The sequence below is a fragment of the Vidua chalybeata genome, chromosome 3, assembly GCF_026979565.1.
Source record: "Vidua chalybeata isolate OUT-0048 chromosome 3, bVidCha1 merged haplotype, whole genome shotgun sequence".
NCBI lineage: Eukaryota > Metazoa > Chordata > Aves > Passeriformes > Viduidae > Vidua > Vidua chalybeata.
The window spans coordinates 102,216,791-102,505,148 of NC_071532.1; the positions used below are offsets into that span (position 1 = coordinate 102,216,791).

General features: G+C 39.2%; 8 protein-coding genes across 19 annotated transcripts; 4 read left to right on the forward strand and 4 right to left on the reverse strand.

Annotated features, from left to right (window-relative positions):
- Positions 1-23,660: 23,660 nt before the first annotated feature.
- Positions 23,661-34,137, reverse strand: RAD51AP2 (RAD51 associated protein 2). 3 transcript variants are annotated; one of them, XM_053938359.1, is made up of 5 exons: positions 34,061-34,137; positions 33,305-33,354; positions 29,166-30,031; positions 27,523-27,615; positions 23,661-24,879 (listed from the first exon to the last, which is right to left on the reverse strand). In XM_053938359.1, exons 3-5 carry the CDS (start codon positions 29,893-29,895, stop codon positions 24,761-24,763), a joined length of 942 nt encoding a protein of 313 aa, XP_053794334.1. In that variant the 5' UTR covers positions 29,896-30,031; positions 33,305-33,354; positions 34,061-34,137; the 3' UTR covers positions 23,661-24,760. The 3 variants fall into 3 exon arrangements, with proteins under 3 accessions (XP_053794334.1, XP_053794335.1, XP_053794333.1); XM_053938360.1 differs by lacking the exon at positions 33,305-33,354 and having other exon boundaries at positions 34,061-34,133; XM_053938358.1 differs by lacking the exons at positions 33,305-33,354; positions 34,061-34,137 and having other exon boundaries at positions 29,166-31,280.
- A 618-nt stretch (positions 34,138-34,755) lies between these two features.
- Positions 34,756-52,873, reverse strand: LOC128785235 (uncharacterized). The gene is made up of 3 exons (XM_053937536.1): positions 52,650-52,873; positions 49,351-49,577; positions 34,756-35,062 (listed from the first exon to the last, which is right to left on the reverse strand). The coding sequence occupies exons 1-3, from the start codon at positions 52,752-52,754 to the stop codon at positions 34,756-34,758; spliced, it is 639 nt and encodes a 212-aa protein (XP_053793511.1). The 5' UTR covers positions 52,755-52,873.
- Positions 52,874-53,316: 443 nt separating this feature from the next.
- VSNL1 (visinin like 1) lies at positions 53,317-138,006 on the forward strand. 2 transcript variants are annotated; one of them, XM_053938781.1, is made up of 4 exons: positions 53,317-53,460; positions 91,632-91,798; positions 135,805-136,020; positions 136,966-138,006. In XM_053938781.1, the coding sequence occupies exons 2-4, from the start codon at positions 91,637-91,639 to the stop codon at positions 137,161-137,163; spliced, it is 576 nt and encodes a 191-aa protein (XP_053794756.1). In that variant the 5' UTR covers positions 53,317-53,460; positions 91,632-91,636; the 3' UTR covers positions 137,164-138,006. The 2 variants fall into 2 exon arrangements, with proteins under 2 accessions (XP_053794756.1, XP_053794757.1); XM_053938782.1 differs by lacking the exon at positions 53,317-53,460 and adding an exon at positions 54,278-54,382.
- A 4,661-nt stretch (positions 138,007-142,667) lies between these two features.
- Positions 142,668-182,660, reverse strand: SMC6 (structural maintenance of chromosomes 6). 9 transcript variants are annotated; one of them, XM_053937315.1, is made up of 29 exons: positions 182,560-182,619; positions 179,499-179,612; positions 176,230-176,375; positions 174,246-174,363; positions 172,202-172,307; positions 168,562-168,698; positions 167,955-168,016; positions 167,018-167,098; positions 164,309-164,410; positions 163,999-164,118; positions 163,816-163,911; positions 162,531-162,677; positions 162,098-162,186; positions 161,394-161,558; positions 160,501-160,679; positions 159,294-159,495; positions 159,060-159,174; positions 157,556-157,716; positions 156,430-156,565; positions 154,553-154,633; positions 153,760-153,930; positions 151,465-151,602; positions 150,583-150,728; positions 149,796-149,921; positions 149,077-149,182; positions 147,101-147,253; positions 145,299-145,396; positions 143,904-144,020; positions 142,668-142,891 (listed from the first exon to the last, which is right to left on the reverse strand). In XM_053937315.1, exons 3-28 carry the CDS (start codon positions 176,368-176,370, stop codon positions 143,912-143,914), a joined length of 3,285 nt encoding a protein of 1,094 aa, XP_053793290.1. In that variant the 5' UTR covers positions 176,371-176,375; positions 179,499-179,612; positions 182,560-182,619; the 3' UTR covers positions 142,668-142,891; positions 143,904-143,911. The 9 variants fall into 9 exon arrangements, with proteins under 9 accessions (XP_053793290.1, XP_053793294.1, XP_053793288.1 ...); XM_053937319.1 differs by lacking the exon at positions 182,560-182,619 and adding an exon at positions 181,335-182,093 and having other exon boundaries at positions 149,077-149,179; XM_053937313.1 differs by lacking the exon at positions 182,560-182,619 and adding an exon at positions 181,335-182,092.
- A 72-nt stretch (positions 182,661-182,732) lies between these two features.
- Positions 182,733-204,730, forward strand: GEN1 (GEN1 Holliday junction 5' flap endonuclease). The gene is made up of 14 exons (XM_053937322.1): positions 182,733-183,048; positions 185,900-186,097; positions 187,448-187,634; positions 188,969-189,145; positions 191,762-191,872; positions 194,183-194,256; positions 194,779-194,870; positions 195,675-195,825; positions 195,945-195,981; positions 196,083-196,163; positions 196,916-197,046; positions 199,915-199,976; positions 200,511-200,654; positions 200,882-204,730. Exons 2-14 carry the CDS (start codon positions 185,937-185,939, stop codon positions 202,279-202,281), a joined length of 2,808 nt encoding a protein of 935 aa, XP_053793297.1. The 5' UTR covers positions 182,733-183,048; positions 185,900-185,936; the 3' UTR covers positions 202,282-204,730.
- A 13,553-nt stretch (positions 204,731-218,283) lies between these two features.
- On the forward strand, positions 218,284-220,352 carry MSGN1 (mesogenin 1). Its single transcript, XM_053938686.1, has one exon. It carries the CDS (start codon positions 219,574-219,576, stop codon positions 220,087-220,089), a length of 516 nt encoding a protein of 171 aa, XP_053794661.1. The 5' UTR covers positions 218,284-219,573; the 3' UTR covers positions 220,090-220,352.
- A 5,438-nt stretch (positions 220,353-225,790) lies between these two features.
- LOC128785236 (zona pellucida sperm-binding protein 2-like) lies at positions 225,791-238,622 on the reverse strand. The gene is made up of 19 exons (XM_053937537.1): positions 238,535-238,622; positions 237,632-237,759; positions 236,815-236,958; positions 236,124-236,207; positions 235,423-235,590; positions 235,256-235,352; positions 234,941-235,164; positions 234,049-234,202; positions 233,766-233,974; positions 233,561-233,678; positions 233,187-233,392; positions 232,592-232,709; positions 231,871-232,040; positions 231,030-231,103; positions 230,824-230,951; positions 229,837-230,026; positions 229,277-229,418; positions 228,600-228,696; positions 225,791-225,798 (listed from the first exon to the last, which is right to left on the reverse strand). Exons 1-19 carry the CDS (start codon positions 238,620-238,622, stop codon positions 225,791-225,793), a joined length of 2,547 nt encoding a protein of 848 aa, XP_053793512.1.
- Positions 238,623-276,250: 37,628 nt separating this feature from the next.
- Positions 276,251-278,340, forward strand: KCNS3 (potassium voltage-gated channel modifier subfamily S member 3). Its single transcript, XM_053938535.1, has one exon. The coding sequence runs from the start codon at positions 276,251-276,253 to the stop codon at positions 277,730-277,732; it is 1,482 nt and encodes a 493-aa protein (XP_053794510.1). The 3' UTR covers positions 277,733-278,340.
- The last annotated feature ends 10,018 nt before the right edge of the window (positions 278,341-288,358 follow it).

Here is a 288,358-nt window from a genome sequence, read left to right on the forward strand (position 1 = left end):
GAAAGTTTAAAATGTATCATGGGAACAAAAGCCTTAGAATTGGGAGTCTACATTTTACATATATTCACAGTAAAATGGAGAGCACTGTATATTTTCAGTTGAGACAGGCAAATACTGATCAGGTTTTTCCTGTATCTTTGAGTCAGAAGACATTTCCACCTGTACAAGGAAGCTGCTTGCACTAGGAATGTAACTTCAGAATTTCAGTACACATGACACTGGTATAAATGTTTGCAGAACTTCAACCAAAATTTTTTATTTTCCATTTTCAGGTTCCTAAAATTCAAGCAATTACAGTACAGACAACTGAATAATTATTTGACCAACTTTTTGTGCACCTGTGCTGCTTCACTATAGAAATTAAATGTGTAGCTAAATCAAAGGGGAACATGTCGTTTTAGTTTAGGCTGTTTTCATCCTAACAATATCAGCATGTATCTTTTCTGTGTATTTTATTTACTGAACTAGGTTAAGAATTACCATGTAATGGTTGCTGGGCCACACAGCCCCATATATACAGAACCATACACACCTCCCAACACCAGACCCAGGTCACTGATTTGTTTGCACAGATGTAACTTCTGTGTCCCAGTCATTCTCAGGATCTCTGTTTGTGGTGGAAGTAAAACCCCAGTGGACAACAGCTCTGTGCCAACGAGTGGTCTTTAACAATCAGCACTGCTTTTGTTTAGAAAGATTCTACTCCAAAACTCTGTAGGGAAAACAGGAGAGAAACCATTTTGAGCAGAAGCCAGGAGAGGGAGCAGACTTCTGCCACCTATGCACACGTAAACCTTGTTACAACTCTCTCCTGACTCACTGATAATTGACATGTCTCGTCTTATACTCTAGGATTCCTCTATTACATGGAAATGAATGTCGAAGAAGTTCTTGGAAACAGAGGTTCAGCAGAAGTGTTGCTTTTATGGGTCTGTCCCTCGAGGACCTCACTCAATGCCCACCTGATTACATTACACAGCACATTAACGTGGCAGGTACTTTCAGGTGAATTGGGATTTTTGCTGTTTACAAATAATTGCATAAAAACAAGTTGTGCTTAATTTCAAAAGGAAAAGAAAATCCTCTATCTGACTAGAATATTTACTACCACTTTGCAACCTCTTTAGAAATTACCTGATTAAAACCCAGGGTATGATAGATATGCCTTTCACCTTTTCATCAAAGTGATGTTCATTCATCCCTTCACAATCTTCCAGCAGTCCCAAGAGTAAAGTACTAGAAATGAAGGATTGCAGCATGAATCACAGTGAATGTAATCTGAAAAAGACAGCAGAGCGTGCTTAGGAATTTTCCTTTTGTTTCAAACATTCAAACTTCATTTCTCCAAAACACAAGGTGATGGACTTGCTGCTTTCTTTCGAGGTCTTTTCCAAGGACAAAGGTAAAAGTAAGGGTTTCTGCCTTTATAAAGGTGTTTAAAGTGATACCCCCACCTACTTCTGGTGACTTTTTCAGGAAATTTAATTTTTAATCCTGCCCAGCTGGGAACTGCTGTGCTGTACATTCACTACCTGGGCTTTCTACTTCTTTTTTGCACTCTTCTAGGAAGAATGAGTTGCCACTCACTCACAGTTGATTAATATAAGATTTAAATAACCATTTATTTTGTGATCAGATGGATGCTTTTCCTTCTCAGTTTTAAATTACCTTTCCAGAATATTATTTTAAAAGTAAAAGCAGGTCTGTGTACCTGAAACAAGGGCAATTAGAGCTTAGAACTTACTAATTTCTCAGAAGGAAAAATTATTATTTAAAAAATGATCAGGGCTTAATTGTTGCAGCTTAGTGAAAATGCATAATGTGAAAACTCAAATTTCATGATTAAAGAGTGAATCACTTTCCATCTCAGACATTTCCCATCCCTAAAAATAATCCTTTGACATATTTGCTGTAATGCTTATCTGTAACTTCATTTAGCATCCAGTTGTGTCCGTTGCCTTTCTCTAGAGAACTTCTGTGGCTCTTTTCTCTGAGGCTCTTTGCTCTCTATCTAATGAGAAGATAAATAGCAAATAAAAATGGTAGGTTTTATTTTCTTGTTATCTCTTCTGCCCCATACTTCCATGCTGTGCTCTGTTCCTGGGAATAATGATCAATGGTAGTGAGACAGGCTCTCCATTCAAACCCTGACAATAAGGTTTAGTTTATAGCAAAGCTTGCCAAACCCTAATTCATATACATACCACATCATCAATTACAAAGTTTTCAACTAAGCCCTATAACTCTTCTCCAAGAGCTTTTCTACTTCTTGATATAGGCAATGAATCTATACGTGTGTTCATGGTGCTATGAAGCTCACTGCCACTGCCTAAGAAATGCAAGTAACTGATAGCATGGATGAGTTAGACATTATATCTATCTCAGCTAGCTGTAGGTGCTTGCAGGGGTTTAGTCAGGAGTTTGGATGCCTTACATATCTCCTGAAGTCAGCCAGGAAATATAGGCATCGCTGGAAGCAAATCAACACAACTCCAGTTTGAACTGTCCTCTGGAAACTCATTTCTGATTCAATGGCTAAATAAGGTAGGATGAATCTGGGTTTGTGAGACTGTTTGATAACTTAACTGGTAGGTTTATTGGGAAAATAAATAAATGAAAGATTAGAGTCCTTCTCTCTCAGTTCTTGAATCAAATCACTTTTCTGAACTGGATGAGAAAACCCTCCATGTCCTTGAGACTCAATGGAAACTTTGCTGACTAACTAAGCAAGAGACAAAATTAAAAAAAAAAAAACAAAAAAACAAAGACGAGTTAGCTGCTAATTCTTGTGACAATCTGAAAGGACACAAAAATCACTGAACTATTTATTTAAATAATAGAGATACATGATTTCATTATTGGATTGATGATTTCAAATACAGAAATAGTTTTTATGCCTAGAATATTAATTGGGGGAATAATATGTTGAACATATTTACATTCAAAATAAATTGTATCTAATTGAAATATTTCACCTTTGTCAGCTGCAGCTTATCCCAAACTAGACACAAAATAGACTAGACATCCTCGTTTTGTTAGAGTTATTTACACTTTTGCACATAACCAGAACCACAGGAGTCTAAGCAAGTCCTGTTTCCCACCCAGGGCTGATTCAGAATTAGATTTGGTTCTACTCTGCTGTATAGCAGCAGACATGACTATGTCTTGTTTAGAGCACATTTAACACATCTGCTCAATATTTAGGGTCTCAAAAATGAATGTATGGCCACTTAGCAAACAAAATACAGAGAAAAAGCTGGAGTCTGACTTTTTTTATAAGTATGTCATTGTATTTGGAGCACTCATGTAAGCTAAGCTCAGTTGCCACCTTATCTTAGAAATCTGAACCTTTCACAAAACTCAGGCTCTGCTCATTTCTGGAGTCAAGAATGTGGCACTATGTAGAAGACTCTGGACCAAAAAAAGTGCTTGTAAGCAGCAATATCCCAGCACTCAACACAGTGTGATTTGGCTCTGAGCCCGAATCAGGATACATTTCTCAAGTGAGCTCCTAATTTCACAGCTGGCAGAACTTTTTCTTTGTTTTTATTCCTACTCTGTTAAAGTGCAACTAGTTTAATTTAAAATCACAGTGGTTTCAGCAGACAAGCAGCAGCAGTACCTGTCATTCCCAACAGAGCTTGTTCTGAAAATATGTATTAGTTCTTGTGGTGGAAGTCAAATATATTTCAGCTATAGAAAAGTGAAAAAGGAGCAACCCAGCTAACAGGTCTCTCCTGAGGATCAGGAGAGCAGACATCTCTGCTGCCATTGCCAAGCCAAAAGTGGTGTGTGGCAGCAGGAATACTTTTCTTCCTCAGCTCTATTTCAACTTAAACAGATTAGTATAAACCAGCTATACAAATCATGATGAAGTAACACAATAATGAAACACAACATTGACTTCATCTCTACCCAGTTATGCTTTCAGTACCCCAACTATAAAGGGACACCATTTTACAAGCTTAGAATACTATCTGTGCAAGGGTATGACAAGTTGTATCATCCTACTTGGACCCATACTTGGAAATGTATGGTGTAAGTGTCCCTGGGGTCTGTTGGCTGACTGCAAAGAGCTAGAAGGTTGTGCTGTGTGCTCAAAAAATATAAATATGCTTTATACTTTCATCAAGAGAAAGATAAATTGTCCTAATGCCATAAAACTCTGTGTTGATTCTATCCCAAGCACCACTGAGTGCTTATAAAATCCAATGAGAGTGATGACTGGATTGAATTCAGATTCAAGAGTTTAATGGAGGAAGTTTTGGTTTGGAACTGAAGGTTCTCTTATGTCACAGAGTTGAGGACACCTGAGAGCAATTAACTCTTCTGAGCCACCTTTAATGTCAGAATGAATACATACCTTGGTATTTACTATGCCAGCACCTAAGTGTATCCCTCGTGGTGAGATAGCATTTATAGCATTTACAGGAATCATAAAATGAAGTTTAATGATTATCAACACTTCCAAGTTGACTGGATCAGCTAAAAAAAAAAAAAAACTATTCGCAATACATATAACAATGAGATTTAAAAATTGTTCTTGTATTTTTATGAGCCAAGTATAATAAAGTAGGGGAGAGGGGAGGAATTCAAGGTCTTTCCTTGCTCTCACACCAAGGAAAAGAATGACCAGCATCTTCTTTGCTCTCCTCACAAGTTCATAAATCCTCATTTGTAACTTCCTGTACAGAAGGAAGGTACGTTGTTTGGGTGATGAGAAGCTGCTGCCTTTACCATGTTCTTGAATATGAAGTATTGTGCTGCAGCCCACAGAACAACCTCAGTTCAAACTTTGTGTCTTGGAACTGGTCTGGAGGAGGCCACAAAGTTGATTAGAAGGCTGGAGCACCTCTCCTGGGAAGGTTGAGAGAGTTGAGTGGTTCAGCATAAAAAGATGGCTGCAGGGAAACTTTATTGCAGCCTTTCGCTTTACAAAGGAGCTTATAAGAAAGACAGAGAGAGACTTTACTTTTTACCAGAGCCTGAAGTGACAGGACAAGGGGCAATATTTTTAAACTGAAAGAAGTTAGGTCTAGGTTGCACACAAGGAAGACATTTTTTTATTATGAGGTTGTTGGAAGGACTGGAACAGCTTGCCTAGAGTTGTGGGTGCCCCATCCCCAGAGGTGTTCAAGGCCAGATTGGATGGGGCCCTGAGTAATCCTCTCTAATAAAACATGTCCCATGGCAAGGGTGTCGAACTGGATGATGTTTAAAGGTCCTTTTTTACCCAGTCCATTCTGTGACTCTGTGAAAAATCATTGATGATTATTTAAGTTATACTTCTGGCTTTAGTACTCTTGGAGCTAAGCCTGTATTTCCACTCTGCATGGCCTGGAAAACTGCCCTCCTGCAGGGACAAGGATTTGCAACACTCTCCCCACACACTGTCCTCTGTACTCCCTACAGGGAAAGCATCGCAGCTAACAGGAAGATGCACTTTAAGGATGGAGTTTGTTCTCTGCTCCGCATGCTAAAACCACACCTTGGAGAGGGAAGATACTGAAGAAAGGCAACAAACACTTCCATCAGATCCATGGACTTGGTGCTTCTCTTATATCCTGGAGAAACTTCTTCTAAGACTATGAGCAGCATCCATTTAAACATTTTTGATGTTTGCAAAGCGACAAATTTGCTGTTATGTGCCAAACAAGACAGTGGTTTGGGGTCCTTTTGCTACAAGCATCTTCCCTCTTCTGTTCAATTTATTTCTCTAATGAATTCCCACCTGTAGCTGCTCCAACCTTTCTCTGATGACTTACACCTGGTTGGAATTTGACCTGTGCTAAGAGCTTCTTTTTGAACCAGCCAGTGAAATGTGAAACTCTCTCAGCCACCAAGTAGAGAACCCTGCAGGTACAGCCTGGCCCCTAATAGGGGTGCAATGAGCCCCTCACAGACCCAGCATCCCGCCACTAAGTGAGAAGTGCAACAAGTCAGAGCAAGTGAGAAGGACAACCTGTCTCCTTCAGAGGGCTTCTTTCACATTTACCTGGATAAATACTCAAAGTACAGGAGCAGCAGTCACTGTCGACACCGATTTATTTTGCATTTACAAAGGTATTTTGGTTACATTAACTACATTAAAAAGTTTTCCAGCAGTCAACTGCGGAAAGTGAGGCACTCCTGCTCTGATTCACTTTTCAGACCAGTAAAAAAAAGGAGTAATGTAATTCCACTTATCTTTTTGGCACCAGAAAAGTAGTGATACAATGGCTGAGCCCAATGAAGTCAGTAGTGATCCTAGAAGCCATTTGGTCTATTGATTTTAAATGGGTTTAAAATATCTTTTTAAAAAGGCCTTCTGGATTGTTTGTTAAGCAGAGCCAAATTGGAGAGGCCTACCTCTGCTATTATTTGCAGCAGTCTTGAAGTCTAGTGCCAGGCATTTCAAGTCTAACAGTTAAATAATATAATATAATATGTGCCTGAAGTATGTTACTGAACTTTTACAGGATGCCAAATAATTTTTGATATTAAGTATTGCCACATTACTACACTAGTAGTTAATGTTGCTTTGGTACATGGTAGTACTTTTCATAAATGTAGCTGAAAGCCAACTCTGCAAAGTATTTAGCTCAGTGAGAATAAAAAATGAAAAATCAATCTGAAGTGTTGCTGGGTAGATTTCCTGAATCTCTGCATTTGTGGAAACAATTGCTTAGTAAAATACAAATAGTTTCCTTTCTGACTTTCAACATTCAATTGATACACGGGCAGAGGGATTTCTGTATACTTGTTGATGCCCATTAAATAGATAGGTGTGAATTATCCTGTATTTCATAAAGGCATTTGATTTGTTCTTGACTTGGACTTGAAGTCAGAATCAAGCTCCATCTAAATATCTTAACTCCTGGAAAGTTTAGAAATATTCAGTTAAACTTTTTGCACTAACAATTTTTGCCGCTGCACATTGGTCTTTTTTTCTTATTATCTTTGGGGATGATCACAATCTGTAAGAATGGCAATAATTTAAGAGAAAGTCAAAATAATTCATGTGCAATCCTATAATCTAAATAAATATGAGAGATTCCAGCAAATGTGCAGTGAAAACATACAGTGACCAGAAACCGTGGCTTAAGTGTTTTGACATTTACAAAGATGTTGTTTGCCTGGACTGAAGAGTGAGATTTCTGACTAGCTTTGAGGCAATGAAAAAAAAAAATTATATACTTTAATCATACCAGAAATAAGGTTAGATTTCTGAAGAATTTTTCCGAATCTGAGTAGCTTCTAGCTTAATCTGCAGTTCTCCGGCTTGTAAGTGCTCAACAGAAAACCCCAAAATAAGAACATTAAAAACTTTGCTTAGAAGAGGAAGGAGTGATCACTCACAACTCACAATTAAGTCCACAGTGGTGTGGGCCAAAAAGTCAGACCAAGATATTTGATTTGTATTTCTTTTTCTTAAAACTTGTCAGTAGTGACATCATCTGAATGATTGAATAAGATTGTTTTATCTGAGTTCTATCACCTGTGGGCAGCCCTGCCACTCCAGTGCAGCCTGTGTCTGATTTTCTTACCATGGTATTAACTGCAACATACCTTGGACCATGGCTCCAGTTCTGTAACAGAGTTCCTGGGTATTTAATTCTTGTGGATTCCTAGACACGAATTGGACACTTAATGGGAACACTAACAAGTGCTACATGAAAAGTACCTGAGTTCAGCCTCTCTTCTTTCATGTCAGGAATAAAATGTTATAGTAAATCTGCAGAGTCCATAAAGAAAGAGCAACTTAAATTCTGTACGTCATAAACATCATTTATGTTCTCCAAATATGTTTAGGATTATTTAAGTAGTAACTACTTTGCAATCTTAAAATATTCAGAGGTTTCACTTTGAATTCTGAGATCAATAAAAATTAATGATGTTTGGTGCCACTATAACCCAGAAGCTTTTGAGACATAATGATCATTAAAGAAGGAAGTCAGAAGTTTACTGAAGGAAGTTTATTAAAACTGCCATATCTTACTAACGCAATTTGCTTATCAGCTTCTCACCACACTTTTAATTTTCTAGAACAAACAAATATATCAATTGCACAATTAATTTCATTTTGGTCATTTTAAATGGCAAGAGTAAAACCCAGGCACAAAGAAAAATCATTGCAACTTTAAATACAGAGAGTGAGTGTATCATTAGACTGTCCTTTAGGCAAGAGTCTGCCTTATATCAGCTTGATGTATGGCACTAAATTATTGGATTTCAGTTCACAGAAAGTATTCCTCACTGCCATGATGGGCCCTGAAACAAACAAGAATTCAGTAGGCGTTTCATTTTTAATTCTCCTTACTAAGAATGTGAAACAGATAAAATAAAACTCAATTATAACTGGTAGAGTGGGATCTTCCTTTTAAATTACCCCCTTACACATTAACTGGAAGAAAAACAAGATAACATGATGACTTCATTTAGAAGTACTTGTTGCTATCCAAAACTTGTCTAATAGCTGCTAATTCTTATGTCACTGTTGTTCCTGACACTTGGTCACCGCTATCTGCTACATGCTGAGAATGCCTAGGCTCTGAGGACAGTTTTGGTCTATGTGGGGTTTATGTTTGGGTTTTTTTTTTTTTTTCCTTTTGAAATCTGTACCCAGGAATCAGTGTATAATTTTCTTTACCCCTGGCTGCTTTTAAATGCACATCCCCTGTATCCTCTGCATTGCAGATAATTGCTGTAGATCTTATTGATTTTAGCTGATGCTGGTGGATTTGTTTTCCTTAGTTTCCAGTAAAAATTAGAGAAATGTCACCCACGCCCTACAAAATATTTGTCATAACATCTCTACACACATAAATGCAAAAACAACTTTTATATTGGCAGTAATACCAGAAAACACATTATTCATCTTCTATTTTGTATTTTTGTTGTTGCATCACTTTTTGTTATCCTTCTTAGCCAGTTTCACATGAAACAGTTTCTTAATATGATAAGCCATGCCTAGCATTGAAGAAGTCTGCATTTCAATTAGTCTGCTGTTTAAAATGTTAATGCTTTCAGCCTTTTGATCAGATCAGCCTTAGCAATTTTCTTGTGGGTCTGCTGCAACTGCTCATATCTTCAATTAGGAAAACCACTGATAACAGCTATAGCAAAGTATCTTTTAAAACTCAGCCAAATTATTCTCAAGGTAGAAGTACTATATATACTTGTACTGGACATCTGCCTTACCTTGAATTATATTCAAAAGAACAGTTTCATTTATTCACAGTCTTCATTTTAGATGTTGTTTATCCTTGAAAGAATGAGCAATGTGAAAAGTATGATATCTCTCAGCATGTGAGACCGAATCAGAACAGACACATACATTTTAATTTTCTTTCCTAGCAGACCATGCAAAATGCTTTTTTTTTTCAGCTACATCTAACTCTTAAGTGACCACAAAAATTTCTGCCACACTCAATGTAACTACTACCTGACTCATGTCAGATATATGGGGCAGAATGAACTTTTCAAAATCCACTTTAACCAGCTGGCTAAATCTAATCATCTAATCTCTTTTCTTATTTTTTTTTCTTTTTTTTTATTTTTTTTTTTAATTTTTTTTTTTAATTTCTCTCTAAGAACTACAAAAAGTACCTCTGTGCATGCCAAGCCACCCTGCTGTGACTAAGTGGATATCAGCTCAGGCCCAAGTCTCAGAATGAACACAGATCTCTCTGAGGGGCCTCTCAGACTGTATCGGATGCTGACAGAAGCAAACACCCTGCCGGACACATTTGTTGCAGTACTATCTACCTTTCACTCTCCCATTTCTGTTTGAAGTGGGATGAATTCTCTTTTCAGACTTAAAAGGTAAAGTCTCCATCTCCCAACCACAACAGGCAGCTATTCCTGAAGGTAGAATGAGGATGGAGGATGATATCCTAGTCTTCCCCACTGAAACAATCTCACTGTGAGAAACCCACTCAAATGTCTCAAATGACCACATTGTTAATAATATTAAGTAAATTTATGTTTAGGGGATTCAGTTGAAAGAAGAGACTTTTGCCTTGGATCACTACCTGGAAACTACTTGTGCATTTTTAATTAAATATAAATAATTTCTAGGTACAAAAACTACATCCAAACCCATCAATTAGTCCCTGTGAGTTGAGTGCCTACTAGTCAAATTATTTTTATAATAAGAATAATGATTATAAACATTTTCATTCTGGGCAAGTGAGCTCTGAGAGGTGATGCCTCTCCTTTAGCTGTAGAAAACTGTCTTCCTACATGTAAAAAGGAGCTTCTCAAGGCTGGAAAACCCTCACTGTTATGGTATTTTCAAGTGAGGTGAGAAAAGCTGGTTTAAATCTGAGGCAAAAAAACCAAATGGGAATGTTCTCATTATCTCAGTTCTGTATTTATGGAGGTGTATATATGCAAAATTATGTGGCACCATGTTCCAACATGCACTTTTTGTGCTGGGAGGAAGGTAAAGTTGGTCTCTGAGATCCTGTCAATATACCATGACAGTGGCCATGAGCTGCCTTTCCTCCTTCAGCCCTGCTGCCTACTTTGTGTAGATAAAATATTTGCTGCATGGTTGATTCCAGAAAAAAATTGTGAACACTTCTTCCCAGGCATGGAACAAAATGTCAAGGGTGGTATGTAAACCCATGTAAGACATCTGAAACCAAAAAAGAGGATCAAGACCTAAGAGGTGCCCTTGTTGTCAGCTTTTTCTTACCAGCTCTAGGTGGTTTTGGTTGGCATCATAACAGTTTTGGGTTTGTTCTGATGTAACATTTGACAGGAAACTGGATTTTGTCTGAAAAAAAGGTTAATTCTTTTTTTTTGGGAGGATTTTTAACGTTTTATCAGGGTGTTTGGAAGCCCAGATAAAATAGTTTTGACAGAAGAATGCAGTGATTCTGTTTAACTGCTCAGTTGCAAAACCTTTTATGTACCTGTCTTAAATTTCTTTCATTATGAGAAAGAACTGGTTCAGTGGCACCCGGTGTCCCTGTGGCACAGTGACATTTCAGGAATCATTCCAGTTCAGCTGGAAGCTGCTGGCATTTGACTAGCTTGGTTAGCAGTTCCACAGCACTTACAGAAAAAGGGTAAGTGTGAATAAGCTGATTTGTGAGCTTCAAGTCAGCCACCAAAGATACCAAGAAGCTCTGAATCTCAGACACTGTTTGAGTTGAATGAAAATTATCACAAAATGACATTTTAGATGCAGGACACAAGTCTGTTCAGTGAGAGTGATTAAAATAATAGCAAATTTTTCTCCTGATCTTTTTGTCTTTCCAATCCTTGTTTTCAGTGTATTTGGCATGAAAAAACCTTGTGCAGTCTTAGGAAAGTCTCCCTGGCACCACCTCGAAGCCCGATCATGTGCCTGCTCTACTGAGGAACCTCCCATCTTTTCCACCTGTGGCAACATTGCTCCCAGTGTGGTGTCTGCTCCTTCTTCCCTCACCTTCAAAAGCTTTTCCCATCCATGAGTCCTCACTATCTCCCCAGGAAAGAGCAATCTCACCTGTCTACAGAGCTCCTCTTGAGGGTGAGAGCCACACAAAGGTGAGCTGGACTTCCCCCTTGCTGACCAGACACTGCCATAATACCAGAGCAGATTATAAATTATGCCAAGGACAAAACTCCAACAGAAAGTAAAATACTATCCATTGCTCTTGGGTTGAAATAGTGATGATACACAAGCTTGAGTTAGCAATCCTTAATTGTCCCCTAGGGTTCAACTTGAACTTTTAAGATGAGCTTAAAAGCAGCTAGTTGTTTACAATAAATAACAATTTACTCTTATTTTGAGCCCAAGTTAAAGCCATTCCTCATTATATAAATGCTGACATGCTCTTTATGTGCAGAGGTTTCACTTTTTGGCTGAAATGTGAAGTCTGCACAACTTTCTTCCCTAATGCTCTTCAATTCCTTGGCTCATTCTTTAATTCCTTAATGCTCAAGTGCTACTCCTTTAAAGGTAAGGGGTTTGCTGCAGTCTCCTGGCCAAGCACCAATTTGGCACTTGGAAAACTTTGTCCAACTCCACTGGAGTTTCTTGGTGACACAATGGGATTCCCTGCTGTCTCCAGCTGCTGTGTAGTGCTCCCCACTGCAGCTCACAGCAGGCTGCTCCCCAGGAGTGTTGGCAATTCCTTACAGCAATGTAGATTTACAACACTCTGGTGGGAATGTGTCTGCAGAAGATACAACTTCTAAAAGGTTGTCTTGAAGTAAGAGAGATCTGACAGAGACAGTAAATCCTACTGCAAATTAGTTTTGCAGATGTAGAAGAAAAAAAAAAAAGGCTTTAATATGTACAGAAAGTTCCAAGGAAAGGTATTCAGTCCTGACACAATTACCTTTTGGCTGACCTTTGCTAGATTTTGGAGAATGAATATTAATGAATCTCCAGCACAAAAGTAATTTAATGAGAAGAACTTACTTAACACAATATTTTAGCAGCTGGAAAGCTACTTCCTAGTTACCTAATAAATCTATTTGCTAAATTTTAGAGTAAGAGCACAAATGTATATTTAACGTTAACATTATAGTGGGGGTCTTTGTTTCAGATCATGATTAATTGGGAGCTTTAAATTGAAATAGACTTAAGAGAGATTAAAAATATTTCATTCAAACCCCAATATATATTTGCATGAAGCTTATTTACAAATATTATACCCTGTGATCTTTATACTTTCTAATATTAGTTTCATTTTCTCACTCAAAAAAACAAAATCATAGTATCCCCAAATAATTTCCCCCTCAAGGTAAAATTAGGTGATATTTTTGTTTAAGTAGGAATTATCATTCATAATTTATATCATGTTTTCATTACATAGTTATATTTTAATTACAAGAAGGACTTGTTATTAAACAAGAATTTATAGTTTAATTACAGCAAATGCTGATTTCACTTTGTTACAAAATCAGTGACAGTGAAGGGCAAGATGTCTAGAAAAGAGGCATCAGTTATTCTGATTAAACGTTAGAACTGATCCAAAGCACACAGATTAAATTAGTGGTGTCCTACTGACTTCAAGAGGCCTTGAGAAGCCAATCAATAACATCAATCAGAATTGCGAAGGAGTAGCCAAATCAGCTGCTGAATCAAGAAATAGCATTCAAAACATGCTTAAATGGTTACAGAAAAGTCAAACAATGCCAAAGAATTTAATAGATTCATATTTTGATGAGTTATGTTCCTGTGCTAGCAAAACACCTTTCTGGTTGTTTGATTTTCCTGATTTTGGAAAAAAAAAAAAAAGTTTAAAATTTGAATAAATTTGCCTACACTACATGGAGAAAGTGTAGGATTAAGAAAACATTTTACAAGAAATGTGTTGGAACTGCTGTGGGTTTTAAAACAGTGGATACATTGTAGCACTGTGGACAAAATAACAATTTATACTGACTGTACTGATAACATCCTTTCTCATGGCATTTGCTTGTGTATCCTCATATCCTCTCAGAACAATTTCAGGTTCTCAACCTCCATATTACTTTGCAGGATCAAAACCGAATTTATTCTTATCAAGTAGATTGCATTAGAGTATTATATCTGAAAACAAAAACAACCTTTTTAATCTACTGTAAAATAACATGTAAGCCACTCATGAATCTATATGAAATTGGAAAAAAAAAAAGATATTTTCAGAGAATACTTTATGACATGTCAGGTGAAAATTTTGGTAAAATAACCCGCTGGATCATACCAGCTACCTTCTTCTGCTCAATACTATTATTTTCTTATTTTAAACATGTAGTTTCATGTGGCTGACATATGCAGATTGCAGATCTGTGAAGAGTGCAGATCTATGAACATATAAATAATTGCAGAATATCAGAATATTCCTCTGTTTTGTTGGGTTTCAGTGTTACGCAAAAGATATTCCAAGCAGTGTAAGCAGCTTCACATCTGCTCTCAGTCGGGAAGCACAGCCTGACGTTCAGGCAGCACAGCACACTGCTCTCTTTAGCCAAACAGTACATTCACAGAAAGCACACATTTTTTTGATATTTGTGCAAAGATGTTCAGTCTTACTCTTCAGGAAAGATTAATAAGAGCCTGTATTTTGAAATCATATTTGCCTGATATTTAATTTGCCCCTCTTCTTTTTTTCAGAATGCTTGTATGATTCCCAGACCTATATTGAATAATTTTATAATTTTGTTACTCGTAATTTTCATACTATGTCATTATTGATGGCAGCAATCCTCTAACTGATATGAGGAAACATATAATAAATAATACAGCACCCTAAGAAATACAAGTGTGCATATTCATATCTTGTTATGGGTTCCCAAGATAATTTTATGTAAATGTTATCACTATCATACTGTGTTGTGTTTATCCCCAAGGAAGGATGATTTTTATTCAGAACAGGGCCTTTGAGGGTGCCAATACTGCTGGGGCAAAATCCAGAATTATCCACCACAGCCTGCTTTAATGAGAGACTGAGGACATCAGAACACATAACCTCTGTCTATGACAGGGAGATGGTTAAATGCACATCATGAATTCCTTGCCTTTATTGAAAAGAACACTTTCTACCAGAATGTCTTAGATTCTTAGATTCTTAGATTCAGGAAATTCACACAAACATATGCTCTACATGACAAATAAATAAGAGGATGAATAAACCACTCCATCTCCCTCAGTTTCCTAGAAAGGGTCCAGACTACGAAAGTGCTTATCAAGATGTTCCAGCATATCCAGGAAGTGCAGCAGGAACTTCAATTGCTGCCCCTTTTACCTGAATCATAGCCTGGCAGCTCTCTTAAAACTGGTTTACTAAACTGAGAAAATTTAAAATAGAGAAGTTTACAATGACAGTAGCAATCTTGACAATCAGATCACTTTAATCCCAGTCTCAATAACAAAAAGAATGATCTGAGACATGACATTCAGATAATAAACAAATTATAATTTCAGCAGTTTCCAAAAGACTAGTTTAAATTCAGCACAGCTTTTAATCGTGGATACCAAAGCATTTGATACAGGCAAAAGAATAAAAAAAAAAGTTTAAAAATGTTTCCATAAAAATGAAATGAAAAGATAACATCTTTCTGCCAAAAATGATATTGTGGAGTAAGAAATGCAAGGAAAGAACTTGAAGCAATTTTCTCAATTAATTAAATATGAAGGCAGTGTGAGAGGGAAAGCTTCTAATAGACTCAGTATGATTTCATAGAGGCATATAATCTCAAATGCTGTGGTTTATCACCTGATATTGCTGGACTAAATGTAAAAAAGAGGAGCTTTACTCCTTTAGACAGCTCAGCTCATGAGAGGGACAGCTCAAAGGAGAGTTGTACTTCTGCTTCAAAATACTCATGACTAGAGGACTTACTTTTCAACATTAAATTTTTTTCCTGTCACTGAAAGGAAAAATAATGTTTCATAATGGGATTTTTTCAACTTCATCACCTTAGTCTCACCATTTGAATGAGTGAGGTGGTGCTGGAAGAAAGCTGTGGTTTGAGCAGAGAAAAAGTGTTGCCTGTGAAAATAGATCAGACCCAGATTTATCCCACAGCCTGGGTTTTCAAAAGAAGTAGTTTGGGAAAATAACTTTAAGCAGCAAATATCAGGGCATCATGACAGTGAACAGAAATAGCATGGCTTGGAATAACATCCCCAGTTTAGTTATAGCTAAGCATAAGAGGTTTTATTCATTTTTTGAACTATCAGACTGAAACAAGGAGAAAATTTTGGAGACTTTTATTAGTTAAGAACATATTGCAAGCTTTTCAAAAGGTTATATACCATTATGACACCAAAATCATAACTTTTCTAAGCAGATATACTTGGATTTGACTTTTCTGTGGAGTGGATTCCAGTGAAACTGAAACTTCATTTCAAATGCTTCAACTTACAGTTATCTAAAACCTGAAATGATCAAACAATCAGTAAGGAGTCCATTTTTTATTCAGGAGTCACAACTCATTACTAATATCATCATCTCAGAAACTAATCCTCCTTCAAGAACTGATGCTAACTCCTGAGATCAAGATGGAGAACAAATTCTTTTGGTACATGCACAGCTCCTGCTCCAGGGGTCACTGTACTCTGCACAGTTTAGAACTCAGTGACACAGGAATATAAAAACTTCTTTATTACAAATAAAACAGTTTAGAATTACGTTCAACAAAGTCACAAGAAGATAACAGCAGTTTCACAGTGTGCAGTTAAGAACAGGGATCTCAGAAACTGTATCTCAGAACACAGTATGGGACCACTGCAGTGGCTGTAATGCTTTCTTGAATAAGTGGTTCCAGTTTCTTCTTCTGAAGCTCTTTCATCTTGTGCAAATATCTTGAAAGAAAATTCATAAGTTGAGAATGATGTAACAGGTTACACACGCACTTCTTGAGAAGGTAGAACAAGCAGCTGTCAGTTTCTATTAAAATAATTGCACAAAGTAGAATGTCTGCAGTCGAAGGACTGAGTAAAGTTACACCCACGCAATGTGACATCTAGAACATGCATCAGGCAGGCAGAATGTGAAGAAGTGGTGTTTCTTGAGGGAGTATTTAAATGCAAGCCCCCCACATTTTGTGAAAATATCCTGACTACTCACTGAGGGCAAATTCCTGGCCAGTTTTGAACTTGTGCTTAAATTTTAGTGCTGTAATTATATTGTTTACTTTTGTTAGCACAATCTCCACTGGAAACAAAATGTTATGTTTGATGTTAAATTAATTGTTTCCTTGATCCACAATGACTATTTTCCAGTCCTCTATTGCTATGAGAAAAACTCTGAAAATAAATAAATCTACTACAAAAAGAAAATTTAAAAAAAAAAAAAAAAACAAACAAAAAACCAACAACAAAACCCTCTCTAATTCAGGCAATACTTCTCAAGTTTGGCTCAGCCACCAATCAAAAAACAGCCTATTGGACAGCCTCAAGAGAGATCACTTTTCCTATAAGGAAAGAGTATTTCATAAACTGTCAGTAACTCACAAAAGTACTGTGAGAGCTACAACAGTACAACAGGAGGACAAATGTGGGAGCAGCAGCCACAGCATCCTGCCATAGGTCCAAAGTCAGTGCCACAACAGACAGCCTGACAGTGGCAACAGGCAATGGCAGGCTCAGCTTGACCAGCAGCAGCCCAGCAGCAGCAATGAGCACAGCAAGGAGAGATGAGTGAGCAGGAAACAGAAGAAAATAATAATTTAAACTTCTAAAAATCCACTGTTTTTTCCAACATAAAGCCAGAAGACATTGAGCTGCTTGCTAACATGGCAATCAAGGGAAATCATCTCCCCGAAATGCAGATGTCGTAGTGCCAGTGAAACAATATCAATTGTTTTCAAATTGGGAAGCCCAATATCACCTTATTTGGTAAATCAGAATAATTGATGATGATAGAAAACCTCTGACACCACAAGTTTCCTGAAGAACTTTTTAATATTTATGACAGATTTTTACACCTGTATTGTCCAAAAGTGTCCATCTGCTGTTACAGAGACATTCCTGAACTCTTTGGAAGAGACTGCCAAGGGCAAAGCCACTGCTGGCTCTGTACAAATTCTAGTGCAAACATTGACAGACTCCTACTACTCCTGTTTGTGATTGCCCCAGAAGCATCACATACCTCCCTGTCATATAGACAAGTATCTCCAGGAATCCATAAGGACCAAGGAATCTCTAAGGAATCTCCTAAGGATCTCTAGGAATCAGTCTGATTTAGATTTTCTCCCAATATTTTCTTTGCTCGAGAAAAGCAGCTTGATACAAAAAAATAGTACAAGATTTGGCCCTAAAATCTCTCAATAGCCAAACGTCACATTTGACCGCACAATTTAAGAAATCATATCAAATAGGGACTATTTTCTCTCTCCTTCCCTTGTTTTCCTCCCCCTCTTTCCTTTGAAGCTTCAGAAAAACAAGAGCTTTAATAAAATAAGTTGGACAGCATGAAATATTGCTGCACTTGGGATTACTTTGTGCCCTTAATAACATAGTTCATGCAGGTAAAGATTCATCCTAGAGATAAAAGCAATTAAAATACAATTCCATGTTCAATATTATTAGTTCAGCATTTTAGTAAATGTTAAGATCCCCATAATGAGTCCTAACATTGAACTATTTTTATTCCCTGCATAATCTAATTTCATTAACTTATCTGGAAAATGCAGGAAATACATTATGCTGTTGTTATTGAATGTGAAAATACATTCAGCAATGTGCAGATGGAAACTTGTTTGTATATATTTCTGGGCTAAAATGAAATGTAGGTGGAGAATGAATATAATGAAAGACCTGATACAAGCTTGGACTGCTGATTTCTTAAATGGAATTTTTTTAATAGAAGAGCACAAACATGTATTTTTAAAAGCTGGATGAACAAATAGAAATAGCTCTGGGCAGATCTAATCTGCATGGCTTGCACTTACAATATGCATTAAAGAATTCAAGCTGACATTGACCTTGGCAGCACTTACAAAGGAAGAATTTTCACAAGGATGAACATGTCGTGTGCTGTGTCTTCAGTTTTGTGAACAGTCTTGAAATTTTTTTCAAATGTTCATTTCTCATGGCTCCAATCTCTGTACCTTATAATTATTTTCAATCAATAGCATACTAAATCTATGGGATAAAAGAAAAGCAGTGTAGTGTGGCACACAAGCATAATTCAAGCTTTCATCATCTTTTAAAAAAAATCCTCTTCTGAAAAATGTCAATAGAGATCCTCTTCTAAAAATATGTCAAAACATATTTTTCTACAACTTTCCCTTCTCACAAAAGTTATTTTTTACATATATATTGATAATAACAGGGATTTTTTAAAACAAATAAAATATAAGTGTAAAACAGAAATATACATACATAAAAGGAAATAAGCACAGAAATACTCACAAACCCTTTTTAGGAAGCAAAAGCAGAGTTATAGTTAATTCTCACAGCACTCTCCTTATGACTATGGCTCCAAAATCAATGTCTTGTTCAAGTTCCCTTGGCCATCACACTCCACAGGTCCCTGAGAAATGAAGATTTCTAACACTACTGATTTTTAGAACCATTTCTGCCCACCAACTCAAAGCTGGGTGAGTCAGCACCCCCTGTGATAGCACAGGCTTACAGGAATGTGGCACGGGAAGAACAGTGAGACCATTTCCCACCCACCCATGGCCAAAGAGCCCCTGTCACAATGAAAATATCGGACAAGACCAGTAGTTCATGGCAGCTGCTCAGTTTTAGTGCACGTCTGTGACACAAACAAGCTAAGTTCACAACTTTGGCAAGCACAGGCAGGTAAGTTTTGCTGGAACTAGGCGGAGTGTGGGAAAGTCTGACTCTACTTGCTTTCAACCATAATAGCAGAACCTCAGAAAATTCCAGCAAAAAAAGAAGTTAAGGAGAGGGAAGAAAGTCAGGTATGAAGAAGAACAAGTTGATATGTAGGATAAAGCACACAAAAGCTGGCCCAAATGGCATATAAAACTTTATTCATTTTCTCAAGGAAATGTTTTCTCCAAAAAGTGTGAGAATGTTTGGAATGGATGAGAAGAATTAAACTCAAAATCCATCTCCAGACTATTTATAGGACACTGCCTTTGCCGGGGACAGTTCCCTGCCCATTGCATACATGTAATTCATCCCTTCATTCATGACATCATCATCCTCCTCCAATTAAGCAGAGATATTTTAAAACTGAAACATTTCTTTATCTACCATATAGAAATAAACCAAAGATTGCTCTCTTTAAAATTTACAGACTGAAAAAAATTACTTTCAAAACCCCTGGGACAGAAACCAAGTCCTCGTTGCAATATTGTGCAGTAAAGAGTGAGTTGTGAGCAGAGATCCTGGATGCTGCTTGAATGCAGACCTAAGAATAACAGAATGTCAATGTTAGAGAGCACTTTATACAGCTAATTCTTCCACCTTTAGGTCCAAGTAATAGATAAAAAAGATTTTTCAACTCTTGCACTCTATTGAGAACCCTGACTGTGGCAAAGCTTCGCCTAAGTCCCTCCACTGATCAATGGAGAAAGATAGTTCTGTCCCAAAGGCAATTCAGGTCACCTTAGGGCCTATCTTACTTTATTGACTGGGGTTTCCCAAGTCAATTCAATCTGTTTCTCATCTCTCCACATGCAGCCATAACATCTATTACAATTCTGAAATCTATCATTGCCAGTATGTTAAATTACAGGCTCCAAAATGTCATTGGTAGTAGGAATATATATTTTGATAATAGGTTAAATATGGTAGGCTTTACATGTGCATATATATATATATATATATATACACACATATATACATACATGCTGAAGCACTTATTTTTCACATTTTTTTGTGAAGTTTTGCATATTTCTGCATTTTTAAGCTTTGACAGAAAGTGCTTGAACAGCGGATTATTCTATGCATCTTTCTTAGTGCATACACTGAATATAACTTATATTGAATTTTCACTACAGCTCCTGGCTAAAAATATTTTCATGATTGAAGGGGCCTTGTAGTGGGAAAATTTCAAATAATGGAGGACACATTTCTATGATAGCATTGAATCAGATCAAATACCAAATTGTAGCATATATTTTATAAAACAAACATCTCTTTACTTTTATTATTTTATCAGATCATGATAGACTAATTTTTCACATGAAATTAAACATAACTTGTTAAATTGCTGCAGTTCCTAAAGACAACTATCAACCATTCATCTACCACACAGATTGTAAATGGGTGCCTTTATTTACATTTTCACCTCAACCATTATGACAGAAATAATTTTGAACAAAATTAACTTTTCATTTTCCCAGATACTTTTAAAATGTACCTCTAGTTAACCTGGCACTGTGTTTAGAAATGCTCTACCTGTGGCTCAGCAGGAACACAGCAGGTGAAGTGACCTCAGTGTCTTGGCTAGGGGAAAAGAGTAGGTACATTCTCCAGTGGTGTGTGGGAATAATGATGGGATGTCCATGCTAGGAGCAGAAAATTAAAATCCAAGTGGAATGTGAATTGTAAGACCAAAAGTGGAACTCTTCCCCAACCACATGAAACTTCTTGGTAAAGTGTATTCACAAAATGCCTTGTCACCATCTTCCTTAATGCACAACCTTTTGATAGATACAGTTATTTGAACCCTTTCTCCAAAGGCTTCCCTGAAATTTATCATCTGTTTTGGTTTGGCAACTGTCTTCCAACAGTAGGAGGAGTAACAGGACTTCATTACCTGTTTCAATTCAATTCCCTGATAGAGGAAACAACCAGACTTCTATATGCAGGTGTTGTTATTAAATTGAATTTTAATAATCTTGCTTATATTCACTCATGAATTGCCCACATTTATCCAAAATACACTGAGAAGAACAGTTTTAACTTTGCATCCAGTCATTTGAAAGGCAGACAAAAAATACATTCAATTACTATTTGTTAAAAAATCACATGTATTGGTAGATATAATGAAATTCAAGGTTTTCAGTAGGCTATAATTGAATCCTTTTGTATTAAACAAGCCCAAACTATATCTATTGTTCTAGCAGCTGATATAAAATGATTCAGAAATTATATTTAAGCTTTCCTGCATAATTATTAAAATATGATGACACTTAACAACTGCATTTGTGTTACAGTCAGCATTAGCAAGCTTAGCTAACTCAAAAAACATCACCAGATACGGTGTCTGCAACAGGAAAATTGAAAATCCATACATATTGCTTCAATCAGATATGCAAAGACATATGGTGGGATCTTGGCTTGGCATTTTTTCGTGCAACTCCGAAAGTCCCTGGAATGGCGCCAGCTTCCATCGCTGCTCTGCACAGCTGAGAGCTCTTGTGTTGCTCCCCAGCAGAATGAGGTACCTGAGCTATTCCTGCTGACGGTGGCTGGGGAAGCTGAAGCTGGCAGAAGGCCAGGCAGCATTCCCAGTGCCAGCCCTTCCTCTGTTATTTAAGATGAGGCCATGTTGTTAGCAGCTCTCTCCAGCTGAATGAGCAGTCAGACATGAAGTTTACATAATATCTCAGCTGGACTTTTCTACTTCTCTGCATGGTCCAATTTTTGTTGTTTTGTTTGACTTATTGTCTGGGTTTTTGTTTGGGTATTTTCCAGAATCTTTTCCAGGATATTTGGGGACATTCTTGCACAAGCTGAACCATCAAACACAAGGGAGTTTGCTACTGAGTATAAATTCAGTGAATTAAGACTTTATCTCTTGAAAAAGTAGCCTGTGTACCTCTGTCTTCTGCAGACAAGAGCATTGTAGTATTTTCTTATATAAGCATCAGACAACCAGGCATATTTTAAAAACAGGTGAGTTCATTGATTTAATAATAGGCAAAAATGTTCTTCAGTGGAAAGATGATTAGCTGTATAAACAATGCTGAGGTAATTTCAAAGAATCTTTCTATTATATTAATTTCTGCAGATTTTAGACTAATCTGAGTTTCTAGGCATTGCAAATTTTACTATAAGGCAGAATAAAATTGCCTAAATATTTCAAGGAACAGTTTATCCTTCAATTTCAGAATTACCTATTTGAATGCTCATTACAAGTACACTTTGGTGGGGTCACATCATCTCCATACAGGACTTTGTATTGAAGTTATCGATTTCAGAATGACAAAGACCATTTTCTTGGGTCTATTGGACTCAATGGGTTGTAAATGCAGAAGTATATCTTCCAAATCTTAAGAAATCCTCCTACTTTAAACATCAACCTTTAGAAATATGACCTAAAAGAGCTATTGATAAGACATCATGCCTGGCAGCCAGTTCATATCTGGCAGCACTCAAGAACTGTTTGCCCATTTGTGAGGACAAAACTCCAGGGGGACATTCCAATGCCTATAGACCAGCTCCCCTTGCTCTGGGCCAGCACACAATAAACAAGACTCAGCTAAATATCTATGATCAGCTTCTTCTTGCTGGGATCCAGAGAAACTTAAGTTGATACTTCTTGCAAAGCACTGAGAAACTAGAATGCCTCTACCAACCCTTAGCTGATATTTAGAGGTTGCTATCTATCATAGGCCCTCAAGCAGCTCCACAGTGTCACCCTGCCAAGTTGCCCTCTCTGAGACAGACATATCTGCTGCTGATGGTGAAGGTGCAAAAGTCATCCATCCATCCATCCATCCATCCATCCATCCATCCATCCATCCATCCATTCCTGTCCCCAGCTGCTGCCTCATTTGCATACTCCCAAGGGAGTTGTCTAATGGCCCTGCCCTTCTAGGGGCTGTTTCTTAACATATGTCCCATTTGTCCACTTGTTTAGCCCTTTTAAACTTTTCCATAAATTAGTTATACTGATGAAGGATAATGTATTGACCAGAACTATGCTTGCAATTAGCATGTACAATTTTTACATTTGCATCACCAAATTTTTAGTGGGAAAGTTAGCAACTTTTCTTGTTTAAAATTACATTAAAATTTAAACAGGTGCACACCATTTACTATACCTTTTGGACAATCTGTGGTCAACAGATCAGTTTAGAAACTCTTATTTTAGAACCAGCTGTTCCTAGAAACAAATTTTCATCTGAGATTCTTACTATTTCATACAAAAGGAGCTATGAACCAAATTATAACTCTTTTTCTAGATTTTATTGTTTCATTGATTTCTCTCAATATTGTGGACTAATTTTTTTTTTCTTATTGAGATCCTTATAACATAAACATACTGATATGCTTACTATTACATATGATATATTCTGAATGTCGCTGCTAAAGAAATTAAACTTTGAAGTTACTTTGTCTTTGCACTGGTGCTAGAGATTCTATAAAAAATTTATCTGCAGATAAATTCCCTATCAATTCAGCTTGCTCAGTTTCCTTGTGTCAGCTGCAACCACATATTATTATTTTTGTAGGGGTTTATCATCATTCCATCACTGTTCTGTACCTGGAATACTCTCTTATCCACTGCAGGGTGAAATATTCTCTGTCTAAAAAACTCTGTGCAATCACAGATGGCTTTATGCTTTCTTCTGAATGCCTCTTATTAGATTACTCTTGTTCTGACACTTCAGGAATTTTTTTCAGACTTCACTCATGTTTGTTTCTTGTTGTGCTTTTATTCAGTTGAAACTGCCTCTATTCTTTATAACAAAAATATCAGTATAATAACAATTAGATGTCCCTAACCAAAATCTGCATGCTTCAGAGCATTCCAAATGTCCCCATTTCTCAAGATACATGATCTTCAGAATTTATGCACTGTTATTTTGCCTCCATGATGTATGCAATGGAATCAGTACCTTCAGATGAGACAATCTGTCTGTAGCATTTATAGCTTTATTCCAACTCTTTGTCTAATGGGACAAGTACATGGAACTGGAAGTACCTCAGAGGAAACTGCCACTGAGGCCTAAAACATAATCTTCCTTTTAGCAATCTAAACTTAACTTCCTGAAATTCTCTTCTACATCACTCTAAACATTTGTAACAAATATCTTTAAACATACTTACTGAGTTTTTAAAACTACATAAACACACAGAGGATTCTAAGGATGTGTGGATGTGGCAGAAAATTTCAACTGTATATTTTAATAGATGAAAAATACATGACAGATTTTATTAATATTACATAAACTTTAAAAGGAATTCACCCTTCCATTAAAACTTCTACTAGTAACATTCATTATAAATCCCTTTGCTATCAAGTATTCACAGGAGTATTTCTAAATAAATCACTAACAAATACTGAAATATTAATATCTAAAACCCCTTAAACCACAAAGATCAAAGTACCAAAAAAAATTAATGTTAAAACATTTCAACAGTTTTCAAGCAGAGTTATCCCAGATGTGAAGGTTGGTAAAAGAATCCAGGAAGTCATTTCAGATAAGGATGAAGCTTCTTTGGCCGAGCCTTTCTTGACAGCCCAATCCTGATGGGGCCCTTGCAGGTTTTAAGAGGCTGTACTCTTATGACATCACGAGACAAAAAGTATCCTATATTTAAAAGAAAGAATCAAAAATGAAAGCAGACCCAGAATTCTGTATGATATAGACAAGAATCACATCCTGACAAGATAGATAAATTAGACCAATATTAATTAAGCAATCCTTTACTTCATCCTATCCCACCTCCACTCTGCTGCAGAGCATCTAACAGATTCTTTTGGGCTGAGAACGAAATGCTTGCAGCTGGGTCATGTGCAGATTCTTTCTGATTAGAATAATCTTCAGCCCAACATTACATAACTTTCCTAACAGACTGCAAAGGCTGTTAACTTGATACAAGTTAACATTTCAGGACAGAGCGGACATGCTGAGGTGGATACACTTTAATACTCACAATTAGGCTGATGTCTTGCCCTGTGCCTCTCATTTTACATAAAGCAGGATAGGACAATGTCTATTTTCTGTTCCACATTCTATTAGGTAAGGTATGCACCATGTAGTGATCTCTAGCACTGATCAGTGTAGTATCAGTCATCCTTTAGAAGTTGTTCTGTTTTGCATAAAATAATACTCACTGGGGCAGAATAGAAGACCCATGACCTTGTTAACTAGAGATTAGGACAATGATTCATCTGGAAGAAGAAGGGGTCAAATTTCTCAAGATCTTTTCCAGTTCTATTCTGCATCATTCTATAAAACAATGAAGCACTGAGCAGTTAGCTAGAACATCAAATTGTGTGTGTATAAGAGTTTTAGGTATTCAGCTGGTATCCTAGTAATGGGAGAGAAAAATTTCTCTAAGACTTTTACAAGAATTTTGAATGGTGGGATGAGAAAAAAATCCCAGAGTTCTGTTCTTAAGTCAATGATGAGACAGCAGTGCTGCTATGTCTTTTGTAAGACTTGTAAGAGCCAGCTGGAAGAGGAAAGGCATGCACTGAAAGTCAGTCAAGTGTTGTGGGTTTATAGGTAGCCAGGAAAGCATGGTTGTTAGTCACAGTAAACTGTAAAGCTACTGGAGTATAAATCTTCTTGTCCCACATAGGTATCTCCTTTCCAAAGCAATCACAGGTTCTGTGACAAGATGTGATGGGTCAGAATCCTACTGAAAAATAGAGGGAGACAGTCACACATCAGCATAACTTCTGACATTAACTCCTATCAGTACAGTAAGTATAGTATTTCCCCTGACAAAACCTGGTTTCAGAATAACCTCCAAGGCAACTTTCAGTGTAAATGGAAGAGAATTGTCTCTGCCAATGTATCTCCTCAAGGAAAGATGATACTCAACAGTTTCCTATTTGCCATCATCTGAGAAGGATGATGAGGGGAACATTCAATTTTTTTCAGGTTTTTCTACTGGAAGAATACTAGGTTCCTGTTGATTCTGACAAAACACTGGGAAAAAAAAAGGTATAAAATGCCCTAGAAATATACCACTGCCCTAACAACCTGCACAATTCCTCAGCAATCATGGAGGAAAAAAGGAGACACTCATTGCTAAGGTCTCTTCCCGAACATTTCTGGAGAAGCTCAGATGGAAATTTAGAGAACACGAGGAAGCAATGTAAAGGAAATAGACATAACAGCAATGGAGAAATCATCTAATTTCCTTTGTCCTTAACCCTGGAGCACAAAACAGCAGGGAAAGAAGAAAAGGAAAAACATCCAGGTTTAGTCATGGGAGGAACACTGTTTCACTTAGCAAGTTTCAATCTCATCTGAACAAGACTTCCAAGAGATGTTAATATCAACCCCCTTGGTGTGTTATGTACAATACAGCATTCTGGAATCTGAATTTCCCTAAGCAATAACAATACCTACTATGTAAGTCAGAAACTAGAATCCACATCACAAAAATTATAACATCTTAAAGAGTAGTGACAAAGAGCAAAGAAGTAAAGCAGAATTTTCTGTAACATTTTGCATTTGGTATATGAAATATTTTCACAAGATGACATAACTTCAATAAAATATAGGTGAAAAGAACGCCAGAGTTCATCTGTAACTGTTTTTCAGTCTCTTTATTTCCCAGAATGGCCTGAGAAAAGGAAACAGTTTCTGAATTCTCAAACCAGAAAGTTGTCCAACAGTTTTAACAGATGCAATGGGGAACAAAAGTCAAAATAGCAGTAGATTATTTCACTAAGTAAAGCAGAAGTTTATTTATAGCCTTTCCTTGACAAAGTTTTTGAATTTCATTTCAGAATAAACCAAATGCCTTGTTTTACTGTTTCCATATGTTGGAAAAACTGCCAAAACATGTGTTTTGAAATCCTAAAAGATCACTTTACAATATCCTTCTGGATTTCCTTCCACAATGGGTACAAAACTGCAAATCTTCAAAAAAAGTACAGTGAATCATGTTCTCCCTGTAGTATATCTTGGCTATATTACAATGATTGAAGGCCCAAAGATGTTTGTTCCAAATGGCTCCAAAATAAGCAACAAAGGAAACCCCATGTTGTTAAAGTTCTTTTCTTCTCTCCAAAGAACAAAAATACTCATCAGTATGGCTTGTTCTGTGAACCAAGCCGAAGACAGGACACTTTTCTAGTAACCTACAACTAAACCAAATGTGATTTCTGGAGACAGAAATAAAAAGGGAAGAAAAAAAATACAAATGTTTGAGAAGTAAGTCTATTAGCACTGGGATTTGTGGTATAAATTGCAGCATAATGTAACTATTACCTCCTTCTTTCTGTAAATTATAGCTTTGTTCCTTAAAAAGCGTGCCGGGTAAAAATACTGGATCCCATGTGTATGGATATCTATAGGCTGCACCTAAATAGTGTTAAAACAAACAAAAAAAATACATTTAAGTTTTTTATTTGATTACTAGAAACAAATAATTACGTTTGTTTCATCTAGTAATTAATTTGTGGTTGTTGTTGATTTCATTAAAACATGTATGTGCACACTATAGGTAATGTTAATGAAGCCACAAAGTCTCATTCTCAGAGGCTTGCAAAAAGTTGCTTCTACACCTCATGAAGTTCTCCTTTACATAAATGCAATAATGCAGTTTTTAATCCTCTGCTGACATATCAGTTGCTCCACTTGGATCTTCTTATTCCAGGCTTAAGCAGAAAAGTGATCACTTGCTGAGCCATTTTCCCAGTATCTGTTAAGTTTTCATGCTCTGCAAAGCATTCAGGTGTAACTTGCAGCACATTATATTGTTAAAGCTCTACTGAACAGAATTCCTTCTGCGGTTTTTCTGTGACACCTTAACAATTTCTTCCCAGACACTACTTACTTTCATATCCCCTCTGAAATGTTCACTATATAAATTTAGAGCCAAAGCACTGAGAAATTTAGCTCTGATGACAATTTTGAGATAGCTGCATTTTCGTCAGGTAATTTACCAAATGTGACCAAAGCATAAACCTCAGCAATTTTGCTTGCAGCTGTGAGATCTCATCACTTCTGCAAACTGAATTTCAGGTCCAAAATCTGACAAATACACAGTCTGAAGAGTTGTGCTTTTTTGAATAATTTACTTATCACTTTTGAGTTATTTATACAAGGTAGAGCATTTGCAGGGTTTTCTTCCCAGTGTCCTTCCTCAACTCATTAAATACCTCTTGATTATCTAGCAAAACTCTTAGACTCTTAGAGTCTTTTGACTCTAAGAAATCTTAATAATCATATTTTCCCACATCCTATTTGTAATGGGGATTGAGCTTCTCCAGGGAAAAAAATTGAAAGTGTTAAAACCAGCAGCATCTAAATTTTGAACAAAGATAACTATATAAGTTGTATGAGTTATATAGTTATATTCAAGATCAGGTTGGACAGGGCACTGAGCTGTCTGATCTACTTGCAGATGACCCTGTTTGTTGCAGGGGGTTGAATTTGATGACCTATAAATATCCCTTCCAACCCAAACTATTCCATGAGTGAGTCCATGTCATCAGTGAAAGGAAACAGTTGTCTCCTTTGTAAACATTGTATCATGTTTTAGTTGAGACTTTTTCTCTTTTTGGGTGTGCATCTCAATGTGTTTTTGACTGTTTTAAGGAATTTATGGCTCATTGTGATGAAATCAGACAAAATGAATAATCTGAAACAAAATGTGTATTAATGCAGGTTTCAGCAAGCCTGGAGCTGACCAGCTGAATTCTGAGCTGCACCTGTTACAGCACAGTGTGCAGTAGTGCGGGATTTTTTGGTTTTGGCTATTCATAGGCAAGTACATTTGTCCACCAAACTCTGAATTCCATGAAAACATGAAATTATTTGAGTTGAGAAACATACCTTTAAAGCAAATTAAATACTGCCTAATATTTAAATTTTCTTAATTACATAAAACAGTAATTCCATGTGCTTACCTTTTGCAGGAGAGTGCAGCAATTCTTTGCTTGACATTCTTGAAATAGAATATTCCTTAGATACTTGCTGGTCTTCATTTTCATTTAATATCTTTTCATGCAATGAACTTTCATTAATGTCAATCATGTGTTTTTCTTTTGTGGTACCACAGACTGGAGAAGAAATACGTATTTTCCTTTGTGAATCCCTTGTCATGTTTTCATCTCTTCCCTCAGCATTATTTAATTCACAGTAGGTGTTGGGCAAGTTTGTTTCCAAACTAGATAAATTGTTTACATGTTCTTTGCTAATTTCATGAAACATGCGTAGCTCTTCTAGCACTAAATCAAATTTTCTCTTCAGTTCAAATTCATGTGTGATTTTATTTTCTAAGGGTAAATACTTATTTTTTACATCTTCAAGACATCCATTGTTCATTACGGATAAAGGCATTTTTAATTCCTCTTCTGCAGCAATGAATGTTTCAGATTTATCTTCTGAATATGACATAATCAAGTAATTCATTACAATCTCACATTGACTTTCATTAGTTACATGCATTTGTTCATAAGTTCTCTCTTCCTGTTCTTTTACATATTCAAGATGTTGTTTCAAAGTTGCTGGCTCTGAACTGCCTGTCTTATTCATCTGTTCGTGGCCTTGTAAAACAAGCTGCGCTGTTTCTTTAGCCGCTAATTGCAAGTATGTATCTGTCACGGCAGGACTGCCCGTGGATAGATACTGTACCATGGCAGGAATTGTTTCACTTGCCTTTTGTTTGTCTGCACTTGAGGAACTCCTGCAGTGCCCATCTTCACTTATTTCTCTGTTGACAAACGAGCTGCTATCCAGTGGCAAAGTGACAGACTGATAAATATTTGAGGAACTAGGAAATAAATTTTCAGAAAATAAATAAGTATTTTGGTCGTCTACTTTTTTATTTGCTAGATGTGGGCTACAAGTACCTACGTCTTTGCAATTCTCATGTTTGTTTATTTGTCTATCTAGCAACAGGACAGAATTATATTCTTTTGTGGTTGCTTTTGGCTGCTCAGATGGAATTAAGACCTTGTTTGATTCAACAGGCAAACACTGAATTTCTTTTGAACCAGTGACTGCACTTCCTTCACACAACATTTTTTGGATAGAACTGTCTTGCTTTACAAGTGGGATCTGGTCAAAGTCTTCAGAATCAGCGGCTAGGGGAATTTTTTCATATGTGTCAAAAATAGAAAAATATTTTTTATAAAGAAAATCATGACAATTCGTTTGCAACTCTTTTGGATTAACACATTCTTTTTCATCAGCATTTATATAACTAGAGTTACCCAAAAATTTTTTCGTGGTATATGTTATTTCATTAGTGACTTCATTTGTAGAAGTTATGCCATTTCTATATCCAGTGGTTTTGTGTTTCTTATTTTCATATAAAACAAAAGGGATAGCTTTAAATAATTCTACATTAAAAGAACTATTAAGCCTCATGCTTAGTTTGTTCTTCTCCTGCTTTAGGGCATTTACTGATATTTTCTGATCTGTACTTTTCTTATGTACCTTTTCAAATTTCGATTGTGAATGAGCAGGAAAGTAACTCTGGTACCTAAGATTGGCTCCTATCAGATACCGTACTTTTGTGATATTACAGCAATAGATCCTGTGTAGTGAAGAACTATCAAAAGAGCCCTGCAGCAAGATAAGGTATTTAGCTGGTAAAATTTGCTTTTTCATACTGTTTTTGTGACTGACTGACCTCAAATCAGTGGTAAACCCTTCACTCTCTCTGAATAAGAGGTGATGTTTCCTGACATGTCTTCCCTTACATAATCTGATTTTTTGGTTATGAAAGGGAGCTCCTCTTTGAAGGAAAGCATACTCTTCTTCACCTGAAGTTCTATAAAAGCATCTTCTCTGCCATCCATTATGCAACTCAAAATCAATGCTTTCCACAAACTTAGAACTTAAAAACCCTGGATAAGTTTTATTTTCATTAAGAAATCCTGTGGTTTGCCTCCAAGAATTATCTGTGCATGTGTTTAACTGTTTCTCTCCTCGCATAGACTTCCCCTCAGTTGTCAATATAGTATTTGTGCTACTGAAAAAGGAAGCAAGCATTTTCTTTAGTACCTCTACCTTATGATGCTTTGAAACAACAGCCAGCAAACACATGAATATTTTATCATTGTGGTTCCTATTTATAGTGCTCTTTACTGACTCTTGAGCATCACACTGCTCTTTTAATGTGTCATGGCAATGAGACCAAGGTGTAACACTGTCATCCTGACACGTGGCCATATCTTCATGGAAAGACTCCGTCCACATCCTGACCCATCCAAACAGCATGTTTTGAAATGAAAACTTTAATTTGAGCATTTCCTTCCCCATAAATACATTGCAACTTGCTCTCTCATCTGGAAAATTCTGTACAATAATGCAAGGACAATTACTTTTAAATGTAATATTTTTTGTTGCATAACTTTGGAAATCAAGTATTTCCTTTGTGGAGAGTTTTGATTCTGCTTCATACAAACAAACAGCCCTGTTGGAATCATGCACACTACAGTGTACGTTTAACTTATTTTTCTCTAATGCTTCTGTTGTTACTGGAATACTCATCTGCATATGAAACGTTTCTGCATTCTCATTAGTGCTCTTCCTCCCCCTTCTCTGCACAAGATCATTAGAGCTGACATATTTCTCATTCTGAACATTTTTAGCACTAATGTAAATGTGAATCTTTGACTTCTGGTCATCATCACTCTCTGAATTCTCCATTATTTTGTCTTTGAAGTAATTTTCAGCAAATATTTTATTATATTCAGTGTTAGTGCTGTTGCATCTGAAATAAGTTCCAGATACTTCTTCTTCTGCCAAAGTGCTGTGCTCCTGTTTGTTAATTGGTGGACAATTATTTTCTTTAAATTCAAAACCAACAGTTGAAGCTTTTACACTGCTTGTATAATTTTGCATTTTTTGTTTCCCTATCTCATATATTTTTTGCACACCATGTGTCTGTTTAGATTGCATTAAAGATGGTTCACCTTCAAAATTCTTCCAGTCTGCTTCCCTAAAGTTAGTTGATTCTTGTTTACTATTTATTTTATTTGAAATCCTAGGAAATTGAAAATTAGGAATTTCCAGTGGTTGTATTCTCTTAAGAGGTTTCAATGTTCGAATTATATACATTGAATTATTTCTCTCTTTATTATCTTCTTCTGCAGTAGTTTCCTTATCGCAACTGGAATAATTTTTATCTTCTGCAGAATATACATTTTTCAGAAATTTACTTTTTTTATGTTCTATGCATGAAAACAAAGAATTTGTTCCACTCAAAAATGGAATTTGAAAACGCTGGTATCGCTGCCACTTTTTATTGGAGACAGATTTTTGACTTAACAATTCTGTCTGAAACATGTGTCTGTTTACTGAAGTAACTGAGGAATTTTGTTTGAGCTCATTATCCTCATTTCTTTTATTATTTTGTTCTATACTGTTGTTCTGCTGCACTTGGGGTGGGTTTAGTACCGGTAGATTTTGACATGTGTCAGCAGTGCTCGACACATTGAGCAGCTCTGTTTCAAGGGGCTGTCCACCTACATTCAGGGAATTGTCATCTTCTATAGGATTTTGGTCTTCATTTTCAGGACTCCATTTTTTGGTGAACGCTTCATTTTCTGATAGTCTACATGCTAATTCATTACTACAAGCCTTAGAACTGAAAAACTCTCTCATACAAGTTTTTCTTGCTGTATCACAACTCTGTTTTTCTAACACCCAGTTGTTTTGTCTTTCTGAAAAATATAGGAGTTCATGTGGTGGTGTTTGGACCTTGCTCCCACAAAGTCTGCTTTGTTCTATCTTTTGCTGATCCTCTTTCTCTCTGATTTTTTGATCACTTTCTGCTTTATTTCTCTTTGCATAAAGGTAACATTCAGTTTCATCTGGTGATGCAGATAAAAATCTTTTGGAATATGTACTTTTCATGCTCACAAAAATAAGTACTATATTTGCAGAGACAGTCCTGAAAGCTAAAAATATTAAAGTTTTAGGCATAAATTGTATCTTAATGATTTCCAAACTCTGTAAGAAAAAAAAAATCATTAATTCTATAATCTATAGAATCTATTGCAACATTTATATTTGCTATATATACATTACAGACCTGAGATAAAGGCAGGATCACTGAACAACATTCTAAGCCAAGATCTAAAACTTAAGAAAAAAAAAAAGGTTTACTAAAGTTGTGGATTTTTGCAAAAATAAAATGGATATTTTGATATGATGACAAGTTAAGGAGATGAATTGCCTTTTCTAAATCTGAGAGTAGATCCTTTCAAACTCTTAAAATTTTAATTGTTAAAAGAAATTTCCACTCTTGTCTTCACTGTGTGCCAAGTTGTAAAGTGCAACTGTAAGATAGTTTATCAAAAGCTCTTGGGTATTCCAAAACACTGTATCAGGTTTTATCCTCATATGCAAAGAGGCAGTTCTGTTGCAGGCACAAATCTGGGTTGTTAAATGTCCTGGTACTGGTGATTTTTAGTGCATGTTTCTTCAAGATAAATGTACTCATCAGTTTAATTTAAAAAGTGATCTGCCTCTTATGAAGAACATAATTTAATTAAATTCTGTATAGTTATTGAGAGGATTTATCACACTTGTATCAGCCTGCCTCGTCAATGTCTCTGAACAACCCAGTCACAGCGCAGAGCTGACACCTGAGAGACGACAGGAACATATTCAAAACCTTTCATTAACTACATAATTAAGATAACTAATTTTCTTAACCAGGACTGCAAGATTCGGTAATCACGTGCTGTTCCTAACTTGACAGATTTACTTTTTTAATGGCACAGGAAAATCTACTTTGGCAAGGAGCACAGTGACTGAGGGATATACCTGTAAAATGAATCCTCACCTTCAGGGCTTTTCCGTCTCCCTTAAGGCTGCTCTGACCCTCCCTGAGGGGTTCCCCTCGCTGCAGTGACAGGACTCCCCTGTCCTGTCGCCGAGGTGGTTTCCCTCTTGGCAGTCACCCACCTCCTCCCTCCCCTGGGAATTACGTGTGAAGGCAGGCGTCTGACCCTCTCAGTTTGTATAACCTCTTGTAAGCTTTCCCTTTTCAGCCTTCCGCAGTGTTTATCCGAGAGCCTCGGTCCCGCCGTGTGGCACTCGCCGGCGGAGCATCCCTCAGGGGCGAGGGGTTCCCCCGCAGCCAAGCTGCCTCCCCGCGCCTCCTCCGCCCTCTCCGGGCGTTGTCTCCTCCCGGGGCTCGGAGTGCCCAGAGTTCCCCTGCCCTCAGATCTCGGGGCGCGGGACTGCCCTGCTGGAAACCGGGAGGCGCGGGCCGGGGTCCTCCCGCCACCCTCAGGGGTTCCCGCCGCTGCCACCGCCCCGGGGCGGGAACAGCCTCCGAGGCGGGAAAATCCCGCCCGGCCGCCCGCCGTGAGGGGCGGCCCAGTCCCTGTCCCAGTCCCCTGGCAAGAGGCCGGCGGCTTCTCCTCGCCCCCGGGCACCGAGCGGCCGGTTGGGATTCATGCGCCAAACGCTGCGGGTTGAGGCGTCCGGTGGCCGAGGGGCTGCGGCTGGGTTGGAAAATCCTTTATTTTTTGCCTAAGCAAGGCGTACCACGGAGCAAAGCGGAGCATCCCGACGCCGATTATTTCCACAAGCGGTGTTTTGCCAAAGTCCCTGATTCCAAAAGTATGAGGTCCTACGTGAGCAAAAGGTTGTGTCCACATTCCTTTCCAGACCAGGCATCGCAACCCTGATCTTTCTTTTCACCGTATCAAGCACTGATCCACCAAGGACTTTATTCCCAAAATAAGCACTATCCATATAGCTCCAGGCTTCTGAAACAGACATTTCTTCTCCAAACACTGCAATGTCCAAAGGGTTATTTTTCAAAGATTGTGCTAAACTAGCAGGTCACTGTAATACTAGTACAGATGAGCAATAAAAATAGAAAAGGGCCTGTTGCTGCAAATATATGTTTTCTTAAGGTTTGTCACCCAAACTACAGTGAACAAATCCACTGAAGCCCAACAGATCCATTGTTCCTGGTAGTGAACGTTAAACAGGAATTGTATAGAACTGAGCCTTAAAATAGCTTTCTCTTTAACAGTACTGCTTTTATAAGCAAAGCCAGTCAAATATCTGCTTCTAATACTTAAAAGTATAATTAAATAATCAATCTTTATTTAACAAGATATAGGTCTTAAATCTTATAAATCTTAAAATATTTAAAATACCATATGGAATGAAGATCATAATACAAACCAGAAACAGGATTTTAAGGTGTGTAAGAGATATTCACCATGCTGCTAATGTTTTCTACTCCTGTGTGTTGGAATAGCATCTACTATCCTGAAGCAAAGTATTGTATTTCTCTGAACAGAAATGCTGGAGTTTTCACCACTCCTTCTAACATATTCAGAACAGAATATTACCCTCCTCTCCCACCTGCCTACAGTCCCTTAGTGTGTTTGGCAAGTTGCAAGTAAATAGGAGTCAGTTTAAAATTATTCAGGTGTTTGGCCAGTTAAACCAACCAGAATTACATGAAAAATAAAGAAAAGTGCTTTTTCTTGCATCTACACAGCTATAAATCAAACTTGTTTATGAAACTCCATCCAGCTGTTCCACATCCATGGCTTACTTTGCTGCATGTAACTTAGATATCCAGCATAAACTGACAGACTTACAGTGGAGCATATCTTGCATGCTCTGCACTTTCCAATTTGCAACTCATGAAGAAGATTTATTTGTAACGCTTGTTTACTTCTAGTACAAATTGGGTATAGCATATTTTTTGTAATGGAGTAGAAAAAAAGACATAATTGCTTTCCCTACTACTTGGTTCAACAGTATTTTAATAGGATGTAAACATCATGCTTTCATTGTAGAATTTTGCTATTTTCCAACTGGTACGTACTTTCAACTCTTATACTGTGTTTGCAAGTTGATGAAGTGGGTTCTGGAGCAGTCTCTTGACGAAGTCATCAAAGAAGTTTTGGGTACTGATGCAGCAGCCAACTCCTTCCCTTCAAACCATTATTTAAAACTCTTACAAAAGGTTTTTCAGCTCTCATTCTCTTTTATTTTTTTTTTTCTTTTTATTGAAAACTAGCAAAGAAAAGCATTGCAAAATATTTAAAAGAAAGGTCAGGAATAATTTTTCTTTTAAGTTAAGTTAAATATCCACAAAGACAGCACCAAAAACAATTATGCTGTTCAATGTGATCTGTGAGACACTAAATTCTGACAATCTTAATTTGTCAAGTGAAACAGTGCAATTTGGCTCAAGTCCTTTGTCTCAATTTAGCTGTGCTGGCTTAATGACTGCAGCCTTGTGCTTGGAATTCATTGTGAGTAAACTGCCTTTTCAGAACCTGAAATTTCAAGTCTGAAGGATTGTTATAATCCATCATGTTTGTATCATGCACTGTAATGCTAATATTTCCACCCTGAAAGCAGTTCACCTTGTAACACTGATTTATCAAAGGTCATAATTAATATTTCAAAGGGAATTTCCTGTTTGACTAGGAAAAGGTTCAATTTGATACTAGTTTTATGAATGGGACATTGGTCATCAACCATATGAAGCTGCATTTTATAAATTACCTTTTTGGTCATATTACTGACACTTTACACAACCACCATTATTATTAATTAATTATTAAAAATATTCATTAAAAAACTGGGGTGTGACAATACTTCCAACCTTTTCTATCACAACTGCTCTATCTGCAGCCTTAATGCACATGTATCCTATGTATCCGTGTAATTTTGAAATAGTTTAAATAAAAACTTTAATCCTTTCTTTTGTGCCAGAGTATTTCATATTGTCCCCAATAATTAATACTGAAACACTTTTTTATTGGTAATAAACCTTTTATTTGTTATAATAGAGGTAGAACCTCATCTTTACCCAAGGTACTTTAAATAATAAGGAAGCTAATGTTTTTTTCCTGTATGCATTGCAGGTATTAATTCCATATTCCTAACAGAGTATCCAAATTAATTAAGAAAGAAAAAACATCATGTGGAAGATACTTGGTGTTATGATCAGCTTCCATGTATATGCAAGAAACAGTCCTGCAGTGATTCAGTGATATATTAGGCCTTCCAAGCTGGGTCTGGAATAAAACTGCACTGAAAATCACAGACTCCCTGAAAAGTTATTTAGTACAAGTTTACTTACAGCTCAGTAACATTTCTTGAGATGCTATTATTTTAATATTTCCTCCCATTTTCATTTTTTCTGTCTTTATAAACCCTTTTATGACCAACACAAAAGTAGCTTTCATAAAAAAAGGAAGCTGTTCCATAAATCTTTTTTTTTCTTGTAAGTCCATACAAAGCTAAATTGAAAGAAAAAATACGCTGTCAAGCAAAGGAGTTTTAAAATTATGTAGAATATGAGCTTAAAGGTGAAGATAGGACTAGATTTTCCCCTATGTGGCATTTTACATTATTCCAATTGATTTTCAACTCCCAGTTTATTGCCCCATCTCACAAGCTCTTTCTACAATTCTTCACATGTAGTCCTCATTTTTACTCCTCTAAGTCCACATCATCAGAAAACTTTGTTACCTTCCCCTTTCCAAATAATTTGTGGATGTGTTGAATTCCTTTCTGGACTACAATGGGGACATATAAGAAAAAGCACTGTTCCAGAATCTTGACACAACCCAAGTACAGTACTTTTGCTATATATAATTGGATAATGGAACAAAGGGTGTGAAGAGATTCAGAAGGCACTGTGTCTAAAACCGAGAGTAACAGGGAATTACAAGACAAAGCCCCCTCTTTAACTTTTGCGAAAAGGGCCCACACCACCTTCTCCCTGCACTGGTCTTCACTGTTGCCTGACTACCACAATGACCAGCTCTGATTTTCAGTGGGAATAGGCTCTAGTGTTGCTTTCAAAGGGACTTCTTTTACATCTTGAGGGAAATCAAATGAACACGATTAAAAGGTATTTAGGAACTTGAACCAGTTCTATTGAACTGGAGGGTGAATCATGCCCATCCATGACCCCTTTATTTTGTCCACTGCAATGAGGTCACTGCTTGACTGCCTCGTCCTACTCATTTGACAGCTGTCAAGTTCAATAAAAATTGCTGTATATTGGACTTGATATTTTGGACACATTATCTTTCACCTGATACACTGCTTGATCATACTGTTCCATGCTGTCACCATATCATTCTCTCTTATATGAGTCCCTGTACATCTCAAAGATGTTTTCATTTTCCAGCTGAAATACCTTGTTTGTAGTTTAGTTTCAAAGCAGGAAAAAAAGACCCTTTGTATACAGAACACTAAACACAGAGATACAAATGTTCTGCATCAAATTTTATTTGCTACTATCCACCTTCTTCATAAAGGGCAGTGAAAATAGTTCTGCCTGCCAGACAGTTCAAAACCTGTTTGTTCAAAGTCTGCAGTGCTGCTGAATTCAGGTCACACACATCTAGAGGCACTGAAATGCAGTGTTCTTTCTTTCATGCTAGCAGGGAAATTAACTCAGTCTATATGATCCCTAATCCTATTTTACTTTTGCTCTAGATACTGCATAGAATGTACAGGCTAGTTCATAGAGCCACAGAAAATTTCATTTGGAAATCATCTGGGGATGATCTGGACCACTCTGCTCAGAGCATAGCCAACTTTCAATTTGCATATAACTTCAGTCCTTTATCATCAGGCTGCCTGGGGCTTTTCTAGTCAAGATCTGACTGTCACTAGGGTTAGAGATTCCCCAATGCTTCTGGAGTGCTTGCTACTAAAAGCTGGTTATAGTGCTGAATTTTAAGTAATCCATATTCTCTTTTCTACTGTTGTTCTCTTCTTTTACTCCATGCTGATCACATATGAATTAACTAATCAATGTGTAATACATGAGCAATACACATAGCTCTTCTCTCAGCCTTACAGAATCACATATTTCTGATTAAAAGTTTTTTAAGGATAACAGATTACCTTTAAAAAGCAACTCTTTTTCTTTAAACACATCATGAAGATGTAAAATATCTGGACTTCTTATTTTGCTCTTGAATACTCTTTACAGCTAATAAGTTATGTTTCAGAATCAAATAGTAAAGTTTAGTATTAGCCATAACAGCTTGTCAGTAGTTCTTTATCCCCTTGGAAATGAGCCTGGTTAACAACAAACCTGGTGCCATTTCTGCCATTACTAGGCAGGTCTACTGTAGAAGTTGCAGGGCTTAGCTGCTCAAGCAGCTTCTCAGACAAGTGGAGCCATTCAAAAGGTGATAAAATAATGCAGAAACTCTTGAGAAGTACAGTTTATGTTGGGAGGTCTGCAGTGTAAAATTCAAGTTTGATCTGCACCCACAAAATGCTCCTCCAAGGCGTATAATCACAGTGCAAAATATCCATGTGGAGTTTGACAAGGTACTTTCCCTACAACCATTACACCTCAGTTCCTGTATAAAAAATGGACAGCTAACATAGATATTCTACTGCCTTAAGGCAATAAAAACGTTGCAGGTTAATGACTTGGGTCCCTGAACTCTCACACAAAAGTATTTGGCAAAAGTGTATTATGCATTGTTTCATGATAGTTTGGGGCTGTATCAGAAACAGGAAAATAATAAACTCTTCTAGTTCTCTTATTAGGGGAATTCTGAAGTCTTGTTCTGCTACTTCCCATCTAGCTTCTTAAAATTATCCAGATTATAATATCTGCTTTGTTGGCAAGAACAGATGAAAATTAAGTGTGCAAGATGAAAGTGCCTTTTGAAGGAGAATATAAAAAACTGAAGTGCACTTTTGAGGGCTGCGTATTTAGTTTACCTTTGAGCATTGAACTTCATATGAAAACAAACTGATGAGCCTGACAAAGCCTTTATTTGTTCTCTTTTTATTTCTGAAAACCCTGTGCTGAGAACTATGCTTTTTGACATACTCATAAATTACTTACTACGTAAGAAAGATCACAGGTATTGGAGGTGGTTGGACATATAGGTGGTTGGAAACATATAGGTGGTTGGAAAGAATCCCAGAATCATCCTCCAATACTAAACAACAGCAAAATCATAAACTAGATAGATTTCATTATTGATAAATGAGAGTTAATATATAAAAGAAATATAACTCTGTCTTTATGGGTACATTTAGTATATATTTATTAGCTACTTACTACTCTGAAAAAAAAGATATGTGGCATTCTACAGAAAATTTCTGAAAACTGTAGTTCAACATTTACAAGCAGTCAAAAAAAAAGAGAGAAAAATTAAGAAATGATTGGGAAAATTATATTTCTGAAATCCATGCTATGTTCAAATCTTTAACGGCGAGTTTCACTCCAGTCATCCTACCTTTAAAAAACCCAAATGAATAGAATTGGAAAATGTATAAAAAGCAACAGTGATGACATACTTTAACTGAATATATAACTTTTAAATGAAGAAGAGAGATCATTAGTAGTGAAGAAGATATGGATCCATAAAATCGTTGATAATATAAAACAGGGAACAAGAAAAGGAGTATTCATAGAGATGAAGAGAGGCCATATCGGACAATAGTCAGGTCAGTCCAGCCCAGCATCCTGACAGCAACAAAAAGCTCAGGCTCATGTAAGACAGGGTAAGATTGGGTTCAGCATGTACATCTCCTAGGAGGCCTCAGTCTGCAATCATTTCTAGTTTAGTTACTGTCTACATAATCAGGATTTCCATTGATTTATTTTCTATATTCAATAGAGATAGAGAGTTGTGGTTATTCAGCCTGGAGGAAAGAAGGCTCTGGGCTGACCAAATGCATATTCAGGCATTTCAGTACCTGAAAGGGGCCTAGAAGACAGCTGGAGAGGCTCTTTTCACAAGGGCATGTAGTGATAGGAGAAGGGGCAATGGCTTTAAGCTGGAAGAGAGTAGGTTTGAGTTAGATATTAGGAAGAAAATTTTTACTGTGCGGATGGTGAGGTACAGGTTGTCCACACAAATTGTGGATGCCCCATTCCTGAAAGTGTTGAAGGTTGGATGGAGCTTTGAGCAACCTGATCTAGTGTAAGGTCCCTGCCTATGGCAGTTTCGGTGGATCTAGATGATCTTTACTCCCTTCCAATCCAAACCATTCTATGATTCTGTGATTTCTTTCCAATCTCCCTTTAATTCCACATAAACCTTTAGCACCCACAACATTTAGGATCAAAGAACTGGTCTTCCAGCTTAACGTCAACAATTTTACAAAAAGTTCCTTTTCTATTCATGTGGAGCCAGTGCTCTGTTTTACCACCTTGGTGTCTTGCATTAGAAATACACAGTGAACACAGTCCCTACAAAACCCTGACATGCTATTAATGTTTCTTAGACCTCTATCACATCATGATGAGGAATCTATTTACAGATTGAAGCAGAGCCTTATTTGGTTGATCCCACTACAAGAGAAATTCCACACCTTTGATAATCCTTGGTGCCCTTTTCCAAGTCCTTTTAAATTCTACCATATTGTCTGTAAGATGAGGGATCAGAAGTATATATAATGATAAAATTGTAGGTGCTTCACATATTTAAGCATCTGCATATTAATATTATTTCATTTTGAGGTTTATTCTTTTCTCAATAATTTTTAACTTTTAGCTTGATTTCTTGACTGTTGATGACCACAGACATTTTAGCTGAACCATCCATCATAACTTGAAGAGCTGGCTCCTCTGCAGTAAGGGTCATTTCAGAGCCCATCATTTTAAATGTGAAGCTAGGACTATTTTTTCCTCTCTGCTGCATTTTACATTACTTCAAACAAAATTTCAAGTCCCAATTTCTTGCCCCACCTCACGAGGTTTTTCTTCAGTTCTTCAGTTATGGTTCTCTTTTTTGCTACTCTAAACTGGTCAATACCATCAGCAAACTTGATCACCTTTCTATGCATTCCACTTTCCAGATAATTTCTAGATGAATCAAACAAGGTACTCCTTGCAGGACAAGAACTGGGACCTATCACAAAAATTACTGCTTCAGAAGCTTAGTACAAACAAAATATAATACTTTTCATATGTAATTAAATCGTGGAACTCATGGTAGCATGCAGTTATGAGGATCAAAGATATGAAAGGTTTAAAAAACAAATAAATTCAGGAAAGAGACCTCCATAATATATTAAGCACAACAACTTGACTACAAACTGAGATTAAAAAAATTGCGAAATGTTGATCATCAGAAGCTACAAGGTACTAAGTGAAGGATTACTTTATATTTGGATAATTTCTTTTGGTGTTCCTCTAAACACCAGCTACTGATCAGTGTTGGAGACAACATATACTGTGCCATCTGTATCCAGGGCAAAGACAAACAACTGTTCCACTATGGTCATTTTTACTTTTTCTTTTAATTAGAAACATGTTTCAGATTGTTTTCTATGTTTAAAAATTGTACTGTATTTTTACATTTTCAGAAGATACTGTATGATGAAATGTGCTACTAATGAAAGCTAATCAAGCCTAAATATTTATGAAATAATAAATGACTGGCCTTAAAAACTCAATGCCCATTATACAGGTTGAATATCCATCCCTTTTTAAATCTGTTAAATATTTTTGAATGAGTTCTTCCTTGCTTTTTTGATCATTCCTGTTTGAAATTTCCTGAAAAATGTACCTCTTTAGTGACAAAAAGAAGATATGTTGATCTTTCAGCAGACAGAACAGAATAATGGTACATTTTGTTCTCATGATAGACAGTTTTGACTTTGAGAACAATTGACTGGAATTTGAAGAGCACACTACTCCATGGCAAATGTTTCAGAGGGAGCTTTCACTACATATTAACATCCCATAAGTTCTTCAAAATTAAAATCTCTTATTTGAACTTCAGAAACTGTTTCCTGTAATGGGATTACAATTGAATAAATCTATTTTTTACCAAAATCTCTAGTCCAAATTATTCACATGTTCAATCCATGGCTAAAGCTCTTCTCCAAACACATGTTCCTCTGTTCCTATATATTAGCAATGATAAATATTTCTTGAATTCTTTCATTCAGTGCTTACACTGTAAGGGAACAGGTACATTTTAAACAATAGATGTATTATTTTTCTTTTTTATTCTCCCTCACCTTCCTGATCTAACATAGAGTATTAGTTGTGAGCTGAGCATAAAATGTGAACATAAAACACAATCAGTAACGTACACCTTTTCATTAATTTAATATGAAACCACTTGAAGGATATTGTGGCATACTGTGAATAAAAAATCTTCTATATTTAAAAATATGACTAAAAGATGAATGATGCAAATGAGATTGGTAAAGTTGAAACTCCCTTAACTTCCTTAAACAGGAACATTGTTGACAGTATTTGAGGAAACCATAGGTTATAATGATGAAATATTCTAAATGGCTTATAATTAAAATCTAAATATTTTTCTCTGTGAAAACACAATTCCAAATAATATGTCAATAATCAGACTTTGACCTCTTGTGCAGTATTAGTAAGATAAAACCAAATGAGTTTAAAATGTTTCGTCCAGATCAGTTTTAAACATAGTGGATGTCTCTTAGCATCTTTTAAAGTTATCTTTAAGATTTTGAATAAGATAGTCTAATTATAATAACACATATAAAACACTTTAGATCAAAATGGATATTTTAATTTCTTATTGTGAAAGACTGAAAAGTCTAAAAAAAACTAATAACATAATACATTAAGGAATGGGAATGATGATAAAAATTGCTATGTGTCCATTCATATGAGCAATCCTTCACCCATCAAAAACAAATACAAAAGAAATCAAAATAAATAAAATTTATATTCATTTTTAGCACATGAACAGTGTAAAATACTGGTTATACAACATTAAAAAAATTACATGATTCTGTGGTTTTATTTCTTTAAAGCAATCTTTTCAACAGCCAGACAATAGGTTATTATATTTATTAAAAAAAAATCACTGCCTTTTTCTCATTATCTTGAAAAAATAGTGGTTCTTTGTTCATGTACTTTCATGTAGTAGATGATGCTCTCTGATATATACTATGAAATCACAGTGTAGCTACAGTGTTAATGATGGTGATGCCCATCATCACCACTCAGTTCCACTCATCTCTTGAGTGGTCTGGATGCGAGTACAGTTTGCAGTGGGAGCATATTTTCCTGTGATCCCAGGCATTCCTGGCACTGCTGTAAACTGCCAGAGCGTTGTGCCTGTGCTCAGCAAGCCCCAGGAATCTGGCAGAGCGCACAGGTAGGCTGCCTGCTCCTCTCCACTCTTTCACAGCAGGCAGTGACTTGATACAGATGAAGGTCAACACTAGAAATGAGACATCCTAGCAACTGGTAAATGGTTTCCACACTGACTGCCTGCTAAAACAACTCATATACTACTTTGACTTAATAAGCAGTTCACTTTTAAATTCAGCAATTATTCTTTCTAATCTATTTTAATCTATTCAGGTGCTGCTAGTTTGAAAGAGACACAGAATTTCATTAATACTCATGGTATGAATAGGGATAAGTTAATTATTTAAAACAGAATCTCCCTTTTAAAGCTTTTACACATCTAGGTCTTTGGAAAAATATTGGTGAAAGAAATACAGAAAGAATTTTTCAAGAATATGAATCAGAAATTTGTGTTGAATTAAAGACTTAGGGGGTAAAATTCCTTAAGAACATGAAAACTTTTATTAGGGTTCATGCTGAACAACTGCAAAATAACAACTGCTTGGCTCAGTCTTAAACATGTTCAGCTACCAATATGAGAAAGATATTTATTCTAAAGCATCTTGTAAAATGATCATCTAGTCTCACATAAAAGATTGACTAATTACATGTATGCTGGCTTTATACCTGTATGAAATCATCATAGATATTTTTGTATATCACAGTTATGTAAATTTATTTGCTTTTTTATGAGGCATTCTTACATGTAAACACACATATACATTAAAAATGACACTCCAGTAAGTCTTTACAAAACTCCTATGTTCAACTCCTGTTTCAACTGTGGATAGAAATTAATAGACTCAACATCAGGAAAGAAATCTGATTAAATAGCTATGAAACAGCTCCTGTAAATATCTCAGATATTTGGTTAAACATCAGCAAATTGGTAAAAGAGATCAATCCATAGGAAAGATAATTCCTGTAGGAAGGCCTGTTTCAAATAACTCAGCTACCTAATGAACAGCTAAGAGGGAGGTAAGTAGTCAATTAAAAAATTCTAAACAAATTTTGTAAAGAAGATAATAAATCAATTAACACATGAAATTTGGCAGTAAATAATATAGCTTTAACTCTGTGTGTGTGTGTGTATGTACTTGCATATACACACACAAAACATGTATATATACTAAACCACATTTAAACAGCCTGGCATATTTTGTGATTTGGTAATTCTCTGAACTCATGTGGACCATGAGATAAATTTCTCAAGAGAAGCAACAGAATCTCAGTTACACTACTGCTCATATTAAATTAATTGGGACAAAACACTTATTAGGACTTTCAGTAGTTTGAGATGGCATCAGAGTTAAGGAGGATGAATGCATCTCTTTTGCAAAGACAAATAATCTAGAACACCATATAATATTAATACCTAACCACTGCTTTCTTATAACATTGCCTCTGAAAGGGATCATTCTGGTAAGAATGATCTAGATTAAAATTAAATTAATTCAACTCAATATTGCTTCCAATTCTTTGCTGTTCCTGCTGTGATACATTGTTGTGCTACAATGCACTGCCCAGTTAGTAGCAGCCTGTAGTTATATAATAAAGAACTAGGGGCAATCTTATTTTCACAGTGAGTTGATTTTAAACTAATGCAGCTAACTCCATGATTTTTGGTTCACCTCCCAAATTGCAGACACTGATGACTTCATTATTGAACTAAACAGCACCTGAGAATGACTTGAAATATGCTGACCAGAACGTTACACATCACATAAAAAAAAATTATGGGGACAAAAATCATGATCATATGAAAATGGTCTGAAGATTGGAGGAAATTTATTAATACAGTGTACAGTGCTGTAAAACATGAAATAAACTACCAAGTTGGAAAAAAAAAGTAAATAGGCAGGTTGAAAATTTAAAAAAAATTTAAAAAATTATGCACACAGCAAATATTTCTTATTTCTATATTATTCCTAAATTGGATAAGCTAGCAAGTATGTGAATATTTTTCAATAGTCTCCAGAGACATAGATATCTCGGGCAGCCACAGACCAATAAATACAACTAGAAAAGTTTAGAATGCTTATTTGAGACAATGGTTTTGCAAAGTATCTGCTGCATTTGTTTTAAGTGTTCTGGCTTGCTACGTATTTATTTGTTTATGACAGCCACACCTGACTTTTCTCCCTAAGCTTTGCTTACTTTTCCATCATTGTTGAAAAAGTCACAAGAGCAAGTGAAAATATTAAAATTCTCCTTTTCTTGCATCTCAAGATACATACATAAGACAATTAGCTGTATCTTAAATTTAAAATATAATAAATACACAGTCACCCTTTCTCACTTTTTGATAGGACCATCTTCTGGGAGGAAGCAGCTATTCTGGAAGAGGGAATGGAAAGGGGTTGCTCAGTGCAGCAGAGAGCATGGGACATTCCAGGGATGAAGGAGGAAACAGCGATGCAGGATGGTCAGACAGGGACTTGAGACAAAAGTCACAATGAATGGAAGTTTAACAACAAGAGGTACCCAAAGGGCTTCAAAAGGGAGTGGAAGGTATTCAGGGAGGCCCAGGGAAGAAGAAACACTTCAAAACTGAGTCTGATGTTTGGCTAAACCACCTAGGATGGTTCTCACAGATAAATGGTTTTCAAGTGCATAGTGTTTTAGGAGGTGGGTTCTGAGAATACCAACCCTCCTCATCTTCCTCTCTTCATCTTCCCACATCAAACAAATAAATCAGTCCTCAGGAGCTCCTTGAGGCCTGACTGGGGAAAGGCTCATGAATTCTGTAGCAAGTACACATGGTGATAGGATATGCTACAGAACACTTGTTTTGAAGCTTAATTTTTTTTAAATCAGATAAAAAAGAATCAGTACAGTTAGTTCAGTATTAATATATTATTTTTATATAATATATTTTAATAAATATTTATAAATAATCATTTTCAGCATTACTTCAAATTAATATGCTGATATTACACAGCTGTTTTTTAGTAAGGCAGTACATTTTCCACTGAATGTGAAAAATGAGTTCTAGATTAATGGTAAGGGTAAATAGTTTTTCCACATATCAAAAACTTACTTAAATGTAAAACTCATTGCAACAGGAAGTTACAGAAATCACAGACATAAATTCCTTAATAATGACAAACTCATTACTAAGTAGTTTATAGTTACCTGTTAAGGTGTCTGATCCAGAAGTGTATTCCAGCTCTGCATGTTCCTAAACTTGAAACTATTACAAAGAAAGGGATCCTTGTAAAAGAAACATTGTGTAACTGCTTTGCTTTTGATATGATTTTCTCAAGCTATCTCTCTGATATCAGGCACAAGACCAGATGCTGTGTGATGTATTTTGGGGAGAGAAGCAGTAGCAGGATTTTGACAAATAGAGATGTTGGAAATTAGAAAGGTGTGAGCAGAGGACTGCACTTACATTAGGGGTTAACAGATGAAGGAAAAGATGACTTAGCATTAGAAATTGAGATATTTCATTGCAAATGGAATGATGAAATAAGTTTTCAATGTTTTGTTTAACATCTCTTTTCTCTGATGGTTCTTTTCTATCTGTTGGTTCTGAACTGATTTTATGTCCAGTGGCCCACTTTCTGAGATGCATTTCTGCTCTTAGCAGTACATCCTGCTCTAGTGATTATGGTTCAAGAGTGCTGATTCACTGCTGTTCTCAAACCAAATCATATTAAAAAGTATTACCTCTGAAATAAAGACTATTATATGAAGTCATCATGTCTCATAGTGCAGTTTAATTACACAAAGGTAACTATCTATATATCCACCAAGTTGTGAGTACATTTTGTCCAAAAGCAAGTAAACAATCTTCTTATTCTCCATCTACCCCTCCCACCATTTTTTAGTAGAAAATACACTCATATCACAGCATTGAAGTGTATTATTAATCATACAGATCTGTATGACAAACATTAATAATAAAAATAATGACACAAATGAAAAGCCAAGTAAGATAATCTGGTGTCAAAAAAGGTTAGGTAGAATCTTGTTTGCTTTGATGTGTGCTGGTTAAAGTAAGAATTCCATTAGTAATAAATCTTTTAACCTAGCTGCGATTTGTGACCTTTTCCTCTATTTTTAATTTCATGATTTGCTATTACTTCTACAGTTGTGTTCAAATTTTTCCATGTCATCATTATAATATTTTAGCTAAGAACAATCACTCATAGATCAAATAAGCAAAGCCCTGTTGGAACATCTCAAGGCCATGTGACCGGCGTGACTTCACAGGAATTATTCTGTGTATGTAAAAGTTCTGCCTTGAGCTAAATGGCAGAGGAAAGCTATGTTTAGGACATTTGTAGAAAATGAAATGTGTCTACGTTTTGTCATTCCTATCCTTCTAAACACCCATTATTTACTTGAAGCTTACATTTCTCAGGTCCAGAATGTCAACCTTTTATTTCTGCTTGAGCAAATGCCTCACTTAAGAAGAACAACTGGAACAGCTTCTGTGGGAAGCAGCCTACTGGAGTGAAACCTGGGCTCATGCCATTTAGCTTTAGACATTTCATTTAGGTGAGAACTTAAATATTTATTTTCTTGCCTCTTGCTAGCCAGGTTCCCAGCCTGAATCACCTTATTACAGTTTCTTTGTATTTTCATTGATATGAAAGAAAATGCAAACAAATAGATGAGTCTTTAGCTATCAAATGTAGGGTCTAAAGTTGGGCATTGCACAGACTCCCCAGTTGTGACTGTATTATACAACATCAGAAATGATGTTACATAAATGGTATTTTCTTTGCATTTCATTCCATGAGCCTAAGAAATTGAAGACTAATAAATGGTCTCATTAATAAAAAGACTGAATTATAATTTATTTCATTCGACACAAACAAGGTGATCTGCACACAAGAAATCACTACATTTCATAAAGAAGAAAAAATTCATTTATTAGTAAAGTAAGTTCATTTTGTTTTATCTGTATTCTTAGTAACATTATTTTAAAAATGTATTCAAAAATGAGAGATGAAAATGAAAGATAATACATATATAAAAATGTAATTTTCATGCAGTGATATATATAGCACATTGAAGAAGCAAGACAATCTATAGTCACTTTGAAAGTGATAAAATCAGCCATGCTCATCGTTTGCTGTTGAGCATCAAGAATCTCACCCTGTTCCAACTGCAGTGTGTTGCAGCAGCTTCGTTTAATCACAGAGCCTTGAAGCAGCTCCCTTGTGCCAATCCTTGCAGCCGCATTGCTGCTTTCAGCTCCCCATCTGACAGACAAGTACATCTCAGTGTGCAAAAACTGCACCAAGGGAACACAGAAAGAAGAAAGAAAATCATTCCTTCAAAAGGCCTGGCAGAACATAAAGCATAGAGCTAGAGATGTAGATATAGACTCAAACTCATTCTAATTATTTTTTTTCTGCTGTTGATTCTCATAAAATATATATGCAAATATATTCTCAGCAAGTATTGAGCATAAAAGAGAGAGGGGAAAATGCAAACCCCAAAATGGTATTCTGCATTTAAACTGATGTCTGCAAAACAGGAGATCATGCTAAATTAAAAAAAAAAAAAATCTCGTTATCAGTAAGCCACCTGCTGAGATAGTGAGTCCTCTCAGACACTACTGTGACTTTTAATATTGAATTGTGTACTCTGGAGTGCAAAGGAGGGAGAGGAAAAAGGAGAGGAGGATCCTCGATTTCATTAGGTTTTGAATTTCCCTCTGAAGGTGCGTATCTATCTCCCTTGACAAGATCAGAGTCTTAGGGCCTCACTTGGCTTCTTTTAAAGGTATAAGCAGCAAGTTCAGGAGATTGAAAGCCTAAAGAAGACCCATGTAAGGCATGGAAGACTGTAAAAGAGCAGGTACCCACGTTGTTATGCTATTCATTCATAAGCTAAGAATCCTTATATTTACACTGTTCATACTGAGGGTAAAATAAAAAATATACACTTTCAATAGAAAATTTTTGGGTCAGATCGTGACTTCTTTTAAATTGCTGTAGCTCCATTATGAGCATCATGTTATTTAGGTTAAAAAATCATCTGAAGTAGCAACAATTAGTTGGCAACAATAAGTTGCATTTGCAAGATCCAAAGAACTGTACAGCTAGAAAATGGAAAATTCTACCATTATGTATCTGGAGAAGCAAGTGTAGTGAATGTAATTCTCCACAGTCTAAAATACAATCTTATTTGCACAAATGAAAAAAAACCGAATGCTAAGTGGCTGAAAATGCCAATGATCTGAACTGGTAAACTTTTACAGACAACTTACAAAAGCCTTCAAGAATTGCATGCAGTGTAGGACAGCACCATGTAAGAGGTGTCATAATAGCACATACTGGTAATGTCATTATTACCTTTCTAGTGATAACGGCATGACTAGAATAGAGGTAACATTAAACTGTTGATCTATGCCAAAATGAAGCTTTTTCATGAGAATTTTTGACTAAGCACTAATAATGCAAGTGGAAAGGTTTTATATGTATATACACTTTTCATTGCAGCATTGTTTTGTATTGCATTGTTTCTGTGATGTAGCACATATAAAAATAAGCCAGTTTTCTAGAATAATACTGTAGAGTACCTCTTTTTTTGGATGAGAATTTTGTTTTCAAATGCATTTGAAAATGCAGTCTAAGTAAACTGATTTTATATAGAATTACCTAAATGTAGACAGGGAAAGTTTTATATGAAAGCACACTACATAGTATCTTTTGTCTTCTGTTTAATCCACACCCTTTTCGTAGCTGATGGGAATTCTGCCATTTAATTCAATTTTTAAAAATACTATGATGTAAAAAAAGTAATATTTAAATGTGCTTTAGCCACTTTTTCTTTTTTTAATTCAACCTATTATTTCTGCTTTTTGAGGGTAAGCAAATGTTCAGGTTTTTGCAAAGGGTGACCCCAAATGATGGGGAAAGGGTCTTTAAGTCCCAGTCACGCAGCAGACAATCAAGACTAAGGCAGCTTTGTACCAGCTGCCTGAAATACTGCTACCTTGGCAATTGTGGAAGAACACAGCAAAACCCAGCTAAGACACCACGTAACTATGAGTTTAGAGCCACCCCAGAGCTCTGCACCTCCATTTCTATGCTGCTGCCACTAGAAAAGTTACAAAGATGAGATGAAGTCATGCAGTAACTGCAATACGGATAAAATTAAAACAGGTCACACAGAATAAATGTTGCATTGTGGTGGTACAAGACAAACTTATAAAGAACTGAGCAAGACACAGAAAGTATGAGGAAAGATGTGGTTAAAACTTAGAAGCAGATGTTACAGCACTTTAACTTTCATTATGCTAGAGATAATTATTAATGATCTGCCAGGCCAAGAAAGCAATGAGGTAGCACAATATGAAGATGACAGAAAATAATTTAAATTAATCTGAACAAATAAAACATGAATTTCAGAGATATCCAGTCAAGTGTATCAAATCCTGTTTCTTTCTGCTAAGCCTGGAATGGAACAAAATTTTTAGCATTTTCAGACAGTATTTTTAAACATCCAGAAAATCAAAACATGAACTGAAGTGAGGGGTGCACTGGGAAATTAAAAAAAAAGTATAAAATCATAAAATTGCTGCCTTCCACAAAAAAGTAATTCTGGGAGCAAAATTGGTGACTTTTGCCAACCACAAAAAGATAACCTATGAATTCAATTGTCTACATTTGCAAAGTGAAAATACTGTCACTTCCTGTACATTTATACACATAATTTGTGTACAAATAATTTGTGTGTTATAATTTAATTCATCAGGCATTTCAACAGTAAATGAAAAATTATTTTCCTTCTATCGCTTACTACACAATCTTCATGCTTTTCTCTTTCTGATATAATGAGCAGATAGTTAAAAACAGGCATGGAGTAATTCACTCTTTTTTATATGTCATTATTTTGCCTCCCTTTCACCTTCTTGATGTATCCATCTGCTTTCTGCAGTGTTGTGCTTAGGACATGCTAAATATGCTTAATTTATGTAAACAGTCAGTGACAGAGCTTGTCATGCATGAAAGTAAACACTGATGTATGTTTCTGCCTTAAAAAGGACCTACAGTCAGATACACGCTGCGCAGTGTCTTGTGTTGATCGTTTACTCCTACCACAAAAGCGACTGCTACAGTGACGGTGACAAAAGCGAGGGCAGGGCAGCCTCAGCTGGGTTTCTTATTGAAGGGCAAGACCAGTTGAATTTCACATTTCAGGGGTTGAATGATGTTTAAAAGCTAAGCTATATAACATCAACTTCCATGACAGTATAAGAAGCTTGTGGACAAGAGCCGATGTGTAAGCTTGCAATGGAAGATGACGCCTACACACACGTGTGACAGCTACAGGCGGGGGACACCGCTGCCCTCACCTTGCGCATGAAAGGAACCAGATGGGGATCGGCCTCTTCTCCCAGACAGCTGGCTGTATGAGGACATAGTGTTGAGCTGTGCCAGGGGACGTTTAGGTTGGACATCAGGAAGAAAATCTTCACGGAAAGGGTCGTTACATAACAGAATGGCCCGCTCAGGGAGGTGGTGGAGTCACCATCCCTGGACGTGTTAAAACACTGGACGTGCCACTCGGTGCCACGGTCTGGTTGACAAGGTGATGTTTGGTCACAGGTTGGACTCGATGATCTCAGAGGTCTTTTCCGACCTAATTGATTCTGTGATTACCCCGCGCCGCCCGCGCTGTCCCCACGCCGGGCGCCGCACGGTTCCACGTGTGCAGCGAAGGAGCCGCCGAGCGAAGCGCAGCCCGCCGGGCAAGGCACGGACGACGCCGGGCACAGCGAGCCTGCGCTCGGCCGTGAGTGACGGCGAGGCCACCCGGCCGAGGCGGCCGCGGTGCCAGCGCCGAGCCCCGCCGGGCCCTGCCCCTCTGCCCGCGCCCCCCGCGGGTCCCGGCCCCGCGCGCCGTCCGCCCCGGGGCTTCCCTCGCTCCCGCCCGCGCCGCCCGGCCCCGCGCGCATGCTCGGAGCGGCGCGCGGGGCGGCGGTCCTGCAGTGCGGGGCGGCGGCGGGCGGCGCGCGGGGCGGAGCGGGGGCGCGCACAGGAGCTGCGGCGCGAGCGGCGGCGGGCGCGCACCGAGGCGGCGCCGCGTGTCCCTCCGGCCCCAGCACCGCGCGGGACCCCGGGCCCTGCGCCCTCCTCCGCACCGCGGACCGACCCCCGCCCGCAGTAAGTGCGGGGAGGGACCGCAGGGGGAAAGGGGGGGTATCCGGGCTCCGCACCCGCGAGGTGCGGGCGAGAACCGGCTGCCAGGCTGCCCCGCTCGGGGCTTTTCCTCCCGGGAAGGCGGCGGGATGGAGGCGCGGCGGGGCTGAGGCGGGGGCTGCGCGGCCTCGGCGCTGCTCAGCGGTCGGAGATCATCCTCACCGGGAAAGTTGGTGTGCGCGGTCGGTGTGCGGGAGTTGTTCCACTGGCGAGATGGAGGGAAATCGTACCCGCGGCGATTTGCCGGTTAACTGTGGAGAGATGGGACCGAAACCCCCACCGATCCGGATATGAGCACCGACAGCATCGAAAGGAACAGCTGAGCTGTCGCGTAACAATTTGTGCTTGGAAACGCTTTGGTGGAAGAGGGAGTCTGGCGTTCGTGTTCGTTTGAAAAGGGATAGGGAAAAGGGCGTGATTTTTTTTTTCCAGTAGGGAAAGGAAAAAAAAAAAAAAAAAAAAAAAAAAAAAAAAAAAAAAAAAAAAAAAGAAGGAAAAAAAGACCGTGCGAAACCAAGCGCCAGAGCAGCCCTCACAAGGTCATCACACCACGAGGGAGGCAAAAGTGCTCCCGATCATGCGATCGCTGTATCGCTTCTCATACTGCCTGTAAGGAGTGTTTTTATCATACTGCCTGTAAGGGATGTTTTTATCATTAATTTATTTAACAGGCGAGGTGTTTGCAGGTGGCAGCGGGGTAGGTGCGGGGCGGAGGTGCCGCGCTCCTGCTATTTACTAGGGCATCAATCGGAGTGAAGATGGAGGTGGGAGGAGATAACAAAAGCTGGTGTGCGATCCTGGGCATCTTCCAAACGAAGGCGTGAGAAGGAGGAGGGAAAGGAGACGGCAGGAGAGAGAATTTCATTTCCAAAGATCAAAACAAAAGGTGGAGCAGGTTGAGGCAGATCGTGAGCAGCCGGGGCGGAAAGCGAGGGAGGCGATTTCCGCGCCGACCCGAGCGGAGCGGAGTGCGGGGGCTCTGCGGGGGCCGGGATGTGCGCGGCTGCGGAGGGAGGGAGGGAGCGCGGGCGGGGGCTGTCCGACCGGCGCAACTTTGCGCGCTAGCATCGCTTGGAAATAGGCTGCTCGCACCCGGAGGGACGTGCTGCTTGTGTGGGGCGAGGGGAGGAATGCCTGCCGGTACCCCGAGGGCTTCTTCGCCCTCCTCTTCCATGCCCTGCCGGGAAGGACCGGGTCCTGGCCGCGGGGTGCAGGGGAGCGCGGTGCTCAGCGCTGCGGCGGGGGCGCGCCGTGCCGCGCCGGGGCACGGGGGCTCAGCGCCGTGCGGGCGCTGCCAGAAGGGACCCCAACACTGCCGCCCTTCCGCACAGCTCTGTCCCCGGGCACTGCGTGCTGCTCGGTCCCCGCCGCTCGTTGCCCTCTGCAGCGCTGCCCGTGCCGCCGGCTCCCCCGGTGCGAGGCTTTTCCCGCCTGCCCAGAGGTGTCCACACCCCCCGGAGTCCCCCGCTCTCCCCACTGCCCCCACAAGGGAACGCCTCCCTCCTCCCACCCCAGCCAGGGGATCCCCTTCCTGCATGAAGCCACTTGCAAGGTTCCCTGCACCCCAATTTCGCATCCCGTCCCCAGTGCCAAGAGCCTTTCTTCTGCTGTGTGTTCCCCCCGGCACCTCCCTGGCTTGCCCCATCCCGGGCTTGCTGCTCCGGCCTCTGGCGTGCGGAGAAACCGTCGGGGATTGGGAGGGAAAGGAGAAGGGGGGAGTTGATGTTACGCAATTGCAGACCCTCCGCTTCCCCGGCCCTGGAGGAGCCTGTTCGAGGGCTTTTGGGAGGTGGGACGGGGCTCTCCGCCTTCCTCGGGCGACGGGCAGCTGGAGCCGGAGCGGGCTGAGCTCCCGCTGCCGCGCAGGTACCGCGCTCCCGAATCCTGCACGACCCGGAGCAGTGCAGCAAGGCGGGGAGGGGGTTTACCTGCGCCGCCAGGCTTTTCAGCTTTTAGAAAAGCAAACGTGCAGATAACAGGGTGGTGAAAACACCCGCCCTTTTCATTAAAATTGAAGACTGATTGCTTGGGCATTAAACCCATAGCCAATTATCAAAAGACCAAGTACATGAATAAATTCTGTGTTCTTGTACAGAAGATGTTAATATAACAGATGGGTTTAAGAGATACAGGTACTTCTCCCAACAATTCTGGTGGTGATATATTTTAGCAATGTTTTGTTATTAGTGTGCCTTTGGATAGACATTCTCTTCCTTCATATATTGGAAAGTTCAGATCTCAGAGGTATTCTTTATGAAGAATAAAAAGATGGATATATTTTATAACCAGAATATGATATGCAACAGATTAATCACACAGAAGAATAAGTGTATGTGGAAGCTCAGTCTCTGTAGAATACATAATCACTGTCCCTTTCAGAACGTGTGCTTCCTCGTAGTATTTCTGTCATGCATTTTCAGAGTCATTAGTTTTCACTACTACCCTATTACTTGACAGAATGCCTTTCCTTTTTAAAGAACATAGTTCATTTAAGAACATCAGTTAGCTTGAAAGATCTTCTTTTACAGTGTTCATACAGCACAATCCATTTCAGATTTGTGGACTGTGATCAATTCTAATTAAAACTTTAATTATGTTTTTCTCCATTCAAACAAAGCATGAAGTAGTCTGGGCTGATGTTGCTGTCAAGGAAAAGTAAGGAAACATGTTCTTCATCTTGGTTATGTGTTATCCCTGCCTTTTAATTAAGGACTGAATCTTTAATCTTGTTATTTATCCACAAACTTTTATGACATTGGGCTGCAATATTTAACCAGTTTTCTAGGTTGCCCTGTCTTCTTGACTGATACAAAAGTATACCTGCACACCACTGATTTTTCAATGTGCTTCTTGTTCTGGAACATCCAGCTATTGCCAACAGATCAGTTGTGTCATCAAGCAGAATCTACTCTGGAGTATCACAGCGTTATGTAACTCACAGCACAGAACAAATGGCGGAGATGTCTCCGCTGCTGTCAGTCCGGTTGTGCGGTTCCCTGGTGCCTTCCCCTGCTCTATTGTACCAGAAGAGTCAGAGCTGATACCACCCCACAGCACCAGCCAGAAGGGAAACTCTGGCCAGAATGATGAGGCCAAGTCTAACTGGGATGTGATGGGGCAGGGCAGGCTAGGGCAGAGCAGAGGAAATGAGGCTGGCTGTGCAGGATGGAAGCAGTGCAATGCTGCTGGCTTTGGTGCTGTTTGGAAAAGGCGCCATGTGTCCCGGGCTGTGACATCCTGCTGACTGCAGCATGTCTGGGGTCTGGGGGGATCCCGATGTTCCTTCCAGCAGGCTCCTCCTAGAAAGCTGCAGCACCGTTGTGCTCCTACAGGCCTCTTGACTTTGTTTTCTGTCTATACATTCAGTAGAGCTGCAGGAAGGATCTAAATCTAAGGATACAGGTTCCCTTAACAAACACATGAACGTGGTGAGCTTTGTTGTGGGTGATTCCATAATTGTTTACATTTCAAGCTCTTGTCCTGGTTCTGTTTTTTGGTTTTGGAATTGTAATGTTATGTCTGTGTGTGCAATGGATTCCTAAGCTTTTTTGTGTTGTATCTGTGCCTCATGCTCCCATTTTAGGTATTCAGTTCTGTCAACCTTTGCAGATTCCCATAGATTTCCAGAATTTTATGTCACTTGGCCAAAAAGTGCTGGCTCATCCTCTAATTGTGAATCAAACAGCAATGTACACTAATTGAAGATAGAGTTAGAAAATGTAAAGTATGGTAGACAGATTTGGTTTTAAAGTCCTAGGAAGTGAAACACGCAGCACTTACCCTGAGCAGCTGTGCTCCTCATCTGTGATGTTAAACATTGTCAGCACCGGTCTCCATTCTTTTGTTTTTAATAGGTATTGTTTTAGCAGTATGCATTGGGGCTAAATACCCTTTGCCTTTTGAGTGGTCTGTAAAGAAGCTTGTTTCCAGGTGGGTTTGACTGCTCACCTGGGCAATCAAATTGCTTTCTTTATCAATTGCTTTAATTTTGTCTTACATTAACAGAGAAAAGCACTGTGCGATCTTCCTGCATTATTTCTCATGCCTAATTTTGATTCAGACTACTCTATAATGAGCCTAGACCATTTAATCTGTCCCCATTTTCTTTTGGGTCACAATTACTTGCATTTGCACAGCTTTTGCATTCTCTACATCCTTGGGCTTTTTCTTTCTTCCCTTGGAGTGTAATTTTGTTCCTTCTTTTTGTGCATGTTCATTGCTTCTTTGGATCACTTCCCACCTTACCAATTATTTTCTTTGCTGTTTATTTCTTTCTTGGGAAAGACCATGGTTTACCCCATGGCTTCTCTCCATAGCATTGTTGAAAGCTCTGTGTGGTACAGGAATACAGCACCAACAGGAAAGGCTGTGAGCATTTGCTGTGCTGGAGGATGTAAGGATCCAGATGGGCTCCCATCACAGGGCGGCGCTTTCTTAATTCAGCTCCAACTACTTGTCTTTATTCATAGAGAAAGAATCTTATATTTTGACTTTTATGCTATTGGTCTGAGAGTAATAGCTCTAAACCTTTTCAAGGAAAATTAAACAGATGATAAAAAGGATATTTGTTCACAGAATGCAAAATCTCGGAGTAGTGCTATAAATTTTTATTGCTTAAGTTATAAAGTGCTAAAATATGTATGTATTTTTTCTTTTTTTAACTATGTTGATGTTATCCACAGGGTCTCTACTTTCAAGAGCTTTTCCACATTTGGATGTGAATGTGACTTTTTTCCTGCACATCAATTCAGACTTTTTAATGTAGATTGTTTAGATAATGTTCCTCAAAAGGCTTTGTGATGGTAAAGTGATTTTAAAATTCTTTATCTTCCTATTAAGAAATTATTTTATCATAATTATCTTAAAAGACCCACTTGGTAATCTCAAATTATCACTTCTCATTATTTCAAAGCTTGTAGGTTCTTGACAAATTCAAGAATGTAGCAAACTCCTGATTTTTCAAAACAGTGAAACTGAGAAAATTATAATACATTCCACTAATTTTTACAGTCTGGGATTATACATATTACTTCATAGGGTTTATTTCAGGGAGAAAATCTTCAAGAATATCTGTAATGTGTATTCCTTTGTCCTTGATATCATAATTTCAGAACACATCATGTTTAGCTCCTAATGAGTTGAATCAACCAATATAATATCAACCAATGGGATTACTATGGTTGCTCAAACTTTGTACAAGTCAAACTGTATACTCAAAAAGAAAACAATTTGTGACAGTAATTTACAGAGTTTTTAGACTAATAAATATAAGGCTCCAAAACTTTTGGTGAAAATTACTTTTATTAGTTTTAACTTCTAGCTAAATAGAAAGTTGTATGTTAGAGAAGAAAACTCTTAGGTTCATAAATGTTGAAATCTACAAGGGATATTCATGAACATTTTAACCATGTCTAGCAGAGGCCATAGCATTTGGCTCAGTGATGCCTTTACTCTCCTTTTACATACAAATTTGAGGCAGGGGAAAAAAGTCAGTCTTGGTTTAAAGACCATGGAGAATGGAAAATGTATCTCTGTTCTCACTAAGCTTTTTTAGTAATTAATTATCCTTAGTGTTAAAATGTGACAGTTCTGGACTTAAATATGACTTCTTGAACAATCAATCCCCAAAGCAGTTTAGAAAAAATTCTTAAATAGATCAGCTGTTGAGCCTGGTGTGTGTAGAGTACCTATGACTTGATTTTAATATCTGAAAATAATTTCACAGAGGTAATATGTTACTGAAATTTTATTTTTTAAATGAAAGTTTAGTGTTCCACTTTATAGAAAACATTTTTACTCAAAGTAGATATTAAGTCATTTACTGTAAGATGGAATAAAATAGCAGTGAGAAGACATGATTATTATCCATTTTGTGAACTGCATTTGAGAATATATGTGGTTTAATTAGACTTTATTCAGAATGGAGTAGTCTAAAATTAGAAACTGTTTATAAAAGCTCTTACAATACAGCATATTTCTCTGTACTCTTATCTGCTATATTTAGAAATACAAAGTAACTGAAGACTCTTAGAGAATGAAATATGAGATATTGGTTAGTAGTTAGAATTAAAATGCTTTTGTTTTTTAGTAGAAGTTGGTATATAGAGAGGAAAAAGTTAAGATTTTCTAAAGTTAGTGAAAGTGAACATTTTAAAAAGTTTTTAGCACTGAAAATAAAATCAGCTTATATAATGGATAATGCTGCAAAAAGTTATTTGTGCAGTTATTGTTAACATCCAGCACATATCTAGTCAATTTCATTACAATGTTCTTTCATTACACCAGAATATATACTATTTTTAAGCAGTAATTTTTCCTTTTAAATACACATTTTAAAAGCATACAAATGAGTAACAAAATCTGTGAATGTTCTTGAAATTTGTGTTTTGAATGGCATAAAAGGCTTTTAGTTTGGAAGATTGATAACCTGAAAAGTGGTTTTAGTTTGATGCATGAAACATCTGATGATATTGATGATTTTTGCAAACCCGACTGACTTGTACAAAAGGACTGCATCTTCAAATGTCTAACAAAGTTTGATCTGTTTTTTTTGTTGTTGTTTTTTTGTTGTTTTTTATAATTTTGTTGTTTTGTTGGGGTCTTTTTGTTTGTTTGTTTTTTTAATCTGACTTCGATATGTCACATCAACCACATTGTAAGGTTGAACAATGCTTAACAAAGAGGTCCAGTTGACTCAGATCTGTTCCCTGCCATCCATGCAGAATGAGAAAATTTAGAAGAATAGTATGAAATCAGTATGTTACATGTTTAACCTTGTTAAAACTTTATATCATGCATCCTTAAATAAAGAGAGTCAAATAATCACAAACTGTTTTTTCCATATGCATAAATATTCTTGCCTCCTTCTGTCAGTGAAATCCTAACAATACACCACTATTACTGAAATGCCAAAGTGTTTAACAAAAGTAGCTTCTAAGACTCCTTTTCCTCCTCAGGTATGGTAAGAAAACCACAAAGTAGCCTTTATCATTCTTCATAAATAGGTTTTGTTTGCAAGAGTTGTCCCCCACACTGGGTGAGTTCTTAGCTATTTAGTTCAATGGCTATTGTTTATTCATTTTAATTCCTCTTTGGGAAAATAGGAGGGTTGGAAGAGGCTGCAATGTTTTTACATTTTTCTCATGTGTCTGCCACAAAGAGGTGCTACTGGAACACAGATCAGTAAGTAACACTTGTTTCTACATGGTTTAAGTGATGAACATCACTCAGTCAGGCTTCCCACTCTGTTGTATGAGAATGTAATCATGAAGTGTCAACAAGTTCTAACTGCCTCATGTCTTATCTCATCCTTAGCTTTTACTGATCCCTTTTTTCCTCCCTCTCTGGCTCTGCTTACTGTCTTTGATTCTGCTCCAAAGTCTCCTCTTGCCTAAGAGCCTCGCTCTCCCTGACGATACTGGCTGTGCGTGTTTAACCATGGTGGATGCCTCCTTCATCTTGCATTTTAGCTGTGGTTTTGTGTTTGTTTTTTAAACTGGGAGCTTTATAAAACAAGGATCTGGCCATTGCCTATGTTCTGGAAAGTGCAGCTGTATGTACAATGCTATAAGGGTAAATACTTCTATTAAAATTCTAACATAACAGATACATACTGTGCCTACAACCTGCACAGAAAGGTAGGGTGCATGTACAGGGATTGAATGGAGTGACTTTGAGCCAATCCATGCCTGGTAGCAGTGACTGGGTTTGTCTCCTGCAGAGCTAATTAGGATACATTCATACTGGTTCTGCTTTCCCCCGTAGGACTGTTCGCAGTGGCAAAGCCAGAGAGTAGAAAGCTGGCTGAGTTACATGCTGTTCTCCAGCTCTTGGGCTGCAGTGTAGATACACTCTAGAATATGTCCTAAACAGCTGGGTTTGTATATATGTATCTCTAGATATGTACAAGGTATCTGGTACTTTCAAAGTCTGTAAGAAGTCACAGTGCAATGTAAACAGATGTTGAGTACAGCTGTGTTCCTTCTGTGTATCTTTTTATGTTGAGTCGCTCTCTTCAGTGCCTTGTAAATCTGCAGAGTAGAAACACAGCCTACGTACTTCTTTTTGTTTTTTGTTTTTTTTTTTTTTTCCTGGGATGTGGAATTTTGGGGTAAGAAGATTCAATAGAGACTGAAAATGTTACAGTAATTTATCATAACATTCCCTGTGGTTTTTTTCCTGCATAGTGCTATAAATAGTTCTACGGTATGTACCTATCATCTAACACACTTGTTGTCAATTTGCTGAACAAAACCTATCACTGCAAGTCCTTCAGTTACAAAGCAGTTAGCTTTCTTTAGATGAAAATGAGCTAGAGAACTGTTGGCTAGTTATTTCTATTGTTTGTGAGGTACATTATTTTAGATTATTACCTTCTTCAAATATTTGTAACCAACTGTAGATTTTTTCAAAATGTGCAGCTATAAATAAATGAAAACAGTGTAACAAAGAACTGAATTGTTGCTTGAGAAATCCATGGTATATGTAAAATACAAGAGTAATTTTTATTTCCATATCAAATGGTCCAATCATTACTTTGTATTGCTTTTTTAATGTTGGTGAATTAAAGCTAGTTAATTTAAAATAAAAAATAACACCGCAACTTCATGTGCTTCAAATACATGAAAAATAACTGTCTGACTATGACTTGAGTTTTAGTGGGTGTCTTGCATTGCACAGTCAGCTGAGGAGGAGACAGATATTTTTTAAATTGCACTTTCCATATAAATTGCAAGGTCTTGCAGTATGTGACTCATTTCAGCTGCTAGCATCTCTCTGTTGCCAACAGGAGTATATTAGTGTAGACCAATAACAATGTATCAATGTCAGCTCTTCTCCAGATAAAAAAAAGAGTTCATGAAATGTTCAAGGTTGTTCTGGTGTTGTATGTAACAGAGATAGCTGGAGATTGTAGTTCTTGTATTGCCCAGTAAACCCATCCATTTACTGTTGACAGTGTTGATATATTCAGAAGGTGTTCAACATCTGAACCTGTGTGAGACACCTAACACATTCCCTTGTTTTTCCAACTCTGCATTTTGTCACTTTAACTTATGAGATTCTCAAGTCTATGAAGACCTACACAGCAGCTTGCAGCCATTTCAGTCTTGTACTTCTGTTTGCCTTTGAAAATACCTTCAAGAAGTTTGCAGAAATTAGCATTTTTGGTTTGTTCTGAATGGGGAAAGTTGTGGTATCACTCTGGGCACTTGACTAATGAGGTACTCTTGCATAAACATTCAGTCTGGGAAAAAGAAACAAACAAACTAAAAAGGTAGCAAATTCACACAAGTTACAAAAGCAAAGTCACCTTCTGACAACTGTGCTGTGCTACTTTGCCATGCTTTAAAAATTCAAATTACAGTAAAAGAGAGTTACAGTAAAAGTGAGTTACAGTAAAAGTGATTGTAGAGTGAAAAGAAATGTGGGCCATCAGTGGGCAGTGGCATTAGCAGCACTGCTGGCAAATACTGACATCAGGAAATCTTTAGGAACACATGAAAAGATTGCTTGATGGTCATTATAAAAAATTACCATAGAGTTAAATGTGAAGTGGAGATTTCTGGATTAATCCCTTCCTGAAGAAACTGGACCAAAGTCCAAGGCCATACTAATGTAAGGACTCATTCTCTGAGCTGATCTGTCTGATCCCTACTGGAAAAAAATTGATCAAGGAATGGGTTTGAATACTGCAGAGTACATGCTAAACCACCACAACATGTCTGTGAGTGACTAGATTTAAATACATGGGGAAATCTGTTGCTTTGAACACACAGAGTTGACTGGAAAGGTAGGTGTAAGTGTTCGGCAAGCTCTTAGCCTAAAGAGGATGAGACTCGGGGAAAAGGAGAAGGTGTGATCATGAATCATGTCAGAGATGTAGGCAGGATCAGATCTGTGAGGATTTTAGTGCTAGGGAGATTAATTTTAAATGAATCAAAAAGGAAGAAGGGAGCGAGGAAAGGGAGTAGGAAAACATTTGAAGATAGCAGAAGGCAAAGGTGTTAACATCTAGGAAACACTGAGTGGAGTGTCTCACAAAAAGAGTGATTAATATGAAAAGTACTAACAGATGCACCACTTTCTGTGATTTTTTAGGTGTTGTGAGAAAACTCCACAGGGAAAATTTGAATTTTCAGGAAACATTGAATTTAATGACAAATCCATCTGATTCTTGCCACTTTTCTCTGACTGCTTATTCAGATGTAATGACAGACAAGCTGTATCAGAATTGTGCTAGGGCAGAATCACCTGAGTTAGGTGCTCAGAGGAAACTCCTATTGAAATGCCAATGACTACCTGAGCTGTGATAACTTCTCTTATACTGTGTGTCAGATGAGTGATAGGTGCAGCTGTTGGAGAAAATGAAGGAGAATTGAGATGGTTTTAAGTCACATATAAGTCCTAAAAATGACCACAGAAACACCCCCAGTGCAGGCTCTCTCTGGCAGTGAGCTCTGTGTGGGTGCAGGGGAATTTGCTCATCTAAAGGCATTTGGGACATGAAACTAAGTGGGGAGAAGGATTGGAAAATAAAATGTGAAGTATTTGCATAAGACTTTATATGTTTTCTCATCATATGATTCATTGATCTTATGACTGAACAGCTGTTCTTAAAAATTCTTCATTTCTGAAGTAAAAACCTGTTTGGAGAGCTGATTTTGAAGAATTTATGGGATAAGTTGCTCATTGTTTTACATTTGTATTTATGTGCCATGTAATTTTTGACTGCTTTCAGTTTTGAATGGGATATGGCAACTACAATATTGGCAAATTTATAAAATTTAACATGATTTCATTCACTTTATATTACGTAATGATGATGCAGAAGGCAGAAATACACCTTGTCCAAGAGCTTTTAGAGAACTGATGGCAAAGCAGAGGATGGGATCCCAAACCCTTATTCTCAGAAGACTGTAGAACCTGTTTCACACACGTGCTTGACCACAGTGCTATAACTGAAGTTCCTGTCATGGGAGAAGCTCAGCACTGATAAATTTAAAGAGGCTGTACAAAACCTCAAACATTTTCTAGTTGTTACTAGTCAAGGTGGAAAAACATTTGGCAACTTGTGTAAATTTTTCACCTCTAAGTATTTCAGAGCCATACATCAGTAAAGGCCAATCTCTGCCTCAAAGGAGTTGTTCACACAGTTCTGATATCATTCCCATATCCATGATTGTCTTCTGTCAGAGACAAGTAGTAAAAGATTTGCAGGGGGGTGACCACATCTGGGGTTTTAAAAGAATGAAGATGCAGGACTAGAACTTTGGATGAAAGCAGTGTCCTGTTGGACTTCTGGTGTGACACTGGTGTGCCCCAGTCTGTCTGTCTGATTGCCCCAGCCCAGGTGGTCTATTCTCCTGGAAGCAGGAGGGGGAACATGGCACCAGCTTGAGCTGAGCTCTCCCTCCAGCCTAACCCAGCCTTTCCTGGCAGGGCTTTATGGTCTATTTTTTGTGGTTTATCTCACCCCAATGACCCTTTTTTTCCTTTTCTGGGTAAAGAAGCATGACCAGTTTTTTCTTATCTAGCTTGCACATGGCCACACAAATCCTGGGATATACACAAGACATTAGGTAAGGAGTTCTTTCCAAAAGTGAATATGGTTCTTTGGAGAGAATAAACCCTTTTTGGCAGGAGAACTGGATTGTGTCAGATTAAAATTGGTGTGTAATCATCCCATGGTGCAATGGGAGCAATACAGAGCTGTGATCTGCCTGTGACCTATTCCTGGGGCTTGTCTTTCCTCTTGGCTCTCTGAGGTATTTGGTAGGAAGCTAAACATTGCAGTTTAGTAATATTGGCACACCTTATAAATTGTTACAGGAGCTTGTGTGTAGTTGATGAACTAAAGATTTAACAAAATTATTAAATAACAATAGTAAGTAACAAGTAATAAAAATAATAAATATTGTATACCTTACAGTTAAATCATTAGTATCAGCAGCAGTCGAATTTTGGAACGTTTATGAAGTGGAAATAAGCAGGTATTTACACGTCTCCCAGTTTCCTGTGCTTTTGCTGGTGAGATCTGTTGGGTGGTATTGTGATAATGTTGATCCTTTTGGACTAAATCTGATGAGGAGTGAACTGCAGAGCATAGACTGGGCTCTTTAAGTAGATAGTGAGGACGTGCACCTCTCTGTTATCTCTGGGTTTTAATTACATTGGATTAATTACATCATTATATTGCATTTACATGCAATTCTTATGTCAGTTTTAATTATTAGTTAAGCCATAGTCCTTCACATATTTTTTCTTTTTAGGCTTTTGCATAAAAAATGCAGGTGTCAACATGCTCATTGCACATGCACGCAATGTTGTCAAAGTACTGTGAAAAAATAAGGTTAGACCAGTTTCTTGTTTGCGTTTGAAGTTATCCTTTAGAAAGGAGCATGAGAGCGACCCCTGTGCTTTTTACCATACAGCTAAATTGTAAAGTTCTATGATGTACAGACAAATTCCATTTTAGGCAGGCTTTGTAGCTTTTTCCCTTGGACATTAGCATTACCTGGAACTCAGTTTGACTGTGAATGAAGAGAAATGTGAGGATTTCTCAGTACAATGCAGGGAACAGGAATAACCAGTTACATTCTGCTAATCCACAGGTTGTGCCTGAAATTTGTCGCTGCAGTAAGCCTTGGCAGGAGTGGCTATTATCCATTCTTCCTTGTTTCAGAGGGGCATGGGTGTGACAATGTAAAGCCCAATACCTGGTAAAAATAGTGTTTTTAAAAGTACTAGAGCAGAAGAAAATGAAAGGTATGTATTTTATGTGGAATGGTCCATAAGTTGTGTGCTTCCTGGTTGTCCTTTAAAAAATCCCTTATTTCTTTGGCCAGCTGTGGGTGATCATTATTTCCCATTTATTATTATGGCAAAGTATTTTAAAAAATGGAGTCATTTGAGCACCAGTCATGCTGGATATAAGTCAATTCAACTCCATCAGGCTCCATCAAATTGTTATTAAGTGCTCTCCAAGTCCACATTACGGAAGGCAAAGATTTGCCATGTGTAAGAGTTGGTTATACAAATTTTTTCAGCACATCCAGACTGAGGAGCCAGCTTAGGTGTGTACTCTAAAAGTAGAACTACAAAGTCTCGTTGTTTTTGAACAAACAAGCTTGCCAGTTTTACTCTGCTCCTGCAGTAGACTATTCAATGGGACTTTTTATCACTCTAAATGAAAAATTTAAATGTATGCTTCAGCTGTAGTGGGACTTTGCTAACAGCCCTGCATCCCATGGCTAGCTGAAAGGGCTCAGTCACTTGGTACTTCACTTATTTTTTCTGCCAGAAGCACTTTTCACAGCACATGCCCTAATGTGTCACTGCAGTATAACTTGTTCCCAGGGGAATAGATGAACAAGCGGGGAGGAAATGATCATCCTGCTGCTCTTCCTGGGCAGGTTGCATTGATTAGTAGGCAAGGTTGCTCCCTGCACTCTGGCATTCCTGCAAGGATTTTCTATATCTGTCTTCCACTCAGCCAAAATCAAAACAAGCTGCAAGCAGTGGAAAAGCAGAATAGGCTAGTGGGAAGTGGCAAGCAGCTCTTCCTGTGGTGAGCAGATGAAGTAGCTTTTAAAAAGATTATGATAGGAATATGTCACTAGCTTGCTCAACCTGTCTCAATTTTTTCTCCAAAGTTTATCAGATTATTTCTTTGAGTTTTGTGTCAGAAATAATCTCCTGTGCATCTGTATTGCACATATTACCCTATATCTAGACTGCTTTTGGCTGGAATACATATTTTCTTGGCTTGGAAGTAGGTGGTGTGGAGTGAAGCACAGAGGTTGCTGCTGAGGTCCAGTTTCTACATCTGGTGTGGGTACAGCCAGCCAGCATCAGGTGTCTGCCTTGGGCAGGCTGGGGAGAGCTGTGCTGGGGACAAGCCCAGGAGCTGGGGCAGTTCTGAAATCCAGTGCAGCTCACCTCAACACCACCAGTTAGTGACAACTGGCACCTCCCATGAAGATCCTCCAAGAGGATGCAAACCTGAAGACTGCTTGGACAGCTTGAATGATGACCTGCTTTTCCCTAAGATATAAACATCCCACATCAGTTATGCCCAGGTCAGAAGTTTAACCTTGCGTTTTCCTGAGGTCTGTGTGAACCTCGGAGAAAAAGTTTTGCGCTTGTCTGGGTCACACACAAGAGTCAGGATACTGTGCCATTACCTCTGCTCTGTAAGTTGGCTCTGGGAGAGCCTAAACTACATTTATCTACACTATTCATGCAGGAATTTGCAAATCTACCTCCAACATTTGTGCAGAACCTCCATATGGTATAGTGTAGAGTACAAAAACTTATAAAGTATTCAGCACCAGTGTGCATAGCTTATGTGGGGATTTAGGGATCTGTGGGGATTCTTTTAAAGTAGATTTAATTTAATTTAATTTAAATATTTAAAAAAGGATTCTATAGTTCACTGTAGAATCTTTAACTCTTTTGATTATTTTTATGTGGTAATTCTCCTTCCAGTGTGGAATGGTTTGGAATGGAACAAACCTTTCCACTAGACCAGGTTGCTCAAAGCCCCATGCAGCCTGGTCTTGAACTCTTCTAGGGATTGGACATCCACAACTTCTCTGAGCAACCTGTTTCAGTGCTGCACTACCCTCACAGTAAAGAATCCTACTACTGATAATCCATTATAACAATTAATAAATAATATGAAATTTATTACTGTTGGAATCTAGTTCTGTGTATCTTATACCTTCCATAAGGGAGGCTTTATAGCAGCCTTCTAGTACCAAAAAGGGTAAAGCTGCAGAAGGAGTTTTTACAAGGGCATGGGGTCATAGGACAAGGGGTAATGGCTTTAAACTGAAAGAGGACAGGTTTAGATTAAATGTTAGCAAGAAATTTTTCACTAATTTTTCACACTTCATGCTGGCTGTCTGTGCCCACACCAGATTTTTCACTATGAGCATAGTGAGACAAGGTAATAAGTTGCCCAGAGAAGTTGTAGGTGCCACAGCCCAGGAAATGTTCAAGGCGAGATTGGATGGGGCTTTCAGCAACCTGATCTAGTGAAGGGTGTCCCTGGCCATTGCAGGGGTGGTGGAACTGGATGATCTTTAAGGTCTCTTCCAAGCCAAATTACATGGTTCTATGGAAAATGAGAGCCCACATATTTGTAGTAAAGTGAAGATCAAAGAGAAGTTCTCCTGTTCCAGACTGTTCTTTGGGAAATGCTATTCCAAGGTGTTTCCATGTATAGGTACTCTTATTCTAGGGAATTATTATTCATTGGAAACATAACTGTATTAACAAGATGTTTTTCTGAAGAATAAGGAAGGAATGAGAATATTGTCACGTTGAATTTCTCAGAAGTGCCTTGTGTATTTCATATCCACTACCAATTTTAATTTGAACTATTGCTCAAGTATAGGCATGTTCATAATGATTAAATCACTGGAAGTGTTTGAAGGAATTACAGAAACTTGAAAAATGCCGGTTACCAAGGGAGTAAAATTAGTTCTCTATATGTAAGAATAGAAAGCTAAGCCTGAGACTGAAGCCCCAGCTCCATAAATGGTCTTGCTGCACATCATGTTCCTACCCACAAAATCCAGGATGCAATTACCTGGCTTTATTAGGCACAAAAGAAGGGCTGTCCCAGGAAGAAATTACCTCATCTTGAGGTTGGACCTAAGACAAAACTCCCTGATCCTGAGAAAGGTGTATTTACCTTTCTCAGGGTTTCCTTGCTGCTCCTGAGGCAATTGGTGGTTAATTGGTGGTTAACATCTCCATTTTGTCTCAGTGCCACAATCAGCCTCCGTTCTTTTTCCAAAAGCTCAGCTTTGTCTGAAATGCCACCATGTGACCCGTGGAGCTTGCTGCTGGTAAGCAAAGCTTGACTGACAGCCTCCACTGTTTCCAGGGTGTAGGAAACATTAGGAAATACTGACAAGATCACTGTGATGAAATAAATAGTATTCTCCAGCTGCTCTTTGTCTTACTTTGAAAACATTACTTTTTAAGGCCACAGATTTTCCAATGGGAAACACTGAATACAGTTCAGGACCAGCTTTATCTAGGCTTCCACTGGTCCTAACTCCAAGAAACTATCTGGCTCCTTGTGCTGTACAGTGTTAGAATTAATTCTGGTTTCTGACAGAAAATCGCCCTGGAGTTAGTGCCTAAGGCTGCTGAAGTTAGTGCTGCATTTTTGTATCAGCATTTTTGATGCATAAATAACTGTTGCATTATGTTTCTATCTAATATCCTATCTCAAGTATAGCATTTGGGGCACAATTAATGGTATTTGTTTATCTAAAAAGTGCTCTGTCAGAGCATACCGCAGGTATCTAGGTGGTGGATGTAGTGTTGCTATTTATATCATAGTGCTCTACAAATATTAATAACACTCTGCTTCAGAGTGAGCTATAGCCATAAACCTGTAAAATAACTCCCCACAGTTCTTCTTGATAGTCTGTTGAAATTGGACTGCTCTGACTGTACCCCCTTCAGGCTCACTGCCAGTCTCATATTTTATCCTGAAATTCCACAAGGAGACACTCAAAATAAACACTACACTAGCAATTGCTTGAATTATACTTAAGGCAGTAGGCACTGGTTTCACTTTAGCCTCTCTGTGGCTTTCTTGAAAATCCACAAAGTTTGACCTTCTGAATACACTTTGCTCTTATTTGTCTCCCCTGTTGACTGCAGTGGGAACTGAATGAGCACAGCTGAGAAGGGAATGGGTATATCATAGATGCTAACCTGTTATGACTGAATTATCCCTGTTAGTCCCGTGTTGCCCAGCCCCAGGAACTTTATACAGTGCATATCTCCTCAGTAGCTTGCTTTTAGCAAAAATACAGCTATTAGATTTGCTTTTGAGTTTTTCTTAGGAGGAAAAAAAAAAAAAAAAAAAAAAAAAGCAGTATTATTCCAGCTTTTTGTTCTGCAAGTGCTTTTTCTTTGCTTCTTTTGAAAGTAGCTGATCTTGTAATTCACTATTAAGGCCTAAAGGTGATCAAAATAGCCCATCACCAAGGTCAGTATACCCTTGAATCAGGCAGGTTTGCTAATTTTAAACTTCAGTGTTTCACAGAAAGTAGCATGTTTAGCAAGAATAAAGAGGTAGAATGTGGGATTGGGACAATATGAATGTTCACACATCGCTGCCAATGAAAGCAAAGCTTGCAGGTCTAATTTTAGGCTTTTCAGCCTTGGTATTGTTCCTTACAGCACAGTTATTTTCCATATGATATGAAGCACTCCTTTTCTTTTCAAGTTTTATAAACTGCTTTAGAGAACAAAAGCAAGGACAAAGTGAGTATATGTCATGGTTGAAAGCAAATCAAAGAAGCTTAAGTAAGGCTGAAGGTAGTGATGGTTGCATGCCTCTATATTCAGAGGACAATTCTTTAAGAAAAACAAGAATCTTGAGAAACATGTCACAAGACCTGGAAGTAGAGTTACATGGTGTCTGAACTGGCACCCTTGGCTGTGACTGGCTGTGCTTCTACACATTTAGTTAATTTACACTGTGCTCAGATGCTTAGTAAGTTAGTCCTCTTTTAAAATGTCAAAATGACCTGTGCTGTTTGGAGAAGTAGGATTTTAAGGATACTTGCCTAACTCTTGGTGCTCCAAACTAAGCATTGTAGATGCAGTGAGGATGTCACAACTAATTCTTTATGTAACACCAGATAGATGCTGTTTTCTAAAGTTAACTTTTACTGATGCATTAATAAAGAATATTTTATAGAATTATAGAAACATAATACTGTAGAAATGGTTGTATTCTCTCCTGTAGATTAATTACCAAGGACTGGAACCAGTTGATACTAAGTCATTCCCCATGGAAGTGTCAGCAATGGTATTAACCTGTGAAAAACACCTCTAAAAATCATTAAGTTAATGTAGTCCCCATTTGTCATCAAAGAGAAGCTTATTATCTGCAGGAATATGTGACATGGTTCAGAAAAATCAGAGAACATGAATCTGTGTGATATTTTTAGTACTTCTGCTGTTTGAAGCTGGTTGGTAACTGGCTGTATTGGCAGAAAGTTTCTTGGGAAGAGTCTGTGCAGGGGCTGCTGTAATGTTGAGCTGGTATTTTGTCCAACAAGCTCAGCAAAGGGCCACTGCCTTCACTGGGCTTCACAAACCAGGCAGTGCCAAGGTTTGGGTCACAAAGTGTGAAGCACAATTTGGCTGAAGGCTCTGCAGTTGTCCCCATACTGGGAGAGTTATCTCAGTCTGAGCTCAGGGGGTAGAATATTTTTTCATGCCTTTCTAGGAGTTAAATGTTTAGTCTAAACTAATTGTGTAGACAAGAGTAAGTATTTCCAGAGAGCAATTAATGCCAGTCACCTTTTATATATACTTTCAGCATGGAATGAATTGCTTCTTGCTGAAATGGGTGCCTGTTTCTCTCCACTGCACATTGGAGCCTTGATGACTAGTTTAGATTAGATATCCAACTTCTAATGGCTGCCACCCAGGTAGAAATAACCTGGATTAATCAAGTTCCGTGCTACTGACTATAATAACTTCCCTGTTAGCATTCTGTGTATGATTTATGGATGCTGTGTTAGAGGAGTAGAGTCTTCTCTTGTTTTTCTTTGCAGTAATTTCAAATGGTTTGTCGTTAATAGTATGGTTGCTCAGTTCTCTCTTGTTCCTGATCATATGAAAGTTTTAAAAATTGTGGTTTTGTTATTGACTGTAAACATTAATAATATTGTAAAAAACACGAACTCATTTCATGATGGAACAGATTAAGTTAAAGGCTGGTTGGATGGCTTTCTGGATTCTAGCCAGCTTATTGGAGGCATAAATCAATGTGACTCTTTTCAAGTTAAAGAAAAAAAAATGTTTCTAATAAAGTTTGGAGCACAGATACTGAAATAGGGTGTGAGCATGACATTAGTGAAGAATAAGCCAACTGTCAAATGGCTTTATTTGGAGGCAGGCATTAAACTTCAATATAGTAATTATTTGGATATTCTGGAGATTGTAGCTCCTCAGGGCTTTCCCATGCATGTCAGATCTAAGATTTCCCCCCCCCTCCTTTTTTTTTTTTTTTTTTTTGAAACAGACCTACCTATATGGCAAGCAGAGCAGAAGAGGAGAGCAGAGCAAGATCTTTTTTTAAAAAAAAAGTACAAATGCTAGTGACATGACATCTCTGGCCTCATTGCCTTTTCCATTTTCATTATATCCTTTGATCAGGGGCAGACTGGCATCAGCAATAGTCAGGTTCATTTCTGCATTTGTTTTGGGGAAAACAAACACAACCAGTTTAAGCCTCTACTGAGAAATCTCAGCTCTCTTCTTCAGTGTTTTCTCCTCTGACCAGTCTGTGGTGTTTTAGGGTACTTGGAGATTGTTTGCCCAGATGTGAGGAAAACATTTGCTATAGTCTCATTCCCTCCCAGCTTCATCTGCACCCCCATCCCCAACCTGTAAACCATGGTGTTCCTTTCATGGCTGGCTTGGGTTTCTTAGGCTTTACACAACATACATCACTAAGCTTTAAAATCTATTTTTTAACATAAAATGCTCTCCAATACTTTAGAGTTTTCAGCATCATTTAAACATGCTGCATCCTGCTGCCATGCCTTCCATTCAGCCTCTCTGAATGATGCTGACAGCCCTGCTGGCAGCCTGGGCATGCATCCCTCTCTGCTCTTTGGGAGTGGTTGTGTTATCTTTGTGCCTGAAGATGCCAAGACTATTTAAATGTCAACAAGATGTTGCCCAGATGATTTCCACTGTAGCTTAAGCAAGCATACCTGGGTTTTTGCCCTTGTGCCTCCATCTTGAATGCTATGAACATCACTGCTCTCACTGCTTTTGCTGATGGAAAGTCAGAGAAGGAAAAGACAAAGTACAGATAAAACACTAGGGGTGATGAGAATTGGCATTGGGTAGGGAGTAAGAACCAGATAGGAAGGAAGGAGGGAAGGAAAGTAGGAGAAAGAGTCAGGATGAGCTGGTACAGATTTAGTGGGACTGGCTTGGCAAGCCAGGGAGCCAAAAGTACAGGGTAAAGATTGGACAAGGAAGAAGAAGAGAGACAACTTGGGCCTAAGATTTATAATCAATTTGCTCTTACCATGTGTCTGTCTCACAGTAGAGCCATGGTAATGCTGTGCAGGCATCCCTAATGCTAAGCACATCTCTATAATAAAACCAGCTTAGCCTATATTTATTGTGTGTGTACATCTCTAAATGTGGTGTTGTTTTCAGCAACACTTATAGCCCATCCTTTCACCAGGCTGCTCAGGCACGTGCTGTACCACACTCTGTTACTGTGCACTCACAGCTTAGCACTCACAGTTACCCAGGACTAACAGTGATATAATACAGGATTATTCACAGGCCTGGCTATTTTCATGAAGGATCAAATGCCAACCTGAATTTTCACAGCTTTGCAGTGGCAGTATGTGAGAAACTAGGACCTTCAGAATGTTAAGAAGTGGTACCACGTGAGGTACCAAGGCATGGATTCACAGCCTTGTGAAGTTCAGTGACTGGCCTGCTTTGTATGCTGGTGTTGTATTCTTAGAAAGTAAAGGTGACAGAGTTAAAGTTGCATTTTGAGCAGGGAATGCAGCAACTAAATACTTGAGATGAGATTTGCATAGCTATTTAGATACCTGGTGAGATTTCTGAAGAGCACTCAAGCTGCTGGAGGGATGCTTGATACATTTGTACTGAACATCACCTTGATTTACTTGAATAGAAATGAACCAATGCAATTAGGCAACAGTACCTACATTAGCCAGTAGTCCAGACCCACAGAAGCACTTACATGTTTTTTGTAAAGCTGGCCTTATATCATTTGTCTGGAAGTCTACATTTTTCCTTTCCAATATATGCATATTTCCCACAAAAAAAACAAGAACAAAAAACAAAAAAAAAACAAACAAAAAAAAAAAAAACAACAACCAAAAAAAAAAAAAACCAAAAAAAAACCCCCAAAAAAACCAAAACATAATAATACAGATTTTTATAAGCAAGAAAAGAGATTTTTGATCCTTTTTCTTGAATCCATTTCTTGACACACACTCGCTCCCCTCCCTTCTTGCTTGGTCATAGTAACAGGGCTACTCTGATCAGGAAAGATAAAGGGATTGTTTTTCACTATGAAAAAGCAGGTTTCCAGAATACCATTTGTTCTGTACTCCATTTTGTCTTGGAGATCGAAAAATATCACTACCAGAGGCCCATCATTTGGAGCCTTGTTCACTCCCAGAGGCCATTCTGTAACAAGTTCTTTTTATACTGAATCTTGTGGGAGTAGTTGAGGGAAATTAAAAAAAAAAAAAAAAGGAAAGGCAAAAAACCCCAAACCCTGCTACAAGTATAATTAGCTCAAACAGTTCTGCCTTCTGGCAGGGAACTCTTCTTATATTATGTCCTCTGATTTGATTTAGTATGTGTTCCAAACTCCTGGAAAGTGCCACTATAGTTTTTAACATTATTGTGTTTTGTGATGCTGAATTCTGGGTATTTGGGGATTTTTTTTTGTTGCTATTATATTTTATTCCACTGTTTATCTTATTCCTAAACTGCAACCTTAATTTATTTTAACTTCTCTTCTGTGTTGTCACACCAGAGAGAATTAACAGCTCTACCAGCACAGCATTTAACATAAGCAGGGCCTGATCCAGCTGCAGACCTGTAGATTATCTGTTGCTTTCAAACTTTGAATCAAGACCAGGTGACTATCCAAAAACTGTATTCTTGTTCAATGACAAATATTGGAGATGAACCAGGAATTTGGGTGTGAAATCATAGTTTTTCAGCCCTAAATGATTGCAGCACTTCTTCCTAGGTTGTTAAAATACAGGACTCAATGAAATATTTTATCAAGTTTTTAGCCTTTAATGATAACAATATGTTTAAGGCATTTTCTATCTAGTTCTAGATTTTCCAAGTTTTGTGTAGTATTTATATACACATAATATGGTAAAAAGTAGTAGACATAAAAGCAGTTTTCACACATTTTTGCAATTTATGGAGAATGGGAGAAAAAATGAAAAGTATTCATAAATGACTTGTGGAATTGACTAGTAAAGTGAGAAGGTTTGTGTATGATCTGAGATTACTCATAAAAATTGGATTTAAATCTGACCATAAATTGCTGCAACATGATTATAAAATACTGAATATCAGGAATATAAAATGTCAGGTGGATTTATTGTAATAAGAGGAAGGCAATGCCTATGGGACAAAATTCATTGATGGCTATACCAAGTAGAAATTGGGAGAGGAAATGGAAATCAATGCAGACAGATCTCTGAAATGACCAATTCATATCAAATAGCAGCTAAAATATCTAGGAACTAGTATGACAGTAGAAATGTATTCTATTTTATAAGCATGTGGAGCATTCCATCTGTAATTATAGTCACATGTATGATAAAGAATTAGTAAATTTGTAAAAAGCCTAGAAAAAGGGAATAAAGTTGTTTAGAAATGCAGCACATAGGCTGGACAGAGTCTGGCTATTTCATGTCTGATGAGGACAGGTGAGTAAGAAATAGTCACTCTTTCTCACAGTGCCAGAAAGAGGGTCACCAATGAAATTATTGTATAATGTTTAATTAAATTACAAAACTGCTTTCCACAGGATGTTGTGGAGACCAAGATATAAATGTGGCCAAAAATGGATCAGACAAATTCAGGAAAGCTAATTTAATCAGTGATTATTAGACATGATAGTCTGGAGAATCAATGGAGAGAGGACAGCACCTCCAACATATGACTCATCCCATCCTAGGAGAAGTGTCTTAGATCAACTTGCTGAGTCTCTACCTGGAAATGACTGTGTCTCTATTGGTCTAAATTACTAACTTAGTACAGACACCAACATTTCAGAGCATTAAAGAAAGCTGATTTAAATCCCACCATAGATGTTATTTTCCTATACTAAAGATGTGGGGCATTTTTGCAATTAAAAAAGCTGTGGGTGCAATTCAGTGGTGAAGAGGGTGTTTGATTATAAAGAAAGGATATTTTCCTATTTGTCCATCAAGATATGATTTTTTTTCTTTCTTGCAATCAGTTTAATTTGTATGCTTTATAGCAGAAGTATAATAAATATGAAAGATATTATATCATCCCCAAAGAGATTATATAATTCCCAGTCTCTGGAATCATTAGAGAGAGCAACAACCATTTTTATATTAAACCTTTTTTCCTCCACATTCTCTAGTGATGAGTGAAGTAATCATGAGGTAATGCAAAGGAAGGCAGTGTTTGATATTTCTAGCTTTCCAGATTCTACAGACTTAAATAGTCCAGGGTAGCTGCCAGTGCAGTTCCTGCTTAGTATCATGGTTGGGAATAAAAATATTTCACCCGCTGCTGTCTCCTGTCACCTGGGAGTAGCAGTTGCTGTGAAAGGCACAGCCATGCAAAGGCTGTCCAGGCTCTTTGTCCTTGCCTGTTACCTCCAACAATTCCCCCTCAATTTGGAGAGATCCTCCTTGATTAGCTTTGGCAAAAGCCTCAAGGTTGTCTCTGTAAATGCAGGTCTGCTAGAAAATAAAAATATCTTTTTATGGTTACTTTTCCTTTTTTTATCCAGCATCTTTGTAGTTCGGTTCCACAGACCTCAACTATTCCCATGGACAATTCAGTGACAGACAGCCCTAAATTAGGAAAAAACATCCTGCCCCTTAAGAATTAGAGTTATATATCATGCTTTCCAGGATTCATAGCCTAAAATAATGTCTTTTTCTTGCTTGTTTTTCTAAAATAGTTTCCTCAGTGGGTCCTTATCTACCAAAGGTGGACAGTGAATCAGAACAAAATTATATTTTCCTAGACAATTTAATGGAACTGTAGGCTGCTATTTTAGATTTGCAATTTTGAGACCTTTGGAAAGATTTCTGAGTCAGCTTGTCTGTGCTTAGCAACCTCCATCAATTGATTTATCCTGGTGGTTGTTAAACTGAAGGAATTCAGACAACAGTTTTTGTGAATTTCATAATAATGTAAGTGTTTATATATCTTTCATTTGTTTTCCTCCATATTTTTATCTGCCTCACCATTGCTGTTTTTCTGTTTTGTTGAATGTATTTCTATAGCCTGTCCCAGAGCTGTTCCTTTGTAGCAGCTTTCCACATACTTTGCTGAAGGAGTTCTGCATGCACTGATATTTACCCCAATCAAAAATGTTGGTCACCTTTTTATGTCATCACCAGAAATATAACTCCTGAATTCCATGTCCTAGAAAAACAAGCATTTTAGAAAGTGATCTGAAAAGTAGGCATCTCTTTACACTAAAAAAGCCCAAACCACAACAAACTTGTTGTCCTCTGCAGGATGAGGCACAGAAGTTGGATGAAGATAGATGATGTGGTACTACAAATGTGTGGTGTGTTATATTGGTCTCTTCTGTCTTCTCCTCTTTCTTCGATATAGATTTTATTATTTTTGGCCTTGGTAAATGCTACTGGAATTTAGACTGTATCTCTCTGTTTTTTTCATGTTGTATACCTTTTCTTATTTCACCAAAAAAAAAAAAAAAAAAAAAAAAAAAAAAGCATGTTTGCACACACATGGATTCAGCTGAGCAATTTATGAGTTTTATTAGTACAGCAATAGTAGCCAGTTTTTATAAAAATTTATTTCAGTAGAGCTCTCATTGAAAAACAGTTGGAAGAAATTGTTCCAATTACTTTTGATGTATGAAATTATGAAATTGTGCTGTCCTTTAGCACGAGAGGCTTTCTCTCTCTTCCTCCCTATCTCCCTCTGGCATCTTTTAACAGAGAGACCATATGCTGTGATTCATATTTGGGACCCATGGAATGTTGTATGTTTTACCATGCTGTCTTGCAGAACTATTGTACTGTATAAATTAAGTCAAAACTAGAAGAAATAGCTAACAGCTTTCAGATGCTTCATGGCTGAGATTTACTGGGTTGTATTTGTAATTAGTCTTTAGTTATGAAGGACATACACGAGGCTCAGGGGCTTGCCATTAAGGTCGTTAAATAATAATGAGGTTCCTGTACTGGGGACGTAGAGTCTCCTCTGAGACAGCCAGCATTCCTTTTGCTTTGTCCTTTTTGCTCATTTTGCATTTTCTATCAATATTAATGTCAGAGTGAATTTTTTTTTCCCTCTCAATATATAACCTTGCTAGTAGCTCTATCATCTGCAAAAATACTTACATTTTTCCAGGAAGAAGAGTTTATGAGGCTTATCTATATTATCTATGAGTTATTTCAAAGAGTTATTAATATGTGTTAATTAATGAGGAAACACCAACTAATAGTTATATGCATTATTGCTTTTTGATGCTGGGTTTGCTGATGTAATAGAGTCAGTCTGCATTAAAGCCATATTAAAATTTGAATCAGTTTTGTGCTTTATGATATGAATTGGATTGGCAGCTCTGGAAAGGGAATGTCCTAGAGGAGGAAGCACAGTTGTCAGTGAATACTTCTAAATTCAGTCCTGGTGGGGCTAGTTCAGTTTCACACATTCCCAGCAATTTTGCTCCACTATCCAGTCAGGATAGTAGTCAAGGTTGAAAAATGAGATCAACAGTGATTTGGACCTCTTGTGCATTATTCTAGGAAATAGCAGAGGGGATTTGGTGGTGCTGGGTTAATGGTTGGACTCGATGTTCCTAAAGATCTTTTCCAACCTGAACAATTCCATGGTTTTGTGGTTGGATCTATGCAGGCACAAAAGAGCACGTGAGTTGGCAGCTCTGCTTTGGGCACTGCTGACACAGCAGCTGGCTGCACATTCCCTCTTTGCTGGTTGGGTGTGTGCTTGCTGGAGTGGGCAGGAAGGCTCACAGCTGGATGTCTAGCACAGCACTGCACAGCAGAGTCAGTGTGTTAAGCAACATCAGAAACACCTTATTTCCCTCCCAGCTTTCAGACGCTGCCTGCATAGCATAAATGGGGATTAAGGGAAGGCAAGCATTTTTCATGGACTCCAGAGGGAGAGCCTTTAGATATAATCTTGATTAATCAATTTCACTGAGCAAGGTTTCTCTGCAATGACTTTTCTCTGCTATAGAAACACTATAGGGCATTGCAGCATTTAATTGTTAGGTTCAAGCTGGTGTGGGGGTCGGTCTCTTTGCTCAGGTAACAAGTGACAGGGTGAGAGAAATGGCCTCAAGTTGCATTAGGAAAAGTTTAGATTGGATATGAAGAAAAAGTTCTTCACTCAAAGGGTGGTCAGACATTGGAATAGGCTGCCCAGGGAAGTAGTGGTGTCACCATTCCTGTAAGTGTTCTAAAGACACATGGATGTGTCACTTGGGGATATGGTTTAGTGGTGAACACAGTGCTGCTGGGGTAATGGTTGGAATTGATCTTATATTTTTTTTCCAAGCTAAAGAGTCTATGACTCTAAGTTAGCTAAGTCTGGAGGGCAAGATCTCATTTGGCTGATTCATCTGCTTAAGCAGAGGTATCTAGTGGCACCTGAAAAGACTTAAAGGTGTCTGAGACATCCACATGGGACATCCTGTGTCTCAGCAGCTGAGATGACTTAAGTCATCTGAGTGGCTTAAGTCATACCAGTGGGTACTTGTTAGCGCATCTCATCCTTGTTAACAATCTGTCAGCTTAGAGTTAGACTGAAGGAACTAAAATGTTATTTCAAATGAGCCATCATACCACTCTAAGTAAAATTTTTACATTTATTCCGAACCATAATATCAAAAGTGATGAAAAAAACATGCCTTTCATAGTAGTGGAAAGAAAGAAATTTTATTTGAAAGTTCTTGAATGCTATTTGAATGCTTAGGGAAAGCATTTTCAATTTTTCTTCTGGTTTTCTGTCATAGTCAAGGCTACTTCTGATCAAATTTTAAATACCTTTTTCCTGTCCAAGCTGTGTACGTGATTCATCTGTTCACTCATTTGTATGAGTAACATTTTTGATCAACCCTGTGTCCAACTCAAAGGTGTAAAGCCATTGATTTCATTCTGCAGAATTATGATTCATCTTCTCAGTAATATATTTCCTCTGCATTTAATCAGGCTCCATCTGAAGCAGTCACGAGGGATCGTTCTGGCGATTCATTTATAATGAATTTGGGGTGAGCGTTGCGTCAATGGATCACTAGCCACAATGATACAAACATTTTATTTTGAATTTGAAAGGTTTTTAGTAAAATAAAAAGCTGTAATCTGCTTTTCTGCTAACCACTCCTGTTAACATTGGCTGTAACACAGCCATGTGGCTTTTAGTAATGCAGTGTTTAGCCCATAGGTCAAAATGATCTGTTGAAATCAGCTCATGCACAGCAGTCACGGGTATGCAAAAGCAGCTAACACCAGGGTTTGGGGTACTCCTTTTCATGCAGAAATGGAATGGAAATGAAGGTCTGAAGTGTGTCTGTATGTGTTAACTTATATTTATTTCAGTTATCACAACACTATTTGTAGACCATGTGCTGATATCACTGCTCAGTTTTACTCGACCCTTTGCGAATCACAGTTGTCATCACAGGATGCAGGAGCATGAACTAGATGAAAAAGAGATTGTGTCACTACTGTGTGAGTTGGGAACAGAGAGAAACCAGTCTGAGCAAGGAGGAGGGTGACACAGTGCTCACCATACCTGCTTCTCCCTGATAATCCAGAGCAGTGAGACAGGGCCTTGCATCACGGGACATGGCTGCTAAAGGGGCTCTGTTGTGTAAAAAGAGAGGTGGATATTAGAGATGAGTTGGAGAAATTAATATAGCATTTAGATGGTCAGAGTGAAATTTGTTGCAAAAGATATTTATTATTATTATTTAATAATAATAAAAAATATTTTTCTTAGAGGCCAGTACTTTACTTGGTTAAGAACTATATTGAGGAAAAAGCAGGAAATGAAAAGGGCATAATGAAACAATCCTGAACAATTTGATCTCTGCAGTTCAGCTATTTAAAACTATTTTGGTTTGTGGGGGCCTGGAAAAGAACGGAAGAGAGTTTTTCCACTGCTATGATGGACATAAATAGCATTGTGGGAAGGATTGCTTTTGGTACACCAGTATGTTGCATTATAATGACATTAATCACACCTGAGTAAGTGTTGTGATGCACAGAAATAACAATCAACTTTCAAAATGTATGTTTTTCCTAGGGAGAAACAGCATTAGGTTATCCACTGCCAATGAGCAAGGTGGGATTTTTCTTGCGTCACTTTAAGCATTTAGAAATCCAGTTTCAGATCCAAGAAGGTTTAGAGGGCTGGCTCTACAAGTGGCAGAAAGAAAGAGATGCTTGCTGATTCATTCTGACTTAAAAATATATTCATCCTGCCTCTTTCAGAAGTCTCTCTCTGCACGGGGTGAATCACTGAAATTTATGGCCCTCTCCATTGACTGCAGAGGGACCAAAGACAACTGACTTTTTAAACAGCAAATATTTGATTACTCCACCTTTGCAGAAGGCAGGGCAGTTATTGTGATGAGGAGTATGGATATAAGTGAAGACTGAAGCGTGTACTATTAAGTAAAGGCAATGACTTATGAGTCAGAGGTACAGTCCTGAAAAGGCACCTGATGGAGTCAAACTCAAATTAAAATGAGGCTGGAAGGTGAACTGTAAAAGTACTTCTTGGTAAGCATATCACTTTAGGGAATTTGGCTTTGGACATATGAAACAGAAGAGTAAAATGGCATTTCAAACTAACAATAAAACAAACTGATAGCAAATAAGACATCCTGTAATTTAAGTGGAAAGAAAGCACATGTTAACTTTTTTATAGGATGATTTTACTTTTTTATAGCATTGTGACAGAATAGGTGAATATTTATTTACAAATGAAAACTAAGAAAAAAAAAATTGTGCATATATGTAAATGAAGTCAAGGCAGTGGCTAAAGTCTAAAAAACCTTCTCTCCAAGCATGAACCTTCAATAATCTTTATCTCAAAGAAAAGCAGCATTTTAATTGATGCTAGAATTGACAGTAGTCTCTACAAATTGACAAAAAAAAAATCTGTGTCTCAGGCAGAGGAAATGTTGATACACTTTGGCATAACAAAACAATTGTTTAGAGTCTACACAAATGTAGACTGGTTCCAGAACACTGGAACATGCTCAGGGAAGCTATAATGTTCAGTCATGCCCTGTCAATCTTCCCCCAAAAAAGAGATGTTTACAGCAACTATCCCAGAAAATGTTCAGTACTGAATATTGGACAGATCTGTGACGTATCTAAAATTGTATAAATCATTCTTGAAATGCAAGGCTCAGAAAGTGACCTTTATGTAATGCTGCTGTGTAATTTTCTCCAGTGGCCTCTTTGAAGTTGCAATGTCCAGGAGGTCACAGATTTCTCATCTCATGAGGGAAAGACTACTGGAAACCATATTCTAGAATAAAACCTCAGAGAAAGTAATCAAATACTCTTATATTTCATATAAGGTACAAAACAAATTTGTCACAGCAAAGCTCTGATGTTGGAGCACTGCAGATAATTAGGTGATTGTAATGCTCTTCATCATATGAATTATTAGAGAAAGGTAAATGTTCTGCAGGCATTTTAAGATTATTATTTACAAGGACAGAATTTACTGGACAACAATCCAGTGAAGAAAATACTCATTCCATTGCTGAAAAGTCAGTCTTCCTCCTCAAATCACACATCTTTGTTAATTACTATCGCCACTGCCTACAGACAATGGACCAATAGCAAAATGAAACTATGGCAACAGATTTACTCACGTAAATGTGTCTGACACTCAGCATTAACAAAGCTGATTGTTTTCATCAGAAATTAATCACTAAATTCTGTAGAACATATAAATCACTAAATTTTATTGAAATATTGGAAAAAAAGGGACTTGGAAGAAAATAAACCACAAACAAACAAGTCTGAGCTATGACGTATCAAAGCCAAATAAAGGAGGTAAGGGGGAAGCAAAAATTTTCTTAAAGAGAACTGAGCATTCAGAGCCTAAGCTTTCTCCAGAAATGTGGACACTCCTCCACGTGGTCTAAAAGAGCCCAAGAGAAAGACAAGCAAAAGGATTTTGTTCCTGTCTTTCCAAATCTAAAATTAACTGGTACAGCCTGGAAACTCTTCTGAGCACTTGTGTCTCGTTGGACAGCACAAATAATTTACACTTTGTCCTGTCATCTATGTCCACTTGTAAAGGAGGAAAGCCAGCTATGGCTTTTTGTAAGCAATTTCCCAATCCAAATGAGAAAGAGGGCAGAAATGAGACCCTGCCATGTCGTTCAGACCATGTGTCTGCAGGTTTGTTTCTACCCAAGCTGCTGGCTTCAACATCGGGCTTTGAATAGAGCCCTACTGTGACTCACAGGGCTGCATCAACAGTGGAGCTACTTGTGGGTCTGGAATGGCCCTTGATTCTCATGTTGAAAATTGAGAGAATGCCCTTTTGCTTTATTCCAGAATTAACAGAAAACAAATACATACTTTTAATGAAATAAGTTCAATGTTAGTTTTCTAGTCACCTAGAGAGAAAAGCCCTATATATCAGTCATTGTTATGTTAGAGTATCCCTCTGTACAAGTTTTACCCTTTCAAATGCTTTCTTTATTGCTTGAATCTAATTGAATATCCATCTCATTTCAAATAAAATTTAAAAATATATCTCTCTTCTTTTGCTTAGACCTCTTTTCTGCATTTATTATTCAATTTGGTTGGATAATTGCATTCCTTAATGCCATTACTCTCTATTTTCCCCCATTTATTTTACAGAGAGAGCTTACAGGCCTGAATCTGATATTTGGTAAAGCCAGTAAAGTAATCTGAAATCACTGGATTTATTCCAGTTTTTGCTGTAGTGCCACATAAATTGGAACTTAGCCTATTTTTCATCCATAGTTTGAGGTTTATGTTATCAGCAGTAAATCATGACTGCTTCTAATTTCAGTATGGTGTTACACAAACGCAGAATCACAGAATGGGTCAAGTTGGAAGGGACTGCAGTGGATCATCTGGTCCTGCTCAAGCAGGGTCATCCCAAAGCTCATGGCACAGGATTGTGTCCAGATGGCTCTTGAATATCTCCAGTGAGGGAGACTCCACTACCTCTGGGCAGTCTGTTCCAGTGCTTGGTCATCTGCACAATAAAGAAGTTATTCCTCATACACACATACATGTCAATTCTAAACTTAAAATAGAGCCCTAAGTTTTGCATGAAGGAGAGAGTTGTTAGTTCAGGGTCAGTTTTATTTCTGGGTAAAGGGAAAAACGTGGTCCTGAGGTCACTACGGGCAATATAACAGTATGAAAGTATATGTATCTACCTATACCTGATAATCATTTTTCTCCCACAACAGCTACTGAAAGGATGTCTGCAGTTCTGGAATCTTAGAACTGTGGAGGTTGGCAGGGACTTCTGAAGACTGTGTAGCGCTCAGCCCCACTTGGCAGGGTCAGCTAGAGCAGGGTCACTGTGCCTGGCATTGCCCAGCCCCGTTTGGCTGTCACTGTGGTGGGTACCTTCTGCCCCAGTACCTCCGCCAGTGTCTGGCATGCTGCTCCTTGCCTGCCTTTTCTGTCCTGGCAGCAAACACCTGGAGCTGGATTGCTTTCATCTTCCACTCCTACAGGTTTTTGCAGCCCTTCTTTCTCGTGGGCAAAGTGCAGGTGTGGAGCTGCTCTGTGTTTGGATCCTGGCATTCTAAGAAAAGAGTAGCAAGATGGGACTGAGCTGAATGAGGCAGTTCTTGTCCTGTAGGAGTCTGGACAACTGCAGATGCCATGACATGAAGTAAAGGTTACTTCAAGGAGAGACAGTGAAAGGAGAAAGTCCCTTCTAGGCTGACTGACCCCTTTTTCAGAAGGTTTGATCATAGTGTAGGACTTATGTCAGAATCTTAAGAGCTGGTATCATGCCACAGTGCCAGAACCTCCTCATTTTAAAATATCTTCATCTTTTGCCTGTATTGGGAGAAAAAGGGGCTTTCCTGAGTGGTTCTACTATGCAAGACATAGGACAGAGCTCAGCATCATCCCTGTCACATGCAAGCTGACTCAGAAATTGTGTTGACAAGTTATGTGAAGAGGTGCTTCACTAATTGCTTAGGGAAAATATAATTGTATAACAATTTGGGATGGAAGGGAACTTAAAGATCATCTAGTTCCAGACCCCCATCCACTGGCAAGGAACCTTCTCTAGAACAGGTTGCCTATAGCCCTGTCCAACCTGGCTTTGAACACTTTCAGGGATGGGACATCCACAACTTCTCTGAACAACCTGTTCCAGCGTCTCACTGCCCTTACTGTAAAATGTGTCTTCCTTATATGCAAGGGTAAATCTACCTTCTTCCAGCTGAAAACCAATGTCCCTTGTCATGCCATTACAGCTCCTAGTAAAGAATCTCTCTCCATGGGGATGGCAAAATTCCTCTTATTTTCCAAATATGTAGTTCCTTGGATACTTATTTCCATGGGACTTTGGGTATGAGGTTGTTGTTTGTTTTGTGTGTGAAAGACAGACTTTAGCTCCAAATTTCTTCTTCTGTAAAATAATAAATGTATTTGAACAAATGAGGCATCTGTGTGGCTTGATAGCCTATCTATCCTTTGTGCTGGCATTAGTATAGAAAAGGCAGTATCTGACACAGCCTGAAGAGAAAGGAACAATGCTGGGAGTTGCTAGGAGTTATCAGCACAAGGCTGGAAATTTGATAAACAATCTGCTTAAAAATCATGTGAAAATTATTCTGCTACTGTAGATTATAGACATAGGTCTTTGCTTTCCCCAGCATTAATTGTTTGGGGGTTTGTTACCCCTATATATGTGTGTATGTTGGAGTCTATACACTGATGTGCTGTTTATAGATTTCCATTGGGTGAAGGACTGCAAAGACACCCACCACTCTTGCTTGCTCAGTGCCTGGATTTCACATGTCATGCCCAGGAGTCAGCACGTTCCTGTGGGAGCTTGTGGGCTGGGAGTGGGCAGAGGGGTGGGGATGAACCACAGTTTTCCTTCCAGCCTAATGAGTGCCTGCCAGCACAGCTGAGCTGGCAAAGTGAGTGTTGTCATTTGCCTCTGGCATAGTCCACACGACTCATTCCCACTTCCCAAAGCCAGGGAAGAGCAAGAAAAACATGCACCATACAAGGGAATTCATTTAATGCACAGACCTCACGAGGCTGCAGAGGTATTGGTTGACTACCAGCTACCTCAGCTCCTGCAGAATTACTGGGAAAGTGAGCATGTGAACATGGGCAGGTGTCAAAGCAGCCAGAGTACATGGGAATAAGTTGGGGTGGCCTAAATCACTTTGGTGCTTTTGTCCAGGGTTATAAGGTGAATCTTTTTGCACTGCTGGAATCAGTGTTGGGGGGGTAGGTGGCTTGAGTGATCAGTACCTCTTCTCCAAATGTTGCCTTGGAAGAGCACTTTTTCTCTCAGCTACCCTTGTGGGAATTTAGTGAAATTAGGCAGCTACTGTGGATATCAAAAATAGGTGTGTGACTGACCCATTTATGTGTGAAACACATTTGCCTATGTTTCACAGAATGACAGACTCACTAGGATTGGAGGGGGCTTCCAGAGATGCTCAAGTCCAAGCCACTGTTCAAGCATGGTCGACTATAGAGGATTGCTCAGAGTTGTGTCCAGTTGGGTTTTAAATATCTTCAAGGACAGAGACTCCACAACCTTTCTGGGTAATCTGTTTCAGTGTTGGATGACCTGCTCAGTAAAGAAATGTTCTCTTACATCAAGAGAGAATTTCCTGAATTTGAATTTGTGCCCATTGCCTCTTGTCTCACTGGGCACCTCTGAGAGGAGGCTGACTCTGCTGTCTTTGTTCCCCTCGTTGGGTATTTAGACCCACACTGATAAGACCCCCTGAGCCTTCTCTTCTACAGGCTGAACAGCCCCAGCCCTCTCAGACTTCCTTTCTATAACCAGTGCTCATCACCTTTGTGTCCCTTTGCTGGGCTCCGGTAAGTCCATGTCTGTCCAGTATAGGGAACCCAGCCAGCACTGGACACAGTGACCTGGGGAATGGTGAGAACTGCCTCAGCAGTGCTGGGCAGAGGGAAAGAATCACCTCCTTCAAACTGCTGTCAACACTTTTCCTAAAGCAACTTGGAAAGAGAGTGGGTTTATGTAACTATGTCTAAGGAAAGCAAGCAAAACAACACAGAGCTGGGTTATAGGGACATTGTTGAACATTGTTGGTGCTGTCTTCTCAGTGGAATTTGGGTCCTTTTTCGGCACAAATAGGATCTCTTTGGCAGCACTCAGTTTACTCTTCCTTAGGAACACACAGAGTTCAATTTGTTTGCTCTTGGTCCCTTTGAACACTGAGCACATGCCAAGGAGGCAGAAGGGGAATGAGAGGAGGGGAAAGAAGACTGGCAATGGAGCTGTGTAAGCAACAGTTGAGGGGGTCTTTTGAGATCATTAAAAAGCTAACAAGATTCTGTAAGTCATGTTTTGCTATTCAAATTAATTTTTTTATTTCTTAGGTGTGTAGTTTAAATTTTGTTTTGTGAAACTACTCACACAGACAGTTTACTGCTGGCAAGCCAAATGGGAGAGGCAGACCTGATAAACCTGTGCAGGACTTGTTGTGAAATATTCTAGGGAAAAAGCCTTGCCATTGGCCAGGAGGTTTGGATGGTGATCGAGTGGAGAGCTTTTGAAACAACATGAGCATGTGTGGGACAGGATAACATTGCAGGAAATATATCAAACAAACAATATCAGGCCTTAGAGCTAGAGGATCTGTCTGGCTCCCCCTGAGGTCCAGCACAGCAAAGAGCAGGCAGATCCATCCTCAAAGTGCCTCACCTGCTGCTGGCACAGCCTAGACTGCCTTAGGTTGGTTGTTGGGGATTGGCTGTTCAATAAAATTCCATCTTTATAATCTGACTTTTCTATGGACCTGTAAAAGCAGCAATTAAGGTGTTACTTAATGAAATACTGGAGTAGCTTACTAAGTATTTCTGAAAAGCAATTTTCTCTGGATGGCTGACAGCCTTTTCAAGTGTTTCAGAAAAGTGATATGTTTTTAAACACAACCTTCATTGCTCTTGCTACTTGTTGCATAACAGTAGAGTTTTAATATTTTTCTTGATCTCTAATTTTGATTGTGTTGCCCTTGCTAGTGTTAATAAGCATTCTCCTGCTAGAGCAATCTCACTGGGAACAGACCTGACATGGTATCGATGCTATGTGGCACCCACATACCTGGTTCCTTGGTTATCAGGAATTTCTCCTCCACATGAAGCCTTTTTTTTTTTTTTTTGCTTTCTTGATTTTTTTGCCAGAAAACACAACTGATTATGAATAGCAGTGCTTGGATTGTCACATTGCATGGTTGGAAATATGGCACTTAGAAACAAATTTACAGTTGAAAATAATAAAATTTACTAATCAAAAAAATGCTTGCAGAGTGATCTTTCCACCTCTTGAAATCTTAGTGATTGTGCAGCTGTTCTCTCCTGTCTTTTCCTAAGGCATATTTGTAGATTTTCACAAGGAAAAAACTTGTTTGGGAAACTGTGATTGTAAGTTAATTAAAAATAGTTTTCATTTTAGAAAACTAAATGTGTTGGCAGTAGCATACTCATTGCTAATGGGTAATTGTACTTTTTCAATAATAGTAAGAGATTCAACGAAGCTCTAGAAGATGTTAGGATATGATTAACTAGATAATCTATGTATTTGAGTTTTATTCCCAAATAAGATGGATTTCCCAGAGCCAAAAGCCTGAGTTTATATTTGATAATTATATGAGACTCTTGAGCTTTCTTGCAGATTGTAATTCAATTACTCTAAGAAAAGAACTTTAAAACATGAAGAAAGAATGAGTGCTTCTAATTCCAGGAAATCATTGTGACCAGCTCGGTCAGTTTGCTTATTCTGTCCCAAACAGACCCCAACAGATTATGCACCATGCTGTGCTGGAGCAGCAAATAAGAGTACAGAGCCCAGAAATCACTAATTATACCTTTCTTAAATACTGGTTTGGTTCTGTGGATAAAATAGTTTCTGAGAGTGTTTATTAAAATATCAGCTGTGATTTCCTTTACTAGGAGATATTCTATGGTGAGGTACATCAGAAATGGCTGAAAGGTGTTTGGCACTTACTGGGCAACCTGTGACAGGCAGCTGCCCAAAATTAGGGACCTGGATCACAGAGGCAAAAAGCTGGTGACTTGTTTCTCTGACTCCGATGATAGGATATGTGTGGATATGTGTGTCTTTACTCATGTATTCTTCCACACATGCAGACCCACTCTAGATGTTCTACAGTGGATTATGTTCCCATCACTGAGAACAGCAAAGGCAACTTTGGCAGATGTGGCTGAGATTCACCACATCTGTTCTGTTCCACCTCTCGGGAGTGCCAGGTCCAAGGGCTGTAAAGCTAACATGGATGAAGATAAAAAAGCTGCTATAACAGAAACGTGATCAGTCAAAACCACCTGATTTTTGCCCATTGAGGATGCTTTTTTTCATCTGTAAATATTGTTGAGTTAAATACTTCTGGGGATATGAATCCAGGTGAATAGTCAAGCAAAAGCACAATTGGTTAAATTAAGAGAGAAAAAAAATGCTTTTTGAATCTACCTAGTATAGTTACTGTAACTACTGAGTATCTTTGGGGGTTTTCTGGATCCTAAGCAAAGCACCTTATGACTTCAAAAGGTAACAGAGTGTAAATAAAAAAGAAAAACAGGAAGTAAACATGCCCCATAAAGAATAAAACAAATTTTAAAAATACATTGTTTCTTGTAAAACCTAACTGAGTGGGAGCTAGAGAAATAACTGCATTAGTATTCTTTAGTCTCCATGGGATTTAAATTCAGAATGTGCCAAACTGTGTCATTGTCATACATGAGAAGATGGGGACTTCAGAGATAAGGCTGGGGCAGTTGCTCTAAATACCGTAAATTGCCCACCCATCATTTAGTCAAAACAGCTGATTTCTGGACATCTGCATGTACAGTTTTACCTGTGGCAATTAACAGGAAGATTGAACTCTCACATATTTGTGCTAAGTTTACCAAAATCTGTGAACAGGAGCTTGGCAGAGCCTCAAAGTAAGTTTAGAGCATGGAGTAAGTTTAGACCAGGGAGGACCGTGGCCAGAAAGGAGAGGGGCCATGAGGTCTTTCAGGAACAGAGCTGGTGCTGCTGGCACTATGGCACCAGGGGATATGTTCAACACACACAGAGACCAGGAGGAATTATTAACTTTGCATCTGCTCAAGGAATGTTCCCATAAAGAAAATTATATAAATATATTGATTTGTTGGAACAGAACAATATATATCCTTCTGAGGAGAAAGAAACTTCTGCTTTGAAATAGGGGAAGATGCCAAAAGCGATAGATTAAAATTGGGAATGGGTGGTGATATGGACTAGAGATCAATGCATGCAGTGTTGTGCAGTTATTAGACACAGATGCTAAACTGGAGATAAAAATGGAAATGCAAAGCTGGGCTCTGGAAAGAAATTATTCATTGCTTTGCAGTTCTCTACAGGACAAGTTAAGTGCTGTCTGTCATCTGATTAAAAAGTAGCAGAAAGACATCTGTCATGTAGCAAAATAGGAAAATGTTAATGATGAGTTTTTCTCTAAAGTTCTCTGAAAGGACATCTTTGGTCAAATGTCAAAGCACCTGAAAGTATCCCAAAGGGCCAACATGAGTAGTACTGAAATTACTGTATTTATCCATACACACATGCAAATTTAGTATTTCTGTTTAATATTTTAAGTGTATACAAAATGTATTTAACAAATGCAGTGAATATCTTCAGAGTTAATGGTGATGAAATGTAAACAGTGATGAAATGTAAACCATCTAATGTTTATCAATTATGCATTAAATATATAAATATACATCTATTTATACATATGTGTATGTACAAATGCGTAAGAATTAAATTGATTTTTCCAGTTTGGTTTCAAATGAGAGCAGTCTGTCTCCAGGCCTTGAGATTCCTAAATGAAAGAAAAATGCTGCCTTTTTCACTGTTTTCAGCCTCCAATAATCAAGCATAACATAGGTTCGTCAGGAAAATCATCATCATCATAGCAAATCAGTGAAGTTGTGTTTGACTGAAAGCAGCAGTGAATACAAAACAATTGTTCAAGTTATGTGGCAATTTCCAATTTAAAATGTTCACATTTGGCTAATTGTATTCATTTATTTCTTCTTAAGGCAAAATGGGGAAACAAAATAGTAAGCTGGCCCCTGAGGTGATGGAGGATCTGGTGAAGAGCACGGAGTTCAATGAACATGAGCTAAAACAGTGGTACAAAGGATTTCTAAAGGACTGTCCAAGTGGTAGACTGAACCTTGAGGAGTTTCAGCAGCTCTACGTCAAAGTAAGTTATTTACTAAGTTATTTGTTAACTTAAAAGTAAGTTATTTGACTGTAGAAAAAGTTATAAAGTAATGTAAAACAAACATATGGTCCACAGCTGCTGGTCATTTAGACTGAGGAATAACTTTCCTTGGAGAAGCAATGGTGAAGATGAGGCAATGAGTGGGAAGTGTTACCCTCTTCACACCAGTGATTTGTGTAACTATAGTGACAAGAACCAAAAATTTAGGAAAAAGACTGTGATTTATTCACAAGAAATGTAATATATTCTCTGTGCTCTGAAATTCATGACGTGAATTTCAAATTTTGAAGGTGATGTCGTTCACCTTTAAAGGTTGGCCATGGTCCTGTTCAATATAAACCATGTGATTTCTGGACATATTTATATAAAAGAGGTGAAGTTTCATGACAGTATGACCTGCAGATAAATTATGCACTGTTCACAAAGCATTTCTTCCATAAATTTTAGGTCTTGCCTTTATTTTTTCCCAGCTGTCACTTCTTCTCATTTTATTGGGAAGGGAAAGCAGGCTGATCTGCTTATTTTCTTCTTATTTTTCATTACTTTGTTACGTTCAATGCAGTCTTTCCTTTACATTTATTATGTATTTATTCTGTAACAAGAGGAACATGGGGGTAGCATGAAATGTATATTCATGTTACAAAGATAATTATATTTTAATTCAGAATTGAGTGTTGACCTAAAGGTCAGACACTCAAAGCAATGTTAATTAGGACAAATATTGAATGGCAATGATGAACTGTAGGATCAGAACAGCTCATAAATACAATGTGAGGCTGAATAAAAATAAAGCAGCCTTTCAAATGTAGTTAATAAGTAGTTAAGACTGAGCACACTGGCAATTTTTGCAGACAAGTGGGACTGTCGTTTTCCTTAAATGCACGCTGCAGTTCTTTCCTAAATTTCTTCAGCGCTGAACCAGATCACTCTGCAAAGTATTACCTAGACCCTTTTTCTTTCTATTGAATGGTTCTAGCATAAACTTCTAATTCAGCTTACACAAATAAGCTTCTGTCTTCATATTTTAATATTCATGGCTGAAGAAGATGTTGCCTCACAATCCTATTCTTAAGAATAGGAGTTTGTAATGAATGAGTTTGTAATGGATTATATTTTCAGATTAAAGACTCTGTACAGCCTCAGGTGTTGTGCTTGTTATTGACTGATAATTTGTAAGTTCCATTTTAAACAGTAATCACTGCACATCCAAGAGCAGACATCCAGTCATTTCTCATACATGTTTCTGGGAAAAGTAAACAGTCTTTTAAAAAGTCTTAATAAAGTATGTCCACTCTTCAGAAATGATTTTTTTCTTTTTGGAAAATCACAGTAAAGGTGTTTTTTTGGGACTTGTTTTGTTTTGTTGGTTTTTTGTTGTTGTTGTTGTTTGTTTGTTTGGGGCTTTTTTTGGCTTTGTTGTTGCGGGTTTGTTTTGGGGATTTTTTAGGGGTTTTTTTGGTTTGTTTTTTGGTGGGGTGGTGTTTTGGTATTTTTTTTTATGATTTTGTATGCTGTGAGGAAAAACATCTGTAAATAACTCAGAACTCCCAGGACTTCCTTCCTTCAAACAGGTGTTTGAAGCATTCATAGATATTTCACAAGATACTTTACTTGTGAAGACACATCAGAGAGTAAATTCAATATCATGTTTGCACAGATGGTAGTGCAAAAAATAACATGAAGACTACAAACAGTATTTTGCTCTTGAAATTTGAAGACACCTTTGTAATCTTACTAAGCTGCAATATCCAGCTTTTAGTTTTATGGCCTCATGTATCTTTAGACATGGGCATCAAATATGATTCTGTCCCTTGCTTTGGTAGTTGTGGGGTTTGATTTTTGCTATGTAATGACACTGCCATATATTTAGTCCAGTTTATTGTCATCCTGTATTTAATGTCTATACGGGGCAAAATACTAATCTTGTGAGGAGAAATATGATTAGCTGTAGTAAATCCAGAGCTTTTCTTCTCTGTGTCACAGAAATGCTTGTAAAATAATGTCTCTGAGGAGCTCACAGTCTGAGTGCTGGCCATGGTGACAACTTCTTCTGTGTAGGACATTCTATATACCCCAGAATGTTTATCTTCTGGCTGCAGATAAACCCCTAGATGTAAAATTTGATCTTTCCAGGAGGAGTCACCAGCAGGAGACCTGAATCATTATTATTACATTTATAGCATCTCAGTTCACTTAAAATATATTCAGGGTGAAAATGCATGAAGCGTGTATTGATTTGTAATTCTTCTACATAAACTTCTGTTTGGGAGGGATGACATTTATCTGTTTGTCTGAACTGGATTTTATTGAGGAAGATTTCCATAGATCGATATATTTTGAAAAGAAATGCAAGATTTTTCTCCACTTCCAATTCACATTGACTTAAGGTGACATTGTTTCTTTGCTTGTGAGAGCTGTGAGGTGCATTTTCATGTGTGTTGATAAAAAGATGTTGGTCATCTCACTTAGGTGCAAAAGAAACTCCTTTTTTTTTTTAGTGATACACAATAGAAAATATCCTCAGCTTAAATAGACAAAATATTTTATATTAGCAATACTTTGAAGTGAATTTCCTGGTTATCTGCACTTCTCTTCCATCAGAATTACAAAGTGGGGTGCACAATCTTAGGGCATAGAAACTGCTTGGGTTTTTGGTTTATTTTTTGAAACATAACTAGGTGTGTCCTGGGATCACACCTAATGTGTTACTGTATCTAATTGCTGCTAATGAGTTTGAGTTGGTCTGAAAGGAAACATCCAGAACAGGTGAGATGTGGATGTCAGGTCCTCAACATGAACCCTTCCAACTCTACATATTTTGCATCAATTGTACTGTGCTGTTTACTGATGTAGATGAAGACTGTATTGACTAAAGGGGGAATTACTCTAATTTGGCTTGGGAACATTTGCTATTGAAGTTTCCATTATGAATACAAATCATCCAGTGTTTAAAATAAATACCAGTTACACCAATGGACTCTACAGAAAAAATACTTGCATCACTTTTAATGGAAGTGTCTATAAAATATTTAGTCTAGAATACCTCTTTTAAATAAGCAGCTAATAGGCAGAAATATACTTCATTTTGTTGCATATTGAACATTTTCTGCAATATAATGGGTTCATTGAAAAGACTAGTCCATTTATGGGTAGATAGATTCTTCTCAGGATACAAAATCTGTGCCAAACTGTTAGGGCTCATGTTTCCCTCCGTGGCGCTGAATGAAGTGAATGCTTCTGCAGTTTTTTAAATAGTTTATTAAAGAGTTGGTTATATACTGCAAGCCCAGAGCCACAAAGAGTCCTAAATACTGAAACACTGAGATAGCTGTTCTGACAGTCTGCACAGAGCATGGGAGAGGAGAAATCTGTGGATAGCATTCTGAGGAAGCTAAAACTCAAGCCAACATTTTGTAAAGGAACATGCAAAACCACAAGGCATTGCTCAGGACAGGAGCTGGTGCTAAATTCTAAGTTTCTCCTGGGTATGGGAGTTGCATCTTCCTACTGCAGAGAACTATCTAGAACAGTAGAAAAAGCAAAATCAACTGAATGGAGTCCTTTTGCTTTCTCTCTTAAATGACAAAAATAATATAATTGCCTTACCTTTATCACAGTGGTTTATGTACTACTTAAGCTGTAGAAAACTGAATCAATTAGAGGAACAGCATTGCCAGCAGGTCGAGGGAGGTCATTCTGCTCCTCTACTCAACCCTGGTGAGATGCATCTGGACAGTTGTGTCCATTTCTGGGCTCCTCAGAACAAGAGATGGAGCTCCTGAAGCGAGTCCAGCAGAGGGTGACAAAAATAATGAAGGGACTGGAGCATCTCTGCTATGAAAAAAGCTAAGGGAGCTGGGCCTATTCAAGAAGAAATAACTGTGAGGGGATCTCATCAATGTTTATCAGTATCTGAGGGGAAGGTGTCAAGAAGATAGACCAGGCTCAGCTCTGTGGTACCCAGAAATAAGTCAAGAGGCAGAAAGTGATGCACAGGAAGTTTCTCCCAAATATGAGGAAGAAATTCCTTACTGTGCAGTGACCACACACTGGAACAGAGTGCCCAGAGAGGCTGGGGAGTCTCCCTCACCAAAGATATTCCAGAACCCTCTGGATGCAGTTCTGTGCCATGTGCTTTGGGATAACCCTGCTTGAGCAGAGAGGTTGCAGCAGCATGATCATCTGCTGTGGTGTCTTCCAACTTTACTCATTCTGTGAATTATCATGTCTCTGTTTGAATCTGCACTGCTTGCCCTCTCATTTATCTACCTGTGATGAGATGTGACCTTCTGGGCTGCTGGCAATATCCCAATTAACCTATTTTTCCATAGGAAATAGCATCAGAAAAGCTGAAACCTAAAATTTCCTTCTTCAAAGAGAATACCCTAACTGTTAAGCTTAATCCTTACTCGCTGTCTTAATTTTTCTTTTTCTCTCCTAAAAAGTCCTTAATTCTTTTATCTTGCATAAAACTTCATTATCATTGCAGGCAGAAAGCTAAGAAATTAATATACAAAACTGTCATTAAAATAAAAGATACCAGTAAAAAACTCTTGAGTGTTCCTATCATTTTTTAGGGTTTCTTGCTGTCTAGAGGGCCAAATACATTTTCCTTCAGATCTTTTGAATTCACTGTGTTTAGATGAATATGCCCTAGAGTGTATAAGTGTGCATAATCACTGCTAATATTCACAGGAATTATGCATGTTTATTAAGTGGAAAATAGGCTTCTATATTGTGATACTTCTTGGAACTGGGTCACTGAACATGAGAAGCATATCTCTGCTCTAAGAGAAACAAGCACCAATTGTCCTTTAGCGGGAAGAGTAGAGTTAGGAATGATCATGATATAATGCTAACATTAATAAAGTAACTTCCTTTGTGAATTTAGTGCCCCTATATTATTTAGATATGTTTTGGAGTTTTATAGACAACTTTTAAATGAAGGGAAAAAAAAAGAAAAAAAGAATGCTATTTTGTTAACTGGAATCAAATGGTTTGTCATTTTTTTGGCTTCTATCTCACATTTCTGGCCTTGAAGGGAATTGATTTTTAGTCCTTCATTTTAATATGCGTAGAACAAAAGAATCTCAAAAATCTATTGAAATTTAAGTGGGTGTATTTGCAGCCTCTTTCAAGACAGACTAGCATCTTTCTAAAGATGGCACAGAGCTCCTCAAAATATCAGGTTAGAGCTGGATTTCAGGCTTTCAGTGGCTGTAAAAAAGTAGAATTCCAGAATGGCACAGCTGTGTTTACAAATGTCCCAAACATAGATGCAATTGTACTGGCAGAAATTGATGTTTCCTGGGATCATCTCTTAACTGGTAGAGCTGTGCTGGTTTTATGAGTGTGCTTGAGCACTTAAGCTCTCCCTATAACAGGAATACTTTTAAGGTATATTATACCAATGTTAAGTATATTATGCCAAATATAATTGATATATTTAGCATATTACGCCAATCCTGTGATGCTGTAGAACTGCAGCATGTCTTGAAATAATGTAGATTATAAAAAAATATTGACTTATCTACCCACAGAATGATTTTAGCCTTGTTGCTACCTTCCAGAAGATTACATCTGGTTTGCCAGCAGTATTCCTGGACAGTATGACAGGATATTTGCTTGCATGAATCATCTAAATTTAACTGCAACACAGAAAACAAAATATGTATTTATTTAGAAAGATTACTCAAAAAAACTCTTTAAACTTATTAATATTACAGTGTTATTGAATTTTTCAAATGGATATGGAATAATAAAACTAATGCTGTTATTTTAGAAATTTTTGATGCAAACAAATAGAGTGACAAATAGCACTGGTTTGTGGACATCACAGTATGGCTCTGTGAGGAGGAGTGCATATCTAGATGGGCAGATAAAGTCTGGAAAGGAATGACAATAACATTATTTGCCTCAGTAGAAGCTTTGCTTATGGGGGGTAGTAAAACAGTTGATGAGGTAGAGATTCTTAATGCATTCCTTAAGCACTTAATACAAATCTGCACATCTGAGACAATTACTATAAATCATTAGGAAAAAAAAAATCTCTTTTTCACCAGAGGTTCAGTAAAGTTGCTATGAAAAGAAAATTAATATAGCAGAATCTAAATGCAGTGTGCTGAAAAGCAACTGGGCTTGTGGCCCAGCACTATCACTGGGGAGTGCTTTTCAGGATGAGCAATCTTCTCAGTGCTCCAAAACTGTATTAAAACTGGGTTCTGATAACTTTAAAACCAAAAGTGATTGCAACTGTTTTTCAAACAGGACTTGGCTAAAAAAAAAGGCATGGTCTTTTTGCTTGGATGTTTTCCATACAAAACTGCTTTTGCCATTATTCTTTTTCTTCTCCTTATAGACATGAATAAGCAGGTCTGTGCCAAAATGCAGGTCTACTTCTAAACCACATAAAAGGCTTATTTTATATTTCAAACAGATGCTGAGATTGTGCTCCATGAATTTTAAAACAAAGGGCCAGAATGCTTCTTACTTATAAAACTGAAATCAAACAACCCCTGAAGGCAGTGTTAACTTTGAAGCTGACTTTGAGCAATTCAGGGAAGGGGAGGATACTGGTAACGTGCCTTTCTGCTGCATTTCTGTCTCTGTGTTTATCCCAGGAAAAATAATGTCTGGGCTTAATATCATTTTGTGGAACAGATTTTAAAATCTATCTTTAGTAAACAGAGCTTTAAAAATCAGCAACCATGTTGAAAAACAAAACAGAGTTAAAAACCACGGATTCTCTTTTAAGCTGCAAAGCAAATTGAAAACAGTAATTTGCAGAAGAGGAGCAGCATGCTGGGTAGCAAACAGTTCTGAAAATATGTCTGTAAATCACAACACTGGATACTAAGAGCCTTTAACAATGTGGAATGGAGTCAGTTTAGATTGAAACACTAATCTCAGTGAAGCTAATGGGAGTTTTCATTCCTGATCCTTACTTAAGCGCTTAGCACTGCACTGAGCTCCCAAAATTGTTTGTCTTTGTGAGACCCAAGTGCTGTGAAGTCTGCTGCAAGCTTCATTAACCATTAGTGTCCAGTCCTGCAAGCTGGATCTAGAGTCTGGAGAGTTCCTCTCATCACATGTGAAGATGTGCACACTGGGAGCTGTCATTTAAAGGCAGCAATGGACCTAAATCTGGGAGAAAAGGGGTGAAAGTAAGGGTCCTAAATCTGGTAAAAAAGTTTCATAGGCAAAGAAGGACAAGTTCTTTTCTTCTTGCAATAGTATGGCTAGTGGCTAATTTTAAAGGCTAAAATTTTTTTTTTCTTTTTTTCGCTTCTGTTGCAGAGCATCTAATGGCCATGTCCTCTAGAAAATCTCCTCTGGAGACTAAATCTGGGAAATGAGGAAGTCAGACAATTTTAAGAGATGAAATCTAACCAGCTAAATCTTAATTGCTCTGAACAGTAGCTTGTGGAGTGTCCAGGCTAGTGGAATGAATATTCCTAATGCTTGAACAAATCAGTAACATATGCTGACACTCTGTCTGGAAGAGGCAGGAATCATGGTCGCATGAATCCAAAAAGCAGTCCAATTGTCCAAAGGCATCTTCAGGGCTTTCAGAGTCAGCAGATGTGTGGGAATGCAAAGATTTAGTCCAAACCTCTGATTATTACCAAGTATTGAATATATCTGTAATTCTGTGGCTATATGTGGTTCTTGGAGGCATTTAAAACTGCCTCCCAATGCATTGAAGAGAGTACATAGAGACAGGACAAGATGATCCAGCCTGGAATACTTAAAAATATCACCATTTACATGCATGCCCCAGTTTCCACCATAGCCTGATAAAAGAATGCAAGCTGGGTAAATTTTCCAACAATAACATGCAAATTACTTTCACTTGATCTTTTATTTTGAAGGAAGTTCACCAGTTCCCAAAACTGTCATGCATTTTTATAAGAGACCTTCTTCATTTGCAGCTCACCTTTGATCTATGTTTTATTCCTCTGAGAAATCAAAACAATGAATTTGGGATACTGTGATTATTTCTGAAGCAAAATACTGAATTCATTAATAAGGTTATCTGAAGGGTAATAAAGGAGCACTGCAGCTTGGGTGGAAAGAGCCATTGCTAACACTAAGAATGAAAGAGCTCAAAGAAAAAAAAAACAGTGAACTGTCGGCATCACATCCCATAGCTGTTATCATGTTCAGATCTAATAGTTGCAGTAGCAATGCTTATTTTACCATTGTTACATAGTCCTCACAACAGCTATCAGGACTGATCAGTGATTCACAACCTCTACACAATCTGTTGCAAAAGTCAAATGTTTCAGACTTTTGTCATCCTGAAACTTCTGCTTCCTACCTCCCTTCATCCCACCTCAGTGCTTTCCTTGTGATCACAAGGAATAGTATTCACAAAAACAGTGAAAATCCTTGAGTATGTGCAGGAGAGAGAAAGAAAGAGAGGTAATATTGATTGTACTTCTTCAGAGATCTTCCCTTCTCTTGCAATCAAATAAAATTGTCATGAATGAAGCACGTAAAATCTCTATATTATGTATGAACAGTTGAAATACTAAAATGTTAAACCATTTGCTTGATGTCTAGCAAAGTCAGGATTGCAATTACTTCATGGGTCAAAATATAAATGTCCTTTACTTCATTTCTTTGGAGTGAGGGTTTGTTCTTTTTTCCTACAGAATGGCTTAGCAATGCCTTCCTGGAGTTATACATATACATAACAGTATGGCACTTCTGGCCAGATGTTAATCAAATATCTAGTTGAGATCTACACTGGTTTCTGGGACTTGTAGTTAAAGTGTGACCATGTCTTAGTGGAAACCTGTATTTTAGGTCTTCAGTGACCTGGATTTTGAAATGCAGATCATCCTTTTAGGATGATTCTAGCCTTATTCTGAAGGCTACTAAGCATGTGTTTTTGTTACATGAGACAAAGTGAATAGGGTCTTTCAGTGACTTCTTGTCACATTTCTTAAGCTATAAACATTTGTTTAATATATATAAAAAAGCTGTTTAGTATTACAGGGTCCCTGACGGATGCATTAAACCAGGGTACTTAATTTCCGCACTGGAGTGAATTACTGTGATTTAAATTTTTTTACTTTTAAACATTAAAGTGCTTTCCTCTAGTATTAAAGTGTGCATTCAATATCTTGCTTGTGCACAAGGCCTGGAGCTGAAAACAGCATTCTTATTTCAAAAGGTATGGGCAGGAACTTGGTACTCTGAACCACAGCCCTTCACCTCGCTGCGTTGTCTCTGACTCCCTGCCTCACCTTCTCCTCCCTCTCTCCTCCGAGGAAGCTCATCAGTCCTGCAGCAAGTTAATTTACTATACTAAAACACACTTGATGGAGTGAGTCACTGTAGCTAGGTGTGAAAAATCTCAAAACTTAAAGGGGACTCGTTAGAGTGAACCATGGCGCTCACAGCCAGGCATTGCCTGTGTCAGCCCGCTCCATCTGCTTGTGGTGTGCTGAGATGGCAAATCACTGTTACCACTGCAACACATGCTGCTGTGGGAAGCTACAGCTATGCAGCTAATGAAACAAGTGCTTTTTCAGAGTACTGTGGAATGGAAAAGCATTTGGGAGCTTGGTTAGTTATCAAATCAAACACAGTTTTTATTATCATGTAGACATTAGTTGACATTCCTGTCAGATTTCTACTACTCATAGTTTGAACACTTCTAGTACCTTGGGATATCAACTTTTTTTTCTTCAATGAGAGTAAATTTCCATCTTTTTATGTTTAATTAAGACTCATAGGAATAGACTAATTGCACTGACAAACCTAATGATTGCCAACTTGAGATGACTTACTGCTACCTGGCATGAGAATTAGATAACTATCGTAATTTTATATTCAATCACAAACAAAACAAAATGAGAAAAACATAGAGTTTGGAAGATAAAGTAATCAACAGAAGGAAAATTAGAAGGAGATTTTGCCATTTTACTAAAATACGTATGAAACATTCTCAGAAAAACGTGATGTGAAATCCACTAGGTTAAGAAGATGTGAAGGTTGGCTCTCCGATTGCATGAATAGCCCAGAATTGAACATTCAGCTTTAAATAAAATCCTCCTGTAGTCCAGAGAAAGAGCAGGATATACAAAAGTGTCAATCAATACTGCAGTTCACCTCAAAGTGAATAATATCAATTGGGGATTATTTCCGTGTTAACAAAAAAAGGAATTAAAAATTCCTACGTCATTAATTGAAATAAAATTCTATGTAGACTTTGTCAGCAGCTTTCAGAAGAAGTATCTTCAATTCTGAAGTTATTTCTAGATGCCTCTAAAGGTCCTCTTTAGTTTGGTAGAATATACCCTAAGATTGCTGTAATCCCTTATTAGGATATTACACACCTCTAAGCATACTTATGACTCTACAGCTTTCTTTGACAGATATCCTCAAATTTGCTCCTCCTTGTCAAACCCATCAAGGTAGGAGATGCATGAAGCCCTATTCCAAGATACATGAATTTTGGCAATGTGGTTCCTGTGAACCACAGGAACCTGGTGCTAATACCAGATACACAGGGATTGATCAAAAGGAGCAGTCCTTGAATTTGTTTTTGTGTTTGCCGGCTCCAGCTTGTACTGCTAATGTCCATGTTGGCTGTACCTGTGTCCCTCTTCTAAATACCTTTTTGGTTCTGAAAAAACTTTAATTGTGTTGTTGTTTATTAATGTAGCAATTGTTCCCTGATTTTATGTGTTAGTGATATAATTATAGCTTAAAACATTTAACTGAAATGATGGAGTTGTTTAAGAATGGATCAGCTAAAACAGAAAATTGTGTTGTGAAAGCCTCACAGGACATCAGAGGCATGCAGATGAATTTAGGCAATGTACTTCCTCCTAGCATGGATCTGTTTCCACCAGAATAAACTCCATGCATCTGCTTTTCATCCAGCTGCTAAATGCTGGTCTCTGGAAGGTGATGCTCTTTGAATGTTGTCCTGGTGAAATGCAGATGTCCCTAGCTTCTTTCTGAACCTTTCTATCCTCACACACACGCCCTAGCCCAAGCAGGAAAGGATAGAGTTGTGAAATCACTGCTTCCCATCTACCTTCTGCTTCCCACTTACCCTCTCACCCACACCTTGGCACATCAGGTGCTGTCCCCTGTGCTCAATTAACAATGCTAATTTCATTCAGGAGGAAAATACATCTTTCCTCAGGGTCCAATTTCTACATTTCTGTACAAAGCATCTTCAGCACATTTAGTCATATATTACATGTGCGTTGGTACACTCAGTACAAACACTGTAGACACACATTAAGCTTCTTGATTAGGACAAGTGATTTAGGTGGCAATCACTTTTGAGCTCACAGTTGCTTAATGATGACCAAATCCCACAGTTTTCTTGGAGGGAGACAGTTGTAGTACATCTAGAGCTATAGAAGGATACAGCTGAGCATCATTAGTTTTTATCTCATGCACAATTGTTTTTCATCTCGTCTCTTCTGTTGCACATTTGTACAGAACAAGGGATATCTTAACACTCTATTTCTCTTAGAAGTCAAACTTCCCAATATTTTAATATAAATATTTTAGATATTTATTTATTGTAAAATATAATTTCCATACTTGACATTTGTTTGTTTCACTGTGTTTTTTTAAAACAAATAATACTTCAGATAACACCTACACTGAGAAAGGTGCACTTTCTGAGATCTATATTGTGGTTCTTAAAACTCAGCAAGAAAACTGTGGCTAAAGTATAGAACACAATGCTGAAAATTGCAGTTTATAATAGTAATAATCATGGTTAATTGTAAAGGTGCTATATTAGTCCTGGCTTGAAGAAGCAATTATTTATCTGTTGATTAGCTCTTGCCACAATTAAATGCACAGTATATGACAAGGGAAACCCAAAAAATTAATGACCTTGTGTTAGAATTGCTTGCTCAGTGCCACAAATTAGCCCCTATGGTGTGTTAGTCTATCCACTCATTTGTTTTAAAGATTCTTTTCCCCAGGAGCTTTTCTGTATAGTACAAAAATGGTGTTTAATGGACCTGAGGTTATTTTCACAGAGACATAAGTTCTTGTGTTATTCTAATGTACAGCCAAGGATTGTAGGAATAAGGATATTTCTGCTTCCTGTATCTACTACCCTGGGGTATTTTTGAAACACAAAAAATCATGAGAAAGAGCACATGCTCTGGAACAACCTGAAAGGAAAGCATATTTTCATTCTCAGAAAATTTAGTTTCTCATACAGAAAATCACTATCAGGTCCACAGCAATAAAACTGAGTAAAAAATACTGCTAACAAAAAGTAAATGCTGGTCTTTGTGCCCAGCAGTTTCTTTTAAAGTGATGTACCTCTTTGTTACTTCTCTGTAAGAATAATGTCATTTTGCCAAAAAAACGAAATCTGTTTCCAAAGAATGTATTGAACACATTCAGTATGAAAATTGCATTAACTTGTAGCCAAATTTATTAAAAATGCAAGATTCAAAATTATTAGTTTGGCACACAAGTGTCTAATAATTCTATAGAAGTGGACTATCTGTGGGAAATTAGCTCTTGAGCTCTATCCAGAAGGCAATTGTCAGTGAGAGAGAAAAAAAAACTGTATTCTGGCTGTCCAAGGCTGGAAATTTTTTTCTGCACAGGCACAATAAATAGTTTTTGATAGAAATAAAGAGACTGCCAAATCAACCTATCAGAATAAAAAGTGTGTTGTGCTTTACACATGGGAAAAGTGCTCCAGAACAGTTAATCCCTACAAAAACATTATCCCTGGATTATCACCAGTAGTACTCGCCTTCAGGCAGTTTTCAGTTATTTGTTTCCATTTTCTATACATGTACCCAGTGTTTTTATTTGCACGTGACTGTTCATCTCAATCATTTTCTTTGCTCTCATCTATTCTGGGCTTGTGCATGTGCATCTTACATGCTGCCAGAGTACTTTGGGCTATATTTATGTTTCCAGATTCATAGAAATATTGTTCTACATATAATGTTATGAAAACCAGTATGTAGTCCTAAAAGGACGACTGATTTCCATGGAGTGGCCTATGTCACTGCAAAGTACATCAGTGGGCCAGAATGCCTTGTACTTTTCTCCTTCCCATTTGTGCAGACACGATATAAAAAAAAATCCCATGCTAGTCCTGTGTCTGGGTGGTGTGAGTGAGTTCACATAGCTCCCTGGCTGAAGAAGCCTCACGGGTTTTATTGCCAGCATGTTTGTGCAATAGCTGGGTCAAGGGACAGCTGAAATCGTGTTGCTATGCAGACAGGATGTCTTGGAGCCAAAAGGAAAACAAAGGGAGAAAGAAACTCTTTACAAGAAATGCAGTCCCTAGTTACTGTGTAGATCAGTTCCTGTATAACCAAAGGGAGTGGTAACAGTGCACCTCACATCTGCAGTGCAGTGGAAGCATTATGGTGGAGGGTAAGATTTTGCCCAAAGTGAGGATAATTCCATTAATATAGTCCATGATGGATTAAAAATGTGCTTTTTTAAATTGCCAGAACTCATTTATTGCATTAAGGCCTCAATTCTTACTATCTTGCTATCCTAAATTGACAAAATGCAATATAATGAAAAAGTAAATGTTTTCCTCTTAAAGGAGCAAGTACCCTCCTTCTTCTTGGAGTGCACCAGAAGATGCAGCCTTGGCATGTACAAACTCCTGTACAATCCTGGCTGTCAGGCATGCGGAATCTTTAGATACATCCCCACCTTCTTCTTAACTATAATGTGCTCTTCTTTTCTTCCCAGCTAGCTCATAATCCTTCTTCCCTAGGGCACTAGCTAGATGAGTGGTGAAGCCTGATGGAATGTCTGTACCTCTGTCCTTTTCTCCTCCAGCTTTTGAATTTCTGCAAACTTGGCCTTGTGACTTCAGGGTAATGAGAAACTTGCTGTTAGTCGTGCTCATTCAGCCTATGATTGGGGCTTGGTCATTTTATTTTCATTTGTCACTCTCCTTCCCTCAAGACAAGGGCAGTCCAATATCAGAAAGCCAGCCCAATCCTTTATGCAAAGAAGAACCTTATATCTGGAAACTTCTCTAAAATAAAAGTCTACAAGCTCTGTCTGGCAAGATGCTGCATAGCAAAGCATAATGAATGGGCATAATTAAGTGTTTGTTATTCATTGTTAACAGTGCTGAGAAACACTTGAGAAAAGCAACTATCCAGATTCTATTACCTGAACTAAAATGAAATGTGTCCAGAAAGATTTTTGAAGTGCCTTCCTTTTAGTCTTTAAACATAAACATTTCTAATTTATAAAAACAGAGATTGGGTGGGGGTCATTCTTTGCAATTTTTAATTTTTTTTAACTTATTTGGCAGTAATGAAAGTTATATACATGGTGGTATCAAATAGTACAGGCTTGAGAAATGAAAGTAAATTTAAAAGAGAAGAAATTGAGGTTGAGTAAGTGCAAACCTGCTGTAGACTTTGGAAGACTTAAAATTACATTTATTTTTATAAACCTAAGGGATTTAAAAATTAAGAGAGATGATGAAGATTATGTTGACAGAGGGACATTATCTAGACAAGCCATTCCATATTTATGATTGTACATTTATAATAAAACACATGGTTGTGAGAAGACCTGCACTTGCAGCCTTTAGATAAGGTTGTAAATAAACAGATGAAATAGCCAGTGGTGCTGTTCAAATCCATGGGAGATTTGACACCTTCTGAGGGACCAAGGTCTGGCTTGCATTTTTCCAGTTTCTTGTTTTATAACATATGAAACCCTGCAAAAGAATGACAGATGGCCCTATGGCTAATTTTTTTTTTTTTTTGTGATGAAAATATGGTCACTTTTTGTCTCTTGTATGGAAATTCCTTCTCTCTTGGTAACTCCCACAAGCAAATACGCCATTGCCAAGCTGTTCCTGAAGTGATAAACATAATATCTGGAAGCACAGAGAAGATGCTGGATTGGGCACTCCTGGGAACTCCCAGTCAAGCCATTGTGGGTTTTTTCAGTTCATTGGTCAAACAAATCAGATTACCACATCTGTTTAGCCAGATGGTCTTTCTAGTGTCATGAGGAAAGTGCAGTTAAAATACTATCTATAACTAGCACAAGGATTGTATTGGCAACTTGACGCAGAAAAAGACTTACATTACAGAAAACCCCTCACAATGGTATTTGATGACAGTTTCCTTTTCTAGCAGGCAAATGAGCTGAGCACCATCCCCATCCTGAGTAGAGCTATGGTTGGTTTCTAGATTGCAAGATGGGAACACTAATTAATATAATATTAATATATTAGAATCATAGAATCATAGCATTGGTTGGGTTGGAAGGAATCTTAAAGATCATCCAGTTCCAGCCTTCCTGCCATGGGCAGGGATGCCATTCACTACATCAACTTGCTCAAAGCCTCATCCAACCTGGCCTTGAACATTTCCAGGGATGAGACATCCACAGTTTCTCTGGATAACCTGTGCCAGTGCCTCACCACCCTCATGATAAAGAATTTCTTCCTAACATCTAATCTAAATCTGTCTTTTTTAAGTTTAAAATCATTGATTGTCCCTGTCCTGTTACAGTCTGCCCATATAAAAAGTCCTTCTCCCTCCTTGTTATAAGCCTCCTTTAAGGTACTGAAAGGCTGTTATAAGTTCTCCCCAGCTCCTTCTCTCTCTTCTCCAGTCTGAACAACTTCAATTCTCTCTGCCTGTCTCCACAGGAGATGAGCTCCAGCAGTCTGAGCACCTTTGTTGCCTCCTCTGGACTTGCTGTTAACAGGTCCACATCCTTCCTGTGCTGGGGACCCCAGAGCTGGATGCAGCCCTGCAGGTGGGGTCTTGTGAGAGCAGAGCAGAGGGGCAGAATCCCCTCCCTGCCCTGCTGCCCACGGGGCTCTGGATGCAGCCCAGGACACAACTGGCTTTCTGGGCTGTGTGCTGATGTTCAGCTTTTCACTCACGAGAACCCCCGAGTTCTTCTCTGCAGGGCTGCTCTCAGTGAGCTCTGCCCCCAGTCTGTGTTCATTTCTAGGATTGCTTCAACCCATGTGTAACACCTTGCACTTGACCTTAAGAAACTTCATGAGGTTCTTTTGGGCCCATTTCTCAAGTTTGTCCAGGTCCCTCTGGATGGTATCCCATCCTTCTGTTGTGTCTTCTGTTAGTCTCAGCCTGACCTGCTTGATATATTATCAGATCTTGATTTGTTTTTTTTTTTTATTTTTCCAGCACTTGCCAACAAAAGACTACTGTGTCTATTTTGGGTTCATTAGACTTCTTTTTCTTCTCTTCTGCTCAATCCACTCTACAAACATTATTATTATTAGGTTTCCCCCTCCTAATTAAAAAAGAAGAAGGAAACTACCTTTCCAGCTAAATAGAAATACTTCAGATCCTTTTCCAAATTATCATTTGGTTCCTTATGGCCTTATAAGGAAGATTCTCCCAGAGGATAATCAAGCTGTGGTTGACTTCTAAGAATTTGCAGTGACTAGATATTTGTGATGGAGCCAATTGAACATTCAAATGTTGTATGACAATTTAATATAGCTAATAAAGTGGATTTTGTCCCTGTAGACCTTGAAAATTCCAGTATTATAGGAGAAATGCATGGGACTTGGCTACTTGTGGAGAGCAAAGGCATTTCAGTGGGAAATTATCTCATTGCAGGATAGATGTATGAGGGACATGGCAGAAATCATTCTTGAAAAGAACCTATCTACCTGTATCTAAAGGGTTCCAGTGAGCTGTTAGATGTCTAGAACTGGGAAGAGGAACCCAGGCCTTTGTAAGAGGTATTTGAGAGAAAAGCAATTTTGCATAATAATAATAATAATAATAATAATAATAATAATTAATAATAATAATAATAATAATAATAATAATAATAATAATAATAATAATAACATTTTATCCCAATTGCAAAATATCATATAGATTTTATAATGTTGTTTGGAACATATAAGCATATTTTATATCAAGATATCATAATACTTTCTTAGCAAATGGTAAAAATCCCTGAGATAATCCTATTTCGCACATTCTTTATATATTTGTTGTTGTTAAATTCAAGTATCCACTGTAGTCATTGAAAAGAGTTTCTTCCCCTTTGGTGGAAACACAATCAAATTCTGTGGACTCAGATGGACAAAGGGAAAGCAAAAGCTGAGATACTTGGAAAAAAGTGTGCTTTTAGGTATTTGTAAACTATTTCTTTGCTTAGCTTAGAGCATATTCATGCTAGGAAAAAAAGATTGTTTCTGACTTTTTATTAGTTTTGTGATAATTACAATAATTACTTTAAAAGTTAAAACCCAGGAAATTCTAAATGAGACAGTATAATTATAATATATAACCATAATAATGCTTCCTTCCATTCCTCACTTGGGTATTGTGAGGCTTAATTAGTTAATGTTTGTACAGCAGTAAAATGCAAAACACCGTTAAAGTATTAAGCATTTTTCCTGTTTCAGTTCTTCAGTATAACCAATTATCTTTCATAAGGTTTTTAAAGGAGATAATTTAACAAGATCTATGTAAACCAAACTGTATTTTATATCTGTCTTGCTGGGAGATGGAGTGGCAAATCAGTGTTTAATTGCATCACTATTTCACATGAGCCTGCTGACACTGTGACAATGGATTTGGCCTAGAAATATTTGTTGATTATCATATTTCTGGGCCATGCAACAAAATTAAAGTGTTCTCATGGGAGCCAGAGACACAGCTGATGAAAATAAATAGAAAATGAGTGTCACAAGCTGACAAACCATCATACTTAGAAGGGGGAAAAATCATGAATAAATAGCATTCTGTTGAAATAAATAAAATCTTTTGTCAAATATTTAGAGTAGGAAAATCTGTTATTTCATCCTTTCCCTGCACAGAGTTCAGTGAAGAAAAACAATCTTGTGCCATATATAAATATGCAATGCATAAACAACAAATGGAGCTAGAACTCAGGGAATATGGCACTGTAGAGCAAAATATGAGGTTTTTAATTATCTTTAGATCTAAGAAGTCCTGAACAAGGTCTTTGTATCAAAATAACTGTTTTACACACTGTAAGAATCAGTCTAGGTTGGAGGTGGAAGTAGACATAAATTAATTTTCAGATGATCTCTTGCACCTCTGGGGATGATATGCAGAGTCAGTCATTTAAAATCCAGGGCATTCTCCAGCAGACCATTGGTTATTTAGTCACCCTCATCTCTACCATTGAGCTTCAGCACAGAATCAAGGGTTGGGATTAATTTTGCCATCTGAAGGCTAGTTTGCTTTTTTGGGCTGCACTAGAGTCAGTGGAAAGACAGAGGTAGTTCCACAGGATTATTTATTTTGTCTGCCTTATGCAGAACCACCTCTGTTTCTTTAATAGCTGCTGGACCAAAGGACAGTTCTCAAAGGAATTAATCTGATCATAAACCTTTATTTTTGAAAGAAATTAATGATGCTATGGAAGCAGCATTCTCCTTTCACTATAGAGGGATTTTCATGTTTTGTATCTGTCTTTTAGATTTAGACAACATGGATGCAAATTAGATAAATTGCATGAGGAGTGTGGGCTCACCCCTCAACATGTTACATGCCAGCAATGCAGAAAATACTGACGTAGGTGTAGAAAGGGACAGTTCTCGTCATTGACAGGGGTCATTCTCAAGTTAATTTGTTTCAGTTTGGAGACCATTTTAGGTTCCCTTCTTTTGCTGGTACTGTAGAATTAAGAAGCTTAGGTTGTAATCTGCATGTTTCTGTGAGCACATGGATCTGTCAAATGCAGATTAAAACAGGTATTTTTTTAAGCAAAGATGGAGTGCTAAGCAGTTGGCTTTGGATCCACATTAACACTTGGATCAATGCTTTTTAAAACAAGACTTAATGAAAACGGATTTAGAGAATAAGAAATCCCAGTTCTATAAAGGTGGTGAAAGTTTTGTGGTTGACTTTTGAGAATCTATTATTTCACCCATTAAATGAAATGAAGAGCGGCCTATTTTACTGGTAATCATATGATGGTTAAAATGCTGAAATAATCAATATGTAAAAGCAATAATAATTAAATATTGACTCTTACATTTTTAGCTTTAATCTCTATTACTTGTGTCAGGCCAGTTGGATATGTATTCAAAACTGTACTTTGCTGGAAAGAAATGGTGCCACTTACTTCACTCCCAGACGATTTATAAACATCTGCTTTTAGCATGCAAAGGCTTTCCACTTTTGAAACCATGAGAATTTCCATTATTGCATTTACATGTGCCTCAGCTGCTGCTAAGCAACAGGGCTGTTACCTGCCAAAGCCTGGAGTTAAATCCCAGATCTGTAAAGAGGATGGATAGAAGCACAGATGTATAATATACTTAAAATAACAAGTGAGGAATGTGGTTTTGGAAATATGTAGAAGAATACAATTCCATTCTAGAAACATGTGAATAAGGGTTATATAATGTATTTGAGAAAGTTAAGAAAATCAATCAATTTATTGTATTTTGGTGATTTGTTCTTGAAAACACACTGTGGTCAGGTTGGTTTTGCTTTGCTGAACCTTACCAAGAAGCGTTAGGTGTATATGCAATGTTGGGTAATGGGGAGTAAGGAATAGGGAGAACATCACCAAGAAAATTTAATTCAATTTAATGCATATAGTATCTCTAAATCATAAAATCATATAATAGCCTGGGTTGGAAGGGATCTTAAAGGTCATCTAGTTCCAACCAAGTTTGGTTGATAGTATTTTGCATAGTGATTTTGCTTCTTTTAGAGACAAATGTATTTATATTTGGATAAGAAATGAGTCAGTATCAAGTGCTTTTCAAAGGCTTGATTTGCTTTCTTTTCCATCAGTCTTTTTGGTGTCAGCTTTGGCTCAGCTGGGTGGGACTGTTTCTGAGAAATTGTTTGGATGTTAGAAATGCTGTTGCAGTTAATGGCATTAGCATCTATGTCTAAGGGTGCATGATCAATAGTGTTGTACCAACACAAGGCATAAAGATGGTCTTTACCCTGCAAAATAGCCTGCACTGGGGAGGAGGAGGCAGTGCACAGAGGGGAACGGACCATGAGAATAAATGTGAACAGTGAAACAACACCAAGAGCCCCAGAAGTCACAACCCAAATGCTAGCTGCCTAATTGGCAAGCCTTGGGTAACAACAGACAGACTTCAAGGAGACATTTGAAAAGGAGGAACCACCCTGCAGTGGGAAATGCTGCTTGCTACGGAACTGTAATTGGTAACATGCAACATCCACCGCTTGGAGTGAGGACCCAGTCTGCATTTGTGCCTTGGTAGAGTGAAGAAAGAGGTACCATGAAGGCTGCAGTCCAGCTGACGGGACAGCTAAATGAATTCTGCAGCAGTGTTGGCATGGTGTTAACAGCAGGAAGACAAATTTTGTAGGATTGAGAAAATTTTCAGTGAGCAAGTTCAAACTGTTTGGACAGTGAAAGTGACAGATATTCATTATGTTCAACAGAAGCAGAAGTTCTTTATTCTCCTCTAAAATTTGTTCATGTTTCTCTAGTTTTGAAGGCATTTTATAATTCCTTAAGACATTTCCTCCCCTAGAATAACACTATATGACATTTAACTTTTAAAATTTTATTAATCTTTATTAAAGCATTTAAGGGAAGTTTCCTAGAAAATGGTTACACTTTCCTGCACTTCAAGACAGAGTTTGATGACAATATGACATCATAAAATGTCATTTTAACCAGACAGTTTATGCAATCAATTCCTTATTCTTTAATTCCCTTGGTTATCTAGAAACCAACTTATATACATGCAATCCCTTAGGAAAACTGTTGTAAGAGACAAAGCATTTTCATATGTATTGTTAGTACTTTGGTACACACTGCTTTACTAACTGTTGAAATGAGGCAACAAAACTGTTGTGACATTTGGGGCAAAATGTTTCAATGTGAAAAACATTGAAACAAAATTCTATGCAGAAGTAAAAAATATACACATTTATAGCTGTGCACAGTGAGAACAGACAACTGGATTTTTAACATAATTCCAAAAAAAATAGGATTATTTTATCTTTTTATAATAAAACTGCATTTTTAGGGAGAAATGGCAAATGGCATGGAAAATAGACATACAAAAAATTCAGATTATATCAATAGTTCAGTCTGACTGAACAAAATTTTTTTCTTTAACGCTCAGGTAACTGTCCAATTTAGCTGTACTTCCCCTGTCTAGTATCACTAGCATGAAGTCTGAAATGTATCTATTACTATTTACAGTGTGCTGGGGAAGAGTCAACACTGTGTATTCTTTCCTTATCTCTTAGGGATTTCTGATGGGGTAGGTGAACATCTGTGTAAAGATAATCTTGTTAATACCATTTCCTTGACTTTCCAAAAAATCTAGCAAAGACCTTCACCAGACTGAAATTAGTGTCTCCTGAATTTCTTACAGAAAAGTTATTGAAAAGAAATAAAAATTCTCCCTAGAATCACCAAGAACAAGAATATTTCTACTGAGTGCAGAGAAACTTTGAGAAACACGTACACGTCAGATAATCCCAGACTTTCAACTGCTCACTTTAACATCCATATGGGGTCTTTGACTGGATTTTCTGGGTTTCTGTGCCTCACAATACTTTATTTTTTTTTTTTACTATATTATGTTAATGCTGTTTTGAAAGGCAATGTATTCTTAGCCTTAACTTTTTTTTCCCCTAAGGATATGTTTAAAGCTTTAGGAGAGGCAATGGCTATCTCATTTGAAAATCTTACTGCTGTTCTCAGAGCAGTAGTTGCTATCTCATAGAGCATGGCTACCTTTTTCTTTTCTCATATGTATTTTGATTCATAAGGGAGGACCATATTACTTCTTGAATGGCAGCACCTGAATGTGCCAACCTGAAATGCTTGGAATAAAGAGATTGTGTCATCAGCACCAGTGGAGAAAAACCATGGGAAAAAAAAGAAACCTCTAAATATTTTGATTATTCCTCATGCTAACACTTCCAATGAATGATCTCACCTGCAGTCATATGTTTTAACTTAACTGAAGGAATCTGAGCTAATGTACCCAGGGAGAAGTTGAAATAGGATCACGGGTCACAAATAAAATACTTGTAAGCAAATTAAAAAAAAAAAAAAAAAAAAAAAAAAAAAGAGCCAAAAAAGGTCATGTAGACGTGGTGCTTAGAGAAGTGATTTAGTCATGGTCTTGTGGAGTCAAGTTAATAGTTAGACTTGTCATGATCTTAAGGGTTTCTCCCAACCTAAATGATTCTATGATTCTATTAAAAACACATCTGGATGATATCACTCAAGGCAACAACTAATCATTCTTTCCAATAGTACTGTTGGAATTGAGGAACTGTGTCCTTAGGTTAACTATCCAAGAGAATGAATCCATTAATCCCCCTGATTTTGGATGAGAGCAGAGCCTCTATTTCACCTGTTCTGACAGTGGGAAGTTGTCTTTGCCAATGGCTGTGCTGGCAGAATTTGTGCTCACCATGACCCCCATCTGGGACTCCTCGGGACACAGGGGTTATGTTGTCACCCCTGAACCAGCAGCTTTTGGAGCTGGGACCATAGGGCAGATCCAGAAAGGGCAGGTAGCCTTTATTCCTATCCTCTTCAAGCTGCCACCTAAAAGTGTCCTTGCAAATTACTCTTCTGTGTTGAAGGAGTGAGGAACAGTGCTGTGAATCTGGCAATGCTATTTCACCTACAGAGAAAATAGAAGCAGCCTCCTGCTAAAATAGTCCACTGGTGAAATGGGAGCCATCTACAACTACAAGGAGAAGTCAGAGTTCTGGTAACAGACAGGTTGGAGGAAAGAGTCCAAAAGCTGAGGTGGTTTCAGCTGCCAAAACAGTCTTGAATTCCTCTGGAGAACCAACCATTACTAAATTAAGAAGAAATAATTGATTGTCTGGTCTTGTGAGACAGTTTTTTAACTCTTAAAGGATTTCCTCCTCTCATTGGCTTAGTCTTTAAAAGATATCTTCCTCTTGCATATAAGAGAATCTTGCTGGCAAGAAGGCTTACTGATGTCAGTGAGCTATCCCTCATTGTGCAACCAAGAACATGTAGTTGTTATTTTCCCTTCCACTGTTAGTGTGTGTAATCAACAAATTGTGTGAGCAGTGACTATTCTGCATGGTAAGCTTTATTTTTTACAAATCAGAGTCCAGTTTATTACAGCATCTGTGCTTGGGTTTGATCTTTTTCTCCATGTGCCAGCATGAGAGAAGATCATTCTTTGTCTGCCTTTGCCAAGATAAAGGGACCCAGGGTGGGTGATAAGATAAAAAGGTCTATGAGTTAAGCACCCCTCTGTTATACTCAGAATTCAGAAGTGAAATCCAGGTGCTGACAGTCTGTCTCAAAGTAATGAAGCACTTCCACAGCAAGAGCTGTGAATTGCTCTAGTGGGCTAATTTGGGAAAAGGAGCATGAACAGCCTGTATAGATGAAGAGCACTTTTGGGAAAAATTTGTGCAAACAGCATGTCCACAGGAGATCCTGGGTGTACCAGCATAATGGAGATGTTAAAGAAATAAAAACTGTACAATTAACCTAACTGGACAAATTCAAGGGGAAATATATTTTCATTTCTTCTTCACACAAGGTGTGTGTCTAGCTGCCTGCTCAGTGAGGGGGGGGACAGCTTAGTCACTTGAGCCAATATTTTCAGGAAAGAGCTGATTTTCCAATGAAAAATGTGTGGGGAGAGGGGGGGTTACATCTAAAAGTGCTCCCAGGAATCATGGCATCCCATGACCTGTGCTGAAGATGGCTGTGTCTGTCAGTTTTTGATTCCTAGGGTGGAGAACCCTTCCTGGAGCAGGACACCACAGCAAAATCAAACTCTTCCACAAAAGTGGTGTTTCTGTCTCCTCTAGAGCACATAAAGTAGTACCTTGAAGTATCCTGGGCGTTGAGATGTAATCTTAGCACCACTGGAAAGTATTACTTCAACGTGGTTTTCTAAGCTGCCATTAAGGTCCCTTGACACTTGGTGTTAATGTAGTTTTGGCCCTTGGCCTCTTCTCTGTTATGCTGAGCAAAGGCAGCCATTCTGGGCCATGCTAGGTCAGAGCTGATGGCCAAGGCCACTGGTTGGGCCTGGAGTTGGTCTGTCATATCAGTCTGGGCAATATTTGCTGTCACCTTTCTCAAGAAAATGAATATGATGTGATTGAGCTGTGTGCATGCTTGCAACCTTCTGATATATCAGATAATTCATGTGGGCGCTCAGTTGTGAGATGCAATGATGAGTTTCTCTGAGCCCAATGCTCAAAAGGTTATCCTTCCCCTGTTAGCAAGCTTAATAACTTGTTCAATATCGTATTTAATAATGAAACTAAATTATTAACGATTTCAATAAAGAATTTGATATTAACCAATTAAGATTATGAAGCCTTCGGAAGCAATCAAGTACTTGTTTCTCTCCCATTCTATTAATAATTTAAAACAAGATAAAATGTATTACATTATTTTTGTATTATCATTATGATTTTAAATTTATTGCTTAAACCATAATAGGTTATGCTTAGTAGCCTTACATACAGATCTTGCTAAACCTTCATGTCTATTATAAGTTTGTAATTCAAGGCTTCAGGTATGCCCTATTTTCATGGCTTTTTAATTGTGACATATCCTGTAACCGTCCAGTGATGTGATACAGTGATTATGTCTGGAAGAGGTCTTCATTAATAAAGGCAGTAGCTCTTTTAATATAACTGCTTTTGCTCAAATGTCTGCATGTTTTATAAGCATTGTTAGATTGACATTTATTTGGGATTCATGTCTGATTTCTGAGGAATGACCAGTTCAGTGCCTCAAGACAGCATTATGCATGTTCATTGCGTCCAGTCATGAAGCAACAGATGAAGTCCAGTGACTTCTCTCCCCATATTCTCCATTGGTGATATCTTGAGCAGAATCACTCAGTTCACTACTTGATGAACTGTATAGCTTGTATTAGAAAATAACTGCTTATAAAAGCCGTACAATTAGGGCATAAATAGAGATAATACTGGCCAGTAATATCAATAATCACCAGAAACCATGAGCTTGCTAAATGACTTTTGTTGTGTGACAGCTAAGTTTAATAGATGCTTCACTACAACCTCAGTTTTTATTAACAGAGAATAATCTTTATTCTTTGCACTGACAGACCAACTCTGTTAATCTGGTTCAAGTGGTTCAAAAATTGTGATGAAGGCGACTTGGCTGTTTACTGCACCACTTGTCCATTACTGTCACATCACAAGTGTACTTGCCTCTTTGTCAAACTACCCAAATGATCTTTTCTCAGGTTAGATCACTGAAATAATATTCTTTGTTTCTAATCTGGGATGATAAGCTTTAAATGAGGTTTGAGGGGGTAGGGCTTTCCATTTGCCTTCTGTTACCAGCTACTGGCAATTGTGTTGGAATTAAAAGTCTCTAGAGTTAAGCTGTTAATGCCATAAATTATTGATTTATTATCACTCTTTGGAAATGAGTTTATCATGGGAGGGAGCTGAAATCTCTCAGTTGTAGAGTGAAGGGGGCAGGTTCTCAGTTCAAAAAAAAAAAAAAAAAAAAAAACCACAAAACCCAAAACAAAACAAAAACCAAAAACAAAACAAAACAAACCCCAAAACAAAACAAAACCCCAACCTAAAATAAAGCCTAGAGATGAAGGAGGAATAATACCAAGTCTTCATGCAGGCAGCAGAACAACTCTTGTTGGGGAATGACAGCTGCTGATCAGAGCAGTGGCACAGGAGCAGAGGTCCCAGCTGCTCCCCGTGGGAAGGTTTTCCTCCCTCCCTGTTCCCTCAGTATTCCTCTGGTTGCCTGTGCAGGACTGATTTTAATATTCCCATTAACATCTAAAATGTCATGTTGCTGTTTCAGATCAGGTTGGAAAGAGGATTTTTGAGGAAGATAAATTGTTTTGAGGAAAAAACCTCTTCAACATGGAGGAGCTCTTGACAGCATAGCCTCCCTCTGCTCAGGGGCTGGATGCTCTGGGGACATGGTTTGCAGGATGAGCTGTGTAATCTAGGTCCACATCAGCAGCACAAGTCAGAACTGGGTGCCAATTGTAGCACCTTTTAAAATGAAGAGCTTTTAAAATGCAAAATGCAAGAAATTTATGTACAGGAGACTCTAGATTAAAGTATACTTGAAGAAGTAGTTCTACTTAATGCTGAAAAAGCCTTTGGGATACAATCCCATTTCATCCAACCTGTTTGCAAATTAATTATGCTAAGCAGGCTTTTTAATTACATTGCTTGAAGGAAGAGCAGCAGAACATGTAAATTCCATAAGAGAGGAAGCAAAAAGGTTTCCACTGCCAATTATGGAGCTAAATTCGACCAAGGCAGCTGAACCATGATGGGGCAGAGTGTGATTATTTTAAATGAAATCTAGAGAAACTTCCAAATTCCTCATTTTTGTTTTTGTCAGTGTCCTGCAGTGCTTTGTTGTTTCACACTGGGTATGACATTTTTCCAAAGTTTTAAGACTTTCCATTATGGAGCTTTTGACAGTGATACAAGAGCCTGTAGCAAGTTAAAGTGCTTGGTTCTTGCTTGGAGGAAGACATTCTCAAGGATAATGTTTGACTTACAGCACAGTGGAGGTTTCCACAGTGTGCCCAAATGTTTCTTGTGAGAAAGCCAACCAAGAAGTGCCAGGTACCCTGTGTGTGGCATCCACCACCACCATCTAGTGGTGGTTACCTTCCAGCCTGATGGATAGCCGTTTGGAGAGTACTATGTAGAATTATCCTGGAAACTGGGAAAATTCTCACCTGGGGCTATTCTACCTCAATACATTTCTGCATCATTTATTTGTTTACTTAGTGAAAACATTCAAAGAAAAAAAATCTGTTTGGAAATCTGTCCCTGTATAACAGCTGGAGAGGCCATGTGAATGATCAGTATAGAATGAAAAATGTGATATGAAAGATCACTGGTATTTATAAGATATTGCTGAATGCAAAATACTTGCAAATGTGACTCTTGAATGTCATGTACACAGTTCCAAAAGAAGTGGAGGAGTTTTAAAAGGAAAATACTTTTTAAAAATCCAAATAAAACCCATGACTCCCTTTTTGGCATGCTTCTTATTATGAGCAGTTTAAACAACATTGGGAGTTGAGAAGAAGAAGTATTTAAACCTATCATTTTTAACTCTATACTATCCTTTTTATACACATATTTGATTTTTCATTTTCACAAACAAATAACCTTCAGACATTCTATCTGTGACACATATAAGTACTGTGCTTTATATAATAGCATCAAGTGCACACTGGTCAAGACAGAACCCAAAATATCCTTGCAAAATGTCCATAAAATGCTTCAACAGTTACTCCAGGTTACAAAAGATTGTGTTCAATTTGCTTAACTTTGTCATGTTGGAGTCCAAACCAGTTATATATTGGGCACCTCCAGTGACCACCACCTGAAAGAAGAATTCATCCTATCTATTCCAAACATCCTTCTAGTTTAAGAAGAACAACCTCCTGTTGGAGGTGACTGCTTCTTTTCATTCACTGTTGAGGGAAGCTTGATAAGTAACCAAGATGGAATACCTGGGTTTGTAACAGATAAAGTGAGATACATTTTGTCCAAAAAATAAATGCACAGTTATTAGAGAAAAATAAAAGAAAAAAACCACCATTGATCTTATGAATCTAAACTGAATTTTTAAACCTGGCCTTTATTAAAAAATAAGGAAAAACAAACCAAAAAACCCACCTAAATAATATTTTTTTTTTTTTAGTTAAGCATAGAAATCAGAGTTTTCTGTTCTGATATGCAATTGGGAGGATTTGTCTTGCAAGCTGTAAAATAATCTCTTCTGTCATTTCCTGAGGTGAATGTGAGATATTTCACATGGGCTTTAGGAATCCAGACCTTTCTCTTATGGTAAAGAAAAGACTTTGAAAAGGCAGCAGTAAGAATTCTGTTTACTTATCATTTATGTGTGGACCCTTTATTCCAGTCATGTGAATTCCAGCTTTAACCTCTCCCTACACTGTACTTCTCAATTGGCAAGTTGCTGAGACTCTGGAGAGGGACCCTGGGCTGAGGGTGGGTCAGTGATACATGGCCAGGCTGTTTCTGCAGCTCTGGTGCCCTCTGCGACCCCCTTGTGAGACAGAGGGGGACCAACAGTGCACATCTTAAATTCTTACTGCACCAAGATGTGAAAACCAGCTCCATATGGGGAAAGACCCATGCTAAGGTCATCTTCTGCACTGTTCAGAGCACCTTTTTCCTTCTCAGTCTCTTTTTTGAGGCCATGATCTTCTCTCTGCCTTCCTTCCCTGGCTCCACGTCTGCCTTTGCATCTGCTGGTCCTGGCTTTGTGCTGCTCTTGTTGAAAGGAGCAGGGAGCTGCCCTGGGCCAGTGTGGACTGATGTTGTGCTGGCACTTCAGTGGAACCACCAGCTGGGGAGCTGGCCCTTGGTCTGAGTTCAAGGCAGCAGAATTACCACAGCTCTCTTTGAACTGTTTTTTGCTCTCTTTATCCTCTGTTCACCCACAAAGATTTATTACCCTTGAGATGTATCAGGTTGACACTAATAGGAAATGAAGCTTTTTGGTAAGGGGGTAGAGATCCTCTGTCAAAGTCCTGTCAGTCCTCAACCTTCCTGCTTAGACTTTTTACAGCATTGCAGTTCTGTTGATATGTTATATTTTGCAGATACCACTAGCAATTAAGCAAAGACCACCATCTCATTCTATGTGGCTGCCAGGCAGCTGTCAGATATTAATGACTGGAGTTTGCTATGAGCAGAGCTGGATTAAAATGGGTGACCTACATCTGAAAGACTTTGCATCTCACTTCCTCAAGCTATTCACCCCTAGACATCTTTGAAATGTAATGCTGTTTCCTGGCTCACTCTTATTAATCACATTTACTGGTGTCTGCCTGTTTTAGTCAGTGAAATGTCTGGGATCGATATTTCATGGTCCTCTTTCTCGGATCACACAATTTCTACCCATCCTAATTTTTATTCACTCTGGTTGACCTTAAGAGATCCAGAAACTGGATAATAAACCAGGAGTAAGAAGATCAAAGCTTTCTACATCTAGGTCACTTCTAATAATCCAGTGGTGGTCATTAGAGCATATGCTTAGCAGCTGATTTAAATTCTTTCAATCCCTTTCCTTGTGGTCACAAAATAAAATGTGTCTTTGTTTGATTGGCACTTTTTTTGACTTCAGAGGGTGTTTAGCTAATTAAGAACAAATCTATGAGCAAGGCATCTATTCAGGATTTGACCCTGGTTTAGTAAGCTGCTTGACTGCTATTGTTTCTGTAAGATGGGAACCAAATAAAGAATCCAGTGTTGAAAAATTAAAATGCTCCAGGCTGTCAGTAGAGCTTAGACCTGCCTTGCCGTGTGCTTCCATTCAGGGGGAAGATCACTGGTGTAGGGGTCCTACAGAAAGCCTGCAGCTGCTGCATGTTTCCAGAGAACACTGAAGAAATAAAGGTTCTAGGCAGAGATCCAAAGCAGGGATGTTACCAGGGTTCAGCCTGCGTTTCAACCTGCCAGCATACAAATTTTCCAGACAGACTGGTTCAGCAGTTGAGGTGGTTCCACCCCAGCTCCTGGACAAAGCATGTGACACATGACACATACACGTGTGAGAGGCAGCCCTCTGTGCTGCATAGCTGCTGCCAGACACCAGATGCCATGAAGGAACAGAAAAATGCTTTGAATTTTGTCATGCATGCTTTTGGAAGGAGAGCGATGTTATTAGCAGCAAGATTGTCTCCTAAAATCGAAATACATAATTCAGTTTGTGGTTCAGTTAGTTCTATTAAAACTTTGTCTTTATTTCTGCTGTCAAAATATATTTAGAACAAAACCTTCAAGTTGAAGGCAGGAAAGATTAAATTGCTTTTATCTTTTCAAATTAAACTGAAAAGAGATGATGGTGGCAGGGGCTTTTGAAGGTACAGCAGTGCTGTAGCCTCCTTGCATCTGCTCTTCAGATGGGGAAGGACATGCCCACAGGATTTTGATGCAAGAAACATCATGGGACCACCTTCCTTCCAGTGTCACAAAAGTTTCCAGTGAAAATGCTCACTATTTGCAGGGCCCCAGAGCTGTGCCAATTCCCTGAAGCTTCTTGGGATGCTGCCTAGCTTTTAGCAGCCCAGAAGTGTTGAGCAGCATCACATGCTGAGACAGTATGAAACTGGCCCCCCCACTGTGGGAGCTCCTGGAAGGTCCTTCACACTTCATACTCTCCCTCACCTTCAGACAATCTTTAAGTAAAGCTGAAAACCTGGCATCAAACATTGCCATGGAAAGCAATGAATGGCACAGTATTCAAATGTAAATGACTAAGTAAGTGGTTGAGACTTGTTCAGAAACATAACACAGACATAAATGCCTCATCTTAGCTCATCAGTTGGCCTTGGCATTTGTTACTAATGCCTAAAACCAAAAACTAACCTTTCCATGGAGAATTTGGCAGAAGATCAGATTCCCGATCCAAAGTATTTGGAAACCAAGATCTCACCTGCTTTACATGGAAACTGTAATTCCTGGGCTTTTCAGAGCAGCCAGAAATTTGCCTTCCCTCTCAGTAGAGTGTTATTTGCTTTTGTGTCTTGAGAGCTGTGACAATTGTTTCCAATATCCAAATTTTAAAAATTCCGTTTCTCATAGTTTTGTTTGGACTTCTCAGTAATCTTCCTGGGGAGAGTTACGTGCTTCCACACCACACAGTGTGAATAACAGGTGGCTCCTCCCGATGTCTGTATGTTGTGTAACTGATGTCTGAATGTTGTATAACTGATTTGCAGTGAAACAATGAGCTTTGCACCTTCTGGCATCAGTCCTGGGCATATCGTTCATGTGCTGTTTGACTGCAGTGCAAGCCCTGGTGCTCCTGGTACATGTTATACAGCCTGTGCCTCACTGGGGACTCAGTCTGCAACTGCAGGATGATCCTTTATCTGGGAATTTGAGTTTTCATAAAGCCTGCTTAAATTCCATGCTGTTTTCACCTGATAGTCCCAAGCAGATGGATCAAAAAAAAAAAAAATAAAGTGATAGGTCAGGCATAAAAGCTGGTAGATGGCTTATTTATGTGTGATCCCATGAGCTCATTTGTTTTGTTGCTTGGCTTTACAGGTTCTCTGGTGTCCACCCATGTGCGTAGGTAGTGGGATTAGATTGATGCCAGCAAAGCACTTCGGGATCACTCAGAGTTCTGTAGGTGTGAATACAGCTTTTTTTTAAAATTGAAAACCTGTTATTAAGTACACATCTTACAAATTGGTATAGCTGGCTACATCTACAGATTGTTGTCTCTCCGGAGACTATGGGAATGTTGATATCTGTCAGGGGAAAAGCACAAACTGGTTTTCTGTGACTAGAAAATGTACATTGCCCTCTTGTGAAAACACAGCTCTGCTGCAAGAGAAACAGCCAAGGATATCTTTCAGTTGAAAAGTCAACATATTCTGCCACTCTATAATTATAGCTCAGGTTAGTTGTTGCTTTAGACTGACATCTCAGTGTGCTCACAGGACAACACAACTAGATCCTTCCTATTTATGTACACAGAGTAGGAAAAAAACCAGCTTTTTTACCCCCTTAGTTCTGCAGTCATCCTGGATTTTAGTCTCTTCACGACCATGCTGAACTGTGCTGTCATTGTATTGCTGTGACAGCTTCACTTGTACTTCAGCTTCTTGACAGGTCTCAAACACATGATGCTGTGGCCTCAAATTTACATTGTGCTCAAGCTTCAGCACCACACCATCTCTTTCTCTCCCTGCAATTTCAGATCAGCACATGAAACAGCTAGTTGTAGATTGCAGATATTTATGCATGTTACTGGACGTGCAAGAGAACTGTCTTGTTCATTGGTAAATCTGGAAAAACTACAGGTACATCATCGGTTTAGGACAGAATGAGGAAATACCACTTTACATTTCAGTTGAGAATTAAAATCTTACTCTTCACTGAGATATTCATGTATTCAGCCTATGGTTATGCAAATCTTCATAACCCTAAGAAATCGCAAAGTTCTCACCTGGAACAGGGTCTGGGTCATGCCTATGTTTGGCTCTATAAACCACCTTGGGATTTATCACCCCACCAAGATGCAGCATCTCTCTCCACTGGGCAATGAGCATTGAACTGGTGTTTGTTGGGCTAAATGGGCCAAACCATTTAAACACATCAGCTCACAAAAATATTTTTTTGGTGAGCAGTGCTACCAGAAGAAAAGAGGGTATACTCCCAGATAAGATGTGTAGGTCCTGTGGCATCAGTTGGATACCAGGACTTTTCCACAGCTGAGAGGGTGTCCAAAATATACTGAATGAGAGAAGCCAGATATAAGCATTTTTTAGGGTAGGGCTGGAAAAAGTATTGATGCTACCTGACTGCAGGTAGAAGTGATTAAATTTGAGACATTCTCTCTCTGCCACCAGGGCTTTATTTAGATTGAATTTAGACAATTTTCTTCATGAATAATCTGGACAGCTGTGAAAAATCTACCTTTTTCAGTGCTTGCTTTGAGTATATGCTCACTGTTTCCCAAATGATAAGAGCCAAAACCTTGACACAAGGATTCTCCAGCTGGCAGACTTCTGTGAAAATATCATTCAGTTCTGGGAGCTTCCAAAGAGCTGGCGGTGTGCTGACATCCTAACAGGAGAGACTGAGCTATTGGAGGTGCAGGCTTTTGTATGAAAGGAAGAGCAGAGCTACCTCCTAAAGCAGTCTCTGATTGACATTCATAGATTCCACAGAATTAAAATCCTGTTCCTAACTGCTAATGGTGTCTTCTTGGGTGAGTGCTTAAAATGTTGAATTTGAGAGCTCTGGAGCTGTGGTTTAGGATTTTGCCTTTTTTTCTCATGCAGTGTCTGTTCCCAGGGTCATAGCAGATGATGCTGCTAAATCTGCCCTGGCAGCTGGACTAGGTATTCTCTAGGCTCCATCCCAGGTGCAGCAAGAAATGCCAGGGTTATGATTTCTAGTTGGACCCTAGACCCCAGCCTGGCACATAAGCTTGTCTGTTTTTTGACAGGACTGAAAAGAATTGTCATCCATTAGCTTGGTAGGCTATTGTTTTCTTTAGACATGTCCTGTCCATATTTTGAGTTTCTTCTCTCCTATTTTTTAACAGGAACTAGACAAAATTCTCCTATGTTTCTTGTTCAGACAGTATTTGTTACTTCCTCAGATACTGGCTGCTTTGTAGAAGGTCATTTCCTGGGCATATTTCACCCTTAGGTGTTTGGATGTCACTGAGGAAAGATGCAAAGAATTTTGAGATTTCTTTATGAGGAAATCTGATTGTAACTTTAGATGTTGTTTAGATGTAAAGATGTTGCCACCTCTTCATGAAGATGTTATGCTATAAGAAGGAGGAGGTTACCCTGTTTTGGTAAGAACATGAACTCTAAAGCAGTTCAAATGCCAGCTCTGTCATATATTTTTAAATAAGATGTCACATGGTGTCTCTGTGAAACTCATTGCAATCTAGAGACAGCTGCCATAAGAGAGTGGTTGCTCATTGAATGCCTCTTACAAATGGGTTTTTAAATATTTACAGTCTTTGACCTCTAAAATCCTTTGATCATCAAGAAGACTCTAAGATACGAATGTGTTGAGAAAATGCAGTAGAGGAGGAAATTCAGAAAAGCCCCCTTGCTGGACAAAAGGCCTACCTCTTACCTCCGTGAAATAGCAAACAATTGTGAGAATGCTTTCTCATTTAATTCTCATCTTCTTGTGCCTTTGGTTTTGATATTCTTAATTTGTTTGAGAATTTAACACCTTTCTAGAATAAACTCATTATATTTTATCCTTAATTACATCTGGTATGAAATGTGAGTCCGTCAAGTAAGTGTAAAATGTATGTTGTTACTGTGCCTCTAGAAACAATTTTTCTCTAGAGAGCACCATATGCAGTCAGCTCACAGAGGAGATATGAAAGAACTTGAGGATGTCAGGAGCTGGGCTGTATCCCCCAGCTGTAAACTTTAAAAGGATGCTTTGGGAACTGGCAAGCATAAACCAGAATCCTTTTGGAAAGCAGTTGGTAGCATAATAGGTTCGCCGTGATTACACTGTTTACTGTTCAACCATTAATGTCTATACAGCTTTTTAATCATCTTCATTGACTCTGGGGTACGAGAATATTAAGGATAATACAGTGTGCTGCTCTCACAAGATAGGAGAGTGAACTTCTCTGAAGGCACATATGACTAATCAAACCTCCATTGAGTTCTCACCCCCCTACCAAACATTTTTGCCATTATTGTTGTTATTGAGTTCTTGTGTGCTTGCTAAGGACTGAGTAGCTGTTGTTGTGTATTCATGAAATGCTAAAATCTGATTTATTTAACATGTTTACCAGAATACTTGGAGGGGGCGGAGGAGCACAAATCTATTACTCATATTCATTAATCGGCATGGAAAAGTAAAAGTTGCTCCCCAGTGTGAGATAGTTACTATAATTATAGTGCTGGGCAGTTCAAATTGCATCATTCTTCATTTTTGAGCGTGTTTTTGAGGTAATGTTTGTTAATGGGAAACATTGATTATGATACATCCCTCTAGTTATGCTTTGCCATGTTTATAAATAGATCTTGTATTTTGCTACTTGCAATTTTATTTAGTTGGACTTCCAGGTTTTTAGAGATTTTTTTATGAAAATGATGGGGAAAATTCATATAGATCTGATTTTGAAAAGAAATTTCATTCATCACTCCAGTGAAGATGACAGTTTTACATTTGTCAGGCTCAGAATTTTATGCACAACTGAAGTGATGCAGGGATCTTCAGCTGGTCTGGTGCACAGAGGGAAGCTTAATCCAAAGGAAAACATGTAGCTACACTAAGCTTCTGTGATAAAAAAAGCAGCAAAGAATCAACATCCGGGAAGTGTATTGCTTAAGTGCTTTTTGTTGTGTCTTCCTTACAGATGACTCCCAGTTATGTTATTGAAACTTTGGGCACTGTAGTGATGTCAAATTGTGCATGCAATGAGATATCCTGGTGTTGGAAGAATGGGCATGGATAGTAGCTTTCTTTTAAGCATGCATATTGATGCTTTTTTTGTGAGTATAGTCCTCACTTTTCAGAAAAGGATAATTTTCAATTAAAGGTAACTCATACTCTACAGATTTTAGAACTTGTCTTATACTTTCCTTTTTTATGGTCTTACTGCATTATAGTGTCATTTTTTTGTAGACTAAGTGTATAAATAAGATCTTGAAGGAACCAAGTGGCAGGTAACTGGTTGACTTTTCTGTAGTAGAAGAGGTTACTCTATTCATAGTTTTTTTGCATCAGTGGTAATTTAATAACGGGATAAAGGAGCTGAAATTCAAAGTTACCATGCACTGAAGGATTTAAGGTAACATCAGCAGGCAAATGCAGGAGAGGAGGCAATCTTTCCTCTCATTTGCCATGCTCTAAGTCAACAAGCATCATGTTCCAGTTCTTAGTAATACGTTTATGGATTTCCCTAAAATAAGCCCTTGTGATCATGTCTGATACCTGGTAGAGTGGATAAACCCATAGAAACCCACTGGAAGCTGATAATACAAAGTTACCCTGGTACAAAGTTACTGAGGAAACAGAATCTGTGGGTAATTTTCCCTCTCTGAAGATCCAGTTCATGGAATATCACAAAAATCTGCAACCCCCAAGAGTTGATTGGAGTTGATTGGGATGAAATGTGGGAGGAACGCTACTCTGTAGCATGACACTGTCTTCTTTAGCTGGCCTGTTCCCTAAAAAAGAGACACTTTTGGGAACCATCTAGTACTGAGTATCACTAGTATCAATACGCACATTTTGTCTCCGTTGGCTGAGCACAGCCAGTACCAGCACAGCAACAGCATGTTCAGGGAGGTGGCAAATCTATGTGAAAGCAGTTATCTATATGGCCCACAGGGAGGTTTTCTACAGAAAGAAAAGAACACATATGATAGAAAAAATAAAATTTGTACTATGAAGATTTTCCCTTCTTGCACCATTTTAGACAAGGAAAAAGAATGTGATGCTCCTTTTTATGATTCCTGACATCCTTTGAAAATCTCAAATGTTCAAAACATCTTCCCCTTAGGGAAGCTGGTCTGGGAGGCTAAAGCCAAGTGTACCTGAGAGCTGTCATTGCTTGAATACCTGTGGTTTATTCTAGGCCTGCCTGTGCAGCTTCTTAGTTACCAGGAGGTGACACAATGGGTTGCACCATTCCTGTCTTCTCCCCTACCATTGTGAAAATGCTTTCAAGTCACAAATAAATGGCTTCCAGCCTCCTTGCACTGTATTTTCCCCTTTCTTACATGTTGAGGTTTAGATGTTATCCAAATGCTGCTCAACCAAGATTCCTAGATACTGTGACTATCAATAACAGCAATAATAACAGTTATCTGTGTGGAACTGCAAATATGCACAGCACTTCCTGTAAATAAAAGTGGGTTTTCTTAAACATCAGTGAGTTCAACAGTATTGTCCCATTTCTAAGCAAGAACCGATTTAGTCCATCCCCTTGATGTATGTCTCTATAGATATACACATATAGATTCTCTAGGTGTATATATAGGTATAGATACATGATCCCTTGCACCAGAATGCTGGTATTTCAAGGTTTTTATATCCTGTTGGGCTTATAAGCCTTGGCCTTGACCTTTGAAAGGGTTTATGTTATTTGAGAAGGATATATATGGACAAAAATACATTCTCTTGGAAAGCTGTCTTCTTAAAACTGCACTGTGGTAAAAGAGTCTTTTTTTATTATTAATCTTCATAAGAACAGAATTGGAAGGGTTACAGAGGGATGAATCTCATAGGTCAGGTTGTACAGAATTTTTGCAAGGCTACCTGAAAACCTATCTGCTCTCAGCTTCATTGCAGAAGAAAAGCTTTGAAACGGACCTTGCAGTAGTTAAAAATGCACGCCTGATTTTAAATGATTGAAAACTTCATTTCAGTACAGCTCCTCTGTGAATTGCTGGATTGCTTTCAAACTCAATACTGAAAATAAAAGTCAATAGATGTGCTTAGGGACAACAGGGGAAAAAATGATCACACCAAGTTGTTGCCCACCTGTCTGTTCTGTATTATGTCAACTATTGCTGTTTTTGCTGCCATCCAACTCTCCCCTTTTGGGGTCCATTCCATTCCCTTACCTCTTCTCCCTTTTGGGAAGTATCAGTTCTCTGATAGGCCCAGCTACAGCCATTTTCCTTCTCTCTCTGCAGTTTCCTTTCTGCAGTACTAGGCTATAACAACTCCATATGTAGAGGAATTTTAGGAGGACACATTACATAAGTATATGAGACAGTCAGATATTTCAGGCACACGTATTTTTTTCTGTAGTTCCATCTGTATATTCATGAGATGGTTGTCTCAGACTTTAGTGACTCGTGTTTCAAATCCCTTTTTGGCTGGAAATGGCTCTTACTTATGCTTCTATAGCCCTTTCTTTTGGGAAATTTGCACTAAGGACTTCACAACACAGCAGGCATAGCATTCAAGTTAATACTCTGAACCTTGGGAACTAAAATTCACTGGGGAAAAAAAAGTCTCTTTCAGAAATGAAAAGAAGTCAGATGATCTTTACTGGTGGGGGCAAGGGGAAGGAGGGGAAAAAAAAAGGCTATGTCTCAGTGTATCCTCCATTTGGTATGTTCCCAATTCCTGGAGAGATAACACGGTGTCAAGAAAACTGAAGCTGTAATTAGGCCAGGAGAGAGCCACAATACAGCAGGATCCTGATAGCCCTGTGCTGTCTCTGACCTTGGAGTAGTGGAAGACTGTGCCAAACTTAAAATAAATAGTTTCAGTGCTGCTGCTCAGTTAAGGAAGTTCCAAGAGAAATAACATTTCTCTTGTGGTAGTTGTGTTGTTAAGCACCAGCAATACTAATTGTTTTGATGAGAATTCTCCCTGAAGATTTTTTTTTTATTAGCACTGAGTAATAGCTGAGCTGCTGGTGTATTGACCTATAGCAGTACCACAGCTCAATTAGGTTTCTTATTGTCCAAATCTAATCAGAGAAAATCTGGGATTGAAAATCGATTCATTTCCTGCTAGTTAATGACTAATTCCCCACAAATGTGAATATAAAGATTAACTTTTCATGTTTAATGGTTTTATAGAGGTAGACCATGCCAGATGAGTGTTTGTGAGGAAGAAGCATGGCTCCTCTTTTCCCATCCATCTTCCTCCAATCTCTTGGTATATTCTAGCTATTTAGAGTCTTATCTTAGCCTGTGGTTTGTGCTTATTCTCTGGTCTCTTAACTCATGTCTTACACAACTGAAAGGAACTGCTATTGATAATTCATGGTCAGCTCCTAAATTCTCAAATATTTCTTCTCCGTATTCTTCAAATGAGCATTTCTGTGGTGGTTAAAAGACCTGAAAGACAGAGCAGCTTAGTCCTTAATCATAGTGCAAGGGCTAGGCACAATCTTTGAGGTCTAGGTGAGACACAAACTCTTTGCTGATCCCACTTCAGCCTGTACAAGTTGGGAATTTTCCAGGTGAACCAACAGAAGAAGTTACATTTCTTGGCTCTAAATACTAATACTATCTAATACTAATGCTAAGTATCTAAATACGTCTTCTTTATGTAAAGAACGAACAGCTGTTTACAAACCTCCCCATGTGTCTCTGCATGCACATGTGCTCACAGCACTAAAGCTACTGAGCAGAGACATGAGCAAACATCCATGAGGTTTGGCAGCTCTCCCCAGTTCTTGCCAGCTCTGTGACTTCCACTGCTGCAGCATCTGAAATCATCACAAATCTTTTTTTCTATTTATCCTCCCAGTGCACCTCTGAGGTGGGGACAGCTCACAGATTTACACATGGAGAACTGAGTCCTGGATCTAAAGAGACATTTAGAATTAGATTTGGATTTAGATTTAGATTTAGATTTTTTGGTGGTCCATAAGATTATCTTCTCCAAAGGCTCAGCGCTGTGCTTTAGCTGCTGCTAGAACTACAGACCCACAGCTGTGGATGGTCCCTTCTCTTTGGGATCCTCTGGCAGGCTGAAGCCAGATGTCTGGGATATTTCTGCCTTAGGTGGGATATTTCTACCTTACACTACAGATGTGCTGGAGAGTGCAGCAGTCAGACCTCTTCCAGAACATGACAGATATGTGGCTGTGTCTTTTTGTGCTGACCTAGTTCTGCCTTTGTTGCATCAGTTTTCAATTTTATAAAGAGGTGGTGGCAGGGACAGGCTGCAGGCCTCCAGGTCACCCTGGTACCAGCATGGCACAGCCTTCCCAACAGGTCCTGGCAGTCACAGCCTGGATACCTCTTCCCCTTCTGGTGTCTTAACAGAAGTGCAAAAGTATAGTGCATTGTAGTAAATTTCTTTTTTTTTTTTTTCCTAAAGGAGACAGTTAAGAGTAATCTTTTTTCTTATCTCATCAACTCCCTGGTTGTGCTTCTGGCAGGAATCCAGACCTTCATCTTCTTGGAAAATTAGTGAGGAGAAACCTGCTCCCCATCATGATAAGCATCCTTCCCAATGACCTCAGTTCTGAGGAGCTATAAGACCAAGCTAGACCAGCAGCTGTCAGTATCTGGGTTCAACTTTAAGAGGTTTGCTATTAAAAAACACCTGTCTGTGCTTCAAAAGCAGCCAAACTTTCTGATTCTCAAAGTGCTCATGTTCTTTACTTACAAAGTTAACATGGATGCCTAGCAGACTTACAAAATAAAACACTAATAAAGTAGATAAGAAGGGTAGGTTTCTCCTTCCTAAAGCATAAGAGCATCCAATATTTAAGGTTTTTCCCATGAGAGCCAACAGCTTGGCTTGTTTTTATGTGCTGGCCCTTGACAATGCTTGTTCTGCTCGTTGCACTGGCTGTGCCCCCTCATTCCCCTTCTCTGCTTCAGCTCTCGGCAGAGCTGGTAGTGCTGAGGCCCAGATCTGTCCCATGATGAGCCCCATCTCCTCTGACAAGGGAATCAGCAGCTGCTTCTTCCATCCTCTCCAAGCCTGGGTTACAGAAGCTCTGTGCCATGTCCTGCTTTCCCACCTCCTATTCTGTGTTCCAGCTCCCACCAGCTCTGGAAGCTGTGACCTTACATCAGCGACAGAGTTGTCACCGGGGCATGTGTAGGCAGAGTGCCCTGCTTTCTGTACACTACTGTAATTCTAGTTTTCTCTATTTTATAGCAGAATTTCCCTTTAATAGAAATGCATCCCCATATCCCATGATAAAACGTCATGTGGAAAACAAAGCACTACTCAGGCCAGTCTATAGATTCACTCTACCCCGTTCTATTAAGGATGGAGAAACCTTTTCTTTCCTAACCCCTCCCTATCACTGGGGAATTTGGGGAAGTTGATTTTGGTTTGTTTTTTTTTTTTTCTTTAGCCATGTTAAAATTTTGTTTTAGCCACGTGCTAAAATTTTAGTCATATGCTTTAGCATATGCTTCATGCTTTTGCAATAATTTCCTCACAAAGATGATCTGAATTAATTGATCACTGGCTTACCTGGGAACAGCATCACTTCAAAGAGGCTAAAGCAGTTGCAGCCAAACAGATAAATATTTCCTGGTATTTGATCAGTTTCCTCAAGAGTTATGTACAATTTGTAGGTGTTATTCGCTAGATATTCTGATTTCAGGACTGATTGAATGCCCCCATACACCAGAAAAGTGTCTAGAAACACAGTGGGAGCTAAGAATCTGCAAGAAAATCCTCTACAAAATTTCAAAGCAGATTAAGGGAATTTTTAAATCTTCCTTTTACTTTTCTTAATTGGCAGTTGACTGTAGAGACAGCACTTTGTTCACACCCCAGCATGTTGATCTAACTGGTTAGAAAATACACAGATGAAGCAAGAGATGAATCCTAGAATGGTTTGGGTTGAAGGGGCTTTATAGATCATCTAGTTCCAACCTCCTGGGATGGGCAGGAACACCTTTCTCTAGAGGAGAGAGGCCTTTCACTAGATGAGGCTAGAGAAGCAGAAACAAAGGATTGAACAGTGTTGGGTTATACCCATGGAACTGGGTGGTATCGTTTGTCTTGATTTTTGGACAAAAAGGGTAAATCGGGAGACAATGCTGGTGCATGGACCGCCCTTTTCAGTGGCAAGTTGCAGTAGAAGGAAACTTGTTGCTTTCATGTGTAGATTGATTACCTGGTCAAGGCTTTGCATGGAACACTGAAAGCTGAAGCTGTATCTGAAAATCCCAGTTGTGTTTCTTTACTTTTGTTCTAAAGTATTTACTGAGCTTATGTGAGAGGCAGACTAAACCACCCTCCTCATATTCCCTCTGACAAAAAAGTGGTGTTTGTCTTTCAGAGATCCCTGTCTCCCATTGCCACTTGGCTCAGGCTGCTCTGAAAGTAGTTAAAGTCTGTGCCTTTGTACTTTGCTAAGACCTCACTGTGTTTTAATAGTCAAAAAAATGTTTTACCAGAGCTGGCATCTTTTGCTCTGTAATTGTTTTCATTTTCTTTACTTCATGTCTTATTTATGAATAGTTTCAAAATAGGCCAATGGAAATCTTCAAGTAGGTTTTTAAACAAGTTTTGACAATGTTTTTGGGTTGTTCTGAGCTAAAAATAATACAAACCAGCAGGTACAGACTGGAGAACAGTGCCTTCAGTCACTAAAGGACATTTTATTGCATTTACTCCCTACAGGAAGACAAATAGGAAAAAAAATTTTTAAAAGGTAACAGTTCCATATGATGCTGTGAAGGCCAAGACTTAGCTGAGCAGTGCCACTGTCTTCTTCACCTCAAAAAAGAAAAAAAGCATGGTCTTGTCTATGATAAAAAATTAGAAGGATGTTTTTCTAACTGCTACATGAGGCTAATGGTTTGACCAGCAAAGAGGTAGGCACAGCTTGCTGATGCTTCTCCAGTGGGAGACTGAAAAATATGTTCCAGAACAACTTAAAAATGGTTTTCAGGATCTCCAGCCACTGACCCAACCTAATTCCCCACTTTGTTTTTGGATCTTACATGTTTTTGGGTGTCTGACACTTCTTCACCTTTTGTGTAGGCGTGCTTTTTCATTGTACTTTTGTTCTTTGGTCTCACCAGTATGTTTGCATAATTTCTGAATTTTGGTTTTCTGGGCAGCAAAAAGAACAGTCTCAGTTCCCTCCAGGTATTTACCTTTCTTTTATAGAGACTGTAGAGTGACAGTCACAGGAACAGAGATCAGGCAGCATCCTCCGAAGCAGGCAGCTCTGAGAAAAATACTTGGAAAGACTGTAAAATTTTGAAGTGTTTTGTTCTGTATGCATCACAGGATACTCGTAGCACAGATTTAAAAAGCAAAAGATTTGTCCTTTCAGCTTTGAACAGCCAGCAGACTCTCAAGAAAAGGTGGGGGAATACCGCTCATGAGAGCCTTTTCTTAACCTCTCAGCAGGGGACTGGAGAAGCGCACATTCTACACATACGCTACATATCACCTATGTTAACATTCGGAGCTGGAGCAGGAATTGGAGGGGGAGCTGGGTCATGGATGAGAGGAAGCAGTGAGGAACCTGAAAATAACATTCAGGTTTTGGGCAACATTTGCAAACTTTGTTTTGACCCTGAATGCCAGGCTGTGAGCCCAAGTAGCCTTCCCATGGAGGGAGCTCTCCTTGCTTTGACAAAAGGTTGAGGCTGTCACTAGAAGAACAATTGAGTAAAGTCTGGCAACTGCAGCCACTGAAATCCTAAATTGCATCAGAGAAGCCAGATATCTTTGTATCTGTTGATGAGCCCAATCATGATCATTTTTAATGGCCAGAAAGCAGAAAGTAGGAAGGATCTACACCTTGACCCCTCCATCAGTCTGATTATCAAAACAGAAATAGGGCTTGGGTTGACTACAGGCAATTTTTCAGGAGGAGACAATACCAAATGATCTTTCAGGGAAAACAGAAAGTTGAAAGGAAACTTTCAGGTTGGGACCCATGTGGCAACACAGCAGTGGCTCCTGACATGATCCACATGGCCACATAGTGCAAGCAGCTGGCTGAGCTCTAAGTTTTGCATTTTTAAGGCAAGACACAGCTCTGGATGGGGAAATGGAAAATTGTAAAATGCAGTTCCACTTCAGCTGCCATTGAAGACTTTCCTTCAAGTTTACATTATAAATGCAGTACTTAATAATAATTGGAATTTTAAAATGAACAAAATAAGATGGCTCTCATATGGGGAGTAATGCATGTTTATATTTTAGGAGCAGGAACGCCTCCATAAAAATTTGCTGGGAATATAATAACAAACACTGTTAGTGTATGGTCCCTGCACTTCAATAGGAGTTCAGCACTGGTTTAAAACTCCCTTTCTTTAGTGGTGTGTTTTCTTGAGTTGGGCCCACAGAAAGAACAACTACCTGCTCAAATGTCTTAAACCATACACTTCCTGAGGGGAAAATATATCAGCTGAAAACCTACATGTTCTGGTCACTTAAAATACTCTGTTAAGATACAGTCGATTACAGTGTTCACTGAAGGATATTAGGATATTAAACACTAAAAGCATTGTGTTTAAACTGTATTGTTTAACTGAATCTGTTTTCATCTTGTGTACTTGAATGCTGGTTTGCAGAACGGAACATATGTTCATGTGGGTTTTTTATGTTACATGTGGATTTTTTTTTAAATATATGAAGTTATATAACAACAATCCCACACATATACTTGGTTGCAACATGTCAAGAGCTGGTTAAAATTCTCTTAGAATGCACCCTGGCTTCTTTATTTCATAGTCAGAGAATATTACACAAAATCTGCCATTTACACTCAACTTCATTTTAAGATTCATCTAGTTAATTTAGCTTTAAAGTAGCATTATATGTATTTGTATTATAGCTTGTGGAAACCTGAGCAATTTTTGTAGAAATAAGTTTTTAATAATCATTCCAGTGTAACCGTTAGGGAACCTTACATTGCAGATCCTCAGTTTCCCACAAAGCTCACCAGCCACTCTTCATAAATGCCTCACTTTGGTGTTTTGCAGTCACGTATACAGCTCACTCCTTTGCATTAACACAGTTCTATATATTATTTTGCAGTTCTTTCCATATGGAGATGCTTCTAAGTTTGCCCAGCATGCCTTCCGAACCTTTGATAAAAACGGAGATGGGACCATTGACTTCAGAGAGTTCATTTGTGCCCTGTCCATCACCTCACGAGGCAGTTTTGAGCAAAAGCTGAACTGGGCCTTCAACATGTACGACTTGGATGGTGATGGTAAAATTACAAGAGTGGAAATGCTGGAAATTATAGAGGTAAGATCAATATGACATTCAAAAATGTCACAATGTTAATAAAATTTGATTCCTTGTTCACACAGACTTTAGATTTCAGGCTTACCAGAAGCTGTATGGTACATTAAATGCACATTACACACATTAATCCTGCACTGACTGGTGCCCAAGTGGTTTGCACACTAACATGTTAGCACACTAACGTGTTTGGTAATAGATGTAATCTTGGAGAATTACATATGAATTGGAGAGTACATATGTGCATATAAGCTTTTAAATATCCTGAGATTTTTTTTCCCTGATGAATGGATTAATCACAAGAACAGCACAGGATTTACAAAGCTCATCTCATTCACTTGACACCCATGAAATTATTGAACTGTAGCTCAAGTAGCTGAAGCCTGACTGTAGATTAACTTCAGATGATTACAGAAATTTACAGGGATAACAACATGCTATTTTAAGTGAGCTGTCACAGATGGGCTTTAAGATGACCACAATTTGTAAGAGGAAGGATAAAGTTTACCACCTGCGTCATCTGCCGGCAACTTGCCACAGTAGTTAATACCAGATTGTGCCCACATGTACACAGAAACCTCTTTAAGGGTGGTGACTTCTAAAACTAATTATTCAGAATTTATGTTAAATATTTCAACTAAACAATTGATCCAGAGAGTTAGTTACAAGAATTTTACATTGTGAAACAGGAAGCCAAAGAAATTCATTCCGGGATGCAAAATGTAACCATCAAAATAAATCTACATCTAAAGAAAGTAAAATATATTCTCGCCTGTTTTAAGTATCTGGACTTTGGGCCCTCAGAAAGAAAAGCAAAAGAAAAACCAAAAACAATCTTTAGAGAAACTTGCAATCATTATATTGTTAGAACATATTTCCAGAATTTGATCACATCAAAAAATTAGATTGAATTTCATGTTGAATTTTCCATTTGGTTTCTTTCCAAAGGCCATCTACAAAATGGTGGGCACTGTGATAATGATGAAAATGAATGAGGATGGTCTGACGCCTGAGCAACGGGTAGACAAGATCTTCAGTAAGATGGATAAGAACAAAGACGATCAGATCACACTGGATGAGTTCAAAGAAGCTGCAAAGAGTGATCCGTCCATTGTATTACTCCTGCAGTGTGACATTCAAAAATGAGCTTGTGTACGACGCGTCATAGACTGCACAGAAGTTTAATGTTCCATTCAGTTTGCAGCTATTTCCACACACACAAAAATTTGCTTGGACTACCTATAAATGGACTTGCTTCTTGTGTTTGAAACACTTGTGTGCATGAGAATGTCATTTGCTAAAGAATTTTAAAAGTATATATTATAAAAATAAACTGCCACAATGTGATGTGTGCAATGTCATTTCATAACAACCCTTTTCCTCTGAATCCTGTGCTGCAGGCCTGTGCTGCAGTGAATTATATTATTTATTGTTCATGTTTTACTGATGCTAGCTCTGTGTCTCCTAGACTGAGTAATGTTAGTGACACTGAATTCCCATGGTAATGTTAACTGTTTATTATAAATCATGTCACCATTCTGCTGTAAAGTAGTACTGGACAGACAAGGGAAGAGCTTCTCGGCTCCCAAGTCTGATCCACACGTGCTTGTATTGTCAGTGGATATAAATGTACTTCATTTGCATGCCTTTTAGGTTTGCCTTAATTCTTACCTCATTTGCATCCCTTCAATCTGGAAAGAGCTATGTCAGAGGAATGCAGTATATTAAAAAAAAAAAAAAGAAAATCCTGCTAAAATTAACCCTTTAATTAAGAATATATATAAATATATATATATATAAGGTTTAAAACATTGTTTTATTGCAAGTTTAAAGGTTTTATTGGAAGTGTATTGATCTTTGCCAGAATTTTCAAAAGCTTCCACAGAGGTTGCAATATATATGTCCCAAAATAAATTTATAACATTTGACCTTTTCCCCTAATTCTTATTTCATGTCGTCAGCATGGTAATAAAAAAGGAAAAAGTTCAATCTCTTTAATTATCTGTCACTGCACACTGGGAAACATGTATTTCATTACTGAAGCATGAAGAAAACTACTTTACACTCACTCACTAGAAGAGTCATATTATACAAAACCAAAAGTTGTAGTTCTTGTAGTTAAGGCTGGAGCAGCTGTTGATACTCTAAGATGCTACTGCTAAGATTTACCAGCACAGATACTAAACCTGTGCTGATTTTTAAGCTGTGTAAATGAAACACAGTTTATCTGCTCGACCTAAACCTGGTTATTAATGTTTTTTCCCTCCTGAAGTAAGAGATTTCCCTCTTAGCATCTGACACTAAACTACTTGGTGTTTAATATAAACAGACATGATGTTAAAAATCACTACTGATAAATTAACCATGAAGTATGATGATAAAGGAGGGATAGTGAGGAGAACCAACTTCCTCTTCAATTCTATGTGCACAAATCAAGTTTATCTCTATCCTGTTACAAATTCTGCACAGCTTTGGGAAAGAATGAAGAACTATCAGACTGCAGAAACTGCAGATGAAAAACCTTCCTATGCCCCATTTCCCTGATGCTTTAAACAGTTGGTTGCTTGCTGGATTAAAAGAAAAAAAAAAAAAAAAAGCAATCTGAGCATCTTACAATTGCATGTTTGATATTTCTTCCTTACCTTATGAAGAAACAACACCGTACTTTTAATAGCTAAAAATCAAACAATAAAACATGACATAAATCAAATAATTCTCTGTATTTTCAAATTTGAAAAGCAAAGCTCATCTTAAAATTAAAGGGAAAAAAAACCCAAGCAACAAAAAGCAGTTTTACACAGCTTGCTAAGAATTGTTGTGAGGGGGGGATCACAGAATCCCTTGCTGCCACAACCACAGCCATACTATCATTTTTCAGTTGCTTTGTATTCCAAACAGCAAAAGCAGAAATGTCAACTACATTTTCTACACCAGAATTTTACTTAGACTAGCCTTAGCAAATTAGGGAGAAGTATGCTTCATGCATTTGGCTGTAACTTAAAATACAGATTCTAGAAATTACATACTTCTGACAATGATATGCCCACATTGAATACTTCTCAGATTTTATGCCTCTGGTTTACATATATGAGAAGCAATTTCTCAATCAGTGTTTCCCTGCAGCTTGAATTTATGTAGCTAGACAGGCTCCATTTACTTTAGTGCAGCATTAAGCAACGCACTGCCATCGAAAATGGCCAACAACTCAAAAACACAGTCAAACTCAAAAACACAACATCAGCACTGCAATCTTCTCTACAGGTAGCCACTACAGTAAACTCTGTATTTAAAGAACCAAGAATATGATAGTTTTGAGACCTTAGTAGGATCACTGCAAAAATAAGTGCATCCATGCAAGGGCTTTGGTAATTGTTTATTCAGAATTAATTCTCCACCATGAAAATATGCTTATAATAATTATACAGTCAGGAACACATCTTCATCAAGTACAAGGGTAGATTAGAACAAATACCAAGTACTGATTTGAACGAAAGAGCAGAATTGTTGCCATCTCCTCCAATATTTTAAGTAAGTCTATAAAAGCTTGGGAGAAAGCTGAAGTGTAAGCTCAGTAGGAATGCATTCATTTTCCTTAATCTCTTTTCTCCACACAACTCATTATAGAAGACTAATGAAGATAAATGCTTTACTGTTTTCTGCCTCTGCACTCTTGCCATTTTTTTTTTTTTATACTGAAAAGAATCAGGAGGAAATAATGGAATGCCATTTTATCTCAAACTGTAAGAAGGTCTAAAACCAACTCCACTTTCATAACAAAATCGAGTCAAGCTCAACATGTGGCTCATGATCATGTCCTAGAACCAAAGAATGGTTTGGGTTGAAAGGGACTTTAAAGATGATTCAGTTCCAACCCCCTGCAGGCACATCTTGCATTAAAACAGGTTGCCCAGGACCCCACCCAGCCTGATTTTGAGCACTTCCAGAGATGGGGTGTCCACAACTTCTTTGGGCAACTTATTCCAGTGTCTTATCACCCTCAAAATAAAGAATTTCTTCCTAATATCTAATCTATATCTACTACCTGTTAGTTAAAAGCCACTCTCCCTCGTCCTGTCACTGCGGGCTCTTGTAAAAAGTCCCTCTTCAGTTCTCTTGTACCCCCTTTAAGTACTGGAAGGTGTCACGAGGTTTTTCTGGAGTCTTCTCTGGACTCAACAGACACAACTCTCAGTTTGTCTCCATAGCAGAGGTTCTCCAGCCCTCTGAGCATCTTTGTGGCTTCCTCTGATCCTGCTCCAGCAGGTCAATGCTCTTCCAATGTTGAGGGCCCCAGACCTGGGGCAGTACTCCAGGCAGGATCTCACAACAGCAGAGTAGAGGAGTAGAATCACCTCCCTTGACCTGCTGGTTCCAGACAAGTTTTGCCAAGCATGCACTTTGTAAGGTGCCCCCCAGTATCTTCATATAATCCTAAAGGTGTAAGTACCTTGAATTATGGAATTATAGAATTGTTCAGATGGGCAAGGACCTTCACAGATCTCTTGCCCAGCTCTCTGCTTGAAGGAGATGCAGGAGTCTATTCAGTAGACTCCAAAAACTTCCAAGGACAGAGATTTTACAGCCTGTTTGCATAACATGCTCAAATACCTCTTACCTTCACCATGAACAATCCCTCCTGGTTTACTCAGCCAGAACCTCCCCACTTCAATTGATGACCGCTGTCTCTTGCAGCATGCACATTAACAAAAAGCCTGGTCCTCTTTGTCAGTAACCTCCTCACACGTGCTGGGAGTCTGCCCATTACCCTGGGCTGTCTGAGGTCTGCCTGTAGAGGCAAACAGCCTCAGTGCCTGGTGAAGAAGAGCACAAAAAGAGCCCTTCAGCCCCAGCTGTATCTGTGTACTAGTGGAAGCTTCCCCAATTATGGATGACACGGCGTAGGGCTCACTCCCCTGCAGCTGCTGGATCACTGAACTGGCTGTGTCAGAGGCCTCTGGACAGTGCTGAGGTAGCTGTGCAGGTCACAGGAGTGCCTGATGCCTCCCTGCAAGGCAGTTCTTTTGCAGAAGGTGTGCTGTGGTTGAGGAGCTGTCACCAGGTGAAGGGGCTGCAGGAGGAAGTGACCAGGCTATGTGGTATTCGAGTGAACAAGCACAAGACAGGTTATTTACAGAGATGCCACAGTATCAAGACTCCCAGGAGTTTCAAACCTCCATTGTAGTGGAGAAGCAGGTGGACTCAGAACCCTGCAGGGTAATTAGTCAAGGCTCTTTTAGTCAAGGGTCTGCTCAAGATGAAGGCTGGAAGCAGGTCACTCCATATACTGGGAGGAGGTTCCTCCTCCTCCTGAAAACAAGTAGGACTGGAACCTTCTACAACAGGTATGAGGCTTTGGAACAAGGTCAGATGATGAGGTGGGAGAAGGTCCTACTGGGACAGAGGGGCCTCCTAAAGCAACACCTCCTGTACCCCGCATGAAGACCTCCTCTGTTAACAGGAAAAGAAGGGTAGCAGTAATAGGAGACTCCCTCTAAGGGGAAGAAGGTGAGGGAGGCCTTGATATGCAGACCAGACCAACTCATGGGGAATTCTGCTGGCTCCCAGGGGCATGGGTAACAGCAATTACTGGAAAACTCTCCAATCTAGTAAGGCCCTCTGATTACTATCCACTATTGCTTGTTCAAGCCAGCAGTGACGAAAAAACAAAGAGAATTCCGAGAACAATCAAAAGAGACTACAGGGCCTTGGGTTGAAGGCTGAAGGATCAGAAACAGACATAGCGATCTCCATAATCCTTTTGGTAACAAGGAGTAATATTGACAGGAATAGGCAGATCCACCAGGCCAACACATGGCTCCAAGGCTGGTGTAAGCAAAAAAATTTCATTTTTTTACCATGGGATGATTTATTGAACACCTGCTCTATTGACGCCTGATGAGATGCACCTATCTCAGAGGGGCAAAAGAGCTCTAGGACAGGAGCCAGCAGAGCTCATTGACAGAAATTTAAACTAGCTTGGAAGGAGGAAAGGGACAAAATCAGGCTTGCAAGTGGGGAGCAATGGCATGGTGTGCAAGGACTTGAGAAAATGAATGGGATCCCTCCATCTCCTTCAGGTTTGTTGGCTGCAAAGCACCACAGCCGAATGTTTCTATACTAATGCACACAGCATGAGGAACAAGACTGTCACAAGCCTTTGGCCCAATCCCAGAGATTTGATATCACTGGTGTAAGTGAAACTATCGGCTTAGTCCTGTGATTGGAGTGCCCTGTTGGATGGTTACAGGCTGTTCAAGAGGGATGGGCAGGGCAGAAGTGGGCGAGGTGGCATTTTAAGTCATGGCAGGGATGTAATGCATGGAGCCTACAGTTGGCAATGGCACAGTTGCAAGCCTCTAAGTAAGAATCAACATACAAATAATGCAATGTCATCTTGGCAATCTACTATAGACCGGAGGAACTAAGGGACACTTCCAGCTCAACTGCCCTTCTCCTTATGCAGGACTTCAACTTGCCAGAAGTCAACTAGCAACATAACACAGCTGATGGGTCCCTTTCAATTCAGCATTTTTTATGGTCCCATGATTATATAAGGTGTATTTCCTTCAAGTCTTACCTAGCTTCCATATTTTAAAGAAACCTACAAGTTTTACACCATGCTGCGACTGAAAACAAATTACGCTACAAAGTCAAGTTAAAACTTACAGTGTAATAAGGTTTTATTGACGAACTGCTATTCAGTAAAAAAGTGCAGAAACTGCTGAATGTTGTTCTCTGAGTAGTCTCAATGGCTTTTGTAGCCATGTAACATCAAACAACAACAAAACATCCCCTAAAACAACAACAGAAAAGAAATGCAGCTGAACTCTAAAAAGTGTTTTTTTTCTGAAGAGTTGCCAAAAATTTCAAGTTCCTGGAGAAAAAAAAAAGAACAGAAGAACAAAAGGTTAATTTGAGTGAGTTTGAAAAATCTGGTTCTTCTTTCTCCCTCTTATCCCCAGTAAATGCTTGCAATATCAAAACAAATCAAGTTTAAGTGCTCTAGTCCCACGGAAACATGGGAGGGGAGAGAGGGCAGGGAGACCAAATAAAACACAGGTCTACAATGCTGTAGAAAAGTTAACACATTATTTCCCAAAGTTCTTATTCTACTTCATTCCTATATATTGGAAAGACTTGTGTCTCTTTATTTATGATAATAAAATTAATATTTAGAGACTTATTCTGTACCTGGAAACTCAAGAATGTGTAAGAACCAGTTCACCAAGATTAAGAATCTAGGTTTATAAAGACACAGCTTGCTAGGTTTCTAAGCTTATGTCCAAAGACACTCAAACTCATTAGGAAAGGAAAGAAAGAACTATTTTCCCACCAAGATAATTTACTACATATAAATTTTTCCCTTTTCTAATTATGAAAGTATAAGTTCTAATAGTTTCTCATGTTCAGCTACTGTGGTTTCACTGGAAAACAAATGAAACTCATTTTACTGCATGTATTAATTACCACATATTTAAGAAATAAAGCATAGCTAGGAAGAAAACAGTATTTGTAACTTAATGCTAATTTTAAGTGTGTAGAGACACTAAAACATTACCACAAGTATCAGTTCAAACAGTTTATTAAAATATTATTTCAGTTATACAAAATATATTTCAAATTTTTCAGAAGAAAAATCAGAACAGATAAAAAAATTCTACATTTGGTAGCTAAAAATATCAACAGAATATTCAAAATTTTCTCCTCATCCAAACTGTGCTTATTGTTCTGTGCATACACAGTAATCCTTTAAAAAATAATTAATAGCAATACAGAAATATCTTCCTGAGAGTATCTAACAATTAAGCATCTTTTTCAGTATCAGGAAGCAATAATTTTACATATATTATTACACATTCATCTTCAATATAATACCATATTCATACAGAGATACTTATTGATCTTCATCTCCATCATTTCTATTTTGGAAATTCAGTGTTCTTTGGTCTCTTGGAGGGTCTGGCATGCGGAGGATTCGAATATGGGGACTCGTAGGCAGAGAACTAAAAATAAAGGATGCATCATTTAAACAATGTTTCTTCTCCAATAATTTTAGTACTTCCATTTGATTCTTTACATTATATATTTTCCTTTAAATAACTCCACCTTTTTTCTTTGACAGTTTTAAAAAAAAGTAACATGAGGTGAAGTTCGGGCTTCACAGGCCTGATTTGAATTAAAGCTTGAGGTAAAGACAAGCACTCATTTAAATCATGTGATTTCTAACAATTAGACTGACTTAACTACAGAAAAGGTTATTTTACAAAAACCTCCAAATGAACAAATGGTGGACTACAAGTAAGGATTTCCCTTACAGATACTGAAGTAGCACACACTATACACACATGTAATCAGTCACAACATACTAAGAAGGAGCAAAGTTACTAAACATAAATTTACACAGGCTTCTCCACTGATTACCCGAAATGGATTTTTCCTGAAGTTGCCCTCATATTTTTCTTAAATTTAATGTCTGCTGAACATGAAACAAGGAGCCATATAACAAATTCAAACTGAACTTGAATTACTAATTTTTTCAATAGTAACTATACAAAAAAATCCTGTGTGTTTACTAGATTCAGAAAATCTCCACAAAAGCTTTTCCACTGAAATAACAACAGATACCACTACTTAACTTTTTATATACTTTAGTGAGGGAAGTCAATTAGGAATAAATCAACTTCTTTTTGAAGACTGCTTTAATTATCTTCTCAGGCTTCACTAGTTACACTATGTTAATAGAGAGGAATTGGCTGCACAAGCTTAGAGACATGACTGTCCCTTTAAACTGGGAATGGCTCTACCAGGGTTTTATATAGAGGTTATGAAAGAATTTTGAACCACTAGATGACAAATTTAAAACATGGTGTAAGATATGAGTCTCTAGATCAGCAATATTAAAACCCAGAAAATAGTATCAACTCAAATGACAAACCCCTTGAGAGTAGTACAGAAAAAAAACCCAAGTCTTTTGTTATTTTTGGGAGAGGAGAGGAACATACAAAGCTAAGAAGAGCCTGTTTGACAAATGAAACATTTCCAGAAGTTGTTTTATTTCAGATAAACTTATTCAAGTCCCACTGAATTACCTTTATGTAAGGAAGAGTAAAAAAAACTTATTAAAAAAACCCTTTAAATTCACAGAACTGCTTCATTTTTTATGTTCTACTGCAACAAACAGCAAAATTTAATTCTCCTCACATTCAACTTTTTCAACTTACACTTCTTGCAAGAGAACTCCCTTGCAATTCTTGTCTTGAAATAAACCACAACAATATTACCTCATGCTCAGGGGGGTGAACAAAATGAACTGTCGATGCCTCTGAAAATCAGCCCTCTCCAGAATCATGTCAATGGCAATTCTTCTGCTAACCATATCCTAAAGGCAAAAGATTTGTCAGGAAGTGGTACTGACAGTAATAAATACATTAGAAAGCATGATTCTAGAAAACCTATCAGAATTAACTGCTATACAGTCATGGCTGGCTAAAGAAAATATCTAAATAAGACTAATAAAAACTAAGAAAACCTGAAGAAACATTAGGGTAAAAATCTAAAAGCTACGAATTATAGCCTGGGAAATTCTTAGACTGTACTTTTTAGCATACACGGGCAATGGAAAGCTTCTATCAGAAAAATCACACATTCATCTACTTATAGTGTTTTTCTATCATCTTTGATGTGCATATAGTACTTCTTACTTTATTGCTATGCTGAGATGAACTGTACTTTAACAGAATAATATTTCCTGTAAAATCCTTACTGAAAAATCACCTGAAAGGATTTAAGGGCTCCATGAAACCAATGATATTATGATATTATGGAGCTTGTTTTTATTAGGATTATTATTGTTATTATCATTATTAATATTTGGAATGGAACCTTACGCATTAGGCTTACTGAAAAGGATGAGCAATAGGAAGCTGTTACTAGGAGGGACCAACAAAGCTCTACTGCTGTGCACTGTTCCTCAGTGAAGCAGAGATCTCCCACAAAAACACATCGTGGAGTCCTCATGTGGTGGGGCCCTGTGATTACACCAAGACTACAGAATGTGTGGACAGTAAGGCTGCATTACTGGCACTGTGGTGGAAAGACAAATTGTGTGCAATAATTTACAGAAGAGATGACATGCAAGCTCTTTGTAAAGCCTACACTTCTGAATATCCATCTTTTTCAAGAAAGATGGATAAACTTCTGCACAACTAACTTTTAAAAGAGGATCTAAGATTTGAAAGTTGGCTGAAAAACAACTGCTTCACTACCTTAGATGCATACTGTTCTTGACATTCTTTAATAGAAACTATATTATCTTTGTTCCCTCTAAGTGATTTCTAGTAAATAAATTATTGATGAGGAAGGGACACTGAGACAAAATAATATAAGCCAGTATCAAATCTTTGTCTCACAGAAGTAAATATTTTCTCAAACTCATACCACCCTGCATATTTAATATGTAGGAAACAAATCTTAAAAAAAAGAAAATAAATTTCAAAATGGGTTAGTGGCCTGTCCAGGGAAGCTGTACACAAAAATAAGATTTATCACTTTTAGCTAACATTAGTATTTATTGTTCATTATTCTGCATTCCAACATCTTGGAAACATGTTCCTAGCTGAAGTATGAGTTTCTGTGAACAGTGAACCCAATTGCTACATTTGCTCTGAAGAAACCCCACACTGATCCCAAAATTGGCATAAATCAAAGCACATGCCAAGCCCAGAATGTCCCAGCAATATGGAGAGTCAACCTCTGACAAATACAGAGCCAGTTGATTTATTATTTTTGTGCTGAAGAATGGTTTGAGCACGTAAATTAACAGAAAGGCTCATATTACTGGATACCAACTTCAGAAACACATTAAGCTTCCAAAGTCACCAAACAAAGTGAACAAGATCACTAACAAATTTTGCTTTGGGGGATTTTGATTTTGGTCTGGGGGCTTTTTATAATTTACAGTTAACCATAGTGGTTTTAAATCTAATCAAATACAGTATACAATCTAATCAAATAGTAACAACCCAACTATTTCATTAATTTATGCAAATCAGAATGGGAGATACAGTTTAAGTTTAAACTATACCATGTAGACATCAAATTCATCCATGCATCTGAAAGGAGATTCAGAAATGTTCCACAGAGAAAGAATGAAACAAACTGTGGAGAAGGAACGTTCACCTCCTGATAAGGATCTCAGATCACTACGGGCAGCTTTTTCTTCCTCTCGAGGCTGAACCTTGAAATAAAAATATTGGAGCAATTTTTAAATCTGAGATGAAGATATACTAACAGAATCATAATTTTAAGAGCAAACACATTATACATGAACAGACCACTTGAAAACACTTTTCTGTATTTCACTGCAACTGCCATTCTGGAATGGGATGGCTCCTAACCATTTAGTAACACATTTCTAGGATCACTGCAATTTCTTCTATCACAGTCATACACACTGAACAGACTGAATGACTCTGCTGGAGTTTTGTTATTCAAATCTCTATTTCTAATAGCTGTTACACAGTGCTTAATAAATGTCAACATAAATGTTTACATAACAGTAAAATCCCATGGTTACCAGCCACAATAGAAAAGCAGGTAATTGATTTACAGACAAATTTTAAATGAGGAAGGGGTACATGGAATACATGAAACATTGTGAACAGCCATTTGGTTACATTGATTATGATGACATCTTGTGGCACCACTTCTGTAAGATGAAACTTGGGCATTTTCTTGCCCTGCTAATTGCATTGACTTTAACAAATTAAGCAGGCAAATAAGGATTATTTTGAAGTGGAAACCTTTTTTTTGCAGGGAATTGTTTTCTTTTTGCAACTTACATTCCTTGACTAAATACAGATCTCTTTTGTGAGATATGTGAGACATCAGCTATTAAAAAAATATATTCTGATAAAGCCAAGTAATGACTTGGTATTTTATGAACTGAGTTTAGTGTATCTTCAGGTACACGTGCTTCACCTGTCTAATTAGGACTGTGGCATGTATTTATGTTGCTACTGCACATTTTTCCCCTTAATCCCTAAAACTGAAGTCCGCCACAGAAACAAAAGTAAATAAATCCATGATAAAACTTTTCAGGATGTATGTTAAAAGATACACAGAAAAAACCTATTGAAGCTTTCCTGCATTAAGTTGTTTAAGTAACAACTAGAGCCATTATAGAATCACACAAATTCTGCTGAACTTCCTATCAATATCCTGGATCATCTCTATCAATGATCCAGGAATGAGTTATTTTGGAAGACTAGATGACCAATCCACATTTACTCCTTGTAATCTAGCAACTATTTAAAATGGCAATGTTTTCTGTACTTGCTTGTTTTCAACAACATCCTACTGTCACCAAATGGGACGAAAGAAACTTATCCAACACTCTGGATAAGTTTTAGATAAGTTTGATGTAATTAAGCAGACATGTATTCACTGAGGCTTTTGGAAACTCTTCCAACGTGTCCTGCTCAACAGACAAAATCTAGCCATTTTTACATACTTTTTCTGCTGAATCATTGTTACGTAGGTTCTTTTACATACTATGCATACACTCTTAAATTTAACCTTTGCAATGACTGGTTTTGCTAGTTATAGAACTTCATCAGTATTCTTATCCTAAAACAATCACTGGTCATCTCTACTGAAGTCTACTGATTGGAATAATTGATATTAAAACCAAGATGGGAAGGGTAGGGGGTTTCCAAGCAGCATACCTGGTGGGCATGACAGTCTTCATAGTTTCTTAACCAAAACATAGAAGTCCAGCAATTTCTTGGTGAGGTTCCTATGGCTGCATATTTCAAGCATAACACTCCTAACATTTCTATACCTTATACTTCACAATTTTCTACTTGTAATCATAACTAACTCTTTTATATGATTAAACGGATTACTTGATCAGAATAACATTACAACTTAGTGTATCACATTTTGCAGAGGGAAAAACAATTTATTCTATCATTTGCAATGCATTCCTAGTGTCTGAGACTAAAACAGATAATAATTCATTATGTATTATAGCAATTGAAGTAATATAAAATAACTTACTGTTATGGAAAGTGTCTCATTCTTGTGATCAAAAATTATATGTCCAGAGCAACCTCGAACACGTAATAAAAGCTCAAAGTGGAGTTTGCATTGTATAGAAAGTCTCCTTAAATCAAGCAAACAAACATTAGGGGAGCAAGTTTTTAAATACATGAAAAAGTGACAACAGATTTTCATCAACAGTTGTGCATCATTAAGTATTAAGCCCTCCTCCAATAACAACATTCCCCCAAAATCAACTGCACTCTCAAGTGGACGACATTAGACATACTGGAGAGAATCCTTTTGAAGGAAGGCAACAACAAAATCTTCATGGATAGGTATAAGATATTAAGGGACTGAAGCAAGAAAGAAGGGATGTACACAGTAATGGAAAAGAAGCTGTCAAACTATAGAATCTGAATCAAGATCTTCAAAATTTTTCAGCACACAGCAGAGGAGAATTGTTTGGCCTAAAATGAAATTATAGGAGCTCAGCACCACTGATTATAACCAATAAAAATGAGTGACAGCCCAGATTATTTCAAGTCCTCATATGTTGCTGACATTTTACTGACCAAAACCAGAATTCAAACAAAACTGCCTTGGATGAAGTCAGCACAGTTTAGGTTCTTGGGATGAAGCAAAATACATGCCTCTAAACTCTCAGGCATGATAAGATTGAAACTGGGAGCAAGCTTAGGTTAAAACAATTGTTGTGAACACTGTCTTAAACTCACCTTAGGAATTGCCGATACACTTTGAGCCTCTCTGTCATTACTTCATCCAGCATCGCAATAAATCTCCTTAAGTTCTTCACTTTATTGCTTGCATCCTCATATCTTTCCTTTGCATAATGAAATTGCCTGTTTTAATTAACAGAAAGGTTAGGAATAATATGCATTGCATTAAAACTGAGCTATTGCTGTAAATGCTGAAAATCATTTTGATAACCAAAATATTCAAATGAAAAACATTCTTGAAAGTGAAAGCTAAAAGCATTTGATAAGTAAGACACTGTTCACAATGAAATGCAGACAATAATTAAATCTTAATTCTATTTTTCTTTTGAAAAGAAACTTTTTCACCAAGAAGAATAAATGACTGGTTTCTCCATGCTCAAGAATACCTGAGGGGAGTGCTTCCCTGAAATACACTCAAGGAGCTTCCCAGCCTGTGCATTAGTTATTCAAACTAGAATTATGCTTAATCCTCAATGCATCACAAAACAATGGCGAGTTAAATTTGTGTTACCTTAACTGGGATACTTCAAAACACTAAGAGGATATTTGCTTATTGGTAACATCATATATACAGCACAGATGCTGCTTAAAATCACTGCAAGGTGTTTCAGGACTCTTAAGCCTGTTCAGTACTGGGAGAATCAGTACAAACATTTCTAGAGCTTCACAGATAGCTTAAGTAGTAAAAACACACATAAACACACAGTGAGTCAGGAAGAAAACTCTTCTTTCCCCTCTCTTTTCCATCCTACCTGAACTGTTTTAGACAGTAAAGATGACTTACTGTATTATTTCTTCTCTGTTTCCACGGTGTCTGCTTTCTAAATTTATCTTCTCTCTCAAGCGATTCATTTCTGCATCAAGACTTTTAACAGTTCTGCTGACCTTGATGGGCTCTGAGAAGATTTGCCTTGCTTTTGCCATTTTTTCCTAAAGCAATGTTTGAAACTCAAATAATTGTCACATTTTTCAAAAATCTGTTTAGTCTTCACAACGAGTATTTTATGCTACAAACTCCAAGCAAGAACAATATTTTTGTGTTCTTTCTGTTTTCATTACAGCAAACCCAGTTAACAATTTTATCGACAGCATTTATACACGGGTAGTTATCTCAGTGCCAAGAACTGTATCCAAGATTTTTAATACAGTCATGGTTATTTAGCTAATGCAGATATATAAGGAACCAAAATCACCATATTTAAATAGAGCAGTCTTCCAAAAGTCTTTATGGATGTGATTTCAGAGTTAGTTAATAAAGCTTGATTAAGTCTCGAAAGACCAGATATGGGGCCTGTACAAGGAAAACCCTACCATCCAAGAAACCAAAACAATATTATTCAATTTAACTTAAGCCGCAAATTTTAAGTAATTTTAATCTTCTCATTGCAAAAGACAGAAGAAATGGTCCTAGATGGATGAACCCTAATTTATCTGTCAAGAGAGAACTGGTGTCCTATCAGAAAAAAAGAGGCCTCAATTCACTTACACAAAATTACTTTACTTGCTTTACACAGTCAGTGTAGGACATAGCTGAGAGAATACTCAGTGCAGCTGAGTATATTAATATGGTCTGTATGTTATACAAGTGGAATGATTTATTATTAAATATTAGAAGAATCATGACCATCTGACTTCAATAGCTAAAAAAAAAACCCACCACACATACCTTTAATTCCTTTTCTTTGGAAACTAGTAATTCTTTGTGCTTATTTATGCAAGCCACATGTTCTCTCTGTTTGTCTTCATAGTGCTGCAAACGGTGTTTACTGTTTTCCACTTCTGACTCAGCCTGGTTTAATTCAGCCTGTTTGGAACAAATCATGATGTGAGCTGTTTGGGGTAGATTCCTGAGAATCTCTCTAGTGTTTACTGACTTCTCACAGGTTGTTCTAAATTATTTTGCTTGCAGTAACACTACTTCTAGAGTCTGGGAGCTTTAACAGCAGCTTATGAGAAAGTCTATGCTCAATTCCGAAAAGGAACAAATACACGCAATGATTTTAGCAATTATATCTTGAGGCGATGTTTTAATCTTTAAAAAAAGCTATGCTTTCTCCTAAAGCTCAAAAAACTGCATTTATTTTTTACACTACATTCTATCTGGAACTTCTGATGCCTGTGTGATATTAGCCAGAACTGCACTTCTGTGTGAGAATTCAGTGCCCTGCTATACCTGTAATATAAAATCATAGAATCATAGCATAGTCAAGGTTGGAATAAACCTTTAAGAACATTAAGCACAACCATCAACCCAAAACCACCACCATACACACCACTAAACCACATCCTCCAGTACAACAGCCATACATTTTTTGAATACTTCCAGAGATAGTGATTCCACCACTTGCCGGGCAGTTAGTTCCAATGGTTTACAACCCTTTCCATGAAAATTTTTCTCCTCATATCTAAACTAAACCTCTCCTGGTACAATTTGAAGCCATTTCCTCTCCTTCTGTCACTTGTTACCCAGGAGAAGAGACTGAGCCCCACCCCACTACAACCTCCTTTCAGGTGGTTGTAGAGACTGGTAAGATCCCCCTCGAGCCTCCTTTTCTCCAGGCTAAACAGCCACAGCTCCCTCAGCTGCTCCTCACAGGAATTCTGCTCCAGACCCTTCACCAGCAACCTCTATTCAGTATTGATACTGTTGAAGTGGTACATCTTTCTAGAGAAGCAAAGAGGTATGAAGAATGACATAAATTAGGACATATTTTCTTCTTCATCCCTGTCAGCTAGATGGCTTGTCTTAACAAAAATAAAAAAACACCAAACCAAACAGAAAAATACCAAGAAACAACTCAAAAACCTCAGAACAGCAAGCACGAAAACCAACCATCACCAACAATAACATATGCTCTTACTTTTTTCCAATCCTATCTTAAAACCACAACCTGCTATGTGTCAACAGTTAATTAAACAACTGTAGAACACTTAACAACACATCTGATTTAAAACCTCTTCAAGAATTTCAGTGCTTCCCTCAGCTGTGTTCAGTACTCTAAATAACAATAGCAATAATGCTTTTCATATTCTGAATACATCTCTTTCCATACAGAGTGGTTCTTTTAAAATAGATCATATTTCTAGAATTTCCATATTAGATACATTAGAAATAACACATTTATTTGTTGCTTTGCTGCCCTGTTTCCTTACTCTTTTTGTTTGCTCTTTTAATATGGGCTGATTACGCAGCAACTTACAGTTTAAATGAGATATGTAAGAGATTCCCATAGTGATCTTTTAAGTTTTCTTAATTTCATCCTTCTACAAGTTTAAAGTACTACATATATATATAGTGTATATATATATATACTATATATATATATATACTCTTATTTCTCTTTTCTATTTTCAAACCATAAGTTCTTCTTGCCAAAGTGAGATTGCCTTCCATTTGCCAATATCAAATTTTGCATGTCACCATTCTGCTATTTATCTTAAGTCTTGTTATTTCTCTGCCATTTCCAGGTGCCTTCTGTAGTCTTGAATAATTAAAACTATATACTGGTACCTTCTGTGATTATGTAACTTCATAAAATAACAACCAATTCATCTAGAACTTCAAATGATATTTTGAGAAATGAACAGTTATAAACATTCTTAGCCAAGATTTCTTAGAAAAAACAAGCAAAAACAACAAATGTGATGCATGAGAAAGGAAAGTCAAGGAAACTGTTCTTCCTGCCTTGTCACTCCATGACTAAAGACACCTCAAAATGAACTCTCTTTAAACATAAAACACTACAGTGAGTACTCATAACAATCAACATCACCTTCAAAATATTGCCAAGCATATTTTCCAACATGTTCTAGATGGAATGCTCCATTTCTATTTTCCAGGTAGACCTTAAGTATATCAGGCAACAAGAAGTTCTCTTCTCTTGCCTCACCTCTTCTTAACCTCATTCACCTTGACACACAAATGGAACAAATCAAAAATAAAATATAAAATTACTGTTACCTTAATTGGGCCAGCAATTTCTTCTACTTGATGAATTTTTTCTTTCACTTCTTCGAATTTTTTTTCAGCTGCTTGGAGAGTATTTTTCAGTTCTTCCATTTTTCTGCTCTGTAGCTGCATGTCTTGTTTTACAGATTCCATCCTACCCTTATTTTCTTCAGCTTCTTCTTGCTGCCAAAAGGTATTAAAGTTAAGAACAATAAAAGGAGACACATTTGTAAACTACCACAGATTTTTTTACTATCAGTATTAGGGTACAGTATTACATAAAGTACTCTATAATTCTAGTATAGGAGCAGTTCAATGTAATTGTCACTAAAGTCCAAAGGAAGAGGCTGACGGATTTTGTAGGAGACCACTAAATCAAACTGCAAAGTAAAAGTGGAACTTCATATTTATGTGACTGAAAAGTAAGAGGATTTTATTTTGGAGTTGTGATGAAAGACTGAAAAGAACAAGGTAACTTCCCTCTGGATCTGTGGCCAATATATATCCAATATATAATGCAATGCAGGAAGAGTAAGTGGATTGTTGTTGTCTCTCAGAAAATAAAACCATTCCTAATGAATTATCATCATAAACACTTTCTGATTCAAAAAGATAAATATTGCAAAACCTGGGGAAAAAATTAAATCACCAAAAATAAATAAAATCACTCAATTTACAGAAGTGTTTAGAATTATGGAACGTGTTCAATTCTTCACTATCCACCTTTGCTTGTTTCAAAACATTGCCAACTTTAAAAGACATTATCCATATGCTGATTAGACATAATTGCATAATCTATTCTTACTAATATATGGATGTCCGCTGACTGGTGCTCTTCCACATTTTCAAGATCTGCTATCTCTGCATTTGCTGTTCTTACTTTTACCTGGGAAGAAAAAGAAAATACATATTCTGAAGCTTAACTAAAGAGAAAAGTTCACATTTGTTCATTTAAGTCATCACAGGAAAGAAGATACTTGTATTTTTTAGCTTCATTAGTGACTAACAAGAGACACAATTCTTCACACCCACCTGTGGAATTCATTTTCATGAGATATAACTTGTTCTGAAAGTTGTGTGCTTTAATTCATTAAGTTATCATATTTCCATTCAATATGACAATTTAACAAAATACACTTTATTTTTTCTCCAAGTATTTATCTGCAGCATTTCAGACTACATGCTAGGGTCTTTTTTTTCCTGCTTCTTACTTATTATTTACTGAATATAACCTTATATAGTATTGTAGAGACAGTCTGAAGTTTTCCTCATCTGCCTCACGATCATCGCAAGGACAGAGACTAAGACCCTGAAGACCCTGACTGGAGTTCTGGCCTGGTTGAGGTGGACGCTTGCCAAGTGAGTGTTTGCAGATGCGCTTGCTGTGCCGCCACGGTACACTGCTTCGAGCAGGGACTGGCAATGAGCGGCTTGCTCTGTACGCTTGCACCTGCTTCACGATCCCCGCTCATCACAATGGCCCATGCATTTCCCCACCTCTTGGCCAGATGATCCCCCACGGAAGATCCCTCATCTGCCTCACGACCGCCATCAAGGACGGAGATTAAAGCCCCCCACCAAGGACTGAGACTGAGACCCTTAAGATTCTAACACAGGGGCGCTGGCCTGACTGAAGCGGGATGTCTGCCAAGTGTTGCCTACAGGTGAGTTCGCTGGACCAAGAAACAATGGGTCCTGATCACTGCTGGGACTGGCTTGTCCTTTTTGGAACTGGACTGTCTGTCCACTGTCCTGTACCTGTTCCCTCGGCATACCGTCCTGTTCCCTACCCTGGCAGAAGACTATAAAGACCCCTGAGTCAACCAAAGACTTCAAAATTCTCCCCAACGTGACAAGACAGATCTATTGGCCGGACCATGAAGATTTCATCTCTCTGTTGGTAGCTATTTCCCTTCCCCTTTCTCTTTCTCTCTCTATCCTTTATCTCCTTTCTAATCCTTCTACTGCATTTGCTGTGGGCACTCAATAAAATTGGTGCATTTGCTTTGATTAATATTAAAAATCCTCTCTGTGTTGTTTCTGCACTCTGAGATCAGTAAAACGAACCATCACAAATCCCGCTTGTACTAGCAGATCGTGACAAGTATGTATTAGCTTACACTGCCTACCTAGAGCACCACTGGCCACCACAAATATATATCCTACCCAGAAGTACCAGAGACCACAGAAAGGAAGCTAGCAGCTGTAAAATGTTTTATAAACAAATTAAAATTAAGAGAACTTAAAGAAGAAATATTCAGTGTATCAAGATCGGTTAAGAATATACCAGAAGAGCATGAAGATAAACAAGATTCTGAGAATGAAGAGGCAAGGCTCAACAGAAATAAAGGAGGGAGAAGCATTATATGATGCAAGTATCTTTTCTGTGCAAAAACTTACTACTAGTGTCAAAAAAGCAGTAGAAATTTGTAAGATTTAGCACAAGGTGGGGAAAGATACCAAACCGAAACAACAGCATATGTAAGGATTGATGTAGCCTCCATCATTCTGTCCTCAATTATAAAAGCATACTACAAAAAACAAAACAAAAAATGAAAGCAAACAACAACAGTAAGGATAAAAATTAAAAACTATCAGGCACTCCAGATAGACTGCAGAAGTCAAAATGAAATAGGGAAAGACTGAGGAGTTTCTAAAAACTAACACTGTACCTATTTTTACCTGTAGTTGTTTTTGGTGTCGTCGATGACCATAGAGATGATCTTCATTCTGCCTAATCTCATTTTCAATGGAATATAAGCGTTGCTGAGAGGCTGTCAACTGTGCCCTTTTGTTTTCAATTTCCTTATCCAAGTGACTTTATAAACAAAGTGATATTGAGATGTTACATACTACACATATATTATTTGTGACATACACATACAGAAATACACAAAAAAAAAAATTACATGCATGACAAGACAAAGGGTAAAAATGCACTCCTTTTTAACCAGCCTACATCATTCCCCCATAGCAAAATTGGTAATGGAATGCCTGTAACACTTTGAAAGTTAAGATAATCTTTGAGTGAAATTTATTATATACTGACATGAACAAATTAACTAACACATTTAAAACTTTTGAGTTTCTAGAAATAAATTTTAACATTCAAATCAGTTTATACGATCAACTATTAATACTAAAATTGCCGAATATGTCTCTAAGATAATCTGAGCCTCAAAATGAAAGTATTCTATTGTCACAAATTTCCTTGGTGACAGCTCAAGTTTGTAATCTTTGAAGTACATTTTGCTTTTTCAACTACCATTTTGAAAGCAATGACAGGAAGAACCCCTAAAAATATAAAAAGTGATGGAATTCTCAAAGATACCTACCATGAATGAAGTCAAAAGCCTGAGGAAACACAGATGCAAAGTTTGAAACCAACAGGAGGATGTGTGCTAACAACTTTGGTTTGAATAGTTAGGACTCCCTTGCAGTAAACTATGACATCACTGTTCAAGTATTATATTTTTAAAGAAACAGCCTTGATTCCATACTCTCTTTGACCAAGCATAAAAAAGAAGGTAGCTAGATTTCCTGGAGTATTGAGCACAGAAAATCCCTGCTTGGTGGATAAAATCTACATGCCACAAGCTGAAAGATAACTAAATACAATGCAAGTTTGTTCCTATCACAAAAAGGCACTGAAATTAAGAGATTTTCTAGAATTCTCAGAAAGGAACTGTAAATCTCAGAAAGAAAATGGAGAGACTAGAGAGTAGTGTACATGCAAATAGACAAATATGCAATTCCACTATTCATGCCAACAAGCACACTTTTTACAAACACGTTACAAGATGCTAACCTGATTTCTGCTTCAACATCTTGACTTAGGAGCTGGGGTCTGACAGAATTGGAAGAGTAGTAGCGTCGTTCAAATACTTGATCACCTTCAGCAGTGAAAGCTTCTTTACAGTTTCTTGGGGGCCGATTGCACTGCATTACCTCACGAGCCCTCCGGCTATTCTGAAAAACAAAATGGCCTTATAATACCAGCAGAAATGCAACCCTAATTAAAGATAAGAATTTTAAAGTTGTCTAGATGTTTTCACCCAGAAATAATTTCAATTCCTAATGAAAAGAAATACAGTCATGAAAGAATGTGAAAATTATCTGTAACGTCAAGAATGTACTTTTCTTAGTTGAGTAGGACATTTATGTTCTCAAGAACCCACTAAGTTTAACTGGTCATTTATTTGTGAATTCTGTAGTCTAATCAGTCCCTTAGAATTTGCCTTGGGGAAAAAAAATCACTAACCAGAAGGTCACTATGCACAGATATATTCAACTGTCAAAAGCAAAATAAACATAGAGGAAACAAGCTCCCAAAGCAAGGTATGAAGGATATCAAACAGTATTCAACTGAAGTTCAGGGAAACATGTTGTTAAAAAACCCCAACATTGACAGTGCCAGACTAAGTAGTCACAAGTGCCATTGTCCAAGACAATCATGTTATCTATTCCAATCTATCAATTTTTCCATAGAATACTTCTTTGAGATTTAGTTGAAAATTGTTCAGGTAGGGCTCAAAGATAATAATGTTATGAAAATCACTGGTTAGTTCAGGCAGAAAGGGAAGAACAATCCCAACATTCCTGCCATGAGAAAAGCCTATAAAGTTCAGCTGTCATGTAACCCACTCAGTGACAGCTGTGCTTGATAAACAGTCAGCTCTGCTTTAGACAGAACACAAACTGCCTCTTTCAAGTAAGAATGTCAGAGGATAAACTGGGACAAGAGATTTTGGAGAAAAGTAAAATTCACAAAAAGTAAGGATCATTAGTTCTGCTTACTTAGAGAATACTTTGCCTTCTCTAAATAAAAACATATACACCTTATTTTGATCTTTAAACATTTTATCTGTAATTTTATCTGCAGGAGCTGGTATCTTCAGTACTAACAGAAAATCAAAAATCAATTAAGATCAGAAATCAGATAGTGTCAGAAAACTTAGCTACCAGCTGCTAGGTACACCTAGTAGGGGTAGTTGGAAATTTTGGTAACTCCTGGACTACCCAAAAGCAGCACATCCTGAACCCACCAATTAACAGAGACATGAAACAGAGCCAGCAGTTAGGAGGCTGATTACACACACAAGGAATATTTAGACTGGGAAACAACACCACTTAGAGGCCCAGAAAGGTAGTGGCAACCCAGGACCAAAACAGGGAAGGTCCTGAAACACATGGGGCAGAGAGGAGAGCAAAACTTCCTCTACCTCTTTTATCCATTACAGACACTACTAGTGAAGACATCATAAATGTTCCACACATTTCTTTAAAGATCAACAGGAAGCATAAAGCCTTACTTTAATCAGCAGGACTGTTTCTATACCCCTCATATCAATCAAACAATTGGCAACCACTGGATTGTCTATTTCCAATGCTGTCAGAACTGATGGGAATTCTGGATGATAAACAGCTCTGAAAAAAAGAAAAAAAGCCAACATTCATAAAAGTCACATGAGATTTTTCAAAAAAAAAATTACAAATAGTTCTTTTCAACCATCAAGGCTAAGCACTAAAATTCAAAACATACTTACCTCTGACTAGTATCATAAATTCTATTCTGAAATTTATTTACAATTATTTGAGGTCTATGTCCACGTGTATAATATTTTGACATCAGTAACTGGAGAGTTCTTTCATCACTATGATTATCACAGCAAAATGCCTGAAGAAGACCTTTTAAACAGGATTCAATAGCCAAGATCAGTTCAGGATCTTTTGGATGAATCAAAGCACCTAAATAAATGTAAGAAGCAAGGCTTTAGGTGATGTGTTCCATGACAAAACATTCAGTAGAGCATTTTTACCACTCAAGGTTCTTGTTTTGTTGTATTGCAGGTTTTTTTAAGAGTCTAAAAGAAACCTTTCTTATAGGTAGAAAAAAATTAAGAGGTTGACTAAAAGTTAAAAGTTAAAAAAGTTAAAAGATTCTACAACAGGCCTGAGTACACAAAAATATAATTTCTCTGCCTAGAGACACCTACACATAGTTGGAGGTCTGTATTGTGTTCCATTAGGGTACCAGTTTTATGGCAGCTTAGCAGAAATGTATCAAGGCAAAGATAGCTTGTCAAAAATTTAATGCTTTAAGGATGAAGGCAGTGGAACAACTACACTGTAAATTAAACAAACATGAAGATTTCCGTTATATCACCTGTCTTCAGTAGCACATATTCTTACCCTGCAGTATATGCCATGTACTTTATATCCAGAATATGCTGAAACCTTTCCTCCCATTCTCAAACTGAAAATAACAGCCATTGTCAGAGCTGGACAGAAGACAAGTGACAGCCAGCTTCCGAAGAAAATCTCAGTTGGGTCTGTCTGACCAGTTCCATGTAAAACATCTCAAGTTTGAGAAACTCACAAGTCAGCCACTGGACATTTTGAACAAAATCTATCCAAGACCTCGACAGTGCTATCCACTGAGGAACAAGCAGTCAACGCACAGTTCTCTGATGCCTTGAGGATGTGGGGGAGTTGGAGGGATGCACCAAAAGTTTACCATTGTAAAATACCTCAACAAAAACAGCTGGAAAATGAGGTAAGCCAGTAGCTGTTAGTAAGTTCATAACAGAAGCAAAAGATAACCTACCAGAGTAAAACCTTTAGTTCAGGAAGTACAGAAGAAAAAGATATATCTAAAGCTCCCCAAAGAACAAAGTTTTCTAAAAGACCACTACTCACATTAGCAGTACAAAAATATCTCATGAGAAAATATGTTTCAGAAATTATTCTTACCTAAAGGTCCAAGAGGTTTCTTTCTAAAGTGTCCTTGTTTATGGGCTACTTCAATTGCTTCAAGAAATGCTGGTACATGTGGTCCAAATCTTTTCAAAGTGTTTGTTTTACTATCTTTCAGATCTCTTAGCTGTTTCTGCTGGGCATCCAGTGCTTGTTGCACTTCACTGCTTTCTCTCCTAAGATACCAGATTTTTTTTCAGTATTTATAGAGCCTAAAGTGCACTAAAATTATTGTAAAGCCTTGTTTTTTCAATTACTAATACCATGTGTATCAAGATATCAGCAGTTCAATGTAAAGCTAGGTACACACATGCAATAATAATTTTATAGTTTCAAGAAACATGAGGGGAAAAAAGCAAGAGAGAAAATTACTACTTTGCAACAGTTCTACAAGACGTTTTTATTTCTAACAAATTCTAATAAAATTATTTTATTTCTAATTATAGGTTTCAATTTCACTGTCTTCAAAGATCTACAACAAAACACATAGTAAGCATTGGTTACAATAATTGATAAGAGGCATTTAAATTAATATACCAGGTGCAATAAGGAACAATTCTCAAATCCTTTAAGACAATAATTGGCATTGCCATAATCCCCTTCAGTAATCGTTCAGGTTTCCAAATCAAAGCCAGAGTGCTTTGTTTTTCCTATCTCAGGTATGGGCTAAATTAGTATTTGCAGCACTTTGCCTCAAAGCCTCTGTGAATCTGCCTTAACTATAGAAGCAGTAATTACTCCTAAGTGTATCTATTCTCTTATAATATGAAAAAGAAACTGGAGCCTAGCACCTCAGGGATCACAAGTACATTAGAAGGGATAGAGAAAAGAAAGGATTCTCTCTAACTTGAAACAGAGGTAAACAATTACAATCAAAAAGCATAACTTACCTGAGTCTAGAATGTTCTTCCCTACACTTAGATATAGCCTGCTGAAATTGATCCAACTGCTGACCAATCATTATTTCTTCATTGTGGAATGCCTTTAACTGTTCCCTTAAGTATGCAATTCTCCTTTGTCTTTCCAATTTCTCAGGCTCTGAACCCTGATTAGCACTAGAAAAAGAACATAAGTACATATTTTAAAACCATACCGATTATTTACACGTGACATGAATTCCATTACTTGTAGCGTACAGAAGATTTACTCATTCCGTTACATTTAAGATTCTGTTAAGTTGCAAGATCTACATAGCAATAATGCAATTTTTTTTAAATTTTCTAATCATATGTAACTCCTCCCAGTTACATTCCTATTGCATTTAGTTTAAGACATATTTGTTTTGCACTATCATGGAAGCCAGAGAATATCTATTATCACCAAAAACAAAACAAAACAAAACAAAACAAAACAACCCCAAAATAAACAAAAAAGCCACTTTTGCTACCCAGTTGCCTCTTCTTTTGACATTCTAGTCAAAATCTTGGTACGTAAAGAAGCAGGATCAGAAATATTCAGGTATTTAACTGGACCCTGCTAAAGACTAAATAAATATTTTTTATCACTGCAGGTTTTCTCATTAATCAGAAAAGCTCACTTCTTTTCCACCTAGATATTAATAAATATACACCATAATCACTGTATCTGTATTTACCAGCTTTTCAGTTCTTCAATTCGTTTATGTAGCTGTTCACTGTCTTTTTCCAGACGTTTTAACTCTGTTTTGGAACGATTATAAATGATCTATCAAGGAAATAGGATACAGTAGTTTAAGAAATAGAATAAATAATTTCTGAAAGAACTACAGTTTTGAGTAAATACTGAACTGCACCAAACCAGACAAAAAACTTGATTTTCAAAAATTACATCTATTAATTTATTTTGACCTAAGCTTAACACTGTTTAGTAACTATGTAAAGGCATAAACACCAAGGCTCCTGAACAGACAGTTAGGAAATGAAACCTGTTCTGAACTCACCATGGACTCAAGAAGCCAAGACACAGGTGTAGAATTACAGATGGGTAGAGCATGGACAAGTTTATAGCTTTCAACTGGTATGAACTTTGAAAGGGGTTTTTTTGCCTACCTCAGTTTCATTGACTGTTTTTCTTTTTGCCTGCACTTCAGCCTTCAAAGAAATACACTGAGGATGAAGGGCTTGTGCTTCTTCACTTACTGTTATCAATTTATCTTGTATTGCTTTGTACTTTTTTTCTGCTTCATTCACTTTTACCTTTGGTGAAAAAAACAACAAAACAAGTAGTAATGGAACAAAATTTTCTTCAAAACCTTTTAATGTTACAAGACAAATATCTCTCAAAAGAACCCATCAGACACATTTCAATTGTTTGAGTTCTGCTGGGTTTTAAAAAAAAAGAGCAAGACATTGTCACTAAGGATATGCTAAGATGAAAACTCATAAATGTTCATTCTTGGGAAATCAACAGACTACCAAATCTGTGATGCAGACAGCAACCTTTTTTTCTATCTCAAGTTTTACTCAAGCACAGGACCTTCAATAAAATAAGGTAAAGTACCATGACATCAAAAGAAATGAAACCAGCATCTAGACAATGTTCCTTCATCGCAACATAGACATGCTGATCATAAAGGAAAAATGCCTCAATTGTGAAACAAATACTTTTTAAAAGAAAGAAAAAAAAACATAAAAACATTAAAAAAAAAAAAAAGGAAAATAAGTACTAACAAAGAAAATTTCGAGGAGTTTTAATAGACTGAAAAGTTTTGGGGTTGTTCAGCCTGAAGAAGTGGAGGTTGCATGAAGACTTCATAGCAGCCTTTCAGTAGCTGAAGGGGGGCGAAGGAAGCTGGAGAGGGGAGTCTTCATTATCTGTATTGATATGACAAGGAATAATGGGTTTAAACTGAAAGAGGGGAAATTTAGGTTAGATTATAGCGAATGAATTCTTTACTGTGGGGGTGGTGAGGCAATGGTACAGGCTGCCCAGAGAAGCTGTGGATGCCCCATACCTGGAAGTGCTCAGTGCCAGGTGGGATGGGGCTTTGAGCAGCCTCATCCAGTGGAAGGTGTCCATGCTCACGGCAGGGGGATTGGAACTGGAAGATCTTTAAGGTCTCTTCCCACCCAAACTATTCTATGATTCTACATTCAAAATGATGCCTGTTTCTCTGCACAAAATGTGTTTCAGATGTGAATCAGAATGTATGACAAAATTATTCTTTCTTGCTACCTACAGAAGTCTTAAGAACCATCACAAAACTTCCCAAGGTCTCCTGTAATCACTGCTCTTTTGTAAAGGCAATGATACCCAAGAAAACCTTCACAACATATCTCTGACTTGGGGGGTGACTATAGTTAGAGTGATAGATGGTTTAGACCATATACATACCTGGCATTCTTCTACCTTCTGAAGGAGCTCTGTATTTCCTTCTTCAGCTTTGACACCTTCTTTGAGCAGTTCTATTTCTTTTTCCATCTCACTCACCTAAAGAAGCCTATATTAGCATATGCACAGCAGACTGGGAATGAAGCACATTTCACATGAACAAACATATTTTAGCAAGACATTTACCACTGCCCACGCCATTTGATGTTTCAAATCTTCGAGACGACTTTGCATGTCATTCACAAATGCGATGCTTTTGAAAATTTCCTTCTTTTCCAAATAAAGCTGCTTAAGTTCTTCAAGACGCTTAAAAAAGAAAACAGGGGTTCAATCATGACTGCAAAAAGATGTGATATAATATAAAATTTTGGAAAGATTTGGGGTTTGTGAAATTTAATGTCATTGAGATCTAATAAAACCAAAACTATGCAGTTTTACTCCTGTACTTCCTTCACTATTCAGAGCTGTCCTAATAATTACTTCAACTTTTACATACCTCTTCCCCTTGTTCTATCTGAATACGGGTATTTTTTTTTGTTTTCTCAATAAATGAATAATCTTCTTTCATTTGTTCCAGCTGAGTTGCCTTCATAAAAAACTAAAAAGGAATAAACAGATGCAGATGTGAGATCACCTTATCTAAGTGGACCTTCAATAATTACAACAGAATAACCATTCATCCCAACATCCTGCATGTTGAATGATATGCGAAGTGAAAAAACTGGTCAGGTTGTGGTGGTACAACTTCCACCCCTCCTCGGGCCACTATGTGATATTTGAAATGTTTGTTAGCCCCAGCTTTGATGAACAGAAGCTGGGCTCAGATCCTCTTGAGTTTATCAGAAACACTCTCTATTCCCAGGAACTTACACTGTCTGACAAGCTCCTCTTTCTAAATGAAGAGCCTTTGAGACTTCTTTTTCTTGCCTGACTAACAACCCAAATGGAACATCATTTTTGTTACTGAATTTTCAAAGAACGTTACTGACCTGAATTGTGGTCAGGACTAAAGCCCACCCTCTTGTGACCAATGGACAACAGTCCCAAGTGAGACCCACTGACTTCTCCTGGACCACAGTGGGATGTGACAGCATCCCCCTCTGAGTGAGACACCACTGTGAGCCAGAGAACTCTCAGGTTTACTTGGAGGACTGCTGCCAGAAGCTGCCAGAGCCTGGGCTGATACCCCCAACTCCTCAGGGATCACCCTTCACCTGCTGAGAAGATCCAAAGGCATTTGACATGAGTACTTCTCTGAGCTGCAGCGGAATTTTTCACAGGTACACAACTAGTACATACTCTTAAGGTCTATTTACATACAAGTGTGCACATGGTATAGCAACTGTAGTATGAATGCTTCTTAAGATTCTTAGGTACTTAGATTAGTAAGAAAATTAGGCCTACAAGTGAGTTACCACTGTGCTATTGTAAACTCTCTAAGAATCGTCTGTCAAATTGTTGAAAGCAGGCTACTAATTAAGTACTGTTAAATTAATGCACTGTCAAAACCTTCAGGCCTAAACTGTGGTCAGGTCCAGAGCTCACTTTGGCAAGTGGGTCCATTCTGAACCTTGTGACTTAATGGGAAGGTCTGCCTTACTCCTCTTTATCCTTACCTTTTTCCCATTCTAATCTGCACATAGATCATTTTAGGCTGATTTTGGTTTCAGATTGATTAATTTCAGGTTTAGTCCAGTTTTCCTCTTGTGCATCTATATAAGTAGAAGAGTGAACCTTGCCAACGAACCTAGCCACAATTTCACTCTAATATTAAACCTGCTTTAGCTGATACCTGTGCCAGTGGTTCCTTAGGCAACTTAAAACACTCATTTCCAATAGGGGTATTTCTGAATAATGAGCTAACTCAGCAGAGCCCTAAAATTTAAATTTATCCATCTCTTTAGAGAGAAGAATCTTCAAAAATATTGTTTGTACAAGTGGATGATTGGTGCAATCGGACAGTACACTGGCTCTGGTTGGGATAGAGTTAAATTTCTTTACAGCAACTGTTACAGTTTTAGATGCGTGATCAAAAAAGTAATGACTATACACTCTTATTTTAGCTGTTGCACTGAGGCCTCCTGGTTCTCACTCTGCCCTCTCAGTGAATAGACCAGCCAGGTGTAGAAGAAGTTGTGGAGGTATACAACCAGGCAGATGATCCCAAGCAGCCGAAGAGATACGCCACCTCAGAAAATGTCACTGTGATTGTTTAGCCCCAGCCACCTACTCACTTTCCCCTGGCGCGTGATAGGGAAGAGAATCAGAAAAGTGAAAGCAAGAAAACACATGAGTTGAGATAAAAAAAAGTATAATACAGCAAAAGCTGCACACGCAAGCCAAGCAAAACAAGGAATTCATTTATCATTTCCTGGGGCAGGCAGGGGTTCAGCCATCTTCAGGAAAGCAGGACATGCCTAACAGTGACTTGGGAAGACAAATGCATCATTCAAAACATCCTCCAATTCCTTCTTCTTCCCCCAGCTCTATATGCTGAGCATGATACCATATGATCTGGGATATCCGTTTTGTCAGCTGGGGTCATCTGTCCTGGATGTGACCCCTCCCAAAGCCTTGTGCACCCCCAGTCTCCTTGCTGGTGGGGTGGAAGAGGAAGAAAAAAAAGCCTTGACTCTGTGTAAGCCCTGCTCAGCAGTTACAAAAACAGCATTAAGGAAAACATCTCCCCATTATCAACACTGTTTTCAGCACAAATCCACAAAGTAGCCCTCTACAAGCTGCCATGAAGAAAATTAACTCTAACCCAGCCCAAACCAGCAAAGTCATGCTCAGCAATAAAAACAGGTAAGAGAGGGTGTAGGGGGATTAGCCATCTTTTGCTTGGGCACTGGTTGGGCCTCAGTCTACCAATAGGAGGTGTTGAGTGATTCCCTTTGCATCTCTTATTTTGTTTCACTTTCTTTCTCTCTCCTTCCAGCTTTCACTTCAGTTATTACACAAATTATATATCATATTTCTAATTTTTTTTTTTACTTTTACTCTTCATTTCCCATTCTCCCATCCCAAGCTCAGGGCAGCACAGAAGGGAAGTGAGTGAGTGGTTGTGTGGTATTTAGCTACTTACCTGAGTTAGCCCAAAAAAGGGCATTAAAATTAAGGAATTTGATTTTTTTTTGCCAAATGGTCTAAAAATTTGCAATCAGTATATTAATGTTTTATGACTATGCTAAATTTTTTTCCTTACCTTGTACTTGTCCCCTTCATTTTTAGTCTGTAAAAACTGTTTACTCATCTCTTGGGTTAAAACAGACACAGGATTATCTACCTGCAAAAATAAATAATTTTCATTTCATTTTAAATGCAAATTACCATGTAACTGCAAATCCATGAAAGTGAGCGCCCTGTTTCAGTCTTGCAACTTATTACTAAGCTAATGTTGTGAAATCAAGCTTGCTAATCCTCTCACATCTTCAAAAAAAATCAAAACATAACAAACAAAACCAATAACAAACAGAAAATTAAAAAATCCAACTATATCAAATACAAAATAGAACCACATCAAGGACAACTAAGGAACTGCTTCCAAGAGGATACATGACTTCTATAAAAACAGTAAGTTCCATTTATTTAACAAAATCAGCATTAGAAATTCTTGTTTTGCCAAAGTATTGCAATAAATGCAATTAATTGACTCATATAGTCTTACAGACATTGGCACAAAATAAAATCAATACATACTAACTGAAATTTCTATTATTTGAAATGCTAAGTAAGTTGAATATTTTAAACTTCATATGCATTACCTGATCTTTTATTAATCAATTAGGCAGAAAAATAATATTCAAATTTCTGAAACAGCAAGAACTGAAATAATCAGCACAAAAAACTCTCCAGATACAAAAGAAACCTACATATGTCAAGACTTTCATCAACAGGACACATGACTCACAGCTCACAGATGACAGCAAATACTTATCTGTCTGGGACAGAATCCTATTTTGCATTGCATGAGGTATATATTTCAATTTTCCTTTTGCTGATGAATTTGATCTTTAAATGATATAGAAGAGGTGCAACTCTCTCCTTTAAGGAATGGTACATTTCTTTTTAATTGAAAAATTACAGTATCACATACCAATGTCTTCTTAAATTGCACAGAATTTAAACACTACAACAACTACCTGTATATTAAAGTGATCCAGTATTCCTATGAGTTCTTCTTTCTTTGAAGAAATTATGGTCCCTAGTGGTAAAAAAACCAAAGGAAAAATATCAACAGGTACAATGTCCCAGAGTATTTTCTTCATTGTAGAAAATGTAAAAAATGAAATCCGTATTTTTGTAACACAGACTTAGTCCTAAACTAGAAACACTGGTTAGGGGTTTGTTTTAATTATTATTTTTTCAATATATTTTCACTTGCACAGAAAGACTTCTAATTGAAGTCCTTCTTTGCCTCATAAACCCTCTGTGACAGAATTTAGATAAATCAGCAAATTCAATAAAATCTCAAAAAAGACTAAAAACTATGTTCAGCCTCATCACACAAGCAGATTTCTGTAAAAACATAATGTAACACCTGACATACTAATTAATACATGTCAAGAAATACATAATTGCTTTTGACATACTTAGTTTGGGATAAAAACAAAAAAATGGACATTGTCATCATCCTTGAGTGATTGTATGAAAAGAGAAACTTCATCTTTTACTAACATCAAGGCATTCAAAGCAATGAACAAGTTTAGAAAACTTCTAAGACCAAGAACAAAACAAACTACCACAGACCAGATTTGCTTTTCAGTTTGCAAGTTCTGCTTCCATCCTGATTAATGCGCTGATTCACAGTAATAGAGGTACCATACAATTCTGGTTTAAATGCATCTCTTCCTTGGTTTCGCAAAGTTATGGAAATATCTGCAGAACTAAAAAAAAAAAAAAAAAAAAAAAATAATCCCCTAAAATTAATTTCGAATCTAAAAATAACAACAAAAAAATCATAACATTTCAATTTTCCATATAAATTGTCTTGTGTCCTACAGGTCACCACTGCAAGTCACAGTACCAATCAGAAAAACAAGTATTTATTTGGTTTGAGCCATAACAGGATTAGACACATTGCTGGTTTAAAACCCAGCAGGAAAAGTAAACCCACTCAAGCTGTCCCCTCCCTTTCCTCCACCCCCTTCCCACGGTGGAGGAAACAACAGTAGAGATTACAAAACAGCATCACAATTTACTGCAAAATCTCAAAACCACAATATTAGTAGCAATGTACAAAACAGAGAGTGTTTTACCCACAGAAGGGTATTCACCACTAAACAAAAATGCTTCCCCAAGACAGCACCTGGCATGGTTTCTCAGACAAAGGCAAAAAGGCAACTGGCCTCGTGCTGGGCCATGTATGGCGTGAGGAAACAAAGGCACTATGTCAGAGATGCTCATGGCCTAACTTTCCTCTTCCCCAGCCTGAAAACAACGGAAAAACAGGGACAAGACAGAACCTGGTGGGACCCGTCAGGGCTCTGAATCATGTCAGGGGACCCTTTTCCTGGGCCTGACTGCACACGAGCGGGACTGGAGCGCTCAGCGGCTCTGGCAGCGGCGGTGCTGCGCTGCTGCTGCACAGGCACGGCGCCTGTGGCCGGGGCTCCACACGGCTCGGCTGGGCTCTGCTCCGTGCCGCCGCTCCGCGCCGCTGCCGTTCCCTCCCTTTTCTTGTTCTCTCAGTGGCATCTCGGGCTCGCCGGCGCTGTCTTTCAGCACCAACCAGAAAAGCCGTGTCTCGGAGGAAGGGGAAAGGGGCCGTGTCTTGGGGTGATTTCATGATGATGATCTATTCCCGATTGTCTGCTTTATGTCCAAAAATGGCTGCTGTGGCTTTAAGGTGGGTCCAGAGGAGGGGCGTGAAGCTTTGCGGGCTCCTGTGTGGACTTCGTGTCCAAGACTCACTCCCCAGCACGCTGGGTGCTGTGGAGAGCAGCAGTTGCTTTATTGCTTAGCTAACTCGATTTTTTAGGAGCTGAAGCAAGAAGTTTCCTTTTTCCCCTCCACCCCAACTTTCTCCTGGACAGCAGCAGCAATCCTTCTGCAAGTTTTTTTTGTTTTTTCTTGAATTGCTTCAGGTTGGTTTTGGTCCAAGATCAGATAATCACCAAGACTGGCAGTGGTGGCCACTCCAGCCAGCCCAAAACCTCGGGCAAAGATGAATGAATAAGAGAAAGGACATCAAAATCCACCAGCTGTATCTGCTGTGAGAAGGGGACCAACACCAGAGGTTCAGCAGGTTCCCATCTGATTTGCCCAAGCCGCTGCATGAATTTTTCCCTCTTCCCTGAGACAAAAGCCAGCCACCATTCTGTCCCCCCTTTGCCATGCAGTCAGCCTGTTTATTTCTCCCCCTAGCATTCTGAGTTTTTTTTTTATTGTGGTGTGGGTGGGGGGATAAGGTTCTGAAAGTTCAATATCTAGCATTTATTACATTTTTTTCATGCCATGCAGGCACTTTGTTAGTTAATAAACAGGGTTTTTTTAGTTTCACCCACTGGTATTCATTTTCTAATTGGCAAAAGGGATTACTGAAGCCATTCTCTTCTGAGGAGACACTCATTCCAGAGTGTTTTCTCCTAAATCTGTCTCTAAACCAAGACAGACTGCCAGTGGCAGAGACAGGCAAAGTCTGCTGGGCTGACCCTGACACCTACACACCCCTTTTCTTGAACCTGGGAAAATCAAAAGCTGCTTTCGGCCCCAGCTTCCTTGTGCTGACACCACAGCCCTGCCATGATGTGGGTGCTATGGAATCAAACACTGCCAGAAACTCCAGCCCTCTTCTCCATAACCACGAGAGACACACTGCTGCCATACACTGACTGCTTGCACCTCCTATGCTTCACCTAATGAGCCAAAAGCAAATATTTGTGAGAGAAGATTTCATCCATCTTCCCTTCTCATCTGAGTGCCCTCATTTTACATCACAGAATCAAGCTGCTTTTTGGTAGTTCTCCTTTTTCAAATTGGCTTCTGTATAAAACAGTTGTCTGGCTTCTACAGCCTAACCAAAGTATTCTATAGCAGAATGCTTGAGCCATTCTTCTGGAAAAGATGAGATGTGATTTCAGTGCCAAATTCCTTCTTCCTGTTTCTCCAGTGAGTGCTGAAACATTAACTTCATATACATAAGGCAAGTACTACAACAATTTTACTCTTATGCATCTCTGAAAGTAAAAGGCTGGGACTCTGAATAACAGCTTCATGTAAATATAAACTCACAAGCCTCCTATCTTTTTATTGGTTTCCCTAAACACATTATCTCCGCTCTCAGAGCAGATATGAATCTGCATCTTGCATGTTTAAGTATGCAGCTGTAAGTCAAGGTCTTTATATTCATTCACGTCACCAGAAAGATTGAAAACTAGTTAACCTCACTGCTTGCAAAACAATGATAACTAGTCACCTATGAATTTTTCTAGTGGACTCCATTTTTCTGTAGGATATTCAACTGCAGAGTGGAAGTAATACAGAAGAGCAGGGAATATAGAGAACATATCACTATGTTAGCTAGCTCAGTGTCTCAGTTTCAGGTAGGACAGAGCTAATTTTCTTGCCATTACTGTGAGGGGCAGAGGCCGGAGCCATGTGAGTGTTGTTATTCTGTGCCCCACACATCATCCATGGGGCCACAGCTTCAGTTGGAAGAGAAGGAGAGCACAAAGTGGAACTGCCACCATTTTGTTCCTTTATTCCAGGTAAAGTGGATAGCAAGTGAAGCAGTGGGGTGGTTCCAGTCCTACGCTGGAGTTGGTGTGTCATTGTTTTTCTTGTCTTGGGCTTGGGGAGGTAATGTGGGTGCAGATGATTTGTGCACCGTTGTTCCTTTTCTTTCACCACAGAGGAACGGACACTTCCATTTGCCATTTTCTTTGTCTCAGAAGATGTCTGACTTGGGCTGTGGTGCAGTTGCCTTGAGTCAGACTCTGAGCATTTTTGCTTGTAAACACCCTCTTTTATACACTGTTGTTATTACTATTGTTGCTGTTAGTGTTTGTTTTCCTTATCTCGTTGATGGCTTTTTTCAGCACATTTTTATTACAACACATAATCTCTACCTTTATCCCTCTCTCACTGAAGGGGACAGAGACCAGCTGTTTGGAGCTTAATTTCCAGTTGGTTTTGAAACACAACATTCAGAAATAATGATATACTAGTGGTAAAACTTCTGAAGTTTTTTGTTTTCAGGGTTTGGGGTTTTTTTGCGAGGGGAGAGTGTTGTTTAAATATGGTCTCTTCAGCATTATGCTTTTTATTCAAGTCTGGTGGATCCCATAAGAAGATGCAGAAAATTAGTGTAAACAGAAAACTCATTACGCTAACCTCAATGACAATCACCAAACTACAAATGCAACTTTTAGATTGAAGTTTAACTTACGTCTCTCCTTTTTGAATAAACATTTTTAATGAGGAACCTCTGTTAGTTGCAGTGGCTTTTCCACCAAGTCCAACAATTAGTGCTGTCAATACAGAACTTTTTCCACCTGTAATTGAAGCATTGAACTTGTTTTAAAGAGAAGATACTGTAATTTCTACTCCACTCATATGACAATTTTTTGACTTGTTATATATTCATGCATTAGAAGTCCAAATTCTGTCCTTATTGAACATATAAAATAACAATAATGCTAATAAAGTATCTGCCATTTTCAAGGTTCTCCCTAAAAAAAACCCAACGTGCTGAGCCAAACTTCTGTTACTTCTATTTAGCAATTTGCATTCAACACAGCATATGTCAGAAGAAAGGAATCTCCCCTTTTGTAAAAGCATACTGAAAACACATATACAACAAAAGAAATCGAACACACATTACCATTTATCTAACTATCTGAAAGGTTTTAAGCTCTCTTTCAAAGTTTACGTTTATTTTTTTAATTCTTTCTCCAGAAGAAACAAGATAGTATCACTTCCTTTTCCTATAATAGTTTCTATGTCCTGGTTTAGCTGGGATAGAGCTCCTTTTCTACCTAGTAGCTTGTGCTGTGTTTTGGGTTCAGCATGACAATAATGCTGATAACATGCTCATGTTTTGGTTGTTGCTAAGTAGCAAAGCTGAGGACTCTTCATTGTCTCATACTCTGCCACTGAGGAGGTGCACAAGAAGGCAGGAGGCAGCCTGGCCAGGAGAACTGACCCAAACTGGCCAAAGGGATATTTCATACAACAGAACGTCATGCCCAGCGCATAAACTGGGGGATGCTGTCCAGGAGCCATTGATTGCTGCTCACGGATGGGCTGGTTGTGAGCAACTGCATTATGCATAACTTGTTTCTCTTGCATTTTATTCCTCTCTTTCTTTCTGTTTTTCATGACAGTAATTATTATATTTTATTTCATTTCAATTATTAAGCTGTTCTTATTCCAAACCACAGCTTTTACCTTTTTCCAATTATCCTTCCTATCCCACTGGGGGACATGGGGAAGTGAGTGAGTGGCTACATGATATTTAGCTGCCAAAAGGGATTAAATTACAACAGTCCTTTCTAGCACCCAGTGTGGGGCTTAAAGGGTTGATATAACTGACCAGAGTATGTTAAAACAAATTTGCTCTAAGCATTCATGATATTAGCTTAATAGTTGCTGATCACAGTGCTGATTTATTTTTTCTCAGAGCTGCTGTGCTGCTGTGCTGTTCTCAAAGCTGAATTATGTAACACCTTCCTCATAGCATGAGCTCCCTACTTTGGTGTTTATCACCTTTGGGGCCTGGGCTAAGGCTATAATTTTGAAGTACTCTGCAATGCTGGCTGATAAGATATGAGACGATAAATGACATGATGTGACATGACGGATCCGCTGGCCTGGTCTGCGCGCTCGGCGCCACCCTCATCCCCGGGCTGCGGGAGCCATCTAGCGGCGACTCTTCACAATTACACCTTTCACCGTTCCCAGAGCCAACCTAGAGAGGCCACACGTCCCCCTCCTTCTCCAGGCTAACAACTACAACAGCTTTTCAAAATTTTGGATGTCCTCGGGAAGCTCAAACCATCAGGAAGCAGGATGTTGCTGAATGTACTTCAGATCTAGTTTACCATTATGCAACTATCAGCAGTACTTCAACCCCCCATTACAATCATGTGGTTCCTCCAAACTCAGTGATGGCCACTGCAGGCACTTGGACAATTATAGTCCATTTAATAATAAACATATAAGTACATTTAGTTCAAATAAAAAAAATTATGCATTATTTATCTATTAAAATATTTATATTCACATTATCTTTTGCAAAAATCTCCAATTTTAAGACCTAGTTCACCAGCCTTTAACTACTGGGATAGACCAGTGTGGTACTTCATTTCAAAAGTGAATCCTTGTCCACACCTAAAAGATGGCCAGCAATTCTTTTTCAAATAAAAAACTACGTCTTCTACATTATTAACAGAAGTGTTCTTTGACAAAGATGCTATGCAATTAATACTTACTTCCATTGGTTCCAACAACAAAATTGAGATTTGATCCAAACTGAAAAGGCCCCAGATTTGAATGGCACATGAAGTTCTTCAGCTGGATACTTTCAATTATCCCAACCTCACCGTCAGGCTAAAGAATGAACAATTAAACGCAAGTTATATATGCATTTTAATGAGATTAAGTTTATATATTTTAAACACAATGAAAATCAAAATGACTGTATGATATAAAACATCGGCTGTTGCAAGGCACAAAGAACAGAAGGGTTTCACAACACTGTGTAAAGTCGCTTGCTATAGAGCAGTTATTTAGTAAAATAAAAAGTTACCAAAGCTGATCCCTCACACACAGTAACTTTCAGTTCTCCCTATTACTACCTTACTGTCAATACATGAAATATTAAGACAACAGATCCACACAGTTGGCTGGCCAAGTTAAAGCATGTTTTTACGGGCATTGTCCAAATGTCTTGTAAATACTCACAGGCCTGGGGCACCAACCACCTCTCTAGGAAGCTGTACTGGCTTTGGGTTGTGGTAGCAGGGGCAAGAAGCTACAAGGGTGGCTTCTGTGAGAACCTGCCAGAAGCTTCCCCATGTCTGACAGAGCCATTGCCATTTCCCAGGCACCCTCAAGACACACCCACTGCTGACCAAGGTTGAGCCCGTCAGCAACAGCGGTAGTGCCCCCAGGATAAGAGCCAGGAAAGGGAAATTGCAATTGCAGCAACTGCAGCCAGAGAAGAGAGGAGTGAGAATATGTGAGAGGAGCAGCTCTGCAGACACCAAGGAGGGGCAGGAGGTCCTCCAGGCATCAGAGCAGAGATCCATCTGCAGCCCATGGAGCAGAAGCCCCTGCTCCTGCGCTGGAGCAGGTAGATTTCCAAAGGAGGCTGTGACTCTATGGGAAGTCTACATTGGAGCAGGTTTGCTGGCAGGACTTGTGACCCACACTGGAACAGGCTGTTCCTGAGGGACTGCATGCTATGGAAGGGATCCACACTGGAGCACAGAACGACTCTTCCCTCTGAAGAGGAACGAGTGGCAGAGATAACATGTAATGAACTGACTGAAGCCCCCATTCCCTGCACTGTTGGGTTGGGGTGAGAAGAAAATTGGGAGTGAAGAGGAGCCAAGGATGGGTGGAGGGGAAGGTGTTTTAAGATTTGGGTTAATTTCTCATTATCTCTCAAATACAGATTTGCTTGTAAATAAATTCAGTTAATTTCCCCAGGCTGAGTCTGTTCTGCCCATGACAGTCACTGGGGAGTGATCTCTCCCTGCTCTTATCTCAACCACAAGCATTTTGTTGTATTTTCTCTCCCCCGTCTAGGAAAGGAGGGCAGTGACAGAGTGGTTTTGGTGCACACCTGGCACCCAGAGAGGTTCAACCCCCTAGAGAAGCCTGGTCCAGTATCTTACCACTGGTAAAGAAATGTTTCCTAATGTCCAATCTAAATACACAGGACAGTATTTGCAACCTCAAAAATCATTTTTTAAGGTCTTCTGTCAAACTAAAATTCAACTACTAAAAGAAAAGCAGAAAAAAAAATTCCTGTTTTCATGTTTCTTTCCCATCAAAATTTGCATTTCGAACACTAGATTTTTTTCAGATATCTGAAAGTGTCAGCAATGCAAAACAAACAAGTATTTGGCACTTCTTTTAAGTAAATAAATAGTTTTCCAAGTATTTTGTTTGCCTTTACTATAACCATAAATGAAGTATACCATAGTTCTATCAAAATCCATTTCCTTCATTTACTTCACAACTTCAGTAGTATTCCTCCTATTAAATCAGAAGATTGTTATGTTATGATTGACTATTATAACTGGATGACCCAATAAAGTAAGAATAACCTCATGCAGAAGTCCTTACCACAGACAGCATCCCTAGTTTCTTTTATCTTTCTTCTACTGATGCCTACATCCAAGACATTTATTTCAATAGGCACAGAACTTTTCTTATATCTTCATCTCTATGACTTTTTATACTTACCAACTGTGAAGGGGCACTACTATTAGCTGAGAACTCTAAAGTTTCTTCATCAGACTCATCACTATGTACATCTGTGTATTCTTTTCTCTGCCTTTTCTGGGACCCAGGAGTTAAAACACTTTCTTCCTTTCTCTTACCCATGAGTACTGAAAAATGAAAGTAATGAAATATTATAGTTTTCAGTTTTCTAGGTGACAACACATCCACAGGTGGTAACACAGAAATACCGAATTATTTACTTTGGTAAAACAAGTATTAAAATCATAGCAAATATTGCAACAAATACTTTCCCAGAACTGAAATCTCAGTTAACTTAAGGCTACGCTTGCTATGAAGGAGTTGCATCAAAACAAAGGAAACACAGCTTCATTATTCTAATCAAGCTGAATAAATAAAATCAACCTTGATTCTGTTTTCCATGGTAGATTAGACTTTGGAATACTTGCTAGAATTGTTTTTGGTTAGTGATGGAGCTGAAGATTAGTGGTAAAAAGTGTAACTAACATAGTATAATCAGCAGCATCAATATAGGTTTGATTAAAATCAGCTGCATGGCCAAAACCAAAATGTATTAATTATTTGTGGTTGACAAAGGCCGAGAAAATTAATATGCAGAACACATAAAAGTAGAATAAAGGAAAATTTAGATTCATAGCTCTGTTCCTGAGCTGTTTCTTACACTACAAGGTAATATAACATGATCGCAGTAAACAAAATGCTCCTAATAAAGGGTAACTATTCTCTCTATATAGAGGACACATGTATAAATTTCCTCTACAAATGAATAAATAATGCACAGACTTCCAGCACTAATAGGACTGGTCTGAAACAGATCTTGCAAAAGTAACAAGCTTTACTAAAAAATACAAAAATCTTGTATTTTCTGTAATCATAAGCTTATGGCATGGTTTTTATTCCCTCAAAAGTACGTATTACATTCTTCATACCTACAGACCCAAAGACCTACACAAAATACAGAAGTTGACTTACTTGCCCTCAGTAGAAGCAAGGTGCTATTTACACAAATGCAATACACAATCTTTTTATTTGTCAGCAGTTAAGTCAGCTACTGATAAGTATCTAAAACAGGCTAAAACTAGTATCAGTTGCACAGTTTTCTGATATCAAAACTTTTCTGAAATGGATTATGCTCTCCTACTCAGCTTTGTTTGCTGGAATTTCATCTAGAGCTCCCCTGTAAGAAAGATGACAACCAATTTTAATGCACAGCACCAGTTCAAGGAAAATTCAGAGGCAATAAAAGTACTTAACATTCACTCCTACAGAAAGATCACTGAATGACACATGGCCTAAGAATGTGCTGCTTATTTATAAAAAAAAATTAAATTTTTTTTTTTAATGTGTAGGGTGCAGAAAAGAATGACCAGCATTAAAGACATAGCATGCCCAAAGTTGGTAATTCATGTCTAAACACACTGGGGGCTTGGAGGCCAGAAGACTCCTAGCCATGGATCCAGGTGATGACAACAAGCAAGCACTTCCTTGTCCCTCAGGACAGATGGGATAATCCAGGAGAGAAGTCATAGAGGTCAGCCTAACAGCTCCTAACATGATCTCCTGGAGGGAGGTGGCACATTCTGTGAGAAAGCCGGGTGGGTCAGCACAGCGGGTCCAACTGTGCAGTGCACAGCCTCAGACCCCAGGGGCTCCCTTGTCAAAGCCCTTCCAGAGCTTCTCAGTGGGTCTTGCTCCACATTCTCTCTGTTTTAAGATTAGTTACTTGGAGAATCTACAGAGAAATCAATGAAATAAAGACTGCTGAAGCACAACTTTAGTCACAAGAAGTTGTGCTGCAATGGAAAGGAGCAGACTATTTTCCCTTTTCTCATTCTGTCTCATCCCTCTGAGTGCAAGCGGCTTTTTACACAACAAAATAATAAATCACCTCAAGTCTTTGATTCTATGAAAAAGTAATGCAGGAAAAAACTTCTTTCTTTTAACGTTGTTAGGTGAGCTCCTAAACACTTCACCATGAAGATCTGTATGCATGGGTCACTGTGGAGAAAGATGCTTCTCTGAGCAGTTTCCTTGTGTCAGCCTAATGCTCTGGTCAAACTACTGCCTGAATTCAGCTGACAAGAGGTCAGATAGCTTAAACTACCAAGTACCACAGAGAACAGCATTTATTATAAGAGACACATGAGACATCAAAATTTCCTACTTCATTACAAAGAATATCTAATTTCTAGTCTATATATTTATTGACTGCTTTATAAAATACAGTGTCTTATGATCCCCTCATTAATTTTCCATGACATAGCATCTAAAAGATAAAGAAAAAACAGTATTAATTGCTGCATCCCGGGTTGCGTTCAGATTAGAGTTTCATGTTAGTTAGCTGGTTCTGTGTACCCCCATGTTTCCCCCCGTGATGGTTCTCTCCAGGCTGCCTGCCATTGGAGCTTCCCCACGCCACTCCAGTAACCCCCCCCTGTTCATTCCTGAAACTTCCCTGTCAGTTATCCCATCCCCGCGTCCCCATTCGTCCCAGAGCCCCATGTCCACCCCTGTCGCGTCCCCGTTGGTCACCATGGTCCACGTCACCGCCACGGTGCCTGTCCCCATTGGGCGGGAGGGCTTCTGCCCTCCTCAGCCCGACCCCTATAAAATCCCGCATGCCCCCAGGCCCAGCGCCATTTTGTCCACGCAGCCCTAGGGAGCAGCCGCGGTTCTCCATTGCAGCTCCACGTGACAATAAAAGCTCTCCAGCCAACTGCACAAACAGATTGGACATTCCTTCGCCTCTTTGTCTCGCCCCAACGCCAGCCAGAGCGTGGCCAGCCCCACCCCGGTGTGCTGAACGCCGCAGCGCCCGGGCCGCGCAGCAGCCCCGGTCCCGCCGAGAAGCAGCGCCTTAGCCGGGCTCTCCAGAGCTGCCCGGGACCGGGGAAAACAACACAACGCTGCACTTAATCCCTTTCCATCATGTGGAATGAACAAAATTCAAAGCAAATGTAGAAATACAATAAACTTGCCAGCTGACACTCCCGCAATAATTTTTAATGGTAGAGATTTCTTTATCAAATATTAGAGAAGGAAGAGAAGAAGGATGATTATGCTTATTACTGATTATTATTACTGTTATTATTATGATGATGCCCATTAAGTATTTACAGCTAAACTACCATATCCACTTTATGTTATGTAGTTTAAATACAACACACAAGGCAATCAAGGAGCAAATACACTTCATGATTCGGCTTACATATCTTTTGCTATGCTACTCTGGGCTTACTACAAACACATGCCTTCATGCTCAAATTACTCAGACCAGGAAGCAGTCACTTGCAAGCTCTTGGCATCCATCACCCCAGTATGAAGACAAGTATTCATGGAATCTGCTGTTTCATTAAAATCTTCCTCTAAAAAGAAGGGGAAACATAAGCTTTAAATGCTGTAATTAATAACATCCAAACTAAAGATGAGGGCTATGAGTTCCACTGCTATACAATTTGAACATTTAAGGAAAAGAGAGTATAAGAGTGGAAAACAGAACAAAATAATCTCATGTAATCTAACTATGAAGAAGGCAAAAGACAGAACTGTCTGCACCTCAAAACTGTTGAAGAGCTAGTACTGAAAACAAAACTTAACTGGAACTACAGGCAAACTCAGCCTCAGAAATTATGACAAATATCAGTGGATGCAGAACCTTCTCTGAGTACAAAAAACCCAAAAGGAGCAAGAAATTGACCACAACCACAAGGAACCCATTAATAAGATTTTACAAGAAAAAAGGCTTTAAAAGGCACAGGAAGAAATAACCAACATTTAAAAAAAATACACAGAAAACAACACATTTGAATTTTATCTTCATTTCATCTTGATATTTTTGACAGGAAAAGATTTTTTTTTACATTACTTGCTCCCAAAACTCTTGCACTAAGGCACCCCTGATTTTCTACATTAAGTTTTTAATTGAAAAAACTATTGCTTTCAGTCTCAGCACTACTTACCCTAACTTTAACAACAATTTGGGAATAACTATTCAAGGCAAAGGAAAAGGAGCTGATCCAAGCTATCTGAAGATTATTAAAGTATGCAATACTATACTGGAAACAATCTGGCAAAAAAATACATAAATACATTTTAAAATATATAACAGACTACTGAGAAGCCAACAAAGGACATTATTGACAAATGTTAACAAAAGGATTTTTTAATGGATCAGGTATCATACGTAAAATCTAAAGTATAAAATATACTTTAGTGTATTACAATATAAAGTAAGACTATGTTAATGGAAACTTGTGATGACAAAGTCAAGTTAATAATTCAAACAAGAATCCAACAGTCATTCAGGAAGAGAAATCAAGAGTACTGATTTAATAAAAATAAACTTCACTATCATGGAACATAAGAGTATACAGTTAGGAATAAAAACTGGATCTATAATTGGGAGCAGGCAAGAGAGATTCAGTTATAAAAACAGTCAAAGGACCACTACAAATTACAACAAGCAATTTTTATGCATATAGTGAGAGCATAAAAGAAAACTGCAAGCCCCAAATGTCCTGTATAAAACAGTAAGGACTGCTATATGTTAGAAAAGTACTTACCCTGCACACATCAAAGGATAGGAAGGCAGAGGCTGCATCCACTGATATTCACCCATGTTCCAACTTAATCAATGGCCTATCTTTTCACAGTACTCACTGCTATGGAGTTCTACAACTGTTTCCCTTTTCCCTGCCTGGCTGGTCACAGCTTGGCTCATCCAGAGCTGACACAACCAACCCGCTGTCACCAAGCCCACATCACAGGTTTCCTAACAGCCCCTGCTGGCCTGGTATCCACATAAGGTAGGCAGGTACCCCATCTGTCTTGTGGGACATCCACTTTAAACACTCTGGACACAGCTCAGCTATAACCCTGCCTTTCACCCAGCTGGCAAAACAGATGTAAAGCAAAGACATCAGAGCAGACCTATTGCAGGATGAACACAAGATATGGTAAGGAGAGGAAGAAAATACTTGAGGTCTTTAGCTGATATATAGCACACTACATTTAACAGTCACAAAAACAGCAATAAAATTTCAAATTAACACTAACAGTTAATAATAATGAAGGAAGTACAACACTACCTGTTGTACTTAAAGGGAGGTATTTCAGAGGGTGGAAGTCAGAAGCCCAGTCTTCAAGACACAGCAGTGGAGTGCTCTACATTTTTGGGACTATCTGAGGCAGATGTTCCATGTTAGACTGTATGTCTGACGTTGACAACTCCTCTCCTAATACATTTGCAGCCAGTGCATAAGAAGACTATGCCATCCCATCAAACACTGGAGAAGCACTGCCTGACCCACAGAATCACAGAATGGGTAAGGCTGAAGGGACATAACAGGTCATCTGGTCCAACCTCTCTGCTTAAGCAGGGTCATCCCAGAGCACATAGCACAGGATTGTGTCCAGGCAGTTTCTGAATATCTCCAGTAAGGGAGACTCCACAGACTCTCTGGGCAATCAGTTCCAGTTCGTGTTCACCTGCACAGTAAAGATATTCCTCCTCATGTTTGGGTGGAACTTCCTGTACATCAGTTTCTGCCCGCTGCCTCCAGTTTTATTGCTCGGCACCACCAAGAAGAGCCTGGTCCATCCTCTTGACACCCTCCCTTTAGATGTTTATGCAGACTGAGGTCCCCTCTCAGCAGTCTTTTCTCGAAGTTGAACAAGCCCAACTCTGTCAGCCTTCTCCTCATAAGAGATGCTTCAGCCCATTAATCATCTTTCACAGCCCTCCACTGGACCTCCATCTCCCTCTTGTACTGAGGAGCCCAGAACTGCACTGCGGCACCGAGGGCAGCTCTGCCTCCTCTACGGACAGCGAAACCGAAAGCGGGGCAGAAATCCCCTCAAGTCCGCCATTACCTGTTGCTTTTCCCAACACCGAATGACCCGGAAGGCTCCCCCACCCCCTAGCAAAGAGACACGGGTCCCTTGGCGGCTGGAACGCCCGTGCGGCCGCCGCTCCTGCTCGCCGCCGTCAGAGACGGGCGCCCGAGGGAGCGCTCACACCCGGCGGGGCGCCCACGCTGGGCAGCGGGTGACAAACGCCAGCTCCGACCGCTAACTGGCCCCGCAGAGCCACCTGCGACAGAACCGCGGCGCCAGGCCGGGGGCAGCGGGAGGAGCGGGAGGAGCGGGCGGCAGCCGTTGCTCCGCCCTGCGGCTGCCAGGCCGTCCTCCCTCCCTCCCAGCCGTCCAGAGCGCGGCGCGCCCGGACAGCGCCCGCCAGGATCTTAGCCCGGCATGGGTCACCCGTCCCTCGTCTCCCCTCCCTTCGCCCCTCGCCTGCTCCCGCCCCGTTACCTGGGACAGCTCCCGATCCGTGCACGGCGGGGCGGACGGGGCGGGACGGGCCGGAGCGGGCGGAAGAGCCGCCGCCGCGAGTGCGGCGCCTGCGCGCTCCGCGTCCCGCGGGGCCCGTTTCCGTGGGCGCGCCATTGTCGGGTGGAGGGGGGGGCGGAGCGCTCGCCGCTCTGGAGCCGGTCAGAGCGGGCCCGGCGGGGCTCTCACGGGGCCAGGCGTTCCCGTTGGTCCCCGCGGAGGCGGGTCCGCTCCCGGGCCGAGGCTGAGCGGCCCAGGGGAGCTCGGGCACGCCTGTTCCTGTGGGCGCGGTGCGCGGGGAGCGCTGGCGCAGCGGGGCGGGAGTTTCAAACGCTGCGTGCGAGGACCCCGCGCGTCCGGGCGCTTCGCTCGCCGGCAGCGGCTCGGGGTTGTGCTCGTCCCCCGGGAAAGATTCGTAGGCGCTTGAGGAGGAATCTGCAAATGCTGGAGCGCGCCGCTGCTGTCCTTCGGGTGCGCAGGTTTATTGGCAGAGTTGTGCTTGGGTAACGCAGAGAGAGGGGGAGAGTTGTTAAAAACGTCAGGGCTTTCGTGTTTCCTCTGCCGTGTTTTTCCTCTTTTTTTTAAAGGCCTCTGGGTGAGACATAAAATATATGCGTAGATGTCTTTGCAAGTTACCTTGGTCATATGTGAAAGTATCTCTGTATGAATTTAATTTCAGCGTTGAATGGTTTCTGTGGTTATTTTTAAGTAACTGGCATTTCTAGCAGTGTAAAAAAAAAAACCTTAGTAGAGTAGAATGTAGTCTTAAAGCACTACATAAGACATAAAAGTTTTATAGGTTTAGCACATTCTGGCCTAAGGAGACATTGAGAAGGTTTTGTAGGGGGGTAGTTATGTTTGCTGTTAACGATCTTCAGTGATTTCTAAGTATATGAAAATTAATCAAGTTCGGTCTTTCTTCTTTGGAAGTTGCTATCTCTTTAGGGTTGGAGGCTTGTGATGAACGAAGCTCTTAAATAAAATCCGAGTAGACAGATCATTCATGTTAAGAGTAGTTGAGCTATTTGTACACTGAATTCAAATTTAAATATTTTATGAAATACACTCAAAAAACCAAAGACTGCTACCAGTCCTGCAGGCTTTCATAAGTCACCATTAGATATATATTCAATGTGATGTGAAAAACTTAAGTCCTAAATTTAATAAAGCTATGCTTTATTAAATTAGAAAAGTCAGCCTTTTTTTTTTTTAGTTTTCAGTTTTTATGCTTTTTTATTATTACTTGTAATCTGACCAGATGTAGGGTGTTTGTACTGTATTTGTCTTTCCCATTAATTAAGTACTATGTGACACTCCATAACAATGTTTAGAAACTAACAGTTGTTTTTTAAGAAATTGTATTGATGCAGACTCGCAGAAACCAAATTACAACACCAAAAAGACATCTCCCTTCTTTGTTAGGTGCTGTCTCACTGAAGATGAATTATTGTGTTTGTCTTTTGGGAAGGTTTGGATATTTCCCCTGTGCATCAGAGAAACTGATTATCCTGGACTTCAAGAAATTGTACTATGTAGTTGTATGCTTGAATTGTATTTTTAACTAATTTTTATGTGCTTGACACAGCGATACTCTGTCTGCATACACCTAAAATGAGGTTGAGTCATTGTAGTAGTTAAAGAAATGGATTAGAGACCTAAATTCTGTTGAAAGTAAATCATAACATGAGAACTTGGTTTAAAAACAACCTGGAATTGAATAGCTGCCTTGCTTTGAAACAGAATTAGAGTATAAAAGAATGCACCCTCCAAAGGCAGGCTTGGTGTTCTGACAGACTCTGGTGTTAAATGTGAGAGACCACACAGTGGCTTAGCTCCTCACATGTCTTAAGCAGATCTCAGAGCACTGGTAGGTCATCTAGTCTGATTTATCCAAAAGAGCATTTTAATTTATCTGAGTGTACAGTAGTGTTAAAAGCAGAAAGAAATACAAAACATTCCATATTTTATTTGATTTTTATATTCTAATATTGGGAGAGAAGAGAACATAAATAAGCATGAGACAAACTTAGTACCATAAGGCAGTGCAGGAATAAATTGGTATTGTGAGGGTGGAAAGCAGAGTATGTGCTAGAGGCCTTGTATAAAACTGGCAAGGTGTGAAAACCAGAAGAATAATGAAAACAGAAGAAAATGAGTGTGGTAATGGGGTACCATGGAGAGTGAAGATGTATAACTAAAGTTACATAAGACAAAGAGATTACCTCCTAGTGGGTGTATGTTTTCAACTGGCATGCATAGTGCTAGTCACACATACCAAAATTGACACAGTGAAACACACACTGGTGTGTTTCTGCAGTCACAGTGTTAGAATTGCCGGGACATTGGTTTGGAAGGGAAATTCAGAGGTTACCATGTTGCACTGAGAGCTTACTAACAAGTTGGCCCAATCCTGTTTAAGAGCTCTGTGATTGCCTGAAGTAGTAAGTTTGGACTCTGTGCCCTAAGTGAGAAGTTCAGAAAAGTAACAATTTTTTTATGAATGTGGATATCCTGGCCAAGAAAGAGGTGCACCATCCTGAGCCAGATGTGCATCTTGAACAGAGCTATTCCCCAGATATCCAGGGCCAGAATAAAGTAATGCCTCGTTCTTAATACTACACTGGAGTTCTCCTCCCAGATTTCACTGCCAATCACTGCTGATTCCCTCTGCTCAGAGAGGCTTCCATCAGCACTGGATTAAAAGTAGAACAGTATGGCAGCTGGATGTTAAGAATGTCTGCAACCTGTGAGCAGCCACAGCAGCAATACCATCTTTTTTTTCCTGAACTCCAACTTGAATTTCCCAAGCCAGAATCTCTGGATGTTGACCCCTCTTGTATCGTCTTGGAATGCAAGGAAAGTTTAAATTCTGTTGTCATTGTAAATATTCCTCAAATAGCTTTAAGCTACTTCTATTTTAGCAGAAAATTTTAATGTGAATCCTACCTCAAATCAGGAAGTAATTTCCTTAAGAATTCTGTGGTTTGTTTTTTAATAAAACTTGGATTGTGTTTATGTAAGGGATTTGGAAATGAATAATTTTTTCATTGTTTATTTTTTCTTTTCCTTAACTGAGTTTGGTTTTATTTATGTTCAGCTTATTAATAATACAACTGTTCTGTCCAAAGAAGGTATTTGGTTTATTTATAATAAACCATCTGTGAACTAGAGTCACTACGTTAGAAGACTTGGTTGCAAGTGTTCTTGCCTCATAAAAGTAGAACTTACAGTGACAAATATATTTATCTTCTGAACCTCACAGTCATAATGCTTCACTTCATGTCATATGCTGAAACTGTTTTATTTTGTTTGGTCTTCACAGTTAAAATCTGCCTTCTGATAACAAGGAAGTGAAAACAATGGGAGTGACTTACCTGTGGCAAATCCTTGAGCCTGTGAGACAACCTGTCAACATGAGTAATCTCAGAGGGAAAACACTTGCTGTTGATTTAAGTTTGTGGGTTTGTGAAGCACAGACTGTTAAAAAGATGGTTGGAGTAGTTACCAAGCCACATCTCAGGTATCCATATCGATCATTCGAGCCAAATGTCTCGGAGTTGTGTAATTTAAGAATGTTACTTATTCAATAGACTTCTAAGAGTAGCTCTGAAATTCATATGACTGGTGTTTTGATTCAGTTATCACTTATGCTACATATGTAAACAATTTGAAGTTAGTTCTAAGTAGACCCTCATGTTGAATTAATTATGTTTAAATCATTCTTCAGGCATTTGGACAAACTTGAGGAACATGTATATATTTTTAATTTAAATGACTTACCTAAGGAATGAGCATTTCTCAGTATCTATAATTTCAAAGCACTGTTCTCTGCAAACAGAGTGTAGAATACTGAGTTACTAGATGGTGTTATACACTCCTGTGACTTCTGTTGAGTTCTGCATGATATGAAATATCAGCATGATACAAAATCTCAGCATTTTCTGAGAATAATGTCTTAAAATGTTTTATGCTTACAAACCCAAATGGATAATTAACTATAAAACTGGCAGCATTACCAAAGTCATTACGTCAGTCTGGTAGGATGTCCTGTGTGCAGTGGAAAGGAAGCATCAGTCCAGACCTCCAAAGCAAGACAAAGGGTTGAACAGATTTCTACCAAAAAAATGTTTTCAGACAGTTGAAAATTATTTTTTTTAATCATTTGTATTTTTTAGTAACTTATTATATGAATTGATTTTTTACATCATTTGTGAAAATAGAACTGACCTCAAAAGACCAGCTTACTGTTTATTGCTAGTAGTAACTGTACAAAATTAAATCTAGTGTAATGGTCTCTTCATGTCTATCAAAGAGATATAAGTGTTTGATCTACTCCTTTTGTTAATTTTCCTATTGTAGTCCAAATATTTATTACTGCAGCCTTGTAAAACTCCACCCCTCAGTGGTGCTGGTTTGCATATGAAATAAATTGGCATGGTAATGGTATCTAAAAGTCTGTCCAATACTACAGCATTCAGTCACTTGAAATCTACCTATATTGATAGATTTGGGGTTAATATTTGATATAAAAGAAACAATGTAAATATGTGTTTGCAGGCAGATTTTGGATATTGAATATATTTTTATTAAGCCCTATAAGTTTGCTTACATCTTTACACCCAAAAAAGATCTTTTCTGTCCTTATATGGTATTTTCTTGGGAATTTTGTAAAGCTGCTACAATTTCATAGTATGACAATTTCAGCCAAAGGCAGGAATATAGATCAGAGGTTTGTTTAGCTTGGGGGTGAGAGAATCACTAGAGGTAAAGACAATGCTAGGATTTTTCCAGTGGTAGGGTCAGGAAAATATAAGGGATATAAGGAAAGGTCTGAAGAAATCAGTCTTACAAGTACTTCGCTTTATTGCAGAAACCTATTTTTTCGGTTCTCATTCTTTACATCAATGGGAATTAAACTAGTGTTTGTCATGGAGGGAGAGGCCCCCAGGCTGAAAGCAGACACCATGAGCAAGAGGAATGAGATGCGCTATGGGCCTTCAAAGAAAGCTGGAACTGTAAGAACAGGGAGATCTTTATTTAAAGCCATGTTAAAAGAGGTGAGTAACTGAGTTAAAGTATTTTTAATGTGATAGAAAGAAATCTTAAACAGATTAAATACAGGAACTTGAAATAATTGATAGCTTTTGCTACAACCCACTCCTGAAGGCCAAGTAGCTGAGGTTCTTGTTAAGAGATTCCTTTGGGGCACATTAGGGTGGAATGACACTGAATGACTGGTGTGTACATCTTTTACACTTGAGCCAGTGTAAAGGAGGAAATTGGCAAGATAAAAAAAGCATTATCCCACCTCACAGGATCTGGTTATTGTTGGCCTCACCCAGCTCAAAAGACAGCTTGTTGCTAAACAAAGGCTGTTTTTTTGTTGGCATCCTCCAATGGTGGGTGTGTACCTCCTGTATCTTACTGGATCAGAGGTTTCACCAAAACACACCCAAAAATTCTCCTCTTTGGCTGGGGGTGCAAACCTGGCCTCAGCAAAGCTCCTGCTGCTTTTTTAAATGGCCAGTTGTTTGAGTCATTAACCCCTAACACTTCAGTGTCTCACAGCTTTATACACAACAAATGTAAACAATGTTTTGAGGTTTGAAGTCAGGCCTTACAGCATCTCTTAAGTGTTACAGAAGAGAAACAGTGTCAGAAAAATTTTCTCATATGTTCCTGTGCATATTGTGCTGTTTTGATTGACAACCATAATTGAGGATTAATTCCAAAATTTAGCTTTGCTGTTCTTTTATGGTGTATCTATACTTCTTCATATCCTCCCACCCCCATTAACCATTTTTGTCTATTCAAAATTTTATGAAGCAGAGTTTATGGGCACTCAGGGCTTCTCTAGACTGTACCAATTCATCTTTTATTCTAAAATTCTAAAATAAAATATTTTCTCTGAAATTTGTAAGTATATATTGATGTGTCTTGTACAGTGGTCCAGTCTTGGTAGGATGACAGCATTGTACTTTTCCGCTTGATATTCTTGGAGTTTGGCACCTGTTGGAAGATGTCTGTTCTGGCTCAGCATTACTGCTTGAGTAAACAGCATTGCTTCTCAAAGATAAATACTCCTTTGTTACTACTCTTCTGAACACATCCTAGATATCTATTTAAAGTATAAAGATTTTTGTGAAGGAGTAGCCATTAATCATGCTGTGTTCAAGTCCTGTAATTAATACTTAGCTCTTCGTGGGTATCTACTGTGCGCTGTTACAGGAAATTATTTTTTGCTGAAGTAGTGCTTTCATTGATGAGGTGTTATATAGGCAGAACAACAGTAGCAGTTTTTGAATGCACTTATGTCTGAGAAAATGCATGCTAATAAGTGAATTTAATAGCTCAGCATTCAACCTCTTCCCTTTTGTGTTCCTTCTTCTAGTGTCTTGAACTGCTGGAGTGTTTAGGTGTCCCTTGGGTTCAAGCGGCTGGAGAAGCAGAGGCAATGTGTGCTTACCTAAATGCAAAAGGCCTTGTTGATGGCTGCATTACCAATGATGGAGATGTTTTCTTGTATGGAGCTCAAACAGTTTATAGGAACTTTGCTATGAATGCTAAGGTAATGTACCTCACCCTGTGTTCCCACTCTTTCTATAGACTCTTTACAGAAATGTAAATAGAAAGAAGGGACTTGAAAAAATACTTATATGTTATTAAACTTACCTTGTAGTAGTTAGATTTGTTTGAAATAGTATGTTTAAGATGGGAACATTTTATTTGATTCACTGGTAATTCTTGTATTGGCTGTGAGAGGAAAACTACTGAGAACAGGTTAATATTGCCTGTGTTTGTAGTACCCTGTGGTGTCTCATATAAAGCTAAATAGCAATTTTTTTTTTCCCATTTCCTCCTTTATTGTGGAGAAGTTGAGTGAAGTAATTGCTTCCTATAAATTTTCCCCTTAGGTCATACAGGAGTGATCAGTCTTCTGGGGCTAGTAAGTGTTCACATACTTGTGTCTTACAGGTTCATTTTATTATGAATAAACTTGCAATTAATGCTGTTCTTCCCAATTGAATATTGAATAGTGTAGGGATTGTACATCTTTATCACAATCAATTTTTGTGATCATTCATAAAACCAAATAATTTATGGCCTTAAACTGAAGTGTTCATTTGTTAAGAATACAATTTTTCAGAAATGGTGAAAGGCTACCCCAAATTTCTGTAATTTATAATGTTCATCTGAAAGTCTTGTTGAAAAAATACATTGGAGATATGAAAAAATCAATAGAAGAAAAGAAGTGCACTACAAATAAATAACTCTAAAAAATAATTAGGGTTGATGGAAGGTTGTTCGCTTTGGTGACACCATGTTTGAGTTCTTCCTTGACCTGGTTCTTTCATTCAGCTTCCTTGTCATTTATCACCAACAGTGAAGGCAAGCTCAATCTTTCAGGTGTACTTAGGTACATATATAGGTCAGAATAAAAATTAATTTGTGAGTGTGCAGGGGGCACACTGTCAGGGGCAGCTGTTCTAGCAAAATGGATCACTTTGTTGGCACGTGGAGGGATTTTTTTGTCATGATTAAGAAAGAAGGCAGGCAGTGGCCTATGTTTTAATTCATGTTAATCTTGATTCCATTTTGTATTTGAGTCCCTTTACCTTTCAAATATTCCTTTAGCTTATGCCTAATAAGTTAGGTAACATTTTTATTCTTTTTCTTTTATTTTACTTAAGTAGTACATTGAAATGTTTACATGCATTTTAAAAACTTCGCTTCCTGAAATGACTTGGCACAACCACTAGGATTTGATAATGTTAGTTTTGCCACACTTTTTTTCTACAGGTAGTAAACAATAAAAACACCTAGAGTCACAGAATATACTGACTTGAAGTGACCCATCAGGGTCATTGAGTCCAGCTCCTGGCCCTGCACAGGACATCCCAAGAGTCACCATGTACCTGAGAGCCTTGTCCAGACACTTTTTGAAGTCTGTTAGGTGTATCTTGGTGCTGTAACCACTTCCCTGGGGAGCCTGTTCCAGTGCCCAACCACCCTTTGGGTGAAACACATTTTCCTGATACTCAACCCTAAACCTCCCCTGACACAACTTCATGCTGCTTCCTCGAGTCCTGTCATTGGTCACCAGAGTGAAAAGATCAGAGATCAGTATCTACCCCTCTCCTTTCCCTTGTGAGGACGTTGAAGGGTGCAGTGAGGTCTATCCTCAGTCTCCTCCAGGCTGAACAGACCAAATGACTTCAGCCACTCCTCATACAGCTTCCCCTCAAGGCCCTTCACCATCTTTGTTACCTCCTTTGGATGCTCTCTAATGACTTAATGAATTTTTAATATTGTGGCACCCAAAACTGCCCCCAGCACTGGAGGTGAGGCTGCCCCAGTGCAGAGCAGAGCAGGACAATCCCCTCCCTTGCCTGGCTGGTGATGCTGGGCCTGATGCCCCCAGGACAGGGATGGCCCTCCTGGCTGCCAGGGCACTGCTGGCTCATGTTCAACTTGCCATCAGCCAGGACCCCCAAGTCCCTTTCTGCAGCACTGCTCTCCAGCCTCTCATTGCCCAATCTGTGCACACAGCCAGGGTTACCCCGTGCCAGGTGCAGAATCCAGCACTTCCCCTTGTGAAACGTCATATGGTTGGTAACTCATCTCTCTAGTTCGTCTCTCTGCCCTTCAGGGAGCCAACAACTCCTCCCAATTTAGTGTTGTTGGTAAACTTACTTAGTATTCCTTCCAGTCCTGAAATTGAATTAACCCTTTTGGTATCAAGTTCAGGATAATAATGAAGATGTTGAGAAGTGGGTTGAGGATAGAAGCCCTGTGGAACTCCTCTAGTGAGAGGTTGCCAGCTTGATTTAACCCTACCCGCTGTGACTCTTTGTGCCTGACCTGTGAGCCAGTTGCTCACCTGTTGTGTAACATGGTTATCCAGCTGTGTGCTGGACCTCTTGGATTATTTTAGTTTCTTTCAACAGTTGATGCCCATACTGGAAGTTCCAGAACTGTAGTTGTTCATGTGGTAGCCATGCATTACATTATAAATTTTAATGGCAATATTTTTTTTTTTTTTTCTATTAGACCCCTCTTATGGGGTAGACCCCTTTTCTGTGGGTGTGGGGGAATAGGGGTGAGTAAGCAATCCCAATTGAACATGACTCAGGGCAGTTCCTTCCCTGTAACAGAAATAATATGTAATGAATTTCTCTTGCAGGATCCACATCTTGACAGTTACACAATGTCCTCTATTAAAGAGAAACTCGGTTGTGACAGAGAGTCTTTGATTGGGCTAGCAGTTCTTCTGGGCTGTGATTATCTTCCAAGGGTAAGCAATATAATTATTTTTATTTGGTACTTACACTGTCTTGAAAAACAGCAAAGTGTATCAAGGGAGAATGTACATGCTGGGAAAGCTTATGCAATGCATGATTACTGAGATCCAGTAGAAGATGTGTAGGAGGAAGTCACTGTAAATTCTGTTTGTAAAAGGTTAAAGATATTCAGAATGGTTCATGAGCATCAGTCTTTCTGTTGCATCCTGGGGTTTGGGTTTAGATTAGGGGTTTTTAATTTATGTTAGATAGGTCAAATTCTGTAATCCCGCGCGCACCCCCCGTGTTTCCCCTCCCTGCAGTTGTTCGCTCCTAGCTGCGTGCTATTGGAGCTTACCCCAATCACTCAGGCAGACACTCCCCATCCTTGCCAGAGAGTTCCCTGCCAATCTCCCCGATGCCGCATCCCCACTATCCCAGGGACCCAGGAACCGCGCGCCCGGGACATGGAGCCGTGTCCGGGAACCCGCAGCAGAAAACCCCAGCAGCACATGGAAGCTACACCACAGCTGGGCTCCCAAGAGCTGCGTGCGGCCGGGGAGAACAAAAGCAAACGCTGCACTTTCTAAGACTGTTTTGTGTTGTTCCAAACCTTTTCTATAATGGAGGTGAAGGCAAAAGTTTAGATGCTGATTACATTGAGCCAAGGTGTGAGAACTCGATAGTTTATGAGGATGCTTCGTTAACAAGTCACATACAAGTGCATCCCTGGCAGAGGAGCTGTGCAAAATAAGAAAAAATGGATTTGTCTGTGCTCTTTGGAAGACTTAGTAGTGGTGGTTTTGAGCTGTAGTTATTAGTAAAGGCAGTTCTGGATACAGTTTGGATGTATTCCTGTTCCATTGTTTGTAAATATATAATTTATGAAGAATTAGAAGTGATTTGGAAGTTTACATAATTAATTGAGAGGAATCTGTCATTACTACTTCTTTATTTTTTTCTTTCCTGTAAACTCTTGGGGTTTTTTTTTTTGAGACTTTGAACAGAAGCTGTTGTAATGGCTATTTGAAAGGGAAAAGAAGAGGGATGAAACTTGATTTCCATACAGTTCATCATGTAGTGACTTCAGGCAATGAATGCTCCCATTCAGGCTTGCAGGAGATATCTAGTTATTCTTAAATAATTATATCCCAGATAAAACTGTCCTTTAAACAATTGATACTGCTGGAAAAACAAACATTTCATTATTTTGGTCTTGGGTTTTGTTTTCTGTTTTTTTTTTTTTTTTAATTTTGCTTCTGTTATAGGAATCTGTAAATAGTTTGTTACTACTGTAAAGAGAAAGAGTAAAAAAAAAAAAAACAGTGGATAATCAGTGGATATTGTACCAAAGTAGTTCCTGGAATGCCAAGTTCTTACATAGTGTTAAAATGTCACAATTATATGATGCCAGATAGATCCTTTGAGTTATTGCAGCTCAGCAAAGTAGATGAAGACAGAAACTTGTAAAGAAAGTTGAATTATGGGAGTGCATTGGGAATGGAGATTGGCAGTACAGATAAATGAGAATACCATGGTATAATTGCACTTATTTTGTTGAAAATACATCAAAATAATGCTTTCCTTGCAGAAGCTGAATATCTGACTTTACTTGAATGTCTGACTGTAGTCCAATGGGAACTTGGTTTGAAATGTAGATTTATTTTATATGGTTGTATGTATTCAGTTGTGCCATTACAACTGAATAAATATAGATTTATTTGTAATGATGCTGCGGAAAGTACATTCAATGCAATCTTCTTAATCAGGTGTATTGATTCTTGGCAAAATAGAGTGAAGATGTAAAGAACTGGAAAGCAATATGTGTGTGTTTTAAATCGTAGTGTGATACAGTAGTTTGGATCAGAAGGGACTTCTGAAGTTCACTTAGTCCAACCGCCCTGCAGTGAGGGACATCTTCAATTTAACCAGGTCACTCAGAGCCTCATTCCAACCTGACCTTGAATATTTCTAGAATGGAGCATCTATCACCTCCCTGGGCAACCTGTGCCAGTGTTTTGCTACTTCATTGTAACTTCTCTATTCTGAATCAAACTTTTTAGTTTATTATTGCTTTCTGCTTCCTTCTTTGCCTTGTTTTATCTCAGGTGCTGTTTAGCATAAGAACAGCTTGTGTGTTACACTGGCACTACAGCTGTAATCTGTCACCTTCTCTTGGCCCTTAAACCTGGTCAAAAATATTTTTCTCAATTTATTCTCAACATCTGGAATAACTTTTTGTCATTATGCTATGTAATAAAGATGTTTTTGTGAGAATATGAATATTTTGTTTGTAATTAAATAATATTCATATTTTTCTATAGGGAGTTCCAGGAGTTGGGAAGGAACAAGCTTTAAAGTTAATTGAGACTCTGCAAGGTCAAAACTTATTGCAAAGGTAAAATGGAAATTTATGTAAGTGCTTTTTTATTCAAAGACTTAATAGTATGTACTTCAGCTCCAAGACAATGTTTGTAATTGCTTTAAGTTAGGGAGGATATTACCACATTCCTTACCTTGTGTTTGCTAAAGGAATTGGGTGTTTTGCTAGGCAAGTCTCTTACTTGTTTTAAACATTAGCTGGCTCCTAACTCTTGAGCTGGCAGGTATAAGTTGATATATTGGAGTGAAAGTTGTAGGGACTGATGAGACTTGCTGATTTTTAGTTGGGTTGTGGATTAGGAGTTGAGATACCAAGTGCTTTCTGTGTTTGTTATCATAATGTGTTTGTCAATGCTAGAAATCTGACATGATGTACTGTAAAAGAACCCTGTTTCATAAGTTGGAAAACTGTTTCTTGGATAAATGCTTAACAAAGAAGTATATAAAAGATATATAGAAGTATAAAGAAATTATTTTTCAATGGTTTAAGTGTGAAAGCTAAAAATATTTCTTGATCCTTTTAATATCATCCTTTTAGGTTTGAGCAGTGGAAGGAACAATTTCAGTATGATGATAATCCACATTTGGTTGTTAAAAGGGTAATTCACTGTTCAGAGTGCCATCATCCAGGTCAGTGTGAAAAGTGCTGAGCTGTACTTTTAGCCTAATTGTTTACTTTTTAGTATGGGGTGATGGGTTTTGTTTTATTGGATTATGGGTTTTTTTCTACTAGCGTTAAAAACGCTTTTCAGCTTCAATCTTCATGTTTTCAATATTGTGTATATGTACCCTTATATAAACACTTCTAAGGCTTGGGACTAATTTTCTTCAAATGTGAAACTAATTGACAGCAGATGGAATGTTATCATAATGCTGTTGTGGGATCCCAGATATTTGCCTTCTTAACATGATCAGTAAAAACAGCATGTTATACTCTATACTGCCTGGCAACTATTTCTTTAGTTGCTTGAACTGGTCCTGCATCAAGAGGACTGAATCTCATCATTGATGAAGTATGTGGCAGTGTTTTTTTAAGAAGAAATTAATCCCAACCACCCTGATTTTGGTACCATCTTTGATCAGTGAACTCATTCAAATCCATCACTTGGTGAAGGAAAAGCCTGATTCAAATATATTACTTATATGTGTTTTCCAGGTTATCACACATTACTTCTATAGTTTTTTGATAATAAGTTTCCAGCTTAAAATCTGAATTTGTTGAGGGAAAAGTCTTCAGAAAAACAGAAGCCTACATGTCTTTTTCAGTTTTTACTATAGATTCATAAATGCAACTAAAGCACTCACATCTGCTTACATCTGCCATTCACATCACATTCATACGTGTTCTAAGCTTTGTATTTGCAATATTGCCTTTATAGGTTTGGAGATTTTGGGAACCCCTTTTCTCCTCACTTTGTGTGTCTGTTGCTACAGGATCTTACAAGGAACATGAGCACAATGGATGTAAATTCTGTGAAAGCGTGAGGTACTGCAAACCCCGTGACTCCAAACACTGCTGCCCCTGTGCATGGCATCGGTGGGAGCGAGTGAAACAAGCACACGCAGTGGAGGACAGTATCAGAAAGTAGGAATGGCCTGAAAATTTAACTGCTTTTCCCTGCATTCATATGCAGGGTGAGCATTTAGATGCTGCGTTTTTTCCCATTTGTCCTCAGTTCCTAACGCATTTGTTTTTGCCTCCAGAAAAGCCATGAGTTGTGAGGGCTTTCCATTTTCTGAGGTAACAAACAAGCCTACTTAATATCAATTGTTTTAATCAGTTAGTATAAATTTCAGCTTTTTGTCCTCTCTTAAACTGCTTCTTTTATGTTTTATCTCAAGGTTATCCAAGAGTTTCTTGTAAACAAGAATAAATTGATCAACATAAAGGAATGTCAAAGGCCAAATTTATTGTCCTTTCAGGTATGTAACAAAATTTTGAATATTCAGCTTTGTAAGCTTTTATTTATTACTAAGGAAGGCATTTGTGATAATTATGATCTTTGTTGGTAATTTTGTTTGAAATAAGAATTAAAGAACATCTTAATATACCTCACTGTTTTGAAAGCCTAAAATTGAAGACTTTGGAAAAAATCAGTTGCTATAAATAGGTAGATAGAAAAGTGGAAGGAAGAGAAAGCTCACTTGCCATTGTTTTGTTTTTCATTGTCCAATATTGCTAGATGGGGGTGAGAGTGTTAATATATGCACATTAGCATTGTTTTCTAGGAAGGCTTTTTATGTGTTTTTTATTGGTAAAATCAGATCTCTTACAATGTTTCATTTTTTGGGTTTGATGACAGTGTAAGAATTACAGATAGTAGAGTAGATCACAGTTAAACAATGGCTTTAAAGTGGCTTTAATGAAAATCCATGTTCATTGTCTCACATGTGAAATCTGTAACTTTCACAGCTCCTGGTAGAGCTGATGTGAACCTGACAAGGTGTTTAACAACTGCCTTATCCCTGCTGCTGCCACCACACAACTGTTCCCTTGGCTTGTCACTGACAGCTGATGGCTGTTCACTCCCTTGGCAGTGAGGTGTTGTTGGGCATTACACTAATGTATAAATGCACTCTAGATATTTTAAGTATTTAGCCCAGTGTCCCAACTACATAACTATCTAACAGAAGAAAAAATGTTTTAAAGTTTGGGATTTTTTTTATACAAACAGCTGTTTGCTTCAGAGAAGATGGAATGGACCAAACATTATGCTTGTAAGAAGCTGTTAGCACTTTTGACACGTTATGATATGATCCAGAGAAAATCTGGATACATTGACTCAAAACAACTGCAGGCAATACGGTAATGTAGCTTGATTCCTTGAACTTAATATGTTTACTTCTGCTGGCAGATAAAAACCACAAGGCTTTTCAGAAAAAAAGGAAATATGTTTTTCTTCTATCTTTGTTTCAAGCTTTGTACTTGTTTTGAATAGAGGTAAAAATTCAGATCAGTGCACCAATTCTACTACTGCTGCACAAAGTAATACATAGAGCAGTTTCATTATTAATGGCAGTGCTTGTGTTCTATGGTTGCTTTTTGTTCCTTTTCCTTGGACCTGCCTTGGTCCTCTGCTCAGGTTCTTAGCAGACATTTAGTTGAATTCTGTGTCTCAAAGTAAGAGTTCAGGCTTAGAAATTGGCATTTGCAAATTCAGTCATAGTCTCTGATTGCTTATCAGACCTACCAGCTGTCATTGTATTATGTGTCAACTACTTTTCATTCAGGACTGCTACATTTAGGAATGTAAAACTGTCCAAGTATACTGTTATTAAAAATGGACATGCAAGGAAGAAAAAGCAAGATAAGCATTAATAAGTAATAAGTAATAAGTAATTACTTTCTCCCAGAATAATTTCCCACCATCCAGATTTCTGTTACTTAGGAATTTACTGAGTCAGAATTTTCTTATTTTATGAACCTTCAATGTAATTTTTTTTAATGATCTAATCTTTTCTTAAACTTAAGTCAGCTTCTAGAATCTACAGTGTCTGTTGGCAAATCTGAACTTCACTTTGTGAAGGGAATTGTGACTTATTATAACTTTATCTGATGGTTTTGTTTCCCAAATGAAACCCAAATTCTCCCTGCCTCCCTAATTGTTTTATTGGAAGAAGGTAATTTTTCCATGCTAGTCAAGGTTTTTAGACATTAGTTTTGGGGCACAGGAGGACAGTCAATAGCAGTGTGATAGTATCACTTCTGGGTCGATGTGTCATATCTTGAATTAGTACTTATAGAGATGCTGATCTATTCAGTGTTATCTTTCAAAAGATTGGGGAGACTGGTTGGAGAATACTTTTTAAATAGATTGGCAAGATAAATTACCAGCATTTACCTTAATGAATGAATTCATTAACATTCTCTGTTTATAGCACTTTCTGATGTTTCAGGAGTTTAAAAGAGACATGGTGCATGTTCTGGAAGATTTCTTTTGTTAACAAGTGTTTAAAAATGCAGTAATGGTTCAGCAGGATCAGCATGATCCTACTCTTCATGCATAGGAAGCTACTAACTGGGGTGTAGATAGTCTTTTTAGAAAAATCTCAGTGACTGACTGTCCCTGCTCAGTTCAAGTTGTGTCCTCATGGTCTCATGCAAAAGATATAAATGACCCTATCTGGTCATTCAGAAAATTACTGTGCAGGGCAACAGCCTTCTCTGGCATTAGTATCTTAAAATCATAGAATCATTTAGTTTGGAGAAGTCCAACCATTAACCTGACACTGACAAGTCCACCACTAAACCGTGTCCCTCAGTTCTACATCTACACATCTTTTAAATTAAATATCGCCAGAGATGGTGGCTCAACCACTTCTCTGGGCAGTTTGTTCCAATGCTTGACAACCCTTTCCATGAAGAAATTATTTCTAATGTCCAGTCTAGTCCTCCCCTGGTACAGCCTGAGGCCCTTTCCCTTTCCATCACTTGTTACCTGGGAGAAGAGACTGAGCCCCACCTGGCTGTAACCTCCTTCCAGGCTGTTTGCAGAGGGCCATGAGGTCCTCCCTGAACTAAACAACCACAGCTTCCTCAACTGCTCCTTTCACACTTGTGCTCCAGCTCCTTCATCAGCTCCACTGCCCTTGTCTGGACGTGCTCCAGCACATCCAGTACCACCGCTTGTGGTGAGGGGCCCAGAAATAGACACAGGATTTGAGGTGTGGCCTCACCAGTGCTGAGTGCAGGTGGAAAATCACTGCCCTGGTCCTGCTGGCCACTCTATTGCTGATCCAGGTCAGGATGCCACTGGCCTTCTTGACCACCTGGGCACACTGTGGCTCGTGTTCAGCTGCTGTTGACCACACGTCCAGATCCTTTTGATCTTGGCCACTTCCCAGCTACTCCTTCCCAGCCTGTAACACTGCAGAGGCTGCTGTGACCCAAGGGCAGGACTTGGCCTTGTTAAACCTCATACAATTGGCCTCAGCATCAGTCCAGCCTGTCCAGACCCCTCTGCAGAGCCTTCCTGCCCTCCAGCAGGTCAACACTCCTGCCCAACTTGGTGTTGTCTGTGAACTGACTGTGAGTGCACTTGATCCCCTCCTCCAGGTCACTGATAAAGACATTAAACAGGACTGGCCCCAGTAGTGAGCCCTGGGGAGCCCCATCAGTGACTGACCTCCAGCTGGATTTAACTCCACTCACCACGCCCTCTGGGCTTGACCATCCAAACCATTTTTAACCCAGTGCACCTATCCCAGCCATGAGCAGCCAGTTTCCCCAGGAGAAAGCTGTGGAAAATGGCATCAAAGGTTTTACTGAAGTCTAAGGCAGACAATATCCACAGCTTTTCCCTCATCCCCTTGAGTGGGTCACCCTGTCAAAGAAGGAGATCAGGTTGGTCAAGCAGGACCTGCCTTTTGGGCAGGTCAGCTGAAGATACCAAACTGATGTTTGTAGGAGATTGCATTATATTTGTCTCTTACAGAAGAGCTTTTTTTTATTTTGTGTGAATGCTCTTCTGAGTGTCAAATAAAAATGTTTTGGTGGTCAAATATATACTCCAAATTTTACTGTAGACAGAGTAGTGTATTTTTTAAAAGATGTAGTAATTTCAATTTTATGAGAAGTTTTTTTTTTCTCTGAATAATTTCAAATTAGAATATAGAAATATTTTTAAATTTAAGTCTAAATTTAAGTCATTTAATGGACTTCCTCTTCTTACAGGATTGTTAAGACACGTGTTAAAAATGGAATTCCTTGTTTTGAAATTGAATGGCAAAAACCAGGTGGGTCTGGTTTCTATGTACATTATGGAACAAAGCAGTCATAGAAAAAGATAAAATCAAGCTTTAAAGAGGGCAAGAGTTTGGCAACACTCTGAGACCATGGAATGTGGGCAAGCTTGGAGACTGTTCTGTGGAAGTAACAGGAAATGTGCATCAAATTTTACATACCCTGAAAGAAAAAGCAACACTTTAAAGAAAACAAATTTACCTAGAAAGCAAGGGACTCAGTCTTCAGCTACTTTTTCTGGTACTTGTAAATAAGACCTGAACTGTATATTTCATACCTTATTTCACTAGGTACCTGAAGCTGTCACTGTTTACTAGCTAGAAAATTTTGTGTTGCCAGACTCCTCCCTGTAGTGTGTCCATTTGTGCCAGGAGACTGGCAGGAAGAAAAAGACTTTACTTGTAGATAAATCTCAAATATCATACTATTGAATTTTTTATACCTTCTTTGTATTCAAGTCTTTGCTGTTTGGTTTTCCATTCCATACTTCGACATTCATATCAAAAGTACCTTCATTATTTTTTCAGAACATTATGTTGATCCAGAAGATGAGCCTGTGGAGTTGTTTGTAGTCACAGTAGAAGAAGAGTCTTTGTTTCAGGCTGCTTATCCTGATGTTGTTGCCCTCTATCAAGTGCAAAAGTCAGACATTCTTCAGAAGAAACAGAAAAGTAAGTCCAGAAGCTTCTTTCTTATGAATTTATGTGTCTTGCCGGAATGCAAAATAGCAAAAACCATTTCTCCCGCTTTTGAACAATATAATGCCAAAGCAAGATGAGGTCATGATACCTCACAGGGACTGTGCTTTAATCTTACTATTCTGTACTTTTGCACTAAGAAATATGAACTGTGATTTATATGTCATTCAAAGTGCACTCTTTATTATTTTTCTTTTCAGAAAAGAAAGACAGATTAGAAGAAAAGGAATTACCAAATTCTTATGATGAAATTACCAGTCTTCTGTCTCAAATTAATTTAAAGTCTACACACAGAATTCTTCCTGTGCAACACTCCGTGTCAGATACAAAAGCTCCCCCAGAAGGTCAGACACAGCAGAGAAGTACTGGATCAAAAGATGTAGCATTACCTTCAGCTACCTGCGTAACAACAGTTCATGTGTCAGCATCAGCAGCTGCTCTTGCTGATTCATCTGTGTCCTCAGAATGCACTAAGTATTCAGGGATATCATCCTCTTCCTTTGTACCAGCTGGTCTGCAACTGAGCAGTACTGATGGGAAAGGAGCGTCCTACAGCACTTCACCAGCCCATGGAGGTGATGACTGTGATCCAGCAGCTGACTTAACCACATGCATAAAATACTCACAACCACTAAATCATGAAACAGTAAGAAATAGCTCAGAGTATTCTGATGTTAAACAGTCTGATATGCATTTTGATAGTGAAGATGATTTGTTCTCAAATAATGCTGTGGGACAGCTTCAGGAGTGGTGTTTAAGTGAGCGAATACTTAAGAAGGCTCCCATTCCATCACAGCCTTTGTCTGAAGATGCAGTGCAACTGGAATCTTTGAATTGTTTTAAACAAACAAAAGAAACATTGAATCCTGGTAGAAATCATGTCTCTTCCTCATGTCAGTTAAATAACCTTGTGCAGAAAAATAAAAATGTTCTATCAGAAAACTCTGCGAGTGAATCCAGCTTGCATATCTATCAAGATGCGTACAAAAAAGCTGACATCCTGGCTGAAATGGTGCAAAAACACCCTTATAGAAGTGGTTCAGCATCTCTAGCTTTCAGTGGGCAAACAACAGAGACACTTCATCCTGGGTGTGAAATGCTTCCAGTGTCTCAGAAGCCAGCAGATGCAACTGGCTGTCACATTAAAGAAGCTTGTATTGAAACTACTTGGAAGGCTTCTTTTAAAAAGAGTGTCTGTCAGAACAGATGCTCTTCTAGTGAAGACAGTGATGATGGGCACGTGGATAAAATCCTGGTTTATGAGCAGCAGAAAAGGCAACTGAACCCTGGCCAATTTAAAAAATGTTTTACAAAGAAAAAGAGTAGCACTATTTCTAGCAAAAGGACAAACAGTGACTCAGCCCTTACAATTAAAGGGAAGAAGAAAATGACCAATTTAAAGAAAGCTGTTAACAGTTTCTCAGTGCAAGTAGCTCCAAAATCATCCTCTGTAGAAGTTAGTTGTTCCCAAAGTGTAGAGCAACCAATTGAAAGATTGGGTTCTAATCCCACACAGCAAGAGAAAAGTGCAGATCTGAATTACGCATGGGCAGACAGTCCCCTTCCCCTGTCTGAAAGACTGAAACGAAGAATCAAATAAATTAGGTTCTCCATAAAATAGATTATGATAGCAATTAATTATCAGTTAACTTCCATTCATGAAGAGTTCTTTCTCAAAGTTTCTGCAGTATGCTCTATCAATCTTACACGGACTCAGTTTTAATGAATAGGAAGTTCTGGCACTGGAGCTGAAGCTTGAAACTAAAATGATAACAAAAGTACCAAACAGTTGATTGTAGGCAAGTACCAGTCATTCTGCATGTGTTTACATTCTGAACTTGATACATAAGCATCAGGATAAAATGTACAAGGATGAGGGAGATTTATTTAAGAAAAAGGGTTTTTTTCCCAATCAATTGTGCAGATTTTGTGTGCAGCTATTAGTCTTGCTTACAAAAACACTTACTAGAACAGCACCTAGTCAAAGTGATGCAGCGTTTTTAAACTGAAATTCTCCATTCTCCCCCACTAATTTAATTTTGCAAGTTTTGAAATGGGGTTTGAAATCCTGTTTCTGGTTGTGTTGACAATCTCTGAAAGACCAGATAGAGACACACAGCAGATGTACCTTGCAGGGTAGCTAAATTTATATCTGCCATGACCCATAATAAGCTGTTCTTTGGGGTTGTGCCTCTTCCAAAGAGTGGAATAAACCATGTAAGGATACTCTGGTGTTGTAGCTGTCATATCTAATATTTAAGGAAATTTGATGACTGATTTAATTAAATTTAATTAGGGCATTTTCCTTAAAGAAAGTTGAAATCCCATCTAAAATTCACTTCATAATAGAATGAAAGTTAAATTACAGAAAATCTAATTATCATATTGTGGGTTCTTTGAATAATATAATGTTTGAGGTTTTTTAAAAAGGGAAACTTGAGTGCAATTACAATTTGCTTTGAAGTGCTCTTCTTACCTCTTTATTGCAGAAGCAATCTCTGTTCATACACCAAAAAAAATTGTCCTCAACAGTTGCCTGTTGAAAGAATGCCTCCTTGGCTGTATTAGGTGTTTGTAACTTTTTCTGTGCACCAGCCAGAAGGAAGACAATTCTTGCCAAGACATATTGTTAACAAGAGAAATTTAGAGTATCTGTGCCTTAGTGAAAATGTCAGTTCTTCATCATGGTCAAGGACCAAGTTTGGAAGCTGAATTCCAGATGTGTTTAAGGAAGATGTAGGTAGCCTATAGCTAATGCAGTCTGTAATTAAACAAAATGGTAATTTTGTTTACTCTGTAGGAAGATGGAAGCATTTTATTTATAATTCATTATTCAAATGAGAGATGTATTCTGGAAATGAAAAAAAAATCAAAAATATTGAAAACTTATTTTCAGTTTTGAAGATGGTCTTTGTCTTCTGGAGCCTCTTAAGCACCCAGCTAATGTGAGAAGGTATCTGGAAGAATAATGTTGTGAAGGAGAATAAGAGTCACCTGGGAATTTTAAAGGGAGAGATTCATAGCATGACAGAATGGTTTGGGTTGGAGGGGACCTTAAAAACATCTAGTTCCAACCCCTGTGTGCTATGGGCAGGGAACCATTCCTTATGCAGTGGTCAGTAATGGAGAGATCTGAGTGGGCTTTATTTTGTGGAAAAATGTTGGTTTTGGTTATGTATGACTTTTTTTTTTCCTTGATGATGATTTTGATTACTGAAAGTTGAAATCAAGTGTTTAAATTTTCATTAATAAAAATGGCAACATCATGTGAACACACTTACTTTTGTTCCCTCCCAGAGTATGGGAATGTGCTCTTTAGTTGGGTGGATCATTCAATTTCACCTACAATGTGTGGATTTCTGTGATTTAGAGCTTTCTTTAGAATTGGGGGCCAGAGTGGGTTTGGAGGGAATTCCTTTGTTTTCCAAATCTGTTTGAGATGGCTCCTTTAATGGATGAGTAGGTGAAAATACTGTCAGAATTTTGTGAATGATGAAAAGTCAGAAATGAGATATATTAAGAACTGCAGAGGTAAAAATACTATGTTGCTGATTTTTCCCGCTAATTAATTTGGTTTCACAAGTACAGTTCAAGCATGAAAAGCAGAAAATTCTAATTCTCCATTTTTTTCATACATAATGCATCTAAATTTTATGCCAATTTTCTGCCACTACCTTAGAAGCAGCAATAGATGTGGGAAAAAAAAAACAAAAAACTGTGAAATGCTCCCTCTATTTAAGCCGTAGCTGCTTATTGCAGTAAATAAAAACATTTATCATTGAGGGTGACTGCTTGAATTAAACTTGTGATTCATTACAGAAGGGTAATTACAGTTTTTAAATTGTTTTGGTTTCTCGTCTTTATGTAATTTACTCAATCTAAAGATTAGGGATATTTTTTCTTTGGAGCTTTTTACTGTCCTGACTGCTTTGCAACCTCTCACACTTGTGAGAATGATGTTTAAGTAAATTGAGGGGGTCTAACATAACTTTCTTCTGCAGAGAATGTTTCTCTAGGATTATGTTAAACTGCCTGTAAGAATAAATCAGTTGATGCATCAGCCTCATGAGCCTGAATAGATTTTCATTTATCATCTGTCCTGATATGTCTGAATAGGCTCTACCAGGGTGCTTCATACAATGTAATAAAAATGTAGCTGCTATGGAAGTGGGGCAAGTAAGGGGCTCATGGTTCTTAAAGTCATTTTCTGTAAGGTTTTCTGTCCCAGCCCGAGTACTTTACCTGATCTGTCACTCTTACTGGCATCCCTCTATCTTGAATGATGCTCACAGAGATATAGAGCAGAGTCATAGGTTCTGTCTTAGCAAGGTAAATATTATTTCCACTTATAAACAGTATTAAACATTAAATGCAGCTCATTTGTTCAGCATAGCTTGACAAAGGGAAACATGTACTTCACATTCCTTAGGATTGTAACTCACTTTTTCAGGTCCACAGTCAACAAGAAAGGAAAATAAATGCTGTTCACATGGAATGTATACATAGAGTGCTAGAAAAAATATAATTTAAAAGATCACCTTTCAATGTCTCTGTATCCCATTGTCATCTTTCCATTGGTAGAGATTACTGAAATACTTGTCCACATGTGAACCTGCCTAACAAACACAAAAATTTGATTAACGTAATAAATCTATTGTTAGTTAACCAAGAAATTTCCTAATTTGAGAAGAGATTTATTTAACTTTGAGACCTGCACAGCCTTTGCTCTGTGCTCTTGTGTCAAGGGAGATGCTTGGAAATGGAGTGGTGAAAGAGACTAATGGCAGCTGTTACTTGAGACAAGATAGTCTTTTCATGTCTAAAAAGGTGTCAGGCCCTGCCATATTATAAGGGCAGATAAAAGGAAACTGCAGTTAGAATATTACTGGGAGTTGTTGTAAACCCAAGTGCTACTGACGAAACCGTAAACTCGGCGCTAGATTTAGCGCTTTTTCCTTCAGGAAACAAAACACTTTAACTGTTTCAAGAAAACAAAATTACAATGGGTGACAGAACCACTCTGCACAGTTCTCCTGCTCATGTATCCTGCATTATAGCTACCATCAGTACTGAATTTAATCTAATCACACAGGAAACTTAAAAAGTTCTTTAAGCCCAAGCCTTGTCTCCACCCCTGCCCTGATTTCCCTTGACCAGGTTGTAGAGGTTTTGCTGCTTCAGAGACTTAACACAACTGGAGAAAGGGACATACCTTTGAAAATCTTGCTCATTAAAAACAGCTAGTCCTACTAAAATTCCTGATGGATATTTAATTTTCATTAGCTGCCTGAATAAAAATCAATTAAGGAAAATAAGGAATATTTTAAATGCCAACATAGAGTAGAAGTAGATCTACATTAGTATTTGTTATTTTAGTATTTTAAAATGCAATTTGCTCTGCTAGAGCACCTCTGCAGCCAAGCTTGAAGCCCAGCTAGCTGTCTCACCAAATATTTTTCACAAATGTTGGCTCTGTGGTAATTTTTGGGGATTCTTTGTCACATGGTAGAAGGAACTGTGAGTGTCATCTGTTTTGGATAATTTCAGGAGCAAACTAGATGAGCCCTTGCATGCTGTCTTAGTCTTCCATCCCAAGAACCCAGTGTTGCCCTGGCAGTGACAACATAACAGATAGATGAGATAGGCCCTACCCTAGAAATGGTCCAAGTTTTAACTGCCTCAAAACCATTAAATTTGTGGCCCCCTTTGAGGTTGAATTCAGACTGTCTTTCAGTCCAACATGAATGCCACATCCCAGAGCAGATTTAGCCTTTAAGCCTCTCTGTCTCTCAGCCCACTGCAGTGTGTTGTAAACATTTTCTTTGAACCTTTTGCACTGGAGAGTTAAATTTGCTGCTTGATCTACAGCAGGGTGGGAAAGAGCCCTGAACTCGGTCTCAGAATCCCCAAAACCTGGAGTTTCATGGAACAAAGGGCTTCAAGAGTGACAGCCACATGCATATCTAATGTACAGGGTCTTCATAGGATTTATATCTCCAGACTAATGTGTTGCTAGTTTTTCTAATTATTGAATAGCTTCTTTACAAAATCAGACCTGCCAGTTGAAATGTGGAATAGAGTCTGATTTCTGCTAACTAGGGCCATGCCTTCCTGATGGAAAGAAATCAGCAGTGGTTCTGCTGACAGTCTGCTGAGCAGCCAGGCTCACATGTTCTGCCCTAAGCTGTGATGTGGTTTGTCTGTCAGTCACATCAAAGAATACCAGGGTACAGGAGGGGTACATGAGGATGTAAAGGCTTTGCCTTGAGGAGTTATCAAAAAACTGAGAAAGGTGATGCTGATATTACAGAGAAGTTTACGAGATACAACAGAAGAGCAGGAAATAGTACAGTGGGGTGGCATAGGGCATATATGAATCCTGAATACCCAAGCACTTGTGTTGCCAGATTTGGTATAGCCTCCTGGGAAAGCCAAAGGCATGCAGATCAGCAACTCTGCCTTTGTACAAACCCAGCCAAACTGTTGTCCTCCCTGTGTATGGCTCCTACAATGATTTTTAGTGAGTCATGCACAGCTTAACATCTACTCCTGCTTTTAACTTGAAAAATACAAGCTTTTACAGCATGGTTTCAGATAGTGATTTGTGTTCACTGTGTTTATTATTTATCGTGAGATGTGTAGGATTTGTAGGTGTTCTTCCTGTCAGTCAGGTCCAAGGGAAGGCAATGAGTTTGTGCTCATGCATCTCCAAGCAGAAATACACCATTGTTCTGGCGTATACTGAAATGCCATCATCAAAGAGGATGTCACTTTGTTTCCCTTTCTAAAAATCTCTTTTTTTTCTTGCAGATTTCTTAGAATTTGCAGGAAGGATATTTGGGAAAAGTTGTAGCCTCATGATTTTTGTTTGTGATTTCTAAAGAAATACTGTTTTCAGTTGATGGCATTTTGTTGTTTTTCCCCACTATTACAGTCAGTTGCTGACTGCTATGGTTTTTAGTATGGTAATGGTAATAACTCATAGAATATGTTATTCTGCTGTTCTAAGATTTTTTTTTTTAGCAATACCAGAAGAAAACACTAAAATAATCATATTGATAAGGGGTTCTGAGATATAATAATGAAAGCAAGCAGGATGAAAAGTTATATTTTCTGTTTGGGGTTTGTGGTGGCTTTTTCATCTTCAAAGGCCAGGTTTCTATTTACCAAACAAACCTTTATCCAGAACCTTCTAATCCAGCACCTTTCACATTGTAATCTCTGGTGCTAGTGGTTTGGAAAGGGGGCTGAAAAATATCTTGTAATAATCTACTGATTTTTGTATAACAACCTAGCGTATTTAATAAAAAAAAAATTAAAAGGCCAGTAATTCTTTGCTTGTTCTGTTCTCAACAGCTCGCCACTGAGGTGTTACAGAGAGAACATTTCTCTCCCCACATTGATAAGCTGAAGAATAACTGTGTAAAATGGATATGTGGCTCTGGCATTGAACATGTTTGAATTTTTACAGAGAACTGAACAAATCCACTAAGATTATATTCCTTCCAATAATAGTGGTGTTATCTTGCAAAATCTTCTTTGTGATAGTATATTTACCTTGTAAGATATCAGTAATTTAAGTGTGAGATTTTTTTCTTTTCTACTAAAAACCAAAGTATTTGTCCAGGAAGCCATAAGCTACAGATTCAGGAAAAATCACTACCAGCAATTGTTGTTGGTGACTTCCAATGGCCAGGGCACTCTCACCACAGAAGCCAAAGACTTGGAGCTGCTCTGACATGACAGTGAGCAGAGAGATTTTGAAACTGTGGGGTCCTCATCCATGTAGGTATCCACATGATCTGGCATAACTCTCTTATATGGAAATATTACAACCTTGTTATTCGTGCCTGGGGAAAAGACCCGAGTTTGTAACTGGTGATATAACTTGGAATACAACCCAAGCAAGTGACTGTGGCAGGATGAATGTTTCAGAGAGGGAATATATTAAAAATCTGACCAACAGAAGAGTCACTGAGGTACAAAGTGTCCATGGTGCAGATAGAAGTTACTAGCAAAGATGTTCTGGGAAGTCCAACCAGACCCACCCAAGGACACCTTGTGAAGTTTGTGGAGCTCAGGGTCCCCAGCCAGCTCCTCCCAGACTTTGCCTTGTCCAACCCAACCAAGAGCTTTCTGACAGCAGTCTATCCTCTTTCAAGTTCCAAATAAGTTCACTTTACAAAACCTCTCTGCCGTTGTTCATTTAACAAAATACAGTGCTAGGATTTCCCCTTATAAATAAAGTACAGTGCAATTGTGGGGGGTTATAACTCTTGCTCTTTTAGTCAAATTGATCAAATATTCTATTACATCATTAAAACTAATCATGAAAAACTCCAAGACATAGTGCCTCTTAGAAAAGTAGTTATGTTTGCAGAATGACAGCCAATAGTAAAGATGGGTACAGCATCTATCTGGAGAGCACACAATATAGGAAGTGCACATTAAAAAGTTGCTCTAAATGTGATTCAAGCTAAGAAGCCAGTTTATAATTGCTATTCTATCAATCACAATAGCTCATAGTTTGGCAATGAAAAGGAGTGGCTTATTTTAAGTGCTCTTTTATTAATTTATTGTCACAGACCTCACTTTAATAGCAACATTATGTGATCACGTATTTTATTTATGGATTATTTGAAGAATCGGTTATGCAGATATTCGGATTAGTGGGCTATCAAACCATTAGCCAAATAAATCTAAAGGTAATAAAACTCACAGGAAGATAGATGGCTTTCTTTTTCTTGTTCTTTTCAGCTAATTCAGGCTAATTTAAGCCTTTCACAGAATGGTGATAATGAAGGATTTGTTCTCAGCAGCGTTATGGCAGGTGATTTGCATTTGAAAGTTTGACACATTTATAGGCCTTTGATCTTTTCCCCTCAGTGCTTGTGCCCCTGGCCAGACACCTACGTGCACGTTTTACCAGGTGGAAGATCTAGGAGCAAAAGTAGCTCTGAGAGTCACCCTGAAGATGTACACTGGAAAAAAATAATTAAACTATTTGTTCCAGAAAATATTTTATTGCAGAATTTGACTGGCCTTTATATAACACTAGAAATAAAATACATTGAGACTTCTATTAGCAGAGTTTATTTTAAATTAGAGAAAGTCCTCATGGAAAATTTTAAAGAATACACTCTGGTGGTCCAGTAGCCATAAAGATTAGTTTCTTCTGTAAGTTTGAATTTATTATTGAAAAGAACTTCTTGCTGCAGAACACTTGACACCAAGTGAGAAAAGACTGTGGCAGCCATGAAGCCACTTCTTAAATATTATTTAAAATTTTGCTTTGCTAAAACAAAAACAACAACCAAAAAAAACCCCAAACAACCTCTCTGGGCAAGAGAGTTATCTTTGGGCTAGAAGAGGAAGCCTTGAAAAAAAATCAGGGTGCTCCTGGCACCATGAGCATGTGTGAGCATAATCAAACACACAACCCTAGGATATACAAAAGATGTTCTGAGTATTTACTATCTGACCCCAATGTAAGTAGGAAGTCTAAGGATTCAGTAGGAACATAGCTTAGTATTTGAAACAGGAGTATTGTATCTCTCATGATTTTTTAAAATTTCACAAAACTAGCTGATTCCTTTGCTGGATCGTAATGATGAATTCCAGGTGTGTGAGCCAGTGCCCCATTTCATTCTCATCTCAGATTTGATTCCTAATGTTGTCTTTTCACTAATTAAAAAAATTCCCTGGATGAAATTCCTTCCTGTTCCATTAGCAAATGATATTTCTACAAATTGAGCTTTTCCTCTGAAAGAATACAAGGCTTGTTAGGTTCCTTGGAGGAGGATAGCCAGTCTGATCTCAGGAAAGCTCCAAGGATGAAGGTGTGTGGCCAAATAGCTTTAGGCTCTAGGTTTTATTTGGGAGGATGCAGGTCACCACCCCAGAATACTCGGCCTTTTTAAAGCTGTGTAATGAGTACTGATTAGCCATTGTCTGGAGTACACTGAAGGTAGCAGGGACTGTGTAAATGTTAGCTTACTTTGGATGCACATCAATAGGGAAACCCCAATAGCCCTTCTGAGTTCCTGGTTTGTTTTTGTTTTTTTTTTTTTCTTTCTTGCCGCTCCTTTAAAAGATGCTCCTTCAACCGAAGAGTTAACTTCACGTTGAATGTACTTGAAAATTCAGTTCTCGGTACATTTTGTTCTTCAAAAGGGAACGCCATCCATCTGTGTTACTTTGCTTTCAACTGATCACAGAATGTCAGATGCCAGATAAGAGTGAGACACTGATGAATGCACATCCCAGCCTGACAGGGCGGGTCAATGTCAGGGAAATCAACCTTTTCCTTTTTTTTTTTTTTTTTCCTTTGTTTTTATTCTTACTACAACCCATTTGCCAATATTTACTGTAGAAAAACTTCTCTGGAAGCTCAACTGGCTAAAAGCAGTATCAACCAGAGAATTTAGATTTAATTGATTTCTATTTCCGTCTCCATTTTATACAATCTTTTAAGCTGACCGCTGGATGGGCACTATAGAGATCTCTGCAGAGAGGTAATCCCTCCCCTGGCAAAGCCTCTATCCAAGGAAGGAAGAGATTGGGGAGCAAGAGCAGAAGACAGGGCTTTTTTGTGATCATGCAGGTCAGCGTCAGGGTGGAGAACGGGACACTGGTGACCTGATCTCCCGTCCTGATTGTGACCCGATTGTGCTGCCTCTACAGACAGGGCTTCACTGTTTTTCCTGCACTGCAGCAAACTGGATGCTAAGGGAGTGGAGTGGTAGCCAGGACCAGCTGCCTCCTGGATTTGCATACCTGCTGTTGTGAGATCTACCTGCTTATTCATGCATGCACCGCTTTTACACATCCCAATTACCATTAACTAAGCAGGAACTCAGGCAGGGTGCAAACCAGATGTCTGTCTCTTCAGAGTGATGGGACAGCAGCACACAGCTAAATGGGCTCTCAGAATGAAGGCAAGCTGAGGGTTTGATTGGTAATCCTTTTTGCCCTCTACTTCTACATTTTACCTTCTCGTTGTTTGACCTGATGATAGATTCATAAGTTTGACTTATTGGCCCATACTTAAGTATTCTTGGTTAGAGTTTTGGTTTTTTGCTCTCTTTTGTGTTTAGAAACAGAAATAAAGAAATAGTTTTCTAAACAGCAGTGACCTAAAGTAATTTTTTTCAACTTTACAACCTTAACTGAGTCCCTATCTGTAACTATATACTAAAACAATATAACTATTTGATGCTGTGCTTAGGACTGCCTAAAAACTTGTTTCAAGTAGATGTTTCCTGCTTCTAAGTTAACTTTATCCATGCAACTGAGTAGATAAAGAGAGATGCATGATTATATGAGCAGAAGATGTCAAGAAAAGGCATCATTTTCTACTGTCAGTACCAAGAAGCACCAAAAAGAGCGAGACACAGAAAATCAAGTAGATGAAACCTTAAAGAAAGAAAGATAAAGAGAGAAAAATTAAATTAATTAAATGACAAAGAAAAGAGGAAAAAGAATATGTAGTGATGGAACACACTAGAAGTAGAAAAATTGAGAAGGGGTGGAAAATAAAAGTTGGTTATGAGGTAAAGAAAATGAGCAGGGTCTTCAGTGGTAGAGAACACTGTGCACTATGGTCTTGTAACCCAAATACAACACTTGAAAAATATAATCAGGCAGGAAAAATATCTGTGTCTTCTATCACCAGCAGGAAACCTATAATACATCACTGAAAGGTCAAGGGCTTTTAAGACTCAGAAATTGTGTTTGTTGCCTCTTTCCTGTAGTGTGCAAAGAGCTTGGTTGCTCTTCTTTTCACGTCCCATGAGGTAGCTGCAATTGCAAGCAGAGGTAAAGCCTGCCCTGAGTGCCCTGCCCTTTGCCCACACACCACATTCCCTGGTCCCCCAGCCAGCTTGGTGACCTTTCTCTGGACTTGCTCCAGTGTTTCAACCCACCAGGCTTCCCAGGTCTTCCAGGAAGCTGCCTCCTGGCTTGTCTCCCTGAGCTTGTGCTGCTGCATGGGATTTGCTGCTGCAAATCCCAGCACAGGGATTTGCCTTTGCTTTCTTTCCACATCCCAAGGCTGCTCCCAAATAATTTTCTCCAGTCTCTCTGATGGAAGCTCTGCTCTCCAAGACATTAACTACTACCCACACTTCAATAGCATTTGGAAACTTCTGCATATGCAGCATTGCCTACAAAAATTGTGAACAATTTTCCTCAAATGTATTCATGGGACTCTTCTGAGACTGAGTTTAATTCGGTAGGCAAAATTCATGGAAGCACTCTGAGTAAATGCAAGAAAAAAATAATCCCCAAATTAACATCCCATTCAGATTCATCAGTAGCCTGAGGGACAGATTTGGGGTTTTTTTGGTGGGATTGAATGTGACAAAAATTAAGATTTAGCAACTTGCCAAGAAATTTATGACTGCAGTTTGAAATCAATGGTCCTCACCCGAGGCTAACCACATGTCCTGAAAGGTGCTCAAACAGGCACACAGCATTTTATTTCAGAATGTGAAATATGTAAGTGCTAAATAAAATATGTAATCTGACACTTGTATGTTGTCTCTTATCCAGACTATTGATCCATTTTATAATTATTTAACTGCTCTCAGACTTTGCCCAGAGCATAACTTCATTTAGCATGGAGATGAAACATGGTTTCTGTTAGCAGCACACAGCAATTCTGCACATCACTGCTAAGATGTGGGGGAGGAAGAAATGAGCAGATACTGATGAGGAGGTTCAGTGGACAAAAAGGAACAGCCTGAGCTGAAATGTAATCACAGAAATTGAAAAATAGCTCCCTTCACAAACACACAGCTTCAGCTCTGCACTCAACTACAAACAGTCACAACTGAGCTTTCAAAGCAATTTTCCTGGCTATTGGAATTTCTTGTAATATTTACGTTGTCTTGGAAAATTCATCATGTTGCAAAATGAATGCATGAAAGCCCATTTTAATAGCAGGAAAGCAAGAGTACAAACCCTTAGGTGTTATTCCAGCTTTTTAATAAGGCCTGTGAAACCACTGTTACACATGGCAAAGGCAATCATCCCACTATTCATGGGACAGTAGAAGAAATACTTGAGGACAAAATATATTGTACTTCACAATTTATTAAATTTGAATGTATGCTTTTGGGTAGGAAAGGAGGTATAGCTGATCTTGAAATACTTGCAACAGGTCACCCTCCACCTCTCCCATGAAAACAGGAGATATATCCACTCCATTACAGCAGACAACAGTTTTTAAAACTAAATGTGAAAGCTGACATAATTAGCTGCACTAAGTGCTAACAGAGTTTTCCTGCAGAAACAGCTTCTATTATTTTGATAATATTTGTTACTTCTCATTTCTGAGAATGAACCTTATTAGGCTCTCCTTCCTCCCCCAGCTTTGCCCGCTCCTTCTGGTTGAAGTAGCCAGTGGACATTAAAGACCAACCACATAGTCAAACCTCCTTTCAACTTCTGTTAACAGGGGTATTAAAAAGACATTCCTAAATATCAGCTGAAAACCACTAGGTAATAAACTCTCTACTTAAAAGGTGGGTAGGTGTAAATTCCACACGTAGGGCTTTTCATCTGGGAAGCCAGTTGCTTGGAGATCAGATGTTTTAAATGAATTGCGGAGCTGATGTCACTTGTCAGTCGATGGGGACTGACACTATTTGGAGGATCAAATACTTACATTTGAGGATGTAAAGCAAATAGATAAGTCCTGATCCTGCCAGCCCAACACCAGAGAGATGCTTGTTCACTACACAAAGCCCTGGAGAAATCAGTGATACTCACTTGATTGTTCCTTCTCCATGAGCAGGGTCCAGTCTGGATATTTTGGAGTTGCACCCTTGAGAACATTAAAAATTTTACATGTTTATGGCTGGATTTTTTAAACAGCATTAGAACTAGACTGTTTCTGACCTTATTACATCTTAATAACAACAGTTTATTTTGTGCTAGCCACAGATTTCCTTGACCAAAGATGGTCTAGATGTCTAATAACAATTAGACATCTAATTTACATATTATTTTCATTGACTATAGTAAGGGTTTTGGCCTCCCTCTTATAGGGCTGGACTAAGAATTGGTCCTTGCTCTCTTACTGCCTTTTTTCTCTCTAGGAACTGTAACTGGCTATGCATCTGCAATCTTCAGCATACTGACCTCAAAAAAAACCCCAAATATATGGACTTGTTGACCAGCTTGCTTATTCAGAAGCCTTATTTGTTTCAGTTGAGGTTGGACCCAGATTAAATCTTCTTCTACAAGCAGGAAGGAAACTTTAAGGTCTAAAAATTCTAAAAAAAAAAAAAAAAAAAAAAAAAAAAAAATTCTGTCCAAACTGAGGCAAAGCCTTAAAAGGAAAGAAGCATTGTCTGGTGGCTAATGTGACTCTGGATAACAAATGTGGTGGATCCTTTCCTTCCTTTATTGCCAGCTTGGATGTAATCAGAGGTGTTCGACACTGGTTTTCAGAAGTGTTGAACACCTGCTGCGTCTGCTGAAGTTAGTGAGACCTGCAGCTGCTTGCCCCATATTTTACATGTGGCGATTGACTCCTTGTGCAGGAAGGCCACAGCAAGTGGGTAGCGTTGCGTTGCAGCCAATACTTGGGGAACTGTTTGTAAAAGAGGAGGTGAAGTGACTTTAAAAGCTTTTGGGAGATGTATTTTTGTTTTTCACCTTACAAACTGCAAGATAAGACTGTATCATCTAAGTGCTCTACAATGATGTTAGTATGATCTGCTTCTTGTGAAAAATAAACCTAGACTTCTGTCCTGATTGCAAAGGAGGCTGACTGTGATGAGATTGTCATTTAAACACATTTATCCATGTTTACTCAGTTTCAGCCTGCATTCTTCCCAGCCACTATAATTTTTTTTTACTCACGGTCTGTTTCTCCTACCAAAATGACAGTATGGTGGAAATACATTCTAATACAGAAAAAAAAAAATATATCAGTTGTAAATTGCTGTACACAAAAATGCAATTTTTTTTTTACCATACATAATCATGCCATATTATCCGGACTTCTTATTTTAAATGTAAAACTTGAAGCTCTAGAAATTTTCTATACTGTGGGTGGTTTGGGTTTTTTTAAATGGAAAATTTTTTGCTCCTTCCATGCACCCATGTTCCTGTGATGAACTCAAAAATATGAGCAAGGAACACTTAATTTTAAAGGAGATGAAGATTGAGATGTTAGCCTTTGTACTGCAGAACAGATTATTGAAATGAAAATCCAAACTACCAGTCAAGAAGAAAATGCCTTATCATTTTTTGTCAGTTCATATTTCATTGGTGTCAGCCTAGTATCTCACTTTCCTTCAATGTTTTGACATTATTAATGGACAAAAAGGAAATTCCTAAAATTTGGAGGAGGCAGGATAAAATAAAGATTGCAAAACTTTTTTTTTCCTTTTTCTGTGTATTTACTGTCTAGGAAGAGGCCACCTGAAATACCAGACTTTCTTAGTCCTTCAATGAGAGCATCCAGTTGTCATAGGGTTTAGAAAAATAAACCCTATTATCCAGCCTGTAGACTTACCTTCCTCTGTATGATACTTTTAAACGTGTTATAAATAACACTGAGAACTGTTCTACCATTCCCATTGATTTTTGCATGTTATAATTTTCTTAAATATTTTGCAAGATAACTTCCTAAGTGAGAATTCTCATTCTTGTGGTTGCAAATGTAGCATTGTCCAAAACTAATTAATCCAAGAACAGCTACATGCCATGAGACTCTGCTGACTTACACAGGCTGTGGATCACGCCAGGATCATGGAGAGGTGCTACAAAGCTTCCCAATTCAGCCAAAACTGAGGAACGCTTCATGTGAGTCTTTTTAGGGAACCTGGGGGCTGTGGCCAGAAATGGGTGGCTAGTTTTCCAAACAGAACCTCTGTCTGCATCTCCACCAGCAGGGCAAACAGGGCACAGCCCCTCTTTGGCTCTGAAGATGTGCTGAGGCAACACTTGCTTTAGTCTGGGGAAATCCTTTGCTCACCCCTGTGAGCCTGTGCCCTCGGTGGCCTCTGCTGGACCACAGCCAGGCAGCCTTTGGAACATAAATAGGCATGCCCAAGCTAAAACAGTGTCAGGGAGCACAATGGTCATAAAAAGGATGCACAACAACTGCAAGGCATTAGCCTCATAATATCTATTAATATAGAAAAGCCTGTAATTTTTTCTTGCTTGTGTAACAGTTCACAAAAGCATAAGCTTACAAGAGCCAGTGATTTTTCATGCAACCAGAGTAGTCATCTCCATACTCTAATACCCTGCCTTGGTTGCTCTAGACATTTACTCATAAGATATAAGGAAGATACAGCTATTGCTATAATTTGCATTCCTCTTCCCTGCTTAATCTCATCTGAATCCCAATATATGAGAACAGAGAGATGAAATCAGAATGTGTTAAACTCTCATTCACAGCAAAAATCTGTACAAAATCTTGTATGTGCACAAAATCTTTTCCCCCCTTGGTATCTGAGCAACGCTTTCTGTGATTTACCCACAAATTAACTGGTAAGGTACATTATTTATAGTCAGCAAACAAGAGACTTGTTGAAGTTTTTGCTTCTAAATTTGACTGCATTAAATTGCTATTTGGTTCCAAAAGGAAACTGCTGTACAGAACAACCTATACATGTGCTCACTATGTGTATTATTAATATATTTATATATTCCATATGTATATATTATGTACATGTAGACATATATACATACATATATTGGGAAGCTTCTTTTCCTTTTCACATCCTGACAAAAGTGCCTCCTTTTCCACCTCCCGCTCCTTATCTCTTTGTATTTGTAGTCTTTTAAATGCTGTGTTAAGAGGGAAAAAAAAGACATTAAATAAGAGCAGGGGCCCTATCAAATGGAAAAGACACTATAAACACAAATACAGGGAGGAAAAAGGAAAAACAGCGGGATAGAACAAGTTCCCTATTTATGCAAAATTAGATATTGTGTCTAACTTGTGACATTGTGACCATTGTCTGGGTACTCAATGAAACCATTAAGATCACTGAAGTCACAGAAAATACATGTCATCTTGTCTTAATTTTAGTTTTTGTCAGTTTTAGCATCTCTGTGCTTTTTAGGACTGTTTAATCTCATTTTCCTTAAAGAAGGACCAGAGAAGAGCTCAGAATATGATGAGGTAACCATAAAACACAAAGCAATCCTGTCTGTAGGAGCAGTGCCCTGAGCTCTTGTGTGGGGTAGATGTCACTATAGTCAAACTTTCTCAGCCTTGGTTGAAATGCAAAAGTCCTTCACTTTTTGGTACTTTCTTATTCATCTCAGGATAAACCCATTAAGATGCCTCCAAATGCTTTGATACCTAACTCAGAAAAACTCACAAAAGCCTTTCCAGTGACTATGTTGAGTATTGGATAGGGGTTTTTTTCTGTGTGTTTGTAGTGAGGATTTCACAGAAAGAAGTGGAATGTTCCAGAAAACCTCAGCATGCTTTGTCTGTGTGCAATTCTGAGGCATTCCCTGCCTTTGTTTGGAGTGGATTATGGAGCACACAGAGATCATGATACAGAAGGAAACTCTAAAATAAATACTACTTTTAATTTTCCTTCAGGTTGACACTATTTCCCCCCTTCTTTTCATTATATAATACATTTTGCTTCCATTATGTGCCAATACAAAGTCATGGCTGGCAGCCAAACTGCTCAACAGCTGCAGAGCTCAGGAGTTTTGGACAGTTTTCCTGGCTCTCCTAATGCTTTGCTGTGTGCTTTAGGGAAAGTTCCTCCTTGCCTCCACTTATCCATTTCCCCAGAGTAATAGAGAACATTAATCATCACTGTAAGCTATACTGAAGCCTACAGATGAAAAGTGCTTGTTGTTAATGATATTAATTTATAAGTTATACTTTTTCACTTGAACTTTATAACATATAACCACTGTTGCATTGAACTGGGGCTGGAAAAGGGCTTTTTTGCCAGAAGAAGAGATTCCTAGAGGTAGAAAATTTTACAGAAGTAGCTTCTACTCTTCTCCAACACATATATAACCTGTATATTACTTTTAATTAAATTTCTATGGAAAATATTTGTCTGGACCCAAAGTTTATACACTGTATATTTTGCTTCCTAGACTTTTCTTTTTAATTACATTTTCCTATTTTTAATGGGACTTTGACCTTGTTTACAATTACAGATTTCCTTTTTGATTTCCCAGTCATGTATTAAAACAGCACATAAAGCTACAAATTGCAAGGGAATGTATTGCAGTTCTTTCCTCCTTTCTCATATTGAAAACCAAAGTGATTGGTTTCTCATGAGTTGCAATCTCATGAGAGGAAAAAATCCACAGAGAGCCATAACACACACAAATCCAAACAAACCATCTTTGACTTTCACAATTAACATGCAGATAAGAGACTAGCCCAGCAGCAGTCAGCACGGGTCACATATTCACTGCTGTAGTGCCATCACCTTCAGTTACCTAAAAATCAGGGCTCAATGGCTTAAATTTAGGGTCTGTGTTAGCGACCAATATATTCTAGATCTGTAAATTGTTTTGTAAGATGGTTAATTTTCTTTTTCCTCTCAGCACTTTTCCCCCTATCACAATGCCCAGTGTAGATGCGCAGCCTTAATCGGTTTAGTTGTGAGAAGATAATCTTTTTTTCTCTCTTTCTTGCTGTTGCCTGTTAGCTTAAAGGCTTTTTAGCTGAAGGTTGATAATTATCACTGAGAAGAAACTAGCACATCAGGAGTTCATTTTCTATCTTAGCACTTCTGGCGCTCCTTTGAACTCCTCGCACCAAGCCCGTGTTCTCACTCTGTCACTTTCCTCCCTCCATCATAAAAAGGTCTCGGCAGCCGGCGGCTCCAGCCTTTGCTGGTGGGCAGAGGGCACTGCTTCTCCCGAGTGCTCCTCCAGCATGGACAAGCTGCACGAGACATTGATAAACATGGAAGATGCTTTGGGTTCGGAACACTCCGCCTGCTTGTCATCCTGGGACTGGAAAAGCTCCTCTGGGCCTTTTGAGCTGCACCCCATGTCGCCCCCGCACAGCTTGTCCCCGACGCCCTCCTTCGAATCCTACTCCTCGTCCCCTTGTCCGGCGGCGGCCGAGACCCCCTACAGCAGCGGCGGCAGCGGCCTGGCGGGATACGGCCTGGTGGAGTTCCCCCCCGCCTACCTGCCCAGCCCCGGGCAGGCCCGGCTGCCCAAGGGCACCAAGGTGCGGATGTCGGCCCAGCGCCGGAGGAAGGCCAGCGAGAGGGAGAAGCTGCGGATGAGGACCTTGGCGGACGCGCTCCACACGCTGCGCAATTACCTGCCCCCCATCTACAGCCAGCGGGGCCAGCCCCTCACCAAAATACAGACCCTGAAGTACACCATCAAGTACATCAGCGAACTGACCGAGCTCCTCAACAGCGTCAAGCGGGCGTAGGGCCCGCCGGGGGCGCCCGCCCCGGCACGCTCAGGGTCTTTACAAACAAAAAACATCAAAATTTCTTCCTCATCAGAGGACGGTGGGGCCCGGTGTGAGAGGAGGACGGCGCGAGGGAAGGGGAACCACCTCTGTACCTGGAGGCAATGCTGGAAGGTGATGTAGGACTGCCTGAAAACCTGAGCTGCAGCTTGCTGAGACAGAAGTCCTGCTATTTACCTTTTTTTTTTTTAAATTTTTATTTTTATTTTGTTTTAATAAGCTTTTGAGAAATATTAAATCTAGTCTGATACAAAAGTAAAAAAAAAAAAAAAAAAAAAAAGCCAGCTGATCTTCCTAGGATTTACATATCACTGTTCTGACTGAGCTTGTTTTTTAAGGACAATAGTAAATCCATAGCTGTTAAACTGAATTTTTTAAAATGACAACAGCTTCATAAGAATACTAAGTGTATTGATTTGTAGGCACTTTAATGATACATTATTACATGTATTTAGTTCATGTATTGTCTATTTATCCACCTGTCCACTGTACCTAAAAATCAAGTAACTACGTAATAGTGAGAACATCTTTGCATGTAAACAAATAAATATGTCATAGTCTGTATCCTGTATTATAAATCTGAGTGATAGATAAGTAAAATCTAGTGATGACTGCTAAATATTGAAAATTAAATATAAGCAAACTGACATTTTGTATAGATAAACTGCTAAGTCCTCACTTCTTTATTAATATATACAGAAGTATATAATTTTTCTGTATTTAATGTGTAAAAAACCCTTATTCAATGCCAATAAAGGATGGAAGATTTTTACATCAAATTCCTTAAACAAAGAAGATTAGATTGAGATATCTTTCTGACATGAAATAAATTGCTTCAGGTTTCACAAAGATGTGAAATTCTGTTCTCAAGGTGTACTGAGAGCGAGGAGGGCTCTGGTAATCAGGTCATTTTATTAAAAGCTGATCAAAGATCAGCTGTTTTCTACAGCCAGTCACAGTCCTGTAATACATGCACATAAAAGAGAAAAAAAAAAAACAAACCCAAACTGGGGATGTAGTTTTAATCTTTAATGACTTTGACTTTCAACTGATGGGCACCACAGCCCTGAAAGTATGTGCTGCTCTGTAAATCTCATTGCCTGACTGAGTCATATGACTTGGCCTATGAAACAGCCAGAGGGGCAAACCCCAGTTGTGGGGAGCTAATTAAGTCATATTAACTTTTTCTGCTGGGGGAGATGTAAGGCATAGAGAGCACAGCAGCAGTAACAGGCTTGTCTCTCCACAGATCAGCATGTCTCTGTGGGGCAGATGGTTTAGATTTGTGAATAAATCCTGTAGCAGAGAATCACAAAGCTAAAACTTCATTCCTTTTTTGTCTTTCCCTCTGTTGTTTGGAAGGAATTACAATTATCTTTGTACATTTTTTCTTCCAAGCATCAGCCCAAGCTGATTCAATGCTCTTCTCACATAGTATGTGCATATTGGGGTAATCAGAATGAAATCCAGCACTATCACAAAAAAGCAACTACTCTCAAATTTATGCAGGTACTACTGTCACTCAGATATCCCATATGCTTCCGTTTGTAACTAACCCATGTTAGATTTGGTACAGGCTTTAAATGTTTCAGCAAGAGTGGAAGTAGAATAATTTTTTAAAGCCCTATAAAATTGTCAAATTAGAAATATGAGGTGGCAACACTGATGTCAGGAGAGCATCCTCAGTATAAATCTGTACAGCTTATCCAGATTTCAGCAGATTTGCCACATAGGGAAAGTCAATCTGAATATTTTGCAAAGGACTGAAACTGCATGATACCCATGGGACCTTGCACAGAATCATGACTGAAAGCCTGATCCCCCATTCTTTCTCAAAGACCTATTAGTGGGAAGACTTCTAACCTTGTCCTACAAATGTTCTACACCTGAAACTCCAGGTAGAGACTATGCTCTCCAGCTATGGAAGCCTATAGGGTCATGGTTAAAGCAGAGAAACAAGGATTTAAAAAGGTCTGCTTTAATTGGTTTTTTTATTCATGACCTTGGCTGGTCATCCAGCATTGCTGCCTCAGTTTCCCCATCTGCAAACAAAGACTGATAACTAATGGCCTCAGAAAGCTGCTGCTCACAAAGCTGGGTGATGCTGTATGGAGAAAGGCCCAGGAGGAGGTACCCTGCACTTTGGAGAAGTGGCTCAGTCAGCATTCCCCACCACCCCAGTGAAATGGGGAGCTAAATGCCTGAAGTAGCTGAGCTGTAACTTTTTACATGCCCGAGGAGTTCCTCTTCTTGAAAGTCCAAGGTGGAACAACAGCTCTAGGTAACCCATAAGGCAAGGCTGTGAGTCTCAGAAGAACATGGTACTGCCTTTTTATCAGTGAGCCAGACCTTGGCTGTATCTTCTCACACTGCCCCAGGCTCCAGCAGGACAGGGCTGCATCTAAGCTGACCTTGGGGAAAGAGCTGCACTAAATCACTCCCTGTGCCACAGTAGGGCCAAAGCCCACATCCACAATGCAGATAGTTTATTAGAATAGGTTCTGCTCATGCACAATTTAATTTGTTTGATCCCCTCTCAGGGGATCTCTCCTTTCACCTGTGGGGATGGTGGGACTAACTTAGGTGTGGAATAGGAAGAAAAAGTAGGTTTAGTATCTCCCCATGGCTGAGGTTTCCCAGGATGTGTAAGATTTGTTCCTCCCCTTCAGAAAGAAATTAATTCTTGCTCTGCCTAACATGAAACATCTCTATAAGCCTCACCTTTTGTAATTCTTCCCCTTGACACACAAATTTCACTGATCCAGAGAAAATAATCTGAATTACTGTATTCACAGTACAATATGGCACAAGGCCTGCTGCTATTAAATATTGGATTTTATTAGTCTCAATAAAATTGAATACAGTTCAGGTTCATCTTTTTCCTTTAGGCCCAGGAGTTTAGGATATCCAAGTGATATGAAAGAGATCAAGAGATTCCCCACTTATGGTTATGAGTTCTAACTTTCAGGAGTGTAAGATCCATAAAACTGTGTTTAATTCTAACAGCAACATCACAATCTGTAGAAAAGAGGTAAAAATTTGAACCTCAGCCTGAAAAAGTTGCACAAGTCACAGAAGTAGAGAATGTCTCTCACATACAAGCACCTTCTCTCAACTCAATATGTTAAAAATATACATGGAAATAAAGCTAAAATTGCTGAAGGGCCATGGCTGAAAAATGAAATTATACTCTCTGATAGAGTTCAGCATGCCAAAAACATACAGGAGAGGGAACTGGGGTTAGTCCTATGCAATTAAATTAACTCTCTGTCCCCAAGAGCTCACCCTTTTGCAGGTTACCAGGTCATTGAAATTCCTTACTAATTTGGAGAGCAGAACATGGATCCTAAAGAAGAAACCATCACCACTAAAATACAGTTTTCTACTGTATTCAATCTTCTCAGGTACATGAAATCATACTTCTTAAGTGGTACTAGCCATAAAAAAATGAAAGGACAGCAGAACAGTTCTCAAATGCTAAAGAGAAAAAGGGTAAAGTACATTATAAGATCTTCTACAGAAATTAATTAATTGAAAAGGATTTCAGAACCTCAGGAGAAGCCTTGAGATACAGAAGGCCTTGCAAGTTGAACTATCAGTCTTTCTCTCAGTTTACTGATGAGGTGATTACCATTAGATTACCACATAAATACATTTTTTTCTGCCTTTTAAACAAGTATTTCCACACTTTAAAATACACATTTTTCAGCCAGAGACAAACAGAAGCAGGCTGAGGGCAAGAGAAATGAACAAGTGGCACCAAATCAGGTGAGATGACTGGAGCCCAGCAGCAGTCTCCTGAGCTGTTCTTCATGCTGAGAGTTGTGCTCCTGCCTCCTCTCTGGGTAAATTGCTGAGGGGGGACCAGGTGTAACCACAGAGTGCTAAAAGTTTCAGAAGCCAAGGAGAAGAGCCATCCTAAACCTTTTATCAGGCAAGAAAAAAAGGCAGGGCAGAACAGGCAGTTACATAGAATGGATTTTATACCAGTTAACTCCTTTGGTGCCATGAGCCAGGCAGTTGGTGCTGCTGGAGGGAGCAGGTACCAATGATACCAGCAGGTATTGTTGGTACCAGGGAGCTGGTGCCAACGATATGACAATAGACCCTGGGTTCATTTTCTACCTCAGGGACCAGAGGCTGCTCTGGGGCACCTGGAAGGATAAGATACTGCTCTATTTAGCAGGAAGCACAGCAATGCAAAGGAGGAGGCCTCGCAGGCAGGGCATTAGCCCAGGATTCAGGGGGCTTGTACAGCCTCACTCAGCAGGGCAGGCTTTCCACCTGAATGCAGGAGCACAGCAGCTTCTCTGCCTACTCTGTACAAGAGATGCAGCAGTGTTGTCTGCCAGCAGCAAAAATACCTAGACATAGACCCTGAGGGGGGCGAGGAGATCAAATCAGCTCTTGAGGACAAGAATAAGTACCTTGGAGAGAATATTCCCCAGTGGTTAAGGACTCACACGTGGAAGAAGCCCCCTAGGCAAGCCCCAGCTCTGTAATCCACAGAACTCACCCCCCACCCCCCAAAGCAGAGGCGAGCCTGGGGCTGCCCGCACACACACAGGGCTTTGAAATTCTATGCTGAGGAGCACCATGTAGGTGCCAAGAGGTTTTATGGTGACACATTTGGGCTGCACATAGGTGTGCTTGGGACAAAGAAAACCTCCTGCAAATGGGCTTCAGCCAGTTCCTTGGGAGAGCTGCTTCTCCGGGAACTGCCATATCCCCTCCAACTAGGGAAGCCAGGAGCTAACGTTCTAGCTCTGCCTAGCAGTAGCTAAAAAATACTCCACAAAAACATAAATATCCCCCTAGCTTCTAAGGGCCCAGTGACTGACTTTTGCTCCCCAACTTATCTACCATGCAACTACAAATCCTCTATTGCCTTGAACAGGCAAGAAACTGGAAAGATAATTCACAGATCCCAATAAAGCTGTTTCTAATGAGCTATAGAAGCTAGATGCTTCTGAGCCCCCTTCCCTGACTTTTTGCTTCTTTATACACTAACATCAGCCTAGGCGTGCACTCTTACAGTACTTGATGTCATGATGAGGAGAAATACTCACCTTATTTATGCTTTAAAGCATTCCTCTCCAAGAACATGCCCTTCCAGCATTCTAGCTAATACTGTGTTTAGGTGTCTCTAGGCTCACAGGCACAAATAAAAGAAGAAGTGATATGGGAGTGACTAAAAACTCAAATAGATTTGTGGCAGAAGCCAAGACTTGGACTTCCTTAATCTTTCCAAATCATTAGAGCATTGTCAGAACATATTTTCCTCTGGATAGAGGTGCATAGCATTTACTGAAGAGTTTGGCATGTAAAAGAAAAAGCACACAAATATGCCAAGGAGAGAAAATTAGTTGTGCCAAAAAGTAGATGTCAGTTTTCTTATTTTTCAGTATTAATAATAAGTTTTTGCTACTTTAAGTCACCAAAACAGTAAAGTTTTAAAATACTGGCTGTCATTGAATACAGACTATAGAAAAGATGAGATTTCTGCCTATAAGTAACCAGATATGAATTTACTTATTAGCAGTGATTTATCAACATTTACTTGAAATGTAAATAGCTATCTGCGGTACATTTCTGTTATTGTTCCTATTTTCCTATAAAAACAAATCACACCAGACTTCTCTTTTCCCTTACACTTTTGTCATTCACCTGTTGAAATTGCAGAAGACGTTAAGCATAAACAAAGAAGATTGATCTGCTTTCAACTTGTGTTAACAGGGATATAAAAATAACATCCCAAATACCAGGGGTAAAGCATGTGGTCATAAAATATCCACTTAAAAGGCAAAGAGGTGTTGATAAAACACTTGAAGATTTTTTTTTTCTTTTTTATATATATAACCAGGAAGGCAGTTCCTGAATTTTACTATAAACAGACACCTCTGAGGTAGAGAGAGTACTAGTGTCATGTCTTTAAATGATCTTACTGATATTCAAATGGATTTTGTGTATCTCACAGGCTGTTGGAACATCTGACAAGAAGCTTTATATAAATTCTTGTCCAATCATGGAGGGAAATGTCCTTGAATTTTCCCACATATCAGAAAGGTTAATAGAGAAGATGATTCTTTACATAAGTCATCCTCCAAAATGGCACTAAACAATGCTTTTAGAAGAGCTGAAGAGTAGCACCACAGTGTACCTGGGCATCACCTTGCTTTCCTACAACTCTTAAAAGCCCATCAACAGATAAAGCATGTCAAGGTGTTGACTAAGCTTATGGAAATAAATGACCGTGTCTTAAACAAGATTGTAATTACTAGATTTCTATGCCTGATGATGTCCTTGAGTCTTGGTTTGAAGAAAAAAACCTGAAAACCCAGGAAGCCATAACCAAGACAGAGTTAACAGTACTGAAATGGGCTGCCCAACTGCAGGCTTGGTTCTCACAGCAGTCTCTAAATGTTGCACTCTTCCCCCACACAAATATAAGAAAGAAGATGGCTCAGGCTCCTCAAGGCAGCCTGTGCTGTGCTGGTGAAGGCAGATGAAGATTGTCACTCACTCAGCTGGAGAAAACACTGCTTAACAGTCTCATTTCTTGGTGAGACCGTCAGCACCATGTAAGACACAGGGAAGTCACCACACCACTTAAAGCTCCCATGGCTGTGTTCTCTTAGGTGCAAAACCATGGCAGCACAGTAGAGGTGTCTCCCTTGATTTCTTAATGGATTTTGCCTGCAGACTGAGCATTACCCAGTCCTCAGACCAGTGGGCTAACACAGGGAAAAGCACTGGGCACTGAGTCACTGACTCATCAAATCTGCTGTCAGGCTTATGTGTTCTGCATTTTCCTGCTATTCCCATGTTGATATTCCTCAATATCACAGCTCCATGGCTTTAGTCTTCACCTACAACAAGGGTAGCAAAATGAATCCATCACAATAGCCTCCTCTACTGGAAAACAGTCTTGATATGTTTCTCATCATGAAGCTCACACAGATTTTTCCAGAAATGATGGTAAGAGATCTACTACAGATATGCTTAGCAGGCAGCTAGAAGACACACAAGACTTACATGAGCTGAAATTATAGCACAAACTGTTTAGTGGGATCTCTGTACAGGTAGCAACAGAGATACATTTTTTTCTACTCCATGCTGTCTCACAAAATGCTAATAGAGTCAGAAAAGATGTTCTTGCTCAAGTTAGCTTTCACAGAAATTTCTGTTGTATAATTCTCTTTAATCTAAAGTTAAAAAGCAGACACCCATTATTGTGTATTTACCCCCAAGGGATCAAGATTCATGCTAAGCAGGAGCTTTCATTAGAACAGGAAAATACAATATTGAATCCAAACTCTTTTCACACCACTGTTCAGATGCAAAGAAGAAACCAAGAAATTTTTTACCCATTAAAAAAAAAACAAAACAAAACACACAGAGGAAAATCTGATAGGAATCTCTAAGCATTGCATTCTCTAGTAAGGAAAAATCCTTAACACTTTGCAGATAAGAGTCCATGTACTGTCATTACTATCACAAGTCTTTGCTAAAATTTTTTCCTCAGCTAATCTTTAGTGAAGATACTCAGCTAAGCAGTCACTGATGTTACCTGTGAGTGATTTGACCCACCTAGGGAAGGCAACTTGACATTGCAGAGCCACAACACTCCTGCAAGAATCACAGTTTACAGCCTTCCTGTCAACAGCCACTACAGGATCAAGGATGTTCATCCCATCTTACTACAAAAAAACTCACATTCTTTTACTGACATTAAGTTCTCTGCAGTCCTTTGTTCATACAGAAGCTTAAAAAAAGAGCTTGAAGTGATTTACAATTAAGTTCATACTTGTTACCATCTTCCTCCCCTACTCCAAAACAGATGCTTCCAACTGCAAAGCAACACAAGTTTCAGGCATGTTAGCTGAGCAGACTAGGTCAGATGAAGACAGAAAAGACTAAGAGTTTAATGCTATAGAGGAACAGAGAAGAACAATACAATAATTTAACTTCGAGTTGCAGCCAATATTGGTTAACCGACCCTTTTCTCCATAGACTCTGGTAATCTATTTTCCCAGTAGATACCACAGAAACAATTCTGCTTGTGAATCTGGGCACCAGGTTGTGCTTGCTTGGGCCACCTAACTGCAACTTCATAAAATGAAGTAGTTCTTGTTTAGTCTGGCAGAAGTTGGTGCATTCACCTGCAGGCCGAAGAGAGGTACACACAAATCTGTTACCTTGCAGCAGCAGCACACTTGGTGTTCCAGTAGTGTAATTTAAGACTGACACCAACCTCTACTTATTGTTTTTCTTCCTAACAAGCACTGGTCCAGATGACACTTGCCCATGTGGATGTGCACTGTGGGCTGTAAGACATTTCAGCTTTTAATTCCCTGTACAGCATAATCTAGGACTAGAAGTCTGCAACCTGGCAAGATTAGTGAGAGCACATGCCAAACTGCTGAGCAAAAACACAGGAGAGACTTGAGACATGCCTGTTTTCTTACCAAATCTGTGTTTCCCAGGATTGCATCTCCTTGGACAAAAGATGTCTAAAGGGTGTTGCTTAGTGTTGCAGATCACCACACTGCAGTGGAAAAACAACTACAATACAAGAATATTTAGATTATTTAGGGAAGTCTTATTTGGAATCCAACATATACCAATCCCAAAGAATATGAAGGTGTCAAGGTGGGGGGTGGCCTCCTCTTCCAGGCAGCTAGTGACAGGACAAGGGGAAAATGGCCTCAAATTGCACTAGGAGCAGTTCAGGTTGGGTGTTAAGTATAAGTTTTTCACTGAAAAAGTGACAAAAGTAACAGCCTCCCAAGGAAAGCGATGGAGTCGCTATACCTGGAAGTGTTAAAAAAATGAACAGATGTTGTACTTCACAATATTATTTAGTGGGCATGATGGTCATCAAAGACTACTAAACAGGTTCAGCAGCTTGAGAATCTTGGGGGTCTGTTCCAACCTGAATACGGCTATAATTTTGTTCTGTGAACTGAACGAAATTGGATGGCCTTTATTCACTCCTCCCAGGGTGTTATGCCTTCAAGGAGGTGTCCTGCAGCCTCAGGCAGCACTGGCCAGCTGAGCCCTTACACAGCATTGGCTGCATGCACCACCCTGGGCTCACCTGTTGGGACTGCCAACAGCTCATGACAGAACAGAGACATCTGACCTGCTCTTGTAACAGAGATGTGCCCTGGACAAAGGTGAACATCCTCACTTCAAATCTCTTGAGGTGCTGAGGAAATTTTACTCTGAGGCTGTAATTAACTTTGTGGAAGACAGTTCTGTAGGAGTCTTTGTTGTTTTCACACCTGTTTGGGGAAGTGAGAGAAAATATCTTTGATCTAAACCTTCAACCAGATCCTCAAACACAGCAAAGAGATGAAATACAGCAGAGCTTCCGTCTCCATTTTCCTTGGGCCATAGGGGAATGCATAGGATCTCCCCAGTTCATGATCTCTGCTTTTGGCCACATTCAGGGTTGCCTCTTGCTCTTTCTTTCCAGACAGAACTGTTAGCTAGAAGCACTTCTGGCCACGAATTGTCCTGTTGCCCCCAGAAGGCACAGCCACTGTGCTGACACCTACATATGCCCCCATATGATTAGCAGCAATTGCCTCCAAGGTGATCGCTGCCACTTCCACCTCTGCCTCTTCCCCTTTCCTCCCACCTGAGGTACAGCACCTTGTGCTGAGCAGTTACCAAACAGAGGAGGGAAGCCTTCCTCACCCATGTATAAGGATGTGCCATTGGGGGAGGCTGTCCTGGCTTTGGGAGTTGGTAGCCCAACAGTCATCCAAGTTTAGGTCCAGTCTTGCATCTTTAGGCTGGAGCAGTTCAACTTCAAAATACAGAGCCTCGCTCAGGTATTTTACTACAGGATATTCTGATTCCTGGTAGGGCTCCGAATAGGATTTCTCTGCAAGAGAGTATTGATATTAGGAGCTTCTTTTTTATGGAGTAAGTATTCACAAACTTTCTGCTTCACTCTTTTTTCCACTACCATTTTCTCTGGCACAGTAATACTAAAACTTGAGACAGCGTACAAATGTCAAGAATTGATAGAATGGCAAGAAAGCAAGATCAGCAATGAAAGCAAAAATCTCAAACATATTCCCTGGCTCTGAAGATCCAAAAATAAAACACTCCTTCTGCAAAAAGACATTAAGATTTTTATTCACAATTGTCTCAAAGGTAGTGAGAAGGGAAAATCAATTTTTAAAAAAATCATAATGGCCATTCCAGTCATCGTGAGTGTTTGGCTCAGGCTTCAGTTAACCCTTTCTGCTGGCATAAGTACCACTTTAAAGCCATATTGCATCTTTGACACAGGTTACAACCATTGCAGTGAGTTGCTGAACCTGTTTAGCAACACTTCATGAGTTCATAGGAGAGAGAAGCTGGCATCACATTCATTACACAAAACTTACCTCATGCCCAGACAAAGCAGGAAAACCATACATGTGTCAGCAACACTAAGTCTGTTCCACTACAGATATTTGACCATTTATGTTGCATTTTGGAAGAGAAAACTCCTGTTAGAGGCCTTAATTTTCCACTTCATCCTTTGATACATTTAAAAGTCATCTAAAGATGGTGCTGGGGAACATTTTCTACACTGCCCTGCTTGAGCAGAGTGGATGAGTAAGATCAATATCAGGTCCCTTCTGGCCTCAGCCATTCAGTGATTTTATAGAGTCTAATCGTAGACGTTACCTTTGAAAAGCTTCAATGAAAGAGCGAGACAGCCAGACCCTGGCTTAATACTGGGTGGTGGCTTCTTCTTAGATTCATATCGAACATCAGCAGTCTGATCGATTGCATAAAAGCAGAGAAATTTCAATCTGAGAGAAAAGGTTTAGAATTAGATTTTTTACAGCCAAAATAACACATACAACCTTTTGTTAGGAAATGACACTTACTGGTATATGGGTATATCATTGCCAGGTCTGAGATAGAGTACCTCATTCTCATATGTCATAGTTGTGCTGTTGAACTGAAAGATGCACATCATTACAAACAGGACAGTCAGAGTCTGATTTGTGTTTGGCACAATATTTGCACCCCTCTGCTTGACTGCCAGATTGCACTGAGCAGAGTATACTTAGAAATAGGCAGAAATTACCAGACAACAGCCCAATGCCCACTGAACAAAAGCTGACCATAGGTGACAGCTATGCCATAGTAAAGAAGAAAACTTATTAGCTTGAATACAACAGAACACCCTAGAAAGGGAGTGCATGGGTCCTGAGAAAAAGAACAGCTGTACTTATTTACTGAATCAGTGAGTACAATGAAATGCAAGAATGCAGAAACAAGCTGCATTTATGATGATCTGAATTTAGGCATGTTCTGATTATTTGTTATTTTGTTTGTTTTCTATTTGTACAGTATTTGGTGGTAGGAATAGCACCCACTCTAGTCTTTGACCATGTAGTCATTAGCAATACCCAAAGAGCTTCTGCAAGGTGTACAAGTACATCTGACCAGCACAAACTCCCATTCAAGCCCACCATGAAACAATTCAGAGGTATTAAACTGAAGGCAAGTTTCAGAAAGCACCTCTGACCTTAAAAAAACATTTTTACTCAATAAGAAATTCTGCTCAACTGAATTTAGTAAGCTCAAAAAGAGTATAGATGTTTCTGGTTTCAGCTGTGACTTCCCTGCAGCTTGACCTCACCTCTGAACTTCTGCCAGGTCTGGCAATAATACATTGGTCTACCCCAATGTAGAGTAAACTTGATGTGACTGAGTCCTTACCTTCTTACTTGTTCCACAAGTGTTCACATTGAACTTGAAGGTTGCAGTCTTCTCTGTCACTAGACTGGGTTTGCACTGTCTGTCTCTCAAGACAAGCAGAGCAGTGTCCAGGTCTTCACCACCTACCAGTTTGATTGCAGTAATAATCACAGTGCCATTGGGCAGGCACTCTGAAAAAGAAATATACATTTTCACACAAATCAGGATTCAACCTCCTTTTGTAGCCTAACAACAAAGATGTTCTGAATGGATTTGCTGGCAAGTTCTTTTAGCAGCTCACAAGGAGCTCTCACTCTCTTCAAAAGGATTTTTCTAGCCAAGATATTCAATACATTTAATACTGATGAGTTGTTAAAACTCTTAGTATCTAGGGTTCTAGCATCTTTAGAATGACTGCTTTATATGCTGATTCTCCCCACATTCCACCAAAACACCCCACCTCATTCAACTCTCAAAACAACCACAAAAACCCTTTAAAAAAGCTTATTGATTTTGGAGGTGTGTGGGGAAGTGGACTTTCCCACTTCTGTCCCCTGTTCTTATACTAGGCAGGATAGCCACTCCAATGTTTAGTTTGATTTGCCTTGTGGCTTATTAACTGGTAGGAAATCTGACAAGCAAACAGTGCCACACAACTCTAAAACCTAGAAACATTTCAGACTGCATGGCTTAGTTTTGCAACTCAAATAGCATTAACAGCTAATCCCCAACATGCTATTACGTATTAGCTCTGAAGGTGAAAATATGCAGGAAACAGAGAAATCTCTCCTCTGGGCCAAGGTGATGTCATCCTTCAAGGTTAAGTAGAACGAAGCCTTTATTGCAGAGGTATGAAAGCCCTAGAGATGACAATCACAGATTAAACAAGAGAATAAAGATACACTGTTCAACTAAAGCATTCAAAAACTAAGAGGGCAGGTTATCACAAGCCAAAAATAATGGTACTTGAGAAAAGTCAAATCCACAGGATGTGTTTAAAAAGGATGTTTTTAATCCAGAAGCTCATACAGTGAGCTTTTTCAGTTCTTTTGCAAAATAATGCAATACAAACTCCATTGCATGTATAGTGGTCCTTAAAGATGCTCAGCCATAAAATAAATGCAGAATGTGTTTCTTTTTTTTCCCTTGCTTATTTCTGCCAACATTAACTATGGGAAATTAAAGTTTTCTTACAAGGGCAGAAAATAATCCTCCATTACACCTTTGAAGACTGTCTCAAAGAGAAGTTTTATTTTACTTTCAAGAATATACTGTGTCTTCTTGGCATCTCACAGCTAGAATATGCCTTTTTAATTGTTACATGTTGGCAGCCTTACCTCATAGCTCACATGAGGAGAAAGGAAAGGGACGGAGATTGCCAGGTGTGTGCCATTGTCACTCAGAATGTAGTTGTACTTCTGTGCAGCCTCTTGGGTCAGGTGCCAGTCCGAGATGAAAGGTAGCCAGTTCTGGTCCACATTCCCATGAGTGATAATGAGATGAAGGTTCCTCCCGTCACAAACCCCTCTCGCACTGGGCAGTACTGCAAAACAGCCAAGAGTCAGCCAGCTGCCATCAGTTTAGTGCAGCTCCCTGGGACTGGCAGTATCCCTGGCTGAACAGCTCCCTGGGACTGGCAGTATCCCTGGCTGAAATCAGCCCAGCTCACAGCCAGGTTGGTGCAGTTTTGCCCAAGTTCCACAAAGTTTACCTGCATCTTTCACAGCTGACAGTGCAATTACTGGAACAACAAAGGTCTCACTTGATGGGTAGGTGATGAATGCGAGTGTGACATTCAGGGTGTATGCTCTCATGTCCTCTCTCATGTACTAGGAAAATCATATTTAGACATGAAAAATCACCAAGTGGTATCATAATTTCTATACTGTGGGATGCTGCAGTGCCTTAGTACACACCTCTTTTTTAACACTTGTTGCATCAAGTGGAACTTGAATTACATATGCTTTGCTTCCATTAGCATATCTGGTCCTGTGTATTAGGTAGCCATGCTGAACAGCTTCAGGTACAGCCACAACAACCCCTTCAATGGTTAAGTTCACAAGCTTGACATCTGGGAGGAATGTTCCCACTGTTACATTCATTAGCCCTGCACTCAGATTTAAATCTGAAAAGGAACAAATAGCATTAAGCTCTTAACAGTACCAAAACCTTTGGTAAATTCAATGTTCAGCTACTTACTACTGGTTATAGCAACTTCCACTTGTTCAAATGGTGTTTCTATTTCCTTGATGATAGTATGTCTGGTTAGTCCCCATTTGTTGTCTTCCCACTGGTGTTCCAAGAACAGGTTTATGGTGTATCTTACCCCAAGCTGTCCATTGCTCACAGAAGTCTAGAATTCAAATTGGTACTCTTTAGTATGGCTTGATTTTGCATTAAAGTTATGTTGGAGCATCTCAAGGTCAGCTAAACCTACAGCCCAACCAATTGCTTTTTTTTGTTCAGGAATCCTGAACTCTTGTATCCCTGTTTAGATTATCTCAGAATACTCACAAGACTTCCTATGGAAAGTGATCTCCCACTAGCCAAGATTCAAAGCAGCAGGGGACTATTTCACAGTGAATAGGGTTACTTATGCAACCTCGCCAGAAGTTCAGTTGCTACATTTGCCCAGGACTCAGTTCACCCCAAGCAGCTAGATTTAGATGCGTAGTCCCAACGCATCCCAAGAGCACATGGTCTGCTGGACTAATGGGTTATTCCCATTCTCTTAAGTGGTCTGTGTAAAATACAACAGAACCCATGCATGCTTTACAATCCAGTTAGAACCATCGCTGAGGAGTATAACATCAGGACTAATAGGTGAAATCTCTGTGTTAACCTGATTAAATCATGAATCAATAGTTCTGTGTAGGATTCTGTCTACCTGTGCTTGCAAGAAAAGAAATTCTTCATAAAGTGGTGATTACAAATGCTATCTTTGGTCAGGGCTTCTGGAGTTTTTAACAAATCCTTTGTTCTCCCTCACTCCCATCTTTCATTTAAAAGGCACGAGATTAGGAATTATTCCTGATCAGAAAACAAATATCCCAGAATATTGCTTGCATGGCACCTAATATAAGTCACCAACCTTGTAATAACCACCTTCTGCACCTATTGGAATCTTCATTGTAATAGCTTTTAACTCATTCAATAACACATATTTCCTGGAAGCCATTTCCTTGGCAGACAGTTTGTGTAGATCCACACCAGCTTCCACAAGCACATCCTTAAAGCTAGTCATTCCAGCAGAGAGTGGTGGAATATACTTGGGAACAGTCCAGGTGATTGTTTTGTTCGTGTAGTCCACACCATCTTAGGGACAAGACATGAAAGCTGTCAGCTCACTGGTTGTGAGTCTGTCCCTGTACATTTTGGCATTGGAGCATGGTAGCACACTCCTTACCTACAGGACATGCCACAGCAGTATCCACCATCAGGATCACCCACTGGTATTTGTAAAATGTACTTGATCTCAGCACAGAAAAGGTCATTCCCTGATCCTGTAAGGAAAGCATCTGGTTAGACCTGCACAGCCTGGCAGCTTGTTGGGCCAAGAAAGAGCACACCAACCTCGACCAGCTGAACTTGGGCAGCAGTGTATGGCACTCGCAGCAGAACCCTGGAGTCTGTGGCGTTCAGTCCATAGCCTGCACTCCAAGCATTGCTCACAAGCAGAGCCCTTTTTTCTTCTGGCTGATGAAATGCTATTTGCCATATTGAGGCTTCTTCTGCCTTTGCCTACCCAGAGAAACTCATCAATAGTTTAAACATGATATTCAAAGTAACAGGCTTATTGCATTGAATGATTTACTGTGTTGAATTGCCCAGCAGTTTTGTTGTCTTACTTTGAATTTTACTAGTGGGATATCCCTCCAGCTTCCCCCACCTCATGCATAGAGGAAACTTTCCATATTAAGGGCAACAGAGAATAACTAATGGCACTAACTGCACTGTTGCAGACTCTGCACATACAGAGTTAAAGAAAAAAGCCTCCTCACAGTTTTTTTCTGGGCCATGGGGTTTTAGAGTTTTTTGTTTGCTTGTTTTTTGTACAATCTCTTGCCTGGGGAAGACTTGATTTCTTCCTTGGAGACACAGCCTACAGCTGTCTGTACTTCTAATCTATAAAAATATACTAAAACCACTTGAGACAGAAGTTCTGTTATTGCTACTTAAGTACTTTATGAAAGTATTGCATGGTTAAAGAAAAGAAGGATGGCTGTGCCAGAGGTAGCACTAGCTTTTGCTAGAAAGAAAATTTGTAGTTTTACTTCTGGAAATACAAGAGTCCAGTCCTCAGGTTCATCTTGAAGAAAGTCTTTTATAGTCTGTGGAACCTCCCTCCTGACAGAAACCTAAGGGGGAAAACCATCTGTAAGGGGTTTGCTGATAGCACTTATTTCCTTACCTTCAAGACCCTACAAGCCTTTTGCAAGGGAAACCAGCATTTCCTAGAGGGAGATGCCACCATGCCTGGTGATTCACCTATAGTCTGCTTGATTTCAGTTTCTTTTTATTTTCCACCTATCCTCTACTTTCTATTTCCACTTAAGTCCAGAGTTTGTTCTTGACTCCAATGACCTCTTCCAAGAGAAGTCCATTTCCCCTTCTGCATTCTTCCCCAGCAGGGAAACTTCCTTCAGGAGGTATACATTCCCGTTGTTTCAAATAAGATTTATTGGGCCAACATTCAGTGAGTTCGATCTACAAGCTTAACCTTTTTAATGTGGTTTTACAGCTTTATTAGCTATTACTGCTAATATAAGTTATACAATCATAATGTAAATGTATCACTTAAGATGCATACTGCGCGCTCATTAACAAGCTGCAGTTGGCAGCTCTTGTGCTGGTAGGGCAGTCTGAAGCAGACAAAATTCCAGGAATATGCATTGGAAACACAATCTAAGAGAGCATCTTGCAGTACCTACCTTTTTACTTCTAGCACTTTCCATAAGTACTTACCTCCATGTAGTTATTTTCACATATTATCTCTCTGGAACTCCACGGGCCATAGTGGCAACTTGCACTTCTCAGATGATTTGTAGCATTGCTCATATCAGGAGTATGAGATGCTTTGATCTGTATAGTTACTGTGAACACATCTTTCTGCATGGGCAAATGGAGCATTTGCCTGTTAGACTGCTTTTCCCTAGCTGGGCACCACCTATCCTTGTGACCTTAAATTAAATTACAAAATACACCCACCAGACTCTGCACAGAAGAGCAACTCCATACTGAAGCACTATCACTTTCAAATTCATTAATGGCACAATATATATGCACATAGGTGTATAGTTACACAGCAACATAAATACTTTGGGCAGCAGGTTTGTTCCTTTTACATAGCCCCAAAATTGGACAAACAAAGGAAACAAATAAACCTAAGAGACAGCTGATTTTGTGTTTTATGACATAGTAACAGTGAGCCAGCAACCAAAGTTTTAGTTTTTACTGTGATGTGTCTCAAGACACTTAATATTGTTAGGGCAGGTTGCAACACAGCTGCCAGATGCAAGTCCCTATTGTAATCCACAAGAAAATTGCTGCCCTTTAAGGGCACATGTGACATACTTCATCTGTTCATCTGTAGGCCCTCCAAATGGCAGTACCATGGAATATTCTCAGACCTCTGGATACATTTGAAGAAAATTATTATTCTCTGCTAACAGACACATTATGACACCTTAGTTAATGTCCATTAATAGTTCAGTAATTTCTCACCTAAAGTCAGTGTACAAGAGCACTTTGAGCACAGTCAAAGTGTCTGTAACAGACTTACCTCTAAGTGAGAGTGGCAGCTCAGTGCAGAAGCACGGAGCTGAATGCTCCTCCAGGTGGTGTAAGCTACTGTATAGCCACACTGTGCTGCCATGGCCTCATCAAGCTCCCAGGCTGTGCCAGACTGATCTACAGGAAAACAGACAGCAAAGAACTGTATTAACAAGTACAACTCCTGCCCTGCTAACTCCTTGAGAAACCTGCTCTGGCATAAGAGGGTTTTTGTGTATGAGTAAAGATCTCTGAACAAAGATCACATTTTAAGTGGGTTTTGACGCAAAACCCACTTCTAGAAAAATGGATAGCATGGAGAGCTTTTTAAGAACAAATTTACATTTATACATATAATCTTAAAGAAGGTGTTTATATGCCAAAAGTATTATCACTGTGCCCTTCCAGGGCATTCTGTGGCACTTTTCACAGAAATGTACCACTTGCTGACTATGTCCATAGCTAGAGGGCCCAGCTAATTTTTCTTAAACTTCATTAAGTATACGCCTCCACCAAGCTGAAGCCACTAGTGCAGAAATAAATAATGTTGTGCCAGTTTCAGCTAGTGAATTTTCAGAACAGCATGTATTGTTACTAAAAAACATTCTTATCACAAAGAAAATCCACCAGCTTTACCATGCCTAGAAACTACCATGTGCATTTCAATTTCAGCCCAAAGGTAGCAAAATCAAGTCTGGCTAAGTTGGCTAAGTCATGGCTAAGTTATCAAAAAACAAGTCGAGGTTTAGTATAGGTTACACAGAAATCAAGGTAGCAGTTGGATTCACTTACAATGAGATCCAACCTACTAAGCACTATAACAGTAGAATAATCCAGGGAATTCTAGTATAGAAGCACCTCAGAGAATTTTAAGCATTTCACCATCTCACCAAGTTCTTCTACATCAACTTACCAACAACAAAAAGAGATAAGTATTTGTCTTCAAAGTAGTCTGTACTTAGTGTTATCCTCAGAAGGTTCCCCAAGCACTCTGAACTCATGGGTCCTGTGTTGGATGCATTGAAAAGCTGATAAGATGGGGATTCAAAATAAGATACCAACAAATCTGCTATTTCCCAGATTGCTTTATAAAGTCAGTGTTGTGACAGTCATACATCTCTGGTCAGGAGAGGTGAGAGGTTGCGTTTATACTGGCAGTAATTCCAGGAGAAAAGCTAGCTCCAAAATTAGTATCCTATTAGTAATGGCCTTTGATGGTTTGGCAATGCTACCTGCAACAGCTGGTCATGGAAATAGGATTTTGGAACACTGTCAAAAAGGTATTACACTGGCTGCCCCAATCTGAAAATGTCAAAGTCCCATACACTCCTGGAAAGAGGAAAAAAACCCCAACTTCTAAACCAAAAAAATCCCAACCAACAAAACCCTACAAACCAACCACAAAGTAACCAGAAACTTCCACTTGTACCCCTTTATTCACAAGGGCCAAAAGCAGGTTTGGGTAGAGAGCAGCCACATAAGCTGTCCGTTAGCCTACCCTGGTCACTTGCCCAAGTACCAGTACCAGAAGCCAGCTGGCTCATACTGGGAAAGGACCACACAGCAACAGAGAAAATGGCTTGAGAAGCTCCAGTCCCAAGCTATCACCACAGCATAAACCAGGCCATGGCTCCCAAACCTCTTACAGGCAGGAGGCAGGTACACACTGTCCTAAGTGTAGGACTAGAGACCACGGAAGGCTTCTCATTTGACATGCACATCTAATTAATGGGGATTTGTTTCTTCAAACAGGAATTTCTATGGCATCATGAGCTAACACCAGCTATATCTTTTACAATAATGGTGCATTTTAAAAGCGGAGAGGATTCTTTTTCCTAGAGGGTTCAGCACTGTAGGCTGAAGTTTACTGGTGATGCAATTCCCACGTCAGAGATGGTCATAATAAGGAGCAGCAGACAGATGCTGGTGAACATGACCCTACTCCACCCACACTCCAAGCTACCAACTGGATTCAGTGCAGAAGCTAGATAATTACTACAAGCTGGATCAAACCTTCTCCAATATCTCCAGTATCTACTTTGACCTTTGGGGATGGCCAATGCATTTTATACAGGACCCACAGTGAGCAGGGCAGACACTCCTAGAAACTGTTCTCTGCATCTGCTGCTCCAGGACCAGCTCTGTTTTGTAAGGAAAGACTTTTGGCTAAGAAAACTGTTTTCTCTGAGACTAATCACTTTATAATATTTTCTCCTGATTTAGGCCAGGATAGAGTTCATTTTCTTCCTAGTAGCTGGTACAGACCTGTATTTTGGATTCAGTGCAAGAATTATGCTGATAACACACTGAAGTTTTGGTTGATGCTGAGCAGTGCTGAAGGACCAACCCAAAGACATTTTAAGTGGCTCATGCTGTGTCAGGGAGGAGCTGTACAAGAAGCCAGGAGGTAGCACTGTCAGGACAACTGACCTGAACTGGCCAAATGTATATTCTATACAATAGACTATCATGACCTATATATAAACTGGGGGGAATTGGCTGGAGGCACCAATCACTGCTCAGGACAGATTGGGCATCAGTTGTAATGAGCAACTATCTTGCATCACAAATTTTTCATAGGTTTTATAACATTAAAAATTAAAATTATGATTATAATTAGTATTGTCATATTTTACTTGGTTCCAATTATTAAAATACTGTTCCCAATCCTTGAGGCCTTTCCTGAGTCTCCTCCCCATTCTGCTGGGGTGAGAGGGGATACGGAATGAGCAAACAGCTGCCTGGTACTTAGCTAGGTTAAACTATGATAAAAGACCTTACATATTGTATGGTGACTAACAACAACTACACTCAAGAGAATAAGAATAAATTCCTTATTATTTCATCAGTACTTGTTACCAGAGTGAGGAAAGGTAGAAACAGTTACTTAATATAGTGACACATGAACCTAAAGAATAATGGTAGTTCCCAGCAAATCCTTGTACGTTTAAAGTTTCACAGAAAAACATGCAAGTAAGGCTGCCACAAGAGCTTTAGACTCTTCTGAAACACACACATAAGCCCAGATAACACCTACAGAGAAGCCTGCAAACTGATGTGAAATCAGTTTGTAGCAGCATTACCTGGTGTCTCTTGAGTCCATACCCCAGAGAAAAATATCACTATTAGTGACAGCCTGTAAGAGAAGACAAGGATTAGCAGCAGTTTCAGCTGTGAAAAGTTCATAACAAACTTCTTGCTCAGAAAGTTCTCCTCAGAATATTAAATTACCCTTAAGTTTAGGCCAACAGTTCTGGACTAGGCAATTGGAAAAAATGAAATTTACTAAGTCACTAGTAAAATCACTAGAAAATCACTAGAAAATTAGGGAAGATAAACCAGAAAAGTTAATACATTTAATATCCTAAGTAAGATAATTTATGTTTAGTAGCCATAGAGCTCTCACCTCTGCACCAGGCTCAGCTCCATTGTTCATTTATTCAGCCTGTATGTGTGGTGCTTTTTCTTTTATAGCACCACACCAAAAAACAAACAAACAAAACAATCTCCTTTCTCAATTTTGCATAGAAAGAAAAGCCTTTCTGGGTTTTTAATCTTGGGTTAAATAGAAAGGCTGCCACATATATATTGATGAGACCCTTTTTTCAGCTGTTTATCCTCCTAATTATGAACCTGTAATTCACATCACCTGATTATTTGCTTTACTGATTAATCTTCTCCTACTTGGTTCCTAGGTCTCTATGTTTTTATGTCTGTCAGCTCCTAACTATCAGGTTCTCAAGACTAATTTGGTTAGAGCAGGTTGCTAATAATGCCAAAGTTGTGTGTTTGATTCCCCCTATGGGCCATTCACCGAAGAGTTGGACTTGATGATCCTTGTGGTGCCCTTCCTACTCAGATTTCATAGAATCATAGTGATTCTATGAAACTGGTGCTGTTCTGATAAAGCATGAGGTAATCCATCATTTTGCAGCTACTGTGCTCTTGTGTGGTGGGTTGACCCTGGCTGGATGCCAAGTGCCCTCCTCAGCTAGATAGGGGAGAGAAAATATAAGGAAAGGTTTGTGGGCTGAGATAAGGACAGGGAGAGATCAGTCACCAGTGACCGTCATGGTAAAAAAAAACTCAATTTGGTGAAATTAGTCTAATTTACTGCCAATCAAACCATTGTAGGATAAAAACTAGATCTTAAAAGTACTTTCCCTCTACCCATTCCTTCTTTCTGCACTCCACTTCCAATTTTTCTTCCTCCTCCCCACCAGCAGCAGAGGACAACAGAGAATGGTGGCTGCAGCTGCTCCTTCCTCCTCAGGGGAGGACCCAGAATCACAGAATCACAAGGTTGGAAGAGACCTTCAAGATCATTGAGTCCAACCCAGCCCTAACACCTCAACTAAACCATGGCACCCAGTGCCACATCCAATCTTTTTTTAAACACATCCAGACATGGTGATTTCACCACCTCCCTGGGAAAACCATTCCAATACTTTATCCCCCTTTCTGTAAAAACTTTTTCCTAATATCCAACCTATATTTCCCTTGGAACAGCTTGAGACTCTGTCCTCTGGTTCTGTCAGTTGCTGCCTGGTGAAAGACACCAACCCCCACCTGACTACAACAACCACCCTTCAGGAAGTTGTAAAGAGTGATAAGGTCACCTCTGAGTCTCCTTTTCTCCAGGCTACACAACCTCAGCTCCCTCAGCCATTCCTCACAGGGCTTGTGTTCCAAGCCCCTCACCAGCTTTGTTGCCCTTCTCTGGATGTGCTCAAGCATCTCAGCATCTTTCCTAAACTGGACTCCTCACAATTTTCCCCTGCTCCAGTGTCCCTCCCATAGAAAACTGTCCTACGGCAACTTTTCCAAGGTGAGTCCTTCCCACAGGTTGCAGTTCTTTGCAAACAGCTCCAATGTGATCCCTCCCATGGGATGCAGTTCTTCAGGAAGAGACTGTCTCTCACAGTGAACACAAGTGCTGCCAGCAAAGCTCCTCCGGTGTGGGCTTCTCTCTCCACAGGGCCACAGGTCCTGCCAAGAGCCTGTTACAGGGTGGGCTTCCCACAGGGTCACAGCCTCCTTCAGGCACCCACCAGCTCTGGTGGGATCCTCCTGCAGATGGATCTCTGTGATCCCAAGGACCTCTGGGGGCACAGCTGCCTTGCCATGGGCTGCACCAGGGGCTGCAGGGGAATCTTGCTCTGGCACCTGGAGCACCTCCTGCCCCTCCAGCACTGACCTTGGGTCTGCAGGGCTGTTGCTCACTCCTCTTTCCAGGCTGCAGTAGCATAGGGCTTTCTTTCCCCTTCCTAACTCTCTTATCCTAGAGTTGCTGTCATCATCCCTGATGAGCTCAGCCTTGGCCAGCAGCGCACCTGTCCTGGCACTGGCTGGAATTGGATGTTGGACATGAGGGAAGCTTCTGGCAACTTCTCACAGAAGCCACCCCTGTAGTCCCCCTGCTATGAAAATATTGCTCTTCAAAGCCAATTCATCCTGTCTCCACTGTGGAGGATTTTGCATAGCCTTCCCTGGACAGCTGAAGTCTGCCAGAGGCAAGTGTATAAAATGCAGTTTTAAGGCAATTGGGTTAACAAAATAGGAAGAAACTGTTGACCTTTAAAATAAGAGGTCAAAACCAACAGTAAAAGGGAACATAGCTAGAGACTGATGGTTGTCACAAACTAAATGAAGAAACTGTCTTATTGGGGGATGTGTAGAACACCTAGAGCAGAATTATCCTCAAATTTGGAGAAAATTAAAACCAATGGAGAAGTGAATCTGAGCAGAAACAGATCTGAGAACTGGGCCCTGAGTCTGGGTGAGTGACAGTATCTCACCATTGGGCAGGAGTGCACTCTGGTGACCTGATGTGACCAGGTGAGTGACGTGTGTGAGCAGGATGCTCCTGGGGCTGCTGAGCTGAGCTGCTGATGCTCAGAGCGTGGCCAGGTAACACAGTGAGCAAAGGGGTTATTGTGGTGTCTGTTCACACTGTGTGTAAGTGCTGAGCACTACTGGTTCTCGGCAGTGTTTCCTAAGGAGTGCTCAGAATTGCCTGCATCCTTCCCTCACTACGCTTCTTATCGAAATGAACTTTATACTGGGGATACTCCTGTCCTAGGCGTACGCCCGTGACATTCGGGGTTTGCGCCTCCCTTTGCCCAGGGGCCGCAGAGCTGGAGGATTTATTTGTAATTAAGCCCGATGTCCTGGAGAGGGAGCCGGAGGATCGCCCGGCTGCTCCCTCCGCTCCCGGCACCTTCCCGGGAGGGCAGCCCGGGCGGCGGGTGCTGCTCGGGGTTCGTTCTTGAACCCAACAAAGATTGCACAGGATCGTTTTAAACTGGCGTGTATTTGTGCTGATATCACGGATAACCTCACTGAACCTCTCCAACATCTAAGAGTATATAAAAAAAAACTGAATGTGAAACCCAAAGTTTGCCGTGCTCCAAACCATTAGATTTTACTCTAGTGTTATTCCCAACTGGTTTGTGTTGCAGTTGTTTCCTTCTGAATTTTTTCATGTGATAGATTTTTAACTTTAGAAGTCATTTTCCTGAGAAGCATTATCCACCAAGGATATTATATAAATAATGGGTTCTAATAATAAATAAGCCCATGATCAGGCAGTCAGGGCTTAAATATTGGGTAGTATTACTCTGTTTATTATTGTTAGAGCTGAGACCATTTGAGTTATGGATTTATTTCACTGTGCAGTGTGCTTTTACAATATTACAAAAGCGTTATTTTACTTTTCTCAAACTTGATCTTAGGTACCACCAAGGAACTGCCTGAGATTTCATTTAGTTTGCATGAACTCCACTGGACATTTGAAGATCTACACTGTTGATAAGCACATCACAAGTAATGGTTACCTTGGCTCAGGGTGGTGTCAAGGTTGCTTATGCTTTTCCATCCCAAACATATTCCAGCCATGTTTCCCTTAATTCTTCTATCTGCCAATATTCACATGTTGGCTGAGGTTATAGGGCAAAATGGCATTCTAGAGGTGTCTTACTCACTCCTTTCAGTTTAAACAGTATCATAATTAACAACCAGAATGGAAGAAGAATTGCAGTTGGTCTGCTACAGCACAGCCTTATCACAGTGTTACTGAAAACATCACACAGCTAGTTTACCCACACAGTCACTCTCAGTCACTCTTTGCTTCCTTATTTTTCCTTATTTTTCTTTTTTTTTTTTTTTTTTTACCCTTCAACTGTAGATTAATTTCTGTACACTTTTATGTTTCTGAGTTGTGGAAGAAAGCAAGAAGTCTTGTCTGTCAGTTTTAACTGCTAAAGATTAAGTGAAATCTAAAAGGCTTTACTCAATCTGTATGGTGAAAATGTCCAGTATAACAGAAAAGAATTCCTTTTGGCCTTTCAATCTGTATTAGGACAAGAAGAGGGAGAAAGAATGTGGTGTTATGCACACTGTCAGTGGTAACAACTATGTACAGGGTATCTTAAAATTACCAGCCTTTCAGCTGATAACTGTCAGCTGTCCCACAGCAAGCAGGTGAGCAAGAAGGAAAAAAGGCAGTCCATACAATCTAATATGGCTGTTAAATATACCTTGAAAGTTATTCTGACTGCATGCAAGAATACACATTAAATTAACATCAAAGATAATTCTGTGTTAACAGGAATAGTAAAAGTGAGAGAGATTTTGCAATCTCACCCTTATGAAGTGACCCTTGTGAAATGTCCACCAGGAAATTCTTTTTTTTTCATAGGGTTGCAATGCAAAATAATATATTCAAACTACTACTCCATCTGTCTCTCTCTGTTAACTCCTCCTCCCACGATTCTGTTCCTAGACAGTGTGTTTATGTGCTAGTCCAATTCAAATGTTTTCCATGTAAAAAAATGGGGAGATAAAAAACACAGTTCATCTGCAAGTGAAATCTCTTAAGAGCGGACACATTAGATAGACTCAGGCCATTAACTAAAACTCAGCAACTTATGCAGGGCTGTCTCTGCTGTTAGATATGCCTCCTTTGGGGATACAAATTATTTCCTAAATCATCACTGACTTGATTTGTAGTGAAGCACAGTCCTGCTGTGGGTGTGCAGTAGTTCTAAGACCTCAGAGAGTCAGGAAAGTGCCTGTCTCAGAGTTATGAGTGGTTTTCTTAGAGCTCCCCTGTAGCCCAGAACAGTAGGTATGATGATTGACAGAATTTAAAAGGACAGAGGTCTGAGTTAAAGCTTTAGAAGGCAGGCTATTGCAGTTCTTTCTTCTCTGAACAGGCCCTTTGAAGCAAGCCTCCCGTCAGAGTGTTGGTCACAACTGTATAGTTCACACAAGGCACGAAAGAAGCCATGGCATCACCCCTCCTCCTTCCTGCTCATACTTTTATCCCCTCCAACATAAAGTGGTGGATGCCCTTCCCAGAACCAGCACCATAACCTAAGTTATGTACAAGATCTCCTGTAACTGAGAACACCAGTCTCAACGTTTGTCTGCATCAATAAAACTGAGGCAAATTAAGCCAAAGAGTTACACCAGGAAGTAATTTGGCCCTTGAAGCCTAGATGGGATTTGAGAATAGGAATTTATGTGTGGTGGAGAGCAATGTGTGGAAATGCCTGGAACCAAATGCAAAGCAATTTAGATTACTGTGATAGCACAAAAGCGCTTTGTGTAGACAATTTAAGACATCTGCCCATGGTCCAGACATCTGTGTGCAATGAATACCAGTTCTGAGCTAGCTCTTGATTTATCATTCAGTAATGTCCATTAATAATTGCTGCCCCCATACAACCCTCTCTTTGTCTATATGTAGTTATATATGGTTACTTGATGAATGTAATAAACATGAAAGAATGACTCGTTCTTAAATTGAAAATAAAATCTATGATCTAGTTCTATTTCAAATATAGACAAACACATTTTACTCTTCCCTCCCATTCTCTCTCTGTCTATAATTAAAAATGCTATTGCACATTTATATCCCTCAAAGTAAAGGACACATAAAGTAGCTCCTGTCATACAGATGGGTCACACAGACAGAATCTTTTAGTACTTTTAGCCCATCTTCAATCCTTCTCTTCAGACAGATTTCCTTGGTGACTATCAATACTTCTCTGGATTTATACTCATATCTCACTGATTTGGAAACTTGTCTTTATTTATATAGAATCTTGGAAACCTTGCAATATCTTTTACTTCTCTAGTAAGTCTTTGGTGCTGTAAGAAGTTAGGAAATTTTCTCTGTTGTGCAGCCATACACCAGTACTAATTAGACTTTGTAGCAACAAAGATAGCAAGTGAAAATCATATAATGTGTGTAATCACCTGCAAATGAACAGACTTGATCCATCTGTTCCAGTAATTCCATTTCTTCTTAGCAGTTCAAATGAAAACATACATAAGCAAGTGAAGAGTAATCCTCCCAGAATGTTCTCATAAAATTTAACTTGTAAGTCTAACTGTAATTTATTTAAATGCACCTTTATGCTTATTTATTGAAGTCTTATATTTGATGCTACAGTCTTGAACACAAACCAATCTGATTCTCTTTGATTTTGGCGACTTTCGGATTAGGCTCCTAAAATATGGAGGATGTGTTCCTAGCACACTCTAATCAGTGAAAAACTTGGATTTAATGATTGATTTCTTTTGAACATTTGAATAACTCTTCAATGTCATCAGTGTTTATGTGTATTGCATTGCTTATAGAGCTCCATATTGCTTGTGGGGAGAACAGAAGTCTAAATTCAGACAATGCATCTCCTGTCCCTGAAACTGGCAGCTGTTCAGGGTTAAGTTAAAGGTTTCACTGCATTTTCTCATGATGGTTAGGAAACAAGTCTGTATTTTTTTCAGATTTCCTTCTTCTGTGGAAAGAGACTCTAATAATAAAAGCCAAATGATGAATGACATTTATGCAGGATCATGAAACAGATGGATAAGGTGGGGGAATATCCCCATCTTGTCCAAAGGAAAATGCAAGGAACCAGTCTCATATATAGAGACCCCCTTATGAATAAGGCCAGAATGGTAAAATGGTCTTAACCTCCAACTGAGCTCCACAGAATGTGGGAAATACTATGCTAATCAAAAGCTTGTTGGGTCTTCCAAACTCTTCTTCCAGTTTTTTCCTCTCTTCATCTTGAGCAGTAAGACAAACCAGAAATCATTGTGCTGAACTAGAATATTATACTGAAATTTGGGAATTCTGTTTCAGATTTTCTAAGTGATCTTGGAAGTCTCATTAGACACTAGTATCTACATTGCCCATGTATAAGACAGGGGTAATAATGGTTCACAGTTAAGCAAGATACAAAAAGAGTTTGTGAACTGCTCTTATACTACAGAATACATGCACCAAAATGGCCAAGTAAGAATGGAAGATCATTTGTGATCTACAGCAACACTATTATTTTCAATTAAATCAATTTAGACTTAAACTGTATTTGGGTGAATACAGGGGAAATTTGCTCTAGATTATGTATTTTACAGGAAAAAGTTTGTGGCCTAATGAGATACTGGTTACATCTGTTCTGTTTCATATACTACATGGATTCTACAATAAATGTCATTGAATGTTCATTAGTTTCAGTCAAAAAAATGGCATTACATCCTGGTAATAAGTTTGACATTCATTTTACTTCAAAACAGAGATAGAGAGCAGAAATAATGAAATACTTAACAGAAGAGAAAGTTCAAAAGAACTGAACTTCAGTCTGGAGAGAAAAAGAATTCAGAAGAAATTCAATCTAGAATAATCTACGGGTTTTTCTTCAGGTTGCTTAGATATTGGGCCAAAATCTCTTGAGTTTCTGGATATTATTTGGAGATTATAAACTAAATGTCTTCAGGATTGGACTTGCTGATAGTAAAGGTCTTTTCCAATCTAAATGATTCTATGATTCTGTGATCTCACATCTCTCCATCCCAGGCCAAATTCCCTTGCCAGACTTCTCCAGATGCAATGGGCTCTGATGTCTTGATGAGTAACAGTCTGTCCTGCATTCTGGAAGTTGTTGCATGGCATGAGACTCCATTCCATGGAGAGAAACTGAAGATATTCAGCAACTGAACCACAGCTCCCACAGGGTACCACGGTAAGTGATGACAGAATGCCAATACCAATAATTCCAGAATTCCATGGACACTTAGTAGTTTTGCAGTGTCCTCTTTCTGGCCAGAACAGAGCTAATTTTTGCAGTAGCCAGGAGGGAGCATGGCATGGACTTGGCTGTTATTCTACCATCTCAAGTCATTGCTGGGAGCAGGGAAAGGGAGTCTCTTCCTGGGAGAAAGGGTTCCTTCTGGTAGAGCAAATGTGGCAGAGGAACCTGTGGGGTAGCACTGGTTCTGAGGTGGAGGGAGCAGCTGGGCTGGCATGGCAGCAGTTGAGTCAGACTGCAGGGAAAGGGGGAGGCTCCAGAACACTTGCAGTGAATTGACCACACCTTCATATGGGGCAACACTACAAAAGAAGTTTTTGACAAAGGGGAGAAGATAATCCAGAGTCTCCTGAAGGCTGGTACTGCCATAAAGCAAAGTAAGGCCAAGGGACCTCCCCAGGAGATTCAGTTTTTAGGAGTAAAATGGCAAGATGGATGTCGCCTGATTCCAAAGGACGTGGTCAATGAAATAGCAGCTGTGTCCTCAGCAACCAAAACACAGGAAACACGAGCTTTCCTAGGCACTGAGGGTCTTTGGAGGATGTATATTCCGCAGTCAGATTGTAAACCTGCTCTATCATGTGGAATGGGAGAAAAATTTTAAGGGGGGTCCTGAACAACAACAAACTTTTGAACAAATTAAACAGGAGGTTGTTAATACAGTAGCCCTGCTGGGGCTGCCCAGCCAGCAAACAAGCCCCTTGCAGCTACTTGCTTACTCCCCCATCACTGAGACTGGGGAGTCATGAGGGTAAAATCTGGAAAACTTGTGGATTGAGATAAAACCAGTTTGATAGGGAAAGCAAAAGCCACATCCATAAACAAGGCAAAACAAGGAATTAATTCACTACTTCCCATGGTGGGCAAGTGTTCAGCCATCTCCAGGGCAGCAAGGTCCCATCAAGGTAACAGTGACTTGGGAAGACAAGCTCCATCACTTCAAACATCCCTCCTTTTCTTCCTTCTTACCCCACTTTATATACTGAACATGATGCCATATGGTCTGGAATATCCCTTTGGTCATTTTGGGTCACCTGTCCTGGCTGTGTCTCCTCCCACCTTCCCATGTACCCCTCACCCCCTTGACAGCATGGCTGTACAAGAAGCAGGAAAGGCCTTGGGTCTGTGTAAACCCTGCTCAGCAATAATAAAAACATCTTTATATTACCAGCCCTGTGTTCAGCATGAATCCAAAACACAGCCCCATACCAGACACTGTGAAGAAAATTAACTCTACTCCAGCCCAAACCAGCACATTCCACCCTTTATTCCATACCATTTGCATCATGGCCAGGTCCCACACTGTTCAATAAAACTTCATTACACACCCCCATCTCACGCTTTGAGTGTCACAGTCTCCTTCAGGCATCCACCTGCTCTGGTGGGAGACTTTCCATGGACTCATTCACATCACAGTCCCTTCAGATCAAGTTCCCACTGGAGTTCCAGCCTGCCCAGTACAGCAGCGCTGAAAAAGCAGCAATGCCAGGGAGGGCTCCAGCTGGGGAGTGCTGGCTTGATGTTTTTATGGTACCATTGCCATGCCCTCAACAACATACAAACATGCTACCCTTAATTTTATACACATTAGAGACAAGACTACTGCAATAAAACAAAATCATGTTACAGTTAGTGATATGATTTAATTTTACATGAGGTGAAATCCTCATTCAATACCATGGTTAAATTAAAGAGCAGAACTCTGACATCAGTGTCAGAGTAAGGATGGAGCTTTCAAAACTATCCATCAGCCTGATAATATTGTACGTTAATCCAGATGATGTCCCAGATTTTAGAGCTTTTGTGTGTAGCAACTGAACCCTGTGTTTGCAAAGCAATTTGCTTTAAACTCCTTTGCTGTCTCTTTATAGCTCAGCATTGGGAAGCAGCACTGATGTTTACTTTCTTTCAATGTGCTTTGAATATCTTCATCCCTTAAGGTGATAAGTGTTTTTTGTTTTTTTTTTTAATCTCATGCAGTCAGTGAGCAGTGGCTGGTGTTCAAGTAAGTATTAATAAAATAACAGATTCTCCTGCAACTACTTTAACTCAGACACCTAGAAAAATCCAAATGTTATAGGGAAAATATTTCTCACACACTTGTAGGGTATGAAAGCTCCTTTTGATACTGTGTTAGAACCTTCATAATTCATTCGGATAAATATTTTACTGAGTTCTGTACTATTTATTGCATTTGTACAGGAGGGTGCTACAGTGCCATTAAACCTAAGCTTACTGTGGGATTCATCTATCTTTCCATTAAGGAATCAGGTTGCTCCATAGCTGATTTATTGTTGGCCTGCCTGTTTTGACTTTGGTAAGACCAGTCTCATCAGATGTATTGCTTGCATCTATGTTTATCTAGTGCTTTCACACTCAAACTGGGCATATAAATAGATGTTTGTTGCTGAAGGAAGCAGTTCTTAAAGCACCTGATTTTAACCAGGACAAGAAATTGGATATAGCGTTAAAAGCACTTTTGATCATGTTGACAAATCACAGCTTCCTTTGTGCAAATGCTAAATGGTGCTACTTTAAATTGAAGGTTTTGCACATTTGCTTGCAGTGGTATCCTTAAAAATCTCAGAAGTTTATGCGTCCATAAATCCCTCTACTTAGTACCCCAATATTGTAGGCAATCCTCTAGACAACAATTTTCACCAGGTTCAAAAAACCCACTCAAAAAAAACATTAAAGTTTTTTCCTCCCCCAAACTCTCTAATGAAAGAATGTTCCAGACCTTTATTTCATTGGCATTTGGAAATGTTGTTATTTTTATCTAGACTGGGTTCTAGAGCAATTTACATTGATTTGTTGTTGTACCAATACAGTTTGTGAGTCCAATTTACTCTTATTCACCTCCTGATTTTTGCCTCATTTTCAAAAGGAGAACTCATACTGCTACTCTTCATTTTGTGGACTGAAGCATCCTAATTTTTCACATCCTGTTTTACACTTGATTCTCCATTCATCTGAACATCCTAGTAGCATGGTTCTCTCTAATAGAGTTGACTAGAACACAGACAAGGTTTTACCAGAACAGTGCGTAATGACAGGAAAGTTTATCTCTGCTGAAGATACCTTGAGATTTTTAAGGTCATGTTTTGTTCATGGCTTATGGCTGTGGGGTGACCAATTACCTTAATGACACCATTCTCTCCTCTTTCAAGTCTAAACTCTGAGCAGATGGGTTTCCTCAAAAGGCCTTTCCACTCATTGCATTTGAACAGCTGCATGTAAAATAGTTCCCACCTTCAAGCAGAACAAAACTGTAACAAGCATTTTATATGCTGTGCTAAACATAAAAATATATGAAATGTAGCTTGTTTACACAAAAAGGGACAGAGAGGTTCCACAAAAAAACCCGTGCACTATGAAAAGTAAGCCAATCATAAGTACTTTTGACCACCAGTCTGTGTCCTGCTTAGTCATTCTTTGCTGGGAATTTGACCTGACATAAGTTTAAAGCTGGGGTTTCAGAGATGTTCATGTCCTGGGTTCAGGGAGATTACTGGGGAGACTGTAAAGCATAATGCAACAGATTATATTGCTGTTTGATGGAAAATTAGATAGCAGCCAAAGAAGACTTTGGCAAAGCAGAGTAAGACACTCCATTTAATCCACTTTCTCCACTCAACATCTACATTTTTACCCTGTTTGTAGATACAGTGATGAGGACGGTTATAAATTCTTTTGAGGGCAGAACAAGCCCTTGAATTCTTGAATGCCAGTGTTTCTTCTTTTGTCATCAAGAACACGTTACTGTCTCATTTGCAATGAGCTGTGCAGTCATTTTGTTGATGCTGCCTTTTTTGGAGAGTGCTTCTTGTGCAATTGCTTCATCACAAAAAAAAAAAAAAGTCATGTAAATATCCTTAGTCTTAATCAGAAATAGATTTCCCTGTTCTTTAGTAACATAGAACATGATTTCCTCTACATTACTTTTAATCCTTTGGTTTTAAGTTCCTAGCCCAAGCCATTAGGCTTAAGCTTGTCCTGTACTCAATCACATGACGATGAGCATCCCCCAAGAAAACCAATTCTTCTTATCAGGTGCATGTTTAAGATACATAGATACCATTTGTCACTGATAAAAATAAGGTCCTGATTATCTTAGGTTGAAGACCTAGCCTTTGAAGGGATGCAAATAGGAGAACCTCTTATCATTTTACTAAAATGCAGTATCTCTAGAACTGAAAAACTTCTGTATCAAACCTCTTTGGAACTTCTATAGTAGCAGAGTCAATGGTCTGCATCCATAGATTCTTCAGAATATAAACTTTCCAAAATGGGGACAAAATTCTTACCTTTTAGTGCTCTATTTTTTTTCCAGAACACAATAAGTCAACAAAGGATGGAAATTAAAATGTAGTAGTCCCTTCATGTTCCTCAAAGATTTTTTTTGGCTAGCCCAGCCCCACAAGAATGCCATGATTTCTTTCATTATTCATGAGAAGAGCAAGGTAGAATGCCTCCAGATGTAAATATCCTTACTATGCCAGTATAGCAATATTGATTCCTGGCCCATTTTTCTCTGAAGTACTGAAGAAAATCTTTGCAATCCTATTTTTCACCCACACAGGTGGTGACAGAAAGTCGGAGAAATGGACATGTCAAGGACTTCAGAGCTGACCATAAATGTAAAAATAATGAAAAATCCCTAAAGGAATGAAAAGAAACTAGAACTAGAAGAAAAAGTATTATAGATTTGAAGAGAAATAAAAGAAAATAATTAAGGAAAATTGAAATTTATATTACTCTACTCATTTTAGCATTATCTTCCTTCCAAACCTTGATCTTCAGTTTCTTCTATAGCCCAGTCTTATTCAATCTTCACAATTTCTTCCTTTGTACTTGACTGTATCCCAACTATCCAAATGAAATTATGTGCCTGGACTGAGGTTCCTAAGGGACCACCTTAGTAATACTGAATAGTAATGGAGTTGAAAATGGAGAAGAAAGACAGCAAAGGAGAAAAGAAAAAATAAGAGAAAAAAGGTTGACAAAAGAAGGCCCCAGCTTCTGCTGCAGCTTCCTAAGAACACACACCCTCTCCTTCCCCTGCCATATACTTGTAATAGAAATTAAAAGATTACATACAAGCCATTTTCACCATTCTTTATAAACATCCTTTTCCCACTGAAAGACCTTGTCGTCTTTTACCTTAGGAACTATGTTTTCCATTATTTTTTTTAAAGGCACAGCTCTGTAAACCCCAGTGTATTTGTTGTAAACAAGACTTCAGCTGTGACAGGCAAGCCAGGTTACACATCCAAAGTGTAATTACTGTATTGGTAGCCTGTGTAATGACAGCTGCTGCATTCAACATTTCCACAGGAGTTGTCATTTACATATTGTGCTCACAAGGCTCTACTTTAGACAAATCCTGCTACAGGTCACATTGTAATTTGAGATTGCTTTGAGTTAGAAAAAGTACCAGGAATTTCCTACCTACTTTGCTGAGTAGTGGTGCAGTAATTTTCTGTTCATCTTTTGTTAAACAGGGTTCTCTGTTAATATGTTTTCATAATTAATGGAAAAAAATTCAGAAATGCAATATGTTTAATGCACATGCACATTTGACTTATCTTTCTAAGAACTATGTCAATAGCCTGGTAACTAGGGTGCTGACACTGATAAATTTCTTACCTTCTGCTTAATTGAAGATCTGTTGTGGTTCACATATTCCTAGCAACACTTGCAGATGCTTTTAAATTCAAATGCAGTGTTCTCCTCTGACTATTCATACTTTACTAACAATTTCAGCATTAAAAGATAGTAAAAACACCTCTAGAACTCTACGTTCTGTTCCTGGCTCTGCAGCAGATGCAGTTTTTCCTCAAGTTACTGGATCATGCTGCCTCACAAACCATTTAAAATCCTTTGACTTTCTTCTGGTAATACTTTTTTATTATTAGAAATACTCTATTTAATGAATTGAAGGCACTAGGTTGCATTATATTAAGTTATTTTCTCAGCATGATTAAGGAGAGGCCCTGCCATTCTCATATAAAGTTTAACTTCTTGAACTGAATAAAATGAATTAAAAATCACACTGACTTTCTTAAATCAAAACAGCGTAAGACAGTCCCCAGGTCTGGAATACAAAAGCAAATACAAGAGGGTTCAATTTACCTCTGTTTACCTGTGGTCAGTTTACCTGTGACAATGCAAAAAATACTGCAAGAGTAGTTCCTCTGATTTGTATGAGAGGCAGGACTGAGCTTTTGGAGGTAGCGCAAACCCCATGTAAAACTCAATTGAATGAGATAGTTTTCATCCAGACAGGGTGCAAATCAAACCCAGAGTCCTGCACTGAGGAACATGGAAGTCAGTGGGAGTGTGAAAAGCTGTGAGTTGTATCTGGTTTTTGTGCAGCACGTGGAAACCCCTGTGCTGGCTGCTGTGGTGCCGTGGATGGTTACCAGCAGGCACTGCAGGAGCTGCAAGTGGTGTTGCAGTCCCTGTCCCGTGTGTCCCTTGCAGGCTGGAAAGGGTGGGATTGCAGCAGGCAGAGTAGGGCAGATTCAGCTCTCACTGACAAGAGGGTTGCCATTCTAATCAACATTTTTTTCCTTTTCCCCCAAGAAAGTACCTAAGGCAGAGTTACTCTAAATTTGTCCCGCAGCTGTGTAGCTTAAATTATGAGTATTTCTTCAGGAAGAACATTGAGTCCATTTGTCTTTAATAGAGTCCCCCTGGTGTAACTGCTGACATATTTTGGTTGGATGAAGGCAATTCAGGGAAGAAAACAAATGGGGGGGGGGGGGGGGGAAACGTGGATAATGGCCAGTCCCTAGGGATGGAAATGTTACACAAACACAAAAAACACATGCACAACAGTGCTCAGGCAGGGCACTGCTGTTTCCAGTTTAGATTAGCCAGTGGAAGCTTGACTTCACTGCGTGCTTTAAAGAGCCATAAAAAAGATGCAAGCTATTTTATGGGGGGTCACAATCCCTTCTGATGTAGCCATATGTTCACTCCTCACTCCATTCACTCCACTGGTGAAAATCCTCTTAAGAGAAATTTAAAACAACAGTTTTGTCTTGAGTTAACTTATGACCAACAACTTTGAAGGAGTTAATATTTTTAAAGATTAATCTGGACATTTTGTAATTATTTGTTCCTGAGTAATATTTCTGGTGGACCCTTGGCTAGAGCACAAGATACTATGAGCCAGCCTTATATATGCCACTTTCCTTAACAGTCTTTGTCTCACAATCCTTTTAAGCTGGTGAGCAACAGTTAATACCATTTTGCAATATTATAAACCACTGCAGGGCAATGAAGATGATGGTGTTATAGCTTAGATTTCCTTTCAACTCTTTTTCTCACTGCCAGGAACTAGGCTCATGCCCACCATAAACAGCTGCCAATAAGTTTTTCTGCATGAGGAAGATAGAAATCTCTCCAGATGACTGAGTCAAGCAAATTCCAGGGCATATTTTAAAATGAAGTTGCTAAAACCTGCCAAAAAAACCCATAAGTCAGCTCTCCATGTAAAAGCAAGATCACAGTTCAGGGGAGTTGCTGTATTTTAGAGGAAGCACGTGAAAAACTGCTTTGAAAGGGAAGATGTTTCTTCAGACATCTCAGTGCTCAGACACTATGTGAAAAGAAACCATGATGCATCAAATACAAAAATAAATGCAATTCCTATATTTTGTGGTGTTTCTTGATGCAGATAAAACAGAGAAGATGCCTGGGTCTGCAGAACACTGGGAGGAAAGAACTGGCTTTTCTAAATGTGCTGCCCTCAGGGGAATGGGTCTGTTGTTTAGAAAAGAGCAGTGCAGGATGATGCTGATGTACGGAGCTCTAAGTTATGATAATGCAGATTGCAGCTCAACAGGCTTGATGAGTAGCCAAGACAGCATGTTTCTGCCCTCCCTGCCAGGCACAGCAGCACCATGGGACACATCCAGTGCCCACAACAGGCACTGAGGACGCAGTCACCAGTGTCACCAGCAGTGTTGACCCAGGCAATAAAATTACCTTTTCCCCCTCTGTCACTACAGATGTCACTGTGTGTTAGAAATGTGTGTGTCCTTGCTGCCCAGCTGCAGCTCACTTTCCTGGGCAATTTTCAGCATCTCACATTCTTGTCTGCAATGACTTGAGGTTGTGTAACCATCTGATGGGCTGCAGTGCTGCAGTATCATTTCCAAAAGTCAGTAACAATATTTCTGCAGGATCTTTCAAATTTTATGCTGAAATCACCAAATGACCCACTAAGATGACCTCATTTGTCTTCAGGAAGTATTCTATTCACATTCTTGTATTTGAATAGTTCTGAGGAACTCACTTTGCACTCAGGGAATGGCTTTCTCACAAACTTTCCGTAACTAAATGTCATTCTGTACTCCTAGTTAATTATGTTTTTTCAAAAAGATGTGTAGCATAAATGCATATTGCTGTGCACAACATTGAAGGGTTGATGTAATATCTGGACAAGACATATTCTGCAGTGATTAAAACTTTTGTGATTAATGAAAGATAAATGTGATAAAAAAAATTAATGCTATTATACACCATAACATGGAATAAAATGAATCCTCTCTGCAGAGCAATAGTATCTTAAGGGAATAACAGTAAACACAGAGAGAAATGTATTCTCTTAGGATCTCTCCTTGGTCTTCACAACTGAGGACTCTTATAAGACTAAAAAATAATTACCAGAACAAGAACACATCAGCATAGTATTTGTGTTGTCTCTAAAAAAACGGGTTGTTGAATTATTCTCCTTAAAATGTGTAATGATTTCTAAAAACATCCACCACAACAAAATCTCCCCCAAAAACAGAGGAGAATTTTATGCAATATTTGTGCAAGATTTTTTCAAGCTAAAATTGATTAGGAAAATAATTGGCAGAAATAGTTATGAAACAGATTTCCCCCCCCCTAATTCTGCAGCTAGTGATGATGATGATGATGATGATGATGATGATGATGATGATGATGTTTTGGAGTACTTTTTCTTGGTGAAAAGTTTTGAAAAGTTTGGCAAAAGTGCAGAAAGTGCTTTACATTGTGTCAAAATTTGTAATGAAGGAATACACCTCCCCGTTCATTATCGGCAATTTTCGAAACGACACCACTGAAACAAACAAAATGTATAATCCTGGAACGCTGTCGCAACAGTGCTTTCTAGTTACACTGGGAGCTGGCCTGGCTTCCCGTTGCCCTCTGACTTTAACTCGGGCAGAACTGAGCCCTGACACAAGCAGACAACTACTCTGGGGCATAACACGGAAAACAAATTACTTCCCTCTGCAGCGTGCGGAGGCCAGTCCGCATCTCAGGCTGCACCGCCAGCTGATCAAGCCGCGTATGCGCCACTTCAGCGCACCGGCGCTGGGGATCGATGGCAGATCAATCCCTTGGCGCTGACAGCTCAGCGCGCAGTGCCGGCCCCGCCGCCGCACAAAAGCGGGACGGGGCGAGCCCCGCAGCCCAGAGCGCGGTTCGGGCGGCAGGACCGGCACTCGCTCCGCGGCGCTGCCGCAGCCCCGGGCGGGAGGCGGCCGGCCCAGCCCGCTCCGCCTCGGCAGCATCGCCCCTCCGGACGGGCTGCCCCGCTGCCGCGCCTTGCCCGAGCCGCGGGAGAGCGGCGACTACCTGGGCGTGCCGGGTAGGTGGCTACGCGAGGCGGCGGCGCTGCCAGGTCCGCACGCGTGCTGCGGACACGGGATCCGGGTGGGTGCGGAACTCCCCAGGGGAACTGAGCGGAACGTCCCCGGCCCGGGGCGAGACGCCGGGGGTGCTGTGCGGGACCGACAGGCAAAGTGCGGGAACGCTTCGGGAGAGAAGAGGAAACGGTGGGGGTGGGACTCCGCCACAGAGCAGGATCCCTGGGGCGTGGAGCGGGACTTCTGGGGAACACCGACCGCCCGGGCGTGAGCGGACGGGACCCCCCGGAGGCAAGGCGAAACCGCTCGGGTACGGTGCGGAACCACGGGGAGCGGAGCGGGGTCTCCCGAGGGCGCTGCGGGACCCCCAGGGGCGCAGGCAGCGCCCGGCCCGCTGCCCGCCGGGACGGGAGCGGGGCGCGGGGCCGGGGGATGACCGGGGCCGGGGAGGGGACTCGCCTGAGCCCGCCTGCAGCCGCCTGCGTTCCCCTCCTTTCTCGGGCGGCCCCGCGGAGCTGGCGGAGCGCGGCGGGGCGGCCGCGGCTCCAGGTGGGCAGCGCTGCCCCGGCCCGCGGCGGAGCGGCCCCGGGGGAGCGGCTGCGGCTCGGAGGGGACAGCGCGGAGTCCGGCGCGGCTCCCGCGGTGCCGCAGGTGCGATGTCTTCTCCTTGCCTTTTGCGGGGCAAACAGTCGGGGGAGGAAGAGGAAGAGGGGTGCACAGGATGCCACCTGGGGGAGGGCGAGCCTCGGCGCGTTCGCTGCCCCGCCGAGGTCTTGCCCTGAATCGTCGGGCTCGGGACGTGCAGCCCCTCTGCAGGGAGGCGGCACCGGAGCGGGGGCGCGGGCACCGCTCTGGCCCTCGGAGGAGACGCGTCCTGCCGGGATCTCCGCGGCTGCTTTGTAACGGCCTGCGCGGGAGAGGGTCAGTAGCGATGCCGCTGAGTCCTTTTGCGTTGTACAGCTCTGCCTTGTCTTTTAGTAACTCGTTTAGGTTAAAAAGTAAACTAGATTTAAGCAGCTGTGAATGGCTACAGTAGTCTTTGTGGCTAAGGAAATAGGGAAGTTTCTTCACTATGCGCGTCCGGTTTAAAGTAGACCTAAGTAAGTTGGGGATAGTTAACGAGATTTTAGAACTAGGTGGATTTTGGAGGACCTTTTTCTTTTTATGAATGACTTTTTAAATGTTCATGTGCAGGACAGTGAAAGTTCTCTCTGCTTATTTTCTGGATTTTCTTGCCTGTGAGATCGCTGTGTACTATTTTTCATTTGCCTAATGCAAAGCACAGCTGCTCGTTATTCTGGGAGCTGAACTCAGTGTGTCTGCTGAGCAAGGTAGACCTCAAGATATGAGCAGCGGCAGTGTATTGATTCCATTAGCAGAATTTACAGATCTACCGACAGATTCCTTTTAACACAGTTGCTTTCCCAGAATTAAAGTTCTCCTCCGAGCGCCTGTCACTGGTCTAGGCCAATAGATGGCATAAGGTACTCGAGCTACCGTCCTAAGGGGGACAGAGGGGGCAGGCATGCCTTTTGTACGGGAGCCAGGAGTTTCAGAGGGGATGTATGAGTCAAGTTCTGGGTGTCTGACTTGGGATACCTGGGGCAGATCTCATTTTCAGAGGCATGTCGTGGACCACTCATTCTTACTTTCCTCAGTCAAAGTTGTAGCATTTCCCAAAATCTTTCTCTCCCCTAATCAGTTAGGGTTAAATAACCTACAGTTTTGGTAGGAATTGATCTGAGTTCATATCCTAAGCCATGAAGCAGAGGTGGCTTTTTAACTTTGCATTTAGTATCTGCTGCTGGGGGGAAGCTACCCATAGCAGCAGTGTTGAAACCAGTAGTCATTTGGGGGAATGAAAGACAATGATAAGGCTTATAAGGAAGAAACTTTTTAGTTTCTGTATCTAAATTTCTGCTGAGATAGCACTGTGGGTAGACAAAAATGATTTTATATTCTGAAATTTTGTAAATTATTTAAATACAGGTAGGTAGCTAAATGATGATAAAAGAACTTTAACAGACAGCAGTCTGTTACCTTTTACAAGGGTGCTTCTTAGCTGTAGATTTCAAAACAGTTTTCTTTTAAAAGAGGCACAGTATAATTCATTTTTTTTTTCAATTTTAGGAATTAAAGTATGGGGAAGGTCCAGAAATAATACCAGATTTCCTAAATCATAGTTCTTTACTTGTCTGTTAGATCTGCTTTATACTGTCTGGATAAATTTAAGTGGGTCTTGCAATTATAAAAAGAATAAATCTATATGTATTCGTAGCAGAGGACATTAAAGCTCCTTTTTAAGAGACCTTCTTCCTTGTCTGTAAATGTGATTCCTTGTCTATGTCTTGTAACCTGTCTCAGCACTAAGGCAACCCACAGAAGTTGTAGCAGCCCTTCGACTTCCTACTTGTGAGTGTGGGCAAAAGAAAATCAATTATCAGCTTTCAGCTGAGCTGATGCAAACTGCAGTGTGACCAGTAGAATTGTTACTGGGACAGGTGAAGTCAGATGTTTTACCAGAATGTTCTTTGTAGAAACAGAGAAGTCCTGAAGGAGGAGCAGTTCTTTGCTCACCCCCTCTAGGACTTAGCAACTTTCCCAGGGCAAGAAGAATAAAACCACCTTAAACCGGAAAAGATGATAAATTGGTGTTTAGATACCAGTATCACCTTAGCTGTGCAATTACAGCCACAGGCAGGATAAAATCAACTACTAACACTCAGTGCCAAGACCATTCAGCCTCAATGCAAAACAAGGTTCTGCAGTGACTGAGCCGAGCTGCAGAGGCACCTTAAACCTGCCTGGAGAGTGAGGCAGCCGAGCTTTCCGCACTCAGCACTGGTGCATCTGCCAGAGGTGTGCTTTTTGTTCTGGCTGAGCCCCTGGCCAGGCTGGTGTTGGACACGTGTCCTGCCTCGGAGCTGGGATTGCTCCAGAGACCACTGCCATGGCTGCCTGCTGTTGGCATCCCTGTGCTGCCAGCTGGGCAGGCTGAGCCCACATGCTCTCAGATGAATTAAGTGCTGCTTAACAAGGAGGGTGTGTGAAAGGCAGTGTCTGGTGTGAGTTGGTCAGAGGCAGTCTTTATCCTGTTGGGCATTATCAGCCTGACCTTCACCTTGGTTATTTGAGGACAGACCTAGACCATGCTTTTGGTCTTACCTCCTGAGTCCCTGTCTAAGCCCATTTGTTTGCAGCGTGTCTCCTGTCCAAAGACTCTCGATGTAAGGAACTTGTTTACTTCCTATTGGGGCACATATATTAAAGAGATCTGCCCAAGGCTAATGACTAGAAACAAGGCTCAAGTCTCTAAACTCTCATCATTATCTGCCTTGCAAATTTTCAGTTGTGGGACATCTGCCAAGGACACATAATAAAACAGAGATCATGAATAAATAAAATGTACTCCACTAATCTGTGGATATTTTCTTTTTATCTTGCCTTTGCCCCATCCCTTTGTTTTTATTTCTTGTTCTTCATTTATTTTTTTATTTCTGTTAAGCCTTGCCTTTTAATTTATGGTATCATCTTATTTTCTTCCTGTGTTGCCTCTTCACTTTCTGAGGAGGAAGGCAACCCAAAGAAACCTGTGGATATTTTCTTTTTATCTTGCCTTTGCCCCATCCCTTTGTTTTTATTTCTTGTTCTTCATTTATTTTTTTTATTTCTGTTAAGCCTTGCCTTTTAATTTATGGCATCATCTTATTTTCTTCCTGTGTTGCCTCTTCACTTTCTGAGGAGGAAGGCAACCCAAAGAAACCAGGCAGGACACTGTCATTACCATTGCCTGGTTCTGTGTGGAGGACCAAATCCTCAGCTGATAGAAACTGTCCTTCACCTGTTCCAGACAATGTTCTGCACCAGTTAATGCCAGGGGATCGTCTGCTTCAAGATACTGACTCAGCATGTTGCTCCATTCTTTACCTTTTTTCTTTTTTATACCTCATTTCCTTCTGGTCCTTTTCATTTTCCCATATTTTACTGATGCTTCTTTCCTTATTACTGTACTTTCCATTTTATGTGAATGTGTTCTGCTCATCTTGTCTCATTCATATTGTACCTGACAACCTAACAGCACTGTGTTAAACTGCTGTCATCTGTCATTTGTGGATAACTGGCTCGTTTTTCTTGCAAGGGTGTTCTGTATATGACAGTTGCTTATAATGGTTTTCTTTTGTTTTTTTTTCATTTCATTTTAAAGGAGATGACTTCTAGAATAGTTATCTCTCTTGCAGAGGGAGATGATGTTGACTGTGTTGGTCCTTAGTTTCTGAGGGAGCTCATTCCATAGTAATTTTCAAGAGACATCTGTCTTCTGGCAAGATGAGCTTTATGATTTGTAATAGAAGGTCCCATTGTGGTCACTGTTCTTGTTCTGCTTACTTTGCTGCACATTTGGGGCCATTTGCTGTGCTACATGTCAAGCCTGAGACCTCGATTTTTGTTCACTGTTCAGCAAGGAGCTCAGGTAAGTCTGGAGTAAACGTGGTGGTCTCTGTGTGTTGGTAATGTTGATATAAAGGTGTGGAAGGGTTCACTCATTTTTCCCTCTCTAAACTGTTTCTGTCACTGCTGTCTGTCTGCTGGGTATTCCTGATGTCCCTAGTCATAGCATGAATTTCTAATCTCTTTTCTTTTATCCACAAACTCTCCAGCTCATCTTCTTACCCTTCACACTAAGGTGTCTTACCCATTTTGCCTTCCCATCCCTGACAGGTGAGTGGGGACTGAGGTGAGGGATCTTGGTGTACCAGCTCTCATAGCTGCTGAGGAATTTCTGGGAGGGGGCTCCAAGAGAGGCCACTATGGCTCAGCCCTTCAAACTCCCTTTTCTTCATAGCAGCCACCTGCCCTGGCTGCAGACATCAGCCTGACTTTGGCTTGCTCAGTGTCTGTTGCCATCTCCTCCAGGCAGGTTTATGTCTTAAAGGTTGATCTTGGACAGGGAGAGCTGCTGGACTGTGAATCCAGAATCAGTCCATGGGCACATGGTGGCAGATGGGCAGCCTGGCACCATCCTCACCTCTGCCAGCAGCAGCAAGAGCTGCAGTTGTCCCTTCTTGCCCTGTGAGCTGTTGTGCTGTGTGAGTGCTCTGGAGGTGCACCTGTGCAGCTAGAACTAAGAAAAGGCTAAGAAATTAACTTAATTAACTTTTCTTTTTTTCCTTTTTAAAAAAATTTTTGGTCTTACCAGCCTGCCAGTAAAAACCAGCAAAGGTCACATGGACAAAATGGAGTGTGGATGGTTTAAGGAGGACAGGTTATTTATGATCTGAGGCAGAATTTTGTTTCCTCCTTTTTCTTCCTTTTTTATGTTTTTGTCCTTTGTTCATCAGCTTGGAAAAGCAGTTTAGACGCCAACTGATGTCTTAAAAACTGGTTGATTTCTTCCACATGTTTAATCATTCTAGCCCAGTGCTACTCTAATGACAGGTGCAGAGCTCAACTTGTGCAGAGGGTTGCTTGTCTTCTCCTCAGAGCAATGGCAGACTTCATGGACTTGGGAATCTTGAAGCATGTTGACCTGCTACATGACATCGAGAAGGTCACATCTCAAGTCTCAGGTCCAGCTTCCAAAGCGTGGAGCTCAAGGCATCTGCCTCACACCACTTAATAATGTGCTATGAGATTTACAGACAAAAACTGTCTTGGACATCAACCTTGTAAAACTTAGTATTGGCAATTTTGTACCCCATATAGAGTTTCATATTTCTCTGTTTTTTGTTCTTTGAGCCTAACAAATTGACTGTTGATGTTCATATAAGTACAGGCAGGTTACCTGTGGGAGGCAGATAATCAACTCAGGAGAAATCTATGACAGCTTTGGTTTGCATGAAGGAGTTACAACACAGCCTGGGTAGTTTCATAAAAATTGGGAGCACTTCTGATTGCTCTGCCATGCTCTTTGCTTCTCTTTTACCTCGTCTCCTTAAGCAGACAAGAGTTATTGCTGCTTCCAGTGCTGTTAACTGTTGTGGAGGCTTCAGCTCTAAAACCTTTCTGGTACCATCGTGGTGTGTGTTACAGGGAGCAAGGGGGTTCTTATCCTGGCTTCAGTGAGAGAAGAATCAACCTCATAGGTTACGAGATACAATTATAAATCTACAATATTAATTTTGTGGACAGTTGTTGTCAATCCATATGTTTAAAACAGGGGTGGTGGAATACTGAGTATGTCCCAAAGAAGACTCCTTTTTATTGAAGGCTTTATCTTATATATATGTATGTATATATTTATATATATATAATTCTTCAGTTATTTCAATCAGTTACTACTGACTTAATTAGGTTATGATTCCAAAGCTGCTTTGTAATTTTATGAACTCCATTATGAACTCAAGCCCTGTTGAGAGAAAAGCAAATAGAGCCATAAGTTAGGTTTTCATTTTGAAAACAGCTCACTCATTACTGCAGCACAAATGTAAATCAGTCCTCCATGGTTTAGCTGTAGCTAGTGACAGGCATTGAATGATGGTTTCAGCGTGACATTTTAGGGGCAGACACCTTTTCCCTTGAATAAGCTGCTGAAAATGATGCTGCCTTTTATATTCTTAAGCTAAGAAGATCTGTGTGTCTTCCTGTCCAGTGCAATGTTTGCTCTGAAAAGGGCAGGCAGCATAGATCAATACTGCTCTTTTAATTCACCCATGAAATTGGTATAAGCTTGAGCTGGACAAGGGGGATAGAATGAGTTCTTGGTGGTATTTTAGTTCAGTGCTATTAGTCTGGAAACAGTCATGGTGTTTATGTTCTCATTGTAAGCTGTTCTTTTTAGGGAGTTGTGATTCTGTTTTACAGTTTGCTGGATGTTAGGCCAGGCAGAGAGAAGTTTTTCCCACTTACAATGATTAATTTGTTACGATGACAGAAAAGAACAAAACAAAGGGAAAATTAGCTCATAGCATGTTTGGTGCTCAAATAAGAGTTATTGTGGATTCATATTGAAAGAAACCTGTGAATTTTGAAAGTGAGAATAGCTTAATCTGCAAGCACCTGCTGCTAGGCAAAGTGCTTGTTCCTGTCTCTCTGGGATGTTCCATCCATTTCCTGACCGTGAAGCCAGTCTTTACTGAGGTCTTCTGTAACTGCTAGAGGCAGGGGATATGTTAGAGCCTTCTTGAGTTATCACTTATACTTGGAGCTGAGCAAAAGCCCTGGTTTGAGGGAATATGCAAGCACAGTTTTATTCGTTAGCTTTTAGAAGTCCAGCGTGACTTGAAAAGACTCCTTTTGCTTGTGTGTATTCAGCTCTATCTGAAAACTTTGGTCCAAGTCTCAAAAAATTGGACTGAGTCTCAGCTGGCTAAGAGAACATGTCTGATTGCCTAAGACCCAAGGAGCTCTAAAAGTTGGGTCATAGCAATCAGACATGTTCTCTTAGATAAGTATTACTGATTTCAGATGATATCAAGGGTTTATATATTCAGATACAAAGTCTGAGGGCTGTGGTAAAACTGCCTCACAAATGAAGTGAGAGGCAGAAGTTGTCATTTTTCTCTCCAGAGTTTTACTGAGCACATACTGAAGTACTTCATCCAAAAGTAGACAGAAATAAAAAAAAACATAGTTTCAAGTATCCTCTTTTTCTTCTAGAGGGTTGAAGATTAGCACTGCCCTTAAGGCCAAACAAGTTTTTGCTTACAGTGATGTTCAGTGTGCTTTGCTTCAAGCAGCAGCTTATAAAGGGAAGCTACCAACAGCACCCAAATTTGTTTTGCTCTTCGTTTCTTCCAATGCACTGTATATGCTTAATTAACTCTAATTCTTTCTTGGAAGACATGTAGTTAGGATCTCAGATATTCCTCTGGACCTCTTGGTGTGTGGTGCCTTCAAAATCGTGAGGGCTTGTTACGGAAGTTTATGAATCTATCTAGCTGAAGTTTAGCCCAGGCAAAAACCTAGAAATCCCTTGTCCTGTTAAAGTCTTCCACAAAACATCTGCTAATTTTGTGGGATTAGGATTTATGCAGCTACACACCTTCATTTTTCCCTCTCTGGACATTTGTGTGGGTAATCTTAAACATTAGAACAATATATTTGTAAAAAAAAGGTGGGAGAAGTAAGGAGAGACAGGGCTGGATTCTGACTTCTGAAATTTCTTCTAATCTGGTTGGGCTTTATATCTGTTCCAAATTTTCTGTCATTGGAAGACAATAGCAAAATGGCACCAGAGTAATTTTATAAGGTCTGACTTTGAGTTGATTAAATAGCTGTATTGTTATGGGCTGTGCAAACACATGTACTAGCCAGAATCCAGCCCACACACATAGCACCCCCAGTACCTTACAAATTGTGCCAGTATGTGATATTACTTTGCATATGTAGAGCCAGGTGATGGTGTCTGCTCAACACTTCCTGAAAAAACAATGGGTAATAATACTGACAAGTGCTGAAATGAATTGCACTGCTTAGGACTGATACTTATTTTGTGAAAAGAACTTAGTTGCTGGCTGTTCCTTTTTGTGTGCAATGACAATGCCTCAGCTTCTATGAATATAGAAGTGGTGCAGTGATGCAATTCTGTATCTTAGCCTGTCACATACTCGCTTCACACACTTTCTAGCAAATGTCCTTTCTTGCTGAATGCTTTGTGGGCACAGCCAGGTTGAAATAAACAGGGAAACACCTTTGTTTTTTAAGGACTGAGGTAACTAATAATACTCTGGTTGACTGATGGGATGCTTTTAAAAGGGCTGTCAGAGTCCTGGAGAAACTCCATCTGGGATGAAGTAGCCCCATGCAACAGCTTGGGGGGCTGATTGAATGGAAAGCAGCTGAAGAGAAGGACATGGGCATGCAGAACACAAGTGAGCACTGTGCCCTCACAGTGAGGGCCAGCTGCATCCTGGGCTTTGTCAGCAAAGCTGTAGCCAGCAGGTCCCCAGGAGGAGTCACTGAACCCAGACTGGAACAGAAGAGTGTCTAACTAGGCTTTAGGAGAAATATTTTCCCCATAAGAGGGGTCTGACTGGACCGGGTTACCAGAGAGTTTGGGAAACTTCAGAGATGTTTAAAAAAACCAGTTGGCCCTGAACAGCCTTCTTTCAGTGAGCCAGTTTTGACACTGGGTGGGACAAGATGACCTCTAAAGGATCTTTTCATCACAAATTAGTTTGTTATGCTACCTGGAAAGTCAAGAGGAGTGGTGTAACCAAACTATGTCCTGCATAGGAGCAGTGAGCATGTACCAAAATGTGAGTGCTCCAAGAAAGCTTCTGGAGGCCTCAGTGTGGGTAAGGTTTGCAGTGTGGCTCTGAACCATATGTCCCTTGCAGATATTTTTTCCAGCTGCCTCCACATATCCCTCCTTAGCCTATGGCCTCAAGTCACGCATACTAGCACATTGTAAAAGTTGCTTGGATGCTTTGAAAGTGAATGCTGGATCACAGCAGACTGCAGAACTTATATGTAAGTGAGATTTGGAGCTCTGCTTCGGAGTTGTCTGGGGTCAAGAGAATTTATATTGAACAGTACTGACTCCTTTAGTGAGATTAACATGCTGCAAACACAAGTGTTTTTACAAATTTCCAGTTGAAGGTTTCACTCAAAATATTCACAATAACAATTGCTTGTGTTCTTGTTGCCTAAGAGACTGACTTGGAGAACTTCACTGTGGTAAAGAAAGCCTTTGTTTTTCTCTGAAATTAATAGAATTTTTTCAAAACAAAAAAAAATAAATACAATGTAACTTTATCTACTCAGACCGCCAAGTAAAATTAAATATATAGCAAAGGAAGGAACTGACTTGTGGAGAATTTGTAGATAGTGTGTTTCTGTTGTCCATCCTCAGTGACTCCATCCCATTCCAAATCTGCTGTACATGTACACATCCATGGGCCCAGACGTGCGTGCTTAAATAAATGTTAGGAAAATAATTTTGGGAGAACAAGGGCGCTCAAGCACTGGACCAGATTCCACAACCTCTCTGGAGAGGCTTTATCATAGGACATGAAATAAACATCTGCCAAAATTTGTGTAGAAGTAGCTGATTGTGCATTGAGGAGGGGGAGAAGCTGAATTATATTACTCTTCAAGGTTCATTCTAGGCCTGTTTTCTGTATATTGGTATAGTGGTATATTATTCTGTATAGTGGTATATTACTAAGGTAAGCATCTTATTTCTAAATAAATTGAAAAGACTCTAGCAAATGGGCTGAGGTACACCCAGAACCGTATTGTGGGGAGAGATTTTTTTTGTTCAAGCACCTTATCCCAAAGCCAGGACTTTGCAAAATACAGGTACAATGGATTTAAAAGTCATCTAGCCAGGTGAGTGCTCTGCAGCTGAGTTGCCCTTTTAGCTCTGCTGCTCCCGTGGCTGCTGCTAGTGAAGGTGTTGCTGGTAGCACAGACATGACTGGTTTCAGTTCTCCTTACAGTTTTTTATGCTGTAATGTGTTACAACATAATCCTGGTTTTTATGTTCATGTCTCTTCCCAGCTTGAGAAGGAAAAGTCCTACTTTATGTGGGGCATAGATTTTAGATTGTTCAGAACAACTTTTTCACCCAGTGAAACTGGCTGTTGTGATTGGATTTGTGTCCTTTAAAAATATTACCTTGCTTCCAAAAATGAAAAAAATTAATTTAAAAAAAGTAAAGAAATTAGGAGTGGGAAGAGATAATCTGGGAGCAGAAATGATCAACAGCTCTGTCATCTGTACTAGGAATAGGAGGACAGGTCCTCAGACTCCAAAGTGACAAATGAGGATAACTAGTTTTACTTTGCAGTCAGAAAATGTAGAATAGACAAACAAATAGAAGATTTTGAATATCAAATCAGTCTTCTTGGCAGTGAGCTAAATCTTAGTTTTAACACTCTGTACCACTTCCACAAGAGTATTCTGAATTGCACCAAGACTAAACATGGAAGAGTTATGGCTCTATATGGGTATGATTTGCCACTGTGCTTGTGAACCATTAACACCCTCCTTAAAAACTCAGGAAGGTCTTCCATGGTTCATGGATCTGTGGATTAGAGAAAATACATCATGTCTAGTTGTTCATCCCTTTATGTTAGGCCTGGAGGAGTTGTGGTGGGATAGGTGGGGCAGTTTCTCACCTCTGCCATCCTAACCCCTCAATACAACCATGGACATTGAAACTGCACTGTAAATACAGGATTTAGGATTTAGATTTTCTATGCTAGTTAAATATTTTGTTGTTGTTGTTGTTGTTGTTGTTTTCATTAGCTGCTATAGGGCTGAACTGTCAGAATGCATTTGGCTGCTGGCTCTGGGCCCACATGTCTCAGGGTACCAGTACCTGGAGTGGTGTCTGATAGCTTTTTTGGGAGACTGTGGAGGAGGTAATGGTGTGAGAGGGATGTGGGCTTGTTTGTGGGCAGCTGATCTGCTGTGTGACTTCAGGGACACTGCTCTCTGTGTCTGGGTATCTGCATTATTTTCTTTGCTTAGGTAGGTAACCTTTCAAAATCAAACAGCATTTATAAGTGAATTACATTTTCGCCAAGGATCTTCTTAGATTCTGGACAAATCAATAGTAGGGAATGCAGAATTATTTTTTGGAAGTATATTGATATATTTTTATTTTGCATCATTTTTCCTATATGGAAGTGTTTGATGTGGGGATCATGTATCAGATATTTTTGACAACTAGTGGTACCACAAATTCCCACAATAAGTGTAACAATAGGATTTTATGTTAATTGTAATCACTGTAGAAGTATTTGAATGGAAACAGTGGGGAACTCAGTGGAAAATTGGGTACAAAAAATAATTTGGGGAAAGGATCCATAGTAATTGTGCTTGTTACAGAGGTACCTAGACCTACAAGTTGCAATGCCCACTTCAGATAGTACTTCGTGTTTTGAAGCTGTGCTCTTGATGGGTGCCATTAATACCACCTGTCAAACAAGATTTTTGCCAAAATAACCTGGAGAGAAACGAGTTATTTTACCATCAATCACAGCAATGCTGACCTGCTTGTAACAATGCCTTTGGAGTCTTCTCAAATATTTTTGTGAACTTCAGCCCTTGGAACAACAGAACACAAGGAAGTGCTTAGTGTGGTCAGCTGTCTGTCTGGGCTGGCTGTGGAGCAGGTTTGGTAACTGCAGCATTCTAACTGTGCTTAAGTCTGGGGATTTACAGGTTGGTTTTCAAGCTAGCACATTTTAATCTGTCACTTCCACTTAGTTGTGGATAATGATCTTTTAATTTATACGAACAGAATATAAATTGCAGAGCCTTTGGGAATGTTGCAAGGTGCAAGCCTTGTTAACTCTCATAATGTGTGTTATCTCCAGGGGCTTTTCAAGTCAGAGAGAAAATAACTTTTTTTTTTTTTCACTTTAATAATTTTACAAGGTGACATTCTGATAACTGGGTGGTATTAAGTGTTGCTACTTGTTCCTTATGTATATAAGAAAGGCGTTCAAATCATACACTGCATTCCCAAAGAAACTTCTGTCATGTGCAGGCTACAGCTGGTGTGTTTTCCCTTGGCCCTTTCTCATACCCAACCCTTGGCATATCCTCTGTCCTTACCAGCATCCTCATAGTGGAAATAGCAGAATTTCACTTTGGGAGGATTCATTTTACATTGTATTAGTCCCATGGAAGTTGCACACCTTATGGGCACTACTCATACAGGCTGCTTCTCCAGTCGTGGCAGAGGTGGACCCCAGCTCTGGTGATTCACCCCTGAAAACCTGTGCCTGGCTGAGTGGTGGGAACCATGGGCTGGAGGTGCTTCTTCTTCTATTCTTGCTTGTGTTCTTTTACTCTCAGTTGTAACAGCTTCATTTCTTCCTTATCAATCTTTTGGAGGCGGTGATTTTTTTTTAACCCCCTATATTTGAAGACTATTTTCCCAACAGGTATGAATATTTAAGTAAAATGGTAAGACTATTTAAATAATTTTACATTTGAATGTTAGTAGTGCTTCTGACAGCTACAGTTGTTTACAAGTGATGATCATCTCTTTCTGATCTTCGTTGTATTACAAAGTTGCACAAACATTTGGCACAAGCTCAGTTTCTGAAACAGCCTGGTGACAGTAGAATTGTACTGGGGTGAACATAGCCAAGTAGGCTTACATGGGAATAGCATCAGAACAAAATTCAACTCAAACTTTATTTACCTGATGTCTGGGAGGTTGAATCCATTTTAAAAGAAATGTAGTTGCATAATTCTATTATTTTCATGGCATTTTAATGCAATATTCTGGATAAAGGATGATACTGCCAGTGGAACACAAAAAATAAATTACAGCTGAGAAAGTAATTTAGCTGATTAATTTATCCTCTTTGCTTCACAGAGTGTCCATAACCACAGAGTGGTTTCTTCAGATGGTCTTGCTATTTGTGCTGGATGACTTTTTAAGTTAACCTCTGCCTCCATAGACTGTGAATGACTTTACAATTAACTGTGTCAAGTATTACAACAAGTTGAATGTTGCAGCTTATATCACAGTGAAAGAGGCTGTGCCAATATTACCTCACATTTTTTCTAGGCTTAATTAAGTGTGCTAAAGCAGTTACTACTGCCCAGCTGACAGACAACAACTTAAGTCGTGCTAACTGGATTTCAGTCCAAATCCCTAATTGTGATTGATCAAGTAAATTATACGTGCATTTAAATGTTTTTCTCTGCTCACTGAGTCAGAAAATGTAGACAATACTTCTAGATGGTACATTAGACAAGTGTTTGCCCTATGATGAGTGGAGAAGTTCAAACACTTAAAAAATCAGGAAAATGTTGATCCTGATCTGAAGGTTATTATGGTTTGTTATCCACAGCATTTTAGAATTACTCAGGTGTCAAAACCTGCACGTGTGTAGCTTGGATGATTGGTAGAAGCTCTTAACTATCGGGAAATTAGCAGAAGTAACAGCCCAGGTGTTTGCATCATTAGGAGACAAAATCTGGTTCCTAATGGCTGAGTGCCAAAGTAAGATTCTTTAGAGGGAATTTACTCACAGCTGAATTTCCTGAGTTTGGAACCCTGAAATAGAAATCTACCAAGATCATCAGATTCCTTGTGAAAAAATGACTTTGAGCTCTGGAAATACTTCGTAGAGTTCCGGGATTTGTGTGCCCTTTCAGGTTCACATCAGTTTTACATCCCTTGTGACTTCACTGTGAGCAAGACTAGACCTTTTTATTTACGTTCCTTCAACTTAGAGGAAACCATGCTAAAATGTGAACCTTATCTTGAGAGGTTTATGGAGTGTAAATGTGCAGGAAGCAGGAGGTGAGGCTAAGACAACATAGCCATGAAGGAAACTGGTAGAAAATCTGTAGGTATGTGCTCTCCTTGAGTATTTTAAGTAGCAGAGCACAACAGTTGTAAACCAGTTCAACTTCCTTTCTATTGTGCCTGGATAAACACAAATTAATGCTAACAAAAGGTGAAACTGCCCCAATTTGGAGTTGCTGGTAGCCAAGGTGGTACCATGCTCAAAAATTCAATGCGTCAAAAAAAATGTTCTGAAACTTGTGGTGTAGGACCTCACAGAGAATGGTGACTTTGTGTAAATACTGTGCAAAACATAACTGAGAAAGAGGAACTTTACTGACAAATAAATGTGTAGTATGGGGATCCACAGAGTCACTAAAAATCTCTTAGTGGTTTGTTCCAGAAGAGGTTGGAAACCACAGCACTTAGGGATGTGTTACACATCTGCGGCATAGCTGTCTCAAAGGGACTGTATCTGCAAACTGTCTCCACGACTCCCCTTTTGACAGCTTTAGGGATTTCACAGAGTGCTAAAAGCCCAGAAATTTGCAGCTCCCCTTCCAAGCCAGACAATGGGTCTGTGGCCTCACCAACAATGTGTGACTGCAGAAGCACTGGCTAGAGCCCATCTCCAAATTGGACTGGGAAGAGTTAGATCCTGTCATTCTGTTTTTTATTCTAAAGTTTGTATCCTTTTCACACAGCTTTCCTTATGACAGGCTTTTATTTAGCCCTGAAGCTTAACATTTGGAGCTTCTATTTGTTGGGGTTTTTTTGGTTATCTTGAAAAATAATGTTCATTCTTCCAGTAAGCATCTTTTTTCTGTGTCTTGTTTCATTTTCTATTCTGTATGAATTCTTAGCCAGTAGCTCCTTGAAACAGCTGAAGCAATTAAAGCAAACAAGTAACTAACATCTGGTATGTGTTTATTTGCTCTCTTATACACTCTCCAGGGCAAGAATTGTGTGATTTGGAATGGTTATCAGTTTATTATATTATCTATATTTGAAGAAGATCAAAGAGGATAATGTCGCACTTCAGGTTGAGATTTGCAAAGTTTGTGGTAGTTCTGTGTTCTTAAGATGTTCATGACACAGGCCTTGGCACTCCGGGAAAATATAATTTCCAGCTGAAAGTTTTATCCTTGAAGAAAAAAAATTTCCTTACCTGAGTGAAAAGTTTCCTTGAGTAGAGGGCATGTTGTGCTGAGACAGAAGTTGTCTTCTGTGGTCACTGCCCTGTGGCTTGAATCGCTTGTTAAAGTGACGCAAATTATTCTGATAGTAAATGGCAGAACAATGTCCTGGTCCATGGCTCAGGAGTCAGGGTCTCTGCAAGTCAGACAAGACATTCTTCAGATGATCAAGCTCCTCTTGACACAGTTATTCTGAATCTTTCCTGTACTTTCTTTCCGTAGTCTAAAAATCACTTTATAGTAGTAATACATTAAGCAGGTTCTGGACCATGGTCTACTAAGCAAGATCCATTTTCTCTCTGTATTTTGCACAAATTATTACTACAGTACCCTCAAAATAAAGCAGTAAAATATTGCCCACTGAATTTATTATACAGAGGAATTTCATGGAGGCATCATTATGAATATCATCTGCATAATTGATATGGTTTTATACTGCTGTCTCAACAGTAAGTCAGTCTAGTGTACTAAGAATTTGCTGAGCACTGAGTTCTTGCTTTAGTTATTTCTGGGTAAAACTTGCTTTATATTTGTCATTATTTGTCATGATCAGAAGTGACCCCAGACAGGAAGGTAATGGCTTTAAGCTGAAGGAGGGTAGATTTAGATTGGATATTAGGAAGGAGTTCTTTACTGTAAGGTTGGTGAGACACTGGCACAGGTTGCCCAGAGAAGCTGTGGATGTTTCATCCTACTTCATCTAGAATTGTTCAAGGTTGGGTTGGATGGGCCTCTGAGCAACCTGGTCTACTGGAAGGTGTCCCTGGCCCTGTCAGAGAGGATGGGAATGAGATGATCTTTATGGTCCCTTCTGACCCTAACCATTCTATTGGTCTATGACTCTATGATCTGAGATCTTGCTTGGTTTTTATAGTGCTCTCTTACACTGCCAGTGTTCTCATGTTAATGAGTTGCTAGTTATTGCTAATGAATGAGATGATCTTTATGGTCCCTTCTGACCCTAACCATTCTATTGGTCTGTGACTCTATGATCGGAGATCTTGCTTGGTTTCTATAGTGCTCTCTTACACTGCCAGTGTTCTCATGTTAATGAGTTGCTAGTTATTGCTAATGAATCAATAACTAGAGGTTTCTTGGGTCTGAATATACTTTGACTTCCAGTCACTCCAGTCAAATTTATGGCTTTTTAAAAAATTTATAGTGCTATAAAACAGAGCTTGGCTCTAGATCATGAGTGAAGTGTGGTGATGTTTTTCAGATGAGTCTTGCTGCCCTTCTGTGAGGAGAGATCAATGGTCTTATTTGATGTCTTAACGATTCCTAAAAACTGAAGCCTTGGGAAATGCCTGGAGCAAATGTGTCTTGCAACCACTCTGTTACCTAGCAAATGCCTGCCTTCAAACTAAATCTAAAGGTGCAAAATCATTTCTATGTTGTCGTGATTTAATCTCAACTGGCAGCTCAACTCCATGCTCACCCACTCCCTGTGGAGTGGGGCAGGGAACCAGAGAGGTAACATGAGAAAACTTGTGGGTTGAGATAAAAAACATTTAATAGGAAAAGCAAAAGTGAAGCAAAACAAGGAATTCATTGACCCCTTCCCATGGGCAGGCAGGTGTCCAGCCATCCCCAGGAAGGCAGGGCTCCATCCCATTTAATGGTGACTTGGGGAGACAAACACCATCACTCTGAGTGTCTCCCCTCTTTCCCTCTTCTTCCCTCAGCTCTACATGCTGAGCATGGCACCATATGGTGTCATGTCTTAGGACAGGAGAATTTCGATACTATCTTGTCACATTTAAAATTAATTGATTTCCATACTAAACTGAAATAAATTAGCTTAGTGTGCATCAATTAGTGTTTAAGAGCCAGAGATCAAAAACATTTGCTCTCCTCATGATCTGAAGTTACATATACTCTGATTGCAAGTGTAAGAATTGCCAGTTTTGGCTTTACAACAGCTTCTCCTTGGAAGGAAAGCAAGAAAGTTCTGTAAAAGTTACCTTACTCACTAGTAACTATAACTGCCTTTTGAATTCAGTTTCAGCTGAATTTATAGTAAAATATGGAAACATTTAAATGCCCTTCTGTCCATCTGCAGGTGTCCACAGTTAGTTGTTGAGGAAAAATTACTGTGGAAGTTCCATCTCTGAAAGCTCTGTTTCCATAGATGACACTTCAACTTCTCAGCATTGCTGTAGTGGTTGTAGCTATGCTGTGGCAGAATAGGAATTGCTTCTGGAACTAACCAAGGCTGTAAGAGGTTGTGATACTACAGTTGAGTAGGAAGGCAGATAGAAAAAAAGCTGTAAACCAAATTAATTTAAAACTACACTTGTGAAATGCTGAATGAGGGTATTCATTTAATTTAATTTTTTTTGTTTGTTTTGTTACAGCATTTCACAGTAACCAGAGATGAAGAAAAGAATGTGTCACAAGAGCAAAACTGAATTAAATGCTCTAACAATATCTTATGTTCTTTTCAGGTTCTATGTAATCTCATTGGGCAACAGCAGTGGAACTCGTCTGTCCAAAATGGTTTATGGTGAATTTTTCCGCAGACCTGGCAAAGATGCAGAACTTATCAATTTGAATGTGGGTGGCTTTAAGCAATCTGTGGATCAAAGCACCTTGCTCCGATTTCCCCATACCAGACTCGGAAAACTTCTCAAGTGCCATTCAGAAGAGGCTATTCTAGAGCTGTGTGATGATTATAGTGTGGCAGACAAGGAATATTACTTTGACAGGAATCCTTCCTTGTTCCGATATGTTCTGAACTTTTACTATACAGGCAAACTTCACGTTATGGAAGAGCTTTGTGTCTTTTCCTTCTGCCAGGAAATAGAATACTGGGGGATAAATGAGCTGTTTATTGATTCCTGCTGCAGCAATCGGTACCAAGAACGGAAAGAGGAAGGTCCTGAAAAAGACTGGGATCAGAAGAGCAACGATAGTATGGACTCCTCCAATGAAGAGTCATCCATATTTGATAAAGAGCTAGAAAAGTTTGATAATCTGTGTTTTGGTGAAATAAGAAAGAAGATCTGGGTCAGGATGGAAAATCCTGCATACTGCTTGTCTGCCAAGTTAATTGCCGTGTCATCCCTGAGTGTTGTTCTGGCATCAATTGTGGCCATGTGCATTCATAGCATGCCAGAATTTCAAAGGCTGGATGCCAATGACAGGGAGATTGGAGACCCTGTGCTGGAAGCTGTGGAGATTACATGCATCATCTGGTTTACTGCTGAGCTAGTGATCAGGCTCTTAACTGCTCCAAGTCAAAAGAAGTTCTGGAAGAAACCACTGAACATCATTGATTTTGTATCTATTATCCCATTTTATGCCACATTGGCTGTGGACACGAAGGAAGAAGAAAGTGAAGATATTGAAAACATGGGGAAAGTAGTTCAGATCCTGCGGTTAATGAGGATATTTCGCATCCTGAAACTGGCCAGGCACTCCGTAGGACTGCGGTCTTTAGGAGCCACTTTGAGACACAGCTACCAAGAAGTTGGACTTCTGCTTCTGTTTTTGTCAGTTGGGATTTCTATTTTTTCAGTGCTTGTCTACTCAGTGGAGAAAGATGACGACTCATCAGAGCTGCAGAGCATCCCTATTTGCTGGTGGTGGGCAACCATCAGCATGACCACTGTTGGTTATGGGGACACTTACCCAGTCACACTTGCTGGAAAGCTGCTCGGCACCCTCTGCATTATCTGTGGGATACTGGTGGTAGCACTTCCAATCACCATTATTTTCAATAAGTTTTCTAAGTACTACCAAAAGCAAAAAGCTATTGATAGAGACCAGTGCAACAATGATCGCAAAGAGAAAAGCAATGACCTACCCTATTTTAACATTAGGGATATTTATGCAAAAAAGATGCACTCCTTCATTTCTAGCCTTTCTTCAGTAGGAATTGTAGTCAGCGACAAAGATTCAACAGATGCCTCCAGTATCCAAGATATGGAGGATGTTCATAACACAGTAGCTTTAGAGAATGGTACAGGGAAATGAGTTGAATCACGTTTGCTTCTCTTTATTTCTCTTCTGATTCTTGGTAAATGTGGACTGACAAACTTCAGCGAATTCATTAAGAGCAGTCGATTCTCAGGGTACTTAACTCTCAGCCATATTTGGACATTCTTTGCTCTGAGGATGCCATAAAAGCTTCATTGTTTATATGAGGCTTTAAAATATGCCTCATATAGTAGTTTAGTTTTTTACACTACTAGCGTTACGCATTTTTGGGGACAAAAAGTTGGGAAAAGAGTTTTACATGTGAGATAAGTGGGGTTTTTTTTGTTTTCATGGGTATTGTTTGATTTGTTCATTGTTTTTTCCCCTGCAGCAGTCTCATATCTTACACAGAATTTGCTTTTATAATTTGCTGCTCTTCAGGTACAGATGTATTAAAAATGTGTAAGAACTATTGCACAAGTTAGTGAAGTTTTCACCTGCAAATACATTAGATAAATGAAGGAATTGTGTACATGTAAAACTGTGCTCGCTAACATATTTATGTAATTTTAGAGTTGGGAACCCGTTTTCCAAGTTGGGGCAGAAAATATATTGGTACATATTGTTTTTACTCCATGGAAGCATATTTATTAATTTCTTTCCAAAAGCACAATACATTTTTAGTTTGTTAAAATAAATTATTGCCATTGTGCCTGTATTTTTCCTAGGATCTAGCCATGGCTAAGCTCTATCAGGTCCTAGAGGTTTTTAGTCATAATTCCCAGGATAAAGTGTCTGGTGTAAGCAGGATAGGAGATCTTTGTTCCATTTAGCCACCTCTCCTGCTGTTGTGACCCTGAGCAATTCTGGTGCCTGGAGGGGATCCTGCTGTGATTAAGGCCACCCAGGTGGCTCCCCCAGGAACTTTGATTTGTGGGCACTGAAGCAAACCTCTGTGGTGGTCTTTAGAAGTTACTGCTCCCCACTGCCAGCGCAGCTCCTTGCTGGGGGTTGCTGCCTGAGTGGCAGGAGCAGTGGGAGCAGCAGCTCGGCTGCTGTGCTGGGTCTCTGTCCAGGGCTGAAGTGCTGAGCAGTGGAGATGGGAGGACACGCTCTTCTCTGCCATATGTTGCCCATCAGAGATGTAGGGTGGGAATTGCACCTGGGCATCTGTATTGGAACGCTTTCAGTTCATTTTTCTAAAGCTCATCTGCTGGTGGTGGCAGCTTTCCTGGTGTGTGCTGCTGGAGCAGTGCTCATTGCTTGGCAGAGTCCTGCAGCTCTGTGCATTCCCCTCCTCTCCAGGGATTTCTTAAGCAGCCAGCTAGCTCTGTTTCAAGCGGTGCTGGAGAAGCCCAAGGACCTTAGAGTGTTGTGTGGACCATGTAGTCCTTAGTGTTTCTGAACAATCATTTTCTTTCATTTGTCTAGTGACTAAATCAGATGCTGGGCAACAGAGAATCAAAGACACTGTGATATCAATATTTGCCTTGAAGAGAGGTTTGACTATTTTATTATTTTTAATATTATTGGGTCAAATATAGAAGCCTGTACTGAGCTTTTATTTGAGAAGATCAAGCTCCACAGGAATTGACTTCAGAACTCAGTAAGATGCCAGAAAATGACAATTGATTTTAGCCACTGCAGAAATTTGATTTTTCATGTATCTGCCAGATTTTCTATTGCAAAATGCATTAAGTAAATAACTGAGGTGCACTTAAATTTACTAAGGCACAGGGATGTAACCTCTTTCTGAGATGGAGAAACAAGAAAGAACAGGATCAACCTATAGGTTGTAAAGATGTGTCTCTCAGGACTGCTGTGCATCAATATAGTGATGTGGAACTTAAAGAAAATATTTTGAGCTCTGGATGAACCTCAGAATTTGGTGTGTTACTTGCTGACTGTTGAAAGTGTATGTGATGCTTCATAGACAATTAAAGATAATTCTTCCCATAGTTCTTGTAGGAATAGCCAAAGGCAAAATTAGCCTAAATGTGATTTGTTCTTGCTGGACAATTAACACTAAGAAGATGCAATGATAAATATTACTAAATATGTATGTGCATATGAATCTAACAGGAACCAGCAGAATAATAGCAAAAAAGTTACTCTCTGTCCAAAGAAAATCTCTTGGTGGTGTTCATGTATTTATATATATATTATATTGCCACTGAAGATCAAAAGCAATGAAAATATTGTAATGCAAAAAAAACCTGCAAGAAATTGTATTAAATAGTTGAAAAAGTGCTACTGAAAAACTTAGTTTTATGTATCAGGCATTACTCAAGGATCACAGAATATACAACTTTGTGGATTAAATTTTATGACTGGTAATTTGCCCTAAAATGGATAAGCTTTTGATTGATCTCATTAATCAGTCTTAAGGCTGTTACACTTTTTAAGTGCTCTGACTTTATGCATTGCAGCAAAGTGAGATATCTTTTGGAACACATCAGAAAGGGAAGTACATATCCATATATCATTTAGTGTACACTGTTTTGATTTCTGTGATGAAATCTTGGCCTTTTTCAAATCAATTGTATCTTAAAAATTGCTTTCTTGTATCCTTACCCCTTGCTGGAATAAATCCAGCACCTTGGTTTCACACAGGCATGTCTGTGAGCAGGACGTGGGCTGTGCTTCAATGCCAAAAAATACTCCTGTCAAGGCAGAACTGCAGTGCTGTGACTTGCACTGGTGATAGAGAGTGTCACAAGCCTCGAGTGCCGAAGGAAGCAGATGAGAGCGAAGACTGAGATACTGCACATTCTAGGGGGCTGTTTCTTATTCAATGTGTCTTCTTCCTTGGTCTACAGTGGCATACTGTTGATTTGTGATATCAATGTCAACAGAAGTATATTGGATATTGTTTTTCTTTTTTTCCGAACCACATTTTTTTGCTTTAAAAATGCTTCCTAAATTCTCCCCACCCAGCCACTCTGTTTCAGACACCAAAGCACAGAGAAGATTTCCATTTAGACATGCATCCCATTTTGTATGAGCGAGATTTGTTTGTTTTTATACAAAACAATTTCCTAGCATGTTTTTGCTTTCTTTGTTTTGATGCCAAACTCTTCCCTTTTGATATCCCATATTTCCACAGGAAATATGCCTGGCCTTCCCTAGTGTATAAAGGGAAGGTAGCACTGCACTACATTGCAGCTCTCTTTGAGAGGCTTCCAACTGGCAGGGGTATCACCCCACTGCCCATAGCTCCTGCTTTGCTGGGGGCAGACTCTGGCATTGGCACTTGTTTTTTGGGTATGTTAGTAGAGGAAAAAAATTCAGTGTAAAGGAATTAGGAGAAATGGGAGAAGGCAGGAAGCAGTCAATAGGGTGGTGAGAAGCATGAGAGAGCCTCAGAAGTAAAGAAAAGAAGTTGACAGAAAGAGTCCTCATATTTTTTCACTTATTTCCTCTTTTTGGTTTGTTTTTTTTTTTTTTTTTTTTTTTTCAAGAGTGCTTTTCTCCCCTTTCCTTCCTTTTCCCTTCCTTCCCCTCCTGCTCCTATCCTGGCTCCCCTTCCCAACCAGCCTGCAATCCAGCAGTCTATTTATGTTCAAAAATGAGGGTCTTTCTGAATCCAGAAAGGCATGTACTATCCACCCGGACAGCAGCAAGCAGAACTTAGCAGAGAGTATTAGTAAGCAGAGGCAGCACTTTTTGTAAGAAGAGTTAGGGTGTTGCTCAGATTGTGGAACATAAATGTGGGGTAAATAAACATCACATTTGTGTCAGGCCTGTAAATGAAATACCACTTATGGCTTAGGTAAAAATTCACAGTCCACAACCTCCTTGTGAAGGGAAGAGGAAGGGCAGACACTGATCTCTTTACTCTGGTGACCAGTGACAGGACCTGAGGGAATGGCTTGAAATGGTGTCAGGGCAGGTTTAGGTTGGATATCAGAAAAAGGTTTTTCACCCAGAGGGTGGTTGGGCACTGAACAGGCTCCCCAGGGAAGTGGTCCCAGCACCAATCCTGACAGAACTCAAGAAGCATTGGGACAATGCTTTTGGGCACAGGGTGTGATAACTGGGGTGTCCTGTGCCAGGGGCGGGAGTTGGACTTCATTATCTTTGTGTGTCCTTTCCAACTCAGCTGATTCTGTGATTCTGTGATAATGCTAGATATTAGCATTTAAAAGCAGACTTCTTGTTGATTCCCATGTGAACGGGTTGCTGTCAGGGACTGCTGAGAGTATCAGGCAGATTTGACTGGCAAATGCAGTACATGGGCTCACAGCATGCCAAGGGCTCCTGACAGGCTGCTGTGTATTACATTTATTCATTTCCCCATATTCCTAACATCTAGAGCAAGTGACAAAAAACCACTAAGCTGTGGAAAGCTTCTCTAATATTTTTTGATTAGCTGACAGTGTTTGTGAAGCTGCTAATGCTTCTTCATCCAGAAGAGGACATCTCTCAAATGAAATCACAATAACCCTGGGTTGGATGTGCAGTTTGTGACTGATAGCAGTAGCTCGGTCGCAGTCAGTAAATAATGCTGTCTGGTGCTGTGTGGCTGCAGTGCTGTTGCCTGTATTTCTGAAATGTTTATGCTCTGTCAATCAAGAGACACCAGATGCCATTAAAACCATCTCAGCACTTTCCAGCTGCACAAGAATTGCAGTGTCTCTTCCAAGCACAAAAAATGTTGTAGCTTGCTGAGACCTCTTTTAATTTTGTGTGTAGTTGTAGTTAATTTTTTTTGACGAACCCGTGGTCCAAGCATAATCCAGCAGAAGAAAAGGTCACTGTGTCTCTAGACAAGTTACAAGATTTTACTCAGGCCAATGCCCTCCCATATCACTGGCACAACTCTGGTGGTGCATAGAGTGGTAATGCACTGTGGAATGGGCTGATGGCTGTTACAGGTAGTAAGGAGTCAAGGCAGAGCTCCTTGGGGGTGGATATAATTTATATGTAATTGTATCTGCCCTCTGGAGAGAGTTCATTTAGGTATATAATATCAGATAAGATATTTGCTGAGAAAACACCTACGTCTTATATCTTTTTAATGAATATATTGCACAGAGAAGCTTTTGCTCATGTTTTTATCAGGTCAACGGCTGTGGCTCAAGAGTTCTTTAATCCACACCCCCATCAGTTTTCTCCAAATCATCTATGCCATTGGGAAGGAGAGACTTTGCAGCATCCCCAAAAAATCCATGAACTTCTAGCCAAGGATTTGGGTTCCCAGAATGAGGGCTGGTGGTGGTGGGGGAACATCAAGTGAGGGAGAACCAATACTATGTGGTTTCATGTGATCTCATTTGGACTGCCCCCAAAAGCTAGCTGTCTATTAAGAGTCAGTAATGACCTGCAAGTGGAACTTCCTCCTGTAGGAAATTACTGCAGCCTCCTGTAGTAATTTAAAAAAAAAGCCATAATAAAATATGAGAGGGAGCAAACTGCTGCTGGCAGAGAGGCAGGCACAATATGCTGAGTACTTTTATAAACCAAATTTGCATTATTTCTTGGCTTGTAAGCCATATAAAATATTCTTACTTTGTCATGTGTTGTAAAATCTGCCACTGTGCATTAATACAAATAGAATAATGGAGCCAAGTCCTGGAATTGCAGCACTAAAGATGGAAAAAAAAATTCTTGGCTCAGGGAAATTGCAGAAATACTGTTTAGCTGCCACTACTGTTTTACTGTTGCAGCTGCATCAGTGGTGAGAGGGAGCAAGGGACCATGCACAAGCAGTGGTATGTAGGCTTCCCTTTCTTCCCTTTGCCCATTTAACACTGACCATACAGGCTCAAGGAACCCTGTAGCCTCAAGGGCTGCTCAGCACACCCTTCCTGGGCCCGGTGTGGAGCCAGTTGTCCCTAGAGAGGAATGTGGTTGTGCAGAAAAATAATGAGATCTGTATGAAATAGCCTTTGGGGAGGTAAAATAGTATCACTGAATTTGGTGTTGCCACCCTTCTATACCTGTACGAGACCTGGGAGAGAAAGCAGAAATGAGGAGGAAGTTGAAGGGTCAGATATTTAACAGCAGCCATTTGAAGGCTACTTTGTGTTATGTTAATCCAAGGGCTTTTACTGAATCACAGGTAGAATTCTGTATTTAGCCTTGAACCCATTCCATGAGGTGGAATAATGTATTGTCTTCCCACAGGCTTTGAGTTACAGCTACAATATGTGCTTTTCCCTGAGCCAGTTTCTAGATGTGATGCTGTTGCTGCCTTTCAGGCTGATTGGATTTGGATCTTTCTGAAGCGTTGCACGTGCCATAAATCTTTTTTCCTGCTCCTGAATTTTGTACTTTAGGACTTCAGGTATTTTTTAAAATAAAGTATTTGAAGCGTGGCTTAGGTCCTGAGACCTAATTTTATTCCAGGCAGTGTAACCTCAAGTATACAACTAAGTATTCATTTCTTCAGTTTACACAGTTGCAGTCTTACATATTTGGATTGTGTGTCTTTGGGGAAAAAAGTGCTGAATAAATAATTCCAGGTGCCAAAAAGCTGATTGAATGCTCAGTGAGCGAATTCCTTATGAACCAGAATGATCCTGGTGTCAGACAGCATGGCTTTATAAGTCTCTTCAGTGGAAAGCAGAACACTTCTTTTCTTATTTCTCTAAATATTTCAGGGGGCATGGAGTAACAGTCTTGCTGTTCTGTGGTGATGGAGAGCACTGAAAGCAATGAAGGGCACAATGAACTTAAGGTGGTTAAACAGGAGCATGACTTTTTCGTAAACACCTCACTTCCCTTGGGACTGTAATTTTCATGTTGTTCCAAGTTTTTTTTTTTTAAGGCAAAACCACAGCTACCAAACCCACCGCTCTGGTTTTCCTTGCTGGGTATTTTAAAGATTAAATTAGCTCCAGTTAGATGTATAGAAAGAGAGTTGGCTGGTGGGTAGGATGGAGGGGAGGGTATGTGTGTGTGGAGTTTTTATAATTTATTTTTATATTCTGTGCTTTTGCCATTGGCATCACACACTTTTGCATTGGCTTTTTTTTTTTTTTTTTGTATTGACTGAAGAATCAAAATAAATACTAGGCAATCTTTATCTGTAGATTTCTTTTAGGCTACTGAATGTGAAGGAAAGATTTCAGCATTTCAGTCTTGACAAAGAATTTAAAAATTCATCAGAATCATTCTTAAGCAACATACAAATTTACACATAAGTATGGCACATTTAATATATCTCAAGCCACAAAACTAAAGTTCTGGCAGAGTTCAGTGAATGAAAGTTAATAAAAATTTAGGTGTTAATCTGGTTCTGTTGTAGTTGCATATTCTGGTGTAGTAATGTACTCTTGGCTCTTAGGCTGCCTCTATAATTGGGAGTCTAGTGCTTCTGGAATTTCAAATATCTAGTCTTATACAGACTGACAGGACAGCTGTCAGAGCATTACTGTGCAGGCTTTTAGCTGTCTCTCAGCAAAGGTAACCTCTGCTAATCTGCCCAGGAGCTGCTGCATTCCAGAGGTGTGCAGGGAGAACAGGCAAGTGGGACTGTGGGGCTCTGCCAAAGGCACTTGAAGCAGAACTGCTGGGTTTTGTTGGTCTGCTTTCATTGTATTGTCACCTGCTGAAAACATCTATGTTCTCCATTTAATGTGTCAATTAATCCCAAGGAGATTTTTGGTATCTGGAAAAGGTTTATAAAACACAAGTGTTCCTTGAAAGCAAATACTGACCTGAGGCTAGAGAGGTGCCTCAAAATTCTTTTGCCCTGGCTTTTCTGCCTTGTCATAGGAGTAATGACTGGGCAAGAATGAGAATGGCATAACACGTTTTAGAGTTCCAAGAGCCTTTAGGGCCACTGAGAGTTCCTATGAAAATAAGCCTTGAAGGAATCTGGGGACGGGGGTAGGGGATCTGCGTGCTGGATGTGCCACACAGCTGTTGTGTGCTCCAGGTGATGGGTGGGAAGAAGATATCCCTGTACCAGTGTCTTTCTGCTGCTGAAGTGGCACTGACTACAGCCTTCTGTGCCCTTTCCACAATGTTCTTTTCAATCCAATGCCCATTCTTCCAAGTGTTAAAATGCTTCCTCAGGTCTGAAAACAGAGAAGAGATGTAATGAGAGCAACTGTAAGGAGGTAATGAAGTAGAAAAGAGGGGCTGATGGCAAGGGCCATGTCTGTAGAGAGAACATGCAGAAAAGATGCTTTGTTGGAAAATCTTCCATGTCTTGAAGCTTTTCCTTTCTTCAGCTCCTGTGGAGAATCAAACAGCGGTTTAGGTTGGTAGAGACCTTATTCCCACTCCCTGTCATGGGCAGAGAAAACTTCCATTAGATAGACCAGGTTGCTCAAAGCCCCATGCAACCTGGCCTTGAACATTTCCAGAGATGAGACATCCACAGGTTCTCTGTGCAAATTGTGCTAGTGTTTCAACACCCTCATAGGAAAGAATTTTTTTCTTACATCCAGTCTAAATCTTCCTTCTGTCAGTTTAAAGTCATGCTCACTGGTTCTGTTACTACATGCCCAGGTAAAATGTCCCTCTCCAGCTCTCTTGTAATTCCCTTTTGTCTACTCAAGGCCACAATTAAGGTCACCTTTGAGCCTTCTTTGCTCTAGGCTGAATAACCCCAGCTCTCTCTCTTTGTCTTCATCGGGGAGGTGCTCCAGCTCTCTGACGATCCATGTAGACTTTTCTGGACTTGCTCCAGCAGGTCCATGTCTTTCCTCTGCTGGGGACCCCGGAGCTGGATGCAGCACTGCAGGTGGGGTCTCATGAGAGTGAAGCAGAGCTCCCCTCCCTCCCTGCTGCCCACAGTGCTTTGGATGCAGCCCAAGATGCCACTGGCTTTTTGGGCTGCAAGGGCACATTACAGAGTCACACTGAGCTTCTCGTCCATCAACACCCCCAATTCCTTCCCCTTGGGGTTATTCTGAGTCCAGTCTCTGCCCAGCCTGCACTTGTGCTTGGAAGTAAAAGGACTGTGTATCTGCATGGCTTTTGCAAAGCACTTTCTCCCTTCTTGTGGTTATTATGCAATGGGTAAACCACAGGAATGTAACCTGGGAGATAAATTTGTCTTGGGAAGGGAACAGTCTAGGTTACTTTGTAGTCTTTGTTTTCCTTTGGATTCTGTTCTTCGCATCCAAGTGAGCTTTGGCAACAAACACTCCTCTTCCATGCGTGCAGCATGTGCCAGGCTTTATAATCCATCCAATGTTCCCAGCTATTCAGCAAACCAAAAGAAAGGGTGAAGGGAATAAGGTCAGAAGAAATGCTTTGTATTGCTAAAATCCTGTTCTTCTGCATATAATTTCAGTGTCTAATTCCTTTTAAATGCAGATGACTTCCCTATAAAAAATCTAGTCCAACATACAAAAAAAAAAAAAAAATTGAATAGGCGATACATGGGCTGATTGATTGTTTATTTTCAGATGAAAGTGAAAAAGAGAAGAAAAATGCTTGGCTTCTTCATGGTACAAAAAGGCAAGCAAAAATATTTGAATAGTAAATGACCAAATAATTCCACATTTATCAAAGCGATCATTTTTTTTGTGAAATCATCAAAAAAGAAGCTATATTGACATTTAAACATAAACATAAGGAAAAGTAAAAAAACTTGCTGACTCTTTTCTCTCTCTGACTCCTTTTGTGGAGATTGAGATTCCTTTTTCTTGGCAAGTCAGATGATGAACCACTTGTTAATTAAGTGGTTGAAAAGTATAGTTGAAAGAGGAGTTTGGAGTCTGAGACAGCTCAGCATGGAGGAAACCACCTCTGTTACCAATCTTGTCAGGTTTACACCTTAATTAAAAGTTATCTTTGACAGTGTGAAGGCAGCTCAGTTGCTGGGAAAGTGGACACTAAGCATTTTGCTGTCATCATTTGGGAACAAGAGTACTGCAGGGATCAGCAGCCAATCCTGCTTCCACCAGGAAGAGACAGAGTGGGCACTGCAATACAGCGGACTCAGAGATCGGGACAGATCCAGGCTGGATCAAGGATCACTTCCCGTGGTGAAACAGCTCAGGGCTACAAAACTGCAGCCCTGCCTGAAATTCCATGTGATCATGTGCCAGCCATTCTGTCATCCTGCACTTCTGGTCTCTGTCACGTCTTTTGCCTCTTTCTGAGGCATTTGAGCTACGTAGGGTGGCAGTGATCTCAGTCTGTGCACTCTGTCTGTAGCAGGGGTGTGTGTGGTGGTCCAGAGCGGGGTGGTGAAGTCCTCATCACTGGGAAAATGGTGACTTAGGTGTAGAGAAGTGGAAAAGGTTGAGCGCTTATTGGAAAAAAACTAATTTTTGCTTTGCCCAAGTTATTTAACATGAACTGTCTTTAATGAAATGTCTATGAAAAAAAAGGAAGACATACTAGTTTGAGGGGGAAGAAAAGTAATTATCCCCCGTGCTGTCCTGTCATAGTTATATAAAAAAATAATATAATTGATTACACCAAACAATAGATTTTTTTTTACTTGGTTGCTGAACCAACTCATTTTAAAAAAATCTGTAATTTAAGACCCCTTGAGCTTTTTACTTTGACTCAATGTTTCATTTGATTTGGAGGAGTTAATTCTTTTGCATCTAATTAAACTTAGACTGGTTTGACATTAAAAAAAAAAGTTTCACAATGAAAAAGTTTTTTTTTTCAGAATATGTTGAAATGCAAGATTTCAGCATCATTGGAAACAAGAAGCTCTCAGAAAATTCCACAATGAAATATGCACTGTTCCAAAATCCCTCCTGC

What these genes read in the sequence shown, in the direction of transcription:
- RAD51AP2 (XM_053938358.1), bottom strand. Translation starts at nt 31,257, where the DNA reads ATGCTTGCTTCCTTTTTCAGTAGCACAAATACTATATTGACAACTGAG. An exon ending in GCTGCACTCTCCTGCAAAAG is followed by an intron (nt 27,616 to 29,165) that starts GTAAGCACATGG and finishes AACACTATTTAG; the next exon opens with GTGCAGCCTATAGATATCCA. An exon ending in TAATTTACAGAAAGAAGGAG is followed by an intron (nt 24,880 to 27,522) that starts GTAATAGTTACA and finishes TTTTAAATATAG; the next exon opens with GATACTTTTTGTCTCGTGAT.
- LOC128785235 (XM_053937536.1), bottom strand. Translation starts at nt 52,754, where the DNA reads ATGTCCAACCTAAACGTCCCCTGGCACAGCTCAACACTATGTCCTCAT. An exon ending in TGGTTCCTTTCATGCGCAAG is followed by an intron (nt 49,578 to 52,649) that starts GTGAGGGCAGCG and finishes CCCTTGGTGCAG; the next exon opens with TTTTTGCACACTGAGATGTA. An exon ending in GATTGTCTTGCTTCTTCAAT is followed by an intron (nt 35,063 to 49,350) that starts GTGCTATATATA and finishes GTGACCTGCTAG; the next exon opens with TTTAGCACAATCTTTGAAAA.
- VSNL1 (XM_053938781.1), top strand. Translation starts at nt 91,637, where the DNA reads ATGGGGAAACAAAATAGTAAGCTGGCCCCTGAGGTGATGGAGGATCTG. An exon ending in TTCAGCAGCTCTACGTCAAA is followed by an intron (nt 91,799 to 135,804) that starts GTAAGTTATTTA and finishes ATTATTTTGCAG; the next exon opens with TTCTTTCCATATGGAGATGC. An exon ending in AAATGCTGGAAATTATAGAG is followed by an intron (nt 136,021 to 136,965) that starts GTAAGATCAATA and finishes TTCTTTCCAAAG; the next exon opens with GCCATCTACAAAATGGTGGG.
- SMC6 (XM_053937320.1), bottom strand. Translation starts at nt 176,370, where the DNA reads ATGGGTAAGAGAAAGGAAGAAAGTGTTTTAACTCCTGGGTCCCAGAAA. An exon ending in TGTTGTTGGAACCAATGGAA is followed by an intron (nt 172,308 to 174,245) that starts GTAAGTATTAAT and finishes CTTCAATTACAG; the next exon opens with GTGGAAAAAGTTCTGTATTG. An exon ending in AAATTGCTGGCCCAATTAAG is followed by an intron (nt 151,603 to 153,759) that starts GTAACAGTAATT and finishes TGTTCCAAACAG; the next exon opens with GCTGAATTAAACCAGGCTGA.
- GEN1 (XM_053937322.1), top strand. Translation starts at nt 185,937, where the DNA reads ATGGGAGTGACTTACCTGTGGCAAATCCTTGAGCCTGTGAGACAACCT. An exon ending in GTTACCAAGCCACATCTCAG is followed by an intron (nt 186,098 to 187,447) that starts GTATCCATATCG and finishes GCTTTATTGCAG; the next exon opens with AAACCTATTTTTTCGGTTCT. An exon ending in GCTGTGATTATCTTCCAAGG is followed by an intron (nt 191,873 to 194,182) that starts GTAAGCAATATA and finishes ATTTTTCTATAG; the next exon opens with GGAGTTCCAGGAGTTGGGAA.
- MSGN1 (XM_053938686.1), top strand. Translation starts at nt 219,574, where the DNA reads ATGGACAAGCTGCACGAGACATTGATAAACATGGAAGATGCTTTGGGT.
- LOC128785236 (XM_053937537.1), bottom strand. Translation starts at nt 238,622, where the DNA reads ATGAGTTCAGAGTGCTTGGGGAACCTTCTGAGGATAACACTAAGTACA. An exon ending in GGAAGTTGCTATAACCAGTA is followed by an intron (nt 233,975 to 234,048) that starts GTAAGTAGCTGA and finishes GTTCCTTTTCAG; the next exon opens with ATTTAAATCTGAGTGCAGGG. An exon ending in CTCCTCATGTGAGCTATGAG is followed by an intron (nt 232,710 to 233,186) that starts GTAAGGCTGCCA and finishes TGTCATCTCTAG; the next exon opens with GGCTTTCATACCTCTGCAAT.
- KCNS3 (XM_053938535.1), top strand. Translation starts at nt 276,251, where the DNA reads ATGGTTTATGGTGAATTTTTCCGCAGACCTGGCAAAGATGCAGAACTT.